Here is a 241,055-nt window from a genome sequence, read left to right on the forward strand (position 1 = left end):
TGAGAGAGCCTAAACAAGTTGGTACGTAAAAGAGAATTGCATAAATTGAAAATGCAGGACATTCACTCATTTGTGTGGTTTATGTATAGATTGTAACTAAAGTAGCCTGTATGATGATACAACTCGAATCTTAGAACTGAACAGCCTTAAATCCATTAAAATCCGACTCTGATCTTGTATTTTGAGGAATTCAGGACTGAAGAACCTGTGGTGCTTGATAATGATATCCTTAAATTGTTGAAGTGCAAAAAAAGTCCCTTGATTTACTAATGATTGTTGGATTTTGGTGGATTCAGAAGCTTTCTAGTGGAAATGCCCATTGAGTTTGGACTAATAACATCTATTTGGAATTTCTTAATTAATATTTTAAGAATTTTGCAATTGCAATCTTTGTATAATTTTTCATATTTTTAAATGCTTAACAGTTTGCTTAGTGGCATATGAGGTATTTGCATGCTCATTATTACGGAATAGCAGCTAAAGTTTAACTACAACTAAAGTTAAAATTTGGGTAATAGTATTAGCATAATTTTCTATAGACCTGTTGCATTGTAGCCATCTTTGAGGTACACGTTTGTGCTCAACGACCATACACTTGAGTGGACATCTTGTGCATTGGTTGTTACTGTTCATGTTGGTGATATGGACACAGGATGGGGTTTCATTAGCCAATTAAATTGTCCATTTATTTAAAAGCAATTTTAAACGGTTGCTGTTATTCTTGTCAGTACTGTACACTATATACCAACAGGTTTGGCTATACAGCGTGGATAAAAAAACCCGATATATTATTGCTAATTGGAACAAAGGTAGGGCACATGTGAATCAAAGGGAGATATCTTCTGTTAGGGTTGAATCTCCTCTTTAAAATGACACCCTGGCCATGTCATTACATTTACGGTTGACTGAGCAGTGACCAATTTTATGAAAGGGTCTATTTAGGGAATTGCGCCACTTTTCAATTGTGGTTTTTGTTGTGTCAGTTGGAGTGAAAGGCTATGGTTGCCAATCAAGGCAGGTGGGGGGGGGGGGGGGAACATATTTCACCATGAAAAGTGGTGCAAGTCTCTAAATAGACCCTTTCATAAAATTGGTCACTGCTCAGTCAATCGTGAATGTAAGGACATGATCAGGGTATCATTTTAAAGAGGAGATTCAACCCTAACAGAGGATATCTCCCTTTGATTCACATGTGCCCTACTTCTGTTCCAATTAGCAATAATATCTCGGTTTCGGTTTTTGATCCACCCTGTAGAGCGTTTCCGGATTTGAAAATGAGGATAGAATGAACAAAAGGCCTTCACTTTTATTTTTCCTCGGAACTGTGATATGTGTTAGCGCCTGAATAGAATAAAATGGTTTGTAAGAACCGATGGTAGCGCAATATTAAAGTTTGGCGGCAAAACAAGTGTGTTGTTTGCTGATTCTATCTTGTCTGAAATTTACAAAATTGCGGGTAACACCATGTGGAAAGAAATCTCTTCTTGGAAGAAGTGTGGTTCTGAAAAGAACCGGTTGGTTGAGTGTAGAACGTCTGTTGTCCTCTGAAAGCTTATATACGTCACCCGGCCCGTCGTAGTTTCATTCCTATTATACATCATGTAGCAGGCACGTAGGAAGATGATTTTAACGGGGGGGGGGGGGCAGATTATATTTTGCGAAACAACGGCGCACCCAGGATTTTGTCTTAGGTGGGCTCAAAGACAAAAATTACTCTCACAAATTGACTAGGATTATATAGCAGGCGCGGATCCAGGATTTTTTAAACGGGGGGCACACCTTTTGAGCAATTTTGCTCCGATAATTAATGCGAGCGCGGAGGGAGAAGCCCTTACGGCGTGAGGTTCGGGGCCCGCTTAAGGGCCCCGAAAAATTTTGGATTCTAGATGCTCTGTGGTGCAATCTGAGGCGATTCCTGGCCCCTTCCCCCTGAATTGTTTGCGCAATTTTTTTTTTAAAGATTATAAGGATTTTTAAAATTGCTTTTACAAATTTTGAGTTACTGTGTTCTTCAAGGTTGAAAACCATGTATTTTCGTCTTCATATACCGGTGGCAATTAGCATGAATACTTGCCAACAAAGACCCAGACAGCTGAACCGCTTCACTGCGCGCGGCGGCTTTCAAATTTGCAGGGCTCTGCGCTCGATCTGGTGTCGAATTCTGTCAAGCCAGCTATTTATATATTTGAATATTCATGATCCTACGTTTTTGGTCTTTATTATTGAATCTGATAAGTGATAACTACACAACCATGTTAACAATGTCTTTAGCTTTAAAATGAATTATGAAATGTCGCATTTGTTTTATCGGTTCGGAATCACGTCTCTCTTGATGAAAGCCTAATTAAAAACGAGATTTGGGTAAACGGTATTAAGGCCCGTTATCACGCGTCCAACCAAATTATTAAGGCAAGTCCGTTCAGTACATTTTGTACTAGAGCTCAGAACAGTTGTTCATCCTTGTGTGTAGGATCTGTGGTTGGGACGGTCCCATCTTGTTAATCCAGACAAAAAAATCCCATCCCAACCCGCCCAATACAAATCAAGTTCTATCACCGTGACCAAGGAACACTACCTTCCTGATTTCCCTTATATTTTTAACGCTCAAAACCATTTGCCTGAGGTCTCTTCAAAATGTCCGGTCGGTGAATGAAACACTTCTAGCTATTTCTCCCGTAGTCCGAAGAGGCTCTTATGCGAAATATACTTCAGTTGCATGTACATGTATTATATATATGCGCCTGCCACTTATGTGTATTACGCAACGGTGAACAAGATCGCCTGTAGCCTAAAATGGTTTTGCTGGTACGGCAGTTTACGGAGCCAATTGTCCCGTCAACAATGAGCCACGACATGCTCCAGTGAGTCCTATTGTTGTCAATGGTTGACAGAATTCAGGTCATTCTACAAGAGTCCCCCATCACGTCTTAAGCCATGTCTTGTAACACCATGATGCGTTATTGGACCTAATCGGCACGAGACGTTTCCTGGCCGCTTTCCAATCGATTATTGGTGCGGGTCCACTCGGATCTTTAAGGGACAGGGAGTAGTTCCTTCTGGAACACGCTGGTTTCGTTCTGCAGAGCCACTGAGACAACATCATGATGGCGGCATTCAGGATCAGTGTAGTCTGTGCCCTTTTGGCTCTGCTGCCAACGCCCATAATGAGCCAAGGTAAGTGGACATGTGAAGACGCTAATCCTACTGAAATGGCAGTCATCATGAAAATACATTGTTATTGGCCGAAAGATAAACGTTGGCTTATTCTTGATTTCATTTTGGAAACTCGGACGCTTCTTCGTTGGATGTGTAAAAAAAAAACTACAGGAGTAGATGCGCTTTTGTTAATTAAAACCATTTAAATAATAAAGTACTTCACTACTTTATGTTTTCTGACATCATGAATTGCAATGACTGGCCATCTGACAGTTTTATGGTAAACCGGTCCCAAACTTAGCTTATGATCAAGTGAGGAAGGTACTGTTCGAGAACTATACCAGCATTAATAAATTAATAATGACATTTTAATTTAGTCACTCTGATATGAAGATGTCGTTTTGGACGTTCTCAATAGACCTCAGGTTTATACCTAATTGGTTTTTTTAGGGGGGGGGGGTACGAATCCAATTCAAAACGGAATTCCGATTATGTTTTAAAAAAATGCTCATCAAATACATGTAGTAATAAGATCTTATTACTACATGTATTTGATGAGCATTTTTTTAAAACATAATCGGAATTCCGTTTTGAATTGGATTCGTACCCCCCCCCCCTAAAAAAACCAATTAGAAACAACGGCGCACCCAGGATTTTGTCTTAGGTGGGCTCAAAGACAAAAATTACTCTCACAAATTGACTAGGATTATATAGCAGGCGCGGATCCAGGATTTTTTAAACGGGGGGCACACCTTTTGAGCAATTTTGCTCCGATAATTAATGCGAGCGCGGAGGGAGAAGCCCTTACGGCGTGAGGTTCGGGGCCCGCTTAAGGGCCCCGAAAAATTTTGGATTCTAGATGCTCTGTGGTGCAATCTGAGGCGATTCCTGGCCCCTTCCCCCTGAATTGTTTGCGCAATTTTTTTTTTAAAGATTATAAGGATTTTTAAAATTGCTTTTACAAATTTTGAGTTACTGTGTTCTTCAAGGTTGAAAACCATGTATTTTCGTCTTCATATACCGGTGGCAATTAGCATGAATACTTGCCAACAAAGACCCAGACAGCTGAACCGCTTCACTGCGCGCGGCGGCTTTCAAATTTGCAGGGCTCTGCGCTCGATCTGGTGTCGAATTCTGTCAAGCCAGCTATTTATATATTTGAATATTCATGATCCTACGTTTTTGGTCTTTATTATTGAATCTGATAAGTGATAACTACACAACCATGTTAACAATGTCTTTAGCTTTAAAATGAATTATGAAATGTCGCATTTGTTTTATCGGTTCGGAATCACGTCTCTCTTGATGAAAGCCTAATTAAAAACGAGATTTGGGTAAACGGTATTAAGGCCCGTTATCACGCGTCCAACCAAATTATTAAGGCAAGTCCGTTCAGTACATTTTGTACTAGAGCTCAGAACAGTTGTTCATCCTTGTGTGTAGGATCTGTGGTTGGGACGGTCCCATCTTGTTAATCCAGACAAAAAAATCCCATCCCAACCCGCCCAATACAAATCAAGTTCTATCACCGTGACCAAGGAACACTACCTTCCTGATTTCCCTTATATTTTTAACGCTCAAAACCATTTGCCTGAGGTCTCTTCAAAATGTCCGGTCGGTGAATGAAACACTTCTAGCTATTTCTCCCGTAGTCCGAAGAGGCTCTTATGCGAAATATACTTCAGTTGCATGTACATGTATTATATATATGCGCCTGCCACTTATGTGTATTACGCAACGGTGAACAAGATCGCCTGTAGCCTAAAATGGTTTTGCTGGTACGGCAGTTTACGGAGCCAATTGTCCCGTCAACAATGAGCCACGACATGCTCCAGTGAGTCCTATTGTTGTCAATGGTTGACAGAATTCAGGTCATTCTACAAGAGTCCCCCATCACGTCTTAAGCCATGTCTTGTAACACCATGATGCGTTATTGGACCTAATCGGCACGAGACGTTTCCTGGCCGCTTTCCAATCGATTATTGGTGCGGGTCCACTCGGATCTTTAAGGGACAGGGAGTAGTTCCTTCTGGAACACGCTGGTTTCGTTCTGCAGAGCCACTGAGACAACATCATGATGGCGGCATTCAGGATCAGTGTAGTCTGTGCCCTTTTGGCTCTGCTGCCAACGCCCATAATGAGCCAAGGTAAGTGGACATGTGAAGACGCTAATCCTACTGAAATGGCAGTCATCATGAAAATACATTGTTATTGGCCGAAAGATAAACGTTGGCTTATTCTTGATTTCATTTTGGAAACTCGGACGCTTCTTCGTTGGATGTGTAAAAAAAAAACTACAGGAGTAGATGCGCTTTTGTTAATTAAAACCATTTAAATAATAAAGTACTTCACTACTTTATGTTTTCTGACATCATGAATTGCAATGACTGGCCATCTGACAGTTTTATGGTAAACCGGTCCCAAACTTAGCTTATGATCAAGTGAGGAAGGTACTGTTCGAGAACTATACCAGCATTAATAAATTAATAATGACATTTTAATTTAGTCACTCTGATATGAAGATGTCGTTTTGGACGTTCTCAATAGACCTCAGGTTTATACCTAATTGGTTTTTTTAGGGGGGGGGGGGTACGAATCCAATTCAAAACGGAATTCCGATTATGTTTTAAAAAAATGCTCATCAAATACATGTAGTAATAAGATCAAAAATTAGTTGAGCCCCCCCCCCCCCTGCCCAATCATTCAAACAACCCAACAAATTAACAAACAAATCGAGATTTTTACCCATATTGGTAGAGATCATTACGTCATCCAGACATGCCAAGCTCAACTCCACTCGGTAGTCTCTCCATAATATCTCTCTTGACAGATTTTTTTTAGCGTTTAGTAACTTTTTTTGGGGGTGGGGTGGGAGCGAGTATCCAATTCAAAACGGAAGTCCATATTGTTAAAAAAATAAATAAAATATGCTCATCAAATAACAAAAAAAATAAGTTAAGTCCCCCCCCCCACAAAAAATCCCAATCACTAAAACAACCTAACAAATAAACCGAGATTTAACCAAAAAATGGCAGAGATCGTTACGTCATCCAGATCATGCCAAGTTCGAGTTCTTTACTCGTTTTGTTTTCTGTAGTTTCTTTACATCTCTCTTGACATTAATTTGGTAGCTTTATAATGAAATTTACGGGTATCAACAATTACTCCTTGTCACTTTAGGAACTTGCCAATGTGAAAATGGGGGTCAGTGCTTGTACGATGAGACTGGTGCAGGGATCAGATGCGTGTGTCCAGTTGGATACAGGGGCATCCTCTGTGACATACAAGACGGTGAGTCTAAACATTGATCAGTAACTGGTTACTTAACCCTAACCTTCCCAAATCCTCAAAAAATCCTCCATGCATAAGTGGAGGATTTCGAAGGATTGAGGCTATTATGACAAAAGTAAGTGGCCAGGTCTTAGGCCGGACCTTGTGTTGTTTATGCTCAGCCGTGCATAAAATTAGGCCTCTAAATTAGGCCTATACTTGAAATCATCCGCACTGCTCCAGGAGGTCACTGGCTCTGCCTCAACATAATTACTGACAGTGATTGCCAGAGGATTTTGCAGGATTGAGGCAGTGGTAATCCCTCCACATTCAATAAATAACGGAGGATTTTGCAGGATTGAAGCTGTATGCTATTTTTATATAGAGGCAGTTGGAGGATTTTGCAGGAATGAGGTTGCATCCTAGCAAAAATGCATAGGGGTAAAATTGATGTTATCCTGGCACAAAATAAGTCTATAGAGCCTAAAAATTGAAAGCTTTCTAAGGTTAAGGCAAGGAGTGCGAAGTTATGAAGTGATGATGGCGGATGTGTAAATATACTGTTCTCTTTTGGGCATGTAAATTTCCCCAAAGCCATTTTGCAAACATTGTCCTGAAAAGGCATTTGACGTTCGCTATGTTTGCAAGGATGTGGTGGTGATTATTGTGTTGGGGGGGGGGGGGGTTGCATGAGGCGAGGTTCTTTATGAACTTCCTTGATTTAATCTTACGGCAAGTTGATGGATCATGGACCATCTTTAACAATACAACACATAGCGCGCTGACCCCCCTGTCCTGACGGCCCACAAGCGCTAGCTTTATGCTCTATGCTTTTAAAATGCATATATGGAGCGTCCGGTGACAATAACTTGAAGCCCATGTGAAAGCAACGGTTACGTAACCGCTTGAGTAGCGCTCCGTTGGCGTGAGGCTTTCATTGACAACCTTCTTTTAACTCTGAGGACTACGGCACTGGCCAGTGATACTCGAGTCATGTTTCGTCGTGTTGATTGTAGTTTTGAAGGAGAGTCAGTAGCAAGACTGTACGAAGGCTATGAGCTATTGAATATAAGAATCTCCTGTAAGTCTGCAATGACAATGTAAGTGGTAATTCAAGGACCATCAAACAACTTGATAAGTTGAAATTGTTGCCACACAGTAGCCAAATCCCTGTCATTAATCCATGAATTTTTGGGCCGCCGACCTTCTTTCTCTTATTTTGACAACTCCCCCCTTTTTCTTTTCTCAGCTAGCGTTTCTTCTTAACGATTGCAATCCATCCATCAAAACCTTTGCATGTGACCCACAATTCATGAAGTTTGCTGTTTATGAGGGAATTTATCGGCTACAATTCAAGACCGGGACGCGTGACGATTTGGAACGTTAGGCCCCTCCCGCAAATAAGGCCTTATAATTATTGACGGCCGTAAATTATTCATTATAGCCCAATAAAGTTTTCACCTTAGCATGTGGATTGGTGAGAATTCAAGTTAGAGGTTGAAAACAACGAGTTTTGTTTCTAACAGTAGCCATGAAACTGTTGGGGAAAAAACCAGGGCCACGTAGGAGATGCGCTAATGAAGACCCCCCCCCCCCCCCCCCCCACGTGCCGTGGTAGGATCACACTTTTTACGGTTTTCGAAATTTCGGCCTCGCCTCCAGCTGTGGCCTCTGGAGACTGCAGTAGTCAGAAATTTCTTGAACCCAAGAGAAACGCACGGTCGCATTCCACATCAGCTCAGTATGAATCCATGCTCTGCCCTATGAACATCTAACTTTAGTGTAATTGCATCTAGACTTTGGACATTGATTAATAAAAAAAAAATGGAAATGAAGCCGAATTGGAGATGAAATTGGAAACCCCGCATGTGCCCTACTGAATTACCCCCTCTATCGGTCATCATGAGCATCATCATGAGCATCATCAGGCCGCGGTAGTCCTCGCGAACTTGAAATAACTAAGTTGACAACAAATTCCTTCTTGTTATTGATTCCGTTTTATTCTCCTCCAGTGTTCTCTGACGTCCGGCAGGTTGTTTCAAAATAAATTGTCCACCATGTTTCAGTCAAATTTAGATCGAAAGTTAGCGCATTCTATATATTTCAATGCTAGTTTTTGCGCCTGGGAATCAACAAAGTTTTGTCTTTATTTAGGCCAATCAACATTGATTTTTACTTCAGGTTTTCATCACTCAAGATTGAAAAAAAAATCGATCGGGAGGGGAATTTGTATTTTATATTTTATAAGTTCCACTTCTTCACATTCAAAGTGCATTGAGGGGACAACGTCAGCTAAACTTAAAAGAAGACACAACAGACGTGAAAACTACTTAAACTTAACTACCAGTCAGCTCAGCTGTTTAAGGACCTAGGGTTTTGTCTAAAAATAGAAAGGGTATGGAGGAAAAATCGGGGCAGGAGTGAAAATCAAGGAGGGAGGTGATGAAAACCTAAATATGTTAATTGGCCTTAGCAGTAGCATCACACATGGGCTGGGAGGGGGAGCCTCTATAAAGTTCAGATCTTCAATATTCCGTGTTTTGTCATTGTTTTTATCAATAAATATGAAACCCCATATTTTCCTTCTTAATCCATAAAACATTAACCCGGCCATCGTTCCAATTTCCATGATATTCCTGGTACTTTTTCAATATTGGTACTTTGGTGAGTCATGCGAGTGCAACAAAAGTGGATATAGGCCCTATCCTCGATGTACCGGTTTTTGAGGGTGTAAGGCCAAGGATTTATTACAAGCAAGAGAAAAACACCGACATAACTTTGGTTTCCTAATTTTTTGGGCTGGCGGTGGGAACATGTACCGCACACACAACAAATATCAACCAGTTGTGTGATACGAATCTGTGCGTGTGCGTCACTACAAGTACAAGGTCAAACCTCGAAAACTTGATGCCTCGAAAACAGCTACATGGAAAATAGGCATAACTTGTCTTTCACCGCATGTGTCAGGAAAGGCGTCCAAAAAATGCATAAACCACAATGTGTTAGGCTGAGTTCCAAGGTCAATTGTGCAGTCATCTGTGACTCGCACGCATAAAGACCTGTATTCCAGCCCCAGCCGCCCCTGGCCCCAGGAGTTTTTATTGTGCTCACAGAATGAGACCAGGCCTAGTAGTAAACAAGATAGGATTGATGCATACGCCCTGTGATATTGTTTTGCCCATTGTCAACTCTGGATTATGTGCCAAATTTATAATGCTGAACAGTGAAAAATTAACATCGTCTCAATGTCTATCTATAGAATAGTCAAGCTGAATTACTTTCCATTCATTTAAAACCAAATTAAAAGTTATGTAACTTCTTCAACTCAAGACAAATTCATCGAAAGTTGTGTTTCTTTCAGATACAGTAGTTGTTAGGCCTATTTTTGTTCAACTCAAATTCCTGAGACGTTCAAGATAACATGTAGTGGTTTTTCTTAGTTTTAATGTGTCTCAAATTGGTTTTGTCTAACAGCGAATTGCCTATGTGAAAATGGTGGTATCTGCAGCATCAACGCTGAGGATGACTACGTTTGTTCGTGTATGGAGGGCTATGATGGGCCTCTCTGTCAGTACGGTAAGAACTGTCTTAAGAATCAAAGTACATTGTAGATTTTAAGTCACAGTTATATTGCGGGCTTCAGAGCCGTATCTAAGTGTTGATCGAGTTGACTGCTGTCGAATTGCCTGAAAATTACGAATGCACCTATGGGAGTGTCCCATAAAACAAATGATTCAGCAGCCCTGATGTGAGTTGGACTCTGTTTATACACGCGATTGGTTGACACCTTAATAGGGGCAAACACTTGGAGCATTTCTTAACTTACTTGTTTTTCACAGTTAAGATGTTTCTTGCGCATCACCCTGACGCTGTGACATAACTAATCTTTGTAGTGGATATCTCTCTATTTTTAATTATAATGTTGAGCAAAGAAATTGACTGCCCCTATGTTCAGTATGTTGGCAGTTCCCTATTTTGCCAGTGTCTTTGTTCAAGGGGCACAAGCCAGAAGCCATAAACCCATATATGCTATGTAGCCAGGGATCACGCCCAATGTCATGATTCTAGCAACATTAGCAATGCTGCAATCGTGGGAAATAGCAAACGGGGATCGCTCACTCTTTTTATTACAAATTTTCAAATAAACCACAAAGGGAAACTGATAATGTGCATTATAATAATTTTAAAGTTAAACAAAGAAGTATTATTTTGAAGCAGATTCTAACACATTCCCTCATTGTCAAAACGAGCTTGACCCTCATCCTTAAAATTCTTCTCTTGAATTACAAAAAATTCCTGCTGTATTTTTAAAGTAACCTTATGTCAAACTTTTTTTCATCACATTTCATACATCTTTAGTTCCTCTGGTGGATGACAAATCACCGCCAGATATATTCAACTGTCCGTCTGATTTTGAGGCTCGACGGCAACCTGGTGAAGATTCCGTGTACGTCACGTGGGAGGAGCCGTATGCCACCGATAACTCAGGAGAAGTGCCCTCGGTGTTTAGAAATATCGCGCCCAACTTCTATGCACGCAGCAATTATGACGTTCAGGTTTTCTACCGATACACGGACCAGACGGGCCTCACGTCTGAGTGCCGTTTCACAGTCACAGTTATATATTGTAAGTGTCTATTAAACAAGAAGGCACGTGTGGTCTAGCGGTGGAGCACAGGATTCATGATCGTGAGGTTGTGGGTTCGAGCCCCGCCGTGGCCATGCGTGTTGTGCCCTTGAGTAAGGCGCTTTACCTCAATTACTCCTCTCAACCAGTCGTTAAATGGGTACCGGCATTATTCAATGCTGGGAAGGTAACAGACTCGCTGTGGAGGAGGCATGGCAATCCCCCCACAGCAGCATATGAGTCTGGCCCGATTGCTAACGAAAGAGAGATGGGCACTCCGTTCCCTGTTAACACAGGTTCGGCCTCTTTTTTTATTAAAAACAAACTTGTGCAATGCACGTTTTATATTGACCAATTTTAGATCATACAGCCTACAGAGACGGTTATGTGCATAATTTAATCTTGTGGGCACCGCGTCCCTTATAGAAAAGGTCCACACAATTGCTCAGTGTAGATCCAGTGGGTCAAAGTTCCCAATGCCAAACTGTGGCAGAGTCCATGGTTGCCAACTGTTAGATACAACTTTATGAAGGTTCAATGGGACAGACTTCCATTGTCTCAGAGGAGCTAGTTTAGGAACCGGTATTGATAACCTAATACAGCAACATCCCACAGACTTTGACATTTACTGCATAGTGTTGCATCTGGCAGGGTTAGGGTCAAATGCTTATTTTGGAGTGTGTAGTAGGCATGAGTTTAATTACATTGTCCCATATTTGTTGGGGAAAATATCTTGAAAGTTTTCTCGAATATGTAGTAATAATTAAGGTAGAAATAATACACTTCTGATTGTAGACCAATTTGAGTGCGCCATCACTGTACACTGACTGAGGCCCACTTCAATGGTCAAAGCATGCCAGTTATTGCTGCGATAATCCATCATGGTGCAGTTGCTTTGTACACTAGCTGGCAGAGTGCTTTCGCCATTGAAGGGGCCTCGGTGAATGTACAGAGATAGTCTATTGATTGGTCTATTTATTCGCTTCTGTTTCCATTTGACCAGCCGATGGCTCTGACCCGCGGCCAGTCGTCAGCGGCTGTCCCAGCAACATCAACGTGACGGCCATGGGCAGCCTGCGTACCGCCGTGGACTGGGTGGAGCCTACCCTAGGATCCACAGGCCAGGTGGTCATCAGCGTCGACAGGAGCCATGTCCCAGGATCGCTCTTCTTCCTGGGCTCCACCCCGGTCACCTACACATTTCTCTCGGATACCAACCAAGTCATGTCCATGTGCACGTTCACTGTCACCGTTACCACAGGTATGGGGTTGTTGTCAGTTAGGATCTAAATGTTTGTTCGTTTGTATTATATTCACATCTGTCACAGATCTAGTCACAAGGAAATCACAAGTCCAGTCACAAGTCCAGTCACGAGTAACACGGGATGAACAATAACAAAGGAATGTCTTTGTCAAAGTTCATTTTAAAAACTTGTGAATTTACTTGGAAAGTGGATGACTTGTGATTGACTGTTGATTAAGTAAAATGTTTAAGTCACTAGTTGTGTCTAGTAGATTTGTTTAGCAGATATCTGGGTCCTGAATCGTAGTCAACATTTGCCAATTCCCCTAACAACTATTTGCTGTTGACATCAGATTCACTTTTCATTTACATTTTTTAAAGTGTGATGTTATCCGTAACCTGCTTTTCGCAGTGCCTACCTCAAATGCCGTATAAACCTTGCAGTAAGAATTCAACACCAAGATCTTTTTTATGCCTCAATTTACAAATAATTTTGCCGTCTTTGCTACGTTTCTGCAGACTCCTGCCGTTGTGAAAACGGCGGCATTTGCATTCCCGATGAAGTCAAGTCCGGTGTGATGTGCATGTGCCCAGCAGGATACTCAGGAATTCTCTGTCAAGAAAGTGAGTCCATTTGCCTCATTTTCTTCTATTCTCCCTCATTTTCAAGCATCTATGTCTGCAAGGGGGTGGGGGAGGGGGGTGGGGAAAGGCAGAGTTCGTGGGTTAGTGGGCTGTCATGAAGAGCCTCATGTGTTCAGTAAGCAGAAAATATGCTGAGCACAACAACGTCCTCTGCAAAAATCATCAAAATGAACATTTAAGTGCAGAATGGCACCATTACATTGGTCCCGGGTGTGTACATAGTCCAAAATAAAATATGTTAAGAATGCAAAATTAAACTAGAAATGTGTTTGTGGACAAACACTGAGCTGTTTCGACCGTTTTATTAATGACTGCCGTAAAGAAGTTTCATAAAAGGTCGAATGAACATGTACATGCGTATTCTGTATAGAAACGACTATGACCTAACAAACCTTTTGCAAAAAAGAATTTCGAATTAACCACGTTCCATTGATGAGATATGAGTAAAAGGTCCAAAAATTGGAATAATTCATATAAATCACATGATGACGTCATCATGACGTCACTGCAATTTTTGTCTATAACACTTCCTGGAATATCTGCATACCGACATTGAACCCAATCGGACATCAGGTTCTCTGAGGTTGATCGGACCGTATTTTATATAATTTTTGCAAAATTTGAAGAAAATAGTAAATTTGAAAAATTCATAAAAAATCAAGCGATGACGTCATGATGACGTCACTTAAGATTTTGAATGCTTTTATCTATACCTACCTACCCACCAAGTTTCATAACGATCGGACATACCCTTATATGTGAATCACAAAATCTCGTTTTTTATGACGTCATGATGACGTCACACATTTTATGAAATTTTGTGCATCTGTCTTTCACCTAACAAACATGTTACAAAAAGAATTTTGAATTTACCATGCTCCATTCATGAGATTTGAGTAAAAAGTAAAAAAAATTGCATAATTTATATAAAATCACATGATGACGTCATCGTGACGTCACTGCAATTTTTGTCTATAACACGTCCCGGAATACTTGCATACCAAGTTTGAACCCAATTGGACTTCCGGTTCTGTAGATATAGGGCCTTAAAGTATGCGCTTTTAGGATGACGTCATGTGACACGTGATGACGTCATGATGACGTCATGATTCGGCATACATCTTCAGATGGTTGTATAAGTGTGTGCCAGGTTTGAAGTCGATCGGACCGTATTTTATATAATTTTTGCAAAATTTTAAAAAAATATAAAAATTTGAAAAATTCATAAAAAATCAGATGATGACGTCATGATGACGTCACTTCAGATTTGGAATGCTGTTATCTATACCTACCTACCCACCAAGTTTCATAACGATCGGACATACCCTTATATGTAAATCAAAAAGTCACGTTTTTGATGACGTCATGATGACGTCATTCATTTTACGAAATTTTGTGCATCTATCTATGACCTAACAAACCTGTTACAAAAAGAATTTCGAATTTACCACATTCCGTTTATGAGATATGAGTAAAAGGTCCAAAAATTGAATAATTTATATAAAATCACACGATGATGTCATCATGACGTCACTGCAATTTTCGTCTATAACACGTCCCGGAATACTTGCATACCAAGTTTGAACCAAATCGGACTTCCGGTTCTGTAGATATAGGGCCTTAAAGTATGCTCTTTTAGGATGACGTCACGTGACACGAGGTGACGTCATGGTGACGTCATGATTCGGCATACATTGTCAGATGGTGGTCTAAGTGTGTGCCAGGTTTGAAGTCGATCGGATTTGAAAAAAGTCCAAAAGTGCCTTGTAGAACGAAAACACGTGTTATCCTATGGGAAAAAAAGTGGAAGAAAAAAAAAAAGAGAAAAAAAAAAATAACAAAAACAAGAGCTGTTTCGGTGTGTACACCGAAACAGCTAAAAAACCAATAATGAGATGTTGAACCCTGAGGTACCCTGTAAAACCCTGGAAAACCTTATGAAGCCTTGAGATAAACCTCCAGTTACTGCCTGTTTAAATTGATATTTTGAACTGGAGTCTTTTGTGTGGATTAAGATATTTGAAGAACCTGCCGCCACCAGGCATGCCAAGACAAGCTGCACTGAATTCCTCATCACAATGTCTTGCTTTGTACAGGTGCCTGTCAGTGCCTAAATGGCGGTATGTGCGTGCGTGAAGCCGGCAACACAGTCATGTGTACGTGCCCCAGAGGATACAGAGGTGTGCTCTGTGAACAAATGGATGGTAAGTACGCAGTCAGTCCATGTACAAGGGAATAAACCCAGCGATCGCTGTGCTTGGGCTTATGTTGCAAGTATTCTTAATTAGGCTCGTGTGTAATTTTAAAACCCAATGGGTCAAAAGAGCACCGAGTACATGCGTACAACCTGCATGCATGTGTGGTGCCACCAGTTTAGTTTTGATCACATAGACTGCAGGTATGTATGCCCGTACTCAAGGAAAGCTGGAGTATGTTGTTTAAATTCTTACAATTCTTTCTGGTAATTGTAGATACAAGAGACCGCAAAACACTGACTTTAATCACTACCCCAAAGAGTTATTTCAAGAAACTTCTCTTTTTCACCTATTAAATACAGATCAGTGCGATTGTGAGAACGGCGGAACCTGTGTCCACGACGCCACTGTACCCGGTGGCACAATGTGTATATGCCCTGCAGGATTCGGTGGGATTCTCTGCAATGAGTGTAAGTTGAGTGTCTTTTTATCTGTCGGGCCTTTGTAAATATTCTGTGAGAGATTAAAATCCCATGGAAGCTGACAAACCAACCACTGTGCAGAAACCTAATGCCATAGTCCTCGTTCTGTTTTTCTTATGAATTCCTTCATTTTTCCCCACTCGGCAATTCTTATAGCAACTTCTGTTGACACTGTACCCCCGACGGTAACCTTCTGCCCAGAGAGCTTCAACCTCAACCCTAACTCCAGTGATCCCATCGCAGCCACCTGGCCACAACCCCGGGCAGAGGACGATTCTGGTCTAGCGCCCTCTGTTGACCAGAATGTACCAGTGGGAACTCTGATGAACCCGGGCGACGTTCTTGACGTTGTTTACAAGTTCACTGATGCTGCTGGCAATTCAGCATTCTGCAACTTCACAATTACTTTTAAGGGTGAGTAAAACACGGTCTTCGCCTTACTATAACTTCCCTGTAAACTGGAATTCCACATCTGGGTCATTCTATTAACTGTGCATCCACTTCATTTCTGTCCCTGTCACATCTAATATCTAGGACTTTAGGATTCTGGATTTAATCCTTTATGCAGTCATCCTGCAATAATGATAATGAATAGCAAAACCCCTACTCAACAAATCCAAATCCTTTAAAGATTAGAAAGCACTCAGAGAACGCAAGCCTCCGCCAAGGCTAAACAATTCCCCGCCATATTGTCAGTTTGCTCAAAAGAAATACTCGCATAAATGGTGAAGAAACCTTTAAAAAACATCCTGGATCAAGACCCAGATCTGGATCACTTCTAAAATCTAATCGATTTGTACTTGTACCAAGGACCACCCTAAAAACATTTTCATGCAAATCCGTCCGCAACTTTTTGAGTTGTCTTGTTAGCAGACAAACCAACCAACCAACCAACAAACTAACCAAAATTTGATGAAAACATAACCTTCTTGGCGGAGGTAATAGAAATTGATTTGCAAATATAAAAACAAAGTTCAGAGGTATCAGGGATGGAAAAATGTCACTGTGGAGTCAAAATTGATAGAATAACCCAACTGCATCTGGCATCTTTGGCACTAATAGTAGCATTATGTATTCTGCTTCTACTCTTTTTCTGGCTGGGCCCTTTTTTTTTAGCATAAAAGCCAGGAATGTGCAGGGGAGGGGGGAACAGTTACATGTAGATGAATTTCACGCACTGTACCCTTACCCCTAGTTGTTCCTCAGGGCCCTGCTAAATCTAACAGAGTTCAACCGGAGTTTCCTGCTCAATCCACTGTGCCTCATTTTCAGTTGTCTGCTGAATCCAATGGAGTCCAACAATGCGTTATAATGCGGTTCAGTTGCCTGCTGAATCCAACATTTTGCATCAGAAATATGTGCACAAGGGGTTTACTGCTCAATCCAACAGGCTCCATCGGGTATATGACATAGTTGGATCCTGTTGGATTCAGCAGGGCTAAGGTTCATTATAAGCTTGGTGATTTGACAATTGAGTCTGCTAATGTATTCCACTCCTGGCTGGTACGAGGAAGGTATAAGAACTTGTACAAGTTTCCTTTTTTCTCCAATGATACAAAATGTAGATCGATGCGATTGTGAGAACGGCGGGACCTGTGTCCACGACACCATTGTACCCGGTGGCACAAGGTGTATATGCCCTGCAGGATTTGCTGGAATTCTCTGCAGTGAGTGTAAGTTGAGTGTCTTTTTATCTTTGTAAATATTCTGTGAGAGATTAAACTCCCATGGAAGCTGACAAACCAACCACTGTGCAGAATTCTGATGCCACAATCCTTGTTCTGTTTTTCTAATAAATTTCCTCATCTTTCCCCACTCTGCAATTCTTATAGCAACTTCTGTCGACACCGTACCACCGACGGTAACCTTCTGCCCAGAGAGCTTCAACCTCAACCCCATCTCCAATGATCCCATCGCAGCCACCTGGCCCCAACCCCGAGCAGAGGATGACTCTGGTCTAGCGCCCTCTGTTGACCTGAATGTACTAATGGGAACTCTGGTGAACCTGGGTGATGTTCTTGACATTGTTTACAAGTTTACTGATGCTGCCGGTAACGTAGCATTCTGCAACTTCACAATCACTGCTGTGGGTGAGTATGAACTTGCTGCATCCATTGTAAAAATCTTTGACTTTGATTTTTCCAATAATCTTTTCTTTTTTATAATTGCATGTTTTAGCTTCTTCACCAGCAAAACTGTGTTATTTTCAATTTAAATAACCCTAGCAGTCTTGAATCCTCCAATTTTGATACGATTTTGCACACCCCTAGGGTGTTAGGGTCGTGAATTCAGGGCTGCAGTATTACATGAAAGTGAGCATCTGGTATCACTTCATTTGCTTGGGCTGCCAGAATAACTGGTGATGAGCCAATACATTCAAGCTGTCAATGTCTTACAGCAGTTTGTGCAATAAGGTATCCATCCCCAGAGATTAAGATTTATGCATGATTCAATTTCCTCTGAATTCAAAAAACCTGTTTTGTCTTTTTGGTCAGAGCTAGCCATATGGCAGTAATTCTTTCAAGAGTTCTGCCTTAATCCCTCTTTTTTAACATTGAGGGGATACGTGTGTACAGATGCCAATGTTTGATGGCAAGGCTTTTTGTCTTTCTCTCTTTGTGTCATTCATCTATCATTTGTCTCTTTCTAACAGCTGATGTCGATACTGTACCACCGACGGTAACCTTCTGCCCAGAGAGCTTCAACGTCAGCCTCACATCCAGTGAGCCCATTGCAGCCACCTGGCCCCAACCCGAGGCAGAGGATGACTCTGGTCTAGCGCCCACTGTTGACCAGAACATAGCAATGGGAACTCTGATGAGCCTGGGTGATGTTCTTGACGTTGTTTACAAGTTTTCTGATGCTGCCGGTAATGCGGCGTTCTGCAACTTCACAGTCACGGTTGTTGGTAAGTAAAAAGTGGCATACACATACTAAAAAATGATCTGAATTTATTGACCCGGTTACTCATTGATTACTGTAATGTACTTATTTGTTAACAACAGGAAGGGTCGATACCATACCACCAACAGTAACCTTCTGCCCAGAGAGCTTCAACCTCAGCCTCACATCCAGTGAGCCCATTGCAGCCACCTGGACCCAACCTGAGGCAGAGGACGACTCTGGTCTAGCGCCCTCTGTTGACCAGAATGTACCGATGGGAACTCTGATGAACCTTGGTGATGTTCTTGATGTTGTTTACAAGTTTACTGATGCTGCCGGTAATGTTGCATTCTGCAACTTCACAATCACTGCTGTGGGTAAGTAAAAAATAGCATACACATACTAAAAAATGATCTGAATTTGTTTACTCTGTTACCCTCTGATTACTGTAATGTAATTATTTGTCAATAACAGGAAGGGTTGATACCGCACCACCGACGATAACCTTCTGCCCAGAGAGCTTCAACCTCAGCCTCACATCCAGCGAGCCCATTGCGGCCACCTGGCCCCAACCCGAGGCAGAAGATGACTCTGGTCTAGCGCCCTCTGTTGACCAGAACGTACCAATGGGAACTCTGATGAGCCTTGGTGATGTTCTCAACGTTGTTTACAATTTTACCGATGCTGCCGGTAATGTAGCATTCTGCAACTTCACAATCACTGCTGTGGGTGAGTAAAGACTGTTGTTACACCTCGCATATTTATGAGCCAAACAAGCTTCCGTCATTGGTCAATTTTCAATGCATGCTTGATGAACATACATTCACCCATCTGGGGCCAATTTCATGGAGGTGCTAAGCACAAAAATTTGCTTAGCACAAAAATGTCCTGCTCAGTAAAAACAGTTACTAGCCAAAAGTCCCTATGATTTTCACACAAAAGTGAACAACAGCTTAGTACCAGTCACAAGCAATATAAAACACATACACATTTGGTTGGTAACCCTGTTCTTATCCAGGAGGAATGTTCATGCTAAGCACATTTTTGTGCTTAGCAGCTCCATGAAATTGGCCCCTGGTCATTAACCCTAACCTCACCTAAAGCTACAAAATACTACTAAGTAGTAACCTGTAGTATGCATTTCTTTCCCTACAAGTGTGTACAATTTATAACACATGTAGTATTCTGTGGTTTTTGGTCCTTGACCCCCAAAGAGCCCTCAGGACGTTAGGGTTAAAACCTTCATGGCAGACAAATGGTTATATGCAATCTGTCTGAGGGATTTCCAACATAATTTTTTCCACTTATAATTTGAAATTGCATACGTATCAGCAGGTTTAATTCTGGGGAAAAAGTGCAAAATTACTGGGCCCTCAGTGTCAGCTTATTTTGACTTTCTGTGTTTAACGTTAAGCACAACCACAACAGAAAAAAACACTGCTCTTTTCGTTCTGCGTAAACGAAGTTAAAAATCGGCTTTTGTTCTTTCTTTTCCTTTTGCAGATGATATTCCTCCAACGATCCGGTTCTGCCCTTCAAACATTGAGAACCTGGCACCCAACCCCACCGCCATGATCTTTGTCACCTGGGCCATGCCACAGGTCTCCGACAACTTGGGCGGACCGCTCAGAGTCCTGGCCAGCTCCCTGCCGGGCATCTTTGTGATGGCTGGCAGTGCACAGACTGTGACCTACGTCTTCACTGACGAGTCTGGGAACGAGGCCAGGTGTATGTTTAATATCGTCATCACCGGTAAGAAATGGACCACGTGGCTTGTTGCTATTAAAGTAGTGTTGGGATTACCTCAATTTAAACGATACATTTTGATGTTGCGAAGATGACACTACAAGGTACAACATTTTCCTGTTAGCGTCGTGATTGATTGAAAAATGTTACGGGTCAATTGGCGTAAAGCTTGGGCAACTTCAAATTTTGTTTGGAATCGGTTCTGATTTTTGGCTAAGAATCTGCTCGGAAGACGCTACAATTCTCGGAGGGAAAAAAAATGTGAAAAACTCAATGTAATCTACTATTAACTGTGGTTGGGAATTGTTAATAAGAGTCAACAAGAGATGTAATCACGCTCTTAATCTTGATCATTTCCTTCCCAAATCACAGAAACAGATCAGGTAGTTGTTGGTTATGGCAAAGCTCCTTGATCTTGTGTTGGAGTTGGGTAATCTTCAGAATTGTTGGGCTTGCTGGGTATTGTCTAGTCTATTTAGACCATAATATTTGAACAGATTCGCTGATTAATTATGCAAGACAACCGCATCTTGACCTCTAGATTTTGACCAATCAGCAGGCGCTTTCTATATCGGGTCTTCGGTCATTCTCCCATTGTCACTTTATAGACATTGATAAAAAAACATAGACACAGCAACAAAGGCTGTGTCACGCGCTCTGTATTATGTTATGCGATACACGCCTGGCTGTTGTATTACAAAACACTGCATTCGAATTGACCAATCAAACATTTAGTCCTGATTTGGGAATGAAATGACGTCACATTTTGTAAAGTTGACTCCAATTGACTGAGGCACAGGATCGCATAAATATGCATGCTTTGATATATCAGATGTTAGACAGAAGACTGGGCTCTGTGGATGATACTCCGACTAGGTATTGTTTCTCAGTAAACTAAAATCTGTGACGGCAGATATTCATGATTTCAATTCAGAGTCTGAATTGATTCTGCTAAGACTTATTGACATAGCTGAATAGCACGATGTGTAACTGCAAAAATCTGAAAGTTCCTATGCCCTTTATAGATTTGAGGTTTAAGCATGTGAATGCTGTGAATAGTAACAACCACAGTATGTCTGTTCAGAGCCAATATGAATCATCAGGCCGGGGTCTATCTCCGGCTCTGTAGCATGAAATGACTGAGAAAATATCTATTCCCCACGAATGGGATGCCAGTCCATGGCAGGTTGCCGCTTAGGCCGTGTCTGAAATGGGCTTCCAGAGCTATGGCTACGTCCTTTGTCAGCGAGTCCCCGCATAATTTCAATGGGCGCAGACCTAGACCTAGCTCTAGACAGCTGATTTGGATACAGCCTTATGCTCCTTGTTTGAGAGATTCAAGTTGGGTAGCTTGCCCAAGGACACAACATATGGTCAGCAGCATGATTCCAAGACCTGACCCTCTAATCTCGAATTAGAAACCCTTCTATCACTTTGCTCTTGTGCCTCTAGTTTAATTAAAACACATTTTCTTATATCTTTGCATCAAACTGCCTTTGCTTTTCAGTTCTGGAATCGCCAAAATCTGTCAGCCTGATAGACGTCACAACCACCTCTGCCATGTTATCTGTGGTTCCTCCTAATGCCACCTTCGACAGCTACGTCGTGAAAGTACAGGACCAAGAACTGACCTTCCCTGCCACCGAAAGCATTCTGCCATTGTCCGATCTCATGCCGGGTACCAACTATCAGGTGTTAGTGAGTACTGCTATCTCCTATGGCACGAGTAATCAGGTTATCAGTGAACCGTTCAACTTGGAATTCACTACAGGTAGAACGTTTTTATTAATTTGATTATTGAGTTAATACAAATATATTGATGAAACTATTTTTGGGATTGTGGTAATAAGTTTTAATTTAAACTGTGTGAAGGGTACTTTGGGAAAACGAAAAATTACATGAAAATTGGAGGATTCAGGCGAAGCCACCTCCTCCTGCTTATCATTGATGATATATATTACTGCTGATAATTCATGAACATATTAAAAAAATTATTAAAATCTGCAAGCCTCTATAACTGTAATTATTATCATCAAATGATTTTGTTTGTTTGATAGTTGCCCTTGACATGACGCTCCCTGTGATATCTGGCTGTCCGTCCGACATCACACTGCCCGCCGGTCAGAATGTAGCCAACTGGACAGAGCCTACGGCCGTAGATAACTCTGGCTTAGTTCCAGCGGTCATCAAATCCCATGAACCAGGAGCTGTGTTTGCTGATGAATCAACTAATGTCAGCTACACATTCACTGATGCAGCGGGCAATACGGCCAAGTGTGTCTTCACTGTCACGCGGATACTTGGTAGGCTTCAGTATTTGCTGAGATTATTTTTTAGTTGAGTAGGAATTAATCTTCAATATTTTCTTGTTTTCTAGTAATCCGAAAGTAATGGAATACTTACTTTCTGAATCAATTGTGGGGAAAAATAATTCAGCTTTCGCAAGGAAGAATACCTTGACAAGTCTGTGAAGGTTGCACTGTATTGTCAATTTCTTCTGTTTCCCAATGTACTCTTCATTTGCTTTGAAATTCACTACTTCTTGCTTTTTTTATTTTCAGTTTTGGAGCCACCGATGTCCGTCAGCCTCATTAATGTCACAACCACCTATGCCTTACTTTCCTTGGCTCCACCAAACGTCAACTTTGACCTCTATATCGTCAATGTACAAAGCCCAACATTAGGCACTGATGTTAACATCCCTGCAACGGAAAGCACTGTAGAGATACCTGGCCTCATGCCGGGTACCAACTACACGGTGTCGGTGTCCACTGCTGTTGCTTATGGCACGGATAATGAGGTGATCAGTGAACCTATCAGTTTGGATTTCATCACAGGTATGTATACATATATGGGTCATTCTGTAAATTTGGTGTCTACTTTTTCCCTGTCGCTGTTACATCTGACATCTGTGATTTTATATTTCTGATCCACGCCTTAATGCAGTCATCCTCCAAGGGTGAATAGCAAACTACCTACACAACAAATAAAAATAATTTGAAGTAATTCTTAAAGATATAGTCCATCATTTGTAATTTGTGCATTTTGTTCGTTTGAAGCAACGAAAGTGCTCAAGATCTAAAGAAGGGTGCTGAACAACTAATCTGATGAAGTTTCAGCTCAGCTTTAGCTGTATATTTCGAGAAAAACAACATTCTAGGATCTCGATTTCAAATCAGACGTTGCTGAATCATGTTTTGAATTGGGCCTGAATTCAGCGTCTGAGACACGTTCTCACTGAGCCGATTGCTGCTACGCGATGTCACGCGCTGATCCGACGAATTATAGCAACCGCGTGCGCGTGTGCGTCATGCCAATGCTTGCGTGTGCTTCACGGAATAACAAAACAAACTCCTAATTTGAATTTCCTTCGGTGCTTCTTAAGAAGTACCATTTGAAAGGCCTTCTTTTGTTGATTTCTTCAAAATGACAGCTTGCCAGAAAGAATAATTTCACAGGGAGTTTAGTCCCCTTACTATTTTTCAACCAAGTATGTTTTTCAACAATAATTACGCCGGTTACTTTTTGGATAGCTGCAAATGATGACTCTGGCTTTAATGATGCTTGAATGGCAAATTACAAAGTGTCAAGGTAACAGGGACAGGAAAAATGGCACACTTTGGGCCCTAAATTTATAGAATGACATATGCTTAATAACATGTCAATGTCCTTCAAGGTGTTAAGCTTTTGCAGTTGAACTTCTTATTAATTCCGTTGTTGGCTATTTGAATTCTGTTTTGTTTCTAAAAACGGTCAGTTGATATGTTGGTACGGGTAATAAATACTTAAAATGTATATTTATGTATTTTATTTACATTTTTTTTGTGGGGGGGGGTGGTTTTTGTCTATTAAACAGAAAAGTAGCTGTTTAGAAATTTTTTTTTTTCCCATACCAACTATAGATGTACAATAGAAAAAGTGATGATTTTCATTTTTGTCGAATGAAATTTCTGTTTTGTTGTAGTCTTACCTGACACGACGGTCCCTGTGATATCTGGCTGTCCGTCCGACATCACACTGCCCGCCGGTCAGAATGTAGCCAACTGGACAGAGCCTACGGCCGTAGATAACTCTGGCTTAGTTCCAGCGGTCATCAAATCCCATGAACCTGGAGCTGTGTTTGCTGATGAATCAACTAATGTCAGCTACACATTCACTGATGCAGCGGGCAATATGGCTAAGTGTGTCTTCATTGTCAAGCGAATATTGGGTGAGTGTTTATATCTCATTGTAGTAGGCTGAGTAGGAAAAGTGGAACATCAGAGCACATTGGAAATAATTCCACATATTGCTTTCCAAAGGGAATACATCACCAAATCATTACCTTGAGGAAGTACCTTTCCAAAGGACCACATCTATTGTTCCGCAGTGTATCATTCCACAAACACAAACTTTACTTTCACTTTATTTTTACTCCTTTAAAATCAGATCCATCACAGACAAATATAAACATAAGTAGCAAAAAAGCACCCCAAAATTATAAAAAGTAAACTTAGTCCTTGCTTCCTCTTGCAAAATTTAGTAAACTTTGCAACATCTACAAACAAATGTTGACATTTTCCCCAAGATGTTATGGGAAACAATAGCCTGTCCTCGGTATCCTCTTGGTGATACACCGTATGGAGAATTTGTGCTATGGACTCCGTGGACAAGTTCCTCCCTCAGTCTTAGTAGGAAATTGAGTACAATGACGCGGTATGTCTTTCACTCATGAGAAGACGGTAGTGCTTCATGCACCTTAAAAATATAATTAATTCAGGGGCGAGATTTGTCAGGATTTTTGCTGATTTCAGGATTTTAACAAAATCCCTGTTGAAATGCTGATTTTGTTAGATTTTACCATTAAGGTCTCTTTACCTACATGTGAAGAGCTTATTTGCACAAGTGCTTACATCCATTTTTTCCCCCAAAATAAGCTTGAACCTGCAATGGTTAGTGTTGGACAAGGGCTATCAGGTAAAATACTCAATCGGTCCCAAAAGGGTTTTCAATCCACAGTTAAATCCTACTGAAAATGGCATTTGCTACGCAAAAGGATATAAATCCTAGATAGCTTTGTGCATTTTTCTCTGAATTCTTTAAATGGGTTGTAAGCCCTGTTGCAAAAACGTTCTTCATATATAAAGTTAAATGTAGGGCAAGAGAAATGGGTATTTTCACGGGTGCCATTTGGCAAATACATATACACCATAGACCTTGCGTTGCTCTGGGGCTCTTGGCAACCCTCAAACCCTCGTCCGATTATTTCTTGGATTTGTCCTTTCCTTCCATGATCTCTTTTTTTTTCTTGGTATTTTGATATTTAAAAATAAGTATTTCTTGCTTTTGTTCGTTTCAGTTTTGGAGCCACCGATGTCCGTCAGCCTCATCAATGTCACAACCACCTCTGCCTTACTTTCCTTGGCTCCACCTAACGTCAACTTTGACCTCTATATCGTCAATGCACAAAGTCCAACATCAGGCACTGATGTTAACATCCCTGCAACGGAAAACACTGTAGAGTTACTTGGCCTCATGCCGGGTACCAACTACACGGTGTCGGTGTCCACTGCAGTTGCTTATGGCACGGATAATGAGGTGATCAGTGAACCTGTCAGCTTGGATTTCACTACAGGTATGTGTTACATGTTTTTTGTTGTTGTCGTGTACATCGATTTATATGTTCGATATGGGATCCATGCGTGAACAAGAGAGGGGGCTTGTTTACCATATTGAAGAGCCCCCCCCCCCCCACGTGGTATGCATAACTAATTTGATTCTGAATGCACACAAAGCCATAGCGTCTTCGCATGAGCGTCAGGCGCCATCGACAATGCGTTCCAATGTCTCTCCCAGAGGTCTTCCCCAACTCTCCCTTCCTTGCCGTTGAGGGGGTAGTTGTGCACGGAGCCCATAGCAATTTTTCCTTAAAGCGATTTTCGGTGACCGACCCTCAAAGTTTCGAAGATATTCTCTGTTTTCATGTGTTTTCTCTTCTGATCAGTGAAAAAATAATGCCAGCATGCCTCTCATGAAAACCCAAAATGGGTTTTCATCTAATTTCATCCACTGAATTAAAGGCAAATTCCTTGCTCAAAGTGAAGATGGGAATGGTACTGTAGCGCGCCCGTTTAAGTTTAAGACTGCACCTTTAACGCATCTTGTACATAGGTGTTGGTTCAAAGGTCAGCCCCTGTGCATTCATTCTTTTCATGTCATTCATTGTCGTTCGTTCCAGAGTTTTCTGTTGCACACACAGTTTTTACAGTGCATTTTGTACACTTACGCTTAGAAGTTACAATCTAGAATCAACACTATTATTATGTTTAGTAAACATCGGCAAGGCGATTCCTGTGATCAATTCCAGTTATTTTCGTGGACTTTAATGTTTATTGACTGAACTCTTGTTGTACGTAATCGTTGTGAATCACCACGTGAGATCGAACCAACTCGCCCTGTATTCATGGCGCGATCGTTTTGCCCCATTCCTTTTTGGCAGTTTGTAAAACTCTGACACCTGGCGAGTCGTTTAACTTGACAATTAACTCGGAGTTAAGTAGAACGCATAATCTTAATCTACATTACAATGTAAAATTATCCTGCCTGAAATGGTATCATTTGGAAGGAAACAATAATTGAAGGGGATTTAAAGGGAAAATACAACATTTGCAAACATCAAAAAATAAAACTACCAAATCATTTTGAAATACCTTGCTGGACTGTTAGTGAATGACAGTGTAAAGCATCCTGTAAAATCGTGGCACCTGGTATACTGTCATTTTCAAGAAAAGTGGTATTTTTGTATCGATTTCCAACGCTGATCGGCCGATCAGCGTTGGAAAAAAAACTGGCCTTTTTTCAAATACTGGCCCCAGTTGACCATCGCACTTGTTTGCAATCGAATACACACCTATGAACGGGTACAAGCCAGCTAGACTGGTTCCCTGACCTTACAATTCCCCAATGTATGTAAACTGCTCTGTTTCTTCTTAAATGGATTCAGGGAACCAGACTACAGGAAAATGATTGTTTTTCTTGGTTTTTATAGCATTTTCGAACCCAAATCCTCAAAAAAGTCAGTGTAACTATATTTGCTATATATTTCCAACCCCCCAATTCCATCCATTTCTGAAAATTACAGCAAAAGCAAATGATGTATATTCCCTTTAAGAAAGTGTGCCAGAGGACACATTTTTTTATTTTAATATGCGTAGGGCTGTGGAACCTCAGAAATTGTGCATACATTTTCTCTGTTTTCTCAAAATGTGTAGTATCCACTGAACATAAACTTTTAACGGATTTATATTTTTAGATCATCTCAAATGATGTTTTAATGTCTTTTCAAATAGTGATGTTGCTGAAATTTATAATTCATAATCTTTGCTTTGTTGTAGTTGCACTTGACATGACACCCCCTGTAATATCTGGTTGCCCGTCCGACATCACACTGCCCGCCGGTCAGAATGTGGCCAACTGGACAGAGCCTACGGCCGTAGATAACTCTGGCTTAGTTCCAGCGGTCAACAAATCCCATGAACCAGGAGCTGTGTTTGCTGATGAATCAACTAATGTCAGCTACACATTCAGTGATGCAGCGGGCAATATGGCCAAGTGCGTCTTCACTGTCAAGCGAATATTGGGTGAGTATTGTCAAATTGTTATTCAATTCTAAAAAAACATTTTCTTACTAAAGACGCCATGTCCAATAGAATAATTTTGAAGAATGTTGGGTACCGATCCTAAAGTTTTGTCAACATTTTTGTTTGTCGTTTTTCGATTAAACACATTTGCTTTGTCTATAATTGCAGTTCTGGAACCACCGGCATCCATCAGCCTTGTCAACCTCACGTCCACGTTTGCAATGTTTTCCCTCGTACCTCCAAATGTCACCTTTGATACCTATGTTGCAACCGTCCGAGGCAAAGACCTGACTGTCGAGGTGACCTTCCCTGCGACCGAAGGCATTCTACCATTGCCCAATCTTATGCCGGGTACCAACTACACAATGTCGATTTCTACTGCAGTGGCTTTTGGCATGGATAATGAAGTTGTTAGTGAACCAGTCATCTTTGAATTTTCGACAGGTAAATATGCAGGCAACATGTTATATCTCAGGAAAAATAAAAAATCTGTATTAAAAATAGAGATTAAAAATAGAGATTTCTTAAAAGCCAGCATTAAAATCAGCCTTTGCTGTCGCAGGCAAGGTTTGCTAAAGTAATCCTGAACAACAAAATTCAAAATTATTTTGGGTTGTTTCAGATCCTGTCCCTGTGATCAAGAACTGCCCGTCAGACGTGACCCTGAACGTCACCCACCCTAGCGGTGTGGCCTATGGCTTCTGGATAGAACCCACCGCGGTGAGCGGCAGCGAGGCGGTACCCGTCCACCATCGCACACACCGGCCGGGGTCCAGCTTTGGTCAAGGAACGACCAACGTGACTTACGTATTCCAAGACAGCAAGGGATATGAGGCCCAGTGCTCATTCATGGTGACTGTCATGGTGGTTATGCAAGGTACTTCTTGGTGTCCCTGAATATCTTGCACATGGTGGCATTTTGCATAAATTTTGACATGGGGTTTTGCTCTTCACCGACGTGATTTCACAATCCACTTTTATACTTAGGTGACAGTAATGTCCAAGAACCCTCTAGATTGTTTTTTTTTGGACAAGTAAGATTTGAGGCTTTGCATGGTGGAGATACTAAATAATGAAAGGTTTGCGGAAACACCATGTGCGAATAATTTCTCAACTAAGAGAATGGTTCTGAAAAGAACCAGAGGTATAAATTTGATGTTCCGGTCAGTAATACGCCCTGACCGTCTTCACTCTCCTGAAGACGGTCAGAGCATACTGACCGGAACGTCAAGTTTATACCTCTGGTTCTTTTCAGAACCATTCTCTTAGTTGAGAAATTATTTGCACATGGTGTTTCCGCTTACCCTTCATTTTGTTTTGGCAACCTCTCAGACAGTACTTTGTATACAGTACTTAGAAACATTTCAGTAGTAAAAGGCATAACCCTATGTTAAAATTTGTCCCCTAAATGCTTACGTTTTAATTTCATTGTTTGCTATTTGCAACTTATTAAGTGTGTATTCAAGTTCACCCTTATATCAAGTTTGAACCAGTTTTATTTCTGCATAGTTAAGAGTATGGACTCCGTGGATAGCACTTTTTTTAACCACTTTCCAAAGTCCCCGTGGGGACACGCTGCAAGTGTGCGCTTTTTGGTTAGCACACGTAATGTGCAAAGTTTGCACCACTAATTGTATTTACTGAGTGAGCACAGACCTTTAGTACCATGAGCATCAACCGCTGACGGTAATGCTTTCCATGTCCATTCCAGTGTCCCCTACTCTCTCTTTATAACCATTGAGGGGTGCTTGTTCACCAAGTCCATACTTACTTTATTTTGACTTTAAGAGCTCAAACTTTACTTAGTAAATTTCTCATCATGATTCTCGTGAATCCTGTCAGGAAGTCAGTTTGTATGGATGCTGTTAACATGGTCTTGTGTTTCTTCTAATAGCCATGCCCGTACCGCCGGACTCCATCAACGTTGCCGACGTGACGCCAATATCTGCCCTGGTGACCTGGACGGGACCTAGTACGACCTTTGACTCGTTCCTAGTGACCGTCCTCGGCCCCTCGTCCACAGACACAGCAACCCTGGACCCTTCCGAAACCTCCCTGGCCCTGTTTGGGTTGACACCCGGCACCAACTACACGGTCAAAATATCCACGGTGATCGGCAGCAACGTAGACTCACAGGTGATCAGCGAAGCAATATTGACGTCTTTCAAAACAGGTAAGAAGTGTGGAAATTGACTTGTGATTTGAAACAGCGTAAGTTTCTGAGCAGGAGTAAAACCAATTGACAACACAAACGTGTTCTTATCATTTAACCAGTTGCCGTAGACATGACTCTGCCGGTGATATCTGGCTGTCCGTCCGACATCACACTGCCCGCCGGTCAGAATGTAGCCAACTGGACAGAGCCTACGGCCGTAGATAACTCTGGCTTAGTTCCAGCGGTCATCAAAACCCATGAACCTGGAGCTGTGTTTGCTGATGAATCGACTAATGTCAGCTACACATTCACTGATGTAGCAGGCAATATGGCCAAGTGTGTCTTCACTGTCAAGCGAATATTGGGTGAGTATTTCCCCAATTATTGTAAATTGCATCGTCTGAATATCAGACAATCGCTGGAGCTTTTGCTTTACAAATACCTGATATATGTGGATGCTTATTTAACGCAACCCTGCACACTAGCTATTGAGAGCCTTTGTAATCAGGATGATGTGGTCTTGTTGACAATGACACTTAACTGTTGATTGGTCCATAGCTGTCAGCTGACCACTATAGTTTTGTCAATACTGATGATAATATTTTCTTCAATTAAAAAAAAAAACAGCTTCAATTCTTTTTGAGCTGATTTGGGCATAGAAGACCGTATCAATTTTTGTTGTTAAGAAGGTGAAGAGTTTTAATTCTGCAAGGAAAAAATAAAAAAATAAACCTGGTTTTGAAATGCCTTACTCAAATACATGATCGGCCTACCTCAGACACCAGTAGTAGACACCTGTTGATTGGTCACAGTAATTGACGTCAACAGGTGCCGTCATGCATAACTACTCATCCGATCTCCATGCATGTTAGTAGACACTCCAATGGATTGCCAATCTAGACCAATCCAAGCACCCTATCGTACACTCATGAAGGCCCCCTTCAATGGCTAATGCATTGTGCTAGCTATTGTTCAGAAAATCCATTACGGGGGAGTTTCTTTTGTACAATAGCTAGCACAATGCTTCACCATTAATGGGGGCCACTGTGAAAGTACTTTTATATCGTGCTCAGAATAGTCTATAGACTAACAAATTTAAATGCATAAAGGAACATCAAAATGTCATGACAATCATCCCTAGTTGCTGTCAATCCTTTATCTCAGATTCTTTGTTTCTTGCCTATTTTTTTCAGTTTTGGAGCCACCGATGTCCGTCAGCCTCATCAATGTCACAACCACCTATGCCTTACTTTCCCTGGCTCCACCTAACGTCAACTTTGACCTCTACATTGTCCATGCACAAAGTCAAGCGTTAGCCATTGATGTTAACATCCCTGCAACGGAAAGCACTATCAAATTACTTGGCCTCATGCCGGGTACCAACTACACGGTGTCGGTGTCCACTGCTGTTGCTTATGGCACGGATAATGAGGTGATCAGTGAACCTGTCAGCTTGGACTTCACAACAGGTATTTTTATCAACAAATCGACATGTTTATAGTTGTTGATTTTTTCTGGTCCCAGAGGGCTGGCCTAGTTTCCTATTTCTACCAATCTCACTGACCAACTGACTTACCCACTGACGCTCTGACTTACCCACTTACTCGCTGGCTGTCACTTGTGAGTCGGGCAGTGCTGTCATATAGGACAACCCTGAAATCCAATGAATGGGCTAAATGGCCCCTCCTGTAGACATGCATAAAAATTACTTCAAGGGAGTAGCCGTGTTGAATCAATTGAATAGAATTTTCAAATACTTCTTGACTGGGACAGAATTAGGATCGTTGTGGTTGAAAGTTTTTTGTGTGGATTTCAGTAGAAAGAAAGGATTTCAATATTCAAAACTGTGTTTTTAAGAGCTCAGTCTTTCAATGAAATTTTAAGTTCGGTGAATCAACTTGTACAAATTTCAGTAGATTTTCCTCAATTGACAACAAAAGAGCAGTCCAAGGTATGACCAAACAACTTATTTAAAGGAATTCTTATGCAAAGGACGACAAAACAAACTTGACGGTCTTTTTCTGTTGCAATAAAAAGTATGACATTGCAGGAGCTATATTTTGTTTTTAATTTGACAAACATGTATGATGCTAAAATTCCAACACAAAACCAGTCCACGTAATGCCTTGGTTTTACACTTTTTTTTATAGTTTCCCTGGACATGACACCCCCTGTGATATCTGGCTGTCCGTCCGACATCACACTGCCTGCCGGTCAGAATGTAGCCAACTGGACAGAGCCTACGGCCGTAGATAACTCTGGCTTAGTTCCAGCGGTCATCAAATCCCATGAACCTGGAGCTGTGTTTGCTGATGAATCAACTAATGTCAGCTACACATTCACTGATGCAGCGGGCAATGTGGCCAAGTGTGTCTTCACTGTCACGCGGATATTAGGTGAGTGTTTGTGTTTAAGTTGTTTATTGTATTTTGATTCAATGTTGCTGAGGAAACCATACCAAATCCATTTTTCAGTTGATAACTGCCAGTCAGCCCTTTTTGCAGCAGAAAATATTTTGAACTTAAGTAAGATTTGAGGCTTTGCATGGTGGAGATACTAATGAATGCAAGGTTTGCGAAAACACCATGTGCGAATAATTTCTCAACTAAGAGTATGGTTCTGAAAAGAACCAGAGGTATAAACTCGACGTTCCGGTCAGTATGCTCTGACCGTCTTCAGGAGAGTGCCTAAACTCTAAGAAAGTGAACACTTAAATAGCACAAGCAAAATTGATGAAGTGTGAAGTTGCATCCTGTGTGGATGCCAAGTAATTTTGTACTTGGCAAAGTCTTTTCTTTTGGATGATTTTGACATGAGTAGGATATTTTCTTACAGCTCTCTTTAAACTCATCCATTTTTGCACTGACAAAAGCACAGAAGACCCACAGATTACGACGTTGAAACAGTGAATACAGTTGAAACGTTGAATGCAGTGAAAATGTTTGAAAAACAGTGTAAAATTTGGTCAATAATTATCAAAATTAGCAAACACCAGCCCTACTCAAGATAACCGATGTTTTCCTCCATCATGTCATCTGCCTACCAAATGCGCTGATTAAAGATGCATGCTTATGGGCTCTGTGCACAAGTACCCCCTCAACGGTAAGAAAAGGGAGAGTTGGGGGAGACCACTCGGAGAGACATTCGAATGCGCATTGCCGACGACACCTGACGCTCATGTGAAGGCACTATGGCTTTGTGCACATTCAGAATAAATAAATGCTTGTCCCCGTCTATGTGCACACAAACCATTATAATCACGCAGTGTGTCCGTCCACTGGGCTCTCGAAAGTGGTTAAAAAAGCGCCCTCTCTTGTTGGCACAGGGAGCCCATTGGTCACAATCTTGAGGTCAAGAGCTGTTTTCGTTGCATAATTAATCCTCAGATCTGCATACAAAGTTATAGACATTCAAAAGGATTGTGACTGCCTTTTCTATAAACTGAAGCTATTGGAATAACAAAACTTCACAATATAATCACTTGTAATAATATTTTGTCACAAAATGTAACTTGCTTTCTCTGAATTTGTTCTGAAAATATCTGGGTTTTTTTGTGTGTTTCAGTTTTGGAGCCACCGATGTCCGTCAGCCTCATCAATGTCACGACCACCTCTGCCTTACTTTCCTTGGCTCCACCTAACGTCAACTTTGACCTCTACATTGTCCATGCACAAAGTCCAACATTAGGCATTGATGTTAACATCCCTGCAACAGAAAGCACTGTCGAGTTACCTGGCCTCATGCCGGATACCAACTACACGGTGTCGGTGTCCACTGCTGTTGCTTATGGCACGGATAATGAGGTGATCAGTGACCCCGTCAGCTTGGATTTCACCACAGGTAAAATTATCCTGCAATATTTAAATATTTCTTTTTTTTATTTTTGATTGCCTGGAGTGCGAACAGTTCTTCAAAATGTTGGTTACAAGCTACGTGTTGTCAGCGTGTTAGATTTGTACAGAGTGCACTCAATCTAACGTAAGCTTTCTGCATAGACTCACCGCAATCTTATTTTTATAAGGCAAACGATACTTTAAAAGCCAAGTGTACAGTCTGGTGTGTGAGTCTCATATCATTGCGCATGTGCTGCTCCATAACGATCACCATGCTAGCGCATTACACGAATGTATGTATTGTCCGTTCATTGTCAACATACGTAACGTGTGTAGTATTGCGACATAAGTATGTATGCTGTATTGCGATCGTGTCAAATCTTTACTGGCTGTGGAGCAAAATTTCCACTAGCGTCCCTGCATGTAAAAGACTTAACATTTTCAGACAGTAACCAAGATATTGACTGTCCATCACAATTTCTTGTCATGTTTTTGCTCTCAGTTTCCCTTGACATGACACGCCCGGTGATATCTGGCTGTCCGTCGGACATCACACTGCCTGCCGGTCAGAATGTAGCCAACTGGACAGAGCCTACGGCCATAGATAACTCTGGCTTAGTTCCAGCGGTCAACAAATCCCATGAACCTGGAGCTGTGTTTGCTAATGAATCAACTAATGTCAGCTACACATTCACTGATGCAGCAGGCAATATGGCTAAATGTGTCTTCACTGTCACGCGGATACTTGGTAGGCCTTAGCAATTGCTAACGTTTTTTGAAAGAGGAATCTTGAAAATGTAGGAACAAAATGTATACTGAAAATGTCCATTATTTATAATCAATGCCATGGACACCAAGGAATGGAAACGTCCCAGTAACGGCGAACACAAAAAGTCACAGCAGAAAGTGAATTAATGTGTAAGAAAATTGGTTTAAGTTGCTAAGATATAATCGTTGTTCAACGTTACATTTCATTTCAGTTCTGGATCCACCCAGCTCCATCAGTATCACTGACGTTACCTCCTCTATGGCATTCGTCACCTGGACTCCCCCAAACTCCACTTTTGACGTGTACTTGGTGGTCGTGCAGGGCTCCAACGAAACTACACGGTTCATCTTCCCCAAAGTGCAGGACTTCATACTCTTGCCCAACTTGACATCTAACACCAACTACACGGTGTCGGTGTCTACTGCAGTGGCCCTGGGCACTGTCAATGAGATCCTCAGCGAGCCAGTCGTTGTAACAGTCACAACCATGGGTTAGTTGAATTGTTGCATGTATTTTTTTTTCAAATGGAGGACAAGTTTGCTGGAATGTGGTCAAGGGTAGACTTTGTGAATTGGTTGCAAGTTGTTCTTTGAAGTACTGGTCATAGAAGGAGCGTTTGAAACCATGACCCTCCTACACAGTTTGAGAGTCACAGTTTGAGAGTTAGTTCCTGAGCAGTCTCCTGACGATGACTAGAGCAGGCTAGTCGAAACATTGAGACCAAAGACAAGTTCTTTTAGAACTTAAAGCAGGACTGTTCTTATCAGAACAAAAACTACTTAGGGAAGGTTGATAATAAGCAGGACAAGTGCTTTTCAGAACTAAATATCTTCAAAGCAGTAGTTATTACCACATGGTGTTACCGCAAACCGAAACGATAAACGTTAGTTCCCTTAAACACTAATCGAGGAATTGTCATCATAAAACAGCCAGAAAAAAAATTAGGAATAACATGTGACCTGCTCCCATGCAACACAGACAATGTTGACAAATTTTGATTTTTGAGTTTTGGCATTTCCAAATTCCAATTTTTGGGTTTCAACTTTAAAACAATATGTGATCTTCATAGGTACTGTGACCCTGTCACCCCAGGGAAAAGGATTGAGTGATAAAACCCTATTTCTATACACTTTTTTCACGAAATCAACCAAAAAACCACTTCTACTGATTATACTGATATTTTGTGGGGTTGTAAATTTATAGTTACTGATTGAAAAAATTCCACCCCAAAATGACTTCACAGGCACTTTGTGCAAAAACAATTTCTGCAACTTCCCAGAGTAGGTGTCATATACACCTTTCTCATTGACTCATTTTTAGGTCGATTTATCCTGTTTTTCTTTTCTTTTTTGTTGCTTTGTTCAGAGTATAAAATGGTTTGATGTATGTAACTTTAAAAAAAAAATGTGTAATCATTGTTTTGGAAGTTGAATTCTAGATTTGATTGTGGTTAAGTTGACTGTCAGTATGAGCAATATCTGAAGGAGATATGTATAAAGTCTGATTTGGCAAGTAATCATTGTAAGGAATCTATCATGAAATGTTCGGGCAAGTCTTCAGTATTAAGCCACAAAAGTCCATTTTAGCTAAATATCACAAAACTGCAGATTCAGTACCTGGTATAAAATGAAATGCTGACTGTGAAGTAAAGGTTTTCCTACGACACTAATGATTCGTTTAATTTGATGACTTGCAGACGCACCAGATACCATGCCCCCAGTGGTCACCGGCTGTCCGTCCGACATCACACTGCCCGCCGGTCAAAATGTAGCCAACTGGACAGAGCCTACAGCCGTAGATAACTCTGGCTTAGTTCCAGCAGTCAACAAATCTCATGAACCTGGAGCTGTGTTTGCTGATGAATCAACTAATGTCAGCTACACATTCAGTGATGCAGCGGGCAATATGGCCAAGTGTGTCTTCACTGTCACGCGGATACTTGGTAGGCCTAAGCAATTACTAACGTTTTTTGAAAGAGGAATCTTGAAAATGTTGGAAAAAATGTAAGCTGAAAGTGTCCATTATTTATAATCCATGCCATGGACACTAAGGAATGAAAACGTCCCAGTAACGGCGAACAGAAGAAAGTCACGAAAGGGTTGAAGTTGCTAAGAAATAACCTTCGTTCAATGTTACATTTCATTTCAGTTCTGGATCCACCCGGCTCCATCAGTATCACTGATGTTACCTCCTCGTTGGCCTTCCTCACCTGGACTCCCCCCAACTCCACTTTTGACGTGTACTTGGTGGTCGTGCAGGGCTCCAACGAAACTAGACAATTCACCACCCCCAAAGTGCAGAACTCGATAGTCTTGCCCAACCTGACACCTAACACCAACTACACGGTGTCAGTGTCTACTGCAGTGGCCTATGGCACTGCCAATGAGATCGTCAGTCAGCCAGTCAGTGTTACACTCACAGTTTTGGGTAAATTTTTTTCCTGTTACACTTGTCTCTCTTTTTTGTTTAAATGCACAGTTAGCTTTTTATGATCAAATGTTGCCTCTTTTTAGATTTAGATTTTTTTTTTTCTGTGAGATTTTGGTAATGAAAGCAAAGTTTGAAACCGTCACACTCCTACACAGTTTGAGAGTCACGTTAGTTCCCTAAACACCAACCTAGGGATTGTCCTAAAAAGAAGCCACATTAAAATACAGGATAATGCATGTTTCTCATCGACTCATTGTTAGGGTGATTTGCCTTGTCCATTTTTTTGTTGTTTTTTGGGGGGTCAGACTATAAAATGGTTTGATGTATTAAAGTGTCTTTAAATTTTTTTCTGAATTTTTTTGTTTTTGGAAGTCAAATTCTAAATTTGATTGTGCTGACTCTCAGTATCAGTAAAATCTGAAGGTTTTGGAGGTACGTTTTGGCAACTAATCCTTAGTTTATAAGGGATTAAACATAAAAGAATTAGTTTGGACAAGTCCTGTTTATTAAGCTGCAACAATCACATTTAACTACAAATCCCAAAATGTCAGATTCAGTACGTGATATAAATTGAAATGCTCAACATGAATGTTTTCCCAGGGCACTAATAATTTGTTGAATTTATGTTCCTTTGAATTTGATGACTTGCAGACGCACCAGATACTATGCCCCCAATGGTCACCGGCTGTCCGTCCGACATCACACTGCCCGCCGGTCAAAATGTAGCCAACTGGACAGAGCCTACGGCCGTAGATAACTCTGGCTTAGTTCCAGCGGTCATCAAATCCCATGAACCAGGAGCTGTGTTTGCTGATGAATCAACTAATGTCAGCTACACATTCACTGATGCAGCGGGCAATATGGCCAAGTGTGTCTTCACTGTCACACGTCTGTTTGGTATGACCTTTTCTTTTTGGATTATATCTTTTGCAGTGTATTTTAAACAATAAATTAAGATAATATAAAGTTTTTCCCCAGAAGTTTGCAACGAACACTGGTCCTTATTCTAGTTCGGTTCCTAGTTTAATATCTTTAAGCTATCAGCATTCTGACTCGGAGTGATTCACACCTTGTCGTATGGCTGTGTCTCTATTTGACCTTGTCATTTTTCCTTTATTTTTTGAAGATTTAACCCCACCTGTTGTTAGCGGTTGTCCTGACAACATCACCTTGCCCCTGGGTGCGACGGTAGCCAATTGGACGGAACCGACGGCTACCGATGACTCAGGCTCTCCCCCTTCAGTCCTGAAATCCCACGTGCCGGGCGCCAGTTTCCTAGAGGGAAATACCAATGTGACATACACGTTCACTGATGGTGTGGGGAACCAGGCTGTATGCGCTTTTCTCGTCACCGTCACATTTGGTAAATCCACAGTTTCTTGATTTGATCACTCTATATTAAAAGTCTTCTTGTCTTCTCCTAGTCATCTCCTGCTTCTTAAATAAATTTTGTCTCTATTGCTTTTTCCCTCAGTTGATATTTCCTTGCTTTCTTTCATTTTTGATCTCATCTGATGTTAATGGCTAGTTTCAAATCAAAACTAATTTGTGGTGGATTTGAACATTATCACCAAAATATCTTGCTGGTCCCAGAGATCAGTTCATAGTCCTTTTTGTCAGAGATGCAATTTTTTTTCTGATTTTAATCGGAAAAAAGACTTTTTCAAATCTATTTCCAAAATTTCGATTTTTAAATTTTGTTTAAATATTTTTTTGGTTATATGATCTTTTCTCCGCAAAATCCAATTTGTAAAATTAAATTTCAACAAATTTGATAAAAAACGGCACGGTGACATCTAAATTGCGAGTGCAATTTTAATCTATTCTACCAGACGCCAGTGCACATATTGTGTGGTAAACGCACATAAGTAAGCCCGGATTGGAATAGTTTACGGCTGGAAATAAGATTAGGCATTAACATATGACATGAGTAGCTCCGTACAGACCTTCAAGGCTGTTGCACATGGAGTTTTACTGCAGTAAAATCCACATGTTGCGTGATTCGGAGTTTTTCAGATTTAGTTGTAAAAATGCAATGCTCTAAAAATCACAATGATGATCTTGAGGATGGCGAAGAGAGCATAAGTGATACGTTTCACTGGCAGTTGTTAGAAAAAGACGATAATACCTGATGTTTTTTCCCACGTACATTAGTAGTGGAGTTGTGTAGTTGAATCATGGACATGATTGAATGGCGTCATGAATGGTGTACTTGTCTTTCAGACTTTTTCCTTGACTTTGTCAAATAAGAAGTGAACTTCTTTGTTGATGAGTCTGTTACTCTAACCATAATTCAGGCTTTTTAATTTTACGAAAACACTGAAGATTGTTCTCATCGTAAAAATTTGTTAGGATAAAGAAAATAACGGGAGGCGATATCTGGAAATTGGGCATGAAGTGTATTGTACCTACAAACATGTACATGCACATGTGTAACTGCAGCGTGGCCCAGATTTCGGACACGGGTGTTTGTTCGGCCCATTTTCCTATTTTTTTCCCATAGGACAGTTCCATCTCTGACAATAACTTATGATAATATGAAGTTTCTTCTTCCCAGAAGTTTGCAACAAATACTTGGTCCTTATTCTAGTTAGCTTAATGGCATTTTGATTCAGAGTAATTCACTGAGTGATCTTAAAATCGTTCAGAGTCTGTAGTCAACCTTGTAATTTTTTCTGTAATTTTTGAAGATGTAACCCGACCGGTTGTTAGTGGTTGCCCAGACGACATCACCTTGCCACTGGGTGCGACGATAGCCAATTGGACGGAACCGACGGCTACCGATGACTCAGGCTCTCCCCCTTCAGTCCTGAAATCCCACGCGCCGGGCGCCAGTTTCCTAGAGGGAAATACCAATGTGACATACACATTCACTGATGGTGTGGGGAACCAGGCTGTATGCGCTTTTCTCGTCACCGTCACATTTGGTAAATCCACAGTTTCCTAATTCGATCACTCTATATGAAAAGTCTTCTCTTCTTCTCCTAGTCATCTTCTGCTTCCTACATTTTTCTGAATTGTTTTTTTCCCTCCGTTGGTCAGGCATGCAGCTTTTCCTCGGATCAGCTGATTTCCTCTTTTTGTACTTCCCATGTGTGCCATTAAAAATAGAAAAACACTGTACAAAGTCTTGGAAAGATTTGAATTTCCTCTTTTTTGTGTGACTTTCCAGTTGCATGCCTGGTTGGTTTTCCTTTGCTTTCTTTCATTTTTGATCTCATCTGATGTTGATGGCTAGTTTCAAATCAAAACTAATTTGTGGTAGACTTGAACATTATCACCAAAATATCTTGCTGGTCCCAGAGATCAGTCCATAGTCCCTTTCGTCAGAGATGAAATTTTTCCGATTTTAATCGGAAAAAAGACTTTTTCAAATCTATTTCCAAAATTTCGATTTTTAATTTTTTTTTTAAATTTTTTTTTGGGGGGGGGGTTATATGATCTTTTCCCCGCAAAATCCAATTTGTAAAATTAAATTTCAACAAATTTGATGAAAACGGCACTGTGACATCTAAATTGCGAGTGCAATTTTAATCTGTTCTACCAGTCGTCAGTGCACATATTGTGTGATAGATGCACATAAGTAAGCCCGGATTGGAGTAGTTTACAGCTGGAAATCAGATTAGGCATTAACATATGACATGACTAGCTACTTACAGAGCTTTAAGGCTGTTGCACATGGAGTTTGACTGCAGTAAAATCCACATGTTGCGCGATGATTTTCAGAGGTTTCAGATTTAGTTGTACTAAAATGCAATGCTCTAAAAATCACGATGATGATCTTGAGGATGGCAAAGAGAGCATAAGTGATACGTTTCACTGGCAGTTGTTAGAAATAGACGATAATACCTGATTTTTTTTCCTACGTACGTTAGTAGTGGAGTTGTGTAGTTGAATCATGGACATGATTGAATGGTGTCATGAATGGTGCACTTGTCTTGCAGACTTTTTCCTCGACTTCCTCAAGTAAGAAGTGAACTTCTTTGTTGTGATGAGTCCGTTACTCTAGCCGTAATTCAGGCTTTTTAATTTTATGAAAACACTGAAGATTGTTCTCATCATAAAAATTTGTTAGGATAACAAAAATAACGGGAGGCGATATCCGGAAATTGGGCATGAAGTGTATTGTACCTACAAACATGTACATGCACATGTGTAACTGCAGCGTGGCCCAGATTTCGGACACGGGTATTTGTTCGGCTTATTTTCCTATTTTTTTTCCATAGGACAGTTCCATCTCTGACAATAACTTACGATAATATGAAAGTTTTTTTTCCCAGAAGTTTGCAACAAATACTGGTTCCTTATTCTAATTGGCTTAACAGCATTCTGATTCAGAGTAATTCACTGAGTGATCTTAAAATCCTTCAGTGTCTCTAGTCAACCTTGTAATTTTTTTCTGTAATTTTTGAAGATGTAACCCGACCGGTTGTTAGTGGTTGCCCAGATGACATCACCTTGCCACTGGGTGCGACGATAGCCAATTGGACGGAACCGACAGCTACCGATGACTCCGGCTCTCCCCCTTCAGTCCTGAAATCCCACGTGCCGGGCGCCAGTTTCCTAGAGGGAAATACCAATGTGACATACACATTCACTGATGGTGTGGAGAACCAGGCTGTATGCGCTTTTCTCGTCACCGTCACATTTGGTAAATCCACAGTTTCCTAATTTGATCACTCTATATTAAAAGTCTTCTTGTCTTCTCCTAGTCATCTCCTGCTTCTTAAATAAATTTTGTCTTTATTGCTTTTTCCCTCAGTTGATTTTCCCTTGCTTTCTTTCATTTTTGATCTCATCTGATGTTGATGGCTAGTTTCAAATCAAAACTAATTTGTGGTGGACTTGAGCATTATCATCAAAATATCTTGCTGGTCCCAGAGATCAGTCCATAGTCCCTTTCGTCAGAGATGAAATTTTTCTGATTTTAATTCGGAAAAGCGACTTTTTAAAATCTATTCCCAAAATTTCAAATTTTTTATGCCCCGCGGCGAAGCCGAAGGGGCATACTGTTTTCGCCTTGTCCTTCCGTGGGTGGGTGGGTGTGTATGGGTGTTCCTGCATGGCATTACGCCTGAGGACAGACAACAAAAGGAGCACAAAGGGGCCATTGATCCTCGAAGGAAGGTGCCTATTGTCCTCGAACGCAGGTTTGTGTGCTTAGTCTATGGGAGAGTGTTATATTACAGGGACAAAGGAAAACACAAAGCCAATCCTCGGAAGCATAGCAAAAAACGACTGTGTGTGGGTGTGTGTGTCCGGACAAATCTTGTCAGCGCGATAACTTGAGAAATACTTTATATGCGAACTTCAAATTTGGTTTGTGTATTGTCCTTGGCAATCCTAAGAAGCCTTTTGCATTTGGGGCCAAAAGGTCAAGGGTCAAGGTCACAGTGGCTAAAACAAAAGAAATTTTGTCAGCGTGATAACTTGAGATATACTTTACATATGAACTTCAAATTTGGTTTGTGGATTGTCCTTGGCAATCCTAAGAAGCCTATTGCATTTGGGGCCGAAAGGTCAAGGGTCAAGGTCACAGTGACTAAAACAAAAGAAATTTTGTCAGCGCGATAACTTGAGAAATACTTTACATATGAACTTCAAATTTGATTTGTGGATTGTCCTTGGCAATCCTAAGAAGCCTTTTGCATTTGGGCCCAAAAGGTCAAGGGTCAAGGTCACAGTGGCTAAAACAAAAGAAATTTTGTCAGCGTGATAACTTGAGATATACTTCAAATATGAACTTCAAATTTGGTTTGTGAATTGTCCTTGGCAATCCTAAGAAGCCTATTGCATTTGGGGCCAAAAGGTCAAGGGTCAAGGTCACAGTGGCTAAAACAAAAGAAAATTTTGTCAGCGCGATAACTTGAGAAATACTTTACATGTGAACTTCAAAATTTGGTTTGTGGATCGTTCTTGGTAATCCAAATAGGCTATCGCATTGGGGGTCGAAAGGTCAAGGGTCAAGGTCACAGTGGCTAAAACAATAGAAATCTGGTATTTATTCTGAGATCATAGGGATTAGGGATTAATTCATATAAAACCTACAGAAGACACTAATGCTGTCAATGAACGTTCCATGTGACCAAGGTACATGTACATGTAAGTTTATGTTAAAAGAGTGGTGTTATGTCATGGGAACAGTCACGGTTGCGGGGCATTTGTGTTTGTTAACACACCTGACTTGTTTGGTTTTTTTTCATATGTTTTTTTCCCCGCAATTCCCAATTTTTAAAATTAAATGTAAACAAATTTGATGAAAACGGCACGGTGACATCTGTATTGCGAGTGCAATTTTAATCTGTTCTACCAGTCGTCAGTGCACATATTGTGTGGTAAACGCACATAAGTAAGCCCGGATTGGAATAGTTTACGGCTAGAAATGAGATTAGTCATTAATATATGACATGACTAGCTACGTACAGAGTTTCAAGGCCGTTGCACGTGGAGTTTGACTGCAGTAAAATCCACATGTTGCACGATTTTCTGAGGTTTCAGATTTAGTTGTAGAAATGCAATGCTCTAAAAATCACAATGATGATCTTGAGGATGGCGAAGAGAGCATAAGTGATACATTTCACTGGCAGTTGTTAAAAAAAGACGATAATACCTTATTTTTTTTCCCACGTACGTTAGTAGTGGAGTTGTGTAGTTGAATCAGGGACATGATTGAATGGTGTCATGAATGGTGTACTTGTCTTTCAGACTTTTTCCTCGACTTTCTCAAATAAGAAGTAAACTTCTTTGTTGATGAGTCTGTTACTCTAACCGTAATTCAGGCTTTTTAATTTTATGAAAACACTGAAGATTTTTCTCATCGTAAAAATTTGTTAGGATAAAAAAATTAACGGGAGGCGATACTATCCGGAAATTGGGCATGAAGTGTATTGTACCTACAAACATGCAGTTACATGTGTAACTGCAGCGTGGCCCAGATTTCGGACACAGGTGTTTGTTCGGCCCATTTTCCTATTTCTTTCCCATAGGACAGTTCCATCTCAGACAATACAACTTACGATAATATAAAGTTTCTTTTTCCCAGAACTTTGCAACAAATACTGGTTCCTTATTCTAGTTAGCTTAACAGCATTCTGATTCAAACTGATTTACTAACTGATCATATAATCGTTCAGAGTCTGTAGTCAACCTTGTAATTTTTCCTTAATTTTTTGAAGATTTAACCCCACCTGTTGTTAGCGGTTGTCCTGACAACATCACCTTGCCCCTGGGTGCGACGGTAGCCAATTGGACGGAACCGACGGCTACCGATGACTCAGGCTCTCCCCCTTCAGTCCTGAAATCCCACGCGCCGGGCACCAGTTTCCTAGAGGGAAATACCAATGTGACATACACGTTCACTGATGGTGTGGGGAACCAGGCTGTATGCGCTTTTCTCGTCACCGTCACATTTGGTAAATCCACAGTTTCCTAATTTGATCATTGTTTATGAAAAGTCTTCTCAACAAGTCTTCTCAACTAGCCTTGTTGGCTTGCTAAGTAAGCTGGGCAGTTCTATTGTATAGGGTTACCCCGACTAAACTTAGCCCATTGTGTTGACCAGATGCATGAAAAGACTTCTAGTGCATAGCCATTATGAATCAATTGAACAGAATTGTGTGTGTGCCCTGGGACCAGTTTGACTACAGGGTGAGTAAAATTAAACGAAAACCAAATGTCAGGACTATTGTTTTAGTGAAGTTCTCCATGTAGTACTTTCAAAATCTAGGATATAGAAGCCCAATTCATAAGCTTTCTTTTAGTACAAGAATCATTCAAATCACTCAAGTCCTTTTCAAGTTGCGGAGTTTTAAACGCAACCACCGTTTTAAAGTTCTGTCCACGTATCACACAAAAGGTGTGTGTTCCTGCATGGCATTACGCCTGAGGACAGACAACAAAAGGAGCACAAAGGGGCCATTGATCCTCGAAGGAAGGTGCCTATTGTCCTCGAACGCAGGTTTGTGTGCTTAGTCTATGGGAGAGTGTTATATTACAGGGACAAAGGAAAACACAAAGCCAAACCTTGGAATCATAGCAAAAAACGACTGTGTTCTTTCAGCAAAACGAAAACAATTCACACACATCCTTTTGTGATTTGTTTTCGTGTTGCTGAAAGAACACTGAACTTTTTTGTGATCCGTGGACAGAACCCTAAAACGGCATCTGTGTTTAAAACTCCGTAACTTGAAAAGTACATGAGTGATTTGAATGATTCTTGTACTAAACGAAAGCTTATGAATTGGGCTTTCATATCCTAGATTTTGAAAGTGCTACATGCAGAACTTCACTACAAAAATGGTCCCGACATTAGGGTTTCGTTGTTTTTTTTACTCACCCTGTAGTTTGACTTTTCCTATTTTTATCACCAAAGATAAGACAGCGCCGGTCATCAGTAACTGCCCAGGTAACATCTTGCTGCCGTTCGCCTCCACCTTGGCTAGCTGGACAGAGCCCACGGCTACTGATAACTCAGGAGAGCCTCCAAGTGTGACCAAAACTCATGAGCCTGGCACCGAATTCAGTGACGGAAACACCACAGTGGCGTACACGTTTACCGATGCGGCAGGGAACCAGGCAAACTGCTCGTTTGTGGTTAATGTAGTTGCTGGTGAGTGCATGGTTAATGATAATAACAAATAATAATAGTTAATAACAATAAGTAATATGGCTATTGACATAGACTCAAGAAATGTCTTCAAAGCGAACATTTGATCAGCAATTGTGACAACTTTAACCTTCCTACTGATCACAAACCAACAAATTTATCCACTTCCTCTCCCATAGCTTTTGTTCAGGCTGGCCACCAACTACCAGAACCCCTTGGAATTAAACCATATAACTGTTAAAGCCTGTTGAAGTGGTTTGATAGATAGGGTTACCATATTATACTGATACAGCTTGTGTAGCAGCCATTTTAAAGGGTGATGCCTTTGTTTGGCTGGAATGCAAGAGTGAAGCTTTTGTGCCTTCATTGTTACTGAGCTAAATCCATCATTGACAGGCACTCACCAGCGCTGACCCACCACATCTATCAATGCCAGTCAAGGCATGGTACCCTCAGTTAACATACCTACCCCAGCCTGTCAATTGTACCAATATGAGGCCGGTTTGACAGGCACTCACCAGCGCTGACCCACCACATCTATCAATGTCAGTCAAGGCATGGTACCCTCAGTTAACATACCTACCCCAGCCTGTCAATTGTACCAATATGAGGCCAGTTTACAGACCTGTTAAAGCCTGTCCCCTGATATATTTTGACATACATGTAAAGGGTATATCTCTCCAGATTGTCACTGAGAGAGAGGGAGGGTTAAAAGCTGGGTGAAATTTCCTCAAAAGTTAAAAAATAAATAATAATTTACATAATGTAGACATCATACATGGTAATTTTTTTCACAGCAAAATCACGCACTGATTTGTAAGAATAAGACTGTTCACAATCAGTGGTTCACGTAAAACCAAACAAAATCTACCTTATGGTAAATTTTCAATATTGTCTTTTGCCCTTCACCAGCATAATTTTACAAGCACTGTGCTGTAGCGTTCACACCAAAAACTCACAACCTTACTTGGATGGGACTTGAACCCACGACCTCCTGCTTACAAGTGCAGATGTTTCACCACCAGACAACCGAGCTTGTTGGGACTACTTGTACGATTGAATCTGACATAGCAGCAGACATATTGATCATGCCATCATAAGTCAACTTCCTGTACATTTTGTTTTTGGTTTACCCATAGATGACGTGGCGCCGTTTATACTGAACTGCCCCTCCAACATCAGCCTCCCCTTCGGCACCGACACAGCCAGCTGGACGGAGCCCACGGCCACCGATAACTCCGGTCAGGTTCCCAGCGTGGACCGATCACACGAACCGGGCGCAGTCTTTACTGAGGACTCCACCATGGTGACATACACGTTCACTGATGCCATGGGGAACCAGGCCAACTGTGTGTTCCTTGTGATTCGTTTACGAGGTTTGTCATCTTTTAAGAAATCACTGAAAGGAGTGAATTAAAATGGACCTTTCCTGCCTGTTGCTCCAACAGTGTGAATTGACCAATAAGATCATGACTTTTGATCAGATATGAGGCATTTTGGCAAAATGAGACGGAACTGGGCATAGGCCATAGTGGAGAAAAATGCAAACAAGCAAATGGGGGTAATGTTTGTCCAATTTCCCAATTTATTGATATTTGTAATCTTTGATTTGTCTACTACACATAGATTAACCCTAACCTCCCCAACTCCATCAAAATCCATCCCCCCATTTTGGTGGATTTTGGGGGACTTGGTCCTGCAGGCCTGGTTGGACTTAATATTGATGGAGTATGATGGACTTGGGCCTGGAGGCCTAAAGCAAAGCATGCATTGGAAGCAGTGTGATTGATGGATTTTGGCGGACTTGGTCAAGCACTTAGTAAAAGACAGTAGGGAGTTAGGGTTAAAGAAATATTGTTTAAAAAGTGGAATAAAGGGTTTTAAGAAACCAAAAAACAATTGGCACCTTTCATCTTCACAGATACAAAACTGGACACTTTAAAAGCCTTCTTCTCAGTATTTTACTTTTTTGACATGTCGATAAATACAAATTTTCAACAACCATATTTTGACAATGGAATATCTGATTGAAGTGCAACAAACAGTTTTGTAAAGAGAATTCTATTCTCCTTTCTAATTCCTGCAAACCTTCATTTACCCCTTTGCCCAGTTCTGTCTCATTGGGCCAGAACGCCTCAAAGATGACAACAATAGCTTGTTACAAATACTCTTCGAGATGGTGGAACATGTGGCCAAATCAAAAATTGTCCATCGTGTAGTAAACTCATGTGTTTTCATGTGTTTGTGTAGTAATATTCTTTTCGGTTACCGTTGAGGGGGACGTTTGTACTGAGTGCATAGGCCTAACACCAAAGGGACACACAGTCTTTGAGATTATGGAAGCACACAGCAGTTGTACGATACAGTTGTAAGGACCAAAATGTCATGGAGACAATCGAAAGTCCCCACAGCTCAGTCCAAATTTTCCTTAAAATAGCAAACTTCCCGATAAGGTGGTCCCTTTTAGCACACAAAACTTTCCAAAAAGACACTTTCAGAGTAACGCTATGACTCTACATTTATCACTTCCTCCATCAGACGACATCCGACCAGAAATCACCACCTGTCCTTCCATCATCAACCTAACCCCCGGCACCAACGTGGCCACCTGGGATGAGCCCACGGCCACCGATAACTCCGGTGAGATTCCCACTTTCACCAGGACCCACGAGCCGGGCAGCGTCTTCACCGAGAACGTGACCATGGTGGTCTATACCTTCACCGATGCGGCCGGCAACGAGGCTCTCTGTGTGTTCTTTGTCAAGCTCGCCCCAGGTTGGTTACTCAGTCACATGTTGTGTATCTCGCATTACTCCTTCAAATTGGATTTGCCATGACAAAATATCAAATTGAATACATAAGAGCAAGAAGGGCCTTGCCCCACCATGTTGATCAGTATAATAAGTTACACCCGACATTTTATTGTTGACACACTGTATTCCTTGTGTGTAACAGAAGGGCCCCAAGCTCTTCAACAAACTCAATTTTTTTTTTCTATTAATAAATTTTCAACTTGTATGTTTTATTCTTAACCTCCAAAACCTCCTTTTTTCCCCCTTTTTTCGAAGTCTGCAACCCTCTTGAAAAAGAAAAAAAATTGGGGGGGGGGGCACAAACTGAGCCACCTTGCAAGCAGACTGGCTCCCGGTCTGTATATTATCGATACTGTTTGTAGGGCAGGAACCAGCCTACCTAATGAGAATGGAATTATTGTCTGGCAGCCAATAATTCAAAATTGCAAAGTAATAATTCAATAACTAAACATGGGCAAATTTTTTTCCTTCAGTCGAGGTCTCGTTCAAAAGTGAGATTTATTTTTGTATTGCTAGAAAAATTGCAATTTCGAAAAGGAATATATTTTTTGGGACGAAACTCAAAAATAACACAGGGAATGCAACTATAATGACAGATTCCATAGTCTGTCTTCAGCAATCTGGCCAGGGTTCATGAAGAGATCCAACACTGACCACAGGGGGCGCTGTTTAGACAGTCTGTAAACTAGGTTGGATAGCATCATTCATTCATCAAAATGGCGTATTTAAAGCTTTTGTACATTTTCCCTCCGTTTTTCTGTGCAATTGTTTACATTTTGGTTGTTGGGAAGTTAAAAAAATACCTAAAAATCATCTTTTTTTGCTTCTCACCATGAAAAAGGGGGGGGGGGATGATCTAATAGCCCCCCTCTCCCCCCCCCCCCCCCCCCCCCCGGTCAAAAGGTGGAGGGGATATATACCCCTAATTTGATATAGAATATAATGTGTATTCTGATATAAAAAGTAGAATGTAGTGAACGTGGAAAATTCATGTTTAATTAAATACATACGGATGTCATTTCTATCGACGTGTATCTGGTAGAGGTGTAGTGAAGTCCATCACAACCATAATCACATGTCAAATCCATGTCACGAGAAACAGGGGATGCACCACGAGAAAAGATTGCCTCGGTCACAGTGTATTTAAATAACTCTTGACTTGAAATTGGATGGTTTGTTGTGATTGACACATGTGATTGACATGTGAGTGACATGCGAGTGACATGTGATTGACATGTTACTGACATGTTACTGACATGTGACTGACATGTGACTTGCGTGTGAGGACTTGACTTCAACTATAATATCTAGCAAACCAATAGCAAATCAAAGAGATTGTGTTGCATGGTATTATGTCCAGTTTTATACATAATTGCTTTTTTTCCCATCTTGGTGACGCGGGTCCAGTGGACATGCCACCAATGATCTTTAACTGTCCTTCGGACTTCACCATGACGTTACTGCTGTCTGAGATTGACCTGGGCATCTTCTTCACCTGGAGGGAGCCCTTTGCCATCGACGACTCCGGCCTAGAGCCCACTGTGAACAAGACCCATAGCCCGGGGATCATGTTCCCGGCGGGTTCCACTAGGGTCGTCTATACGTTCACCGACAATGCGGGGAACCAGGCTGAATGTGCCTTTGTTGTCAACGTGTTGCTAGGTAGTTGTCATGACCATAGCCCGCCAGACTCCATGACCTTCGGGCTTCTAATCTATCTTCTCTCAGCTCTTGTACTGCAGTCCTATTTCAGCAAACATACAGTTTAATCTTATTCACTTATTTAACCTGAAATTGTGAATAACGGTGTCTTCTGAAAATTTTCATTTAACAGGTTTTCCCCCGCTAACAAATTACGGAAGAAACCTTTCAAAGAAAAAAAAGCGATAACTAACTCTAAACTTTATTTGGTCTCCCAGAAATATTGTTTTCATTATCTTGTACATGCCAAAGTTGATATGCATTACATGTGTTGATTTTTAATAACAACTAGAAGGGGGATTCTGCTCATTCAAATGTTGAACTTATTAAATCTGTTTCCTAAATGCCATTAATTATTTGATTTTAGGTAATTGATGATCACCATCTGATCTGTCTGTCTTACTGAGTTGACCCCAATCCCTGTGTGGGTTTTCATGCCACCTTGAGCAACTGATCTCTTTAGCATAAACCCAAATATGATATTGATATAATAATTACCTCCAAATCATTCTTTATTAACAAGGGAAAAGGGCAAAACCTAATTTGATTTACATCACCCCGACGCAAAAATTCCATCTTATGAATAGTTAATGCGGTACCCGCTGCTATGTACATTAGATTTGAACCAGCCAACCGATCCCATTAGCTCGGTGGTCGAGTGGTAAGACATCTGCACTAGAAAGCAGGAGGTCGTGGATTCGAGTCCCACCCGAGTGATTTTTTCCAACTTTCACTCGGGGAGGTAACACACTGAGTATACAGTGTTTATACGTCAATGAAGGGCAAAACCTAATTTGATTTACATCACCCCGACGCAAAAGTTCCATCTTATGAAGGGAATTTTTGTTATCCTTGGGGGAATTGATTTAATCCTTTTATCTGTCCTTATTAACTTGGATACATCTCTTTGCTGCATCGTTAACCATCAGTCTTTCTTCACACAGGATCAATTTCATGTACTTGTATCATCAGCTTTTACGAGGCTGGTTTCTCTGTTATATAATACAATAATGTATGAGGTTTCTGTGTATTTTGACATTGCATATGTTTATACTGTGTGTTTCATTATTGCATTCTTCTTGGTGTAGTACTCTTATAACAAGTTCATACTTTGACATTTGTTTGATGCTTACATTAACTTGCCACGGTTTGACACTTGTTCAGGGGATTGTGGGAAAGGACAGTTAACATTCCCCCACGGGAAAGAGAAATTAACCGTCTCCCACTCTCACTAGCTTCATTATATTCGAGGGATTTATGAAATTATGGAACACTGAACATGAGTGAAAGACTCACACAGGAAGACAACCACGTCATCTGTTCAAGCGTTATTTCTGTTCAAACAACAAAGTTTGCTGATTGTACATGTAACTACATTGTAATCAATGATGAACTCTCTGGACACTTCTTCTTTAACCATAACCTCCCCAAACCCATCAAACCCCAACGGCATGGTTTGTTGGAATCTGTCAGGATGGGTACAGTACACCTAAACTGACGGTCTTTTACATTGGGTTGGGCACACCTCCAGAATCAAAGTCAAACATATGTGTGTGCGCAGTTTCCCATATGGTGTTGGAATTTGCCAGGATGGGTATGGTTCCTAGTAAATTATGCTAGGGAGTTATGTAACATGCCTTGCATCCATGCATGAATCAACAATTTGCATACAGCACTCATTGGGAAGTTGGTAACAGTGTAGCAGACCAGAACATATCAACTATCATGAGAGCATACTGGGGGGAATGATAACATCAGTGTATTAAAATTGAGTTAAAATTCTTTAAAAGCTCTTATTGACGAGCGTATCATGTGATTGTTAAACTTTTACATGACTTTTGATTTTTTGAATGATTTAAAGAAAAGAATTTTCAAGTGATTTAAATCAAACAACCAGTGTATTAAAATTGAGTTAAAAGGGTTTTTCTACTTCGTTCTAATTCTGTTTACCTAAATAGAACTCGGGATACTTCCACCAAACTTTTAAACTGTCACTCTTGTTAATCCATTTGGGTTGTTGTATTTAACCATGCGTAACATAAACAGTTATATCTTTGTGGGAACTAATTTAACAAGAAAATGTAGATTATGAAAGCTTTAAATAAACAAAAACCAGACCACAGATTAATGGTCACAAGTCAATCATAAGTCAAGTGGCAAGTCAGACCACAAGTAGCCGGATGAACGCTGACAAAGGAATGTATTCGTCTCAGTTCCTTTAGGTTGCTTGTCATTTGACTTGAGGTGGTATGACTTTGGAATGACTGGTCTTGACTTGTCATGGCTTTCGATGAGGTGTGATGACTTGCAGTTACCTTCCGATGGAATAACCTGCCAATGACTTGTGATTGTCTTGCGATTGTCTTGCGATTGTCTTGTGATTGACTCTGTGATCAACTTGTGATGACTTGTGACTGTCCTGATCTCGACTGTGATTTGTTAAAACCCCACAGTGGATGACATACGACCCGTCATCACCGGTTGCCCATCGGATATGGACGTCACCCTCCCACTGACACAGCAAAGTGACATCATGGTCACGTGGCAGGAGCCCTCGGCTACCGACAACTCCGGCGCGGCACCGTCCCTGGACCGCAGTCACCAGCCGGGGGAAACCTTCCCAGAGGGCAGGACCACAGTGACATACACCTTCAGTGACCAGACTGGTAACGAGGCTGTCTGCTCCTTTGAGATCAACGTACAGCGAGAAGGTGAGTATGTCCAGGGTACTGAAGATGTATATGCCTCACCAACATTCTTCGTTGGATTTTTTTCATGGGGCTGCTGAACAGTTATATTTAGCAGAAAAGATGTGCTAAGCTTAAATAAGCACTTTTTTACGGCGTGGATGTGCTAACAGTTGTGGGCGCATGGAGATTTCTGTTGTCCTGATACTAATTAAGCAGTTTTTGTCCTCATTAGCATACCTTTTTCTTCACTTTCTGCTTACAGTCTCTGTGAAATATAGGTTGAGGCTCTGTTAGTAGAGAATCGTATGCTTAGAATATGTGTTCTGATTTGACTTGATTGAGTATACCTGGATTGTTTGATCTTAAAACAAGAAATGCTTGGACAAAATGAACAGCATGCAGCACAATTCATTTTTCACTGATTCAGAATGTTCTTGAAGTACAAAGTTTGACTAACCACCACCAAAATTAATACGGTAAATGGTCGGACAGTGTTTGACAACTGGATTTTATTATCAGCCTCTTATCTTGGCTTAATCCTGTGATTTCGGCTGAGAAGAATTGATTTTTAAAGTGCTGATTTCACCTTGATGTCACCTTGGTTGATTGTGATTTTACCTTTGATTTGATCTGATTACATTTGATTTGATTTGATCTGATTGTGTCTGATTTGACTAGTTTTGTTTGTCTTGATTAATTTGATCTGATTTGGCTTGATTTAATTCATCCTGATTTGGCTGGATTTGATCTGATTTTTCAATACTGGTTTTTGCCCTTCACCGACATAGTTTTTATTAACACTGTATACTCAGTGTTGTCCGGAATGATTGTGAGACTCGAACCCACGACCTACTACTTGCTAGTGCAGATGTCTTACCACTCGACCACTGAGCTTGCCGTGTTCTTTTTTTTACCCCAGCAAGCTCAGTGGTTTAAGTGGTAAGATGTTTGCACTAGTAAGCAGGAGGTCGTGGGTTCGAGTCCAACCCAAGTAATTTTTTTTCTCACAATCACTCGGGACAACACTGAGTGTTAATAAAAATATGTTGGTGAAAGGCAAAACCCAATATTGAATGTTCATCACCCCGACGCAAAAACATTGAATAATTTGATCTGATTTAGCTTGATGTGATTTGATCTGATGCAGCTGATTTGATTTGATTTGATTACAGAGGACGTCACCCCACCGCAGATCCTCAACTGCCCGTTGGATCAGGCATACGTCATTCCCGCAGGCAACCAGTTTATGATCATCATGTGGAATCCACCCACCGCCATCGATAATTCCGGGGTGCCCCCCGCGGTAGTCAGCAATCGTATCCCTGGGGACGTGTTCGGTATTGGCGAGACGGTCGTCATGTACAATTTCACCGATCCATCAGATAACATGGCCACCTGCGAGTTCACCATCAAACTGTCAAGTAAGCGACCAGTCAGGTTTTTCTTCAAGTCCTCAAATAAACTGCTTAAAGTTGTAAAAATCTAGCCATGAATTTTGTTTGTTTCGTGGAATTACAGCCAAAAGAGCTTGCAGCATTAGTGGTTACATTTGCACAGACTTTTGAATGGTGGAAAAGACTATCAGAGTTTAAAGAGTTTTGTTGATGAAAATCACGTCTTCAGAAAGATTTTCTGGTACATATATGTAAATAGAAGTTTTCAGGATGGCAGGGATGGGCCTATTTTTAGCTATGTTTGCCCGTCGTGAAGAATCTGTGCTAACCATAGCAGAACAAGTTTTGTGTTAATGATGAGCGTATATTGTAGGTCAAAGGAATTATTGCTTAGGTCTTCTGAGTGTGGCCTAGTGGTTAGGGTTCGTGACTCATGATCAGAGGGTCAGGGGTTCGAATCCAGCTGCTGTCCATATGTTGTGTCCTTGGGCAAGCCACTTCACCCCCACTTGCCTCTCTCCACCCAGGGGTATAAATGGCTATCGGCATTAGCTGGGGAGTTAAACCTGCGATGGACTAGCATCCCATCCAGGGGGAGTAGAAATATTCTCAGTCGTTTCATGCTACTGAAACCGGAGATAAACGCCGGCCTGATGGGCCACATTGGCTCGTAGCAGACTTTACTTTTACTTTACTTCAGAAAGACAAGAGTTGTAGAACTTTGTCACAAAGTATATTTTCCTCAATGACTTTGTGCCCCAACCAAATAACTTATCAACCTTGATACTTTTACCTCACTGAAGGGGTTTGCGGTCTCACAAGCCACACAAAAGGAAGTGCAATACCCATTGATGCAAAGTGCAAACACTGCACCTACTATCAGTAACCAATGAAAGAGGCTCGTTCTCCTGGTTGCGCCTGAAAGAGCAGTTTGAAATTGCGGGAGGCTTTTAACAGAATGCCATTGACTTCAGCATAGTGTGTTCACAGGATACAAAGGCTGAGCCTTGAGCCAGAGTGTTTAATAATAAACTGTTTAGTAACCAGTGTTACAAAATCTTGTTATGAAACAGGCAAATACTTGTGTTGAATAACACAGAAATACCAATACATTAGACATTGATATTTGTGTTAAATAACATTGAAATCTAGAACAGGGATATGTGTGGTACTTATGTAATTTAATGTGGAAGCAACAACTCTCGGACACAAACAGGTTAAAAATTATACAACTGCATACACAAGCAGTGCTTATGCAAGCTTTTCTTATGTATCATATGTGTCGTTAGAGGAAATCTAAATGTTAATAAAAAAAAATCCACTTTTTCACAATAAACATTCATGTCATTTTCCTCTAAAAATAAAAAAAGCAATACAAATCTGATTTATTAAAGTAAAAAGATAACCTGTTGAAATGTTAGCTAAAGGGCCTGTCACATTATATGCGCTCTCATAGGAGACCTTACGGCGACCAATTTTTTTCCATAAATTTAACAATCGCAGCAAGGACGCAATAAAATGAAAACTTTCTGTCTCAAAGAAGCTCAAGCTTCGCTCATACTGTGCTCTTCCCGCGCTTACGATGCGCTCAACTCACTCTGTATGCGCCCCTGTCAAGCCCAATTAATTGATCTAATCGCTGCCACTGCGCTGTCACTGCGCCCACACTACGCTCTGCTCGCTGTTGATACGTCCTAGTAGCTCGCGTCGCGCTCTCTATTTGACCAAAATAGGCTCATGTGACGTCACTTGCACTGTATAAATACCACGACAAAATGGTCAATACAAAGTCCAGTTAAAAAAAATTATTCTACAAGTTCATCGCAGTCAAGTTACTTTCTCATGAAGACTACGTCGACTACCTTGCGCCTAAGCTGCCTCAATGCCATTTCAATGTCGCACGATTCACGCTCGCACAGCACCCGAAATGCGTCATTACGCTCATCGGAGACCATTAAGACTCTCTGGCGCCCATCTGGCAACCTATGTTGTTGCGCCCCAGCTATTTTTCAAGGATGCAGTGAGAGCGCATATAAGATCACAGACAGTGTGACAGGGCCTTAAGCGGATTTGGATCTTTTCAAGAAACCAGTAAAAAACATGTGTGCGAAATTTGAATAGCAACATGTAGTAATAAAATGGGGACTTGGAGTACGCCCCATCAACCTTCATGTGTTCTGTATGTACTACACACAAAGATTGAAATGTGTAATAAATCAACTTGAAACTTCTCTGCACATTACTTATGATGGGCATATATTTATCATTGGGTTTTGCAGTGCAAGGCTCATATCTTAGTTTACTCAAACAGTTTATGTTCATTTCATTAAATGTGCATTGTTTTGGTTGTCTTTACAGCTCCTGTTTTGAACCCATGCCAGAGTAGTCCCTGTCGTCCAAATGAAAACTGCTTCTACAGTGCCACAACCTTCATCTGCGTAGCAGGTAAGAAATCCTCCAATTCTTTGTTTTTTTGCTTTCGAGATTTGTTGTTTTTACCATCCTATTCAATAGGCTTGAAAAATAATGACGCCGTGCTTTAACATGTGTGCTATTTTTGGGAACTAGATTGGATATTGAATTAAATATTATACATAATTCCTGTAAATATACCGTATACTCTAATTACCTTCCTCAATGTGGTTTTGGAGGATTTTGGAGGATTGAGGCTTAATGCAACATACATTTTTGGAGGATTGTGGAGGATTTAGGGCGCATGGACATTCAGTCTCGGTTGATGTTGGAGGATTGAGGCTGAATGGTGTTAGAAGAAGAGGAAGATTTTGGAGGATTAAGGATGAGTGCATTTTGAGAGGCAGGGCTGTAAAAATGGAGGATTTTGAAGGATTGAGGCAGTGGGTATCCTTCATTTGAACATGAGCGTAAAATGTTGGAGGATTGAGGATGGTTGCCAGCAAAAAGGGGTTAAAGAGACATTTTTTGTCATAAGTTATACCTTACGGAGACAAGTTAAATTAAGGAGATATTTCAATGTGTCCCTAATTAACTCCTATTTAGAAGAAAAATTTTAATTTCACAAATAGGCTAGATCGATTGCTGGTGGTCCAAAACATAAATATATGAAAATTTGTTGGGGAGGTAGAAGGGGGTTAGGGGTCATGAAAGTTTGAACAGTTTTGAGCACAACCCTATGGGAATGCCTCCTGAGATACCATTCTTGGTAATAATAATCATCATCATCATCAAAATCACCATCATCATCATCATCATCATCAGCCTGCTGAGCAGGCGACAACTGAAACAAATTATTCTCAAGATTTGAATTAACTTCGATATTTTAAACAATAACGAGGAACTACACATGCATGCATTAGATTGACTGTTGCAGTTCAGAAAGACGCCTGGGTCTAGTCACTGGAAAATTGATTAAGTATGCTTGTCTGGAACCAGACTATTTTGGTCGAATTGAGGTTCTCTCAATAACATTTGGTTTTGTGCAACTCTACGCGTCAACAAAAAAAGTTTGTACTTTTTCAGCTAGCTTCAACCTTCCATTCATACTTTTCTCTTCTTTGTATACTTGTACCTGTGAACCATGGCATTCTCGTTCATAAACCAAAGTGGTTGAGTCAACTTTGGATGGCATCCAGGAAAGGATTCACTCATTGTGTACCAAACATTATGTTCTCACAAAGCCTGGACTGACGTGAAAGCCTTGTGTTGGACTAGTGAATAACTTCACAGTAAAAGTTTGTACATTTCCGCATTCTATCGTCTGATGGTGCTCAGTCATGCACGTCACTTGCGTGATTCATTCTTGTAACATTTCTCCCTTTTTGTCCATGTCTCTGAATAGATAGAGTTCTGTTGTGCCAATAGTATCAGGGATAATGATGTGTGACCATGAGACACAAATCATGCGATAGATCTAAGAATATTATCATCAAAAGCTAGGTTTTGGGACACAAACTATTCTTCAATGTACTCACACATTGGCAGCTGATCCGAAAAGGACGGTCTTGCACATCACTTTCCAAGATGGCAAAACACACGTAGATTAATGTGCCACACAACCCCTCTCTTGTTACTATTAGTTCAATAAAAGTGTCTCTAACAGTTACAGGATACATTCTCACACATTGATGGAATTATATAAATAAGTGAATTAGGGATTGATGCATCCAAACGGTTTTAAATTATTACTTTTCCTCGAAGGAACTATTTGTACTACATGTGGATGAACAGCAGTGACATGTCGCTATATGCTATAAAGAGAAATGATAAAATCACGGTTTCACATGACGACTACAGAGTCTCTCAAAAGACACGGACCCCTACAATAACATAAATGACTCCTAAAAGTGACATCTGTCCTCATTTCCCCTCACTGAAACTGGAACACGTGGGATGTCAGTTCTCATTCACCATCAACTTACAAATGATAGACAGGAAATTAGTGAAATGAATATGTATCAAGAGATATGATTCCGATAATATGTATGGCTGAAAACCTTGCATGCATGTTAGAGACTGTTTGAAGACTTTGGTGGCTAAGGTAAAAAAAATCCTTTCTATGAAGTAGTTTCCAGATGATTAAACAGGCTTTTACAGCTCAATTTGCAAAGGAATTATCCATCGATCAAACATCATTTACTTAACCTTGGCCTCATAGCCAAGGAATTCTTTATTCCTGTTCCAGTTTTATATTTTATTTTTTTTTTATCACCGATTACTTTTTTGCCAGGGACCGAGAAAGTTTCTCAGAATTTTTCTCAAAAGAAGTCTCACCTACGTTAGTCTAATGAAGGCTGAATGATATTTTGATTTCAACGTCCCTAATCGACGTTTCTAGCCAAGTTATGCTAAATCACTGTTCATTCTTTTCATTCCATTTTTTTTTATATATCCCACTGTTATTTTTTCAACTTTTGTCTGAAAATAACTTTTTTGGAATTTTCTCAATGGGTGTTGCACCTACCCTGGCCTGTTAACGGATCAATAATAATTGAAGTTCTCCTTCTACAAATAGTGTCTCTCTTTTAACCCCACCCCCCCCCCCTCCACCCCCGTTTACCTGCAGTTTTACACCAAAATGTAAAATCGGCTAAATGCGAACTGATGATACTGATAGTTGGTCGAAGTATAAATGGGTCGAACATCTATGTGTACTTGTCTCCGATTTAAAGTTTATTTAAATGTTATTTCATCTCATTTATGAGCCAGGGAAGATGTACTTTTTGGCAAAATGAAAGATTTTGATGAATGAAGGTGGAGTTCGGAACACGAACTGTATCACTTAACTGCTGTCTTTTTTTTGGGGGGGAGGGGGTTTCTTGCTCTCATTTTCGTCACAACTAAAAAAATAAGGGGGGGGGATTACATTAGGAGTTATAAGTCTTGTGTTTGATACAGTGTTTATCCCACCTTTTTGAGTCCTTTTCCCCCCCAAATCTCTTCGTTTTCATTCAGTCCTGCACCATTCCTGGGCTCCAAATAGAACCCCTGGACTGAGTCCCGCAGTCTAGTGCTTTCTCTGTCAGAACTAGACTTGTGGTCTAGTGCTTTTTCACTCGACTGATTATTTATCAAAAATGGCAAATGCTGCATTTGAACTTGTGAAATGCTCATCTGTATAAACTGATGTTCATCTTTATGCCGATTTAGTTTCCCATTCACCACAAGTAACAATTAACAAGGAGGTTTTTTTTTTTATATAAATTGGCTTTAAAATTGTTCATTTCAACAACTTTTACAATGCAACTAGTTACTGTGTGCTCTTTCATACTACGATGGCACCACTCTTGTTAGAGTATTTTGTGTTCTAACGTCTGAGCTACTTGCCCAGTAGTCAGCACCCTCTTGCATTGGATGGAACCACACCTCCTGCATACCACCAACAAATTCATCAGTGTATTTGAGCAAAGGATGACCTGGGAAACGCAAAGAAAGTACTACTGATCTTTTTGAGGTGCCTAGTATGGTCTCGCTTAACGCACCAGAGTTCAGCCTACCGTGCCTTGCTTTGTTGAAAATATTCACGAAAATATGCAGTCCGTCATGTCCATTTTGCATTGGAGCATCCAGGGTGTTTTCATAACCTTTTTTTACCCCTGTTAACAAAGAAATTGAGCTAAAGTAGGGATTTGGATGCAAGTCACAGGTTGGTGACCTTGTGCTCCACCGACTGAGCTATTCATTGGAGTGCTAGCATTCTGAATGTAACCATCGGCTAGTCAAATCATTGCGTGTGCAATATATTAATTTTTCAAAACATATTGCGTTGAAAAAAATTACAATCAGAAAAAAACCTGATGCTGTTCCATGCATGTTATGGCTGCCCAGGGCTCCAGGTACCCATTGGGCTGCTGGACTGGTCATGTATGGTCCAGTGCTTTCTGTTACCAAACTAGACTTTAAAAATTGTTACAAACAACAAAAATGTTTTATTTGGATGCCTTTGCAACCAAATCAAACGTTCATTTTCCGCATAGAAATGTGCATCTTATTGCAATTGTAATTTTCCAATGTACCATTTTCACCATGTAAACAGTGAATGAGTATGTACATTATGTGATATTATTATCTTCAAATAAACAATAAGAGTTTACATCACTTCTACTATATTTGGGGGTTTTTTTGGTCCTATATTTTTGCACTTACTGAAAAAACTTGTCAGGTAATTTTGTTTGCTTCTGGCCTTGTCACTTAGTACATCAAAGTTAAAAGGTAAAATTTGAGTGCTGCTGTTAATGAGACTTATATCCCTTGGAATTAATTAATTAATTATTTAAATTACACAAAAAAGTCAGCGTTATAAACTTCTATTGGTTTGGCAATATGCTTTTTATCGGTAACTCACATAACACAGGTTTATGGAAACAATTTAAATACCTTGCATTTGAAAGTTGTCCTCATACTTGTGCACTGATGGAAAATTCTTTTTAATTGCCAAAATAAAGGGTTTATTACTAAATAAATACACCTGTAACCATATTGCATCTCACTGTAACGTCACTCAAATGAAAGGTGATGTTGCCCTTTTTAATTTGATACCACATTTGACGAACTGTAATGTTTATAAAGCTTGAAGATTTTCATGAATTTTCCAATTTTTTTTTAGCCATGTGCACATTCTCATGGAATTGCCCACATACACCCGAACAATTGATGAAATTGTATTGAAAATATCTGATGCAGCTTTTTGTCCTCCAGAGTGGAAACACTGACCATGTGACTTTTTACAAAAAACTAAATCGCCGCAAATAAGTCCAAGCTTTATACTAAATACAATGTTGTTTTTGTATTTATACTTTTTATTGCAATTTTATTTCTTTGGTAGTATTTACAGGAGGAAAAGCATGAGATGGCAGGTGAAATTTGTTGGGGGGGGGGGGGGTGGGCAGGGGCCACCTCACAATGGAATGGACAGGGGAGACACTGGTGTTCATACGCCTTACACAATTGACCAAGGTGCACAAATCAACAAAACGAAGATGGTCACACTTTGAGGATCCTTCCTTTTCTTTGACCTTAGATGAATTTCTTGCCAGAATTCCTACTAATTGCCATTCACTTTATCTAGACCTAAATCTGTCCTTCAACCATTGTTGATAAAAACCTTGGAGGACCTTGCATGCTTTGTTTGTCACTTTCTTATTTTCTGTTTGTTCATCAACCGTGCCAAGCTTTGAAATCACACCGAGCCTGAATTCCAGATCCTCATTTTGTAATCGGGGTCAACTTCATTTCACACATCGATACTTCTCTTTTCTTGAAGGATGCCAATCTGTTTTACCTGTGTTCCGTATTCAGCGCCCCTACCGTGTTGTTCAGGCTACCTTGACTGGGATGAATACTGGATTATTTTTTGGGGGGACGGATTTGTGAAAAGATCCAAGGCCGGGACAGACAGAGAAAGTTGCCTGTGTCACTCAGTCAGTGAAGGGAAGGTCTGGGTGTTTGGGTGTTTTGGAGGGCATATAAGTGAAAGTCAGGGGTTAGGTTTGTCAGGATTTTTCACGATTTCAGGAATTTTTGTTAGGATTTTTCCTGATTTCTGATTGCTCTAGGGACCTTGGGTGACCCTCAAATCCTCTTTTGATTATTCCATGGATGTTTCATCTTCCACCAACTCACTTCTTGAAAGTTTAACCAGTTCGTGCCGGGATTATTTTGACATTGACCTGACCAAGGCGTGGGATTGTTTTTCACAAACTTCAATGCCAGACGGGTTCAGGCTGTCATCTGCGGGTAGCACACCCTGATATTTCCGGCCTCGCTCGTTGCGTGTTTATCCGTCATCCGTTCCGAATACAATGACTCCCTGCATTGATTATTCTTCCGTCTCTGTTGTTTGATTGGTCCAACCCCCCAGCTTACGATGCTTTTGTACGTGCACTCGTAAATATTCAATTTAACTTATTACTTCCCAATTGCGCAGGTCAGTCTGTAACTCCCCATCAAAGATACATATGAGCCGTGTTTTTTCCAAATCGGTTGTCTTCAGATGAGAAACAAAGCAGCTTGTTCAAAGCATTTAGTTCACACAGGTCCTTTTCAGAATCACGCATGACCCACGAAAATGATTATTGTCACCATAAATATTGTGACCATGTAGTCCTTCAAATCTTGTCAATTGACTTTGTCACTGCTTTATGCCACATGCAGTGCTTTCTGATACTTGCTCAATTGTGCTGGAGTTTTGTCACACTGTGGCAAAAAAATGTTTCCAATTTTAATATAAAATGTATTGATCTTAGTGAATGACCTTACACCTCTTCTTATCCTTGTCACATGCATCAGGTTTTCAACCCTACATGCAACTCGTTTTTTTTTCATGGGATTTATAAAAAGCTCCTTAGGAATTCCAACTATTGCAAAGCAAAATGTACAATATACTAATTGCATCAGTCACCTCGCGGCAAATTATACCCATTTGTCACCACCCTTTTTCCCACCCAGGAATTTCAACTTTTCTATTCAACTTGGAGTTAAGTTCTCTTCATTGACAAACACAAAATGCAAGTACTTCACCTTGCTAAAAGAGTTGTGTTCTTCCCAACGTTCTTTCCTATAATCTTTCAGTCTCCAGTAGTTTGAATTAAAATTGAAAACATGGAAGCAAACAAACAAAAGGTGAGGTCAGATTAACACTTAAGTTTTACGCCATGCAGGGAAACGTGCCAGTACCGATGCCCTCGTAAAAATAAAAAAATCAGGTGATATTTCTTTTTCCTTTTTTTATTCCGCTGGAGAATGGTGTAAGTTATTCGGGCCTTTTGTGTAAAGAGCCCTTTTCAAGATCACTGATCCGTGATTCCCTTTTGTTGGATGAAGTCAAAAAAAATTTTTGTACGTGCAGCGTTGTTGATGACCTCTCATTTCAAAAGTACCACTGAGTTTTTTCCAAGACCCTCAAACTGGTTGTGACATCCTACAGGCACCAGACTAAACCGTCATAACAATTGCACACTGATTTGCTGAAGTTGACCCTAACAACCTCAGCATTTTGACTAGAAATTTCCCTGAAACATTTTCCACTCAACAGGAAACCAATGGAATTGTCTCTAACATTCAAGGGTTATGAAGCTCATCATACTCCTAGCAGATTTTTAAGGACCTTGGAGGGTGGAGGGGTTAATTTGATAACAGTGGTTATGCTGTTTGTTTTACAAAGTAAAAATAGTAAACAAAATGTAATTCTTTTATGGAAAGTAATTCAGAGACACGAGAAATGAAGGTCACATTTCATGCCTATGCTTGTGCCCCAACTTTTCAAATTTCCCTACTGACAGTGCTTGCTCTGTAAACCTTGAACATTTTTAAATATGAATAAGCGAACTTTTTTTGTAAATTGTCCTTGAAGCGTTTGTGTACTTGTGACTGTACGTGGAACTAATAAACAGTGTGTGTGCAATGAGTTTCAATAATAATGGTGTGTTTACAACCACCTTGGATCTGGTAAATGATTATGCAACAATTCAACAAGTTGGTCTGTGATCCCAGTTCTGTAGCTGCCGGCTGGCAGGTAAAAAATCCAGTTCAACTAAAAATTGGTGATTGGTTTGAACTGGTTAAACTGGCTTTGAACTGGTTAAACTGGTTTAAAACCACTAATACCAGTGCAAAACCAGTTGAAAACCAGTCACCAATTCCCAGTTGAACTCAGTAGGAACCAGTTGAAACCAGTTGAACTAATTTCAACTGGAATTTTCACGCCTCTTTATTTTATCCCTGGTTTACCATAAAATTCTAAATTTTACATACCCATGCACCTTTTCACACTGTTGTCCTAAAAAAAAAATGACTTAATTTAGAGTAGATGATGTCAGTGCAAAACATGGTAAACAAACAATTATTAATATTGCTAATGTACTACTGTGCAGTCATACAGTTTTATTTGAAAATCGCCACTTTGAGTATTCGGATAGCTGCCTGGTATCACAGATTTGTGCCTTCCCTATAGGGTCACACCCCTCACCCCGTGGGGTACATGTATGTATAGGGTGTAGTAACTGCAATATAGATTAAGAACCTCATTCCTTGCAAATTTTGTACAGCATGACTATTTCATGAGCAATTCTTTAAAAAAACACCCAACTAGATCACTACCGGCGAACTGTTCTTTAAGGTTCAATGTTAATTTTGGGTTGCCCGCCCATGTTCCATTGAACAAGACTATACACAAGAGTACCTCATTGCCATACCTGAGTACACATGTATCTGAGCGTGTACTGCAGATGCAGTGACTACATAGCGTTTTCATATGCAAATCTATCCATACAATGATCAATGTCAAGCACGAAAGGTTAACCGGTTCAAGTCCTTATGTGTACGTACTCGGCAAGTCCCTGTGGCGTGAATCCAGTGTCACTCTTATCAACTGAATTTTTACATAAAAGACCAAATATCTCACACACAAAAAAAACCCCAACTTTTGGAGAGTTAAGTACTGTAACCACATGGCATAGAAACTTTGAACTGTCTGCAATTTGTGCATCACTCTTTGGTGCACCTTGTAGTTCTGTCATAGTGACTCATTCGCATCCAGACACGGCAAAGCAAAATAAAAACAAACGAGTCCTAGTTCTCATCATTAGTCTACGTTTAATGTCATTGGGTGTGTGCAGAAATAATAATAAATAAAAAAATCACTCAGCCATATGAAAATATAGTTAAGGTTTGTCATCCACAACCAGCAAAATTGTAATGCATACCGGGTGTGTCCCCCCCCCCCCAAAAAAAAAATGTGGATGCAGATATCCTTGAATTTCTACTTTAAAAACTACTTAACATAAGTATTTCATCTTAATGGAGCATATTAATTACACTCTTGTGTATAATCAGTGAAAATACCTTGGAAATCCATTCTTGCAAACCAGAGATCTAACAGATTGTAAAAGGTTATGGGTTTTTCACCCATTCCAATGGGTTTTACACAGTTAGTGATTACAGTGCATCAGATTGTCATGGGCCTTTTTAAGTTAACTGTGTAAATCCCATCCCATTGGAATGGGTGAAAAACCCATAGCCTCTTCTAATCTATTAGATCTCTGGTTTGCATGAACGGATTTCCATGGCATTTTTACTGAGTATATGCAAGAGTATATGCTCCATCAAGTGTTGAGTAGTTTTTGAGAAATTAAAGGATATCTGCTTGCAATTTGTTTGGGACACCATGTATCAGGAAGGGGGTTCATTTTACTGAAATGTGAAATCAAAGTCTTCCGTTTTCAAAACTTTCTTCTGTGTCATTTTTAGTTTGTTTCAAAAAGGAGGCTAGATAGGCGTGAAACTTACAGAGCCTCCATTTAAAAACCCTTGCTGTTTCCTGTTAAAAGGCGAAGTATTTTGTGCTGTGTATATGTGACACCTCTGGCTTAGTCCATTCAAAACGCACCAAAATACATATAAATCACCCAACCATCTTTAACAAAATTGGAATCTGAAGTATATGTCTTCAAATGAAGGTGCGGGTTCAACTTTACCGAATAAATTTCTTCTTTTTCTCCCAAGTTCACAAAGATTATAAACAAATAGGTAAACAGTCTAATTGAATTGAATGTTTGTGTGTTTTTTTAAATGGTAAAAGTAAGGCTGATGATATTGATCATAATACAAATATTATTAGGATGCTTATACAGTGGAACGTCGCTATACCGAACACTACTATACCGGACATTCATCGTAATACCGAACATCATCCTTGGCTCCCAAATTTTGTGTACAAAACGTACCGAAAATTGTTGTTCAAAAATGTCAACAGAAAAGTGACAAGTGGCTATTATTTCTCCAAGGAAAAGAAGGGAAAAACCACCCATTGCTGTAGGTAGTAAGCTCAAAAACTGTGTAATTACATAATTCAATAGTCGGCACGTGTTCAAAGTCGTCTTTCAGTAACTACCCGGGCGTGCAGGGTGAAGTTCTGAGGGCGCTATTTATTGAAAAGTGAGTACCGAAGCACTGGCAGCTTCAATATACTGAACGAACGCTATTATGAACAATTTCCGTGGATCCCGCGGTGTTCGTTATAGCGGCATTCCACTGTACATAATTTCTCTAATTTGGCATCAGAGGGATATCTTTTAGGTTGGCCCAGTAGTCGTCCTGAATCACTATGGCATTGTTTTGGTGTCACTCATAACAACTAGACAACAGCTTTTCGATCGTGATGTGTGGCCAAGTCCCACCATGCGCTGGCCGCTCTGAGTAACATTGCCCCTAACACTACTGGGTGTGTTGCTCTCAAACTGTTCAAGGTTTTCTCTTGCTTTGAGTTTGAAACCACAAACAAAATCCCGGGGTGTGAAGTTACAGGGGGAGTTCCGGTTAGCTTACATGTATACTGTGGTTCATTTGAAAGTCTGTGACAATGAATTAGTAACTATTTGCTGACGTCAACGAAGGGAGGTCCTGTAAAGTTGTACTCATTTTGTCAGTTAATTTTGCAAAGCAACTGAGGTTAAAGTGTTCCTATTGAGAAACAAAGAAGCTTAAGTTCCTATTGAGAAACAAAGAAGCTAAAAAATGAAAACACCCACTTCAGTGGATTGTTCATCAGAAATGTTTCATACTGTGCGTCATTTTTGAAAGAAAAAAAAAATCTGCATGGTTTCCTCCCTGTGATGATTAATCTTACTTATTGACTGCTTTGATTTAATTGGCAGAGGGAGATGCACAGGCCCGGATCCAGGGCGGATCCAAGGGGGGGGGGTGTCAAAAAAACCAAAAAAAAACCAACTCTGTCACAAAAAAATGTTTCCAAAGAAATTCATAAAAAATAATGCCAAAAAATTAGATAATAATGCCAATACACCTGTACCCAAAATAGGGACATTAGCCTGCTGGGTTACTGGGGTATTTGTACACTATCCTGTAATAAAGTGTTAATAATTGTCGGATTTGAACAGTGCCCCCATTGAAAGTATGGTACGAGCCCCCCCCCCCCCCCCCCCCCCCCCCCCCCCACCACCACCACCTATTGATTTTGCTGAGCCAAGTGTCTGGACAAAAAAAACCTGTCTACATTTCAGCATTGATTTGCTGATGAAAAAAAAAAAACCTGCAAAAATTCCTGGATCCCCCATGATGCAGTATGACATTCCCCAGCATGTTCATGCTCAATCCTCATTCACATAGCAAAGAAAAGATTCAGGAACTACACTTACAAACCATTACATAAATCGGACCCTCCATTTTGGGTCAAACAAATACCATTTTAGAAGAGAAAATTCCCAGCCAGCTGAATTTGCATATCAAATGGCTCCCCTGAACAAGGTAGTATTTATAGCTGCACTTTTCCTGGCTTCTCTGAACTCTGACGGCATGGTATATTGTATTAGTAATTGACAATGCAGAAGAAAAGGCCAGTCATGAACTTGAATGGAAGGCATTCTATGAAGGTGCTGGCTTGATGGGTCACTGGTTTCTAGTTTGTTGGTAGGACAATGCCAGTAGTTCCGTGTTGGGGGAATTGTACCAATCAAAATTCTTGCAGTAAATTCTAGAAAGTCTGCTTCCTGTACGCCAGTTAATGATGTGGTTAAGGGCAATTCCACGGTTACACACGTTACATTTTTGATGTACTTTTGAGTTTCCTTGGGCTGTAATTACCTTACTGAAAAGGTTTAATAACTGTTATCCCCATGGTAGATAGAGTAGACCTAGACCTATACCTAAGCACCAAAGATGACATCCAGAAAATGTGTTATGTATGATAAACAAGACGCACAAAATCGGTTACTCACGTTACTAAAATGTAACGTGAGTAACCGATTATGAAAATGTAAGTGCCTTCAGTGACTTGAAGTGCCTTCAGTGACTTGTAAACAAGTTAGTAACATTGTGCTTGAGAATATTGTTTTAATCTGTTTCCCTCTTTTTTGCATTTAGTTTTTGTTTTAAACAGTTCATTATCACCTGGCTGTCTTTAATTTTATTTATACCATTCTTCACTAGCTCATTAGTTTCCACAGTTTCAGTACAATTATTACAAAAAAAACCCAACAACTTGTGTTGAAATGTTCCTTTTTCAGTCACATGAGTTTTGAATGTTTTCTTTACTTGTGACTGCAAAATTGGTCGATGATAAACTTTACCCTTTGGAAATCTGTATATTTTAATCTATCGTACACAAGAAGGCAAACAACAAGAAATGAAAATGCCAAGGACATTGGTGCTTAGGTAGGTCTAGCTGTACTCTATCTACCATGGGGATAACAATTATTAAACCTTTTCAGTAAGGTAATTAATTACAGCCCAAGGAAACTCAAAAGTACGCGTATACCTCTGGTTAAGTAAAGAATTCCTCAAAGCCAATCATCCAAAACTTTCCCCGTGCAAAATCCAAATCCATTCACAATAATTTTTTTGTTGAGGACGTACCCACTTCTCAGATTTGACCGAAAAATACAAAAGCTGCTGTAAACTGCCTATTGACTGGGCTGACCTGAAATATACCAAGAAATTGTAAAAGTCAGAGAGCATCACAGCACGATTTTTCTCAAATTTAAACCTTTTTGCCTTTCATACAAAAAAAGGACCCTGCTAGGATTAAAAAGATTTTGTAGTTCCCCCCCCCCATTGTTAAATAAGGTTGTTATTGGGGTCGTCACTGGTTATTTATAAACACCTGAGACAGTTTACCCATTCCTATTGGTCGAAAGCCTGTCACATGGGCCGTTTAAAATACCGCTGCATTATGCGCGACATTGCGCAGTACGTGGGACACACGCGCCAATCTCCACATGAGATGTTTAGCACTAGCACACAAGGCATATATCATAGACATGGCCAGAGAGGTGTTTTACAAAACATGATGATGTAAAACAGTTGAACAAAATTGTTGGATATTTGTCGTTATATAACTGACATACAGATCCTTGTCATTTGATTGGTGGAACTCACATCACGTGACATTCGTTATTGCTCCTATTCACACTGGGGCTCAAAAGTCCCATTCGCCCATGGGGAATGGGAAATACTATTCAACAGTTAGGATCATTCTTGTTCCATGACGCGGTATTTGTGTGCAAATACATGCTGGTGTGCGCGTTCAGCATTGCGCGTAGCGCGTATTATTCCAAAGAGCCAGCGCAACAGCGCTAGGTTCAAACATTTTCGTGAAGGGGTGGTTTGGAAGAGAGAAGTTCATTTTCCACCAATTTTGTATTTAAATAAAAGTTCAAATAATTATATCAAATGACAAGGATCTATATGTCAGTTATATAAAACAAATATTGAGTAGCTTTCAGTTGTGAAATGGGAGGAATATTATCGCTCAATAAAATCTGGACTTTTTCATTTTCGCCTCGTGAAATGGAAAAGTCCAGATTTTACCCTGCGATAATGTTCCTCCCATTTCACTCTGAGTCTCTCAATATTTGTATAATATTTAATTTGGTCTGACTTTTTTTTTACCAAAAAAAAAAGGTATTTATGAATGGGGATAATAGGGTGCTGGAACAGTTTTTAATGTGCTGGTTAAAATCACCTATGGCTTTGATCACTGATAATTACCAGCCCTCATCCCCGGCTCGGGCCATTATCAGTGACCAAACCCTAAGCCAGTTTTTAACCACACTTTTAAAAACTGTTCAAGCACACTGTTATCCCCTTAGTAAATTTTGTCTCGTTTTTTTTTTCTCAATGCCTGCACAGAGGTTAATGATAGGTGAGCTGTGCCATGAGGCACACTGCAGCCTTACGTTTCAATTGGCTAGTTCCATGGCTTGTCCTGGTTTTAGGTTAACCTTTGTAAAAGTCCCGCCAAGTTTTCACAATTCTAAAGTTGTGACAAATATTGAGGTCACTTTTTTTTTTCTAGTAAGGAAGGTTCCAAAAAATACTACTCCCTGTTTTTGTGGCAGTGTGAATTTGGATACATGTTGAAAGCCCCTGAGCTGAGATGACCAGTGTGTGTAAATAATTAGTGAACCTTGTATTTTCTTACAAGGAAAATAAGTTTAGGAGTTACTCCAGTGGCTGTTGCTTTAAATCTCAAAACAAACATCTGTTAGGATAATTCTTCACATCCCAATTAACATGAGTTGTACAGGGTGAGTAAAAAAAACGAAACCCAAATGTCGGGACAGTTGTTTTAGTGAAGTTCTGCATGCAGAACTTCACTACAAAAATGGTCCCGACATTTGGGTTTCGGTTTTTTTTGACTCGCCCTGTATTTATATATTTTCTTCAGTGAGGTACATGTAACCATGTTGACTGTTTCTTGGACTGTCCATCTATGTATACTTTCTGTTTCAACAAAAGATTTGTATAAACATTTATCTCACACCCAGGAAGTCGGGGAAAATTTGACTTTCGGCCTTGTGATTTTGTCCGTGTTCACGTCTCCATGACTGACTTCTCACCTTAGGATATTTATAGATCATACGTCATGGGAAAATAGATGAAAAGGAAATTCTCACCAGGATTATGAATAGTTTCATGTATCAATTGACAAATTTTAAATTATAATCAAACACTAAAATCTCTCTTTGCGGTAGGGATTAAAAATCGTGACAAAATGTTATGACTTGGCAAAACGAGGCCCAGTTTTGATATTAATTTGAAATTCATATCTTTTAAGACCATCGTGGCTGTCTTAAAAAGATAGTGTATCAAAGAAATATGTCTGAACAAAATGCTTTGTAGTAATAATACTAATAAAAACAGCTAGTTGTAAGTGAAAGACACAAAGAAAAAGTGTCACACACTACAGTATTTTTTACAAGTTGACAAAGAAACAAGGAGTTGGAAAGTTTCAGTTACGGTATCCTAATTGGGCCAAAATGGGGGTTTACAAGAAAAAATTATAAAAGGGAATTTAGTTTCACACCAGAAAGTGCTATTGGCTCTTCTTTTTGTTATTTTCATAATACAATGACAACTTATCCAAAATGATGTGCAAAACTAAACGTTATCAGAATAGCCCCATCCCATATTTTGTTGACCTTTTGAACAACAGTTCCAAGTCTTAACTCCCATTCATACTGGAATTTGATAATCAAAAAAATTACAAAAAATTAAACATACAATAATACAAAATCCTATTTTATTCATGTACTGCATACCTAAAAAAAACAAAAAAAAACACCTCCCTTTTTTATCAAGTACTATTCTGGGAGAGTGCGCTTTTCTAATATTCCGATGTGCAAATTTTAACTCATTTTTTGCATGTACTGTATTCTGATATTTGTATGTATGATGTTGAAAGTATTAGTAAATTTGTATTTATGATTTTGTGTTTTTCATTTGTACACATTGTGACAATTTAGCCTCTGGCTACAAACACAATGTTCAATAAACCATAATAATAATAATAGAAAACATTAAGTTTTTGGTGAAAAAAACCAAGCGTAAACTTTTCCATTTGTACAAAACTATAACCTCAGACAAATTGATCAGACCATCACCATTTGATGTTACAGTTATGTTTTCACTCTAAGGCACACCATATGAAGAATCTTGTACATTTTTGTTTCATTTTGAACCTCAGGTACTTTATTTTTGAGATACTTACACATATCCTTCAGGGGAAATTATTTGACATCTCTCTTATTTTTCCCCCAGGCCCATTTCGGAAGAGGAGAGATGTCTTGGATATGAAAGGTAAGACAAAAGTCATCACAAAAAAAAAACTGTCTGAAATACGTAGGAATAAGTCAATGAAGACAATGTAAATGCCTTGTATGAAAATGTCTTTTTTTAATGTAGCAAAAATGAGCATTTTACTGATCCCGTCTTCCATCGAAGCCCTGGTCAGTACAGGGTGAGTAAAAAAAAAACAAATCCAACTGTCGGGACCGTTGTTTTAGTGAAGTTCCGCATGTAGCACTTTCAAAATCTAGGATATGAAAGCCCAATTCATAAGTTTCCTTTTAGTACAAAAATCATTCAAATCAGTTATGTACCATTTATAAGTTACGGAGTTTTAAACACAACCACCGTTTTAAAGTTCTCTCCACAGATCACAAAAAAGGTGTGCGTTCATTCAGCAAAATGGAAACAATTCACACACATCCTTATGTGATTTGCTTTCATTTTGCTGAAAGAACACTAAAGTTTTTGTGATCCGTGGACAGAACCTTAAAACGGTGGCCGAGTTTAAAACTCCGTAACTTGAAAAAATACATAAGTGATTTGAATGATTCTTGTACTTAAAGAAAGTTATGAATTGGGCTTTAATATGCTAGATTTATCCTAGATTATCCATTTATTGTCATTTCCCTGCCCACTCCCACCCCCTCCCTAGCCCCACCCCCTTCCATCTATTCTCCCCCCCCCCCCAACCCACCCCTGCCCTTACTTACCATTGTTTTTATAAAGGTACATGTATGTAAATTCAAGTCATTTTTGCTCCACTTCAATTATTTTTCTTAATGTCAACAAAGACATCATTTTGCAAATACTGATCTTGAACAAGTTTGTCATGATGTTCAGTGAATTGTTTGCTTCATGTTAATACGAAAAAATGAATAAAAAAAAAAGGAGGAAAAGATGTTGGACTGCGAGAAACAGACTCTCAATAAAGTGTAGGCTGGGGTTGAAGGTCGAGCTGTGAAAACCAAAAGAAATTTGGTCTTTGTAAACCGGATCAAATGCACAAAGCTTGTATAGAATCCCAGCCAACCCCATTCCGCTCATTCAGATATCCTTATAAGCAACGTTTTATGAGGTCTGAAATCCATTCAATATTTGTGTCACATTTTTTTCAAGGGTTTTTAATTCTCCTGGCAAAATAACTTCATACAATACCCGAGCCCATTCATGGTGCTTTGGCATTTATTTTTTTTTCACTTATTTACCAAGAGAGTGAACTTTGATATTTAATTTTTAGAGATGTGTGAAAAATAACACAAGTTGGTTTATACTCATGTGTGAAGACAGGCGCGGCCTGGCACAATAGCTCCTGTTGGTGAAAAACATTTAAGGTCGAAATCATGACTTGCACATGTATGCATTGCAGTGTGAGTGCATGTACATGTAGCAGTTACAAGGTCATACACACTCCACCAAATACCAAAAAAAGTTAAACCCTTGCAGTTATTAGTCTTGCTCAATCTACAAGCATAGAACTACGAGCCTGTGGAAAATGGTACGCCTCACATTTTAAACTGAAACATTTTCCATCCAAATTCAGTGTTGGTTACTTGAAACTGTGTTGGCAGTTTACACGTAGATAACAAATAGACCTGTGAAGATGTCACACCTTGTTTCCCATAAGAAAGCACATAGTGACATCATTTGAGCTAGCACCCACAAGAAAGCAGGCGATGTCACGTTTTTGTAAACAAAGAATGACATCATTACTTGTGAGGTCCATTACCAGTGTCATTGTTTTCAGTTAAAACATTTGTCAGGTTATAAGAGACAGGCAACTAGGGTGAGTTTCAAGAAACTTCGAGAATGATATAGATTACATGTAGTTCAAACTGGGGGTAGCATTCAGTGCATTTTTTTTATCCTTTTATTTGGGGGGACAAGAACAAACAGAAAGTTTAGTTGGTTTTAAGTGGCTTACAACTTTATACTTTGTTAGCTTATGAATTATTCATGAGGGGGGCAGGATTTGGGGTTTGGCCCCTGGTAGATTGGTTAAATGCTTGACTACCATGCCGAAAGTCCCAGGATCAAATTAGCACTATGCCAACGTTTTTTCTTTTCTTTTTTCCTTTAAGTTTGAATAGTTTCATTTACTTTTATGTTTTTAATCAAATTCCACTTTTTATGAAGTAGATTTTATTTTCTTCTTTGTAGTCCGTGGCCATGGAGGATTTTTTTTAGGGGAAAAAAAGCAAAGAACATTGGGTCGATAGTCTGGTTCCAAGAGTTAAAGATCCTGACGTTGAATACTATTAGGTTAGGGGACCAGACGGTCGACTGCCGTAACAATAGCCACTAAATGGCAAGGTACAAGACACAGCAAATACTAACTAAACAAACCCTTTACAGTTGAAAAGATTTGCATCCATAGTCCAACCTGTTTCAATTTTTTTCAGATGACGTCATGGATATCTGCCCGTGTGAGAACGGAGGGGTTTGTCTAAAAGAGACAGGGAGCAAGGGTACCCGGTGCATCTGCCCTGAGGGTTTGACTGGAATCCTCTGCAAGGAAGGTAAGTCTGTCTTACATGCATGCAGAATGTACGCAGTAGTGAGACACAGATTTACGATAGCACAGATACAATGTGACAAATCTCTTTGATGAGTTTGTGAGGTTCAGCAGAAGTTTAGTTCATGCAACTAAAAGCAAAATTCAGCCCTTGAAACAGTGAGCTGACAGGGAGTAACATAAACCCAAACATGGAATGTGCACCATTCAGCGTCATATACAGAAAAATCGACAATCCTGTCGCCCAACAAAAGATAAATTTTGGAATGTTGCATTTTTAATCAGTGTGATTCTATGATTGGTGGAACCCCCTTTGCCCTTTAAACAACTCTTCTAATTTCTTGGACTAAATGTGACCGGCTCCACAAAAAGGGTATTAAGTCGCACTGAGCATTATTGTGTAATGGCCTGCTCAACATTGAGAGGGTGACAATTTTGTCAAAATGTGATTTTCATTTGTTGTCATGAATGACATTTTTAATACCTAAAGTTTCAGGTTTTACTCACAGAATGTTGATTTTGATGAACAAAGTGTAAAAAACAACCATTTTTGTGTGCATCGTTCTGTTGTTGTGTAATTTGAACTCCAAGGAAGTAATTAATATGCAAATACCTCATCTCTCCAGATCGGGAGGGACTATGAGCTCTATTACATACCAAATGAAAGCTTACATTGTGGGCTTTCCAACCATGTTTATAACTCAATTTCAACTTTTTTTGCGACATAATACCCTTTTTGTGGAGCCGGTCACAAATAGTGTCAAAAGCAACTTCTCATTCGTGTAAAGCTTCTGGGTCAACTTTTGGTCAATTGCACCCCCCTCCCGCCCCAGGGCATTCTACACACCTCAGTGAATATCAAAAAAGAGGAGGTATGAATGGCCAAAAGAGGTTTACAAACATCTGGATTTCCGTACACAAGGTCACACGATTAGATCGACCTCTTAAGGTCAGTGGTCAGTTGGGGTGGTCAAATACAAAGCAACATCAATTCCTGAAACTGCGCAAATCCCGTCTTAGCCAAGTCAACTGTTGGTTTTGGGGTCTGAAAGACCGCTAACAATACCATTGTTGTTGCTTGACCGAGTACAAGGTTGCCTTGCTGTTCAGTTTCTGTACAATTGTGCCTATCTTAATGGCTTTGCTTTTTCTTGAATTTATTTAGGAATGGCCCTTGAACAGGTCTTTCTAACTCTCATTGTTGCTTTTTATTTCTTGCACACAAGGACATCTCGATTTTATACAAAGGTTCATTCTACTTTGTCTCTGATTTTCTGACATTCATATATGTCCTGGATGGCTTAAAGTCTCCCACAAAGTAATTTTGCCAACCAAGCACTTATTGTGTAGTGTACTGAGATTCTTTATTACACTACCAAAACAAGAACGCCAGTTTTTCCCAAATAAGTTTGTTATCTAGCTTTTTCAATCTTGATGTAGCTACAGTTGTAGAACCTTTTTGACCAAATTTATGCCTTATGTGTAAGTTGTGTTTGCAAAGATATTTAATTGCTGAGTTCAATCTCAACAATCTTCCGGAACAGTTGAAATAAAATTAAAAAAATACATACATGAAATCAAAGCAGAAGTTCAGTTGTTGACTGAGCGTTGAAAAATCTGAAGTATATTTTAACAGTTGTATCACTAAGGCGAAGTAAAAAAAAAGAAGAAGTTTCTCGTCCCCGCCCGCTTCCTTTTTGGAGGCCGCCTGGATATTTTTATTATTTTTTATTTTTGAAAAATGTAGTAGAAACACACTGAAAAAGTCTACAAATTCATCGGAAAATAAATACCAATACCAATACAACTCTAAAATGACACTGTAAATATGTTCAGTTCTCTTGTCCAACTTGTCTTTCATCTTTGAAAGTGTCTTTGAACAGTGGAACACCAACGGTTGCAGGAAATTTTGAAAAGGCGGTCATCTTGAAAAAAATAAAAATAAAAAGCCCCGCTTCCTCCCTTTTTTCAAAAACCCCGGACGAGAAACTATTTTTTTTTTTTACTCGGCCTAATAAATGTCACAAGGTTCATAAACGAAAAAAAACAACAGTCTGCACTGATACTTTAACACATTAGTCACTTATACCACAAGAAATTGCCCTGCCTGTTAGTGTTAGTTACCCCCTGTCAAGCCTGAAAATGCTGTCGAGCACTCTCTTTTGTGTGTTCTTCAGTGAGTATTAATACAATGCCATACAGGTAATGTAGTACAGGTATAGAGATCTCACGCCCCAAGGGAGCTTAATCTACTATACCTGGCAGTACATACAATAGACTCGGTTGCACCAACTACATGCTTTCAGCTTCTCATTTGCTGTTTGAAGTTGCAGCAAAATGCTGAATTTCATGAAATGAAAAGCCTTTTGGCTTCTTATTTGCTGTTTGAGGTCACAGCAAAATGCCCAATTTCATGAAATGAAACTACATGTACTGCCATTCACTCTTGTGGTAAAATGGATGTTCTTAAGTGGGATATACTCTTATGTAATAAATGAACACAGCAATCTACATGTAGTTTACAGTGACTCTCAGCTTTCGAGAGTTGCTTCTGTGCTTTTGCTTACAATCACTTGAAAACATAAGTATTAGAGCTCTATTCGGGGAGTATTATAAGGGGTTGGAGAGGGTGCTCTTCACCAATGTAAGCTGTCAAAGAGCTTGTGTTAAAAATTTACAAGTTTACTCGGGTAGGACTTGAACCTGAGACCTCTCACTAAGATGTCTTAATCACACAACCACTGAACTTACAAGGATCAGGTGTCTTGGGCCTGCTGTCTGGTTCAAATCTGATGTATACAAGAGGGTACTGCAGTCAGTGAGGGCGTGTGGCGTAGTGGTTCAAATCCAACTGTTGGCCATATGTTGCGTCCTTGGGCAAGCCACTTCACCCCCACTTGCCTGGCTCCTCCCAGGAGTAGAAATGGGTACCAGCATTTGCTGATATACCTGCACTGGACTGGCATCCCATCCAGGTGGGACTAATCATCCACTGAAACTGGACATAAATGCCGGCCTCAGCGGCCATATTGGCTCATGATGAGTGGCTTGACCTTACGTACTCTTACTGCAATCAGTGACTTTTGACAGGAATTTATGCCAAATTCCATGACAATCTTTCCATGGAATATTTCCTATTGCTCTGATCCAGCAGGTGACAAGGGCGATGAGACCGCGCTCCAGTCGTCTTGGAAGTTTCTTGGTCTGACCTCCCTCGGGGCTCTCAGTCTTCTCGTTGCCATGCTGCTGGCTGTCTTCCACATAAAGAGACAACGAACAGGCAAGCTGGGCTATGACATATCAAGCATGGCTTTTTAGAGCATCGTGAAATTATTCCCAATATAGTGACCTCATTGCTCTGTAAAATGATAACATACTTTCTAGTGTCCTTCTTAGTTTTTATCAGCAGTATTTTTGCTCTGTTTTAACGTGTAATGCAAGCATGGTTCAGAATTTTATTTCCTTATGTACGATTAATGTTTTTATATATCCATTGTAAATATTGAGTAATTAACCCTGTATTCTTTGTAAAACAAAATAAATGGATATTTTTTCCAACAATTTATCCCTAGGAAAATCCAGATGCATTTTGTTTCACAAGCATAAATGTAATCTTATTGTAGTTGACAATATTATAGTCAGTTTGTATTCCAGCGCATTTTTATTATCTTAACAATTAAGTACTATGCAATGTTATTGGTTTTAATAAATTTATATAAATATCAAATTAAAAGTGTGGCTTGGGTGGATGTAGCATAGATCTGGTGGTATTAACAACAATTTTCTTTCAGTTCTTTACTATAATCAACTTTAAGGTCTGATATGTATATTTTATGTATATTTGGAAAAACAAGTTCCAAATACAGCAGTTTAATATAGTCACTCTGTTTTTGGAAACCTATTACAGTGTTTTTTCCTTTAAAGGTATACAAAATTTGCTTTTGTCGTAATTTTCAGAAATTGATGGATTTTGGGGTTAGTATTTCATAGTACATATCGTTACACTGACCTGTTTAAAGTTTTGTGTTTGTAGATGCTGGAAAAACCAAGAAAAAAAAACCAGAGTAATTCATAGACGTCTGGGGATTGTCAGGTTGGGGAACCAGACTAGCTGGCTTGCACCGTCCATGGATTTGTTACCAATTGCAAAACTGATACAAAAAATCCACTTTTAAAAACGACAGCACACCAGGTGTCATTTCACAGGATGTTTGAGACTATTATTCACTTATATGGTCAAGTAAGGTATTTCATAATAATTTGGCAGTGTTTTGGGTTTTTAATGTTTGAAAATGTTGTACATTACCGTAAATACTAACTGGAGTTGTTTTTAAAAGCAGAAAACGGGTTGAGGTACCCCACCAAAGTATCAGCTCAGAGAGACCAAAGAGACATATCTTCTGAGTAAAATTGCAATTTTTATACATGTATATTTATATTTTAAGTGTGGCATCCCAAGTACATCCATTTTTTTAAAAGCACATTTGGATGTTATTATATTATGTAAAGAAATTTTCATCTTCATCAGTGACCACCATCATATAATTTGTTGGGACATGTTGGTTTTAGACTCTTTACGGTTTTAGAGTATTAATTGATTCGGACAAATCTGGTTATAACGTAAAATTAAAATTTGCAGACTGAATTGAAAACATTGATCCATGCTAGTCATTAAACTCTTTTCCCGATATGCCTTGAAATTTAAAACTAAGACCGGTGCACATTTTGATATAAAGAACATTGTCACTGCATGGTGAAGTTTTGATAATTTTTCACATTACCAGTACTTTATTTATACACTTGATATGACACATTATTGGTCATTTTACCTTTTGTTACCGTATGTGAATATTCTTACACTGAGGTAGTGGATTTTATTGAACTGTAAAAAAAGATTTTGTGATTAGTCTATTCGTTTTTGTTTTATTAATCAAGTGTCATATTCGGAATAGTCGTAACAGTAAACCAGTTGGAATGTGTCACTGTATTGTGAGTGTAGTTTATTGAATCAAACTTTCTTGCACTCTTCGTGCGTTTGTTTTCAAAACCAAGTAGCTAAAACCAACAACGTGGTTTCATCAACGTATGAGGCTACATTCCATTTGTTTTTAGTTTTTTTTGCGGTTTTTGTAATAATTTTTCCCACTCTATACCTACATGTCATGATTGTAGATATCGAAGGCTTGTAAATCGTTTCGGAGGAACCTAGCGCGATGGATCACCAGAAAAATGAACTAATCACGACGCTTTAAATGAGCTCAATAAGCTAATCGAATGTTCTGCATATAGCACATCTGATTATATTATTTAAGAAATTTAAAATGAAACGGCCTAGACTGGCGATCAATCTAGGTCATGACTCTGCTATTTGTGTCAGGAAAAGCTTCGACACTCGGTAATGGGAACGAATTTACGGTTACCGGAGTTTCATGAAAGCCTGTTAAAAAAAACCTACGTAAATGGGGCCTATTTTGGCTAAACGGTTGCGTTTTCAATGAAAACGGCGTATGCACCAGAGGCCTTATTCAACCCCGTTAGTGAACAGGCGGCCTGTTAATCCGGTTGAATGAGACCGAAGTTGGGCCACATATTTTTGGAGCTGCTAGGCACTTTGATAAGCATCGATTAGACCTATAATTGCTTGGTAAAAAAGTTACCAAACCAAAGTATAATGCAATGTATGTTATTTGGTTATTGGCTGCGCTGATTTCTGCGTAGAGCACAAATCGCTAATTTCAAACAGCAGCTTTTTCTATTAATACCACCAAGCAATCTCTATTTGTGACTGGATAACAAGCAAACGTAATTCCGACCGACAAACCAGTGAATCGCTGGGATCTCTTCCCAGATCATTGCTTCCAATTGTTAGCAAGGTCTAAGCGAATTCACCTTTCGTTTAACAAACTTCTTTCACCGGCCCATGCAGTTGGGTTTTCAGTCGAACAAAATCAACTGTGAACCTTCTCCTAAGTATCAACCAATACAATTATTGATGTATATATTTCTGTTGAGGTTCGAGTTGCCGATACTTGTACAATCTGAAAACTCAAAGGATCCATAGGAGCCTTTAAAATTGGATCGTATAAGCTTCCTTGCACAGAGGACTCGGGGGATATAGTAAAATTCATCAAACATCCATTTCAAGAGGCTAGGCATAAAGGCAGCATACCAGGACCACTTATGTTCCTTCGCGTTCATTATAATGACATACTGACGGCGTGGAACAGTCTTCCCGAGTATGTGGTCAACTTGGAGTCTTTCGCCAAATTAAACTGAGCCTTCCTGCGCTTTGTGCATTATAATCTACATGTATTTGTATACGCATTTTACTGCTTTCCCGTAAAAACACAGAAGACACCCTGGCATGCGTTATCTCTGATTTCCAGTCTAGGGCTGAAGACATCAACATCACGAGCACATTGTGGATGACGCTATTTTGAGGCCACCATATCCCCGAGACAAGATTCGAAAACACCTCGAATGTTCGACCACGGGGTCCGTCCAGATCAGAACTACGAAACAAAGTAGAAGAGCTACGAAAAAAGTATTCGAAGGCCTTTGATTCCCCCCCCCCCCCCCCCAATGCCTTTTTTACGGGGCATCATCGTGTTTGGTTATCTTATAAGAATGATGAATACCACCGTCATGATTTCTGAAGGACGCCACCATTTAAATAACAATAACCATTTCCTGCCATACACAACTTGGCCCTGTAGCAAGTTACACCAAAGTGCACGTCCAACCTGAACTTTCTAACTTTTCGGAACGCGAACCGACATGATACGAACTGCCTCGCGCAAGGTTGAATGGTTTTGAAAGGGCTGAAAGCGACGAAGTTGATTTGCATATTTCGCTTTGCGAATCGGTTCAGCGGCTGCCGCACCCCTGTCCCTGGCGCTTACCAAAAGTTGCCGTCAGCCTCCATTCTCGTTCAGACCGGCCTGCCAGCGTTGGTGGATCGAACCGTGGACGACTTTTCTCCCGGATAGTCCGTCTTTGCGCCCGAGGCCGTCTGGTTTATTACCGTTGTTTTGAGCTCTTTGGATCTTGCCGCATCTTGAGATGGCGGCTACTGGCTACCTGTCCGTGGCGGCTGTGCTGCTGACGGTGGCTTGCATGACTAAACCAGCTCTCTCGCAAGGTAGGCCCTAAATCCCCGGGATATGACTTTAGTTTCACTTTTAATTCTTGTAAAGGTCTACTGCCTACTCAATTTCGATGTATTTTTGTAACAAAGGACAAAATTGTCATTGCGATTTGTCTGGTGTGACCACAAAGTCTGAGTATTACAATGGAAAAGAAAGTATAATTTCTAGATTCAAGATTCAAGAACACAGTTTATTCCATAGTCCTTTTGGAAACACATCGATAATTAAAACAAATTAGTACATAGGAAAATTACAAAATCACTATATATCGAACAGATAATAAAATAATGTACGCTTGGAACTAATAATTAGCATCAATTAACGTAAACAAATTGACGTGCTCGGAGCGACCACTATGCACATGTTTAGCTCCACCTGCAAATCATCCACTTCCAGCCACTTTTTACCTTTTTGTTGAATCTAAACTGTGCATAGCTGCTGTCAAGTTGGCATCCAGACGCTCCAAAGTTTGCAACGATATACTCTGTTCTGTTTCTTTTCTTTTGTTACATTGCAAGATTTCCTGAACATAGAGGAAACAAATTGAGAAAGTTTGTCACGAGTCCGTTCGCGAAGTAGGACGCCCGTTCTTCACTTCCAAGGTTTCATTTTCTTTAAGCATTAAAGTTCCTTTCGCATGATAAAAATAATGGATCGCATTGTTCTAATGATAAGTCTTATAAAGGGCTTTTGTATTGGATCCGTTAGCCCTTACACCGATATCGGGTCAGTGTGAGAGCTTCTGTAATGCCCATGCGTAAGGGTGTCAATTGATTTGAAATGAAAGATGCTCGAATTTTTTGCAACTTTGAAAGCCGGTTTTTGAGTCCGTTTTGAACACAATTTGAAACTGAGATTTCAATTTAACCCTTCAGTTCGAATGCTATTATTATTTTTTTTTGCAACAAAAAGCAACAACATTTGTTTGTTTTGTTTGTTCTTTAGATTTACGTGACGAAGAATTTACAAAAAAAATGTGTGAAAAACTAAATTACGTGATCTTATGAATCATATGAAAGTCTTTAATCATTTTTAAACGAAGAGAAAATGAGCAACTAAATATAGATGTGCTTGCAATAGATAACCGCGACCACAAACTAAGTCTGATTAGGTTTGTACCTAGCCCTGCATGCGACAACATTCTAAATCGACAGGGGGCGTCAATCATGAGTTCGATGAAAAGGATTTCATGCCCCTTGTGCAGTGGGCGTGGCCTATAGCTCGTGGAGTAGACATGGCTAGGGCCAACGCTATTCGTGCTATCGCATCCGTGCAGTCTACAAACCCTTTTTTTAAGAACACAAAACTAGGGATCGACCGCGGGAAAAAAAAACGGTCCGCGGACTACCACTCCGTGATAAAATAGTGAGGTCCGCCATCACATTTTTAAAATCCTACAAACAAATTAAATTATGAATTAAAGGATTGAACTTGCGCCTCAAGTATGGCCCAATAGTGTGTTATTTCAGAAATTTGGTTCGGGAGCTCGACGCGTGCGTAACCTTTTTACCACCGCCCTGCAAACAGGGCGGGGTACGTACGAGCAAAACCTTTCATTTTTCAGGCTCTATATGGAGGCCCCAAACGGCGCCCCCATGGGCTGCGTCTAAATTCCGTACCCATGAATCTAGACTGTTTCCCGGCATAATATCAGTTGAGTTAACCTATCGCGCGATAGAATTGCGTGAACGCAGCTTGTAAAAATAAAATGTTGTCCAATAGACCGCTTGCAGACGCGATCGATAATTGACGCGCGAAGGTGCGCGACGCCATGTTGTGGGACAAAATGTGCATGGATAGATATACGCTTGTCCCACAACATGGCGTCGCGCGCCTTCGCGCGTCCATTATCGAACGCGTCTGCAAGCGGTCTATTACACAAATGGACGCCGAAACTGCGCAAAATCTAAAATTGATATATACGAGGTTTTTCAAAATTTCGATATTCTTTTCCGAACGAAATTTGAAGGAATTTAATAAGGGAATAAATGTGTGCTCCGTCGGTTTTTATCACTCTGTTTAATACCACTTAGAGTCTGGGTGCTGATAATTACCCGAGCCGGAGGCGAGGGTAATTATCAGCACCCAGACTCTACGTGGTATTAAACAGAGTGATAAATACCGACGGAGTACATATTTATTCCCATTCATAAATACCTTTTCGGTAAAAAAAAATCATATAATTCGTTCAAAACATCCCGATTTTGTTCAACAAATTCACTTTATGCTTTTTTAATCATCCCTCCTGCAAAATAATGGAGTGTTCAGCTGGCGAGTAAGATGAAAACAACCCTTTTATGGAGATTGACGCGCGCGTATCATGTTCTATGCGATGTCGCGCAGAACGCACCTGGCGCGTTGCGTTTTGAATTTAGAACTATAAAATTCTAACTCCCTGGTAGTGTTGCGCATGCCTACGTGAGGATTGTGAACGTTCAACCAATGAAACGATAAGAGGCACTGGATTTTTAGGAGTCCACATTTTATTGTGACACTGGAAAAGTGTTTAAGACCAGCTAGCCATGTCTTTATCATCCGTTTAATACCGGCCACGTGACGGGCTCTCGACCAATAGGAATGGCTAAACTGTCTGAGGTATTTATGAATGTCCCGTAACAAATAAATTTGCTTGTTTGTTTCTGCAGGCCTTTATCCGGTTCGTTAGTGAAAACGTCATACACACGCGCGCAGCACTGATTACTGGCGCCCATTGGCTACAAACGCTCGAGCTGCGTTAACTTCCGGTTCCAATCATGCAGAAAGTGCTGGAGGTGACGTCACACTAACGAACCGGATACAGTTAAAAAAAAAAGTGGTTGTAAATGGCGCGCTCCAGTTTATTGCGCACACTATTCAGAACAAATTAGGAGCGTCCCGCTCGCGTATTTTGTTTTTCCTAGGAGGATTGGTGCCAATTAAAGCCCGAGTCCATCATTTGCAGTCATCCGAAAATTAGTAACTGGCGTAATTATTGTTGAAAAACATACCTGGTTGAAAGAAAGTAAGGGGACTAAACTCCCTGTGAAATTATTCTTTCTGACAAGCTGTCATTTTGAAGTAATCAACGAAAGAAGGCCTTTCAAACGGTGCTTTTTAAGACGCACCTTAGGAAAATTTATATTAGTAGTTCGTTTTGTTTTTCGGCGAAGCGCGCATAATTGGCACGACGCACACGCGCGCGGTTGCTATAATTCGGATCAGTGCGCGACATCGCGTAGCTAGCTGCAATCGGCTCAGTGAGAACGTGTCTCGGACGCATAGTTCAGGCCCAATTCAAAACATGATTCAGCAACTTTTGATTTGAAACTGTTTTTCTCGGAATATGGCCTACAGGCTGAGCTGAAACTTCATCAGGTTAGTTGTTCAGTACCCTTCATCAGATTTTGAGCACTTTTGTTGCTTCAAAAGAACAAAATGCACAAATTACAAATGATGGACTCATAGCTATGAAAATTTAAAAATCATGACGGACAAAATAAAAGTGTCGTCAACTTTGGACACCGATCGATTTGTGTGCCTTTTTTCTACGTAAAAGTTACTAGATGGCATAGATCCTGTAGTTTATACGGTCACCGTTCCTGAAAAAGAAAACGAACGTACGTCATCACTTCATTTCACACCGACTATTTTTTAATGTTTTAACCAAAATTACTTGTAACAGCTAGAGTGCCTTCTAATTCTAGAAGTAGGGTCCCGAAGCCTTTTTATTCGAAGCGACCGGTTGAAAGTCTATTAAAAAAGTTTCGCCTGTTTCTTATCCGTCTCTTGAGGTCGCCCTTTTACGTCGAGCCAAATTTTAAATGACATGAACACGTGCACGAGACGCCGACAGAGCACTGATCTAGACAATGGCGAATGACAAGGCACGTACGTACGAAGTCCGAAAATTTGGGACTCTCAATACTTTGTATGGTACGTACGTACCATACCAGTGGGAACGATAAATAAGTAAGCTAGCTTGAGTAACTCCAGCTATAGCCCTGTCGAGCGCAAAGTGAGTCCCCCGCGCAAGTTTAAACTTGCGCGCGCAAGTTTAAACTTGCGCGCGCATTCATTTCCTTGCTACAAATTGCGCACGCAAGTTTAAACTTGCGCACTGCATAGATTTTCCCGGCCACGCATACAGAGCTGCTAAACTATTTTTCCCTGGTAAACTCATGCAGATATGTAACATTATTTTTAAAGCAGATTTTTTTCTCCGATTTAATAGCATCACTGAGCTTCGGGAGACAATGCCTTAATGCCTTTTTTTGAAACATTTTATTAAATTCATTAATTAAATCATTTGCAAATTTATTTACTTTTTAAAATAATTACCATTTTATATGCATAGTGTTTTTAAGTTGTAAACATTTTTTTAATATGAATTATTGAGCCTGCATTAAAAAAAATTTTGGTAAAGTAATAAATTTAATTAATTAATTAAATTATTAATGCATTCATTAATTTTTTTTTCAAATTATGCATTTTTTAAGTGTACACAGCGCTCGAAATGTTATGCAAGTATTCTAAAAACAATATGAATTATTGTACCGTCCAATTTATTAATTGTTAAATTAATTAGTATTTTTTTAAGAATAAGTACTTTTTTAATTGTAGAATACATAAGCATTTTGAAAATAATGTAAATGATTACTATAATGTCAAAACTTGAACAATTGAAGGGATCATAATCATTCTTTTTACATTAACAGCGGGTTACACCAGCCCTAGGAAGTTATGATTTATTTACATTCAAGAATATAAATAAAATGCCAATTAGGTTTACAAAGCAAAAAACTTGAAGCTGGTCTCCATTATTGAACAACTTCAGTACACTTTCCAAGCAATCGCCGCTAAGTTTATTGCTTGCCCAGTCCCCTCCCCGTCCCCGCCCCCACGTACCCTTAAACAACTTCTCTGATAAGCACTGCTAAATCTCAATGTTTCTTTTCATTGACGCTAATTGAATTCCCCTTTTTATTTATTTCTTTATTCATTCATATATTCCATTATTTCTCCATGTACTCGTGTTTTGAAGAAAAAAAAAATCTTCATCAATGAAAATCCCACTCGCAAAAGAAGGTTGCAATCGCCTTTGCGCAAGTTTAAACTTGCGCACGCATATTAAAATGGCGCGGTGTAATTTGCGTGATTCAGGAGTCCCTCGCGCAAGTTTAAACTTGCGTGGGGGACTCAAATTGCGCTCGACAGACCCACATAAATGTGGCCAATTCACCAAAAAAATGTACAGTCGTTTTCCGGAACTAGGCAAAAGCTAGCCCCATAAATGTGGCCTATTTACTGGACTGCCTCCCTAAACATAGGCCACACATCCACATGTACAAAAACGTGTCGCACTTTGCCAAATTTTGATTTTCACATTTAGGCTTAGTTTGAAGGTTTTTTTTGCTTAAGAAGCATACTCACCCTCTTTATAGGCTAATCAGAAAGTGCTGCCTTTTTCAGATGTCTAATTTTTGTCAAATTTCATGTAGAAATTTTGATACGCAAACGTGTAAAAATGAATCTGGAAATTTCACGAAAAGTATACATCTGAAAAAGGCAGCACTTTCTGATTAGCCTATAAAGAGGGTGAGTATGCTTCTAAAGCAAAAAAACCTACAAACTAAGCCTAAATGCGAAAATCAAAATTTGGCAAAGTGCGACACGTTTTTGTACATGTGGATGTGTGGCCTATGTTTACGGAGGCAGTCCAGTAAATAGGCCACATTTATGGGGCTAGGCAAAAGCATACGGTCATTCGTTGGCGAGTACAGTCGTATAAACTCTTCCATCGAATGCTTGTTGAATCAAAATAAGTTGTAAAGTCTCTATTTTTTGAAAATTCGCCAACGAATGACCGTATGCTTTTGCCTAGTTCCGGATAGCGCGTGCCCTTACGACCCAACTACACGCGTGTTAATCGATTTTGTGTGACGTATTCTGTACTGGGTCAAAAATTTTCGGTCCGTGCGTGAGTTCGAGCCTTTGCGCTGCAGACTTAAGTTTCAAAATCATTTATGTTTTTTAGCAGTACATGAACAAAATATTCGAAATCACACGGTACAAGTGATATATTGAGGAGAAAATTTATTGTCGATTCGCAGCTCACGCGATTTTCTACAAACCGTCCAAACATGTCGAAGTGCGAGTTGGAAATCTTGCCAAAATTCCTCTTCTAAAGATTTTATCGGAAAAATCTTTGTGCATCAAGGAGCTTACATTTTCCTTTTCAAAATGCACATCGTCAGAATTTTTTTTATTGGAGACTATAAATCCAAAAGAGGTAGGCTTTTATTTGAAGCTATCCGGAACTAGGAAAAATCTGCAACTAGGAAAACGACTGTAGAAGTTAGAACTTTGTAAAATTTTGATTTTCACATTTAGACTTTATTTGTAGTTTATTTAGGCCTACGTCATACGCTTTGGAAAATTAGAAGCACACTCGCCCTCTTTTATCATGTTTTAAGCGATAGAAAAGAAGTCCCACCTTTCTCAGACGTCTATTAGCCCACCTAAAAAATCGAACCGCACCTGTACAAATGCTGTAAGGGTCCAAAAATCCACATTTTGTCATGTCTGTGGGGTAAGATAGGACAAATGTTTTTTGAGTGCCTTCAAGGCTTCAAGTGCCTTCCTCCCTGGAATACTCATTTGTCCCAAAAGCAAGCTGCCTGCCGCTATAGAGCACCGAAGTGAATGAATTGGGGAATACATCACGTGCAAAATTATGTGTGTAAAAGACATTAGTGCGTGATTCAGCCCCCGAACCAACACGCGCGCGTACTCCATTCGTTTGCACTACACTTCCTGGTTCTAAATGATATGTCACACTTCCGTACCCTATACCTGCTCCAGGGATCAGATTTTTTTTTTTGAGGAAATAATTTGTCCGAAGCAGTACAATTGACAGGGAAAAATTGAATTTCGAACTTTCAGATGTCTAGTTATATGCTGTATTAAATTTTCAGTGGTCCAAAATGACAAGTGTGACACATGTAGTTGCCATGTTTGTAATTTTTGCTTTTCTGAACAATTGTGAAACTGAAAATGTGAAACCCCCCCCCCCCCTCTGACTCCCCAAAAATGTCTAACTATTAAAGTATTATACTGGTAACAATATCCTCCTGTGTACAAAATTTGGTCAGAGCCAGCTGGTTTAGGGGGTATTTGTACACTATTCTGTAATGTAGTGTTGATGATCGTCGGATTTGAGCAGCGCCCCCATTGAAAGTATGGTACGAGCCAGCCCCCCCCCCCCCCCCCCACCCGGGAAAACCACCCCCTTATTGATTGTATGGAGGCAAAGTGTTCGGAGAAAAAAAACTGTCTACATTTCAGCATCGATTTGCTGATGAAAACCCCTCCCCTGCAAAAATTCCCGGATCCGCCCCTGAGCTACTATTATTAAAAAAGCATTAAAAAACATATTATCTATCCCTAGACAGCTAATTATAATGTGAAAATTCGGCAGTCTCCTGTTGAGGAACACAGCACAACATTCAAAACGTCGAGTTAAAACAAATGGTTCTTTTCAAAACCACACAAGTCAAGAGATATAAAATTGACACGGTGTCACCGCAAAGCTTTCCTACTTTGGACAAACATTCTCTAATTTCCGGGTTTTTTTTTTTTTTTTTAGATGTGGTGCCACCTCAACTATTTGGCTGTTCTGTCGTGGATATAGCAGGAACACCTGTGTCCACCACAGCACAGACTTCAACTGGTACCTGGCAAACACCCAGTGGCTTCAATCTTCAGCCCGGACAAAGTTTTACCACCCCATTTGAGACAGCCAACATCTATGGTCAGTTGTCAGGGACCACGCCATTCAATTATGGCTTCACTACCGTTGGTTATCGGTTTGTTGATAACCCTCCAACAAGTCCTCCGCAAAACAACGCATACTGCACCTTCTTTGTGAGGGTTGGAGGTAGGCATTGGGAAAGGATTTTGCTTTTTGCTAGCTAGCGGGAAAGCCTTTGTTTATGTTCTTATTTTTTTTTTGGTTATTTTTTCTTTTCTTCTTTTTTTCTTTTTCAAATCCCATTACAACACATGCGGTGTGTCCTGTCCTCGCACAGACATATAAATGCCACGGGGCTCTCAAAAATGGCAAAAAAATCACCCACTTTTGTTGGCGCACCGAGCCCATAGAGTACCGAAGTGTGATGTCGGCTGGTTTGCGTGCTGATGTCTTAAGCTATTTGCGTGAACCAGAATACGCGGCCCACTTTGGTACTCTATGACAATCGTATCAAAAGTTGTAAATTAAACTTTTATTTGTTACTTTATACTAGCAGTGTTTTACCATTTGTTGTTTTAAATATATGACAAACTGTTGTCTATAAAACAAAAAGAGTAATCTTGATCCATGTATTGTGTTTCATTCTGCCAGTCAACAACGATGGTACCATACCAACAGTGCTCAACTGCCCAGGGAGCATCACTCAGCCTATAGCATCCAGCCAGACTACCGCAGCGGTGAGCTGGACTGAGCCAACAGCCACAGACAATAACGGTGTAGTGCGACGTTCCTGGCGGTCACATGCCCCCAACACTGCCTTTCCTGTTGGAACTACCCAGGTTACTTATCAGTGGATCGACCCAAGCAATGCCAACTCACAAGCTCAGTGCATGTTCACAGTGACTGTTTCCACTACAGGTATGTATGTATCTCAACGCTGTTGTCCTCTTGAGGTCCGATTTTGGAGTCTACTCAGCATACTACATTTGTACTTTTGTATTTGATCTTCATTTATGCAAATAATGGTTGACTTGGGAAATGTAGGTCCTTTCCAATTATAGCTGGACTCTAGAAGAATGTTATAAATCCCCTTTGAAAAGAAGAAGTATTGTGGCCTGCTTGAAAAGTCATTTCTTATTGCATAAATATCATGAATATAGAGCTAAATTTAAATTATGTTGTTGATGCCAAACTTTACCCCCCAAAAAAATTTGTCCAATTAGGAACGGATGGTGTGGTGCCTTCTTTGACCTGCCCTGCTGATGTGGTTGCTAGTGCAGGTGGCATTGCCACCTGGACTCCACCAACACCAACTGATGCTTCAGGGATCGTCTCCACCACCTCAACTTTAACCCCAGGATCAGTAGTCCAGGAGGGTTTCACCACTGTCACCTACAATACTGTTGATGGTACTGGCAACCGAGCCTCCTGTTCTTTCATAGTGCGAAGAATACGTAAGTTCAATGACATTTTAAATTTGACTTGAGTTGCCATACATCAGCTTTACAGCAAATTTCAATTCCCACAGTATCCTGCAACTAGAATTCTCAGTCTTGCTTAAGTTTTATAACCCAAATTCTCCATTCACCAATTCAAGACTGTTTTATTTCAAAACCCCATTTGTACACTTTGGATAGTGTTTTGGTCAACATCGTTGGTTTTGGACAGCCATTGAAAAACGGCAAGCACTTAAACTGATGAAGAAGTTATAACTAACAATGCAAACATTTATAAGTGCTCTACCACACTTAATCCCCTTAGTACTTTTATACTGAACATTTTCCACAGCTTAACTTAGTCTTAGATTAACATAACTACTGCTCGTACAGTCGGCACATTTGTACTACAAAGAGCGAAAAACAGTGAGTGATGCTGCCCACATTTGTTTGGCTACATTCTGAGAGGAGCTGAGAAAGTTGAATAATTATGTTAAGTTTTAATTAGAGTATCGCAACGGACAAACAGAGCTCTGTGCTCTGAAATTTCATAAGATTCACTGAATTAAGTTAGTTTCACTGCGTTTATAATTAGGCCCAATCAAGATTTGGGCCTTGTGGTAATTTGAAAAGTCGTCACCTTCTGAGTAAATCATAAAGTTTGAACTTGGTGTACTTGAGCAGGGCTGCCAACCCTCCCCCATTGAGCGTGAGACTCATGCATTTCAGGTTATTCTCACACCCTCATGCACACGGGATTTTTCTGAGTTGTTACTTCAAATTGAGTGGCAGTACGGTATTAGGCAAAACTAATATGCATTTAGTGTGCAGGCATGTGCTGAATGCCACTTAAAATTTGACGTCACAAAATTTGGCCTGTGCATACAGCAGTGTAACACACCTGCATAATTTACCTTTCTTTTTAAGCTCTGGCATCAGCTTCTACATGCTACTTGGTGGTCAGTCCGTCTGTCTGTCTGTCTGTCTGTCCCCAAAAATTGACCAAAATAAGCCCCATAAGTTTCCCACAAAATATAACTGCCAAATTTTAATTTGAAAAAAACAAACAAACAAAAGAAATGAAATACTGAACAAAAACTATTTGTAACAATTCGGAAAGATGTTTATGAAAAGTTTGTAAAGGAGGCAATATGTGCAATAATGTTATACAGGAGTTATTATGGCAGGAATCATTTTGATAGATCATGCAAGACTTTCATGCAAGACGGCCAGAGCTTATCGTGCACTCAGACTTGTTGTTTTGTATCTCATCATACAGCAAGTGACCAGTATTCACCGGTCATCACAAGCTGTCCAACAAATATCGACCAGACAGTGACCAGTGGCACCAGTGGTTTTGTGACATGGACAGAACCAACAGCTTACGATGACGGTGGGCATGTGCGGCTTGTCATGCAGACTCACTCTCCCAACACTGCTTTCCCTGTTGGCACAACACCAGTGGAATACCGCTTCCAAGATACAAGAGAGCAGGTTGCTAGATGTGTCTTCACGGTTGTAATCACTGTTACAGGTCAGTTTCTAGGCACATGAGTCTGGTATCTATGCAGACTGCTCTGACTCCACAAATCATAGGAATCTGTTTTTCAGCCATATTAATATGATCAGTTCTATTATTTGCTGGTCCAAGGGAGGTCCAGATTATAGCCCTAATTTTCCCTCATTGACTCGCTGTTAATTCGGGCGATTCACAATGCAGTGCGCCACCAAGAGTTTGCCATGAAGAGTCCACTTTTCAAGTTTACGGTCGACAAAACATGGCTCACTTGAATGGGTGTCAGTAGACAATTTGAGCTAATTTGTTTTAGATTTGGGCCTAGCGTTCTGCCGCCTTACCCAAAATCACAACATTGATAAAAAGAAAAGAAAAGGGCAAACGTATACACGAATCATACGCTTATAAAACTACTGACTGGAAAAACAAACAATGTCAAATGTCCCGCGCTGCGAATTTGTCGACCATCTCCCACAATGCACTAAGAAAAATGAACTCTCTGTGGCAAACTCTTGGTGGTGCACTGCATTGTGAATCGCCCGAATTGTGAATTAGACTTAAGTCTTACGGAAGGTCAACATATGGTGAATTTATAATACAGACAGATGCCTCAAAATCAAAACAAATCGAATTTCTTTTGAACGATTTGCGGAATTATGATAAAACCTGCTTTGAACTTGAAGCCCTGTTCCAAGATATAAAAAAACTTATGATGTCATCATGACGTCATCAGGTATCAAATTACAAGCGATAGTACAGTACGCGCACGCTGTGTTCTCCGTCCGCGGAGCTCTCAAAAGAGGCAAACACGCACCCTCTTTTGGTCGCACACAGTATTGAACATGTATCCTGTCCGAACTAAAGTAGTATTCACTTCCCCTTTTTTTGACTGATGACGTCGTCAAATCAGAAATACCTTGTACGTGTACATAACAGGTATACTGAAATTCTGAAATTTATCATAGCCTAAAAGATGCATTTTTTTTTAAACAAATGAATGGTTGTACTGGAAAGGTTAAATTATGTGATCCTTTGTTCTGACACTAAAATATTCATTAATTAACTGGGCAGTGATTAATGAAATATTCTGCCCGACCACTCTGCGTTTGAAACTCAACAAACGCGAACCTCTAGTTTATTCCATTTCATTACCCAGGGTATGCCCAAACAGTTAAAATGGAGCCCAGATTAGTCTTGCAAACATATCCACTAAATGGCTGAGGGAGGTACATTTAAGGATCATCCGTGCAGCTCTTTTCAGACATTCGTTGAGAATGTTGTCGTGAGATATGCACCTTCCTTCCCATACAGTACAAGAGTATTCTAAAGTTAGCATAACTGTTAGGCAGGCTCATGCACGACAAGACTTCCAGTGAATAGACATGTTGAATCGATTCAATTGAATATAATTTTGTGTGCCCTGGGACCAGCTCTTACTAAACTTGACGTCATTATTGTTTGTACTGTTTTTCTCATTCTCAGGTGGTGACACCACTCCACCAACATTTACTAACTGTCCCACAACATCGCAGGTCTTCACAATCACTAGTGGGTCAACGGCGTTTGTAAGTTGGGCTGTACCACAAGCAACAGACAACCAAGGCACACCCACTGTGACACAGATTCAAGGGGTTTCTCCTGGCACTAACTTGGCTGCTGGACAATACACCATCCGGTACCAAGCCCAAGATGCAGCTGGCAACAACGCATTCTGCATGTTCACCGTCTTGGTTCAACAAGGTAGGGAAATTTGAATTTCATACACCGGTACATGTGGTTTTAATGTGAATGAAAGTATTAGTTAACATCTCCGCTTCCAAAAAAAAAAAAGTTTTCATACCCTATGATTAGATATGGTATGTGACTCTTTCAGTAGGGGAGTACATGCTTAATAAATTGTTTACCATTTTATGACTTATGCAAAAATATCTAATAAATAGAAGGGTTTGGGAAACAAAGTTTTCTTTCAAACAGACCTTTGAAATAGGATAAGTAAACAACCTTAAACTACAAATTTCAGCGATTTCAGGATGATGTTCAAAAATGAACTCACAAGAGGACTGGCCATGCAACAAAAGCAAACACCGTAAGGTTGGCTGCAATGCAAAGAATTAGAGATGAACAAGTCTGAAAATTGGATTCAAAGGTCTACAAGATGTTTTGCAGCCATATTAATATGATCAGTTCTATTATTTGCTGGTCCGAGGGAGGTCCAGCCTATAGCCCTAATTTTCCCTCATTGACTCACTGTCAATTCGGGCGATTCACAATGCAATGCGCCACCAAGAGTTTGCCATGAAGAGTCCACTTTTCAAGTTTACGGTCGACAAAACATGGCTCATTTGAATGCGTGTCAGTAGACAATTTGAGCTAATTTGTTATAGATTTGGACATAGCGTTCTGCCGCCTTACCCAAAATCACCACATTGATAAAAAGAAAAGAAAAGGGCAAACATATACTCGAATCATACGCTTATAAAATTACTAACTGGAAAAACGAACAATGTCAAATATCCCGCGCTGCGAATTCGTCGACCATCTCCCACAATGCACTGGGAAAAATGAACTCTCTGTGGCAAACTCTTGGTGGTACACTGCATTGTGAATCACCCGAATTGTGAATTAGACTGAAGTCTTACCTTAGCCCAGGTTACCTCATAACGCCAGTGAATATGATTGTTTATTTATTTATTGAGTGGTCGGGCACAACCCGACCACTGTTTAAAATTGTGCTGATTAATCTTCTCTGTTTTTTTTTTTTTTTGGGGACAATAATTCTCCGCGAGTTTTCTCCTATGTATGGTATGAACTTGTAACTTTCAACATCCACGACCCTCATCCCAAGTGGTGCATATTACTCTGACGACATGATGACGTCATTGGGTGTCAAGTTACAAGCGATTTTTGTTGAAAAAATGACCAACTTCTTTCACTTATATCTCTTGAACAACATGATCAATCATGTTCACTCTGTATGATCAGATAGACCTTTACTTGATAAAACGTTCTTGTTCTGTGCGTGAACTTGCTTGATCGTTACTTCCGGGTCTACCGGAAGGTCAACATCATGGTGAATTTATAATACAGACAGAAGCCTCAAAATCAAAACAAATCGAATTTCTTTTGAACGATTTGTGGAATTATGATAAAACCTGCTTTGAACTTGAAGCCCTGTTCCAAGATGTAAAAAAACTTATGATGTCATCATGACGTCATCAGGTATCAATTACAAGCGATTTAAGGTAAACATTTGACGAAACAGTTTGGGGTGTATCGTTTGAACTATATAGAGTATCGTGTTCATTTTTCGTGAGGTTGTAGACGGTGGCTTGAGCAACACTTTAGGTGTTACCGGAAACGCAATAAAAATTGTATATAATTTGAAAGCGGAAGCATTTTACTATATACAAATACATTATGGAAGTGTTTCGTGAGGAATGCCAGACACAAAAAACAGCATGATGACGTCATCATATGAAAGGGCGCCCTCTAGCAGTATATCAAATGTAGTGTGCTTGTTTTAAGTTTGAAAACCATCCAGCAAAATTTACTGAATTGCCTTTTGATATTTTTTTTATTAACCACAATGATAACTTTGAAAGGTTTCAAAATCATGACGTCATCAGACAGGAAGTTACTGTAGGGAGAATTTGAAAACAATCATTTTTAATTAATTCTATTATTTGATCCCTGTCTTATGACGATGTTCGTTGCCCAAATAATGATATCTGTTACAATGTTGGCCTTTGGATCCCTAATGCAGTGACGTCATCAAACCGGAAGTTAGGTGTAATCCGCTCCGTGCACAAGTACCCCATCAACGGCCAGAAAAGGAGAGTTGGGGTGATCTAGACTGGTTCCCGATCCATCCACTGCGTATTTCGAATGTCTCCAAAGTTATTGGAGGCGGAGATTAGTCTCGGAGACCATTGCAAGTTGAATTCAAATGTATTCGCGCGCCGACGAAGCCTGACGCTCACGCGAAGATGCGGTTGCTATATTTTTTGCACACTCAGGAAACCGTGCGTACTTTGTGCACGAACCAGTACAGTACAGTACACGCACGCTGTGTTCTCCATCCACGGAGCTCTCAAAAGAGGCAAACACGCGCCCTCTTTTGGTCGCGCACAGAGCCCATACACTTATAGTTTAACTAGACTTTGTATTGAACATGTATCCTGTCCGAACTAAAGTAATATTCACTTCCCCTTTTTTGACTGATGACGTCGTCAAATCAGAAATACCTTGTACGTGTACATAACAGGTATACTGAAATTCTGAAATTTATCATAGCCTAAAAGATGCATTTTTTTTTTAATCAAATGAATGGTTGTACTGGAAAGGTTAAATTATGTGATCCTTTGTTCTGACACTAAAATATTCATTAATTAACTGGGCAGTGATTAATGAAATATTCTGCCCGACCACTCTGCGTTTGAAACTCAACAAACGCGAACCTCTAGTTTATTCCATTTCATTACCCAGGGTATGCCCAAACAGTTAAAATGGAGCCCAGATTAGTCTTGCAAACATATCCACTAAATGGCTGAGGGAGGTACATTTAAGGATCATCCGTGCAGCTCTTTTCAGACATTCGTTGAGAATGTTGTCGTGAGATATGCACCTTCCTTCCCATACAGTACAAGAGTATTCTAAAGTTGGCATAACTGTTACGCAGGCTCATGCACGACAAGACTTCCAGTGAATAGACATGTTGAATCGATTCAATTGAATATAATTTTGTGTACCCTGGGACCAGCTCTTACTAAGCTTGACGTCATTATTGTTTGTACTGTTTTTCTCATTCTCAGGTGGTGACACCACTCCACCAACATTTACTAACTGTCCCACAACATCGCAGGTCTTCACAATCACTAGTGGGTCAACGGCGTTTGTAAGTTGGGCTGTACCACAAGCAACAGACAACCAAGGCACACCCACTGTGACACAGATTCAAGGGGTTTCTCCTGGCACTAACTTGGCTGCTGGACAATACACCATCCGGTACCAAGCCCAAGATGCAGCTGGCAACAACGCATTCTGCATGTTCACTGTCTTGGTTCAACAAGGTAGGGAAAATTGAATTTCATATACCGGTGCATGTGGTTTTAATGTGAATGAAAGTATTAGTTAACATCTCCGCTTACAAAAAAAAAAGAAGTTTTCATACCCTATGATTACATATGGTATGTGACTCTTTCAGTAGGGGAGTACATGCTTAATAAATTGTTTACCATTTTATGACTTATGCAAAAATATCTAATAAATAGAAGGGTTTGGGAAACAAAGTTTTCTTTCAAACAGACCTTTGAAATAGGATAAGTAAACAACCTTAAACTACAAATTTCAGCAATTTCAGGATGATGTTCAAAAATGAACTCACAAGAGGACTGGCCATGCAACAAAAGCAAACACCGTAAGGTTGGCTGCAATGCAAAGAATTAGAGATGAACAAGTCTGAAAATTGGATTCAAAGGTCTACAAGATGCATTTCTTGAATAAATAAAAATAAAAGCTTGTTGTCTTTTCTGTCTTCACAAAATACCTCTCAACAACCCATTTGCGTCAAAAAAATGCTTGTATTTATTTGTTTTCTTACTTACATTCGCTCTTTTTTCAAAAGAAACCAAATTCGCTTCGCGATCTGTCATCATACCTGGCAATTCGATGTCATGGTGACTATAATCACGTGCGTAAACCTTGCTCAATGCAGTGACAACTGGTTCCTGCCATGCCGTGCCGGGGCCAATTTAGAAGACATGATGAAAGTGCGGTAACCAGTCTGTCATGGCTATGCGATCGCTAGCGCTAGCATGGCTATATATGCATTAGGCACGTGCACTGTCAGTGTCAACTGGTCGGATTTCGAAATGCCAAGAAAACACCGATGGAGAAAGAACATTTTTGCAAGTTAATTCACAGAATTGATCTATCTTGTCTGTGTATGTATTTTCCGTGTTCAAGAGTTCATTTTGAGATCGCACTACTCGTATTTGTAGTGATACATGCAGCGTGTTTCCCGAAATTTTCGACCGTAAAACGAGGTCTGTCGGCCACGGGCCACACATGCACAGTGCATCACACACTAAAACCTACTAGGTTAAACTATTACAAGATGGAATTTTGCGTCGGAGTGATATAAATCAAATTAGGGTTTAAACATCGGTGAAGGGCAAAACCTAATTTGATTTATATCACCCCAATGCAAAATTCCCGTTAGCTCGGTGGTCGAGTTGTAAGACATCTGCACTAGAAAGCAGGAGGTCGTGGGTTCGAGTCCCACCCGAGTGATTTTTTCCAACTTTCTTTCGGGAGGTAACACACTGAGTATACAGTGTTTAAACGTCGGTGAAGGGCAAAACCTAATTTGATTTATATCACCCGACGCAAAATTCCATCTGGTAATAGAGAGAATTACACAAAAGCAGCCAATTTTTATAGGCTGGCTGTGTAGAAGTTAATAATAATAATAAATAAAATTGCATTTAGTATGCGCATATACCACAAAATGTTCAAATGCGCATTGCAAAATCTGAACAGTAGCTAAAATATTAAAAGTACAGATTAGAATTAAACATTAGTCTTAAATGTAAAAAACACTAGATATTGTAGAAAACTGATAAGTGACACCTTATCCTAAAGTGAAGTTTATAGTCTACTTTTAAATACTCTTTCTAATTAATACCATTTCATTTAAAACACTTTTTATAACCCACTTGGGCACTTTCTCTCCCTTTAACTGAATAAAAAAACCTCAAAAGATGGCTAGTTGAGAAGAAATTAACGGAGCCCAGGAGCAGATACACCCACATTAATACCGGCTCTTCCTAGGGCTGTCCAGTTTTGAATACTTTAGTATTCGATTACTCAAAACTGCGTTTGACCGAATATTCAAATATTTGAAACTGCCAGCGGCAATCGATATGGGGCACTGAAGTGTATTGCAGTTATTATAACTGTAAAAGGGCTTTAACCTGCTGAAAAGATGTGTACAATGAACGACCGCCTACAAAAACGTTACTGTCGACAAAAAAGTGACACCTTATAATAAAGTGAAACAATTTTATATCAAAATAACATCCCAGCTGTGTGTATATGCACAGTTTTTGTTTTGTTTTCAAAAATTCAACCTATGAAAAAGCCATTTGAATTTTCAGTTGTTGATCGAATATTCGAGTATGCAATATACTCGGGACAGGCCTCCCTCTTCACTGGCACCTTCATGCGTGTATTCTTTAAAATCATAGGAAAAAAGAAGGCCTGCATAACAGTACAATTTACATGCTAAGGTGAAATATGCTATAGAAACAAATGCAAAATGTTATCAGCATTGCTGTAAGCTGCATACCTGTCCCTATAAAAAAAAATAAAAAAAAATAAATAAATAAATTCTAAAAGCAAACTTTTAATAAGGGAATAAATGTGTGCTCCGGAGGTTTTTATCACTCGTTTAATACCGCTTAGAGTGTGGGTAATGATAATTACCCGAGCCGGAGGCGAGGGTAATTATCAGCACCCAGACTCTAAGCGGTATTAAACAGAGTGATAAATACCGACCGAGCACATATTTATTCCCATTCATAAATACCTTATCCGTACAAAAATATCAAATAATTCGTTCAAAAAATCCCGATTTTGTTCAACAAGTTCACTTCATGTTTTTTGAAACATCCCTCTAGCAAAATAATGGAGTGTTCAGCTGGCGAGTAAGATGTAAACAACCCTTTTATGGAGATTGACGCGCGCGTAACATGTTCTGCGCGATGTCACGCAGAACGCACCTGGGGCGTTGCGTTTTGAATTTAGAACTATAAAATTCTGACTCGCTTGTAGTGTTGCGCATGCCTACGTGAGGATTGTGAACGTTCAACCAATGAAACGGTAAGAGGCACTGGATTTTTAGGAGTCCACATTTTATTGTGACACTGGAAAAGTGTTTAAGACCAGCTAGCCATGTCTTTATCATCCGTTTAAAACCGGCCACGTGACGGGCTCTCGACCAATAGGAATGGCTAAACTGTCTGAGGTATTTATGAATGTGCTTTTTATGTTGCATCAATATCAGAACACACATTAAATATTCAACATTGGATGTTTGCATGAAAACATGTTGCAAGGAAATGTATTGAACAATAAGCTCCTTGTTAATTCAATAGTTGTTATTCTTTCCTTCTGTTTCTTCTTTGCCACAGCCGCTATCTTTGAAATTACGTGCCGTGCTAGCTTAGACATCATAACATCAACTGCTCAAACGATTCAGCTTGAACAACCATTAGTGTCGGGCAACACAGGAGCAGTGACATTTGTATATACTGCGATATCTGGAGGAACCACTGTGCCAGTTACAAACAATATGGTCACAGTTGGCTCGCCTTCTTCAACCAATGTTTTTATTGTCGGGACTGATACGCAAAGTGGGAGGACAGACTCTTGTTCCTATACTATAACAGTCGGCGCAGGTAAGAAAACAGTCATCAAGTTATCATGTTGCTGTCATCAATACGTGTATAAGTGGTGCACCCAAGGGGGGGGGGGCCTCGGGAGGCTTGAGCCCCCCCCCCCCCCCCCCCCAAAGAGGTTGTCAATTTTTAATTTTAATTTTTGGTATTTTTTTTTTAGTCCCACATTTTGACCTTGGTGATATGTAAGTGGACTTTTTCAGAGTAATATAATAGAAGTGTGTGGTGCCACCAACATCAAAATAGTCCCCCCCCCCTTTTTTTTTCTGCTGCCAAAAATTTTGGGCAAGATTTTTGACAAAAAATTTAACTTTTTAAAAATGTGAAAAAACAATTGTTGAGCCCCCCCCCCCCCCCAAGCCAAATCCTGGGTGAGCCACTGACATGTATCAGATACTTGTTCCAATATTTGGTCAGAGGTACTTGCATTGTGAAGGGTCAAAATCTTATGTAGTAGTTGGGTTTATACAATGCCTGAATAAATGGACGTCTTCTGATTAGTGGGACTTTGATCAGGTGTCATTCTGTTATTTGTCCCAACGCACAGCACAGCTGCACAACAAAAGTAGAAGTTCCATTCCAGGGTAACTGGAATTTCAGATTGCATGTTCACACTTTTAGGCAGCTCCGACCAATCAGATGACCAGGAGTATTCAGGTGTTGTATGAAACAATTAATGAATGTTTCACATTCGCGCAATTGAAAGAAAAATGTCATTCCATGATGCCACTCGGCTTAACCTCGTGGAGTGGAACATTCCATTTTTCACCTAATGAAATTATTCTGACTAGTGTCGTTACGAACAAAGATATTGACTAATTGGGGAACCACCGACATAGGGCTGGATAGCTCAGTTGGTAGAGCACCGGAACCGTTATCCGAGGTCGCAGGTTCAAAACCCGCTCCTGTCAATTTCTTTGTTCAACTTTTCAGAAATTATTCTTACCACTGCACAAACAAACATTCATTATATGGTGTTTATATAGAGCATGATTATATGCATTTTAACAATATCCTTTAGGTAATACAAGAAACAAATGAATTAATATGAGTTAAAAAGATTTTTTTTTTACAATGACAATATTTTTTTTAGTTGTTCACCACGGCCCTAGATTAACACATGTTGATGCTGGTATGTTTCATTTGTTTGCTCCTTTTTTTTTCTTGCTCTTTTCAGGAGATACTACGCCCCCTTCAATTTTCTGCCCAACTGTTGCTGATGTGACGGTTAGCACAGGAAATAATAATGGAGCAACAGTTACCTGGGCAACGCCTCAGGCATCTGATAACTCTGGTACTCCAACTGTTGCACTTTTTCCACCTACCCAGAGTGGACCAGGTTCTTTTTTCGTGTTTGGAAGCTACACAATTACCTACCGAGCCACCGATGCAGTAGGCCTCACGGCAGATTGTTCTGTCACTTTCTCTGTTGGTAAGGTCTTTAGTATGTTTAATTGAAGTGGTGGGGAGACAAACATAAAACACGCGGCCTAGAGTTAGTGTCTGTTTCAGTGTGCATCAATTCATATTGTGTTTGAAGTTTTCTGATTCTTAGTGCATGAACTTCAGTTTTTCTCATGGGATGATAAGTGTCTGTTCAAAAGAAAGGTTTGAAAACATCGCTACATCATGTGAAGGGAAGTGCATTTACGAGTAGTGCCGGAACCGGGTACCCGATTGAAAAATCACACAGGTAGCCGGGTACCTGTTGATAGAGAAGCCCAACCCCAACATTCACATCTCGCAAGTTGCTGTTTAGATTTTTCATAAAGGACCGATGATGCTGCCACATTTCATTTTGGAAAGTCCCCACAAATGGCATTGTCAATGCCTGGGAAGTTATCTTGTTAAGATATTGGTGAAGTTGGCTACGGATACCCGATCTCATAGTCTGGAGCTGGTTTCTGACACCAGTTCAGATGCACAGCCCTAATCATGTGTTACAGAAGCACCCGATTATGTGCAAACCACAGAAGAGATTCACCAAGAACACATAACACCTAGGGTTTGAATCACATACAGGCTTTTAAATATGAATAGCCCATTGTTAGCATGATTTGGTGGATTTCAAACCATCAGCCACAGAAGTTAACTGCATTAGTGCAAGAGAATCAACATGTCAATCTAAAACCATGTAAAAGAACTGAATGTGCACAGGCTTCGAATTAGAATATACATGTGTATATATGTGCTTGGCCCGTTTTAAAGAGGTTCTTTTAAACCAGATGCGGGCCAGGATGAGGATAATGGCCCACAACCAGGCCCCTAGAGGCCAGGATGAGGATAATGGCCCACAACCAGGCCCCTAGAGGCCAGGATGAGGATAATGGCCCACAACCAGGCCCCTAGAGGCCCTAGCCAATTTTAAACTGTTTAATACCAACCAAGCACATATTTGTGCCCATTCATCAATGCCTTTCGGTTCAGAAGTCAAAACAAGTGAAAAATTCACTAATTTTCCACAATTTTGTTCAGCAATTTTACTTCAGTTTTCTGAAACACTCCTCTGGCCACGACTATAGTATGGACCTTACTCACGAGGTAGCCATTTTGGTTGTGTTCCCTGAAGGTATTTTACAAATTGTCAAATGTTGAATGGGTGGTGCCAGACTATTTATGCATTCTAGCCTCACTTTTAATTTTTGTTTAAATGTGGCGTAAACCATTAGGGTATGTTTAATCACAAAGGAAGGATTTTGCTGTGAAATCAAGCATTGTCTTTTTCGCCAATTGCTTACCCTTTTTGAGAAAATGTGTTGAAAAACCGCTGTGTTATTTGTTCCTGCCTCTTAATATGGAGTATTGTAAATCGATAATGCAAAGTTGCCAGTGACAGATTTCTGAATTGTTTTTTTTCCCCAGTTGACCGTGTTAATCCAGTTCCAAACTGTCCAGCTAACATAATGCAGGCTATCGGAGTAAACCAGAATATAGTAACATGGCCAACCCCATCTGGCAGTGATAACTCCCAAGTGACTCCTACAATCGCACGGACTTCAGGACCACCTTCAGGATCTACGTTTACACCTGGAACAACGACAACAATAGTCTATACTGCAACTGATCAGGCAGGAAATAGTGGAACGTGTTCATTCACTGTACAAATCACCGGAGGCAAGTAGTCATTTTAAGTTATATTCCATTTCTATAATAACTGCTGGCAACCATTTTTATCAAGTAAATATTTCGCTCTTTTGTTGCCTCATCAGATTTGAAATTAAAAAAAAAAAATATGTTGGCTCTTTTAGGCACCTTGTCACACAAAGCTTTTTCAAGCTGATGTGATTCATATTTTGCATAGTTTTGAGACATTTTCATTGAAACACTGTTTATAAATTGGCATACCTTACATATTTTGTCTCATCAAATTGCATGTTTTTGATGTGTATTTCATTTGTCTCAGTTCCACATGAGGATTGCATATTATTATTTTTTTTAAATATTCTTTGTTATTATCACAGATACTACTCCCCCTTCAATTTTCTGCCCAACTGTTGCTGATGTGACGGTTAGCACAGGAAATAATAATGGAGCAACAGTTAACTGGGCAACTCCTCCGGCCTTCGATGACATTGGTACTCCAACTGTTGCACTTTTTCCACCTACCCAAAATGGACCTGGTTCTTTTTTTGTATTTGGAAGCTACACAATTACCTACCGAGCCACTAATGCAGCAGGCCTCACGACAGATTGCTCTGTCACCTTCTCTGTTGGTAAGCTCTTGTGTACATTTAATTGATCTATTATTAATTCTCAATCGCAGACACAAACAGATAGATGGGGAGCACCACGGGGAAAGCAAAGTGTTGTATGCAATCACGTATGCAACATTCTGGAAAGAATTTGTTGTAAAATCAAGAATTGTTTTGTCAGCAATTGCTATCCCGTTGAAGAAAATGTGTCGCGAGACTACCATCTAATTGAATCAGTCCTTGTTAGTGAAGTACTTTTTTTTTGCATTTATGCATTAAAGTAGTCGGTTACAGGGCACTGAAATCATTTTCCCCCTTCTTTTTCAGTTGACCGTGTTAATCCAGTTCCAAACTGTCCAGCTAACATAATGCAGGCTATTGGAGTAAACCAGAATATAGTAACATGGCCAACCCCATCTGGCAGTGATAACTCCCAAGTGACTCCTACAATCGCACGGACTTCAGGACCACCTTCAGGATCTACGTTTACACCTGGAACAACGACAACAATAGTCTATACTGCAACTGATCAGGCAGGAAATAGTGGAACGTGTTCATTCACTGTACAAATCACCGGAGGCAAGTAGTCATTTTAAGTTATATTCCATTTCTATAATAACTGCTGGCAACCATTTATATGAAGTAAATATATCGCTCTTTTGTTGCCTCATCAGATTTGAAATTAAAAAAAACCCCAATATGTTGGCTCTTTTAGGCACCTTGTCACACAAAGCTTTTTCAAGCTGATGTGATTCATATTTTGCATAGTTTTGAGACATTTTCATTGAAACACTGTTTATAAATTGGCATACCTTACATATTTTGTCTCATCAAATTGCATGTTTTTGATGTGTATTTCATTTGTCTCAGTTCCACATGAGGATTGCATATTATTTTATTTTTTTTAATATTCTTTGTTATTATCACAGATACTACTCCCCCTTCAATTTTCTGCCCAACTGTTGCTGACGTGACGGTTAGCACAGGAAATAATAATGGAGCAACAGTTAACTGGGCAACTCCTCCGGCCTTCGATGACATTGGTACTCCAACTGTTGCACTTTTTCCACCCACCCAAAATGGACCTGGTTCTTTTTTTGTATTTGGAAGCTACACAATTACCTACCGAGCCACTAATGCAGCAGGCCTCACGACAGATTGCTCTGTCACCTTCTCTGTTGGTAAGCTCTTGTGTACATTTCATTGATCTATTATTAATTCTCAATCGCAGACACAAACAGATAGATGGGGAGCACCACGGGGAAAGCAAAGTGTTGTATGCAATCACGTATGCAACATTCTGGAAAGAATTTGTTGTAAAATCAAGAATTGTTTTGTCAGCAATTGCTATCCCGTTGAAGAAAATGTGTCGCGAGACTACCATCTAATTGAATCAGTCCTTGTTAGTGAAGTACTTTTTTTTTGCATTTATGCATTAAAGTAGTCGGTTACAGGGCACTGAAATCATTTTCCCCCTTCTTTTTCAGTTGACCGTGTTAATCCAGTTCCAAACTGTCCAGCTAACATAATGCAGGCTATTGGAGTAAACCAGAATATAGTAACATGGCCAACCCCATCTGGCAGTGATAACTCCCAAGTGACTCCTACAATCGCACGGACTTCAGGACCACCTTCAGGATCTACGTTTACACCTGGAACAACGACAACAATAGTCTATACTGCAACTGATCAGGCAGGAAATAGTGGAACGTGTTCATTCACTGTACAAATCACCGGAGGCAAGTAGTCATTTTAAGTAGTATTCCATTTCTATAATAACTGCTGGCAACCATTTTTATCAAGTAAATATTTCGCTCTTTTGTTGCCTCATCAGATTTGAAATTAAAAAAAAAAATATGTTGGCTCTTTTAGGCACCTTGTCACACAAAGCTTTTTCAAGCTGATGTGATTCATATTTTGCAGTTTTGAGACATTTTCATTGAAACACTGTTTATAAATTGGCATACCTTACATATTTTGTCTCATTAAATTGCATGTATTTGATGTGGATTTCATTTGTTTCAGTTCCATATGAGGATTGCATATTGTTTTTTAAATTTCATCACAGATACTACCCCCCCTTCAATTTTCTGCCCAACTGTTGCTGACGTGACGGTTAGCACAGGAAATAATAATGGAGCAACAGTTAACTGGGCAACTCCTCCGGCCTTCGATGACATTGGTACTCCAACTGTTGCACTTTTTCCACCTACCCAAAATGGACCTGGTTCTTTTTTTGTATTTGGAAGCTACACAATTACCTACCGAGCCACTAATGCAGCAGGCCTCACGACAGATTGCTCTGTCACCTTCTCTGTTGGTAAGCTCTTGTGTACATTTCATTGATCTATTATTAATTCTCAATCGCAGACACAAACAGATAGATGGGGAGCACCACGGGGAAAGCAAAGTGTTGTATGCAATCACGTATGCAACATTCTGGAAAGAATTTGTTGTAAAATCAAGAATTGTTTTGTCAGCAATTGCTATCCCGTTGAAGAAAATGTGTCGCGAGACTACCATCTAATTGAATCAGTCCTTGTTAGTGAAGTACTTTTTTTTTGCATTTATGCATTAAAGTAGTCGGTTACAGGGCACTGAAATCATTTTCCCCCTTCTTTTTCAGTTGACCGTGTTAATCCAGTTCCAAACTGTCCAGCTAACATAATGCAGGCTATCGGAGTAAACCAGAATATAGTAACATGGCCAACCCCATCTGGCAGTGATAACTCCCAAGTGACTCCAACAATCGCACAGACTTCAGGACCAACTTCAGGATCTACGTTTACACCTGGAACAACGACAACAATAGTCTATACTGCAACTGATCAGGCAGGAAATAGTGGAACGTGTTCATTCACTGTACAAATCACCGGAGGCAAGTAGTCATTTTAAGTTATATTCCATTTCTATAATAACTGCTGGCAACCATTTTTATCAAGTAAATATTTCCCTCTTTTGTTGCCTCATCAGATTTGAAATTAAAAAAAAAAATATGTCGGCTCTTTTAGGCACCTTGTCACACAAAGCTTTTTCCAGCTGATGTGATTCATATTTTGCAGTTTTGAGACATTTTCATTGAAACACTGTTTATAAATTGGCATACTTTACATATTTTGTCTCATTAAATTGCATGTATTTGATGTGGATTTCATTTGTTTCAGTTCCATATGAGGATTGCATATTGTTTTTTAATTTCATCACAGATACAACCCCCCCTTCAATTTTCTGCCCAACTGTTGCTGATGTGACGGTTAGCACAGGAAATGATAATGGAGCAACAGTTAACTGGGCAACTCCTCCGGCATTCGATGATTTTGGTACTCCAACTGTTGCACTTTTTCCACCCACCCAAAATGGACCTGGTTCTTTTTTTGTATTTGGAAGCTACACAATTACCTACCGAGCCACTAATGCAGCAGGCCTCACGACAGATTGCTCTGTCACCTTCTCTGTTGGTAAGCTCTTGTGTACATTTCATTGATCTATTATTAATTCTCAATCGCAGACACAAACAGATAGATGGGGAGCACCACGGGGAAAGCAAAGTGTTGTATGCAATCACGTATGCAACATTCTGGAAAGAATTTGCTGTAAAATCAAGAATTGTTTTGTCAGCAATTGCTATCCCGTTGAAGAAATGTGTCGCAAGACTACCATCTAATTGAATCAGTCCTTGTTAGTGAAGTACTTTTTTTTGCATTTATGCATGAAAGTAGTCGGTTACAGGGCACTGAAATCATTTTCCCCCTTCTTTTTCAGTTGACCGGGTTAATCCAGTTCCAAACTGTCCAGCTAACATAATGCAGGCTATCGGAGTAAACCAGAATATAGTAACATGGCCAACCCCATCTGGCAGTGATAACTCCCAAGTGACTCCAACAATCGCACAGACTTCAGGACCAACTTCAGGATCTACGTTTACACCTGGAACAACGACAACAATAGTCTATACTGCAACTGATCAGGCAGGAAATAGTGGAACGTGTTCATTCACTGTACAAATCACCGGAGGCAAGTAGTCATTTTAAGTAGTATTCCATTTCTATAATAACTGCTGGCAACCATTTTTATCAAGTAAATATTTCCCTCTTTTGTTGCCTCATCAGATTTGAAATTAAAAAAAAAAATATGTCGGCTCTTTTAGGCACCTTGTCACACAAAGCTTTTTCAAGCTGATGTGATTCATATTTTGCAGTTTTGAGACATTTTCATTGAAACACTGTTTATAAATTGGCATACCTTACATATTTTGTCTCATTAAATTGCATGTATTTGATGTGGATTTCATTTGTTTCAGTTCCATATGAGGATTGCATATTGTTTTTTAATTTCATCACAGATACTACCCCCCCTTCAATTTTCTGCCCAACTGTTGCTGATGTGACGGTTAGCACAGGAAATGATAATGGAGCAACAGTTAACTGGGCAACTCCTCCGGCATTCGATGATTTTGGTACTCCAACTGTTGCACTTTTTCCAAATACCCAAAATGGACCTGGTTCTTTTTTTGTATTTGGAAGCTACACAATTACCTACCGAGCCACTAATGCAGCAGGCCTCACGACAGATTGCTCTGTCACCTTCTCTGTTGGTAAGCTCTTGTGTACATTTCATTGATCTATTATTAATTCTCAATCGCAGACACAAACAGATAGATGGGGAGCACCACGGGGAAAGCAAAGTGTTGTATGCAATCACGTATGCAACATTCTGGAAAGAATTTGTTGTAAAATCAAGAATTGTTTTGTCAGCAATTGCTATCCCGTTGAAGAAATGTGTCGCAAGACTACCATCTAATTGAATCAGTCCTTGTTAGTGAAGTACTTTTTTTTGCATTTATGCATGAAAGTAGTCGGTTACAGGGCACTGAAATCATTTTCCCCCTTCTTTTTCAGTTGACCGGGTTAATCCAGTTCCAAACTGTCCAGCTAACATAATGCAGGCTATCGGAGTAAACCAGAATATAGTAACATGGCCAACCCCATCTGGCAGTGATAACTCCCAAGTGACTCCAACAATCACACAAACTTCAGGACCAACTTCTGGATCTACGTTTACACCTGGAACAACGACAACAATAGTCTATACTGCAACTGATCAGGCAGGAAATAGTGGAACGTGTTCATTCACTGTACAAATCACCGGAGGCAAGTAGTCATTTTAAGTTATATTCCATTTCTATTATGACTGCTTGCAAACATTTATATGAAGTAAATATATCGCTCTTTTGTTGCCTCATATAGATTTGAAATTAAGAAACATTATATGTCGGCTCTTATAGGCACCTTGTCACACAAAGCTTTTGGAACGTGTTGCAATTCATATTTTTCATAGTTTTTAAACATTTTCATTGAAACTCTGTTTATAAATTTGCATACGTTACATATTTCGTCTCATTAAATTGCATGTATTTGATGTGGATTTCATTTGTTTCAGTTCCATATGAGGATTGCATATTGTTTTTTTATTTTAATTTTTATCACAGATACTACCCCCCCTCAGATTTTCTGCCCAACTGTTGCTGATGTGTTGGTTAGCACAGGAACTGATAATGGAGCAACAGTTAACTGGGCAACTCCTCAGGCATTCGATGATTTTGGTACTCCAACTGTGGCACTTTTTCCAAATACCCAAAATGGACCTGGTTCTTTTTTCGTATTTGGAAGCTACGCAATTACCTACCGAGCCACTAATGCAGCAGGCCTCACGGCAGATTGTGATGTCACTTTCTCTGTTGGTAAGCTCTTGTGTTGTCTTTCGTTCATAATATAATAGATGGTGAGAATATACACGCTGGAAAAATGCCAATTAATAATCAAGAAGAACACGAACTGCCTGTGTTGTGAAAACTGAGAAAAATTGATCTTGGGTGTGTTATTAAGATACCGCACAGCACATTTTTTTTTTCTCCAGCCTAGATGTCTGTACATTCTTCCAGCTGGCTGCCAGTCTGATAAGCTGTTTAATATCTAGATGATGAATTGCCCACTGCGTCTTTTCAGCTGTTCCGGTGTAAACACATGTTTGGGACTTTTTTCACATTCAATCGACTTCAAACTTGGCACACACTTAGACTACCATCTGAAGATGCGGGCCGAATCATGACGTCATCACGTGTCACGTGACGTCATCCAAAAGTTTAGATTTTAACACCCTTTTTCTACAGAACGGGAAGTCCGAATCGGGTTCAAACTCGGTATGCAAGTATTCCGGGATGTTTTATAGACAAAAATTGCAGTGACGTCACAATGATGTCATCATATGGTTGTATATAAATTATTCAATATTTGGACTTTTTACTCATTCTTTTTGTAAAAGGTTTGTTAGGTGAAAGATAGATGCACAAAATTTCGTAAAAAGTGTGACGTCACCATGACGTCATCAAAAACGTGATTTTTTGAGTCACATATAAGGGTATTAAGACAAGATAAGTTTGCGGTAGCACCATGTGAATGAATCTCTTTTGTGAGTATGTGTGGTTCTGAAAAGAACCGGAGGAACTCAACGCTTCGAACAGTATGCTCTGCCTGACGACGGGCAGAGCATACTGTTCGAAACAGCTAAGTGTTTGTCCACAAACACATTTCTAGTTTCTTTTGTCAGCGTGAAAATGTGCATTTTCTATGCCCTATGTTTGTAAGTTCAACCTGTTAATCCTGTACATTTTTTCTTTTCTTTTTCCAGTCGACCGTGTGCCGCCTGTAATAACCTGTCCCATCAACGTTCAACAGGAGGCCGGCATTAACGGGAACAGAGTAGTATGGACACCAGCAACTGCTACGGATAACACCTTACTGACTCCAACAGTCACAAAAGTTCAAGGACCAGATTCGGGATCAGTATTTACACCTGGCACAACGACAGTAATTGTTTACACTGCAACTGACGTGAATGGAAATTCTGCGTCTTGTACATTCAGCGTAGAAATCACCAATGGCAAGTTTGACTGTTTAAAGAAAAGTCCCATTTTTAAGGCCACCAAAAGTAATTTTTGACCAATTAGGGTTCTCCACCAAGCAAAAGTGAACAATGTGCCATGCGTATATAGCAAGCCATAAAATGCACTTGAAAATAAGATAATGAGATTTGAAGGTTGCATGGTGAAGGATAATAATAAGGCACTTTGTTGCAGTAGCACCATAAATATAAGATAATGCAGGATAAAATTAGGGTTTAAGAATATTTGCTTAAACTGGCAAAGCTCTATACTTATCCGAATGGTGTTGATAAAAAAGAAATGATCTTGAAAAAAATAACCAATTTGCCACCACCCATTCAGCATCCTGCCATTGCATTTTGTGAAGTTTTTGCGTGACTTTTTGCCCTTCTTTGAATGCAAGAGAGTCTCGGGTGTTATTCCCCTTTGGAAACAATTTGTCCCATGACAACATCAAAGTCTAAACCATTCAGATATCCTTTTGTGTTTATTTTTTGTCGTTGAAAACATAAAACTTTGTAGTATAGTGGAGATTTTTTAGAAATGTAGTAGGACCACAGTCTTCAGGTTATTATATGAAGCAAGGGCTCATTGAGTACAGTGGCTGCCCTATTCCTAGAACAAACTTAAACATGCAACCATAAGGCAAACACAGAATAGTTGGTCTGTGGTGGCTACAGCAGCGCCCTCTTGTGCCGCACTGTCTCCAATTTTCGTGGGCAGCTCGACTCCAAATGATGGAGGGCACCAAGGTAAATGAGGACACAAAAAACAAATAGTACCCACCTTGTCTGTACTGTCCAAGCTTGGGGGGAAGGGAAAACAAAAACAAACGCATCGCCGCATCAATTCTGGAACTTTGATCTGACCAGAGACTGATTTTTTTTCTGGGGGGCCTAACACTTAAACAGTCAATATGCGTGCATAAGTTTTGATTAAAACTGCTTTATGCAAAAATAACACACAAAAACCCAAAAACAAAAAACACACATGCACATCCACATTTGTTTATGGTGTAAATCGAGGATTTTCTTTTGTTGCTCTTCCCTTTCCTTTGTTTGTACTCCAACTTTTTCGCAGCTCTCTCATTGGTTTTGTACACGATTTCTAATGAAGGTCCTCCTCGATTTGGTTCATGTCCTCGATTCACCGATGATGTTGCATGTGTGTGTCCTCGATTTACACCATAAACAAACTCGTTTGTTGATGGTGTTTATCAAGGATTTTCTTTTGTTCACCTTCCCTTTTCCTTTGTTTGTACTCTAACTTTTTTCGCAACAGCTCTCATTGGTTTTGTACCCTTTTTCTAAATGAGGTTGTCCTCGATATGGTTCCTGTCCTTGATTCACTGATGATGTTGCACGTGAGTGTCCTCGATTTCCACCATGAACAAATGCGCACGTGTGTATTTGCCTCCCAATTGGGGACCCCCTATTGTCCCTCTTTTCTTTTGTACGCGATTGTAAATTGGGGACCTGTCGGGAATTGGGGACCCTATTGTCCTCTATTGTTCAACATCCCCTACTGAATGCAGAAACAAACTCACACACCCATCTATGTAAACACTGGCAATCATGGACCCCCTGTTGTCCCTAATCCTCATTCCTTTGTTTGTTCTTTTTAGAAACAGCTCTCATTGGTTTTGTACACGAATTTCAATCGTGGACGTTCGGTCAATCATGGACTTATTGCCCGTTGGTGCACGATTGCCGGTGTTTACGTACTCACATACACCCACACACACACCCCGACTTGTTTCACATACCTAGTGTGGACTTTCCTTTCTGTTCGTGTAGTTAAGGAACACCAGTGGAAAAACTCATTTTTCTCAAACTGTGAAAACTCTTACAACCCAATTTTTTTTCAATGATTCCCTTTAGTGTTTCTCTTCATTCTGCTACAGATAAACCTAACCCAAAAATGCCTCTAAACCTGTTTTCCAGAAATGGGGAAACACTGTGTGGACGTGGGGTAAGTCCACACAACGTCGGTGCTACCTACATTATGTGGACGTCTTTTGTTCGGAAGTCCACACTGCGTATGTAAGACAAACTCACAAAAGCTATCAAACCTGATGTTTTCCTGACCTTTGTTATATTGATTTGTTTTTTTCTTCCCAATTCTGGCAGATGTCACTTCTCCGACCATCACCTGTCCAGTTGTTCCAGATGTAGTCATCAATACAGGGACTGCTGATGGAGCAACGGTCAACTGGGCAACTCCTTCTGCCTTTGACAACAATGGTGTTCCGACTGTTGCCCTCTTTCCTCCTGGCCAAAGTGGACCGGGTACCTTTTTCCGGTTTGGATCATACAGCATTACCTACCGAGCCACTGATCAAGCTGGCAACATTGCAGATTGTACTATCACTTTCGCCGTCGGTAAGTTCATTGTTCATATTTTACTCTCAAGTTTGTTTGTATTATATCAACATGTAATTGAACACAGCTCATCGTCATGCTGTAATAAGTGTCTACTGGTTGAAACAGAACACTGCATTTGTCTTCTCTCGACCCAAGTATGCAACATTTAACCCAAACAAAATACCACCGAGTTCATTGACTGCTTCTAATTAGCAAATTTCAATACCACATAGCGAATTTTTCATCACAAATAATTCTTTTTTGGCAAAATGTACCGTCATTGAAATGCATTCAGCTCCAGCAAATTGACAATGCTATAATACCATGAAATCGAAAATTTTATTGAGGGTCACTTTTGGATTGAAAATCTTGTTCTTATGTTTCTTCCATAATGTGTTTTTTTGGGGTTGTATAATATTACTGCATCAACTCACAGATGTATGCAAGTAAACCTGAGTGTTTGTACTATGATGAAATGCTGGAAAATGGAGTGTTATTACCCTTCACCCAAATCTGGTGTAATAACACTCCACTTTCCAACATTTCATCACCAAGAAGTTGAAAACAATTTGGCAGCAATGAAGAGGTCTTGAAACTTTGAAAGGGCTTTTACCATAGAGCTATATTAAATTACTAGAGCGCTAACTCTTCATTCTTTGAAGCCGCTCTGGGCGCAGACATTTTGAATTTATGTGCGTGTTTGTAGAACACAATCAAAATAGATGGATTGAATTTTAAAAGTGTACTCTAAATGCAACGCGCCAGTAGAATATATGCAAACAATTTAAGCGCGTCATGACTGTTTAAAAAATGTCACGGCGCAAAGCATCTGCAGCGAAGGGGCACGCACATGTTGCGCTGTTTGCGTTGAACAAAATGACACGTTTATTTGCTGATAGTTCGTTTCGGTTTTGGGCGTATCGGCTTCGATGATGCACCGGTACGGAATACAAACGCAGATATGCAAATAGACGTTCAAAATACGTACAAAATTTCTAGTTCTCCATAGGTTTGTGTACAAACAAGGATGCACCCAGCAGGCATCACTTTGAACATGAGTTAGCACTCTAGTAATTTAATATAGCTCTATGGTTCTTACATAACAAGTTGTTACGGACTGTTAGTTAAAGAGTGAGCCAGGTTTGCTCATGTCTGCTCTATTGTTCTTTATGTTTGCAGTTGATAGGGTGCCACCAGTGTTTGTTTGCCCAACTACTCCAGTCACGGAAACCATACCTGTTGGATCCAACCAAGTCGTTATTCAGTTCCCCACCCCAACGGCAACAGACAATTCAGGATTTCCTCCTACTGTGAGGCTTCAGGATGGAAGCCAGGGCCCTGGACAGCCTTACGGGCCGGGAACGTTTACTGTCACGTACGTAGCTACGGATGGTGCTGGCAATGAGGCCTTGTGCAGTTTCCCTGTGACTGTTCAGCCAGGAGGTATGTAGGAGGAGTCACTACAATGCATCACAAGCTCCCCACAAGTCAGTTATCTGACTTCTGATTGACTTGTGATTGATCTGTGATTGCCTTGTGATTGATCTGTGATTGCCTTGTGACTGATCTGTGATTGCCTTGTGATTGATCTGTGATTGCCTTGTGATTAATTTGTGATTGATATGTGATAGATATGTGATTGCCCTGTGATTGATTTGTATGGAACGCCAAAGCCGCCTTCTATATTTCGATTTCATTCCATCATTCATTTCATTTCATTTCATTTCATTTTATTTCATTTCATTCCATCAATTTCATCATTCCATTCGGCGATTTCATCATTCCATTCGGCGATTCCATCATTCCATTCGGCGATTCCATCATTCCATGAGGTATGTAGGAGGAGTCACTACAATGCATCACAAGCTCCCCACAAGTCAGTTATCAGACTTCTGATTGACTTGTGATTGATCTGTGATTGCCTTGTGATTGATCTGTGATTGCCTTGTGACTGATCTGTGATTGCCTTGTGATTGATCTGTGATTGCCTTGTGATTGATTTGTGATTGATATGTGATAGATTGGCGATTCCATCATTCCATTCGCCTTCTATAGTTCGATTTCATTCCATAATCAATTTCATCATTCCAATCGGCGATTTCATCATATTATTTGGCGATTCCATCATTCCATTCGGCGATTTCATCATTCCATTCGCAATTTCATCATTCCATTCGCAATTTCATCATTCCATTCGGCGATTTCATCATTTCAATCAGCGATTTCATCATTCTAATAGGCGATTCCATCATTCCATTCGCAATTTCATCATTCCAGTCGGCGATTTCATCATTCCATTCGGCGATTCCATCATTCCATTCGGCGATTCCATCATTCCATTCGGCGATTCCATCATTCCATTCGCAATTTCATCATTCCATTCGGCAATTCGATCTTTCCATTCGGCGATTTCATCATTCCATTCGGCAATTCGATCATTCCATTCGGCGATTTCATCATTCCATTCGGCGATTCCATCATTCCATTTGATGATTTCATCATTCCATTTGGCGATTCCATAATTCCATTCGGCGTTCATCCTTTCATTCGTCTATTTCGCATTTGTTTTAGCCATTCCACATTTCATTCAGCAATTTCGCCCCTTTTGCACTTCATGAGCTTCGCTTTTCATGCAGCCATTTCGCATTTCATGCAGCTATTCCATATTTCATTCGGTCTGGCAGCGTCCATCCGTTCGGAAGCGTTAAAGGGACATAAGACAAAGTAAAAAAAAAGTCTTAATTATGACTTATTATTAAGTCATTGTTATGACTTATATCTTATAATAATGACTATTAAGTCATAATTATGATAATTATGATATATATCATAATACGACTTATATCTCATAATTATGACTTATTATTAAGTCTTATTTATGACATATGTTATAATAATGACTTAATACTAAGTCGTAATTATAAGATATGTCATGACTTAATAATAAGTCATTATTATAAGATATAAGTCATAAATATGACTTAATAATAAGTCATAATTATGAGATATAAGTCATAATTATGATTTAACAATTACTAAGTCGTAATTATGAGATATATATCATAATTATGACTTAACACTAAGTCATAATTATGAGATATAAGTCATAACAATGATTTAATAATAAGTCCTAATTATGACTTCTTTTTTTTTTTACTTTGTGTTATATCCCTTTAACGCTTCCGTACGGATGGACGCTGCCGGACCGAATGAAATGCGGAATAGCTGCATGAAATGCGAAATAGCTGCATAGAATGCGAAATGCAGAATAGCATGAAGTGCAAAAGGGGCGAAATTGCTGAATGAAATGTCGAATGGCTAATCAGATGCGAAATAGACGAATGAAAGGATGAACGCCGAATGGAATTATGGAATCGCCAAATGGAATGATGAAATCATCAAATGGAATGATGGAATCGCCGAATGGAATGATGAAATCGCCGAATGGAATGACCGAATTGCCGAATGGAATGATGAAATCGCCGAATGGAAAGATCGAATTGCCGAATGGAATGATGAAATTGCGAATGGAATGATGGAATCGCCGAATGGAATGATGGAATCGCCGAATGGAATGATGGAATCGCCGAATGAAAGGATGAACGCCGAATGGAATGATGGACTCGCCGAATGGAATGATGAAATCGCCGAATGGAATGATGGAATTGCCGAATGGAATGATGAAATTGCCAAATGGAATGATGAAATCGCCGAATGGAATGATGAAATCGCCAAATGGAATGATGAAATCGCCGAATGGAATGATGAAATTGATTAATGGAATGATGAAATCGCCGAATGGAATGATGAAATCGCCGAATGGAATGATGAAATCGCCGAATGGAATGATGGAATTACCGAATTGAATGATGAAATTGCCGAATGGAATGATGAAATCGCCGAATGGAATGATGGAATCGCCGAATGAAATGATGAAATCGCCGAATGGAATGATGAAATTGATTATGGAATGAAAACGAACTATAGGAGGCGGCTTTGGCGTTCCATAGATTTGCGATTGATCTGTGATTGCCTTATGATTGGATTGACTTGTGATTGATCTGTGATTGCCTTGTGATTGATCTGTGATTGCCTTGTGATTGATCTGTGATTGATATGTGATTGATATGTGACTGTCTTATGATTGACTTGTGATAGATCTGTGATTGCCTTGTGATTGACTTGTGATTGATCTGTGAGTGTCTTATGATTGACTTGTAATTGATCTGTGATTGCCCCAAAATTCAATCAAAAAGAAGAAAAGTGCGCCAAATAACGTGACATGCAAGCAAGTGCAAGCACATGCATAATTGTGTACGTAATCATAGACAAATTGGGAACTTTGCGTAACTTGAACCTCAGATATCTCAAATTTGTTATCCATTCCCTTGAGATTTGACTTATTGAGATTTCACTTCCCTTGGCTATAGCGGGCAACAGCGCAGAGCCCATTTCATCGCAGAGTAAGGTTGCCCGAATTTACAAGCGTGTAACATGTAAATACGACTGTAATGTGTAATTCAATATATAAATACATGTGTGTAATTATACTATATTCGTTATTATTTCAGTTGATATCACGCCCCCTGTGGTGACCGTCTGCCCTGCCAATATTGTGAGAACTGTGGAGCTTGGCTCTGGGGACACAGTACAGGTAACCTGGGATCTGCCCACAGCTACTGACGACTCCGGTTCGCCAGTTAATGTTGTGCTTCAAACAGGATTGGCACCAGGCAGCTCCTTCAGTGCAGGGGTATATGAAATAGTCTACCGAATTTCAGACAATTCTGGAAATTTCGTCAATTGTGAATTCTGTGTCGTCGTAAACACTGGTATGAAAACATCTCTGATTGTTCCTAATGCTACATTTATTGTACTGCATTCTTCTGTCGCCCGTTGGCCAATTGAAGACAGACCTTGCTTATCTATAACAAGATGGGAACAAACCAGTTTGCCATTTTTATCGAAAAAAGCATGCAGGAAATTGAATTTGTCATCTAATTTTGAATAAAAAGTAATCATTGTAATGATAGAAATTTGTATAAAATTGAAAACTGCCAACTTTTACCATGTTTAGGAAGAGCTTTGATTAAAGTGCAAAATTAGTGTCATGCTGACATTGCATGCTCGCAAAGAAGTCGATTTCAAATGCATACAAATTAATATCTTATCTCAAGAGCAAGAAAGTCAACTTTTCTTCGCCAGTTTCAAGCAACGAAACACCCCCCCCCCAAAAAAAAACAAATAACATTCTGATTTGTTCCTCTGTTTTTAAATCTGTTTTTGAGATTCTTTGCTCATTTAGAGGTATGCTTGTGCTGTTTTTTGTGTGTGTAATAATTTCATTGTTATGAACATCTGTTTCAAACCAAAAATTTCTTGTTGCAGTTGATCGAATGAATCCGTCAATAACGTGCCCGGCTGACATCACCCGAACCGTGGAGCTTGGCACTGCAAGCGGGTCGCTCGTCTCTTGGCAGCAGCCTACTGTAGGAGATTCCTCTGGCGGGCCAGTTTTTGTCACCCTGCTTACGGACAGACCCTCTGGCTCATATTTCCCCGCGGGAGCACCCATCGTCGTCAGTTACCAGGCTGCAGATGTGACCGGCAACACAGATACCTGCTCCTTCACTGTCACTGTCACCGTTGGTGAGTGCATGAATTTCTGATTTCCTCACCGTACCACTTGGGCTTAGTTACATGAATTTCTTTGTTTTTAGGTGTTGAAGACATCCAACATCACTAGGGTTTGAGGGTCAACGGCTGAGGAGTTTGACCACAGTTCTAAAGTTTCTTATCAACTGTGAATACACAAAGACCTTTATTGTTTCATCTGCTTTCTTCCAAGTGGCCAAGGCCACTTCTTTAGAGGTCCATTTCCCTGGTGTACTAAACTCTGCATACGCTGTGATGAGGTCCACAATTGGGTGTATGATTGGAACATGAATTGAATATAAAAGTTCATAAAAAGTTGTTTTATTTTTATCAGCTGCACAATCAGCAGGATTTGTCTTTGTGAAGGAAAGGGTGTTCTCCCATAGATTAAACACCTTCCCACCCCACACCCAAAAATAAATAAATAAATAAATAAAGAGGGGGCATTGATTGCAAAATGTTCTTTCAAGTTGCTATTAGTCCTGTTTAGGTTTGTTCACACTCTCTGCTTTGATATACATCATAAATTCGCCAAATCTTCAAAATTGACTTCTCATTCCAGCTAATCATGTGGACCTCTACCAACCTTTCACCCCTGTTTTCACATACCCCTGCCACCAACAAAGGAGATTCTCCCCCTGTAAGATTGAGACAGCAGCATGTCTCTGTAAATCACACTTCATTTTGTCCTGACACTGTTTCCCACTCAGTGGATACCACTGCACCCGTCTTCACCTACTGTCCTAGCACCATCCAGTACTCTGTGCTGGACTTTCCCGCTGAGGGGATCTTGGTGAGCTGGGCAGAGCCGCAGTTCTACGATGCCTCTAACTCAGCGACCATCTCCGACCGGACCCCAGCAGCGGGCACGCGCTTCACAAACCCGTCCACACAGGTATCCTACACAGTGCGAGACGCAGGGGGACGCACGGCTGTCTGCAGTTTCCAAGTCAACATCTTCGTCCGTAAGTTTTCTGCTACTATGCTTGTATCATATTCCTTCATTTTTTTTGGAAAGAAAAACGTTTTATTTACTTGAATTCACAGTTGATTTATTTGAATAAAAAGGGGTTTCGTAGTACTATGATGTGCAAATAAAAACGAAAACAATCAGTCAATGGTGGCATTTGCTTGAAAATGGCAGCTTGAGTTTGCATTGACATAAACTAGACAAAACAGGGCAAGCAGGATTTATTAACTTATTATTGACATCTTTAGACAATAGAAAAGAAAAAAAATGGTAGATGCACATAAATAAAGACAGGCTTCAGACATCATGCACGGTCTAATGTTTTCAGGTTACCTGTGGGCAACTATTGATCCTAAGTTTTACGAAAAGTAGATTAGTAAACATTTGTTCCACCTAGAAAACAATCTGGGCAGTCAGTGTGAGTAAGATGGTTTGTGTATGTGTATTTCTTCTCCACAGAGAACCCATGTACTGTTTCACCATGTCAGAATGGAGGCAACTGCGTTCCCACTGGGCGTGGTACTAACGACTACAATTGCGTGTGTCCACCATGCTTCTCTGGCCAGAATTGTCAACTGGGTAAGTTCGTATTTTTTTAAATTAAGGTTACATATCGCATCGCTTACATATCACCTACATGAACATCCCTGCATATCTGTTTCTTCCAAACGTGGCTCGTGACTCTGCACTTTAAACAAATAACTAGAGACTCGGACTCAGACTCGACTCAAGTGACTTGAGACTTGAACTCTGACTCGACTCAAGTGACTCGAGGCTCGGACTTGGCCCAAGTTATTTGTGACTCGGACTCGGACTCAACACAAGTGACTTGAGATTCGGACCTTCAGACTCGATGCAAGTGACTCAAGACCCGGACTTGTCCCAAGTGACTCGGACTCAGACTCGACCCAAGTGATTCGAGACTTGAACTCTGACTCGACTCAAGTGACTCGAGACTCGGACTCAGCCCAAGTTATTTGTGACTCGGACCTTCAGACCCGATGCAAGTGACTCAATACTCGGACTTGTCCCAAGTGACTCGGACTCAGACTCGACCCAAGTGACTCGAGACTTGAACTCTGACTCGATTCAAGTGACTCGAGACTTGGACTCAGCCCAAGTTATTTGTGACTCAGACCTTCAGACTCGATGCAAGTGACTCAAGACTCGGACTCGACCCAAGTGACTCAAGACATTTACTGGACCCAAGTGACTGGAGACTCGGACTCGAAACTCGACCCAAGTGAGTCAGACTCGGAGTCAGACTCGACCCAAGTGACTTGACTACAACACTGAGATACTCTGTGGTAAGCTGTCCAAATGATATTTTTTAAGCAACAGAAAGTTGTGATTTGTTATCATTATTACCAAGAACTTTTCTAACAAACACAGGGCACTGAAATTCTGAATGACCAGTCATCATGAGCTATTACATGTGCCTTTTTGTATCTTTGGGATTTACAAAATCAAAATTTGTAATAACAAAAACATGACAGTTTTAATCTAAAGTTGGTTCTAGGTGCAGAAGTTTAGCTGAAATTTAGGTCTGCATTACAGAATAGTGCTGATATAGTTCCCTTGCTGTCCTCTCTTGCAGGTGTGAATCCGTGTGCTAATAACATGTGTGCATCCGGCAGTGTATGCGTTCCCGTTGCTGGTTCCTGTGTTGACTACACTTGCCAGTGCAGCACTTGCAACTATGGACGTTTCTGTGACCAGCGTAAGTCGATAATGTCAAGACCGGTTTTAAGAAGCTGTACGCCATGTGAGATGTTTGATTTATGTCTGTTACCTGAATTAAGGGATAACCCAAGTTTGGACTTCACTTTTTACTCTGAGGAAGCTGTTTAGCAAAGGGGGAACCAGGAATGAGACGAGAGGGCGCTCATGGGCATGTCTGACTCAAAACTTCACACCGCCAACTTAGGATGCCAATTTATAACTGACCCAGCAAAAAATGTTGACAAGGGGAGGGGAGGGTGGGATAGGCAAGTTTCTGCCAACCGTCAGTGCTCTTCAGTGCCGTCAGGACTGGACACTATATGACACTAGGTGGCGGTGTTCGTTAGTATTCTGGAGCCACAATACACTCATCCAGTAAGGACTGCCCACTGCACTCCTGGGCAATTAACACGTGCTCCTAGGACTCCAATGCTGTCCTGCATGTTTCAGCCTTGCACGTCATACATTTTTACGTTTGTCGGACATAATACGGCTGTGATTTGTCAGAATGCAACTGTGCGGGCTCAATGGATTGGTCTATTGGAATGGGTTGGTGGGTAGGAGGGGAGGGGCTAATCAGAGAGGGGGCATTATTGATGTATCATTATGTCTCCTGTGTAACAGAGGTGGATGCCTGTGCAAATCACAAGTGTGAGAACGGCGGAGTGTGCAGCGCTTTTGGGTCATCATGCCTCCAGTACTCCTGCGCCTGCTCAGGCTGCTTCCGTGGAGCTACCTGCAACGAAGGTAAGATTCTACGTGGTCTGTGCAATTTTGTTCTTCCAGGTGACCAGTCTTTTTCGGAAGAGAGTTATCTCCTTTGAAGAATAAGGATGTTTCTGTCTCCTTTCATCTCCATGTCCATACCCATTTATGCAAGTACTGCCTAAGAACCAAGCCAATTTTGCTTTCAATCCTGTTTCGATACTAGATTTTATGATTTGGTACTTTGCACCATTCACTCTGACAACCGTTTTGTAGTCCTCTGGTCGGTGATTGATACTCCACATTTTTTGGACACAGATATGGACGGCTGAAGGGCAGCCTTTAACATCCGATGCACCAAAAGTACATTTTAGACCTCATACATTTCAAACTAGACTACTCTTTAACCCATTGTTTGTTTGGCATTGTCTTGTTCTCAGTCTTCAACCCGTGCAGTGCTTCCCCTTGTCAGAACAGCGGCGTTTGCAGTGCCGTCCAGAACTCTTGCACAGCCTATTCCTGTCGATGCCTTGGCTGCTTTACTGGCTACAACTGTCAGTTAGGTGAGTTATAAGAAAAATACAAATAGTCTTACACAACTTTAATTGGCTATTGCACCCACGTAGGGGTACTAGATGTGGCTTGCATGGCGCAGAATGTGGATGCCCCAATTTTTATCTGAATGTGCTAAACACATGCTGCGTCTTGACGTGAGGCCCCCTTTACACAGGGCTGCGACCTTTGTACCACCTATGAATGGCCAGGATGCTCAATGGTCGCCTAAACCCAGAAAATCCTGTTTCTATGTAACAGCTCCAGCCGCGATCCTTGTGCCTCCCTTGAACAGCCAAAACTGCAATTTTCTGGCATTTGCATGTCGAGCTACGAGCGACGTGTACATCCACTGAGACACTTGCCTGCCTCCCCTGTGCTTCCCCTGTGCAACCTATGGCAACCAACGTGATTATAGGTAACATAGGCGACTCGCGAGCAATGTTTGGGCAACCTTTGAGCCTCCTCTGTGCCTCCTCTGTGCTATCATCGGCGACCAACGGCAACTAACGGCGATCACTGGTCGACCATTCTGCCATGCTTCTGCCTCCTAGGCGACCCTTGAGGCACAAGGGAGGCAGAAGCATTGCTCAGATTGATGGTAAAATTGGCAACAGAACGGATCTAGTACATGGCGACCATAAGGACCTTTGTGCACGGTAATGCTTGTGCCTCCTTTCTGCCTCATTTTAGCCACCTTTGAGCAACCAACCTCCTTGGCGATCTTTGTGCAACTGTTTTGAACACGTTCAAAAATGTATGGCTACCATGGCGTCCATGGCAATGTCTGAACATCCTGTGTACCACCTTTAAATGACCTAGGCAACTATTCGGCCTCCGTTGAGCCTGCAATGGTGACCTGGCCAGTTTTATGGTTGCACAAGGGAGGCTCAAAGGCCGCAGTCCCTGTGTAAATGGGGTCTTAGAACACACCTGTTTGTGGTAGCACAGCAAGAACATTGTCCATAAGGTGTCCTCCAATCTCTTTTGAGCGGGTACTTCTGCAAGAAATCCGCCTCGATCAGTTAGCCTCGGCAAGTTTGATCAGTTGAGCCAGTATAATAAGGATGTGTGTTTTTCTTGCAGCTGTTCCAAGCCTTTGCCTTCCGAATCCCTGTCAGAATAACGGAGTATGTATGCTGAGGGCCAACACCTGCTATGACTACGTGTGTCAGTGTTCATCAGGATTTACAGGGCTACACTGTGAAGGTAGAGCACATTGTGGTTTTCAGTGCCAGCTTTGGGGAGACAGGGGTTGATTTCATGAAACTCATCTTACATGTATCTAGCGACTCATATTAGGACATCAGACGAGTCCCCGCTCTAAGATCGATCCTAGCTAAGACACGTCATAGGATCGGTTTCACTAAACACATCTCAAGCAGGACGTAATGGAAATACAGTTAAGGCAATTGTTATTTACTGGACGAGGACCAAATTGCCAATTTGACGGCTGTTTGGTGTTTGTTTTCACCGCTGGAGTAAACGGTCGTTGATAAGAAACAAGTAAACGCATGTTTCACGCACGTTCATAGAACTTGCCTGGAAAATAATTAGTGTCTGCTTGTAATTATATAGCATTACACTGCCCGAATTACTGCCTATAATTAAGTTTTGGAAGTTAGATATAAATTATTATTAAAACTACTGTGTGTCAGAAACTTTCTCATAACTGTTTCTACAGCAGTTTTTGAAACTATTAGCTTCGAAACTATTACGAAAATGTACCCTTAGGCCAAAACTCGCCTTTAATGAAAAGACTGCACTGAGACAATATACAAATTAAAACGCATAATTATGAGATAAGACAACCCTTAGACTGATCTTAAGTTAAGACCAGTTCAGCGTCATCGCTTAAGGAATTTAGGACGTCTTGAATGCATCTTAAGTTTGGTGAAATAAATCCAAGGAGGAGACCCAAAAATTATTCTTCCTGAGACCCATCTTCAGTCCCAGGTTGTATGATTTGTAGACAATGTGCCCTGTGACATCATGCCAAGAGGCAACGACCAGGCAACCCGAATGTTTAAGCATTCTGTGCATATTGGCTGTTGTAATTACTCTTTTCTTGAAAATGATGGCATGTAAGGTCCAATGCTTTCACAGGATGCTTGATCCCATTCTTTAAAAAGTAAAGTCTGTCCCGAGCCAATGTGGCTCATCAGGCCGGCGTTTATCTCCGGTTTACGTAGCATGAAACGACTGAGAATATTTCTACTCCCCCTGGATGGGATGCTAGTCCATCGCAGGTTACTCCCCAGCTAATGCCGGTACCCATTTATACTCCTGGGTGGAGAGAGGCAAATGGGGTGAAGTGCCTTGCCCAAGGACACAATGTATGACCAGCGGCTGGATTTGAACCCCGGACCCTCTGATCAAGAGTCACGAACCCTAACCACTAGGCCACACACTCCCCCTATTCTTTACTTACAATCAATTAGGACATCACGATGTTGTGACTGTTTTATTTGTGAATGTTCGTTCAAATTCATTCAGTGTCATCCTAAATCATTACGTAAGTAACCCTGACAGAATTTGTGCCTGAAAATTGACAGGACACTAATTATCATGTGCATAACTTGACCCAAATATCATGACGCTTTTTATTTATTTTGTTCTCAGCGATCATTATGAGGTCCAATCCTTGTAACAGCTTCCCGTGCCTGAATGGCGCTGACTGCATCAACATGGACGGTGACTTTGCCTATACCTGCAAATGTCAATCAGGCTACACAGGCATCAACTGTGGGGTATCTATATGTGAGTGGCTCACCAACACAAGCACTTCTTAAAGACATATAGGATCATTTGCTTTTCATGCATTTTGTTTGTTTCCAATAATAACACCACTCAAAATCCAAAGAAGAATGTTCAAACCTAACCTGTTGAAGTTTCAGCTCAGTGGATATTACATTTTCCAGAAAACAGTGAAAAACTGTGCACAATATTTTGATCACAGAACACAATTTCATCCGAATCACTCTTGATTTCCAAAACTCAGTCATTTGACTGATTGTTGGAAATCACCTACATCACTTGATTTCTTCTAAATGACAGCAAGTCAGACGGAATAATTTCACAGGGTGTTTAGTCAAGCCAATAGACGCAGTGGCGAACCCAGGACTTGGCTTGGGGGGGGGGGGGGACTCACTTTTTTGTTTCAAATTTTGTAGAACTACCATTTTTTTGAAATATTTTGCTCAAAACTTTTGGCCACAGAAAAAAATTATGGAGCGGACTATTTTGACATTGGTGGCGTCACTTACACCCCTATTATACAACTCAAAAATGCCACATACATATCACCAAGGTCAAATCGTGGGACTGAAAACACAATTTAAACCAAAAAAAATATAAAAAATTGACAACCTCTTGGGGGGGGGGGGACTCAAGCCCCCCTTGGGTGCGCCACTGAATGAACGGGCTAAGTCCAATGACTACTTGTATATCTGTGTATGCACTCTCTGCTCCCTTTTGTCTTGTTTTTTCAGCTGATGTTGGTGCTGCCTCAGCCTGTGCGTCCAATCCATGCCAATCCGGTTCCACCTGCTCCAATAGCTACCACAGTTCCAGCCCTCAGATCTACCAAGCTCAATACGTTTGCAACTGCAATACTTTCCTGACTGGTATGAACTGCAACACTCCCACAAGTAAGTAGTTTCACTGTTCCCCTTATCACGGATCCTACACACAAGGATTAATGACTCGGCAAAACTCCAGGTTAGACGCGTGATAACGGCCCGTACTGCTACAGGTGGCAAATACCATGAATACTTGTCAACAAAGACCACTGCGCGGGATGGCTTTCAGATTTGCAGGGCTCTGCGCCCGATCTGGTGTCGAAGTCTGTCAAGCCAGCTAATTATATTTGTGAATAATCATGAGTCTATGTTTTTGGCCTTTATTATTGAATTCTGATAAGTGATAACTACATAACCATGTTAACGCCGAGCACAATATCTTTAGCTTTAAAATGAACTATGAAATATCGCTTTTGTTTCATTGGTTCAGGACTATATCTCTCAAAAACTTTTTTATGAAAGCCTAATTAAAAACGAAATTTGGATAAACGGTGTTCTCCTCGAAATTTGACATTTATTTCCCGGGTAAATACTTCATCTATGACGACAAAAACTGCACAATACCATCTGTTATATCCTGAAGTATTTATTCTTTAACAATTTTGAAACAATTACATCTTACTTAAGGAGAAGTTTTGCTAACAGTTTTATGAATATTTCAGTTTTAGATGTCATGCAAAAAAACCAACACAATGGCACATCTGGAAAATTCGCGATTACGCGCCAACGGGTATTAATGCCCGTTATCACGCGTCTAACCAATTAAGGCAAGTCTGCTCAGTGCATTTTGTAAGAGAGCTCAGAACAGTCGTTTATCCTTTTGTGTAGGATCCGTGCCCTTACTAAACACTTACGCCTTCCAAACATTTAGAAGCAAACCAACTTGAAGAAACTTTGTTGTTTTTGTTTGTTTTTTATTGCTTGGACATACATCTGCAGAGTATGTCACTTGTGTATGCCGACCACATTCTCATAATCGTTCTCAAATACTTTGGAATATTTGTTCCTCTGCTGCTTAATAAGACACGGTTAAAAAACACCACCCCTAGTAGGAAATGTACCCCAAGTTGTGTGTGTGTACTTTACATAACTCTTGAGGACAAGGCATTGTCTTTCCCTTTGTCCCTGTAATATAACACTCTCCCATAGACTAAGCACACAAACACATAATTGAGGACCGTTTTCAACCAAAAAATTAACGATTTAAGTTGAAAAGGAATCCGTTGTTCTCCCTTTATCTGTTGACCCGCGGAGTGTATTTAGTGCACGAACACACACACATGTCAATTCCTTGAACTTTTGAATTAAATACATGTGCAAAAGTTGAAAACTCATGTCATTCCTGAAATTACCTAATGTGTAAATGTCACCCTCGGCTTTCCTGGGGGCATACACAATTCCAGGAGCCACATGGCACAGATAAGATAATGGAAATAACTGAATAACTCTGTACACATAAAGATGCATCAAGAATATGTGTAGGGGGGTTGGCTGTTATCAGTGTTGAGTGAATGTTTCTTAGTGTAAAAAGAACGTAATTAATAGACCAAATGGGATAAGCAACGCGACCAAGACTTGTAGAAATGTTGCAAAAACATTCAAACATTTGGAAAGAAAGACGTGAGCAGTACAATTGTCTTTTTCTACCAAACTTCAATAGCCAATGCACCAACAATGAACGTGTGTGGCTCCCTCCCCCGACCTTGTGCTAATGGTGGGACGTGCAACAACATCTACAACAGCTATCTGCAGTCGGTGGATTACTGGTGCAGATGCCAGCCATCATTTTTCGGACAACACTGCGAAATACCATGTAAGTACTTGGTACAAGGTGAAGTGTACACCCTCCCCACACCACCCCACACCCTCAATCCTGTCCATCCTTCAAGAATAGGTATCAGAGAGAAGCATTTGACCAGACGAACATTATGAATGGTCAGTGAATGTCCACTCCTAACTTCACGCTCTGGTTAACAAGGAATTTTGACCTGTGCAAACGTACACATATGGGTCGTTCCATAAATTGGAGATCCACATTTTCCCCAGTTTTCATTAGACATCTGTGATTTTTTAATTCAGATCCACTCCTTTATTAACGCAGTCATTCTCCAAGAGTGAATATAAATAGCGAATTACTAACCCAAGAAATAACAAATTATTTGAAGTCATTCTTGATGACACTTGAATGGCAAAGTATAAAGTACCAAGGTTACAGGGACGGGAATTATGTCCCACCTTGGAACCTAGATTTATGGAATGACCCGTATGGGGTGAGTGCACAGTATCATTGCTAGAGCTGTAGGCAGAGATTGGCGATCGTAGTGCAGGATTCTTCGGTTACCAGAGCCAGGGAAGTGGGCTCAGTTGTGCCGTAGCTACAGGAGAAGATATGTTGGATCGAGCATGAAAGTGTTCTGTTCCACTATTATATCAAGTAAATAAGCGATAACTTTTTGGGACTTGAGTTACAGAGATCTTATCAGGAGCTTGCGACACCATCACGGTGTCTTTATCAACTGGCATTGTTGAGGCCCTCACGTGACCGTCACGTGACCAAGCTTGGTCACACGACAGGAGGCGGTCGTACATGTGGGCCTCCTGTCGTGTGACCAAGCTTGGTCACGTGACATGAGGGCCTCAACAACGCCAGTTGAAAAAGACACCCTGACGGTGTCGCAAGCTCCTGATACAAGCTCTGTAACTCAAGTCCCAAAAAGGTATCGTTTATATACTTGATATGTTGGATGATTGAAAACTGTACAAAAATTTCAGATATTTACATAGCAGCCCTAGTGTTGGTACCAGTAGCCCCAGTGTTGCAAGCCAAAGTGCTAGGTTTTAAAGGCAATTGTTAAAGTTTAACAGAATGTACTTTTTCCTTTGGTCCATCAGATGCCAATCCATGTGTTCCCAACCCTTGCCTGAACGGTGGAACGTGCTCTTCAAGTGACCGCAGCTTCACATGCCAATGTGCTGCTGGTTTCAGCGGCAATCTCTGCGAAACTCAAGCTGGAGGTAGGCTGTCCTTAAAAAGGCATTTCACTGCCTTCAAAATGCTGATAAATTAGAAAGCATCTCCATTTTTATTTATCCTCTTGCCTGCGTGTTGAATCCAACACTCTAGACAATCCTGTAGAATTGTGTACGTTTAGTTTTGTGTGTCTCAATTTTTGCGCGTTCTGCATCCATTTGGATATCATGTAATTGGACAATATTTTGCAAGCTGCGTTGACCGATTCTACTGCGTAAGGTTAATTACTGCAAAGCACCGTGAATGTATATATGTCATTTGGAAGACTTCTTTGTGTATGTGCTCATGCAGTATAATTCTCTGAAGAGTGTTGATAATGCAAAGCTAGCAACTTGTACATTTGTAACAAATGTTAGCTTTTCCACTTTTATGCTCTGATTGTTGATATTGCCGATCCACTGAACTGAAACTGGTCTCCAATTTTCATTCAGACACGACGCCGCCCCAAGTCTTCAACTGTCCCAGCGATTTTGCTTTTGATGCCGGCTCCCAATCAGTTGTCAACGTTCCGTGGACTGAGCCGCAGGTGTTTGGCGGAACCTTGTTCTACCAGACGCACACTCCCAATTCTACGCCCTTCCAAACCGGAACCTCCACCCGTGTTATCTACGTCTTCGCTGACGCTGCTGGAAATTTGGCCAAATGCTCCTTCAATGTTTTGGTTACTGGTAAAATTGATTTGTGAATCTTTCCTACTAATTTGCAGTTTCTTTTCTTGGCCTTGCGTATTTGGTTTGTCTAAATACTGTTACTAAAGGCCTGTTACTACTCACAGCAAAGTGCTGGTGTTGTGGATTCCCAGAAGATGAACTCCTTTTCAACTCCAGCGAATTCCACTGCAGATGTTTCGCGTTCACTTTGTGCAAAGTATGAACCAGGTTTTGTTTCCTGCATGTGTCACTGCTCAGGAAAGATTTGTGCACAAACTCTAGAGGCAGAGATGCTTGGTTTGGACATTTTACAAAATATTTAATTGTGCTGCATTGTTGATCTTTGATTTACATTAAAATTGTTGAAAACATGGTGTTATATTTTTTTCTTGTGATGATCAGGAAGCGCAGTCACAGATAATTCGATGCCGAGCATCACCTGTCCAAACGCTCCCACCGCTATTATCAGTGGAGACGCTACCACTGTCCGGGTGACATGGTCTCCCCCAATAGCATCCGACAACCAAGGGCCGCCTCTGGTGTCGAGCGACCGTCTGTCTGGCTCACCGTTCCCAGAGGGTATGACTCCAGTGACCTACACAGCCACAGACTATTCTGGCAACCGGGCAACCTGTACCTTCCAGGTCACTGTTACAAGACAAGGAGGTATTGGCAGATTTTCTAGAGTTTGTAATCAAAAGTCATCGCAAATCATGCAATCGCAAGATTTCGGTCTCTAGTCAAGTTGAATTAAGTTTGATTGTTGTCCCCTATTACCTGTGATCTGAATTGTGATTGATGTGACTGACTCCATAACAGCTGTTCAGACTCTGTTCCTATTGTCTTAGCGACAGCATAGATACCAATCCAGAAAAGAAAAAGCCTGCCAGGCACACGACCAGAACAAGTTGGAAGAGGAACATGTCATGTTTAAAATTTGAAAAAGTAAGACTGCTGCAAACTGCTTACTGACTGGGTGGACCTGAAATATATAAATCTAAAAATTAATGTGGCCTGACGTTGCGAACTTAGCAAGTTCTTCTTCAGAGGCTAAAACAGAAATGACAGAGGTACATACATTAACATGGGGGTGCACACAAACATGCAGGGATGAAAGAAGAAACACAAAAGGAGGATTAGGTGCGAAAGGTGTGGAAAGATGCAGGGGAGGGTGGATGAGAGAACAAAGAAACAAAGGGAGATGGCAAACCACAAGGGGTCTGGTATGAACAGGGGAGGGACCAGAAAGGGGAAGGATCAAAGGTCACAGGGAGTGGGAATGGACAAAAGAGTGTGGGAGTGAAGGGGGATTAAAATGTTTAAAATTTGACGATTTTGGTTTTGTACAGAGCAGCATAAACCTTTTCCCCATGCATTGATCCAGGGATGTAGTCGAGACCATCACTAGTCTCTGCAATCCATCACAAGACCCAATTCAACTCACAAGCTATTCAGATCAACATTGACAAAGGCATTCCTTCCTTACTGTTCATCCACTGTTACTTGTGATTTACTTGTGACTGGACTTGTGATTTACTTGTGACTGGACTTGTGACTGGACTTGTGATTGGACTTGTGATTTACTTGTGACTGGACTTGTGATTTACTTGTGACTGGACTTGTGACTGGACTTGTGACTGGACTTGTGACTGGACTTGTGACTGGACTTGTGACTGGACTTGTGATTGGACTTGTGATTTACTTGTGACTGGACTTGTGATTTACTTGTGACTGGACTTGTGACTGGACTTGTGACTGGACTTGTGACTGGACTTGTGACTGGACTTGTGACTGGACTTGTGACTGGACTGGTGACTGGACTTGTGACTGGACTTGTGACTGGACTTGTGATTGGACTTGCGATTTACTTGTGACTGGACTTGTGATTTACTTGTGACTGGACTTGTGATTTACTGTGACTGGACTTGTGATTTACTTGTGATTTACTTGTGACTGGACTTGTGACTGGACTTGTGACTGGACTTGAGATTTACTTGTGACTGGACTTGTGATTGGACTTGTGATTTACTTGTGACTGGACTTGTGACTGGACTTGGGATTAGACTTGTGATTTACTTGTGACTGGACTTGTGATTTACTTGTGACTGGACTTGTGACTGGACTTGTGTTTGGACTTGTGACTGAACTTGTGATTTACTTGTGACTGGACTTGTGATGGACTTGTGACTGGACTTGTGATGGACTTTATCCCTTCATTGATCATCTCCTTCATTGACCATCTCAACTTCAAACTTGTTCATAACAATGTGTGCCTTTTCTTTTCTTGTTGCCTCCAGGTTTCACCGTGCAGTGCCCAAATCCAGTCAGTATACCTGCTGATGCTGGCCAAGACTGTACCACATACACCCTGCCCAACCCCACCTACTCCAATAACGTGGGCGCTGTTACACTGGGCTATCGGCTCATTGGCGGAAGTGCCACTGGGCAAAATTTCTACACCACCCTGCCCTTCTCCGGCAGCTTTAGGTACAGGGCAGTGGACTCCAACGGAAACGTGGCCGAGTGTACATTTGTCCTGAGCATTACTCCAGGCGTTGGTATGCAGTTGTGCTTTTACCTTCTTTCCAAGGAAAGGGTTTTGAGGGAGGGGAGGTCCCTATACAGCAGTTGAACCAAACTGACTTCTCCCTGAGAGTTAGTGTTTCATTATCGTTGAATGTTTTGAAAAAAAAAAAATTAATCTCAGCTTTGTTATGTCAAAATGTTGCATCGATAATTAAGTCAAACAAAAGTTGCACTGTTTTTAACCTTGAATTGTGTTGTATGACTGAAAGTTGATCAGAAACAATTGTGTGGTTTGAAATTTCCTGTGCGTGATTAGTAGGTTTGGTTTATCACATGTGACTGTAATGCATGAATTATTTAAGTTATCCCAAAGCTAATTCTTCATCTCTACATGGCTGTCTGTGTTATTAGAAATTAAACATGAAATGCTCCCTGACTTGGGATGATCAGCAGTCAATTGATGTTTTTCCTGCGGGGGACTTGATTTTCACACAGATCCATGCTCACCAAATCCATGTCAGAATGGAGGACAATGTTCAGTCGCTGTTAATACGTTCAGCTGCCAGTGCCCTACTGGATTCACCGGAACTACTTGTGAAAATCCTACTGGTGGTATGTCTACAAAACTATAGATTGGTGACAGCTTGCCACCAAAACCACTTCAACGGTCATATATTTACACCACTTTCCTTGCCGAAATGGGCAGGGGGAGGGAGAATACAACACAGCTGTGAAAATCTACCCTCTGGTCTATATCAATGTCTTAAGTCATTTTTCCATAAGAAGCAAATCATGGTTGATATTTTTGGGATCTACGTTGTTTATAAAAGTCGAAATGTGTTTGGGCACTTGTTTTTCAAGTTAAAAAGATTTAACATGTGCTTGCAATGTGTGAAAATACACACTTGTAATGTGACATCAAGCTAGAACGCTTCAATACAATGTCAAGTGGAACGTTGCTATACTGTTATAACGAACATTCGGCTTTACCGAACATCGTGCTTGGCTCCCGATTGTTGCTGTACAAAATGTACCGAACATTGTTGTTGAAAAATGTCAACAGAAGAGTAACAAGTGGCTATTATTTCCCCAAGGAATAGAAGGAGAAAGCCACCCATTGCTGTAGGCTGTAAGCTAAAAAACTGTGGAATTACATAATTCAATAGTGGGCATGCGTTCAAAGTCATCTTTCAGTAACCACCAGGGCGTGCAGGGTGAAGTTCTGAAGGGCGCTATTTATTAAAAATGGAGTACCGGAACACCAGCAGCTTACAATCGCTATACGGAATGATCGCTATCACAAACAATTTCTGTGGATCCCACGATGTTCGTTATAGAGGCGTTCCACTGTATACCCATTCTGAAATGAAAATTCTATTTATTTGCTTTTCTTCTCGCTAACACTTCTTTGCCAGGACCTTGGTCTCCAAATCCTGTCAGTTCTTAAGTGTCTACAGGGGTAGCCACATAATGATGTTAGATTAATTGCTTTTAATAGAAGACGCATTGTTTTTGCATAAATAATGATACAAGAGCCGAACCTAATAGAACACAAAAGCCAGTTGTATACTGTATTTTTATCACATAGGTCAAGCAATTAGTTCACTCCATTTTAATGTGACGGTTAATTTGTTTGATTAATTGAATTTGATTGGATTTATTTCCAAACATTATGATTATAGTAACGAACAATTCAAATTAATGGAATATACACCAATCAGGTGACAACAAAGATAGAGTGTTTAGAATCAAATCGAGTCAGTTAATTTGTTTTGCGAAGGTTTTGCGATGTTTTTTTTCTTCAAATCTTTGCACCGATAGGTTTCCAAATCACCTGTCAGCCTCAAGTAAGTGTTTCTGGCACACCCAACTCACCTGTCAACGTTAATATACCGGAACCAACGGCATTTGGCAACACAGGACAAGTATTCTACACTTTCGTCGCTAATAATGTTCAAATAAGCAACCCAAGAGCATACCAAGTGACTGCTCCGGCAAGTGGTCAGTTTACTGTGCCTGTCAGCGTTACGGCTTTTGATTCTGGTACAAACCAACAACGGACCTGCCAAATTAACATTGTAGTCACAGGTAATATTTTCTTCTCTACAATATCCTTGTAAAATGTATGTTGCAGATATTTCTGATACATATGTCTATGTTTATGTACATGTACAGATTCAGGATGTGTGATAGCGCCTGATAAAATAAGTAAAACAAAAAGTACACGACATTTGATTCTGTAAGAAATTGTCAACAGTGACCAGAGCGTACATTGAATTTGAAACTGAACCATGAACTGTAGGTATGGTGAACATGTTCTTGATTGGACCATTTGAGTTTACTGTGTGGAATATTCCTCAGGAGCACAGCTTTAAAGAATGTGACTCCTTGTTTCTTCCAAAATGGGTAATAAATGTCAATAAGTAAATATTTGAATTTTTTCCAGCTACCACTTTTAACTTGTGTGCAAGCTCGCCATGTCTGAATGGCAGTACATGTGTTGCCGGTGCAAATGCTTTCACATGCGTCTGTGCTGCAGGATTCCTATGCGCATGAGCCAGTGTTCTTGTATGCGCACATGCGGAGTATCTCTTCCAAGGAGCTCTGTTAAGCAGTCACACCGCACCATGTTGCACCACTTAATGTTGGCTTGCTGGAGACTATAATAGTATTTAACAATGTGAATAATGAAGCCTTTAATTGATCTCTTTCAGCGGCTGGTGTCACCCCATGTGCCATCAATCCATGTCAGAATGGCGGTACCTGCAACGTCAATGGAAATACTTTCTCATGTACCTGTGCTGGAGGATTCAGTGGGACTACATGCACTATTCCCCCGACTGGTATGTACATATACCATAGAGCTATATTAAATTACTAGAGCGCTAACTTCGTGTACAAAGTAATGCCTGCTGGGCGCATTCATGTTTGTGCACAAACATATGGAGACCTAGAAATTGTGTACGTCTTTTGTATCGCTATTTGCATATCTGCGTTTGTATTCCATGCCGGTGCGTCATCGATGCCAACACGCCCAAAACCGAAATGCACGATCAGCAACTGAGCGTGTCATTTTACTCTGCGCAAACAGTGCAACATGTGCGCGTATTCGCTGCAGATGCTTTTTGCCGTCACGTTTTTTTTAACTGTCATGATGCGCTTAAGTTGTTTGCGTATCTTCTACTTGCGCGTTGGATTTAGAGTACACTTTCAAAATTCAATTCATCTAATTTAATTATGTTCTACAAATACACACATGAATTCAAAATGTCTGCGCAGAATGACGAGTTAGAGCTCTAGTAATTTAATATAGCTCTATGACATATACAAAACAACAACCCCGTAGCTAGTACTTAAATGCAAGGCTATTTAGAGTTTGCTATGTAGGGCATAATCTATTTACTTTGGCAAAAGTGTTGTCAATGTGAAAAGCTCATTTCTCCCTGTTTCCAGATTGTTTCGAACACTCTTTTTTATTTGAAACGTTCAGGGTTTGGAACAATGAAGGTGTTATTATGTAACACTGTCAGAAAATGCACAGAACGTGATTATGAGTGGACTGATTGCAGTGTAAGAGAAGTAAGCCTGCATGCAGAAAGGCAAACTTTTGTTAGAGTTGAGTCCACCAAGTTTTCTGAATTGGATTATAATGTAGAAATAGCATCAGAAAGACAGCATGTGGTGAATATGTACTCCTATATCAGACAAAATATGTATTAAGAATGTCCAGATTTGCAAAAGGTCTGAATCCAAGTCCTTTTGAAGAGGGACTTGAGTCGGAAAAGAAATAGACTTCAGCTCTTGAAGGGGTAATAATCTGGTAGTTGTTGTAGTGCAAAGCTTGCATTGATTTTTCTGTTTCCAAGTGATTTGTCAGTCTCATTTGGGAAGACTTAAATGAGCGTGGTAGATAAATCAAATAAAAGTCTCCGGTTTCTGGTGCGCACGTGTTGCTGTAGCCATGCACATCGGCAAAGTTAAAAAGTTTTATTTCAATGTAAGATGGTCTCTCAAAACCGCCAAACTCACTGGTTTGATTGGAATCCTGCTGCTGCACAATTTTAACATGTTTTTGTATGGGGTTATGATCCAGTGTAAGTGTTAGGCCAAAAAAAAAAGTCTCCGGTTTCTGGTATGGAGCTTGCTCAAAAAGTGGTGCGGCGACGCGGCTTTTTTTTTTTTACACGATTTTTTTGCTTCAAATGTCGGCTGATGACTGCAAATGGTGCCCGACTAAACTTAGTGCAAATATATGGGAGTCCAGAGAGGCCACATAAAGCTTATTCTCGACCATAACCCAATCTAAAAACACGTTAAAATTATGCAGCAGCAGGATTCCAGTCAAACCAGTGAGTTTGGCGGTTTTGAGACATCATCTTTCAATGAAAAAAAAAACTTTTTCATTTTGCCGACGCGCATGGCTTCGGCGACGCGCGCGCATACCAGAAACTGGAGACTTTTTTTTTTTGGCCTTATGTGGCCTCTCTGCGCTCCCATATATTGTGCACTAAATTTAGTCGGGCACCATTTGCAGACGGTGTTGCAATTGTGCGTCTGGAAGCCAGACTGAGGGAGCGATGGTCGTGTATCTGGAACCTGTAAACGCTTTTTAAGTAGCGCAATATGTAAGGGAGCAGACTAATGACCAGCCTGGCAACTCATGCACGATGTCGATGTTGCTGTATGGTCTGACGTTTTCTCAGATTTTTGTCTTGACTATCCAAATTTCCAAAAATATGTTCTTGTCGATCAAGATCGTAAGTGGGTGCAGAATAGAGCCTTATGGCCTTACAGAGGTCACCTAAGGCTCCACTCTGAAGGATATATTTTTGAGAGTTTTAAGGGGATAAAAGCGTCATCTGCAACATCAGATGACATTTAAAGAAAAAAAAATGGGGGGCAAAAAAAATAATAAATAACCCGCGTCGCCGCATCACTTTTGGGGCAAGCTCCATACCAGAAACCCAAGACTTTTTTGGGGGCCTAAAGTATTTTTTTTTAAATCTTTGCACTGTTAGGGTTCCAAATCACATGCCAGGCTCCGGTTTCTGTGTCTGGCACCCCCGGCTCAACTGTCACTGTTCAATTACCTGAACCAACGGCAACCGGGAACACGGGGACAGTAACATTCTTCTTCTTCGCTGATGGTGTCCAAGTAAACAGCCCGATGATGTATCAAGCGTCTGTTCCAGCAAGTGGTCAGACCACTGTGAATCTTCAAATCTACGGTGTAGATTCTGCAACATCACAAACAACGAACTGCATGACACAGGTTATAGTTACAGGTAATGCGCTTTTCCTTTTCTACAAAGCTCTTGTAAAATAAAATGCTGATTTTTGTGTGGACCAAAGTGGAGGCCCTTAGGTGTGAGCATGATTTTAGCAAGGGAGTAGCTTGCGCTGTTTTCCATATGCACAAACGTGTACGATAGACTGCTGTTTCAGATAGAAGTCTGCCTGATATGTACAACGAATTGTGATGGACACACACACACCCCCACCCATGTTTGTTTTACATACGCTATGTGGACATTCCTTTGTTTTCGTGTAGTTAAGAAAACTCGGTACAAAAAATAACTTTACTTTTAAAAACTGTGAAAACTCTTTCAACCCCAAAGTTGTTTTTTGATTTCCTTGAATGTTTCTCTTCATTCTGCGACAGATAACCATAACCCAAAAATGCCTCTCAACCTGTTTTCCAGAGAGGGCGAAACGTTATGTGGACAGGGCTTAGTCCACATAACGTCGCCTCACCTGCATTATGTGGACATCTTTTGTTCACATGTCCACATAGTGACTGTAAGACAAACTCACAAAATGTCAGCATCGGCACAATTTCTTATTCATTTGTTTCTCCTTTTACTGTAGCCTGCCATTACTAGCTTACAGATGCTCCACAACCAAAGCGGAAGTGTGCCATTATTTAAGTTTCTCTTCAAGCAAATTTGAATCCTCGATGCTGATTGGTTGATCCATTGCAACAAACCATGCTATATTATACAAATATTGAATGTTTCGAGTGGTGTAGTAAAACTAGCCTCCCGAGGTGATCCATGGACCATTCTATTTTCCCGAGGCGAAGCCGAGAGTTAATAGAATGGTCCATGGATCACCGTTTTACTTCACCACGAGATAAAGCATTCAATATTTGTTTTATAACACTTCACCCACAGATTCTGCTTGATTTTAATATTTTAAATTATTTAAATCTGAACACAGTTGAAATAAACTTCAATTTTAATACAAAATTGGTGGAAAATGTATTTCTCTCTTAAAAACTACCCCTTCACGAAATATTTGAACCCAAGTCTGCGGCGCGATCTCTTTGGAATAATACGCGCTACGCACAACGTGCAACGCGCACACCAACATGCATTTGCACACAAATACCGCGCCGTGGAAATAGTACTTTGGTTGCTTATGGTATAGTACTTTGGTTGCTATGCGCATAGTACTTTTGGCCGTGCACAGAAAGATAGCAAAATTAGAAAGTAACATGTGACTCGCTCTCGGCCAATCAAGACACAGAATCTGTGGGTGAGGTGTTATAATATCCCACGTAGCATGGTCTATACAGCACTCTGCGTATTACGCTATTCTAAGATGCCCACACCTTTCCTGCTGTACGCACGTGAAAATCTCTGTGTCGCACACAATGGGTATTTCGTCTCAACTTAATGTGTCCGGTTTGCTTGAAGATAACTTTGTGGAACACAAGTAGAACACACAAAAATTGAGTACGTCTGCGTCCCACATACCACTCGGCCTTCGGTTGTGAGGCATGTGGGACACAACTGACCTAGGTTAAACGATTACTCCATGTTCCACTTGTGCTTGTGGGATATCAAATAATATACTCAATGTAGAAGTTGATTTATAAGGTTTTGAAAAGTGTTGCAAATCAACGGTTTCAAAGAAAGAGTTGGGAGGACCATATACTTTGATGACACCCTGCATTTTTTTGTGGGTATGTTTCAGGTGGCGGTGTCTCCCCATGTGCGAGCGGCCCTTGCTTGAATGGCGGTACCTGTAACGTGCAGGGTCAAGCGTGGACCTGCACCTGTCCCACTGGCTTCTCTGGAAGCAACTGCCAGCTGGGTAGGTCACTCTTAAGAGACCCATCCATTCAGCCCCAGCAACATGTGCTCCGTCTCCAATGCCACAATAAGCCAGTTCCGTATCTCGATGAAGTAGTCCAGGTCAAAGGTCATTCCAGATCAAATCGCTGACGTGGTGAAACGCGATGTTACGCAGACGCCCATTCTGATTGTTATTAACACGCGAGCGTCCATCGCCCGTCTACCTGGGCGTTTCATGCGCCTTTGATGAGCGTTTGATTATCCCGAATGACCGTGACCCTTATTGAATTGAAATACCGAACTGGCATATTGGAGATGTCATTTTAAGTGGTGGAAGTTACAATAGGTAGAAATCACTGGCTGATTTAGCTCTTATTGTAAACACCAAAAGGTTATCACTGCTCGTGGTTTAGGCACGAAATTCTAACGAATGCCAGGGAAACTACCTGATTCTAGTAAAGAAAGAGTTCATCCAATTCGTTAGTAAAAACGTCATACACCTGCGCACCACTGATTACTGGCGTCCATTGGATAAACACTCAAGTTACGTTAGCTTCCGGTTCCAATGGTTCCAATGCTACTTAATGGCCAGTGGGCCTGGTTTAAATATACAAAACATTATGAGAAATGGATCGCTTGTACATGTAGTCCTAATTTCAATATCCAACTTCAGTTGCATATTTAACATTGCAACATACCAGGGGTTATGGCATAGCAAGATTGTAACCATAGGAAGGAGGTTATTAGTATCCTCGTATCCTTGATTCTCCTACAGATCCCTGTTCCGTGGCTCCATGTTTGAACGGTGGGGTCTGCTCAGTGAATGGGAACACCTTCAGCTGTGCATGCCAGAATGGATTCACGGGGGATATATGTCAGACTGCCCCTGGTGGTAGGTTTACCAGCCTAGAAATAAGGTGTTTCACGGTAATATACACCGTCTTGCCCGCGGGGTAAGTTTACACACGTTGCTGTGTACGCATCGTCAATGGAATACTTTTGCGCTTCCAAATCACCATGCGTTCATTCCAAAATGCGCCCACGTCTAACAACACGTGTTCTTTTTGCCCCGTGAACAAGATGGCATATTACCGTGAAACTGTTTTAACAAAAAAGATTGTGTTTTTTTTAAATGTAATAAGCGCCAAAAGGTTTATATATTAGTTTACTTCTTATATTTATTTCAGTTAATACAAGGTGATTTGTGTGGACTTTTGGCAGCAAAAACAAGTGACTTATGCGCATTATGCAAGTTTTTATGCACAAATTGCACTGGATGATATTTACACATTTTTTCCTCAAAATATGTAAGATAAACTGCTTTTAGCCCTAACAGCCCTGAATCCTCCAAATTTAATACAATGTTGCACACCCATAGGGAGTTTTAAAAGACGTATTGTTTTTGCATAAAAAATGAAACAAGAGCCGAACCTAATAGAACACAAACGCCAGTTGTGTACTGTATTTTTTATCACATAGATCAAGCAGTTAGTCCACTCCATTTTTATGTGAGGGTTATTTTGTTTGATTGATTGAATTTGATTGGATTTATTTCCAAATATTATAATTATAGTAACGAACAATTCAAATTTAATACAATGTTGCACACCCATAGGGAGTTTTAAAAGACGCATTGTTTTTGCATAAAAAATGAAACAAGAGCCGAACCTAATAGAACACAAACGCCAGTTGTGTACTGTATTTTTTATCACATAGATCAAGCAGTTAGTCCACTCCATTTTTATGTGAGGGTTATTTTGTTTGATTGATTGAATTTGATTGGATTTATTTCCAAATATTATGATTATAGTAACGAACAATTCAAATTAATGGAATATACAAAACAACAACCCCGTAGCTAGTACTTAAATGCAAGGCTTTTTAGAGTTTGCTATGTAGGGCATAATCTATTTACTTTTGCAAAAGTGTTGTCAGTGTGAAAAGCTCATTTTTCCCTTTTTCCAGATTGTTTCGAACACTCTTTTCCATTTGAAACATTCAGGGTTTGGAACAATGAAGGGGTTTGCCCCGGTGTTTCTGGCAGTGGCTGCAATATGCGCCGCAGCACCTTGTAACCCTTAAAGGTGCTACATAATGGGTCTCATATTTCTCATATTGAGGGCCTCCATGGAAAGCAGTGCCCTGCACTGATCGGAGCTACCCTCACTAAAGATGACGTAAATAAATAAATAAATTATGTAACACTGTCAGAAAATGCACAGAACGTGATTATGAGTGGACTGATTGCAGTGTAAGAGAAGTAAGTCTGCATGCAGAAAGGCATACTTTTGTTAGAGTTGAGTCCACCAAGATTTCCAAATTGGACTATAATGTAGAAATAGCGTGAGAAAGACAGCGTGTGGTGAATGTGCACTCAAAAATAGAGTGTTTAGAATCAAATCAAGTCAGTTAATTTGTTTTGCAAAGATTACATCAAAAACAGATGATGTATATTCCCTTTAATTGAGCATGATAGATTCATATTATCCTACTAAACTATTTTTTTCCTTTATCTTTGCACCGATAGGTTTCCAAATCACATGTCAGCCTCAAGTAAGTGTTTCTGGCACACCCAACTCACCTGTCAGCGTTAATATACCGCAACCAACGGCATCTGGCAACACAGGACAAGTATTCTACACTTACCGCGTTAATAATGTTCAAATCAGCAACCCAAGAGCATACCAAGTGACTGCTCCGGCAAGTGGTCAGTCCACTGTGCCTGTCAGCGTTACGGCTTTTGAAGCTGGTACAAATCAACAACGGACCTGCCAAATTAACATTGTAGTCACAGGTAATATTTTCTTCCTTACAATATCCTTGTAAAATGTATGTTGCAGATATTTCTGATACATATGTCTATGTTTATGTACATGTACAGATTCAGGATGTGTGATAGCGCACATGCGGAGTATCTCTTCCAAGGAGCTCTGTTAAGCAGTCACACCGCACCATGTTGCACCACCTAATGTTGGCTTGCTGGAGACTATAATAGTGTATAACAATGTGAATAATGAAGCCTTTGATCTCTTTCAGCGAGTGGTGTCAACCCATGTGCCATCAATCCATGTCAGAATGGCGGTACCTGCAACGTCAATGGAAATACTTTCTCATGTATCTGTGCTGGAGGATTCAGTGGGAGTACATGTACTATTCCCCCGACTGGTATGTACATATACCATAGAGCTATATTAAATTACTAGAGCGCTAACTTCGTGTACAAAGTAATGCCTGCTGGGCGCATCCATGTTTGTGCACAAACATATGGAGACGTAGCAATTTTGCACGGCTTTTGTATGGCTATTTACACATCTGTGTTTGTATTCCATACCGGTGCGTTACCGAAGCCAACACGCCCAAAACCGAAATGCATGATCATCAAATGAGCGTGTCATTTTGCTCTACGCAAATAGCGCAACATGTGTACGTATTCGCTGCAGATGCTTTTTGCCGTCACGTTTTTTTGAACTGTCATGACGCGCTTAAGTTGTTTGCGTATCTTCTACTTGCGCGTTCCTTTAAGAGTACACTTTCAAAATTCAATCCATCTAATTTAATTATGTTCTACAAACACACACATGAATTCAAAATGTCTGCGCCCAGGACAGCTTCAAAGTGTCTCCGCGCGCAGAATGACGAGTAAGCGCTCTAGTAATTTAATATAGCTCTACGACATATACAAAACAACAACCCCGTAGCTAGTACTTAAATGCAAGGCTATTTAGAGTTTGCTATGTAGGGCATAATCTATTTACTTTGGCAAAAGTGTTGTCAATGTGAAAAGCTCATTTTTCCCTGTTTACAGATTGTTTCGAACACTCTTTTCCATTTGAAACATTCAGGGTTTGGAACAATGAAGGTGTTATTATGTAACACTGTCAGAAAATGCACAGAACGTGATTATGAGTGGACTGATTGCAGTGTAAGAGTAGTAAGCCTGCATGCAGAAAGGCATACTTTTGTTAGAGTTGAGTCCACCAAGTTTTCTGAATAAGATTGTTATATAGAAAATAAGGCTGAGAAAATTGACAGCTTGATGTGAATATAATCCTGTATCAGATAAAGTATATTGAGAATGTCCAGATTTGCAAAAGGTCTGAATTCAACCCCTTTTGAATCCTGCTGACCTGCTCAAAATTTTTCACAAAATCTTTGCACTACTAGGTTTCCAAATCACATGCCAGGCTCCGGTTACTGTGTCTGGCACCCCCGGCTCAACCATCACTGTTCAGTTACCTGAACCAACGGCAACCGGGAACACGGGGACAGTAGCATTCTTCTTCTTCGCTGACGGTGCCCAAGTAAACAGCCCGATGATGTATCAAGCGTCTGTTCCAGCATTTGCTGGTCAGTCCAATACTGTGAGTGTTCTCATCTACGGTAGAGATTCTGTAACAGGAACAACGAGGGACTGCATGACAGACGTTATAGTCACAGGTAATGTGTTTTTCTTTCTACCATGCATTGTCTTTTAAAAATAGTATTTCAGATTTTTCACAGATCAAAGTGGAGGCCCCTATGAGTCTGCATGTTTCAGCAAACAAGTAGCACACGTGGTTCTCTCTGCACACAAATGTGAACAGAAAGAATGCAAAATTTAAACAAGTCGCAAGTCAAAGTTGAACCTCGAGGTACCCCCGTTAAACCCCATACAGCCTCACAGAACCTTGCGGTGATCCTGGAGTTAACCCCATACAGCCGCACAGAACCTTGTGATGATCCTGGAGTTAACCCCATACAGCCTCACAGAACCTTGTGGTGATCCTGGAGTTAACCCCATACAGCCTTACAGAACCTTGCGGTGATCCTGGAGTTAACCCCATACAGCCGCACAGAACCTTGTGATGATCCTGGAGTTAACCCCATACAGCCTCACAGAACCTTGTGGTGATCCTAGAGTTAACCCCATACAGCCTTACAGAACCTTGTGATGATCCTGGAGTTAACCCCATACAGCCTCACAGAACCTTGCGGTGATCCTGGAGTTAACCCCATACAGCCGCACAGAACCTTGCGGTGATCCTGGAGTTAACCCCATACAGCCTCACAGAACCTTGCGGTGATCCTGGAGTTAACCCCATACAGCCGCACAGAACCTTGCGGTGATCCTGGAGTTAACCCCATACAGCCGCACAGAACCTTGTGATGATCCTGGAGTTAACCCCATACAGCCTCACAGAACCTTGTGGTGATCCTAGAGTTAACCCCATACAGCCGCACAGAACCTTGTGATGATCCTGGAGTTAACCCCATACAGCCTCACAGAACCTTGCGGTGATCCTGGAGTTAACCCCATACAGCCTCACAGAACCTTGCGGTGATCCTGGAGTTAACCCCATACAGCCGCACAGAACCTTGCGGTGATCCTGGAGTTAACCCCATACAGCCGCACAGAACCTTGTGATGATCCTGGAGTTAACCCCATACAGCCTCACAGAACCTTGTGGTGATCCTAGAGTTAACCCCATACAGCCTTACAGAACCTTGTGATGATCCTGGAGTTAACCCCATACAGCCGCACAGAACCTTGCGGTGATCCTGGAGTTAACCCCATACAGCCTCACAGAACCTTGCGGTGATCCTGGAGTTAACCCCATACAGCCGCACAGAACCTTGCGGTGATCCTGGAGTTAACCCCATACAGCCTCACAGAACCTTGCGGTGATCCTGGAGTTAACCCCATACAGCCTTACAGAACCTTGCGGTGATCCTGGAGTTAACCCCATACAGCCGCACAGAACCTTGCGGTGATCCTGGAGTTAACCCCATACAGCCTCACAGAACCTTGCGGTGATCCTGGAGTTAACCCCATACAGCCTCACAGAACCTTGCGGTGATCCTGGAGTTAACCCCATACAGCCGCACAGAACCTTGCGGTGATCCTGGAGTTAACCCCATACAGCCGCACAGAACCTTGTGATGATCCTGGAGTTAACCCCATACAGCCTCACAGAACCTTGTGGTGATCCTGGAGTTAACCCCATACAGCCTCACAGAACCTTGCGGTGATCCTGGAGTTAACCCCATACAGCCTCACAGAACCTTGCGGTGATCCTGGAGTTAACCCCATACAGCCGCACAGAACCTTGCGGTGATCCTGGAGTTAACCCCATACAGCCGCACAGAACCTTGTGATGATCCTGGAGTTAACCCCATACAGCCTCACAGAACCTTGTGGTGATCCTGGAGTTAACCCCATACAGCCGCACAGAACCTTGCGGTGATCCTGGAGTTAACCCCATACAGCCTCACAGAACCTTGCGGTGATCCTGGAGTTAACCCCATACAGCCTCACAGAACCTTGCGGTGATCCTGGAGTTAACCCCATACAGCCGCACAGAACCTTGCGGTGATCCTGGAGTTAACCCCATACAGCCTCACAGAACCTTGCGGTGATCCTGGAGTTAACCCCATACAGCCTCACAGAACCTTGCGGTGATCCTGGAGTTAACCCCATACAGCCGCACAGAACCTTGCGGTGATCCCGGGGTTAAACCCATACAGCCTCACAGAACCTTGCGGTGATCCTGGAGTTAACCCCATACAGCCGCACAGAACCTTGCGGTGATCCTGGAGTTAACCCCATACAGCCTCACAGAACCTTGCGGTGATCCTGGAGTTAACCCCATACAGCCTCACAGAACCTTGTGGTGATCCTGGAGTTAACCCCATACAGCCGCACAGAACCTTGCGGTGATCCTGGAGTTAACCCCATACAGCCGCACAGAACCTTGTGGTGATCCTGGAGTTAACCCCATACAGCCTCACAGAACCTTGTGGTGATCCTGGAGTTAACCCCATACAGCCGCACAGAACCTTGCGGTGATCCTGGAGTTAACCCCATACAGCCTCACAGAACCTTGCGGTGATCCTGGAGTTAACCCCATACAGCCTCACAGAACCTTGCGGTGATCCTGGAGTTAACCCCATACAGCCGCACAGAACCTTGCGGTGATCCTGGAGTTAACCCCATACAGCCGCACAGAACCTTGCGGTGATCCCGGGGTTAAACCCATACAGCCTCACAGAACCTTGCGGTGATCCTGGAGTTAACCCCATACAGCCGCACAGAACCTTGCGGTGATCCTGGAGTTAACCCCATACAGCCTCACAGAACCTTGCGGTGATCCTGGAGTTAACCCCATACAGCCGCACAGAACCTTGTGATGATCCTGGAGTTAACCCCATACAGCCTCACAGAACCTTGCGGTGATCCTGGAGTTAACCCCATACAGCCGCACAGAACCTTGCGGTGATCCTGGAGTTAACCCCATACAGCCTCACAGAACCTTGCGGTGATCCTGGAGTTAACCCCATACAGCCTCACAGAACCTTGCGGTGATCCTGGGGTTAAACCCATACAGCCTCACAGAACCTTGCGGTGATCCTGGAGTTAACCCCATACAGCCGCACAGAACCTTGCGGTGATCCTGGAGTTAACCCCATACAGCCTCACAGAACCTTGCGGTGATCCTGGAGTTAACCCCATACAGCCTTACAGAACCTTGCGGTGATCCTGGGGTTAAACCCATACAGCCTCACAGAACCTTGCGGTGATCCTGGAGTTAACCCCATACAGCCTCACGGAACCTTGCGGTGATCCTGGAGTTAACCCCATACAGCCTCACAGAACCTTGCGGTGATCCTGGAGTTAACCCCATACAGCCTCACGGAACCTTGCGGTGATCCTGGAGTTAACCCCATACAGCCGCACAGAACCTTGCGGTGATCCTGGAGTTAACCCCATACAGCCGCACAGAACCTTGCGGTGATCCTGGAGTTAACCCCATACAGCCTCACAGAACCTTGCGGTGATCCTGGAGTTAACCCCATACAGCCTCACAGAACCTTGCGGTGATCCTGGAGTTAACCCCATACAGCCGCACAGAACCTTGCGGTGATCCTGGAGTTAACCCCATACAGCCGCACAGAACCTTGTGATGATCCTGGAGTTAACCCCATACAGCCTCACAGAACCTTGTGGTGATCCTGGAGTTAACCCCATACAGCCTCACAGAACCTTGCGGTGATCCTGGAGTTAACCCCATACAGCCTCACAGAACCTTGCGGTGATCCTGGAGTTAACCCCATACAGCCGCACAGAACCTTGCGGTGATCCTGGAGTTAACCCCATACAGCCGCACAGAACCTTGTGATGATCCTGGAGTTAACCCCATACAGCCTCACAGAACCTTGTGGTGATCCTGGAGTTAACCCCATACAGCCGCACAGAACCTTGCGGTGATCCTGGAGTTAACCCCATACAGCCTCACAGAACCTTGCGGTGATCCTGGAGTTAACCCCATACAGCCTCACAGAACCTTGTGATGATCCTGGAGTTAACCCCATACAGCCTCACAGAACCTTGCGGTGATCCTGGAGTTAACCCCATACAGCCTCACAGAACCTTGCGGTGATCCTGGAGTTAACCCCATACAGCCGCACAGAACCTTGCGGTGATCCTGGAGTTAACCCCATACAGCCGCACAGAACCTTGTGATGATCCTGGAGTTAACCCCATACAGCCTCACAGAACCTTGTGGTGATCCTAGAGTTAACCCCATACAGCCTTACAGAACCTTGTGATGATCCTGGAGTTAACCCCATACAGCCGCACAGAACCTTGCGGTGATCCTGGAGTTAACCCCATACAGCCTCACAGAACCTTGCGGTGATCCTGGAGTTAACCCCATACAGCCGCACAGAACCTTGCGGTGATCCTGGAGTTAACCCCATACAGCCGCACAGAACCTTGTGATGATCCTGGAGTTAACCCCATACAGGCTCACAGAACCTTGTGGTGATCCTGGAGTTAACCCCATACAGCCTTACAGAACCTTGCGGTGATCCTGGAGTTAACCCCATACAGCCTCACAGAACCTTGCGGTGATCCTGGAGTTAACCCCATACAGCCTCACAGAACCTTGCGGTGATCCTGGAGTTAACCCCATACAGCCGCACAGAACCTTGCGGTGATCCTGGAGTTAACCCCATACAGCCGCACAGAACCTTGTGATGATCCTGGAGTTAACCCCATACAGCCTCACAGAACCTTGCGGTGATCCTGGAGTTAACCCCATACAGCCGCACAGAACCTTGCGGTGATCCTGGAGTTAACCCCATACAGCCTCACAGAACCTTGCGGTGATCCTGGAGTTAACCCCATACAGCCTCACAGAACCTTGCGGTGATCCTGGGGTTAAACCCATACAGCCTCACAGAACCTTGCGGTGATCCTGGAGTTAACCCCATACAGCCTTACAGAACCTTGCGGTGATCCTGGGGTTAAACCCATACAGCCTCACAGAACCTTGCGGTGATCCTGGAGTTAACCCCATACAGCCTCACGGAACCTTGCGGTGATCCTGGAGTTAACCCCATACAGCCTCACAGAACCTTGCGGTGATCCTGGAGTTAACCCCATACAGCCTCACGGAACCTTGCGGTGATCCTGGAGTTAACCCCATACAGCCGCACAGAACCTTGCGGTGATCCTGGAGTTAACCCCATACAGCCGCACAGAACCTTGCGGTGATCCTGGAGTTAACCCCATACAGCCTCACAGAACCTTGCGGTGATCCTGGAGTTAACCCCATACAGCCTCACAGAACCTTGCGGTGATCCTGGAGTTAACCCCATACAGCCGCACAGAACCTTGCGGTGATCCTGGAGTTAACCCCATACAGCCGCACAGAACCTTGTGATGATCCTGGAGTTAACCCCATACAGCCTCACAGAACCTTGTGGTGATCCTGGAGTTAACCCCATACAGCCTCACAGAACCTTGCGGTGATCCTGGAGTTAACCCCATACAGCCTCACAGAACCTTGCGGTGATCCTGGAGTTAACCCCATACAGCCGCACAGAACCTTGCGGTGATCCTGGAGTTAACCCCATACAGCCGCACAGAACCTTGTGATGATCCTGGAGTTAACCCCATACAGCCTCACAGAACCTTGTGGTGATCCTGGAGTTAACCCCATACAGCCGCACAGAACCTTGCGGTGATCCTGGAGTTAACCCCATACAGCCTCACAGAACCTTGCGGTGATCCTGGAGTTAACCCCATACAGCCTCACAGAACCTTGTGATGATCCTGGAGTTAACCCCATACAGCCTCACAGAACCTTGCGGTGATCCTGGAGTTAACCCCATACAGCCTCACAGAACCTTGCGGTGATCCTGGAGTTAACCCCATACAGCCGCACAGAACCTTGCGGTGATCCTGGAGTTAACCCCATACAGCCGCACAGAACCTTGTGATGATCCTGGAGTTAACCCCATACAGCCTCACAGAACCTTGTGGTGATCCTAGAGTTAACCCCATACAGCCTTACAGAACCTTGTGATGATCCTGGAGTTAACCCCATACAGCCGCACAGAACCTTGCGGTGATCCTGGAGTTAACCCCATACAGCCTCACAGAACCTTGCGGTGATCCTGGAGTTAACCCCATACAGCCGCACAGAACCTTGCGGTGATCCTGGAGTTAACCCCATACAGCCGCACAGAACCTTGTGATGATCCTGGAGTTAACCCCATACAGCCTCACAGAACCTTGTGGTGATCCTGGAGTTAACCCCATACAGCCTTACAGAACCTTGCGGTGATCCTGGAGTTAACCCCATACAGCCTCACAGAACCTTGCGGTGATCCTGGAGTTAACCCCATACAGCCTCACAGAACCTTGCGGTGATCCTGGAGTTAACCCCATACAGCCGCACAGAACCTTGCGGTGATCCTGGAGTTAACCCCATACAGCCGCACAGAACCTTGTGATGATCCTGGAGTTAACCCCATACAGCCTCACAGAACCTTGCGGTGATCCTGGAGTTAACCCCATACAGCCGCACAGAACCTTGCGGTGATCCTGGAGTTAACCCCATACAGCCTCACAGAACCTTGCGGTGATCCTGGAGTTAACCCCATACAGCCTCACAGAACCCAGCGGTGATCCTGGGGTTAAACCCATACAGCTTCACAGAACCTTGCGGTGATCCTGGAGTTAACCCCATACAGCCGCACAGAACCTTGCGGTGATCCTGGAGTTAACCCCATACAGCCTCACAGAACCTTGCGGTGATCCTGGAGTTAACCCCATACAGCCTTACAGAACCTTGCGGTGATCCTGGGGTTAAACCCATACAGCCTCACAGAACCTTGCGGTGATCCTGGAGTTAACCCCATACAGCCTCACGGAACCTTGCGGTGATCCTGGAGTTAACCCCATACAGCCTCACAGAACCTTGCGGTGATCCTGGAGTTAACCCCATACAGCCTCACGGAACCTTGCGGTGATCCTGGAGTTAACCCCATACAGCCGCACAGAACCTTGCGGTGATCCTGGAGTTAACCCCATACAGCCGCACAGAACCTTGCGGTGATCCTGGAGTTAACCCCATACAGCCTCACAGAACCTTGCGGTGATCCTGGAGTTAACCCCATACAGCCTCACAGAACCTTGCGGTGATCCTGGAGTTAACCCCATACAGCCGCACAGAACCTTGCGGTGATCCTGGAGTTAACCCCATACAGCCGCACAGAACCTTGTGATGATCCTGGAGTTAACCCCATACAGCCTCACAGAACCTTGTGGTGATCCTGGAGTTAACCCCATACAGCCTCACAGAACCTTGCGGTGATCCTGGAGTTAACCCCATACAGCCTCACAGAACCTTGCGGTGATCCTGGAGTTAACCCCATACAGCCGCACAGAACCTTGCGGTGATCCTGGAGTTAACCCCATACAGCCGCACAGAACCTTGTGATGATCCTGGAGTTAACCCCATACAGCCTCACAGAACCTTGTGGTGATCCTGGAGTTAACCCCATACAGCCGCACAGAACCTTGCGGTGATCCTGGAGTTAACCCCATACAGCCTCACAGAACCTTGCGGTGATCCTGGAGTTAACCCCATACAGCCTCACAGAACCTTGCGGTGATCCTGGAGTTAACCCCATACAGCCGCACAGAACCTTGCGGTGATCCTGGAGTTAACCCCATACAGCCTCACAGAACCTTGCGGTGATCCTGGAGTTAACCCCATACAGCCTCACAGAACCTTGCGGTGATCCTGGAGTTAACCCCATACAGCCTCACAGAACCTTGCGGTGATCCTGGAGTTAACCCCATACAGCCTCACAGAACCTTGCGGTGATCCTGGAGTTAACCCCATACAGCCGCACAGAACCTTGCGGTGATCCTGGAGTTAACCCCATACAGCCGCACAGAACCTTGTGATGATCCTGGAGTTAACCCCATACAGCCTCACAGAACCTTGTGGTGATCCTGGAGTTAACCCCATACAGCCTCACAGAACCTTGCGGTGATCCTGGAGTTAACCCCATACAGCCTCACAGAACCTTGCGGTGATCCTGGAGTTAACCCCATACAGCCACACAGAACCTTGCGGTGATCCTGGAGTTAACCCCATACAGCCGCACAGAACCTTGTGATGATCCTGGAGTTAACCCCATACAGCCTCACAGAACCTTGTGGTGATCCTGGAGTTAACCCCATACAGCCGCACAGAACCTTGCGGTGATCCTGGAGTTAACCCCATACAGCCTCACAGAACCTTGCGGTGATCCTGGAGTTAACCCCATACAGCCTCACAGAACCTTGCGGTGATCCTGGAGTTAACCCCATACAGCCGCACAGAACCTTGCGGTGATCCTGGAGTTAACCCCATACAGCCTCACAGAACCTTGCGGTGATCCTGGAGTTAACCCCATACAGCCTCACAGAACCTTGCGGTGATCCTGGAGTTAACCCCATACAGCCGCACAGAACCTTGCGGTGATCCCGGGGTTAAACCCATACAGCCTCACAGAACCTTGCGGTGATCCTGGAGTTAACCCCATACAGCCGCACAGAACCTTGCGGTGATCCTGGAGTTAACCCCATACAGCCTCACAGAACCTTGCGGTGATCCTGGAGTTAACCCCATACAGCCTCACAGAACCTTGTGGTGATCCTGGAGTTAACCCCATACAGCCGCACAGAACCTTGCGGTGATCCTGGAGTTAACCCCATACAGCCGCACAGAACCTTGTGGTGATCCTGGAGTTAACCCCATACAGCCTCACAGAACCTTGTGGTGATCCTGGAGTTAACCCCATACAGCCGCACAGAACCTTGCGGTGATCCTGGAGTTAACCCCATACAGCCTCACAGAACCTTGCGGTGATCCTGGAGTTAACCCCATACAGCCTCACAGAACCTTGCGGTGATCCTGGAGTTAACCCCATACAGCCGCACAGAACCTTGCGGTGATCCTGGAGTTAACCCCATACAGCCGCACAGAACCTTGTGATGATCCTGGAGTTAACCCCATACAGCCTCACAGAACCTTGTGGTGATCCTGGAGTTAACCCCATACAGCCTTACAGAACCTTGCGGTGATCCTGGAGTTAACCCCATACAGCCTCACAGAACCTTGCGGTGATCCTGGAGTTAACCCCATACAGCCTCACAGAACCTTGCGGTGATCCTGGAGTTAACCCCATACAGCCGCACAGAACCTTGCGGTGATCCTGGAGTTAACCCCATACAGCCTCACAGAACCTTGCGGTGATCCTGGAGTTAACCCCATACAGCCTCACAGAACCTTGCGGTGATCCTGGAGTTAACCCCATACAGCCGCACAGAACCTTGCGGTGATCCCGGGGTTAAACCCATACAGCCTCACAGAACCTTGCGGTGATCCTGGAGTTAACCCCATACAGCCGCACAGAACCTTGCGGTGATCCTGGAGTTAACCCCATACAGCCTCACAGAACCTTGTGATGATCCTGGAGTTAACCCCATACAGCCTCACAGAACCTTGTGGTGATCCTAGAGTTAACCCCATACAGCCTTACAGAACCTTGTGATGATCCTGGAGTTAACCCCATACAGCCGCACAGAACCTTGCGGTGATCCTGGAGTTAACCCCATACAGCCTCACAGAACCTTGCGGAGATCCTGGAGTTAACCCCATACAGCCGCACAGAACCTTGCTGTGATCCTGGAGTTAACCCCATACAGCCGCACAGAACCTTGTGATGATCCTGGAGTTAACCCCATACAGCCTCACAGAACCTTGCGGTGATCCTGGAGTTAACCCCATACAGCCTTACAGAACCTTGCGGTGATCCTGGAGTTAACCCCATACAGCCTCACAGAACCTTGCGGTGATCCTGGAGTTAACCCCATACAGCCTCACAGAACCTTGCGGTGATCCTGGAGTTAACCCCATACAGCCGCACAGAACCTTGCGGTGATCCTGGAGTTAACCCCATACAGCCGCACAGAACCTTGTGATGATCCTGGAGTTAACCCCATACAGCCTCACAGAACCTTGCGGTGATCCTGGAGTTAACCCCATACAGCCGCACAGAACCTTGCGGTGATCCTGGAGTTAACCCCATACAGCCTCACAGAACCTTGCGGTGATCCTGGAGTTAACCCCATACAGCCTCACAGAACCTTGCGGTGATCCTGGGGTTAAACCCATACAGCCTCACAGAACCTTGCGGTGATCCTGGAGTTAACCCCATACAGCCGCACAGAACCTTGCGGTGATCCTGGAGTTAACCCCATACAGCCTCACAGAACCTTGCGGTGATCCTGGAGTTAACCCCATACAGCCTCACAGAACCTTGCGGTGATCCTGGAGTTAACCCCATACAGCCGCACAGAACCTTGCGGTGATCCCAGGGTTAAACCCATACAGCCTCACAGAACCTTGCGGTGATCCTGGAGTTAACCCCATACAGCCGCACAGAACCTTGCGGTGATCCTGGAGTTAACCCCATACAGCCTCACAGAACCTTGCGGTGATCCTGGAGTTAACCCCATACAGCCGCACAGAACCTTGTGATGATCCTGGAGTTAACCCCATACAGCCTCACAGAACCTTGTGGTGATCCTGGAGTTAACCCCATACAGCCGCACAGAACCTTGCGGTGATCCTGGAGTTAACCCCATACAGCCTCACAGAACCTTGCAGTGATCTTGGAGTTAACCCCATTCAGCCTCACAGAACCTTGCGGTGATCCTGGAGTTAACCCCATACAGCCGCACAGAACCTTGCGGTGATCCTGGAGTTAACCCCATACAGCCGCACAGAACCTTGCGGTGATCCTGGAGTTAACCCCATACAGCCTCACAGAACCTTGCGGTGATCCTGGAGTTAACCCCATACAGCCGCACAGAACTTTGCGGTGATCCTGGAGTTAACCCCATACAGCCTCACAGAACCTTGCAGTGATCCTGGAGTTAACCCCATACAGCCTCACAGAACCTTGCGGTGATCCTGGAGTTAACCCCATACAGCCGCACAGAACCTTGCGGTGATCCTGCAGTTAACCCCATACAGCCTCACAGAACCTTGCCGTGATCCTGGAGTTAACCCAATATAGCCTTACTGAACCTTGCGGTGATCCTGGAGTTAACCCCATACAGCCTCACAGAACCTTGCGGTGATCCTGGAGTTACAGCCAGTTCGCGCACACCTGTATGCATTTGCACACAAATACCGCGTCATGGAACAAGGATGATCCTAACTGTTGAATAGTACTTCCCATCCCCCATGGGCGAATGGGACTTTTATGGGAGCAATAACGAATGTCATGTGATGTGTGTTCCACCAATCAAATGACAAGGATCTGTTTGTCTATTATATAATATAAATTAGTCAACTGGACTTACTATTTCTTTGACCCTGTCATGGGTCATCAACCATTTGCCACCATTAGACCAGTCGGCCTGTAGAAGCATCCAGGACGGGACATGAATCCGTCGCAAGTTTTGAAAATTAGTAAGTCCAGTTGAGTAGATTATACTGTTTCAATGTAATATAACGAATAGCGTTTAACAATGTGAATAATGAAGCCTTTGATCTCTTTCAGCGAGTGGGAGTACCAACCCATGTACCATCAATCCATGTCAGAATGGCGGTACCTGCAGCGTCAATGGAAATACTTTCTCGTGTACCTGTGCCGCAGGATTCAGTGGGACTACATGCACTATTCCCACGACTGGTATGTACATGTTCAAACCAGGATAGGTTTGCAACCCAATAGCTCGTATTTGAAAAGCTATTTAGAGTTTGCTAGGTAGGGCATGCACAATTTGTTTACTTTTGCAAAAGTGTTGCCAATATGAAATGCTCATTAGTCTCCTTTACCAGATTGTTTCTAGAGCTGTTTCCATTTGAGACATTCAGGGATTGTGGTATATTGAAGGTGTTATTATGTAACACTGTCAGAAAAAAAATGCACAGAACTATGAGTGGACTGACTGCACTTAAAGCCTGCAGGCCAAAAAGGCATACATTTTTTATCTGAGTTAGATTATGCGGAAAATAAGGCTGAGAGAGTAGACAGTGTGTGATATGAATACTCTTTATCAGACAAAAATTGTATCTTGAGATTGTCCAGGTATTTGCAAAAGGTCTGAATCCAAGTCCTTTTGAGAAGGGACTTGACCCGGAATAGACATAGCCTTCACTCCGTGAAAGTACATGTTTAATAATCTAAAAGTCATTTGTTCCAAAGATTACATTGATCAGTCTGTTTCCAAGTGGCTTCAGTGTTGGTCTCATTAGGGAGCACTGGACCTAAAGGCTCGTACCATATTTTTAATGGGGGCGCTGTTCATATTCGACGATTACTAACACTATGTCACAGAAGAATGTAAATATACCCGCCAACCAAGCTGGCTCTGTACATTTTTTGTGCAAGGCGGACATTATTACTAGTAAAAACAAATTGGGTGTCGGAGCGGGGGGGGGGGGGGGGGGGGGGGGGGTTCAGATATATTTTCAGGAATTTCTATGAAAAAAAAAAATTGACAGAGCTGGGGGGGGGGAGGGAGGGGTTGAACCCCCCCCCCCCCTCTCTGGATCTGCGCCTGCCATTGTCCCTATTGTTGCCCTTTGTTCCCGGTAACCCATAAGTGCCAATATGTAAGCGCATGGCACCTGGTGTGCTGTCATTTCAAGAAAAGTGGAATTTTTATATAAATTTTCCAACGATGGTCAGCTGACCATCGTTGTAAAAAAAAGAAGACTTTTCCAAATACTGCCCCAATTTACCAAATGAATGGATGGAAGCCAGCTAGTCTGGTTTCCTGACCTGACAATTCCCTTCTAGTTCCGTTATGACTGAAGTAGGGTCGGGGAACCAGGCTACAAGGACAGCTCTTTTTTCCTTGGTTTTTCCAGCATCTATGAACACAAAACTTTAAACAGGTCAGTGTAACAGTATTTGTTATAAAATATTAACCCCCAAATTGTGAAAATTACATCAAAAACAGATGATGTATATTCCCTTTAATTGAGCATGATAGATTCATATTATCCTACTAAACTATTTTTTTCCTTTATCTTTGCACCGATAGGTTTCCAAATCACATGTCAGCCTCAAGTAAGTGTTTCTGGCACAGCCGGCTCAACTGTCAACGTTAATATACCGGAACCAACGGCATCTGGCAACACAGGACAAGTATTCTACAATTACCGCGTTAATAATGTTATAATAAGCAACCCAAGAGCATACCAAGTGACTGCTCCAGCAAGTGGTCAGTCCACTGTGCCTGTCAGCGTTACGGCTTTTGATGGTGGTTCAAGTCAACAACGGACCTGCCAAATTAACATTGTGGTCACAGGTAATATTTCCTTCTTTTGTAACAGATATTTCTGACACTGTGACATATGTACATGTATGTGTACATCAACAGATGTATATACGTTTATATGGGCGCCGTTCACAAGTACCCCCTCACCGACAAGAAAGGGAGAGTTGGGGGAGACCATAGTCTGGTTCCCTGACCAAAAGATTCTGACTTTTATTTCTGACGAATCTTAGATTCATCAGAAATAGATCCGTTGGTCTGGGAACCAGACAAGTGAGCTCGTTGGGAGATCCATTAAAACGCACCGTCGATGCCTGACGCTCATCCGTGCACGCGAAGACACCATGGCTGCGTGCGTATTTAGAATAAAATCAGTAGTACGTACTTCGCGCTACACGCGCATGAACACACACGTTTGTTTATGGTGTAAATCAAGGATTTTCTTTTGTTCCTCTTCCTTTGTTTATACAGTAAACTCCGGCTAAGAGGGCACTCTCGGGACCAGAGAATTTGTGATGACTTACACGAATGTCGGCTTCTGCTGCAAGTCGTCATTTTGCCGACTTACACAAATACACAAATTGAATCACGGAGTGAAAAAAATAGATTGAATTAATGGCCTATGCGCATCTGTATCTGGATCATGCAAACAAAATGGCTAAATTTCAAAGGCTTTGATTTACCCTGGTTTATTTCTACATCCATGGATGATTCCAGCAAATATATCCTCAATGTTTATCATCACAAACAAGCTGTGGTATTGATCACAGAAAGTCATGCATGTACATGTACATACGTACGAAGCAAGGACGGCGCGGCCGGCTAGCGTTAACAGTGGTAGGATATACAGATCGCTTGCATACTGTACGTTCATGTACATGTAGTGTACATTGTGCACGTACGTACGTGTACAGTCACGAATTAAATGTGTGCATGGTACTGGTACAATAAGGGGACCCCCAAAATGAACAGAGTGCATGCGTGCAGTGGAGAGGGGGTACTGGTATCGATGGTACGGAATGGACATGTACTTCGTGTAAGCGAACGATGCAGACAATGTACAGACTGTGCATGAAACAGTGAACACTTGCGATTAGTGTACACGTGCTGGCCGATGCATCAATCACGGGCCGTGCCATTGATAAACAGATGTCAGTTAGCAGTGTGTGGGACTTTTCACTCGACACTTCTTACAAACCGCAGAGCATGATGCCGACTTATACAGAGGATTTTGTGTGGTTTTGAGGAAATGGGATTGAAAGTAACACGCCGACATAGGCGAAATGGCGGCTTACAGGCCGACTTAGAAATGAAAATGTCAATGGAAATGTATTAGAGACAATCAGGACTTTCGTCAGACGGCCGATTTAAGCGATATGACGGTTTATACGATATGACGGTTTATACGGAGTTTACTGTACTCTAACTTTTTCGCAACAGCTCTCATTGGTTTTGAACATGTTTTCCAACCGAGGAGTCCTCACTTCAGTTTTTGTCCTCGATTCATTGATGATGTCGCACGTGTGTGTCCTCGATTTACACCATAAACACGCACCAGTATGTACACACAGTGTCACCTGCCTACTGGGCTCTCTAAAAGGTTTAAAAGCGCCCTCTGTTGTTGGCGCACGGAGTCCATACAAACTCGGGATATGTGATGGCATCTGATAAAATGAGCAAAACAGAAAGTATACATAATTAACATTTGATTCTCTGATTTAAGAAATTGCCAACAGTGACTAGGGCATACATTGAATTTGACACTGAACTATGTATGGTGAACATGTTCTTGAATAAGCTATTTGAGTTTACTGTGTGGAATTTTCCTCAGGAGCACAGCTACAAAGAATGTGACTCCTTTTCTTCTGGAAAGGGTAACAAATGTCAATAAGTAAATACTTGAATTTTTTTCCAGCTACCACTTCTAACTTGTGCGCAAGCTCGCCATGTCTGAAATGGCAGTACATGTGTTGACGGTACAAATGCTTACACATGTATGCGTCTGTGCTGCAGGATTCCTATGCGTGTGATTAACCAGTGTTCTTGTATGTGAACATGCGGAGTATCTCTTCCAAGGAGCTCTGTTAAGCAGTCACACCGCACCATGTTGCACCACTTAATGTTAGCTTGCTGGAGACTATAATAGTGTTTAACAATGTGAATAATGAAGCCTTTGATCTCTTTCAGCGGCTGGTGTCAACCCATGTGCCATCAATCCATGTCAGAATGGCGGTACCTGCAACGTCAATGGAAATACTTTCTCATGTACCTGTGCTGCAGGATTCAGTGGCAGTACATGTACTCAAATCACAAGTATGTACTTGTACAAACCAGGATAGGTCTTGAATAGTCTTGAATACTGTATTTTCATTGGCCTAGAACGATCACGTGTTAGGTTTATAAAAAGTCATGGCACACTCCCCGTGGGATATCACGTATGTGAGGCAGGAGTGTGCTATGATTTTGCACATAGGGTACGTATACGGTGTGAAATGCTTGAATTGTTGGTACCCACGCTATTTTCACCATGTTTTCACGCATGAGTGCGAGCAACGAACAACAGACGATCAGCTGTTCGAGCACGCGACATGCATGCAAGTTGCCATTTGATTGTTGTGTTTTTACCACTATTTGTTTTCGTTATTTTTACATCAAAATCCCAAAAATTCCAAGACAGAGCTATAACAAAATAATTGTCGACTGTGTGATGTGGGATATGACATTTTTAACCCCCTCAGGGTGCATAGCACCTTGGCTTCGCCTCGGGTGCTATGCGCCCTTCGGGTGTTCAAAACGTCATATCCCACATCACAGCAGTCAGCAATTGTTAAATGAAGAACCTCACTTGACTGTAAGTGCACGAATAATAGTCTCAAGCATCCGGTCAAATCATGGCACCTGGTGTGCTGTCATTTTCAAGAAAAGTGGAATTTTTATATCAATATTCCAATGATAGCCAGCTGACCATCGTTGCAAAAACTGACTTTGCCAAGTACTGCCCCAAGTTTACCAAATTTCGTTAGATGCACATTTTGTTTGCAATTGGTTACACATCCGTGAATGTGTGCAAGCCAACTAGTCTGGTTTCCTGACCTGACAATTGCCTGATAGTTCCGTTATGACTGAAGTAGGGTCAGCGAACCATACTACAAGGACAGCTCTTTTTTCTTTTGGTTTTTCCAGCATCTATGAACACAAAACTTTAAACAGATCAGTGTAACAGTATTTGTTATAAAATATTGACCGACCCCAAAATTGTGAAAATTACAGCAAGAACAAATGATGTATATTCCCTTTAATTGAGCATGATAGATTCATATTATCCTACTAAACTATTTTTTTCCTTTATCTTTGCACCGATAGGTTTCCAAATCACATGTCAGCCTCAAGTAAGTGTTTCTGGCACACCCGGCTCAGCTGTCAGCGTTAATATACCGGAACCAACCGCATCTGGCAACACACAACAAGTATTCTACACTTACGTCGCTAATAATGTTCAAATAAGCACCCCAAGATCATACCAAGTGATTGTTCCGGCAAGTGGTCAGTCCACTGTGCCTGTCAGCGTTACGGCTTTTCAATCTGGTACAACCCAACAACGGACCTGCCAAATTAACATTGTAGTCACAGGTAATGTTTCCTTCTTTTGTAACAGATATTTCTGACACTGTGACATATGTACATGTATATGTACATCAACAGATGTATATACGTTTATATGGGCGCCGTTCACAAGTACCCCCTCACCGACAAGAAAGGGAGAGTTGGGGGAGACCATAGTCTGGTTCCCTGACCAAAAGATTCTGACTTTTATTTCTGACGAATCTTAGATTCATCAGAAATAGATCCGTTGGTCTGGGCCCCAGACTAGGGAGCCCATTAGGAGATACATTTGAACGCACCGTCGATGCCTGAGGCTCACATGTCAGTAATTGGAAATTATCGCTTCATGTGAAAAAAGTCTTGGGACGTTAATACAAGTAAAGAGTGGCAGAACCAGATAATCATTGAGAATCGAGACATTAATTTGCTTACATGACTTTATGTCATGGCTGGCTCAAGTTTTGCGTCTCGTCGATACTCGGGTTGTGACACATGTATTTGAATATGTCGATCCTTTAATGGTCAAGACTGAAAGGACTGTGTTGTTATTATTATTGGTTTGTTTTTGTTCTCATTGATCAGCTGTTGCCGGAGGCCCTTGCAACCCTTCTCCGTGCCAGAATGGAGGTACCTGTAATGTCGTGGGAACATCATTCATGTGCACCTGTACATCAGCTTGGGTTGAATCTATATGTGCCACTCGTAAGTACATGAAACATGTAGTGTTTTTAAGCGCATGGAAACAGTCCTTCTGATTTGAGGCGTGCGATCACACCCCCACACCATCACACACCTAAATGCTTCCTGAGAAGTGCGAATAATCACACGCCTGAATGCCTCTGTATGACACACCTTGGCATACATTTACGGCATAATTACACTTCATAAAAAAAAGTACGGCTGTGAAGAGAAAACGGCTTTACTGTAAACCAAGATGAATGTTATAAAAACAAATACCAGATTGTTCAGTCCCAGCTTGGTCTACAGAATCACACACCTAGAAAAATTACGCGCCTGGAAAAATCACACGCCTAGAAAAATCACACACCTAGAAAAATCACACGCCTAGAAAAATCACACGCCTAGAAAAATCACACGCCTAGAAAAATCACACGCCTAGAAAAAACACACGCCTAGAAAAATCACACGCCTAGAAAAATCACATGCCTAGAAATATCACACGCCTAGAAAAATCCAGGTGTGCCTTTTTCCACATGCCTTTTTCCACAAGGACTGATGGAAATTAACAAGATGTGGATATTACCTTCTCAGGTGTTCACAGATGGATACATGTAGAGTGATTCTTGCTAATACCAAATTGGTCAATGTGAAATCCCAGTTATGACGAACATAAATTCTGGGTCCTGAGTGAATTATGCACATTTGGAGAAAATTAAGCTGGGAAAAAAAACAAAAAACATGCAGAGTACAAAGTTTCGGGTAAGACATATCTTTTTAATCAAACCCAACTGGTGGCAAACCATTTTACAATGGACCCCCTCTTTCGAGCTGGGGATAAGGTCTTACAGTCAGTACAAAATGCCAATGTTATGTTGTTTCACACACAGATGGTGTGAGAATATTCCAAGATGCACTTAGCAGTCACTAGCCTGAGAGCTGCCCCAAGAGGTAGCTCCGGAACCCCAGCCTATTTTCAGACTTTTCCCCCCCAATAACTAGTATATCTCTGGAAACAGTACATCTAGGATCTTTTTATTGCATATATTCCGTGATGTAACAATATTTGAATTTTAAAATTTCTTTAACAGAATTGTATTCGTTTTCAACAAAGTGTCTGATTGTCGATCATTCACACTACTGTTTTACACAGAGCATGTAATTTGAAGTTGCCAATTCTGATGTGTTTTTTTTTTTGGTCGTGAAATAGTTTTCTGAGTGTGAGTTCCACGATTCAACCCATTTTTCTGTATCGGTGTGTTTTGTATCTTGTTTCGTGCACAAAATTGTCTCTTGCTGCATGATTGCTTGATTTTGTTTGTTTGTTTGTTCGTTTGTAGCCAATCCATGTAATTCCAATCCCTGCCCGGCAGTTGATATGGAGTGCTACTACGCTCAAAACTCGTACGTCTGTGGTCCGGCTCAAACAGGTATGTGTCATACAAAAAAGCTGGTTAAATTGCATGATGAGAGGACAACAAATTCACACCAAACTTGACGTTTCCGACAGTATGTTCTGTTCGTCATCAGGAGACTGCCGGACTCTTTCTGGTGTTGTAGTTTAAGTAGTGGATGCTGAGCAGAGTATACTGTTCGAAACGTCAAGTTAAAACTACTGGTTCTTCTCTGAACCACACAACTCACTAAAGAGATATCATTCACATTGTGTTACCGCACACCTCCCACGCATTGATCATGTCCACCATGCAAACCCTTAAGTCTTCATTATTATTGTTGTTATTGTTTTTGGATGCTGTGACTTTTTAATGATTGAAGGTTTGCCACTCACTGATCGTACATTAATTACATGTGCCGCAATCAGAGCCAGGGAATAATTAACTCCCATGTTCCCTCGATAGCTTATGGATTCAGTGAACTGCATTTAGAGAAACTCCATCAGTAAAGTCGGATTTGGCTTCAAAATGTAAAAGTACAAAGGTACTTGTCAACAGCTAACGCAAATGAAATGGCGTACATGTGCATGCTGAAAAACAGGATTTATTTGGATATCTTGATTTGTACAAATATTGTGTTGCACAAAAATATAATGTATCGATTTCAAATCCATTCTTTTGTGAAACACTTGTTTATGGTACACTTTTCTTTTCTTTTTTCTTTCTCTTTCTGTATTGCTGAAGGCCGTCGTAGAAGGGATGCTGCAGAAGGTGTGTATTTAATGCTGTTTGAAGTGCATAAATGTATTAAAACAATAACCACAAGCATTCGTCAGTCTTATATCGTTTCAGAACAGCATTCAAAAGTTTGCCGAGCTAAATTCCTCCAAATAATTAAATGAAGCTCCACTGTAAAAACAGTCAGGAACGACATGTTCAATATACAACAGATGTACTGTTAAAACAACTTTGAAGCATCTTGATTTCAGACGTTGCTTTTTCTTTATTTGTAGATGGCATTAAATGTAATCAGCAAATACTATACCTAACAGTAACCATTTTGGATTTCTGAGAAGTATAGTTTCCGAGGGTTCCAGTTATTCCTTAAAGGCATATTATATAGGATCATTTGCATCTGTCCCAAAATAACCAACCAAATTGTTATCAAAAAGATTGTTATTGAAGATTGATTGGGTACTAAACACCCCGTGAAATTATTTCGTCTGGCTTGCTTTTCGCCTACATTTCGAGAAATGTAGGCAATTTCCAACGAAAAATGTAGACAAACTAAGGGCTTTTTGTAATTGATGTTGCCCACTGAACAAACAATGGGGGAGTGTGTGGCCTAGTGGTTAGGGTTCGTGACTCATGATCAGAGGGTCCGGGGTTCGAATCCAGCCGCTGGTCATATATTGTGTCCTTGGGCTAGCCGCTTCACCCCCACTTGCCCCTCTCCACCCAGGAGTATAAATGGGTACCGGCATTAGCTGGGGAGTAACCTGCGATGGACTGGCATCCCATTCAAGGGGAGTAGAAATATTCGCAGTCGTTTCATGCCAAGGAAACCGGAGATAAACACCGGCCTGATGAGCCACATTGGCTCGGGACAGACTTTACTACTACTGAACAAACTACCTCTCAGAACTACTTTTTACTACTTGCAATGTTCAGTACTACGTACAATGACATTTATACTGCTTGTGTTATCCAAACCATTTTCGGAACTTAATCTTCATACACATAAGATAAGTGAAATTGTTACCTTCTGTCGAATTGTGTATAACCAGGGGATGTATCACTGTGCGACCAGTACCCTTGTTTCAACAACGGCACTTGCGTCTCCGGCGTGGATGAGGAGATTGGAGACTACATGCGCTGTGATTGTGCCCCTGGTTGGGTTGGACCCAGCTGTGAACAAGGTATGCAACCCACTACATGTATTTGTGATAAAAAGACTCTGGCTATTTATTTATTGACTGCATAAAGGTGTGCATTCTTTCAGCAAAACGAAAACAAATCCAAGCGAAAACAATTCACACACATCCCTATGTGATTTGTTTTCGTTTTGCTGAAAGAACACTTGCCTTCTTGTGATCCGTGGATAGAACATTAAAACGGTGGTTGTGTTTAAAATTCCGTAACTTGAAAAGTGCATGAGCGATTTGAATGATTCTTGTACTAAAAGAAAGTCTATGAATTCTGCTTTTGTATCCTAGATTTTGAAAGGACTACATGCAGAACTTCACTAAAACAATAGTCCCGACATTTGGATTTCGCTTTTTTTGTCTCGCCCTGTTTTGGATGGTGTTGAGGGGGATACAAGAATACATGTATATTGTACGAGCTATAACATTATTGCACAAGTTGAAAAAAATCCGCAAGAAATAGATTTCAGGACACCGTCTTTATTTTTCAAATTTCGTCAAATTACTCTTCGCTTACCAAAGCAATTTTCATGACGCTCGAATCTACCATGTGGTAGACAACCCGTGGTACGCTCTGTTGACCGGTTGGCAACTGCAGGAACCAGACTACAACATCAAAAATAACATTGCAGTCATCACACTTTGCTTTTACCCCCCAAAATTTACTGCATAGAAGTCAGAACCCACTTTGTATCTGTGAATACATGTACTAACAGATATTTTGGTTTGATTTGACACACCTTCACACACACAGAACAAGTGGAGCTGGACCAGCCAGACCGCCCGTCCTGGATGATTCAACAGCCCCCAGATTGGATGGACCACTCCCCGGCCCGATGGGGCAAGGAGAAACTGGGCATGCATTGGATGATGGTGGGCGTCATTGCCATCTTAGCCCTGGTAGTGGTGCTGATGGCCTGCGCGTTCATGCGCCTCACGCCCCGCAAACGGAGCCGCTTTGACGGCGTCAAGCTGATTCACTAGGCTTGACAAGCATGTTGGTTACAATGCCTTACACAATTACTACAATTGGATCGACCGAGGCAACTTGGTCATTCGTGATTAACTTTCAATACCTCCATCTACATGTATATTGACAATGTTTGCACATTTTATAACCAAATAAAAAAAGCTACTCAGATGATTTCGTTTGATATTTGTAAGGATCGGAAATGTGTTAGAAAAAAACAAACAAACAAACATGTCAGGCTGCTTTTGTTTTAAATGCAATCCTGCAAGTGCTAGATTGTAAGGACTCAATTAACACAAACAAGAGGGGCCTCTTCACATGAACGCCTTTATCTTTATTTCACTACAGCAAGTCTTAAGACAGCTTGTTACATGTATTCAACATAAACAATCATGAATTCAAGTTTTCTGGATCTGGATGATTATACTTTATAGACAAAACGGCTACCCGCATCATATCAGATGAGTGGGATTTACAGAAAATATTAGCAAATGATGACAACTCAAGTTTCAAGTGTGGTTTTATTCCACTCAACTTCACGGTAACATTTTCGATAATAATTAAGGATATTTTGGCATGTAATGTGTGAGTGGTACCTAGAAGCAGTAGCACAGTTCATGTTCTTGAAGATAATGGTTTAAAACAAAATCATTTGAAAGAACAGTCGAGCGTGGTCGCTTTTATTAGATTATTGTACACATGTAGTGGCTTGCAGTCAATTTTATTTGAATGTATTTTGTTCCTATTTTTTTGCATATATTGGTATGTTGGATTTTGAAACAACTCGTAATGTTTTTATGATATATTTGAGGAAAAAATATTAATTTTAGTCTTAGAACAGGATAACTGTGTGTGAATAGATTTAGTTGGAATTTTTTTTTTAATGGAATGTTTTTGAGTTATACAAAATTTGTTATATTGAAAGTTCTATACGGTAAACGTGCGAAATCAAATTAAAAATTTGTAGATTAGTGAACTTGAGTTTGTGCAGTTTGCACTGATCTCATGATGTGAAATGGACGATACTTTCTCGTAAGTGACTCCTTGCTAAAGAAGTTAAGTTGGTATTCAGTTCACCCAAGTTAATCAAGTTCTCCAAAGTATTCCCATCTCCTTAAGCACCAAAAAAATTAGTGATGATGAAAATTACATTCACGGAGAACTCTCACACTAGACGTACGCCTTGAACGGTAAGAGTGCCCATTCAAATCAGTATGTAGTAAACCCTATGTATTCACTTGGGTAGCCAGATTGGGGAGCTTTAGTCAAACCCGACTGGGAAATAAAAAAATCAATTATTTTGTGAACAAAATATAGATCACCTCTTCACAACAAACTTATGTGACTCCATACATCGTGATGATTGATAACAGACACGCAAGACTCTACGTACTCTGTTTATTTTTTAAATAAGTGTTTGCATTTTTATGGTGTAGGGTTATGGCTTAAATTTTAAATGGATATATTCATAATCTTTGACTATTATAATCACGTGTTTATTTCATTTTGGTACTACATGTATGATTACTTTATGCAGATTTTAATTGTTATCAAAGGGCAATTTAGCAACTGATACAAAGTATATTTTTTTCAAAGGCTAATTAAAGAATTTGGTAGAAACAACCTGTAAATGTACAATGTACATTAAGAGAGAATCCTTTGTCTTTCCCAGTGTCATTTTGTAAGTAGAAGAAACAGGATAGAATACGCTTATACAATTACAATGTAGTACATTTAATAGCCAACGTTTGGTTTTAGGTATACACATGTACATGTATTATCACCTATAATAATGTAGTGTGCAGGCTTGGTATTAAAGGAAATGTAATAGTGAAGTTGTATTCGTCATCACTCTTTCTTTGTGTTGTGTCAAATACTAAGAAAACCATGGAAATGTACATGAATATTCATTCTGATATATATATATACAAACTGCATACAAATTCCTCACTCAAATTCAAAACATACTATCATCAGTGCCATATTTTACAAAAGCAAGCAAGCACACCTCTTGGCGAATGTTTTGCAGCAACGTTATTCCCTTTAAACAGATCAAGAAAAAGATCTCCAATAACACATTCTTTCTTTTTTTTGGTTTGAAAAAAAAAAAAAAATCCAACATTTACAATCGTACCCAATTTGATCCCTCGCAATTCCAGGACATACAATGCATTGACCTGTTTTGCTAAATGCAAATTAAAAGCATGTGCCAATTTTAACCGGCAAAAACCCAATCCCTGTATTAACAAAACAATGCATATATCCAATCACTTGTTTCAATTTTTGAACAACTGGGATTTTTGGAAGGACATTGAGCTTTCCAATGATGTCATTGTATAGAATATGTGAATCAAGACATCTGATGGAGTTCTATGTAATTTCCGGTTCAAAATTTTCAGGCCTCTTGATAGTTAAAAACAAATCGATAAATTTGTTGTTAAGAGTTTCCCAAATTTAATTCCTTGGCAATGCATGTATGTATAACAGCAATCAGATTAATATTTGGAGTATGCTTTCATCACTTGTCATTTGTCAAATTGTCACTCTTAATCAATTTACACAAATTTTCATCAATTGATAGTCAATATTTTATAGGCTGTGTATCAAAATACACTCAACCAGAAAAGAAAGTCCCCCCTTCCAATACTTTTTTGTCTTACTCAAAAAATTCTGAGCACCTCTCACTCAAATAATGACTAATCAGTACAGAAATTCCTTAGCAATCCAGCCATACTCTCTATTTGGCCCAAAACAGTGATAATCTGTACGGATTTATGCACAAATGGTACCGAAAACTGCTGCACTTTTATACGTGCAAGTTGTGGTTCACACTCACCTTGCACGCATACGCAAGTGCAACTTTTTTTGGTTACAATTTGTCATAAATTGCATAATTTTGTACACAGTATCACTGTTTTGGGCCAAACAAAGAGGAATTTCTGTACTGATCAGTCGTGGTTTGAGCAAGATATGCCCAGTAGTTTTTGAGTTGGACACAAAAGTATTGAGGGGGGGGGGGACTTTCTTTTTTGGTTGAGTGTATCTGAAGTGAGACTTCAGACTGGTTTTGAGCTGGAGGTCACATTTACAATCAATATTTCAATAAACTGGATTCCCACTTCTTAAAATATAAATGCTACATAAGACATTATGGACTTTGTGCAGAAGTACACCTCAACGGTTACAGACAATGTTAGGAGGAACCACTGTGAGAACTCTTCAACTCATTGGTGAGAAGACGTGTGTACAGTATTTCCCATATTCCCAAGAGTGGTGACGACGCAGCATCTACAGTTGGTGCACAAAGCCCATCTATCTTGTTCTTCATGTCAATCTTATCATTATCTTATTCATGTTAAAGGGAATATACAACATTTGCAAACATCAACAAACAAAAATACCAAATTATTATGACTAGACTGTTAGTCAATGACAGTCTAAAGCATCCTGTAAAATCATGGCATCTGGCGTGCTGACATTTTCCAGAAAAGTGGTATTTTGTATTCAATTTCAACCAGTGTTGGTTAAAACAACTGGCTTTTGTCAAATACTGCCCCCAATGGATCATATATAGTTAGTCCACATTTTGTTTGCAATCGATCACATGTACACAGCAGTACAAGCCAGTGAGATTGGTTCCCTGACCTTACAATTCCCCGACGTCTATAAATTGCTTCGTTTCATCTTCTAAGTGGGGTGAGGGAACCTGACTACAGGAACATTTCGTTTTCTTGGTTTTTCCAGCATCTACAAAAGACAAAACTTCAAACAAATCAGTGTAACAATATTTACTATAAATACTAATACCCCCCCCCCCCCAATCCTTCCATTTCTGAAAATTACAGCAAAAGCAAATGTTGTATATTCCCTGTAACTCTCAAGAGAATTATATTTATAGTCTTAAATTTATATAATAACCAACTAGACAACCTCTGTGTTCCTTAAAAATCACTTTCCTTCTGAGAATGAAACATGAAAAGAAAAGAGAAACATTGTAAAGAATATGAATAATTGCAAAGAACAAATAAACACGACCCTAACAAACCAGGCCAAAATGAACAATTCTTTCAAACTTCAACAGATAATATTCACAAAACCAACCAATGTTCGCTTTCAAGGAGCCATTTTGTCAACTTCTCGGTCAAATTTTCTTCATCAAATTTAAAAGAATTGTTGTTATGTACAGAAAAAACCCCAACTTGACCTAATAAGCACTTGTACTACATAGTTGACATTGTAATTATTGCCTGAAGAATCCGTGCAACCATGGAATGATTTGGAGATTTGGGGCGGTACAGGCAGTAACAGGCAGGGCGATTTGGGGCAGTACATGGACTAATAGGTAAAAGTGTAGCATGTTCACATCCCAAGAAATGTGTAACTGCTGGGTACTTATTGCCTAGACAAAAAAGAATACCATTTAACAGCATGTACGAAGGGACATTCAATTTTCCATTTTGCACTTTGTAAGTAGAGAAAAACATTAATTTGCATCACAATTGGCAACTCCTCTGTATTGTGTATCCCTCAAATTGCTGCCTTGTTCATCAATTCAGAAAATATTTGCAGGTTAACCCTAACCCTACCATATCCAACACAGTGCATCAGGTGGGAAAGTCTGGTGCACTTTGATGCATTCAGCTACCAACACCAGTGCATAAACGGCTGCTTCTGAGACAATGAGAGCTAAGTTTGAACAATGCCGCAGTTGTATCCTGCTGCATTCAGTGACCACAGACCCTGAGACAGTTTGGCTTTGAGACTTTTGACCTGATGGATCTTGCTGCACTGGGTAGGCTTGTCACTTAGACAAGTGTTCAATGTTGCCGCGTTTGGCAGGGTTTCTAGCCAAAATACCCTGCAGGGTTAGGGTTACTGTACATGAACACTGCAAAGAGTGGTGTTGGCCCTTGTATTCCTACCACAGTATGAGTTCTTGAATGGTCTGTTCAACTGAGCCAGTATTTGTTGTTGGTACCTGTACCTCACACCCTAAGGGCAAATGCTTGGCCTCGGCTACTCCCTTAGCGCTCTCTTGATGTGCGGCTCCCTGCGTGGACACAGCGTGTGCAAGCTTACACAGGAAATTGGCTGCTTGATTATCCTCTTGCCCCTGTAGGTCCTGTGTATGCTGGTGGCTTGCTGGGCTTTGCTCGCTGACCTTGCCTGCTGCTACAGCCGAGACTGCCTGCACTAGGCTGTTGAGCTGCAGCTGTGCCCCCAGGATGGGAAGAGAGTCCACCTGGGAGATGGTCGAGGAAGGGATGTCCATGCCGGATGTCTGTGGTACTTCCTGGAAGGTGACGACATCAGGATGCTGTTGGGCATCACTGCTCAGTGTCCTGGTACCTTGGATGTCATGGAATTCGTGAACAATGGTCACCACCTGTTGCTCAATGGAAGGCTGGATTTCTGGTGCACCGTCGTCTTCTATTTGCTTCTTCTTCCTTGAACTCCCGTACCGTGATTCAGCAATGTCCTTGTAGGCGTCTCCCTTCTCGCGATGTTCCTGCATGTGTTTCCACATGTTCCCACTGTAAGCAGTGGACCAGCCACAGGGGCATTTGTAAGGACGCAAACCCCTGTGCTTGCACATCATGTGCTCGTTGACAACTTTGTTCGTTGCACCTGTGTGTAGGGAAAAAATTAATACTTGTATTGAGTTTTTCTCTTCTTCAATGTGATTTTCATTAATGATACATAATCCGTGCTGTCTGAGAACAATTACGAGCTTAATTAAATGGTTGGGACTCGATTGAAAGATCTTCTTTCTATTGCAGACATCTTGACTGCTTGACCACAAAATTCAAAGGAGTTCGGTGGCCATTTTGCATAGCAATGAGTACCGCAATCTGAGACTTCTTATTGAATTTTGTAAATGAAGTACATAAAAATGAACATATTAAAGACTGTACACTGCCATTTTTTTCAAAGATTTGAAGCAAAGTTGTTTTGAAATTACCTCTGTAATCACACTGTGGACATTTGATCGGCTTCAGTCCTCCGTGGGTTCGCATGTGCAGAAGTAAGTTGTTCTTGGTCTTGCTGGCGTAACAGCACATGGAACAGCGGAATTGTCGGTTCTCGATGTGAACACGCATGTGATACTTCAAGCTTTTCTCCTTCTTGCCAATGTAATCGCACTTGTCACATTTGAACGCCCTCAACTGTATGTCTTTGTACGGGTCCCCATTCCAGAGCAGATTGTGCTGGAACCGCATGTGGTCCTTCAGCACAATTTTGTCGGCGAACCGGTACTCGCAATGCTCACAGTGAATAGTTTTCTGCTCGTCAGTAGCATGCACGCGCAGGATGTGGACTTTCAGATTGTAAGGTGTGGACATCAGCTTCCCACAGACCTCACACATGCACGGCTTGGTGTCTGCATGGGTCAGTAGGTGTTTTCTGTAGTCGTAGTGGCGGTCTCCGGCATACTTGCATTGCTCACAGCGGAAGACCTTCAGCAGACGCTTGTGCTGCTCCTTCATATGAGCCTTGAGTTTGGAACTGTCGTCCACTACGATGTTGCACTCTGAGCACTTGACGCTGTCGCTGTCTTTCACAACGTGCAATGCAATGTGAGCATCCATATTTTCGATGGAGATATTTTTTGCATCGCAGACTGAGCAGGACGGCAGCCAGGCGATCCTGTGGATTTTCTTTCGGTTGCGCACTTTTTTCTCAGCCTCTTCCTCTGCCGTCCCCGCTTCCACAATCTCCTCCATCCCCTTACTTCTTCTTCGTCTTGTGGATGCCTTCACGATGATGTGATCGTCGGATTCCTCTTTGGACTCCAACTCAGCCTTGTCCTCTGTGGTCGGCTCTGTCTCGCCCATCTCAGCTGGCGATGCTTCTTCTTGTTTCAAAGCGTGCATCTTAACGAGCTTAGGTCGGATGTGGTCGCGCAGCACGTGGCGTTTCAGACCCCACAGGAGAGTAAACGAGCCTGTGCAATCAGGCCAGTCACAATGCAACAAAGGCTTCTCATTCTCATAATGATCACTGTAGATGTGGCATCTCATGTTCCGCCAGCGTGAATGCATGTACTCACAGTGCGGGCACTTGAAGCCATAGTAACTCTGCATGTGGCACCGTTCGTGCAGTTTCAACTCCTTGGCCGGCAGCTGTAAACCACAGCTGGCATTGCTGCAGGTCTCTGTGACAGACTTATGGTCCTCAATCCACGAATCAGACCACACTTTCAGTTCTTCATCCATTTTTTGCTGGAACTCTGCAGGCTTCAGATTGGTGCGTTCAATCTCCTTTGCTAGTGTAGTTTTCTTGGATTTACGTCTTGCAACCTTCTGCCTGCCACTGCCAGCTTTCTTTCCAGGAGAGACTTGCTTCTCGGTGGTGGTGGTTTTGGTAGGCGATAGCTTCAGCTGCTTTTTCTGTTCCTGGTCCTCATCAAAGAGAACAAAATCCTCAAATTTGCGCTTCATTTTGTGCTTGCGGAGTTCTCTGCCGACCACATGGACTGTCTTACTGATGTCTTTGCTGGTGCCAGCTTGCTGGATTCTCCGTAAACCTCTTGGAGTCTCACCTGTAATGAGAGTAAATTTTAGAAACTAAAGGTTGAAATTACAGTCGAACCCTAATAAGAGGACTGTTAATACAAGGTCCTGCTTATAACAAGCACAATTTTAGGTCCCAAGTCTTTGTTTTTCTTTGTTTTTCATTACTGTTAGTACAAGGTACCTGTTATAACGAGGTAATTCGTAAAGTCCCAATGACCTTGTTATAAAGGTGTTCGACTGTACTTGCATCATTTTATAAAAATAAATAAATTAATTTGACACATGATTGCCTTCCATAAAATCAGCATAAAACTGTACTGTTATTTCCTTCAAGCAACTTAATAAATCACAAAGGGTTGCTGGCTAGATTTCTTTTAAATTAAATACTGGTTATGAGCAAATTAAAATTCGCTTTGTCTTCGTCAACTTTTGCCTTTTAAGACACCAGCGAATGCTGAAAGTGATGCCTTACCTGAATTTGTTGACTGCTCATCTTTTGAAGCCTGTTCAGCAGCCCTCACCAGATGACTGATGGTGCTGCGCAGGGCATTACTCCGGAAGCCTAGTTTCCTCTTGCACGCCGACAGAGGAAAACTGGTCCTCTTCACCTTCACCTCCGAGGAAACTGATGCGTCCGTGGAGGTGCTGCTGCTGTCCTGAGACGCGACTTGCTTAGCATCCTCATTCGTCTCGACGCTGGTTGACCCAGCAGGCTGCAGGGAGCCAACGCTCACTATTTCCACGGCGGCATGGACGTCCATGAAATGGTCCGCAATTTCCTGCTTGGACAAAGCGGTGTATTGGCACAGCTTGCATCGGAACTGAACATCCTCCTGACTTGCCATCGTGTCTCTCTATCTAATGATCAGAATAAAAGAAAAGAATGAAATGCTTAATGCTGTACACTGAAGTTTAGTGTGACAGTAAGATTTGCATTTGGGAACGAAACACCACACCAGTGCCAACTTGAGGCTGGATAGCTCAGTTGTTAATGCAATGGTACATGTACAATGTAATAGAGGTTGCTGGGTTTTTTGTTATACCTAAAACTGATTAAAAGTTAACCTTTGATGATTCCTAAAAAAAAAAAAGGTCAGTCACAGGGTCTGCACTTGCTAATTTAAAGGCACGTACATTATCAACATGGGTAATCGACCCTAAATGAAACTATCGATTTTATAAAAAAAAATTGCTCCGAGCGAAGATACGATTGTATCAGTTAAAGACCTTGTGAAATTATTCTGCCTGAAATGCTAGTTTGGAAGAACACAATCACTGAAGGTACCGGTAGTTTTAAAAATATGGTGATATTCGTTAAATACCCCCTCCACTGGAGCCTTGACGTCACATACACTCACCAATTGAATGAATATCGTATCACAAGTGGTTTTAAATTATTCTGATATCATGTCTCCGTTGAAAGCCTAATTATTCATAAAAATAAATATCTGTTAAAGGGAATATACAACATTTACAAACATCCAAAAACTACCAAATTATTGGGAAATACCTTACTGGACTGTTGGTGAATGACAGTTCAAAGCATCCTGTAAAATCTGGCATATGGTGCGTTGTCATTTTCAAGAAAACTTTTTGTATCAAATTCCAACGCTGGTCGGCCAGGGAAAAAAATGGCTTTTTTTTCAAATACTGCCCCCAATTTACCATTATATAGCTATAATATATAGCTCCATGATTGAATTATTATTAAAAAATTTGACTTTTTCTCTATTATGTAACAGGACACAAAACAAGTAGCTCACATTTAATGCACACATTTTTCATTTCAAATGCTTTTCTCAAAAAGAGGTAATCAGATGACTTGATGCCACGTATATTTACCATAATACAGCATAATTTACGGTACATTGTATTTCTAAAAAATAAACCAGTTTCTCATCCACGCCTGCATTCCTTTAAACGCCTGCCCCCTTTTTATTTAGTTTTTAGAATTATCTATATGCAGTATATTTTGTTGTTTATTTGTTCGAAGTGGCTATCGTTACGGCACTCGTTGTTTAGCGCCCTCTACGATATTTTTTGATACGCACGCAGGTATATAATTATTTGTTTCCACACGTTTTATCGAGCAGTGCGCCAGCTCAGCCGATAGAGTGTAGGATTTTGCACCGCGAGGTTGCGGGTTCGAATCTCAGTTTTGCACTCAATTTTTTTTCCTTTTCTAACCTGAGGCTTTTGAGGATTTTTTTTAAAAGGGAAATAAAGTCCGAATTTCATAAAGTTCAAATTCACTTTTTTCCTTCTAATTTTATATTTTCTTGTCATGTTTTTTTATAAAAGTTGCCAGGTTGCAGTCTACCGTAACAATAGAAAATGGGAAATGCGTTACGGCTGCCGTAACAATAGCCACTGCGTTATTTGTTTGCAGCAAGATTGTAGCTATGTTTGCAAGTTCCAAATCTGGCAGAAGTGTGACAGCTCCCTTGGACACATTACATAAGTATCAACAAAAGAGTTGAGAAAATGGAACGATCCATCCACCATCTCAGGAAAATGTCATCTTTGGATAAGAAAGAAAGGAATTTCCGATTGTTTTTTTTGGGGGTGGGGGGGGGGGGGGGGGTTTGGAGTAAAACCAATTTCCCATTGTTCAATGTAGACTTAGTCCTGTTAATTTTTGTATCCGGAAAGAATGTAGTATACATCCAGACACCACTTCGTTGTGCGTGTACAAAGTCTATAAAGAGTTGAGTTGCATTATTGTAAGTATTTTCAAACAAAATTGGAAATGTTTCTCAGTCCCAGATTCATGTCTTGTCAAAAGTTTTGCAATATATGCTAACCTTCATTGACATAATATATGATGAAAAAAGTGGCGTAAGGATGGAACATGCTAAGTTTAATCCTACCCTGGATCATAGAATCATAATTTGGCTTGAAGTGGAAATAGTGGAATAGCTTTGGAATTCCAAGTTAGTCTAAATAATGCTAATGATCACATCGGCAATTTGCCATCTAATTCTAATTCCAATGATGTAATTAGAGCTGGGCTTTCCTTACCTTTAAAATTAGAAGGCTGCTACAGTCATGACAGTGCACTGCTATGTGCCTTTTCTAAGTTCTAATCTACAGATCTATTCTAATCAAGAAGTAGGCTTTCTCATCTGTCACCAGATGGAACCCCACCAGATGCCTGGCAACATTTACAAAATAAACACATTTTACCTAGGCTACTCACAGCTGTAAAATACATACAATTTATATAATATAATACATGTAGTCTTTATGTATCTTACTCTTAATATTACTAGGGATCACACAGTAAAATCACGTAATACGTACACATCATAATCATCATCATCATGGGGACATGGGCCGGGCGGGATGTAAGGCTGCAGCATCGGCATCATGCACCAAACATGGAGCTATGCTGTGCACCAAACAAGTGTTTAGTCGTGAAAACGCTTACAATCCCGTCCCACTTTCACACGATAAAATTTACTTCAGTTTCCGCTCTCGGCGTATCTACTTTGCAACCAACATTATCTTCAAATTCTGCATTATTCTCGCAATCACACGGAAGACTTACCGAGCGCTTAAAAAGGAGTAAAGTTGTGTCAAGAACTCTGCAATTGGTGGAAAGAAATTAGCCTCCAAACAGACGCCCTGCGAAAAGACCGAACATATACGATAGCTGGTTCCAATGGCCTCACGTACGTGTACGTGTGTGCAATGTATGCATTGGGCGGGAAAATGCGGGTACCAGCACGGGTTTGGCGTCACGCGCTCGACTGCTGGTGATACGTTTGTTTGCTACGTTTAGATAATGTATGCAAAGTTATCCACGTCGAAATACCCAATAGTGGGCGGGGCAAAAGCTTGCTGGCGCGTATTTCGTGGGATGTAGTTTGTTTATAAAAATAATTGGTGGGTGACATTGGAATAGAACATTTTTGCCAAACATAGGTTTGGGACTAGGACTCGCACTTTTCCAGACTTTTTTGTAAATGGTCGTGTGTTGATGAGTAATAAACCAAGAAATGAAAGTTAATTCATCTTGTTTTTTTAAATTTTTTTATCAAATTCACTGTAATAATTAGATTCAACTTCATTTCAATGTTCTCAAATCAGATTAAATCAAATTTTGTTGACTTAAAATTTTGGTAAAAATTCTAGCTTCTGAAATGAATTGGAAGGGGTCTGACAACCTTTTATTCAATGTATGAGGGTTGCTGCATTATATACATGTACATTAATTCATTTTTATCAGAAATTAAGAATTTCAAAATTACACATGGATAAAAAAACAAACATTATGAAATGTTATCATGGGAAATATGACTTTCTGAAATATCTACTTTTTGGGTCAGATGGGGGTTGTTGGGTGGGCACTTTACGATGGGAACAATTTGGAATACAAAATCTATCATGTTTAATACAGTCATTCTCATAAAGTCCATATACCCAATTTTTATTACTTCATGGTAGCATATTGAATTACAAAAAATATCAACAATAGCTACATTGTTTTACAAGAGCAATCATCATCAAAATCCAATTTGTGACCAATTCTACATGGTTACTTTATTAATTTCAAATCTTCTCGTTCCGGTCCAACACACCATTTACAAGTTAAATCTGAGTCACATCTGGCATCCACTTATGTTTCTTAACTTGAAAGGTTTAAAATAGGCACAAGAACTTATAGGAAAGTGCAACTTCAGAGAACTGACAAAAATCATTAACTCAATATGACGGCACAAATTAACTGGTTTAGGTGATATATAAACAAAACTTCATTGATAAAGACCTTGACAACTTAGTTTGGAGAAAGAAAAATAAAACACAAAAAAAACAGGCTTGTACTTGGGGTGACAACAAACTTCAAAGTCAAGTTTCAAAGTCAACAATCAAGCCCAATTTCATGGCTCCGTTTAATCAGGGTTCGCCTTTAGCGGTAGCCCACTAGCCAAATGCTAGTCAAAACAGCGCCGGGCTAGTCAAACTATTCCTTAAGTAGCCCAGCTGGCGAGTCAAAAATTATTGGGCTACGGCAAAGATGAAAGGACAGTAAGAAATAAATCATTAAATTCAGAAAGCAAACCTGTATCAATTTGTGTCTCATTTTATTTACTGTTTAGGGTTAAATTATTAGATCTGTTTATTAAAAACACGGACAAGATTGTCTCAGGATACACGTTTTACATGTGTGCACATTGTTGTTTACGAGACACTCTATACAAGAAAAGCATGCAGGCTAGTGATAATGCCCGCAGGCTAGTTGAGAGTTTGTTTCAGTAGCCCGCCTGGCTAGTGAAAAAAAGTTAAGGTCGAACCGTGGTTTAATGTAAATTCTTCTCCCACAGTAAGAATTTTTCACAGGTTAGCAAGGAATTTGGGCTTGTGCCCATGCATACATGCCCTAAGTACTGTGCACCGACAGTGTGGTAGCAGAATACCGGGGGAGTCAAAAAAAGCGGCACCCAAACCCCAAAAATATTTTTTCATATTTAAAAAAATATGTAGCACCAAACATAATAATGAATGGAAAGCCCATTTCATAAGATACTTTTAGATGAAAAAAATACTGAAATTGCTCAATCTGTTCCAACAATATCACCATTTAAAAGCAATGACCCTAAAACCTGTTTCATCCGAGAAAGCAGTTTATTGTGTACATGTATTCTGACTGTTTGGAACAACAAAGAAAATGACACAGAATGCTTGTTTCAACAACTGTCAACAACTGTAGTGCACAATATCTTTATTGGCAACCCTGGTTAGGTAACCAATATGATTTATAAAATCCACCTTTTTGAAGACGGGCCTTCAAAAGGACTTTGTTGAATATTTTTAACTTTTAAACTGAGGTTTTATCGCTGGTGATGTTTGAAGACAATTGTGACGACGATTCTTGAAATTGCATTTTTGGACGAAAGAGGTTTTAGGGTCATTGTGTTCAAATGGTGATATTCTTTGAACAGATTGACCAATTTCAGTAATTTGTTCATCTATAAGTAGCTTATGAAATTGTCTTTCCAGTCATTATCATGTTTGGTGCTACATGTTTTATCAAATATGAAATATAATATTTGGGGTTTGGGTTCCGCTTTTTTTTTACTCACCCTGTATGTGTGCTAGCACAGTACAGCACAGAATAGCAGTGGTAAAAGTAAAAAATTTGGGTTAACAGAGCCATGGCATTAGGTGCAGCAGATTGAGACCAAACTTCATGATAATTTCTAATTTCATATTATTGGAGCTCAAGATTTTAACTTTCCAATTTCATTTCTTTGTACCTCACTTTGTGCGTACAGACCTTTCTTTGCCAAAAAACTGCAAAAATAAAGAAAAGCTATAAGTTAGTTTTCAAGCATATCATACGATTGTTCAAAATACAATATACTACCAACAAACACTACCGAAGACTTAACAAAAATGCCTCTTTCTTTAATGAGGGTGTTGATTTGCACTTTTTGGCGAAATCTGTTGCCAACCACGGCTAAGGTTTATGCCCTTGTGGCTGCCCATACAAAATGGTGCGCAAATTTCATCATCGGAGATTTGCGTCACAAAGTGGGGGGGGGGGGGGGGGGGGGGGGATGATCACAATTGTTGGGGGTAAAATCCCCCCAAAAGTGACCCTGAAAAAATTGGCGCCTGCACAATAATTGGGGGGGGGGGGGGGGAAGTAGGACCATTTGCAGATTGAGGGCGCTATTTAATAAAGGGTGTTGGAAATTCTGGGGGGAAGATTGTATACTCCATCCTCCTGCCCAAAAAGTGGGGGGATATATCCCCCCATTCCCCCGCCCATGTGCAGAAAGGTCTACGCTCTCTTCTGTTCTTAATCTCTACAATGAAGGTGGGAAACCGTGTCCCAGATGAGGAAGGGAAGAGGGGGTTTCAAAGTACATCAATGTGGCCCTCAAGAATTTCCTAAAAATAGACGGCCTTTTGAACACTTTCAAATACAGTATTATAATATGGGAGTTGTCGAGTCCATCACAGCTTCAGTCGCAAGTCAACCACAAGTCTGTCACTAGTCAGATTTCACGTCGAGTCACACACAACACGGGATGACGTAGAAACGCCTTTATCACAGTCTGGTTAAACAGACTGTTGTCTGACTTGAGACTGAATGCAACTGACCAGTGACGACTTGTGCCCAATTCTGTATAATATAATAATGATACCACTCCCGACCCCTGTACACTGTTGGTCTAATGGCCAACGATTAAACAATACATATAAAAGAAGTGGTCGTTCACCACTTATCTAGTGTCATATCCACAACGCATGTCACCAGTTCCTGGTACCAGTCCAACATGACTGAAAATCTTGCCACCATTGTTTCTCAACTTCAGGGCCAAGAGGTAAACAGAATCAGGTCTCCATCAGGTGACCTGTGGGGAGGTTTCTGCCACTTAGAAGTTGGTGTGACAAGAGATGTTGAGACTTTAGGCCAGGCTGCAAAAGAAAAGAAAGCCACAAAATTTCATATTTTTGACATTGAAGTTAATGAAAATAAAGTTGTTATGAAAATTAAAGCAGTAAGAATTTCCATTTGAAGAAACACTGTCTTTTGATTTTGAAGCTGCGGCAACCGGGAGCCATTGGGGGTATCTAGAACATGTTTAGCGATTAAAACAAAAGGGAAAAAATGTTCAGGAAAGTTTCCGCCAGAACGTATACATGTATTTTGATATCCAGGATGCTCTAGCACACCAGGGTCAGGGGTTCGAATCCAGCTGCTGGCCATATGTGTGTCCTTGGGCAAGCCACTTCACCCCTTCTTGCCTCTCTCCACCCAGGAGTACAAATGGGTACCGGCATTAGCTGGGGTAACCTGTGATGGACTGGCATCCCATCCAGGGGGATGGAAATACCCTCAGCCTTTTCGTGCCTAGGCAACCAAAGCTAAACACCGGCCTGATGAGGTAGATATTGCCTTGCGACAGACTTTACTTTTACAAGCACACCATGGTTCATGTACATAAATCACAACTGCATAACAGAAAAAGTGGGATGCAGTCCCCCAAATCCATTTTTCATCTGCAAGACCTACAAAGCATTTGCCTGGAAGAGATCACTTCAACTTAACCATCAAACTTCTGCATCGATTCCAATGTAAATTATGTAAATCACAATACAAACTGCCGCACCCAACCCTGCTAAATGCAACAGAAAGCAACAAAGCTAAAAAGTTGTTGCATACTGTTGCATTTAGCAGCCAACTCAAGTCCCTGTGCTCTGTTGCATCTTGTTGCATTTAGCAGGGTAACTGCTCATAGTGCCAAGGCGATACAAGAGTATCCACTGTTGCAGTTTGTTGCATTTAGCAGGGTAACTGCTTGGTGCCAAGGCTGGTGTGTACTGGGTTCAGTGCACTATGCAACAGAATCCACTGTTGCATCTTGTTGCATTTAGCAGGGTAACTGCTCATAGTGCCGAGGCGATTCAAGAGTATCCACTGTTGCAGTTTGTTGCATTTAGCAGGGTAACTGCTTGGTGCCAAGGTTGGTGTGCACTGGGTTCAATGCACAATGCAACAGAATCCACTGTTGCAGTTTGTTGCATTTAGCAGGGTAACTGCTTGGTGCCAAGGTTGGTGTGCACTGGGTTCAATGCACAATGCAACAGAATCCACTGTTGCAGTTTGTTGCATTTAGCAGGGTTCTCATTTTAGTTGAGTTGGATATTGTTGCATTTAGCAGGGTACTTGAAGAATACCCGATGGGGGTTAGGGTTAAAGCATATCGCCCCCCCCCCCCCCAATTAAAATAAAATTAAGGAGCCAAATCTACACAAAACTTGAAAATGAAGAAGCTGCATTCCCCCTACCTGTCTACCAGGGAATCCCTCATAGTGGTTGCAATCTGGCTAGGCTGGGCATCAGTCAGCTTGAAGACGTTCTCAATCACGGACAGCTCAGTACTGGTGGTGTCCAGACCGCAGAACGCGCACCAGTCGTTGACCACCATCCCCCCGCCCAGTACATCACTGCCCCGGTTGACTGTACCAGCCTGGAGAAAGACACAAGGTACAGCTGAAATGTGTTAACACTAACAATCCCCATCCAGTCAAACTCCAACACCGGGGTTTGTTGGAATCTGTTGGAGTGAGTACTGTACTAAACTGATCATGCTTTACATTGGGTCAGGCATACCACCAATAATCAGAGTCCAACAGTTTGGGTGTAGAGTTTACTAAATGGTGTTGGAATTTGCAGGAGTGAGGAAGGTTCCCAAGCAAATTCAATCTAGGGGGTTAGGGTTAAAGAAATGTCTGGGGAGAAATCTTACACTTTGGGGATTATATCTTTATATGTAGCTCAAGTATGTATATCACATCTTTACGTGATAACTTAAAAGACAGTGCAGACTCATTAATTTTTGGCGGGAAAAACTTGTACTTTCACTTGTGCTTGCACTAGAAACCACATCAAAACAATGCTACACTCGATACTTTCCCTGTTACAAAAACCCAAGATTTTCTGTTTACTAGCCACGTGACATCGAGCCCAGTGGAATACCATTTACTTACAACGAGAGGGACTTGTAGGAGGGACGAAAGCTCATCTTGGTCTTCGATTTTGGTTTTTGGGTGCACCTGAAAAACAATACACAAAATACCGAATTAATCACAGTCTCATTTTTGTAAAATTTAATGCATACAAATTGAGAAATATTTCGTTCTTCATACAGCTCTGCATGTGGTTCAAAGTGAAAAATCAAACAGAAAGATTGAAATGATAACCAAAATCTGTAAAGTACAATATCAAATGGCACTAGTAAAAACAAATGACCTTTGAAACCAATTCGCTGATTTAAGGGTAGCTGGAATCTTCTGCCATTTGGAAATAGTTTCCAACAACTTAGACAAGGAAAAACATTGATGAGATTACTACAAGAATCTGGAAGTTGTGGTTGATCATGAAGTGTTTAGCAAGGTTGAAGCAAATCACTGTTTAAATACAGGGGACTTGGTGCCCTTTGACAAGAGAATTTGCCATTAGCTTTCTGCATAGTGGGGAATGTTGGAGAATTCAGCAACACTTCTAGCAAACATATCTATGGAGTTAGGGTTGAATCACAGAGATAGAGAGATCACTGAGAGGGACATTCAAAGGCATTGCTGACGGCACCTGATACTCACGCGAAGATGCTATGGCTTGTGCAGATTCAGGACGGAGTAAGTTACGCGTACTTCGCACCATACGTTGTGTCCCTCCCAATGCGGCTCCATGATTGAATGAAGCTCCTTTATGTAATGATTGTACTTACCAGCCCGCCTCTGTTGCTGAATACACAGTAGCTGCCAACCAAAACATTGCCTGCCACCATCTGTCGGAAGACCTCAACCTTCAACACGTCTGCAAGGATCTCTTCTGTTTCCTACCGAAGTGATAAATGCAGGACTGTGTGAGACAACACTGGCAATGGGACATCAGTTGTCAAAAAATGTCGCCGCTATACTATAAAGTGCAAAAGGTGTGTGTGGGTATGTAAACATTGGCAATCGTGGACCTAGGACAAAAGGGTTAGAGCACAAACAAATGTCCACGATGGACCGAACGTCCACGATTGAAATTCATGTACAAAACCAATGAGAGCTGTTGCTAAAAAGTTAGAGTACAAACAAAAGAATGAGGATTAGGGACAATAGGGGGTCCACGATTGCCGGTGTTTACATAGATGGGTGTGTGGTGTACATGTATACACATTCAAATCGTGGACCTTGAACAATAGAGGACGATAAGGTCCACGATTGAACGAAGGTCCACTTTGGAAGTATGAGTACAAAACATAAGGGAGGTCTTGCTAAAAGTATAAACAAAAGAAGGACAACAGGGGGTCCATGATTGAAGGTGTTTACAAAGATATGTGTGTGGGTGGGCGGGTCGTCACTGCGTTATGAAGAAGTTTTTTATTGTAAGGCTAATTAGGAATGAATTACGGGGACTTTCTGCTGTCCCAACAGTGTCTTTGGTCCCCGTAGTACCATGGGACAACTCGTGTGTAGTCTCCACAACTACGGAACAAGTGTGGATGTGTTCACGATTTGTTCTCGAGTTGATTATTCATGAGTTGATCTCCCGCGAAGCAGGCAATACAAAAATCAAGAGGACAGTTCGGCATCTTGAAGATTAGAGTACAGTTTGTGGGGTTCTGGCGTTTTTGATACTAGGCAAGGTACATTCTGTCAATAATTGGTCCTTTTTGGGCGAAGAGTAAATAGGTAAATGTATCTATGATGGCCGAGATGGTTATTGTGTTAAGAAAAATACATGTTTTATGCTGAAATGGCTGCATTGATTGAGCTGTATACTCCTAAAGGGAGCTGAGATGGAGCAGACATGTGATGACTCTATTGTAGCTTTCTTACGGAATACGCCTACCCTTTCCAGATCCTACCCAATCCAAAAGCATTTGGTAGATTTCGCAGGATTTAGGAAGGTCAGTTAGACTTTGACAGTTTAAGTACTGAGAGTGTACCACTGATTTCCTGCGAAGTGGAGGATTTTAAAAGATCCAGGAAAAACAACAAGGGGTGGGGGTTTAAAACCAGCCTCTAACTTTACTTGGGTGGACTGGACTGGGCATACAAGGTCTTACCCTGTCCAAGTCAGGGTGTACCAAGGCTACATAGTCATTGCAGCAGATGACGTTTCCCAAGGCAGACAGTTTCTCTTCAACTCTCTGTATGGCCACAGCGTCAGGCAAGGAGTTCCGTAAATGTTGCAGCTCCTGGTCTGTTGTGTTGTTTGGTACCAGAAGACCGTTTTTGTTACCTGATGTGAGACACAATAATCAGAGAAATAGAGTAAATAAAATGGCAGTCCCTCTTTTTACAATGAAACAACGTGTCATCATTGCATCTTTCATCATCATCATCATCATCATCAGCGTTTAGAGTCCATTTGTCCCACTTTGTGGGGTTGGACATTTCATTTCCTTAATGGCTGCTCTCCAAGCTTTCCTGTCTGTGTGGTCCATGTGAGCGATACCAGATGTTTTGGCATCTTCTTCTACAGTTTCCCTCCAGGTTTTTCTAGGTCTCCCACGAGGCCTTCTTCCGGTGACTCGAAAATTTAAAGCTCTCTGGAGCCAGTGTGTTGCCTCTCTCCTAGCCACATGTCCATACCATCTAAGCCTGTTAATCCTCATAACCTCTGCTACCCCCATCATTTCGAAGTCCGAAATTCCGCTACTTGGGCATAGTTGCAGGAATCCTTAAACACATTCTTTGTCCCACGACTGAACTATGAGGCTGAGCAGTATCTTCCTAAATCCTGCAAATTTCTACAAAACCTCCGGGTAAAATTTGAGGGATCTTGGAAGTTATGTTAACCCTGACCTTCCAAAATCCTCTAAAATCCCCTTTGCAAAATGGAGGATTTTGCAGGATTGAGGCTTCATGGCAAAAGTGTGTTGCTGATTTTGAAGGATGCACTTTGTGTCAAGGTCTTGGGCCGGACCTTGTGTTGTTTATGCTCAGCCGTGCAGAAACTAAGCCAATACTTGAAATCCTCCGCACGGCTCCAGGATGTCACTGGCTCTGCCTCAACCCATTGACAGTGATTGCTGGGGAATTTTGCAGGATTGAGGCAGTGATCAACCCTCCAAAGACGACATTCAAGAAATGACGGAGGATTTTGCAGGATTGAGGCTGTATGATTTTTTACATGGAGGCAGTTGGAGGATTTTGCAGGATAAAGGTTACATCCTTGCAAAAATGCCTAGGGAGTTAGGGTTAATGTTTAAGTTAATCTGGAATTTTATCTCAAAGTTATGAGCATGATGCATTACCCATGTGCAGGAACTGAATGGCATATTCTTTGTATTCAAGTTTCCATCAAACCTCGTTTAAAAAGTACAGTATTAGTGGCCCAGATCTACCACTTCTTAATCCTACAAACACTCCAAAGGACTTTGTAGGATCAGGGAGGGGCAATGGTTGTTAAAGTGGCCCCTACTTACCGACACACAATCTACCAACGATTCGACAGCCAGCAATGGACGTGTGAACAACTGGTATGACCTCTTCCAGCTCACCCTGAAAGATACTGAGGAACAATACACAAAAAGCAGTCAGAGAGATTTCCAAGCAGCACTCACTACAGCAATAATCTTGAAAGTAACAAACAAGATAATAAATTTTGAACTTTTTATATGTTACTATTTAAAAAAATATTTTACGATGGCTGTTGCCTGTCATTCAGTTCTGGTCACCAGCGCAAGCATGCAGGCACACTTCAGACTGATGATTACTTGAATGACAGGCAACAGCCACTGATGCACTTTGGTAAATTAGAAAAAAGTTTGACACTTGTGGAGTGGAAACAAAGGTATCATGACCCATGACCTCAAGCAGATTACAGGAATATGGATGCTACGTATTTTTTTTTTTTTCTGGCGGAAAGCCGTCTGGCTTTTGCCCAAAATTACAGGATAACTAGACTTTTGAAGGTTTGAAATTCAAAGTATTTTTACCAATAAGCAATAATAGTATTAGTATGGATTGGGTGAATATCAAGTGACAAAATAATTCTGATCTTGATTATATTTCTGCTTGCCTGGTACCAGACCTTGCAAAGAAAGTTGCAACCGGATGCCACTTTTTTCTTCATATGGGCAATTCCATAGTTACTCATGTTACATTTTCGTAACGTGAGTAACCGATTTTGCACCTCTTGTTTATCATACATCACACATTTTTCTGGATGTCGTCTTTGGTGCTTAGGTAGGTCTAGGTCTACTCTATCTACCACGGGGATAACAGTTATTAAACCTTTTTCATTAAGGTAATTACAACCCAAGGAAACTCAAAAGTACATCAAAAATGTAACATGAGTAACCGTGGAATTGCCCATATATCACCTCAACTCAAAGAAGGTCATTCATTGCAAAAATGATGATAAGACGTGAATCTGGGTCTGACAAACATTTCCAATTTTGTTAGGAAATACTTGACATGTCATCAGAACAAAGCCCCCAAAATGTGGCCAATTTACTGGACTACCTCCGTAAATAAAGGCCACACTTGGAACTAGCCCGACTGCGTCTGGCCGTACAGTACTATCGCAAGCTCTGTAGTACGGCCAGACGCTGAATGCTTCCAAAAAGACTGAATTTTTTTGGCCGCTGATGTAGCGATTTTGCTACATCTTTTGATCGAGATTATCTTTTCATCCAGGACACAAATTTCCAAAGTTAAGGTTCTTAGTCGTAGAGCAACTCATACCTTTTCGAAAAAACGTTCTTTGGTCTCAATATTTTCATCCATCTGGCCACAAGACGAATTTCAGTCATCAGATTCCACAAATATCGTCCCCCATGCGATCCCCCATGCGATTTCAAAATGGCGGCCGCGCTGTAATGTATGCAATATGCAGGCGCGCCCGCGCAAACTCATGAATATGCATAAAGAGTCTGTGATGTATGACCTCGTGTTTTTGGACGTGCGTGCGGCGGGGCCGTACGTCCAAAAAGGATATCTGACTTCTAAAGCAAAAATAAACTACAAACTAAGCCTAAATGTGAAAATCAAAATTTGACAAAGTTCTACATGTTTGTGTACATGTTCAAAATGTGGCCTTTACTTACGGAGGTAGTCATGGAAGTCCAGTTAATTGGCCACATTTATGGGGCTAATTTATGTAATTGGAACAGAGATAGGCCATGTAAAGTAGGCCCTAAGACTAAGTCTGGGAAAGAATTAATACCAATTTAATCAAACAAAAGAGGGGCCCTACACTACCAGTGACTACACGATCGCCCTTGCTTGTTTGTATATTTATTACCTGTAGAAAGTTTCTGACGCACCGATGGCAGCTAAGCAGTACGCATTTGTCAATTTGGCAAACACTCCAATCTCGTTGCTGTTCTCAAACTGTGCACGAACAGCCATTTCTTTTCCCGTTTGTTTCTTTTTTCGGTTTAATGCCTAACACAATACCTTAAACAGCAAATTATCAGTTGCAAAACTTGTTTTTCTTCGCGTGGAATGACTTTTTGGCTAACCCTAAGTTGTTCCGTCCTTCGATTTTACGAGTGCTTGTGCAACAACACAGTTTCTGCCGCAAAACTTGCACGTTTTAGCTGAGAGAAACACCTGACCTCCCCAGTATTGTTATAAAGTTGCACCTGTTCACTTCAAAATGGTACCAGACTTAAAGTGTCGCATATTACAGCGCCCTCTTGTGATTTAGTTAGTCTCTTTTCGTGTTGAAATATTTAATGCGCCATGGAATACGTCATCCGTCTTTGTTTACATGTGCGTTTTCCTATGGCCCGGGTGCCAGCAGGAGCGTAGCACGGTCATTTTTATTGGGGGGGGGGGGGTTAAATTATTTTGAAAAGGGCACTTGCACATCCGTGGTGACATGTAGACAGGTTGTTTCTCGGGACACTTGGCCTCCCTAAAATCGAAAGGTGGGGGGGGGTGTACCATTTGTCGATGGGGGTGCTGTTTAAAACCGACGATTATGCACACAAACGGTCAATATGTGGTGCTTTTCACACGATACATGTGCGAAATTCAGCAAAAGGCAGCTAAAACGGCAGGTGACACAAAAAAGGGCACTACTTCTTTTTAAAAAAGGGCACTTTAGGCCCCCCCAAAAAGTCTCCGGTTTCTGGTATGCGCGCGCGTCGCCGTAGCCATGCGCGTCGGCAAAATGAAAAAGTTTTTTTTTCAATGAAAGATGATGTCTCAAAACCGCCAAACTCACTGGTTTGACTAGAATCCTGCTACTGCACAATTTTAACGTGTTTTTAGATGGGGTTATGATCGAGAATAAGCTTTATGTGGCCTCTCTGGACTCCCATATATTTGCACTAAGTTTAGTCGGGCACCATTTGCAATCATCAGCCGACATTTGAAGCAAAAAAGTCAGGTAAAAAAAAAAAAAAGCCGCGTCGCCGCACCACTTTTTGGACAAGCTCCATACCAGAAACCGGAGACTTATTTTTTTTTGGCCTTATCAGAAAAAGGGCATTTCTTAAAAAACAAGGGCACTCTTTACAAATTATCGGGGCGGGGGGGGGGGGGATAAGCCCGTTGAAAAAGGGCATTTGAATGGCAAAAGGCAGTCTTTACAAAATATTGAGGTGGTAAGTACCCCCCTTACCACCCCCCCCCCACCCCCGCTGCTACGCCTATGGCCAGGTGGGGTATAGGAAAGCACATATGTAAATAAAGCCTGACGTCATTATGTCTTAGCTCTATTGAGTGGACCACACTCACGACAGTCACTTTAAGTATTGAATAAATACTTGTTAATATTTAAAAGCAGATGTCCCTTCATCCTCGCGTCACCATATTAAATTGACGCAGGTTACACTTGCAACGCAAGGAACATGCTCTATGGTGTAACTGAATCCATTTCGTAATGGGGGGGGGGGCGTTATACGATATTGTTGACTCGATGTGATCTCAAACATTGGCACAAGGAAAAATACGTTTGAAAAGAGACTACTGACAAAATGCCCGTTGAAAAAGGGCATTTAAATGGCAAAAGGCAGTCTTTACAAAATATTGAGGTGGTAAGTACCCCCCTTACCACCCCCCCCCCCCCCCCCCCCGCTGCTACGCCTATGGCCAGGTGGGGTATAGGAAAGCACATATTTAAATAAAGCCTGACTTCATTATGTCTTAGCTCTATTGAGTGGACCACACTCACGACAGTCACTTTAAGTATTGAATAAATACTTGTTAATATTTAAAAGCAGATGTCCCTTCATCCTCGCGTCACCATATTAAATTGACGCAGGTTACACTTGCAATGCACGCTAGTCATGCAGATATAGATTACAAAATACAGCTCAGATTCATATCAGTGGTGTACGAGCAAGGAACATGCTCTATGGTGTAACTGAATCCATTTCGTAATGGGGGGGGGGGGGCGTTATACGATATTGTTGACTCGATGTGATCTCAAACATTGGCACAAGGAAAAATACGTTTGAAAAGAGACTACTGACAAAATATCGAGTTTGCGAGTTTGACCCTTGACCTCAGAGATATGCATAATTCATTATTGATAGGTTGGTGGGGAAGATTAGTTGCACCGAAATAATCACATAAATTGTACTAGAATTATGTCAATAATCATCGAAATTAGGTAGATGATACGGTACAAACATGGCAGACGACATCGACGATCTGCTAGACGAAGTGGAGACCAAATTTTGCACAAAAACCCCAGTGAAAAAGGACAGTTCCAGTCGTCGCCAAGAAGAGAAAAATCCTGTCGGCTCCAAATCAAAGAAACCAGCTGGCCAGGAATCAAAGCCCGCCCTCTCAAAGAAAAGGTTAGCAAATTAACATGATTAACAGTAACACAAATACAATGATTTAAAGATCTTAATCTTGGCTGTACAAGTACTATTAGATTACTTTGTATACAAAGATTTCAGCTTGATTATGCACTGTAGGGGCAGGGGGTTCTCAGTGGCGAGGTGGGGGGGGGGGGGGGAAGGAGTAGGGGTCAGGGGGCAGGATGTTACGGGGGGGGGGGGGGGGTGCAGGATGTTACGGGGGGGGGGGGGGCGCCCAATGTCATTCGTTTTTGACACCGGACCTCTGGCCTCTGTAAAATAAAAGGGGGGGGGGGCGCGCTTGATACCATTTTTCCATCATGCGCAATGTCAAACATTAGGAGGCGCTATTAACAAAAAAGGTTTTCAGGAAAAATTAACAGAAAATGTTTCTTGGGGTTGCCAAATTTCCAGGGCGGCGGCTGGGTGGCTGGGGGCCGAAGATTTTTTTTATATGAAAGGGGGGTGCCCCCCCCCCCTGCCCCCTGTAGCTACACCGTTGCATGATACCCTGCAAATGAGTTACAAAACTGACAGCATTATATTTCTATGCCTACATCTAAACTTTTCTATCCACAGACCCAACTGTTTAGGCCCAAAAAAAGAAAAGTTCTGCTTCCGGTTTCCCTACCTACCCTATTCTGACAGCCCCTACCCTATTTTTTTATTGGAAAAATGAGGAAAAAAACACCCAAAACCATAACTTTATATCAAGTTCTGCTTCCGGTTTCCCTACCTACCCTATTCTGACAGCCCCTACCCTAATTTTTATTGGAAAAATGAGACAAAAAACACCCAAAAACCATCACTTTATACCTTTTACCCTTGACTACACGCACATGCCTCCATATGATCGTACACACAAAAAATTGGCCAAAAAAAAATCCCTACCTACCTACCCTATTTTCGAATGCCATGTAATCGGAAGCAGAACTATTTTTGTTTTGGCCTTAGAAGGGTAACTGTTTAGATCATCCCACATAGTAAAAACATCTTTGCTGCTAAGTTGACTGTTGCACATATGGCAGATATGCGGCATCATGTCAATTGTCAACCAAATGATTTTTAGATGCAACTTAAGAACAAACCCTTATGAGCAATGTTATTCAGAAAGAAAAATTAGTTTTACTTTAATTTAAAAAAGTAGGATTTGATTCAAAACAATAAAGTAACAAAAACATATCTAAAAACACGGTTGTTGGCAAATGACAATAAAAGTTATGTCTGAGATATGAACGCATCATCCTTTTTTTCCTGTTGAACTTCTGTAGCACTTCCTTCTTTGTAGGAAATTAAAGCCCTATAGTTGCAATGTTATGTTACAATTCTGTTTGTGAAAACCCCATTTTAGCTTCCGTGAAAAATATTCCTGCATATGGTGAGCCATGCAGCAATGCCTGAAAAGTTGTGTTCATTGAAGTTGAAATTGAACTCCAGACTTTTTTTCCACCTTATGTTCACTTTATGAAAGCTAAGGTTCGAAAGCAGGAAACTGTTATTTCTCAATTTAGACATTTAGTTATCCAGTAATTTTGAGGGAAAATATGGCAAAAGTTTGTTGGAAATGATTACAGGATTTGTACAGGAATACTAGATGTCTAGAGGTAGAGGACTGCTTAAAAAGAACATGCCTTAGTTTAAGTTTATTTACAGTCATGACAGTGTTGGCTATTGGGCATATTCATGAAGGTTCCTGGCTAAAAATGTCAAAGTTTTTTGGGTTAAATTTGACCATGTTTCTCATCATGAAAGTTTTAATTGTGCAAGTCATAATTATGCAGAAAAACAAAATTATCGCAAAATTTCCTTACCAGCACATCCTGAGCGCATCAGGAAACAAAGGACTTGACCAAGTCTATGAGCCTGTTGCCAGGCAACTGCATCCACCTATTGATTTGTTACCAGTTGCTAGGTTATTTTATTGCATTGCTCCACAAGATGCATGAGGTTTATGCTACCTTGCAATTAAGAAAAGGTGTAGGAGTCTCTCGTGACTTGACGCAGTGTGCATTTCTTTAGCTGCTCATTATTTGTCTTCCTTGAACACGTCACTAGATTAACCACTTGCATTTTTCTCAAACCTATCGTAGTATTTTTGCTACATGTAACTTAATTAATATTCAGAATCTAATACTGAGTACATAGTAACCAACAGTACACTCTTTGCCCATGGTAAAGTAAAAGTGGCTGGGCTTTCATCCATAAAAATTCTGTAACATTTGGGACATGTAATTTGTTCAGACATATGTTAGTGGGGGTTACTTTTTTATTTTAAATGATGATGATGATATGTACATGTATGTATTTACATCCAACTCATAATTTCTTGCAGCTTGGGTAGTTTTGGATAAAATTTCACATCCGTTTTTACAGAAAACCCATGACACCAAAACATAGCACAGGAGTTTGAGGACAATGAAAAATCTTTCTGATGAAGTTATGAATTAAAATCTCACAAAAGCGTTGTGACAGAAATCTGTCTTAAATACAAAACCATGTTTATATTTATAATCATGGCACATGCATCACACAATGCCCTCTCATTTTGTTATGAATTTGAGAATTACATATATGCAACTTGTGGCACCCAATATAAAATTCCCCTCCATCCCCCCCCCCCCCTAAAAAATCATGGCATTAGGAACACGGAACACAAAGAAATCCCCAGTTATATTAGTTGACAAATTAATTTAGTTATTTAAACTCTGCTTTAAAGGAAAGGTGCTTACAAACTATTTTTTTGTATGCAAACTTTTTTATTAATTTTAATCATAGATTTTAAATGTCTAGAGACAACATTGATGATTGAATTGACTTTCTAAGCAATGAAAATGGAACACTAGCTCCATTGAGTTGTGTATTTTTTGGACTTGCTATTACCATGACTTTATTTGAGTGAGAGTATTTTTATTTTCTACTTTACCAGCAGTGCCAAGAAGCTATCAGGCGAAGACGATGACTTGAATTCCATGATAGATGACATCATAGATGGCCCAGAACCACCGGTGAGTCCAGCTGAAAGGGAAGATACAACATTTTGCAAACATCAAAAAACGAAATGATCCAATTATCACAAAATACCTAAACAGGATTGTTAGGGAATGACAGTCTAAAGCATCCTGTAAAATCGTGGCTCCTGGTGTGCTGACATTTTCAAGAAAAGTGGTATTTTTCCAACGCTGGTTGGCCGACCAGCGTTGGAGAAAACTGTTTTTTTTTTCAAAAGCTGCTCTTAATTTTTCAGAATTAGTTTTTCCGCATTTTCTTTGCAATTGATGACACACCTGTGAAGGGGTACAAGCCTGCCGGACTCATTCTCTGACCTTACAATTCCCCAAAGTTTAAAAACTGCTATGTTTCATCTTAAGTGGGGTATAAAGGGAACCAGACTACAAAAACATGATGTTTTTTCTTGTTTTTTTTCCAGCATCTTCAAGCCCAAAACGTGAAACAAGTTAGTTTAACAATATTTGCTATAACATTCTTATCCCCCAAATCCATTTACTACTGAAAATTGCAGCAAGAGCAAATGTTGTACATTCCCTTTAAAAAAAACTGGTTACATTCATGTGAATGCAGCACCAGGGCATGATTACCAGCAACAACAGATCAAAACCATGCATCTAAAAATCGGGTTTTGTCCCTCAACGATGAATATGTACGTGAACATTTATTAGTCTTAGTCCAAGACTGTATTTGGTTTTTATTTTCCTCCCCAGCCTCCCCAAAGCCCCATGGAGGTAGAGGTCCTGATATAAACTACATAAATATTAAATCAGGTTTTGGGAATATTTGTAACACTATCCAGGACATTCTGAGCATACCTCTGGTGCGTGCATGGGTAGCACTGCCGAACTTCCCAAGACAGGATCTGATTACTCTTGTTGATAGCGATCTCTACAGACAGGGTGGCTTTACCACACGTGTCAGGGACAAGTAGGGAGTTAGGGTTATTATTAATTATTATTAATCATTTCTGGTAATGAAACCAAGGATTCCTCAAAAGCGCCCTAGGCACCGTAGCTCGCAAGCCTGAAGAAACCTGCGGAGAGAAGACAATGAGAAGAAATTACAGTTTTAGAGGTGGGAGGAAAAGTCCAGAAGATATTTGGGAAAACCCACGGAATCAGGCAGGGACTGAAAACCCAATCCACATATTGGCCCAGGCGGGATTCGAACCCAGGTCACAGCGGTGGAAGGCGAGGAAAGTACCGCTACACCAACCTGACTCCCCTTAAAAAATTGTAAAGACAATATTGTGTATTTCATGTCGACAGAAATCACTCCAAAGACAGAACAGTCAGTCAAGTTACACAACTCCTTCAAGAACAGCAAGCATATCGCAGCGAAGGTGCAACCCAGTGTACCTCGGAGGCAGTGCAGATCCTATGGGATTGAGCTCAGCTGTATCACAGAGGTAAAGACCCGTTAGCGTCAGGTGTCATCAGCCTTGCGTTTGATTGTCTCTCCCAGTGGTTTCCCCGAAGTCTCCCCTTGTTACCATTGAGGGGGTACTTGTGCACGAAGTCTATATGAAAGCATGTGCGTCAACAAAGTGTAATGTCATTGTAAATGCTATTGACCTCAATTGACCTATCGCATTAGAACATTGTAGAATCAAGTTAGAATTCCGTCAACGCAGCTTGTGAAGTATTGGCCAATTACATGATTTACAAACGGATGTGGAACGCGCAACATCTGAGACAAACAAAACTTAGCGTACTAAAATTCCATAGGGTTGTCTAAGGGGTGTGGCTAACGCGCAAATGGCGATAAGTCAATTGCAAGCCTGCAATATATATATATCTGTATGTGTACAGTTAATATTTACTTCAGTGTGGTGCAAAAACCTATTCTTTCGGATGAGTATTAATCAAGCTTTTCCTCTTCTAATAATGTTTTGCAATGACTGACTCTCATTTCAGGATGTGTGATCAGTTGCGGTGTACATCTTGCGATTTCAAGATCGTAGCTTTCGACAATTACGAGTGGGACTCTACCTGCGATTATCTCTTCTTCAGGAATAACGTTCCCGACTTCAAGAAACTGAGCGCCAAGTTAAAAAAGCGGAGAGGTAGGCCTCATACAGCAGAACATGACGTTGTCTTATTTATGTGTAATTTTTTTTTATTTATTTGTTCAAAAGTTCAGACTGGATATTTTGTTTTGTGCTTTCAACTTTTGAGGTCAGGGGTTTATCTGCTTCACCCATTTGTTGAAATGCATGAAGTGCATCCTTCTTTTGCATACCCAATTTTTTTTCAGTTCAGAAGGGGGAGTGTGGCCTAGTGGTTAGGGTTGGTGACTCATGATCAGAGGGTCAGGGATTCGAATCCAGCTGCTGGCCATATTGTGTCCTTGGGCAAGCCACTTCACCCAAACTTGCCTCTCTCCACCCAGGCATTAGCTGGGGAGTTACCTGCGATGGACTGGCATCCCATCCAGGGGGACTTGAAATATTCTCAGTCGTTTCATGCCAAGGAAACTGGACATTAATGCCAGCCTGATGGGCCATATTGGCTCGTGACAGACTTTACTTTCAGGAAAGTTCTGCCCACTGCTGACTTCAATTCTTAATTTTTTCCCCCATCCTTACAGGTAGTCGAGCATATGCGTGCCAGTGTATGTGGCGGTCAGTCAAGACTGTCTCCAAGGTTGAACAGGACCTGCAACTGAAGTGGGTGTGTGGCAAGCACGCATTGTGACACGTTGCTGAAGATCTGTGCACTACATGTTGGTATGGACTCATCGCATGAGTACCCCCTCATTAGGCTACAGTGAGAGAGCCAGGTGGGCACCTGAACGCATTGCTGCCACATGCCCGGTGCTCACGTGAAGACAATTAGGATTTGTGCACAGTTCGTGCATACGCTCAAGAACCAGTGTTTGCACGCATTATGCCCCTCCTATGGAGCTCAACCCAGTACTCGCCAAGAGCCATCGACTGTTCATCTACTGTGAGAATGACTTGTGTGGAACTTACACGTGCCGAACAGTGAGAGTCTTTGAATTTCCCAAGCTGATGCTCCACCAGTTGCCCGTCCACCCAATGTTGACACGTAATTATAGTCAGGGTTTCAAAAATGGCTTTGTCTTGTAAGAACTTCCCCTGTCGTGGAGTTTGAGAATTATTGTATGTGCATAGATCACTAGAGTGCGTTGAACTATATACAATGTATGTAGGGTATTTTAAGTTTCATAGACAAAAAGTACTGTTAGATAAACAGGTAGACTACAGATTGTATCTTTTTATACAACGCCTGAATAAATCCCCGTCGTCTGATTGGTGGGTCGTTGATCACATGTCATTGACTTATTTGTCCCAACCCACAGCCCGGCCGCACCGCAAAAATAGAAGTTCCATTCCACTGTAAATAGAAGTTCTATTGCACGGTCACATGATTGGTGGCTCTGACCAATCAGATGACGAGGATTTATTCAGGTGTTGCATAAAACAAATAATGAATGTTTTACATTTGCACAATGGAAAGAATAATTTCATGCGGTGCCAGATGGAATGTTCCATTCCACTTGGCTTCGCCTCGTAGAATGGAACATTCCATCTGTCACCTCATGAAATTATTCTTGCCATTGCACTCAGAATCATTCATTATTTGTAGAATATTTGCAGCCTGTTTGAGATGTGGTGGGGACAACAGAAGGCTGACATGTGGTTTGGGTAAATTCAAAAGAGTTTAGCAAACCGAGTACAATCCTCCTATTCTGCTAGCCATATCTCAAAGAGGCAAATGGTAATGTCCTCTTACTGGCATAATTCATGTGCAGGGGCCATGAGCTGTTATCTGTTGACTGAGCCATTAGGTCCGCCCACAGCGCATGTAACCTACAAATGTGCACCAATCCAACGCTTCATTGCATAATCCAGATATGTGGGCACGCACGCTGAATATACTTCACGGCTGTGATTGGTCAAAACATCATGCAGGCGGGGCTTAGTGGATCGGTCTATTAAAGGTTTGGGGGAAACTCTATAATATACCGACTCTAATTCACCATGCAATGAAAACCAAATGGGCACTTTTTAAATTCACATAAGTTGCTTTTCCTTGCTTTGCTGTGTTATAGGCTATCAGCTTCGGTCCAAAAATTGGGCCACCGGTATCAAATGATCGAAAGGAGCAATGCTCATAGCCATGTTGGCAAGGTATGCACATCTAGAGGTGGAAAATGTTCGATAGCTTTGCAGGTTTTAGTCACATGGATAGATTCCCATGGAGTGGCTGAGCAATCTGTACATAATGAGTGACTACGCAAAGAGTCTTTGTTTGCAAGTGGAGTAGACTTTGGCAGTGGCGATTCTTTCGTATTCAGTCCCAGTTTTCACCAGCAAATTGTACATTGGAGAAACCTCCATCTATAAAGAGTCTATGTGAATAGTGAGGTATCACTAATGAGAAGTCGTTAGAGATACGTTATCTCTCTGTAAAGCATGATTATCTGTCTCAAAATATTTGTTTTGAAATTTAGCACATGATGAGTGACATACAGGAGTGATTTCTGTAGGATGAAATGAAAAATGTATCCCGTCATGGCGCTGTTAACTTCACTGTTCATTGATTAAAAATAGAACAAACATTTTCTTCCACAAAATCCCAACAATTATTTAATTAATGAACAAGCATTTTAATTTTGCACAATCTTTCAGACACGATTCCATCAACCGTGTCATCTATAACAAATACTGCACTGAATTCATTCCTCAATAATTAAATTCGAATCAGCATTGGCTAGAAGCTGAAGTGCTGTTATGGTTTTGTACCAAGTATGCTTGTTCAATGCCCTTATTTTAGACTTGATTTCAATGTTCAAGGTTTTTTTTTTTAGAAATGCTGCTTTTCATTATTTAATCAACAGATCCTATATATCATTTGACACAATTCTACGCAGTCGTATTCCATCTAGATGTCAAGACAATAAGAAAAGACTAATATCCACAGACTCTAACAGACTCTAATGGGCATTATTATGTACATGTGTGTATTCATTCCAAGTGAATTTTATTAATTATTCATGTATTTGTAAAATACTTCAATATGCTGTACGATCACTAGATTTGGGCAGAGTAAGGGTTGAGGCATGAATGTTAGGGTGTGCTCAGTATAGAATAATTTTATTTATGTTTATTATTTGCTATATTTTTGTATAAATGTGATCTTTGTATTATATCCTGCATAGGAAAATAATTGTGTTAAGCCCGGTTCATACTTGACGCGAAAGCGAACACGAATTTGTGACGTCATGGCAAGTATTCGCGCTGCGAATTCGTAAAAGTTGAACACATTCCGCAGGAAGTATGAACCGGGCTTTAGGTGTTAGGGCTATGTATGGTGGCTTCCTTTTATTCTTTACCAGAATACAATATTTGTATTTACATGCATGGGTAGCTTGCACTCATATCATGGTCTGTGGGGGGGGGGGGGGGGGGGGGGGGGGGGGGGGGGGGGTGGGGGGGGGGGGGGGGGGGGGGGGGGGAGGATGCAATGGCCCATCCCCCCGTCAAAAAGTGACGTGGATATATACCCCCCCCCCCCCCCCCCCGGATTTACGCCCCTGGAGTAGGGAATTTTGGTACACAGGTACTACTAAAGACGTATTACTACAATGATAACTGTTTAATGACAAAAGTGTACAGATTTCATATTCAAATGCCTAAATTTCAGACTTTCTCCGGACGAAACAACTTATTTTTAATTATTTGTTTTGATTTGCTTTGGTTTGGTTTATTAAGCACAAAAAGCGTATTTCCTTTTTCATGCACCCTGCCTTAAGCTGCTATGCGTTTATTTTGCAAATCCTATATTATACTGCCAAAGCTAACTGGTGTGTTGCCAGAAAAATAGCAGGGACTGAAAAAATGGAACAATTGGTGTGTTGGTTTTTTTTAAGTAAAAAATTATACTTTTTTTTTACAGCTTGATTAACATTAGCAATTATTATGTTTGGTTGCATTTGTTAAACAATTTCTTTTCTAGTAAATTTGTGGGTTTTTTTTAATTTTCTACAATGGATCACAGCTTCGGTTAAGGTAGTGTTCCTGTTTCTGTGAAATAAGATAAAGGTGGATCGTATTTTTGGAGTTGTACAAATGATTACTTTTTAGTGATCAGCATTTAAAATCAGTTTGATGCTTAGATTTGATATTCCAATGTGTTTGTATAGAGCACATGCAATTAATGAAAAACACAGTTATTGTAGGATGCGATTAAAACTTCGTTGAAATAAACACATGAAGAATTGGTGAATTTGAAAAAGAAATGAGTGACAAATTACGTTAACCTTGCGTGTACATTTTTGTCTTAGACCCAAAATTTACCCAAATAAAGCGCCTTCCTATTTTGTCCGCCCTCACTCAAAAAGATTAATTTCTTTTTGACAAGGTTTTTTTTAACTATAGGAATTTAAGAGATGCATTGTATATTACTATAATCACAATACTGAAAGAAATCACGCCTGGTTATTTCAGTCCGGAAGTGTTCCGTATTTTGTAATTTTGTTACTCAAAATGCGCTCGAGCACTAAGGAGGCGGCAGCTTTTTGGGCAATACAATGAATAAAAAGGGGGGGGGGTCATAAAAAAATAAAACAGAAATAGATGGGAAAAGAACGATAGATAAAATAAGAAAGACTAACATTGAGGATTGTACGCGTTTCCTGTTTTGAAAGTTGTGGTGTTTTATCAATAGTTGCAAAAAAATCAAGAAACAAAAACAAAACAAAAAACAAAAAAGACACCCCACAATATTGTGCAGATTCCTGTCTCCATTTTAAAAAACTAGCTGTAACCCGTTTTCGCGGATCTCAACCTTTACAACTAATGAACTAACTTTCTTCGTCAGACTGACGTCATTTTAAGCCGGCATTATGAAGTAGACAAAAGGACACACGTGTGCGCGTTTGTGGAACGCGCAGCGGACGCGTATCATGGTGCGGATTGGCTCGCAAGACGATTTGAAGATGTAAATGTTACACGTGCGTGCTGGCAAAAGTCCAAGTACATTTGTTACGTCATGGTTTAACGATATACATATGCAAATTAAGAATAAAATCAACAAAAAATGTTTTATATGTAACTGAATCGGCCCCAAGGATTCAGAACCCACTATTGTTATTCAGCGATCACATCGTTGGACGATTCTATTTCGAGCGATTTGGAAGCGATTTTTGAGTACTAACTTCTGTCTTGAGACAATACTGAGATTGTCTCTAGTGAGAGTGAGCAATGACGAGTAGAAAGGTGAGTTTTTTTCTCCTGTTTTACTTGAAAATAATTCCGAAGATATTTTGTAGTACATGTTTAACTTTTTCTTAAGCTTGGGTTGATACAGGTAGAATACAATACGTTTCACTAAAGCGAAGCGCAACAAGTCAGTAGCAACTGGGTTTCCACTATACATACAATAATATCACAAGTTGGATATACTAAATAGTCCGAGTTCGCACTGATAAGTGAAGACTTCATCATATTATAATTCATCATAAAACAGTTGAGTCTACATCACTTAGTTTGGTCGCAATGCATGTTATGTTTCCTTTTATTTAGGCCGTCCGTCAATACATTACTTTTGTATACTGTCCTTGATGATACCTTACGATCGTCTTTTTTAAACTAGTTAAGTAAACCACTTAGCACTTAGCTAATTTCAGTAGCACCTATTTTTGAAAACAACGGACTTGTCGATGATAGAGCTTCCAAAAAATAGAGGGTCATTAACTTATGTGGACGACAACTTAAAAAGATATTCGTCATCGCACCTTGTTTTTTTTAAACTTATGTGTCAGTTGTTGATTTGTTTGTTTATTCCTGTTGAATAATACACGCATCTTCATTTTGCACTACTGCTTTAATAGAATAGACGCCCTTTTTATTGGTTATTTGCCTCTTAGTTGTTCCCTTGTTGTATTTATGACATTGGAAAATGATCTCCCCCTTCCTCTTATTGTGCCCTAGTCGATATTTGAGTATCATTCGTTATCCACGGAGCCCAGTCTCCTGTTTCGCCATGGTCTATATACATAGACTAATTGTGCCCTCAATCGACCTAAAACGATTCCAGCCGGGGCTTTTCTATTACCGAGAGGGGCGCATCTTAGACTTTCTCAAATCACAATCATTGCCTCGTCTCGTGAATTTTAGTCATCGTTAAGTGTTTGATTTTTTCTTTAAATTTCTTAAGACCCAAACTGGACAAATCTGCCTTTTTTCGGATATACACCTTTTCTTTTGCCAAGTGTCCCCATTTCAATGAATCTGCTAACATCGTTGTTAATCTCTTTTGTAAATCAAGTTGTTTCCATGCAGACATTATAAATATTCAGTGCCTTGTTTTGTTCATGACGTCATGTTAAGTTTGTAACGTCATGTTAAGTTTGTAAAACTTTAAAAAATCTCTCAGTTTGCCGATGATGCAACCATCTTCTTGGACGGATCTGAAAAATCCTTAGGCACAATTCGTGATATTTTGGAAGATTTCAAGCGGTGCTCAGGGTTGACCATCAATTTGAATAAATCCGAGGTTATTCAAATTGGATCTAGCAATCTCCCCTCCCCGGAACTAGGCTTAAAATGGAGCAATCATTATTTTAAAGCTCTGGGTATTGCCTTTTCGTCATTCAAAGAGGAGCTTTTCAATTTAAATTTCTTCCTATTTTAACTTCTATAGAAAATATTTTAAAGATTTGGAATATGAGAAATTTGACACTACAGGGAAGAATCACTATTTTGAAGTCTCTAATTATGCCTAAGTTAACTTTTATCTCTTCTGTTTTACCAAATCCGGACAATGCGTTTTTCAAGAGCCATTTTTCTTATTTGTGTGGAATAATAATAAGCCAGATAAAATTAAGCTTACTGTTTTATTCAATACCATTGACCAAGGTGGGCTTAATATGGTTGATTATGAGCAGCATGGTTATGCGTTAAAGGCATCTTGGGTGAAGAGGCTCCTTGATGTCAATAATAAGGGAAGCTGAAAGCAGTTTATTTTTGGCATTGGCCTCGTCAGTAGAAGGGCCAGTAATTTTCCAAGGAATTTTTCCCTTCGTTTTGTGAAATCAATGAAGCTCAATTCGCTCTTGTTACAAGATATTTTGTGTTTTTGGAGCCGCTTCGCTCACCTCCTGTTTCAATGCAAGATTACTGTAACCAGAGCCTTTGGTCGAACTCTTTCATTAATATTTAGAGTCAACCTTTGTTTTATAGACAGTGATTTGAGGCAGGGATTTTAAAAATTAGGCATATCATAGCAGATTCGGATTTTTTCTTGACTTGTAATGAATTTAGATTAAATATGATTTGAAGAGTAATTTCATAGAATATTATGGTGTTTTAAAAGCCATTCCCCGGGATGGAAAGACAAATTTAAGGGACAGAACTTGTGTGATATTCAGACTACTTTGATTATAACACACACGTTTTTTTGTCAAAGAAGTTTACAATTTCCTAAACTATCCCGTGTAAAAGTATTGATAAATGGACCGAGAATTATCAGGTACATGAAGATGATTGCGACCGCATTTTTATGCTTCCGTTTAAATGTGCGTTGGATGTTAAGTGTAGAGAGTTCCAATTTAAATTTGTGCACAGGTTAAAGGTAAGTCATGCTTTTCTCCACAAGATTGGTCTGTCTGAAACCCCTTTTTGTACTTTTTGTAAAACCGTTCTGGAGAAAAATGAGCATTTATGTTTTAATTGTCCTTTTGTTTCATGTTTTGGGAAAAGGTAGAGAAATGGTTAACGTCAATTTGTAAAGTCAATATTGTTCTCACAGAATTTTCTATTATGTTGGGTTATAATATTTAGGACCCTGACCTTTTTGTTAACTATGTAATTATCTTGGGTAAACAGTACTTTTATAAATGTCAGTATGAAGAGAAGCCTCCTGAAATCAATCACTTATGAATTTAGTAAGAATGATCCTAGCTCCATGGAATGATGGAGAGAATTGAATTTTATATTGCAATTAGAAGGGATAAATTAGCTACCCTTCAAAGAAAATGATATCCATTGATGTATCTCAATGGTTCCTTCTTGTTCGTCCGCCAATATATAATTTATTTCTGCCTTTCTGAATTGTATGATCATAATATCACTTTATTTGTTTTGTAATTATTGATACACTGATGAATAATAATTTAAAAAAAAGTTTGTAAAACTATCCCGTTTTCCCTGGACGGAATAAAAGTTTAATATTTGTGATTTTCCCGTAATAATTAGAAACCTGGCGGCGGCCGAAGTGCCAGCCAATGGCTGCGAGAACGCGTCTTCTCGTCTTCACGTGTGACACACACGAAAGTGCAGGTAGGCGAATAAAAAAATAGCGCCCGATCTACATTGACTTAAATGTCTTATAGTTTACTTTTTGGGAGGGGCGGTTTTTTTTACGGACCAGTGTTTTTAAGCGTTTCATTGTCATGACAAAAATCTTCTTGTTTGCATGCAACTATACATCCAAAAACATTCGATTCTGATCACGTGTAGGTACTATCCACCACCCACTGCACATCTTCCAGGCCGGCGCGCCCATCCAACCCCCGGCCCGGACCCCACCTTCCCCCACTGAATAGACCCCCCGGAACAGCGGAAAGCACCCCTCACTGGGTGCATCATTCCAGCATCGATAACAGCCTTGGCGGTGTCAGCTCACCACAATCGGTGAGCTATGAATGTCGAAGTTGTCAACTTCACTTCATTGTTGATTGAAAGAAGACCTTTTGCTGCTACGAAGTTATACAGGACTTATTGAGAGGGTCATGAGATTTGCACAAAACATATCGATAAGCAAGCAGTCCTATCACGTCATCAATGACATTTACTTAAATATTCGAAACGGATGGTTGATGGTTTCCCCCTTTTACTAAAAAAAAACCCACAGACTCCACAACATCAGAGTCGACTGGTATCGTTCGGTGCAAGACCAAACACCGGCAGAGCCGACAAAGACTGCCAAAGATCCAGAAACACCTGGCTAGCTCAAGCGAGCAAGGTATGATACACTATGCATTCCAATCCCTGTCATTAGTTACTCTCCTTGAAAATGGTCTATCTTCTCTTTTCCCACTTACACCTGTTTATTAACGTCTATTTCTCAAGACTTTCTTTCTAACTTTTACAGAACAGTTCCTTCTCTATCATGAATTGGATATTGAGAGATTGTACTCTGTCTTGTTTTCCAAAAACAGAATTCGGCGTTGAGCAACAACAGGCTGATGCAACCCAGCCGAAACGCCGACGAAGTTGAAGTTTCACCATCGTCAAGCTTCCGCCTGCCGAGGCTGACTCTTCGGAGGGGCAGCCGACGCACGGCAAAGGTTGCTCCTGAACCACGTCCAGTGCCGAGTCTCGCGGAGGTACCCATCGAACCTCATGAGGACCTCGAGTTGTACGACTTGGACGTGGACACAAAACGCATTCGTGGTTCACTTCGAGACCAACATCTCCTACCAGACCGTGGACTCCCCAGAGAAAGAGCTGCCAGTAATTGTGCAGGAAGATCCAAGTACACTATGGAACCTAGAGAAAGAGTGAATCAAAGGCAAGGTGGTCTGTGGACGACTTGGCAGGGGAGACAGAGTGGAGGAAGAACAAAAGAAGTTGAGGTTGGAAACCAAGCAATCAGAAACGAAGGCACCTGTGGACAGCACAGTGCTGACGATCTTGGCGACAAGGGTACCTCAGATGATTCCTTGCCAATCAGGCGGGCACCTTCAGGCAGAATCAGTCGTCGAGGGAACAACAACTCGATGCCAAAAGGCGAGCGGATATCATCATATCAAACTGGTTCAGCTCTCTCGAAGTACGACGAGGAAGCGGCCAGGTATGAAACATCATCATCGGGAGATATTTCCCGGGACGACCGAGAACAACAAACGGTCAGCATCAAACAACCAGAAATGGCGATAGCGGCTGAAGAGATGTGGAAGCTTTCAGACGACCTTGGCAAAAGAGCATCTCTTATTCGTCGCTGTGGTGACAAGGCATCAAGCAGAATTCCAGTGATAAAATCACGGAAGAGAAGAGAACTCAGAGCCAGAGCTCTCAAGGATGCCACATTACCCAGTAGGATACCTGTCCTGCGTTCATCGAAGAAGCAGGAACTTAGAAGAGAGACTTCTCCGAGGCATCACAAAAAACACTTGGGGAGCTTCCTTGGACGACTACCAGGAGTCGGTCAACTCAGAAAGCGCAGGCAGTGCAAGGTCAACTTGGAAAGTGAAAGTGATGGTCCTTGCGATATTGATGATGAGTACGGAAACGACGGTGGGAAGAAGTTGAAAGAAAACATCATCTGCATACCCACTGCTCAAGTCATCAGGCTAAGGGAAAATAAGACAACACACGAACCTCTTAAAAGAATTGAATCTTCAGCAAGAAGAAGTTTCAGTTGTAAAGTGGAAATGTCTGGACACTCTACTGAAGTCATCGATGCAACTTGCGACATCAAGGTGCAGACTAGATACCAGCAGAATGCTGCAATAAAGGAACGTGTCATATTGACGAGGATGAAACAGATGGTCTCCCAGAGTCCGAAGAATTCTGTGACAAGAAAAGCAGATTTTTAGCAGAGGAACATGAAATCACAGCAAGTGTTCGAGCTCGGGACAGAGCTCATCCTCTGCAAGATGAGAGGGAGGAGAAATTCAATTCTAGAATACTACCACCTCAAAAAGAACCATATATGAGACAACCAGTAAAGAATGAAGTCTCAATTGGAAGTAACAGGCGTTCCAGACTCATCCCAGAAATTAGAATGGATATATTGACCAGGGAAGCTGGATCTGATGAGAGGAAGTCTGATGGAAATTTCACCAGAAGTTCCAAAAGTTCTACCAATGTGTCGTTACAATCTCGAATTGCCCACGGAAGCAAGAGTGCATGTTTATCATCCAACAGGCATCCTGATGCGAGATGGAATTTCTCCACATACTTTGCCAAATGGAGATCTGAATCTGCGCCGGAGTTGAAGCAAACCCAGCGCAGTAAAATTCCCGTGGGTACTTGGCGGCGAAGAAACAGTGAGACCAACACAAACATTTTACATCGAATCGAAACAGCAAGAGAGACGTGGCTGAGGTTGGACATCGGGGAAGGAAATCAACGGAAGAGTGACGATGTCTTGTTCACTGCACAAGGAAAGCAAAGAAGGAAAGGCAACAGATCCAAAATTCCCGTCGGGACTTGGAGGAAAAGAAATTGTGCAGAAAACATTCAAGTTTTACGTCGAATTAGTGTGGCAAGAGATAAATGGAGCAAAGTAGGCATCAGGAATTTGAAGCAACAAGAAATCTGCAATGACGTGCAGAGTGATGACGCCCGACCGGCACTGGCGAAAGCAGACTTTGAGAAATTCTGCAGAATCGACTCGGATTATACACTCGTGAAAAAGCGTCCAGAAAACGACCAAGACCAGTCTCGAAAACCATCCATAGAGTTACATGTGAGCCTCGCCTGCCAACACTACTTGAAGAGAGTGAAACCGAACAAACTCCAAGTAGTCAATCCTTCGAGTCGCCTTTCTTGAATGTTAAATCTACGAACATGATGGGAGATGCTGCATCAACGATGCAGGCTTCAACCAGAAGAAGTGAACATTCTTCGGGACAACTGAACAATGGACAACAGACGGGGAAGCAAAGCAACCCTGCGAATGTCAGACGAGGAGATGAAGAAGTTCTCATTTCATTCGTGGAAAGTTTTCAAAGTGAAGTGTTATCTAAACTGAGAGAACAGTATCACAAAACGAACGCAAGCATAGAACTGACTCCTCTCACCACAGGAGCAAGAATGAGAGACATCGTGGTAGAGCAGACAGTTGGAAACGAAGAATCACTGGAAGTGGTTACAAAGGACAAAGTTCATGACGAGGAGGCAAAGGCCAAGCTGGACAAGATGCAGGAAGAGCAGTGGGATCTGGCCTCTGCTGGAGAGTGGGCCTACATCTGCCATGACGACGAAGACGAAGAGGAGGAGGAAACGGAAGAATATCTGAGAGGGAGTGACTATCAGAAAGAGGATATGATCGCTGAGAACTTACAGAAGATCGCCTCCAAGTTCCGAACTGTGGATGCTATGCGGGATCTCCTTGAGATATCGACCCTCAGACGCTGTCCTAAGGGTCCGATTAAGAGGGCCTTGAGGATGTTCGGCCGCATCTGCCGGGGTCCTATTCCACTGACCAAAATCGACCAGACCAAAGCAGAGGCTGTGTCGGCTCTCACGGCAAACCTGTATCAGAGGATCAAAGAGTTCCTTGCTCATCGGGGAGAACCTTTCGAGTTCAAAATGATGCATCCGATTTTCGAAGAGTTGGAAATCTTGAGAGCGAGACAGGACAGACTTGAAGAATATGTGAAGTCGGAGATCAGCATAGACGGTAGACAAGCTAACCACTACTCTGTTAAGAGAAAGAGGAATGTGAACCCCAACCAGCCTCTGTGGGAACTGAACGCCAACATCATGGGTTATTATAGGAGGAAGGTTCAGTCAAGGACACTGATACACGTGATGAGCACTCTACAAGAGCTTCCTGAAGAAGATTAGAATGTCTTCACAGGAACTGAAGATCATAGGGAAGAAGGTGATGACGAAGGGACGGATGCAAGACTGAAGAGAGAGGTTGTTGAAACACAACATGACGTTGCAGTGCACTCTTTCGGATTGAAAGCCACGGTGATATCATTGACAAGCGCAGGGTATATCGAATTATCATGAAAATCAATGTTTTGCGCCAACCAACCAAATTAAATTTGGAGAATTAAGAAAAATTGGCGGACAACAGCAAATAGTCAGGTGGCGTAGACCCAATTTTCGACAAGATCGTGACCGACTGGTCCAAAGCACCAAACTTGGCAGATACATTGTTTAGGCCCTAGGAAAGATATTTAGAAGGGGTGACACCTGAATTTTTTTCGGGAAGGGTGCCTAATTTGCATAAATCGTAAATACCTGCCGTGTAATATATTTCCCCCCCATATTTGAGTTTATTTTTGATTTTTTGATTTTTTGAAAAGTACATTTTGGTGATTCTACTTTTACATCCTTACTTCAATAACATTTTCTAAAGCATGTAAGTGACTGAATAATTATGAGGACAAAGTAACGATCCAAAATGGCTACTATATTATACCTTAAAATTGCGGGCATTTAATGTCCCCAGATATCATCAAGTAGTTTTGCCAAACCTCAGTATTGATGAGCTTCACATTCCCCAAATTGCTTACTGGCACAGTTGCCCTATTAAATTTTTTTTATGGAAAATCATGTGAACAACGATTGGATTGTTATATTTAGCCCAGAAAACAAAAACGGGGGGAAAAACTAGGAATTGGGCCAAACATTTTTAGCCCAATTTACGGACACCTCGTTTTCCCCCGTTTTTGAGTTTTGGGCTAAATATCAAGATGTTATCATTTTTCACATGATTTCCCATATATTTTTGTTAGGGTAACTGTGCCAGTAAGTTACTTTGTGAATTCGAAGTTCATCAATACTGACGTTTGGCGAGACTACTAGATGAAATCTGAAAAAAGAAATGCGCGCAACTTTAGGGTATAATGGTAGCCATCTTTTTTAATCTTTATTATGTTCTCATAATCATCCGGTATCTGATATGCTTTAGAAAATGTTATTGAAGTAAGGATATGTAAGTAGAATCCCCAAAATATACTTTAAAAAAAATAAAATAAAATAAAAAATATTTCCAAATATGGGAATAAATATATTACATGGCAGGTATTAACGATTTATGCAAATTAGGCACCCTTTCCAAAAGAATTTCAAGTATCACCCCTTCTAAATATCTTCTCTAGGGCTATAAGAATCTATCTGCCAAGTTTGGTGCTTTGGACCGGTCGGTCACGATTCCTACCATATGCCACCTGACTAAAAGGGAGTGAAACGAAATGGAGCTGAAATTGTCCAGCAATTTGCTCCACAATACGATCGTTATTGAAACTCTTTACTTATGATCTTTGGACTTCCGTGAATAAATTTGCTATGCAATTGACTTAAAAAAAAAAAGGACAAGACAAAAACAGAAACAACACACCGAAAAATCTGAAAAAAAGGGAACAATCTCGAATTTGAAACGTTTTTGCAATGTTAAGCAAGCTCAATGGTTATTTCCATTTTTTTCACCCGCAATATTTAAGGGTTTCCGCACAAAGATGTAGAAAAAAAAGAAGAAGAAATAAATACAATAGGAAAGCAAGTTACAGATAAAACAAAATCAAATTGATCATATTCTTGGAAGAAAATGAAAAATTTGTAAATATAAATATTTCCTATATTCTTACTACTTTTAAAATAAGTTGTATCATTGGTAAACAATGAAAATATAATTAGTATTTCTGGTTAGAGTATATTTTATGCGCGCGCTCAATGAAAACGGTCTTCAGATTTAAACACAATAAATTATCAAGACATAAATGTTAGAAAGAATTGAATTAATGTATTTTTTCAATAAATTTTGCCAAAGAATTCTCCTTTCATAATGAGGAAATAGCGTAACATTTGACAACAGAAATGTAAAATACTACAGTAATGTTCTTTTCTCTAAAGGTTACCCGAAGGTTTCGACGGAAGGTATTAATTTTTAAAAAAGAGGAAAATAACAAAAACGAGACGAGGAAGATGCAGTACACGTATCATTACCAAATATTTACGGGAGATTAGATTTCTATATTCAAAATAATTCCTTTTTATTTCGACAACTGCATTTTGATCGTTTCCAGCTTTTCGATGGTTATATATGAAAACAAATATCATGCAATAAATTCAGAATATGAGCTAATCAAACTTTGGCATATCTCTCTTCTGGACAGACTGTTTCGTATAGGTACTCATCAGCAGAATGACAAAAAAATAGAATACAAGTAGCATCTTGAAAAGAAAAATATAAATATATATATTTTGTCATACTCTATGTCATTAATTGAGCTTTTAGTCAAAACGTGTAATACACTATGTTGTATATTAATTGTATGGATACAGATTACGAAGAAGCGACACTTCAATCACGGAACATGTAGCCTGGTTAATAATCTGGAATTAAACTTTTGGTCAGAAAATTTCCTGAAAACAAACAGATTTGGGAGAAAGTAAATCATCTGCCATTTTACGTGTAAAAATGTGTAAACACGCGGGCACTGAAGTTCACTCTTTAGTCGTATCTTTTCAAAATGTAGAAAAGTAAATTTTGCTTGTCTATTTTTTTTCTGAATGTCAGAGTTCAGCACATTTTTGAATCAGAGATTCGTCTCGTTTTTTAATATTAGGTGTGAAACTGTTCAAAATCATTTCATGATTTTACGAAAATGATAAAAGTTTGAATGAATATTATAAATGTTTATCAGATGGACGTTTTGTTGAGCCATTGCAAACCTACCACCAAAATAATTGTTTACAACTTACTTTTGTAAGCTGAATTTTAGTCAAATAATGAGAAAAATATTTTCGTCAAGACTAATATTTTTACATGTATGTTACTCTGTACTCTTCAAAATTTTTGGAAATTTTTCCTCCTTAGCAATGGCTGTTTGCCTGTTTTATTTTAACCGAAACATGCACAATTTACTGTTCCACACTATAATGGGCGTCTGCCGTCTGTTTCTGCCTCTAGCGCACAAAAATGAATTATCGTTGACATAACTAATTCGAAATTTTTGTAAAGTGAGTTCTACACAACTACAACTTGGACGGATTTGTTTCGTGCCATGTCTCATTCAAAAGTAAATAACTTTTATATTTCTAGAAATCTGACAATTAAACTTTTTTATCGGAATAAAACTCGAAAATAGCATTGGAAGAGCAGCTGTAATTAACGTTTAAAATTCTATGTACAAATGTAGTTCTTTTCTACAAAGTAATTAACAGAAAGGCAACTTTCACATAATTATGAACCTTTAAATTTGTGATGAATTTAATTCAATGAAACGCATATCCATGATTTTGTTTTAATTTTCAACGGATTTCGGAGATTTAATCTGTGTAAAACCTTTATAATGTAATTTCAGATCAAGTGTCTATATATAAACTAGAATCAATGCACCACATCAGAGGATGCACTCTTTATTGCTTTAAAACGGAAAAGGGCCGAAAAGTGATGAATGCTTGATTTGTTATGGTTCACATTTGATATATAATTCTGATGCAGTTTTTCCTGAAGTTTAGAACTTTACTATTGAACATATTGTAGTCGCTGAATAGGTTATCTCATCCTGAAGTCTACATTTCTCTGAATAAAGATTGGAAATTATAAGAAAACATCAACAAAACCTGGAGTTACCGAGCAGTAATTGTGACAGCGTCATATCCCGTCATGTTTTATGTGTGGGTATGCGTTTCTCAAGGGCGGATCCAGAACACAATTTTGGGGGGGGGGCCCAAAAAATTTTGGTCCCCCCAAAAAGTGGGTCTAAAAAATTACGGCGTGGGGTTCGGGGCCCGCTAGGGCCCCGAAAAATTTTTGGATTCTAGATGCTCTGTGGTGCGATCTGAGGCAATTTCTGACCACTTTAACCAATTTTTTTTGAGGAAAAGATGGTGGTGTACTCATTGCCTGCCTTTATTGCGATGTCACATTAAAAAAAAAAAAATTGGTTTCGTTTTGGGGGGGGGGGCATGGCCCCCTTTGGCCCCCCCCCCCCTGGATCCGCCCTTGGCGTTTCTGTGTCTTTTTGAAGGTCTTCAATAAATTGCATGATTAGTAAAAACAACTCCACTCTTTGAGAGTTTCAGGTTTTCCCAACAGACTCGCAGCCTCGAACTATAATTTTGGGTTAGAGAAGAGTGAAGAATATGCTTCAGTCTCTTATTCCGATTCACTGGATACGGACCATCTCAGTTATAAAAATCAGTTACTTCTTTGTAACTATAGTGATGGCGCCATATATATTTTTTTTGTCTGATGAAACAGGCAAAAACGCGGAATAATCAGGGTTTGGTTGTATAGCGCCACCGTGCGGCTTACCAAAGCCACGGGAGATGAGTGTGAATGGACATTGAACGATGACTCACAATAATATTGATCAGTTGCACAATCATTGGTCGGTGTGTATATATTTGCAATTTTCCCATGATAATATCGGGTGAGCCGTGGCCTAGTGGTAACGAACTGAGACACAAGCTGTTCACATAGCGCACTCCTCACCGGTAACGAACCGTACCGGTGGCCAAGGGGTGCGTGCCCGCTGGGGTAACTCGACACTCACCTTTTTATTTACTTTTTTAATTAATGAACTCTAGGCAATTTGTAACACTTTTATTAAACAAAATTCCATGTTGGTATCAATTTCTTTTCTTTTCTTTCTTTGTTGGTATCAATTTCTTTTCTTTTCTTTCTTTGTTCTATGATGCTAAATGAAAAACAAAAGAGATTTGCCTGAACGATTTCTACTGAGATATTTCCTTCTTTTTAATTATTATTTTGTTTACCAAATAATCAATTTACAATGAACTATTAACAGACTTATATGCACCTGCCTAATTATGCAGACTATAAATGGGGTTAGATTTATAAGTAACATAGAAATGTTGCCTGTCCAGCAACCCTCTACTCCGAGTCCCCAAGAAATTAAATAAATCATTTAACTTCAAACAAAAAAAGATTAAAAAGGCGAGTGTCGAGGTTAACCCGATGGGCTCGAACCCTAAGTGTGGGCGAGGGATGAGTAAAGAATATGCTTAAGTCTCTTATTCCGATCCACTGAGCTAAAAAAATTTGAAAGTGAGGCTTGGCGCGAACACACTACAATCATGAAATAGTCTGTCACCATCCCATTCAGCAGTTAAGAATTGATGAAAAAAAATAAAGAAACACGATCGAAAATGGCTTTCTCGTTAAGGCCTGTATGTTAGACTGGTTCCCGGAGGCCCTCCATTGCCCTTCGGACTTCGAATGGAGGGACAGGTAGCGGGCAATAAATCCTGAATAATTAAGAGGTTTTCCTCCTAATGCATGCAAATTATATCAGGATGGAAGCCGTGCAAAGGACCATGAGCTTGTATTTCTGTGTAATTTGGATGAAATTGGGCCCTAAAAGCGCTCTATTGTGCAATGGAGTGTAGGCACCGTTTTTCAAAATGGCGATGGGCTTCAGGACTATTTTAAGGGGTGATCATCTTTGGATGGAAATTTCTCCCAAAAGTCACCTGATTACCCCCCCCCCCCCCCCCCGCCCAAAGAAAATAAATGAATAGAAAATGAAAGATGGTGAAATAAGCTTTAATTTGATGTGTATCCCGAACACCTTGGAGAAGTGTGAGTATTTTCCCTGAATTTCTGAAGTGGGGGCATTTATTATTGGAGTCTAGTATGGCAGTTTATTTACTGGTCTGGACCCAACAAGCAGAAACACGGAGTAATCAGGTTTTGATTGTATAGCGCCACCGTGCGGCTTACCAAAGCCACGGGAGATGAGTGTGAATGAACATTGAACTATGACTCACAATAATTATGATCAGTTGCACAATCATTGGTCGGTGTGTATATATTTGCAATTTTCCCATGATAATATCGGGTGAGCCGTGGCCTAGTGGTAACGAATTGAGACATAAGCATTTCTCTTAGCGTACTCCTCACCGGTAAGGTACCGGTGGCCAAGGGGCGCGTGCCCGCTGGGGTAACTCGACACTCACCTTTTTATTATTTATTTGTTTAAATTTAATGAATAGGCAATTTGTAACATTTTTATTTAACAAAATTCCATGTCTGTATCAATTTCTTTTCTTTTTTTTTCTCTGTTTTACGATGCTGATTGAAAAACAAAAGAGATTTGCCTGAACGATTTCTGCTGATATATTTCCTTCTTTTTAATTATTATTTTGTTCACCAAGAAATCAATTCACAGTTGACTGTTAACAGACTTATATGCACCTGTCTAATTATGCAGACTATAAATGGGGTTAGATATATCAGTAAGAATTGATGTCAAAACTGGAAACTTATTTGTCTTGGCATTATCATTATATTGATGGCGGAGAACAAATTTGTTAATTAATTCAAATTGAAAATTGTGTTCTTTGCATAATCTTTGATCCTGTTTTGGGGTTGCTGCATAACATGAACACAATCGTCCTTGAAGAAAGTTCCAATATTGATAGAATAATTATAGGAATGTTGCCTGCCCAGCAACCCTCTACTCCGAGTCACCAAAACGAAACGAAATAAATCATTTACCTTAAAACATAAACAAGATTACAAAGGCGAGTGTCGAGGTTAACCCGATGGGCGCGAACCCTTATTGTGGGTTAGGGATGAGTATGTAATTAGTCTCTTATTCCGATCCACTGAGCTAAAAAAAACCCCAAAAGGTTGAAAGTGAGGCTTTGAACATACTCCAATCATAAAATAGTCTGGCCCCATCCCATTCAACAGTTAATAATTGATAACAAAGTATCAAGAATCACGATCGAAAATGGCTTCCTCTTTAATCAGGTCTATAGTTAGACTGGTTATCGGAGGCCCTCTATTGTCCTTCGGACTTGGAATGTAGGGACAGGTAGCGGGCAATGAATCCTGAATAATTAGGAGGTTTTCCTCCTAATGCATGCAAATTATATCCGGAAGCCGTGCACAGGACCATGAGCTTGTATTTCTGTGTAATTTGGATGAAATTGGGCCCTAAAAGCGCTCTATTTTGCAATGGAGTGTAGGTACCGTTTTTCAAAATGGCGATGGGCTTCAGGACTATTTTAAGGGGTGATCATCTTCGGAAGGAAATTTCTCCCAAAAGTCATGAGATTACCGCACCCCCCCCCCCCCAAAAAAATGAAGGGAAAATGAAAGATGATGAAATAAGCTTGAATTTGATGTTTGTTCCGAACCCCTTGGAGAGTTGTAAGTATTTTTCCTGAATTTCCGAAGTGGGGGCATTTATCATTGGGGTCTATGGCAGTTTATTTAATACTGGTCTGGACCCAACTAGCAGAAACGCGGAATAATCAGGTTTTGATTGTATAGCGCCACCGTGCGGCTTACCAAAGCCACGGGAGATGAGTGTGAATGAACATTGAACGATGACTCACAATAATTATGATCAGTTGCACAATCATTGGTCGGTGTGTATATATTTGCAATTTTCCCATGATAATATCGGGTGAGCCGTGGCCTAGTGGTAACGAATTGAGACATAAGCATTTCTCTTAGCGTACTCCTCACCGGTAAAGTACCGGTGGCCAAGGGGCGCGTGCCCGCTGGGGTAACTCGACACTCACCTTTTTATTTACTTTTTTAATTAATGAACTCTAGGCAATTTGTAACACTTTTATAAAACGAAATCCAATGTCTGTATCATTTTCTTTTCTTTTCTTTCTTTGTTCTTTCATGCTGATTGAAAAACAAAAGAGATTTGCCTGAACGATTTCTGCTGATATATTTCCTTCTTTTTAATTATTATTTTGTTCACCAAGAAATCAATTCACAGTTGACTGTTAACAGACTTATATGCACCTGTCTAATTATGCAGACTATAAATGGGGTTAGATATATCAGTAAGAATTGATGTCAAAACTGGAAACTTATTTGTCTTGGCATTATCATTATATTGATGGCGGAGAACAAATTTGTTAATTAATTCAAATTGAAAATTGTGTTCTTTGCATAATCTTTGATCCTGTTTTGGGGTTGCTGCATAACATGAACACAATCGTCATTGAAGAAAGCTCCAATATTTATAGAATAATTATAGGAATGTTGCCTGTCCAGCAACCCTCTACTCCGAGTCCCCAAAACGAAATGAAATAAATCATTGACCTTAAAACATAAACAAGATTAAAAAGGCGAGTGTCGAGGTTAACCCGATGGGCGCGAACCCTTACTGTGGGTTAGGGATGAGTATGTTTTAGTCTCTTATTCCGATCCACTGAGCTAAAAAAAAACCCAAAAGGTTGACAGTGAGGCTTGGAACACACTCCAATCATAAAATAGTCTGGCCCCATCCCATTCAACACTTAATAATTGATAAAAAAGTATCAAGAATCACGATCGAAAATGGCTTCCTCGTTAATCAGGTCTATAGTTAGACTGGTTCCCGGAGGTCCTCTATTGTCCTTCGGACTTGGAATGTAGGGACAGGTAGCGGGCAATGAATCCTGAATAATTAGGAGGTTTTCCTTCTAATGCATGCAAAATATATTCATGTGGTCTAGGTCTGACTCCCGTCCCCTGAATACATAATCACAACGGTAATGTTAGCGCGGAACCAGCCTATTGCAAAATGGCAACAAGGCTACCACTAATGGGTGCAACCCTGCAAAACAATCCCATAGACACTAGTGCTAAATGCGCATACTTAAAATTCTTTTAAAAATACTCAGAACTCTCACAGGTGTTCAAGCTGCACAGAAAAATGATGATCAATGTGTCATCTTTCAATTTCCTTTCATTTTTTGGTGGGTTGACCATTGACTTTTCGAGATATTCTCGCCCAAAGAGGACGACCCCTATTTTCCCCAAAGCGGAAAAGTAGCCATCTTGAAAAACGATCCCACTTTCGAGCCCAATAACATCCAAAGAGCTTAGAATTAGAAGCCCCAAGTCCGGGCCAGAGGTTCATTACCATATCTCTTCAATTCTTCAAAAGTCAAGAGATTACCGCTCCTCCCCCCCCCAAAAAAAACAAAATGAAGAAAAAATGAAAGGTGATGAAATAAGCTTGAAGTTGATGTTTGTTCCGAACACCTTGGAGAGTTGTAAGTATTTTTCCTGAATTTCTGAAGTGGGGGCATTTATCATTGGGGTCTATGGCAGTTTATTTAATACTGGTCTGGACCCAACAAGCAGAAACGTGGAATAATCAGGTTTTGATTGTATAGCGCCACCGTGCGGCTTACCAAAGCCACGGGAGATGAGTGTGAATGAACATTGAACGATGACTCACAATAATTATGATCAGTTGCACAATCATTGGTCGGTGTGTATATATTTGCAATTTTCCCATGATAATATCGGGTGAGCCGTGGCCTAGTGGTAACGAATTGAGACATAAGCATTTCTCTTAGCGTACTCCTCACCGGTAAAGTACCGGTGGCCAAGGGGTGCGTGCCCGCTGGGGTAACTCGACACTCACCTTTTTATTTACTTTTTTAATTAATGAACTCTAGGCAATTTGTAACACTTTTATAAAACGAAATCCAATGTCTGTATCATTTTCTTTTCTTTTCTTTCTTTGTTCTTTCATGCTGATTGAAAAACAAAAGAGATTTGCCTGAACGATTTCTGCTGATATATTTCCTTCTTTTTAATTATTATTTTGTTCACCAAGAAATCAATTCACAGTTGACTGTTAACAGACTTATATGCACCTGTCTAATTATGCAGACTATAAATGGGGTTAGATATATCAGTAAGAATTGATGTCAAAACTGGAAACTTATTTGTCTTGGCATTATCATTATATTGATGGCGGAGAACAAATTTGTTAATTAATTCAAATTGAAAATTGTGTTCTTTGCATAATCTTTGATCCTGTTTTGGGGTTGCTGCATAACATGAACACAATCGTCATTGAAGAAAGCTCCAATATTTAAAGAATAATTATAGGAATGTTGCCTGTCCAGCAACCCTCTACTCCGAGTCCCCAAAACGAAATGAAATAAATCATTGACCTTAAAACATAAACAAGATTAAAAAGGCGAGTGTCGAGGTTAACCCGATGGGCGCGAACCCTTACTGTGGGTTAGGGATGAGTATGTTTTAGTCTCTTATTCCGATCCACTGAGCTAAAAAAAAACCCAAAAGGTTGACAGTGAGGCTTGGAACACACTCCAATCATAAAATAGTCTGGCCCCATCCCATTCAACACTTAATAATTGAGATATTCTCGCCCAAAGAGGACGACCCCTATTTTCCCCAAAGCGGAAAAGTAGCCATCTTGAAAAACGATCCCACTTTCGAGCCCAATAACATCCAAAGAGCTTAGAATTAGAAGCCCCAAGTCCGGGCCAGAGGTTCATTACCATATCTCTTCAATTCTTCAAAAGTCAAGAGATTACCGCTCCTCCCCCCCCCCCCAAAAAAAAAAACAAAATGAAGAAAAAATGAAAGGTGATGAAATAAGCTTGAATTTGATGTTTGTTCCGAACACCTTGGAGAGTTGTAAGTATTTTTCCTGAATTTCTGAAGTGGGGGCATTTATCATTGGGGTCTATGGCAGTTTATTTAATACTGGTCTGGACCCAACAAGCAGAAACGTGGAATAATCAGGTTTTGATTGTATAGCGCCACCGTGCGGCTTACCAAAGCCACGGGAGATGAGTGTGAATGAACATTGAACGATGACTCACAATAATTATGATCAGTTGCACAATCATTGGTCGGTGTGTATATATTTGCAATTTTCCCATGATAATATCGGGTGAGCCGTGGCCTAGTGGTAACGAATTGAGACATAAGCATTTCTCTTAGCGTACTCCTCACCGGTAAAGTACCGGTGGCCAAGGGGTGCGTGCCCGCTGGGGTAACTCGACACTCACCTTTTTATTTACTTTTTTAATTAATGAACTCTAGGCAATTTGTAACACTTTTATAAAACGAAATCCAATGTCTGTATCATTTTCTTTTCTTTTCTTTCTTTGTTCTTTCATGCTGATTGAAAAACAAAAGAGATTTGCCTGAACGATTTCTGCTGATATATTTCCTTCTTTTTAATTATTATTTTGTTCACCAAGAAATCAATTCACAGTTGACTGTTAACAGACTTATATGCACCTGTCTAATTATGCAGACTATAAAATATGGGGTTAGATATATCAGTAAGAATTGATGTCAAAACTGGAAACTTATTTGTCTTGGCATTATCATTATATTGATGGCGGAGAACAAATTTGTTAATTAATTCAAATTGAAAATTGTGTTCTTTGCATAATCTTTGATCCTGTTTTGGGGTTGCTGCATAACATGAACACAATCGTCATTGAAGAAAGCTCCAATATTTATAGAATAATTATAGGAATTGTTGCCTGTCCAGCAACCCTCTACTCCGAGTCCCCAAAACGAAATGAAATAAATCATTGACCTTAAAACATAAACAAGATTAAAAAGGCGAGTGTCGAGGTTAACCCGATGGGCGCGAACCCTTACTGTGGGTTAGGGATGAGTATGTTTTAGTCTCTTATTCCGATCCACTGAGCTAAAAAAAACCCAAAAAGGTTGACAGTGAGGCTTGGAACACACTCCAATCATAAAATAGTCTGGCCCCATCCCATTCAACACTTAATAATTGAGATATTCTCGCCCAAAGAGGACGACCCCTATTTTCCCCAAAGCGGAAAAGTAGCCATCTTGAAAAACGATCCCACTTTCGAGCCCAATAACATCCAAAGAGCTTAGAATTAGAAGCCCCAAGTCCGGGCCAGAGGTTCATTACCATATCTCTTCAATTCTTCAAAAGTCAAGAGATTACCGCTCCTCCCCCCCCCCCAAAAAAAAACAAAATGAAGAAAAAATGAAAGGTGATGAAATAAGCTTGAATTTGATGTTTGTTCCGAACACCTTGGAGAGTTGTAAGTATTTTTCCTGAATTTCTGAAGTGGGGGCATTTATCATTGGGGTCTATGGCAGTTTATTTAATACTGGTCTGGACCCAACAAGCAGAAACGTGGAATAATCAGGTTTTGATTGTATAGCGCCACCGTGCGGCTTACCAAAGCCACGGGAGATGAGTGTGAATGAACATTGAACGATGACTCACAATAATTATGATCAGTTGCACAATCATTGGTCGGTGTGTATATATTTGCAATTTTCCCATGATAATATCGGGTGAGCCGTGGCCTAGTGGTAACGAATTGAGACATAAGCATTTCTCTTAGCGTACTCCTCACCGGTAAAGTACCGGTGGCCAAGGGGTGCGTGCCCGCTGGGGTAACTCGACACTCACCTTTTTATTTACTTTTTTAATTAATGAACTCTAGGCAATTTGTAACACTTTTATAAAACGAAATCCAATATCTGTATCATTTTCTTTTCTTTTCTTTCTTTGTTCTTTCATGCTGATTGAAAAACAAAAGAGATTTGCCTGAACGATTTCTGCTGATATATTTCCTTCTTTTTAATTATTATTTTGTTCACCAAGAAATCAATTCACAGTTGACTGTTAACAGACTTATATGCACCTGTCTAATTATGCAGACTATAAAATATGGGGTTAGATATATCAGTAAGAATTGATGTCAAAACTGGAAACTTATTTGTCTTGGCATTATCATTATATTGATGGCGGAGAACAAATTTGTTAATTAATTCAAATTGAAAATTGTGTTCTTTGCATAATCTTTGATCCTGTTTTGGGGTTGCTGCATAACATGAACACAATCGTCATTGAAGAAAGCTCCAATATTTATAGAATAATTATAGGAATGTTGCCTGTCCAGCAACCCTCTACTCCGAGTCCCCAAAACGAAATGAAATAAATCATTGACCTTAAAACATAAACAAGATTAAAAAGGCGAGTGTCGAGGTTAACCCGATGGGCGCGAACCCTTACTGTGGGTTAGGGATGAGTATGTTTTAGTCTCTTATTCCGATCCACTGAGCTAAAAAAAACCCCAAAAGGTTGACAGTGAGGCTTGGAACACACTCCAATCATAAAATAGTCTGGCCCCATCCCATTCAACACTTAATAATTGAGATATTCTCGCCCAAAGAGGACGACCCCTATTTTCCCCAAAGCGGAAAAGTAGCCATCTTGAAAAACGATCCCACTTTCGAGCCCAATAACATCCAAAGAGCTTAGAATTAGAAGCCCCAAGTCCGGGCCAGAGGTTCATTACCATATCTCTTCAATTCTTCAAAAGTCAAGAGATTACCGCTCCTCCCCCCCCCCAAAAAAAACAAAATGAAGAAAAAATGAAAGGTGATGAAATAAGCTTGAATTTGATGTTTGTTCCGAACACCTTGGAGAGTTGTAAGTATTTTTCCTGAATTTCTGAAGTGGGGGCATTTATCATTGGGGTCTATGGCAGTTTATTTAATACTGGTCTGGACCCAACAAGCAGAAACGTGGAATAATCAGGTTTTGATTGTATAGCGCCACCGTGCGGCTTACCAAAGCCACGGGAGATGAGTGTGAATGAACATTGAACGATGACTCACAATAATTATGATCAGTTGCACAATCATTGGTCGGTGTGTATATATTTGCAATTTTCCCATGATAATATCGGGTGAGCCGTGGCCTAGTGGTAACGAATTGAGACATAAGCATTTCTCTTAGCGTACTCCTCACCGGTAAAGTACCGGTGGCCAAGGGGTGCGTGCCCGCTGGGGTAACTCGACACTCACCTTTTTATTTACTTTTTTAATTAATGAACTCTAGGCAATTTGTAACACTTTTATAAAACGAAATCCAATGTCTGTATCATTTTCTTTTCTTTTCTTTCTTTGTTCTTTCATGCTGATTGAAAAACAAAAGAGATTTGCCTGAACGATTTCTGCTGATATATTTCCTTCTTTTTAATTATTATTTTGTTCACCAAGAAATCAATTCACAGTTGACTGTTAACAGACTTATATGCACCTGTCTAATTATGCAGACTATAAATGGGGTTAGATATATCAGTAAGAATTGATGTCAAAACTGGAAACTTATTTGTCTTGGCATTATCATTATATTGATGGCGGAGAACAAATTTGTTAATTAATTCAAATTGAAAATTGTGTTCTTTGCATAATCTTTGATCCTGTTTTGGGGTTGCTGCATAACATGAACACAATCGTCATTGAAGAAAGCTCCAATATTTATAGAATAATTATAGGAATGTTGCCTGTCCAGCAACCCTCTACTCCGAGTCCCCAAAACGAAATGAAATAAATCATTGACCTTAAAACATAAACAAGATTAAAAAGGCGAGTGTCGAGGTTAACCCGATGGGCGCGAACCCTTACTGTGGGTTAGGGATGAGTATGTTTTAGTCTCTTATTCCGATCCACTGAGCTAAAAAAAAACCCAAAAGGTTGACAGTGAGGCTTGGAACACACTCCAATCATAAAATAGTCTGGCCCCATCCCATTCAACACTTAATAATTGATAAAAAAGTATCAAGAATCACGATCGAAAATGGCTTCCTCGTTAATCAGGTCTATAGTTAGACTGGTTCCCGGAGGTCCTCTATTGTCCTTCGGACTTGGAATGTAGGGACAGGTAGCGGGCAATGAATCCTGAATAATTAGGAGGTTTTCCTTCTAATGCATGCAAAATATATTCATGTGGTCTAGGTCTGACTCCCGTCCCCTGAATACATAATCACAACGGTAATGTTAGCGCGGAACCAGCCTATTGCAAAATGGCAACAAGGCTACCACTAATGTTTGCAACCCTGCAAAACAATCCCATAGACACTAGTGCTAAATGCGCATACTTAAAATTCTTTTAAAAATACTCAGAACTCTCACAGGTGTTCAAGCTGCACAGAAAAATGATGATCAATGTGTCATCTTTCAATTTCCTTTCATTTTTTGGTGGGTTGACCATTGACTTTTCGAGATATTCTCGCCCAAAGAGGACGACCCCTATTTTCCCCAAAGCGGAAAAGTAGCCATCTTGAAAAACGATCCCACTTTCGAGCCCAATAACATCCAAAGAGCTCAGAATTAGAAGCCCCAAGTCCGGGCCAGAGGTTCATTACCATATCTCTTCAATTCTTCAAAAGTCAAGAGATTACCGCTCCTCCCCCCCCCCAAAAAAAACAAAATGAAGGGAAAATGAAAGGTGATGAAATAAGCTTGAATTTGATGTTTGTTCCGAACCCCTTGGAGAGTTGTAAGTATTTTTCCTGAATTTCTGAAGTGGGGGCATTTATCATTGGGGTCTATGGCAGTTTATTTAATACTGGTCTGGACCCAACAAGCAGAAACGTGGAATAATCAGGTTTTGATTGTATAGCGCCATCGTGCGGCTTACCAAAGCCACGGGAGATGAGTGTGAATGAACATTGAACGATGACTCACACTAATTATCATCAGTTGCACAATCATTGGTCGGTGTGTATATATTTGCAATTTTCCCATGGTTATATCGGGTGAGCCGTGGCCTAGTGGTAACGAACTGAGACACAAGCTGTTCACATAGCGCACTCCTCACCGGCAACGTACCGTACCGGTGGCCAAGGGGTGCGTGCCCGCTGGGGTAACTCGACATTCACCTTTTTATTTATTTTAATTAATGAAATTAAGGCTTGTTTTGTAATACGCTGATCACATGAAACGCTAGGTATTTTACATCTATACTATATTTGTTTTTCTTTCCTCCGTTTTACGATGCCGATCGAACAAGAGCAGAAATTTGACGGAACAATGATATCTGCTGAGATCTTTCCTTCATTTTAAAAGTCAACAAATTATGTGTGAAATTTGACTTCAAACGTGATGTTTAGTTTTCTGACAAATTAACTTTTTTTCAGTGTAAAAGTCAATTGAAGTTTTAAGCGCGCCAAGCGAGAAGCAAACCCGCGTGTCGACAAGCCATCCATTGAAGCCATAAGTACGCCTCCAAGATGTCCCGAATTCGCATTTACAATCTGGGATTGTAAATATGTATTGACAAAATGAATATTGTGGAGGAAATGAAGCAGTCGTTTTTATCGTATCAGTCCGCCGTCATATTGCATTGATTAGTGAGGATTAGTGAACTTCTCTTCTCCACCCCACCCCCCCACCCCAAAAAAAACCCCAATTGGGAATATACTGTACAAACAGACAGATGTCACGAAGTCACATTTACAATCGGGGACAAAAGTACAGCATATAATATTACTACTTCGTTCAAGCACATGACAACATGCCGAAAGTTATGAGAAATTTACAGAAAGATGTAAATTTGCGTCCTCTCAAATCAAGGGCGTCCTCTCAAATCAAGGGTGCAAAGGGGGCCATGCCCCCCTCCCCCCCAAAAAAACCCAACGAAACCAATTTTTTTTTTAATGTGACGTCGCAATAAAGGCAGGCAATGAGTCCACCACCATCTTTTCCTCAAAAAACGTTGGTTAAAGTGGTCAGAAATTGCCTCAGATTGCATCACAGAGCATTATCTAGAATCCAAAAAAAATCGGGCCCCGAACCCCAGGCCGTATTTTTTTTTACCCACCGTTCTTGGGTTACCAATTTTTTTTTCTGGATCCACCCTTGTTTCAAATTAATACGGTTAAACTTGTTCATTCGGGCATTCAAAATTCGAAATTTATTCGAAATTTGTGTTATTTGCATCACCGTCGAGTAGAACGTCGAACCTGGGCGCTCCTGTCTGCGTCTCTGGTACTCTTCGTAAATAAACAAGTTAATGCAGGATAACGAACTTGAAATACTGATTGAAGATTGAATTGGACAATAGTGTCAAAGAAGCTCTTAATGTTAATTCCAAAATGGATTAAAAAAAATATAATAATATAATATACAAAAAGATTATAATTATTTGATTTTTAAGATGACCCAGCGAGCTCGAACCCTAACTGATGGTTATGGATGAGTACAGAATATGTTTAGTCTCTTAATCCGACCACTGAGCTACGACCCGGAAGTCAGGAGCAAAATCAAGCTAATTATACATAGTGGGACCGCGGGATGAGAGTGCATGCAATTACTAGATCTGATGGATCTGATGCAACAACTTATTTCTCGTTCGGTGTATAGCGCCACCGTACGGCGCACGAATGTCACCGAAACTGAAAACGCGGGATCCTCCATGACTCATTGTCAGTTGCACAATCATTTTGTCTGTGTGTATATATTTGCAATTTTGCCATTGTTGTGTCGGGTGAGCCGTGGCCTAGTGGTAATGAATAGAGACAGAAGCTTTTCACTCGGCGCACTCCTCATCGGTAAATTACCGGTGGCCAAGGGGTGCGTGCCCGCTGGGGTAACTCGACACTCACCTTTTTATCTTCTTTTTCTTTAATTAATGAACACTAGGCAATCTGTAAAAGGCTTATCATATCAAACACCAGCTATTCCATGTCTATAATTATTTTCCTCTCATCCTTTTTTTACGATGCGGATTGAAAAAACAACAGAAATTTGACTTGAAAATTATTTATGCTGAGATTTTTCCGTCATTTAAGAGTAAAATACATGTAAATATTTCTGAAATTTAAATTTTGTTTTTTGGTGCATAAATTAACTTATGGTGAACATTGATGGACTTCACTGTGATTTATGCAGTTTTAATTTGCGGGGGGGGGGGGGGATACGTACGTACGGGTACGTAACGGTACGGTGGAGGAGTGCTTATTGGAGACAAGAACCTAATCACAACAAACGCGTCACTTTAAAGTCCACTATTCAACATGGCGGCGGACTGTCACCGCACAGCAGTACGATGAAAACGAATGCTTCATTTCCTCCAAAATATTCAGATCGTTAGCTGTTTATTATGGCTTCGAAGCTGAGAAAGATTGCCTGTGATGTGAGCATCGACGATCCTGTGAGTTCGACGGACGAAAGTGAACTGGGGAGTGAGGACATTGATTTGCAATTCACTGGCCGGCTGTCGTTTCGGAGTTCCGCCCTACTTGGCAATGACGGTGACTTGTCTGCCGATGATGAGGATAGTGACGGGGAGGTGCGGCGCGGTGCAACCGGTGATGCATCGCGTCGTAAAGGTACAATCGTTTTCCTAGTTCCAGATTGCAAATATTATTCACTCTGCGGAAAAAAATGTTGCAACCTGACGCCACTTTTTTCTTCTGCATCATCTCAATGAATTGAAGGTCATTCATTGCAAAAATGATGATAGACATGAATCTGGGACTGAGAAATATTTCCAATTTTGTTACGAAATTACAATTTTCTTGGCTCTCCATAGACTTTGTACACAATCGGGGAAGTGGCGTCAGGTTGCAACATTTTTTCCCAGTCTGCTTAGCTTTGGCATAACTAATCCACGAATTCAAGTGAAATGATTACTAATACTTGTAGTTTGGCGAATACAGGTCAACTCGTACGCGAGCCAACTCGTACGCGACCAACTCGTACGCAGGACAACTCGTATGCCGACCAACTCGTACGCGGGTCAACTCGTACGCGGGATAACTCGTACGCGGGATAACTCGTACGCGGACGAACTCGTACGTGAGCCAACTCGTACGCGTGAGTATAGACTAGCAGCCGTAGCACAAGGGATTTTACTGAAACCGTAGGTTCGGGCGTGTAGGAAATTAGGTTCGGTCAGTTGTCTAGCACATTGTTTTTTCCTTAAGTTAAGGGGATTATTTTGTGTTACTGAGTGGTTCCAATCAAATCAGCTTGTTTTGCTCATAACAAAAAAGTTATGAGTTGTTTTCCCAGACCACTCGCACACTGTCTGGTGTGTCCGATCCTTGCTCACACCGTGCACTATACAAGATAAAGCCACGTAGTGAGAATTTAAATCGTATAATGTCCGCTGCATTTGTAGACTTCCAACAATTCACTGCTATAGTGGCCCCACGCTATGTGTAAATCAAATTGTTGTATGTCTTGACAAATTCTCCACAATAGCTGCGTGTTTGGAAGTGCACTACACATCGGTCGCAAAATGGATCATGTTTTTTTTAAATTTATCATTGAAACTTTTGAACTTGAACATCGTTGCATTTATGGAATTAAAAATTGTTGAAAATACATATGGCTACAATCACAGTCATTCAGTCATACAATCAGACCACTGTGATAAATCGTTAACTTTGGCGTGTGTTTTGGGGTCAACTTCAAGTTGGCCATCGTCCGCGTACGAGTTGGCTGGCGTACGAGTTGGTTCGCGTACGAGTTGGCCCGCGTACGAGTTGTCTTGCGTACGAGTTGGCTGGCATACAAGTTGTCTCGCGTACGAGTTGACCAATCCGCGTACGAGTTGTCTCGCTTACGAGTTGTCTCGCGTACGAGTTGGTTCGCGTACGAGTTGTCCTGTTTCGAGTTTGGCGATCCTGTAGTGTAGGGCCCCTGTTTAGTTTTGATCAAATTAGGGTCACGGGTGTTTTTTATTACTAAAAAAAATGACCTTTTCAACCTAAAGTAGACTTCTCTCAATATTTTTTTTGTAATTTGAATAGTTTCCTGGGGTAGAAATTACGATTTTCCTACGCGGTTAACGGTTGGTGCTGTGCGATTCTGTGCACCTTACATGTTCTCGGTACATCCCGCGGTGATCCCCATCCTTATTTTTGTGTTGTCTTTTGTCGTTGTCATCGTCATTGTACCCCAAAATGTCCCTCAAAAATTCAAAATCCTGCCCTTTTTGTTTTATCTATGACATACCTGTACTAGCTCTACTGAGTGGAGTGCTGTGGAGTGCTGGAACTTCGGTACCCTTTGTACTAGTGCTCCACCGAATAGGCATACTTTGATGACAGGTACATGGTATGCATTTTGTGCATACCCTGGCGAGGACAAAAGGCCCCCAAAAACCTGGTAAAGAGAATAAAAATAAGAAAGACAGTTACCCTGGATAGTTTCCCCCAGAACTATGGGTATTGGAGTGTCATGGCCTAGCGGTTAAGAACACCGGACTCATGTTCTGGTGTTTCAGAGGCAACAGTAGCTTGGGTTCGAGCCCGCCGGCGGACACTTGTGCTCTTAAGCAAGGCACTTAACCATTATTGCTTCGTCCTTCGGATGGGACGTTAAGCCGTAGGTCCCGTGTGTTGCATAAATGCACGTAAAAGAACCCAGTAAACACTTATCACTAAGAGAAGGGGTTTGCCCCGGTGTTTCTGACCTCCTCCTGTATAAACTCCCACGTGGAGTATTTAGGAGAAGAACCTACCAAGAAACCAAGTTTTACACATAATACCCATAGGTAGGCATATCAACGCGAACACGCTGTATACTCCATGAATAGTATGGAAGTGAGTTTTGGAGCAGGTGCTGTATATTTGTACCCCAAGACTACATGTATGTACTCCTTGACATGTATGTACTCACGTTCTGTTCGCTTAAAGTGTGAGGGTTGAATCGAATCTGATGGTGCAAAAAAATGATGAAAACGGTCCCCTTTCCTTACCAAAGCTACAGCTTGAGTTTTAACGTGTTAACGAGCACACGAAGCGTTGTTGGCGTGACGTCAGAGTCTTTTGGTCTGGGAACCGACCACAGACACCGTCTTTATAGTGCATATCGCGGGTGGCGTCAGACGGGCCAATCACAAGATGTGTATGAATTGTTTTCGGTTTGCTGAAAGAACACACACCTTTTTTGTGACCCATGGACAGAACTTTAAAATGGAGGTTGTGTTTAAAATTCCGTAACTTAAAAAGTACATAAGTGATTTGAATTATTCTTGTACTAAAACTAGTAAAAGAAAGCTCATGATTTGGGCTTTCATATCCTAGATTTTGAAAGTGCTACATGCAGAACTTTACTAAAACAATGGTCCCGACACTTGGGTTTCGCTTTTTTTGACTCGCCCTGTACACAATTGTTAGTCCAAAATTGCCCCTTTCAACCCTTTATTGCAACTAACATGACTTAACTGAGACAAAACTTACCCATCATGATGTTGCAGACATTTAATAACAGGATTATTATATTAACGAAGTATTGGGGAAATACAGGATTGGCCTGATTATCAGGATACCTAGCCATCAGAAACTCTCCATCTGTCACGACCATTTCGTCCTCTCATAAACCTGATCCCCTAAGTTTATAAATACATAATTGATCTCCTCACAAATGCAGCATCCAATGCGGACAGTGTCGGCAGTGTCCACAGTCTTCAGGTTGGCTCCAAGGCCAACAAGTTTCATCCTGGGAGGACCATCTTTGAGGTTGTCTCAGCTAAAACAATGAGAGATGGCAACAACAGATTTGTGGTAAGTAGTTGGGTGCAAATAAATGATGAATGCTGATCCAATTACTCCGCCTTTCTTACTTGGGATTTGAATATGCAATGCTATGTTAAAACTACATGAAGCGTGAGGTCGACACGACATCCTCATCATCTGTGATTTTTAAAAATTAAAGGTGTACAAGACAAAGGCCTATCAGCTGCAAATTCTCCCAGATTTTAACCTTTACTCTGTAGGCCTTTTTGCTGGGATAACCTCAATCCTGCAAAATCCTCCAACTGCATCCATGTGTAAATTGCATTCAGCCTCAGTCTTGCAAAGTCCTCCGTTATTTCTGGAATGTGGTCCTTGGAGGGGTGACCACTGCCTCAATCCTGCAAAATCCTCCAGCAATTACTGTCAATATGTTGAGGCAGAGCCAGTGACATCCTGGAGCAGTGCGGAGGATTTCAAGTATAATCTATCCTAAATTTATGTACATGTACGGCTGAGCAAAAACAAGACCTTGACACAGTGTGTCCTCCAAAATCAGCCACACATTGTACCACATAGCCTCAATCCTACAGAATCCCCCCCCCATGTTGCAAAGAGGATTTTGGAAGGTTAGGGTTAATACCAACAGGTTCTGGTCTTCGGGAGGTTTTTGCAGCAATGGGGATGGAACAGCCTAGCCACCATTACTTTACAATAGAACTTGATGCCCCTTTAGTATGCCACTGGTTTCCTGCAAGGTGGTTGATTGTAATAGATTCACATATTTTCAAAGTAAAAAAATGACTACTGAGTTCATGTAAATTGTTTACTTCCAGCTCTAGGTATTACAATGTGATACAAAGCATAGACACCCTAGCACTCTTTGCCTCGTTGTTTCGCTACCATGGCAACGGGCCTGAATACTGTCAGCCGTGTATTTTGTGAATACTTTATGCAAACATACGGAAAGAGACCCTGGAAGAGGACCAGAAATCGCAATTTGTTCACACAATTTGAGAAATGATCATAAGTAGGTACAATGTAGCTTACAGAATACTTCATTTACTATTTTGATTTGATTAACTTCCCATTGCTTCTTCAGCTTTATACCGTGGCTGTTCTAAGAACGATCAAGAGCGACACCTCACAAGCCACCATAGAGAGAAGATATTCTGATTTCCACAAGTTGAACGGTAGTTTACGGAAACGATTCCCCCGCATCATGGAGAACATTGTGTTCCCCAGGAAAACCCTGACAGGAAACTTCAAGCATGACTTCATCGCTGAGCGCAGTCGAGCCTTTGAGACGTTCCTCACTTCCATCTACAAGTATGAGTGCATCCGGTTGTCTGAAGAATACCAGGACTTCTTTTACAATCATGACCTGCGGATCGCCTACCGCTACATGGCGCGAGGTGACTTTCAGGAGTCGGTGCCGTTCTTGCAGAACACTCTTCACCTTCAAGAGAAGATGCTTGGTTCTGAGCACCCAGACACGGCTCGGACTCAGTGTGCGCTGATAGTGGCTTACATGTCGCTAGAGGAAGGGGAGGCTCACGTCCATGGGTATGCAGAGGCCGCCTGGGATACCATTGGTAAAGATGAGACAAACCCTTTTCTCTTACCCTTGCTGCAGATTCTGATAGGCATCCGGTGGAGGCTGCAACTTGACAAGAGGGAGCTGGAGAGCAGATTGACGCGGTACGTGAAGCAAGAAATGGCAGGTCCTGTCAAAATGCCGACGTTGGAGGATCTAGTCATGCAGTGTCTATCCCACATGTAGGAAGTACTAATATGTCTTATTTATTACTTCAAATTTGGTCAAAAGTTACAGTATCTATTTGCTGGCTTAGCAGTGAAAGACAAGTGTCAATGAGGGCCCTGGGTTGAGTGCTGTAGTGGAGTCCAAAAATCACAAGTTGGGTGACAAGTAAATCACAAGTCCTTTCACAAGTCTGGCTCACAAGTAACAGTGGATGAACAATAACAAGGGATTACATTGTTCACAGTTCATTTGAAAATGAGCTTGCGACTTAAATTAGGGGTGTGCATTTACTGGTAGCACAGGAGTCAGGTACCTGGTTAAGAAACACACGGGTACCTCGGTACCCTTTAAAGTAACAAATCCCAAAATTTAAATCTCGACAGTTGCTGTACAGATTGTTCATAAAGGTCCGCACGATAATACTACCACATCGGTGCATCAATACAGCATGATGCAAATGTGTACAGTGAGCTCAATATGTAGCTTTACGGTGTAAATTGCAATTGTCACAAGCGTCCAAGGGCGGATCCAGGGGGGCCAAAGGGGGCCATGGCCCCCCCCCCCCCAAAACGAGACAATTTTTTTTTTTTTTTTATGTGACATCGCAATAAAGGCAGGCAATGAGTACACCACCATCTTTTCCTCAAAAAAACATTGGTTAAAGTGGTCAGAAATTGCCTCAGATCACACCACAGGGCATCTAGAATCCAAAAAATTTTCGGGGCCCTTAAGCGGGCCCTAAACCCCACGCCGTAATTTTTTGACCCACTTTCTTGGGGGTCCAAAAAAATTTTTGGTCCCCCCAAAAATTGTGTTCTGGATCCGCCCTTGCAAGCGTCACAATCGTGAAACTGTTTTGTTTTTCCATACACATGTAGTCTCACAATCTCCACAAATGACATTCAAAACCTTTCTTTTCATTGTCTTAGAAGTTACAAAGTAGTATGTAAAGTTGGTTACGGGTACCCGATCCCATAATGATGCACAGCCCTAACTTGAATTTGGACTGAATGACTTGTGAGTACTTGTGAGGTATTGTGATGGAATTGATTGCCACACTGCTTGCCTCACTGCACAGAAACCTCTATGTTGTTTGTAGACTTCTATTTACATGGTCTACTCTACAGAAAAAAAGAAACAATGAAAACCCATGAATAGGAGGTTGACTGCTCTATGTTCAGACACCCCTATGTTCCGACAACCTCGATTGTGTTACTCCCGGTTAGGGTTAGGGTTAGGAATAGGAATATGTGCAGTCGGAACATAGGGGTGTCGGAACATAGAGGTGTAACCAATAGGAGTTAAACAACATGGTTATACTTTCTGAGTGATACTTTCACTCAGTCCTTGAGGCTGGTCTCAAACTATTTGCTGCCCCTTTTGGTCATTCGTCCATAAAATTGCATGCAGCGCTACCAGTGTAAAAAAATATAGATTATATTTTATCTCAGAAGTATTCCTGATTCAATTTGGGCGATTCACAATGCAGTGTGCCACAAAGAGTTTGCCACAGAGAGTCAATTTTTCAAGTTTACGGTTGACAAAACATGGCCCATTTGAACGAGTATCAGTAGACAACTTGAGCTAATTTGTTATTGATTGGGGCATAGCGCTCTGCTGCCTTACAAAAAAAAAAAACATATTGATAAAAAGAAAAGGGCAAAATAGATACTTGAATCATACATGTATGCTTACGAAACTACTGACCGAACAAACTAACATTTTCAAATATAAGGGGTTGCGAATTTGTTGACCATCTCCCCGATACCCTGGGAAAAATTAACTCTCCGTGGCAAACTCTTGGTGGTGCATGCATTGTAAATAGCCCAAATTCAGGAAAATTAAAATATATTTGTACTGAGGTAGGATGGGCTGTTTCATGAAGGAGTGGAAATCCTTGCAAAATCTACAACAATTTGACACATTTTGGTAGATATAGCTATTTGGGGAACACCCTGAAATTGAACGGAGACGGATTGTGCAATTTTTTTTTTGAAGTTATATATTGCCACACTTTTTTATCTAGAACAAACCACCATTAATTTTTTTTCTAAGAATTTTCTTTTTTCATGAGTGTCAGAATTAACATTTTTTGAAATACATGTTTATTAGATATTTTAAATTTATATGCATGAATGGTGTTGTGGTTGTTGAAATGGATTGTTCTTCAAAGGTTTAGGGGAAAAACTAAGCTAAAATGATTTCATGCTGAAAAGAAAGACCTTTGCACCAAAAGTTATTGCAAAAGTTTCTCAAAAGAGAGAAAAGTTATTTCATTTTGATTCTGCGTTTGTCTAGAATTATTTGTAGCTCGTCAATTATTCAGTATAACATTGGATAAATTGCTCCAAAAACTCCCCAAAACGAGTGACATTTTGTATAAAAGAAGGTCACAAAATTCCACATTTAATGTCATCAATTTTTACCTATTTTTAAAAACTGGATTAGACAGTCTGTACATGAACTGCCTTCAAGAATGTATACATTGTTTTGATTTGTGTTGCTGCCTTTTGCAAAACAAATGCATGCCTGCAGCAAAAAAAGAACCATGACCTGAAGTTGTATATGTACTCCGGTTATATATAAAAAAAAAAGTGGAAAGGTTTAGACTCAATTTAACTTACTACACAAGGGAAGCAATAACAATGATTTTCAGGGCCTGTTATTGTGGGTTTTTAACTTCCGAGCTGCTGTAATTTGTAGATGCATTTTGTACTCTCTATTGCTAATACGAATACTAATAATTACTGATAATGGGTCCCTAGAGCATGTAGAGATATTCCCGTAGACTTGCGCATAATGATTGCCCCCGACTTGAATGACCCAAGCCCCAGTAAACTGTTCCCTCTAAATAGGGGCTGATGCATAATGCTACAGTGTCTCTTAAAGGTCATACAATGGTTGTAAGGCCAAACAAAAAATAATAAGTCGGTCTCTGGTCAGCGCGCGCGTCGATTTTAATCATGCGCGTCGATCTTTTTTTTTTCCAAAATGTTCCGCGGTAGCTCCAACAGCGCCCTCTATTTCCGCACCTCCTCAATGTTGTTTACCAAAGAGCACCAAGGAATGGGAAATTGCACCAAGGCAAATGATCGAAAGCACCAAGGCAAATTATGGAGGACACCAATGTACATGAGGACACCAAAAAAGCAAAATAGTATCCACCTTGTCTGTACAATCCAAGCTTGAAGAAAAAAAAAAAAGCCGCGTGACCGCGTCAATTCCGGAACTTTGGTCTGACCAGAAACCGAATATTTTTTTTTTGTGGCCTAATACAGAGTACATTTATACAGAGTGTATCTATACCGCGCAATAACAAGCTCACGGCGCCTCTATTGGTTTACTATCTCGAATGTTTTTTTGGTGTGATGCACTGGTACTACTTTTCTTGCATGTATAGTTAGATTGGTCTAATGTGTTGTTTAGGTGCAAGTACTTATGAAATCACCCTAAAGTTGGGAAACATTTGGTAACTTTCTTACAAGAGAATTTGTGACATGGAACGTGCGTCTTTTTATAGCCATAAATATCCCCATGAGTTGTTCAAATGCTGAAACAATTTGAGTTGAAACCATTACGATATGTACTTATATATTTAAGAAAACACTTAGTTCCTTGATATTTTTTTAAATTTCATTTTCAGCTGAATATGTATTTTTAAAGCTTTATCTTAATTGATTTTATAATTATCTTCAATTTTTTTCTTCAGTCAGTTCATCTGTTAAATATTTTCAGATTTGTGTAATTTGTCAGTGTCATGCAATAGTACTGCCCAGCCCATCCTTAATTGCCTTCACATCTACAGGTACCATTTGTATTATTTTCTCTCGATTGTGGATCTATTGATATACACGTGCCAAAACGCAGATCTAAATGATCTTTTTAGTGTATTTTATTTTTGTAAGTTAAACTGCCTTATCAGAAGTTTGATTTTTTTATTTGCCATAATTTATTTGTTTTCTGATGTTGGTACTCGTACAATGTGCAAAAGGTGTTGATTATAAACGTGCAGGCTACAATAGCCCTATCAGTGGCGGATCTGGGGGTCTAACCCCCTTTGGCCGCCAAAAATAGGAACATCATGCAGAAAAAAGTACAACATGCTGCTCCCCCCCCCCCCCCGAATGCTATACGCTCTTTGAGCCACAGCTGGATCCGACCCTGCATATTGTAACGAAGTTTCACAAGGGGCCCTCTCCTTGTAAGGTATTGGCAGATTTGCGACAACTGGGTCCTTTTCACAAAGCTAAAGCAGAAACGTATTACAAAGGAAATCTGTGTCCTGAGCAGAAATCGGCTGATAACCAGTCATACGCAATAAAATATTTTGGCTGGTAATCGGCGTTTGCTCAGCAAATCTTTACTGGGTACAGCTCCATGACTTTTGCCGCAGGCCTCTTCTGCAACTAACTGGCTTAAGCTTGAAGTTTCAACTTGCCATCAGTGCTCACCTAAACGGAACCGTAGGCATCCATCTTGCATTTCTTCCGCTCTGCCTGTTTTCTTTTAACCAACATTTTCAACTCGCGTTATTTGTTCTTAACATTTTAATTGGTGCTTTTTAATGTATTTTGTAGAGAGAAAGTAGACATGTGAATGAATGGTTTCCAGGTATGATGATTCTGTGATTAATCGAGCGTGTTACGCAAATTTAAGTACTAATTGTTTTCGTTTGTGAGTGTTGAGGTCGAATAATTAAATATAAATTCAATTGGTAAAGTTTACCCGTGCAGTACACCTAGTCCCCTTTTCTTTCATGTAATGTTGATTGACTATTATCGTGAACAACCTTTAAATGCAAGAGATCGTATTTTATGCACGATATTCAGAGATATTGTTTGTGAGAAACGATTGCGTAATATGCCTCATTTAATCCTTTGTCTAAAAGATATGCAGCTAACTTAAGCTGTAATTGTAATATTTTAGTTAACTTGACTTTATTGGTGTATTACCGGTACCTAAAAATATTATTCAGTAGTAAATTTCCCGCCATTGTGTTACGTCATTACTGCCGAGGTCAAGTACACAGTGGGGCGGATCTAGCTTTTCGGAAACCATGGGGACGGGAGGGGGAGGGGTTTCGACATTTGAATGAATCCGTGCCCCTGCTATATATAGGAGGTGCGGGGCATGCAACCCCCTCCCCCATTCTAAGACAATTTGAGAATAACTTTAGGAACGTTGAGTCAATCTGTATTACGTTTGGCCCCATTTTACTGGTATAAAAAGTTTCAGCGGATGAACGGGGGGGGGGGGGCAGATCCACTACTGCACGGAAGACTCGGCAGTACATACTCAAACTTCATCATGTCACTGGTCTTGGGTTAAGTCTAAACAATCCAGCTGTCGGGGAAAAAAACGTTCATCAGAATCGAATATTATGCCTAAAACACAAAACATCACCGATGAAAAGGGCCAGTCATCCGTTCATAATAATTGAGAGAAAACGGAAAAAAGCTTCTTCTTGTTCGAAACCAATTAAGCGAGCTACCTGCAGGTAATGAGGCTCCAAAGTTAAGTGGCCACTGCGAAATGAACCCTAGTCGATGCACATTACATGTATTATAGCCATGAAACAGACATTTCTAACTCGTGTATTCCCCACCCCACCCCCGCCAAAAAAAACACCCCCGTATAGCACCACAATGTATGCCACAATGGCAACATTTGTCATTTTGCAGTCATAAAAGACAGACAGTGTATTTCGTAGAATACAATTGTTTTCTATCTCATTCTGCTTCCAATTGTTATATGACTGATTGCGTCTCCATGCATCCAAATTGTTATTGCGGTTTGAAATATGTATCTTTCAATTCGTAATGAAGTACGGCCTTGAACACTAATGTTATCGGAGTGGAACTCATGTCGATACTGGCTTTTCACAAACAAAAACATTCACAATATTTAAGCTTTGGCATTGATATTTCTCTTAGTATTTGGATGAGTATTTAAAAAAAAGAGACCTTTATTCGATAGGCCAATCTCAGCACGCTTTTAATTCTATCACGACGGCCCCTTCAATGGCAAAAGCATTGTGCTACTATAATTTCTAAATGGGGGTAGTGGCTTTGCACAATAGCGTGCACAATGGTTTCTCCATTAAAGGGGGCCTCGTGAGTGTACAGTGATCACGTGCCTGGATTCGTCTGTAAGTTCAGAACGACAACTACTACAGTTTAAAGTAAATCCCCACAATACATTATACGCCCCCAAGAGATGAGAAAATAACAGCACATGAAAATCTTCACAAAACCGCTCGATGTTCATCCCCATTGACGTTAAAGGGCCTATGCAATGTTATTTTTGTAATGCAATCCTTGAAAATGCACCTTTGTGTCCTATTCAACTTTCTTTTAAATGTTCATGTGTGTGGCCATTTTCAAGGGTATTTTGGTTCCCTTTTGGTTTGTGTGCTAATGCAAATTTTAAAGTGTAAGTATAAGCCCATCACTAGTCAATTCACAAGAACATCTCCAATTCCAAGTTCAACACAAGTCGGATTACAAACAAAAGAATATTCGACAAAATACCACCTTTGAAAAAATGAAAGATCAGCACAGTGTGTTTATCCTCATATACTCCTGGTTAGAGAGAGGCAATGGACCAATCCAGTAAGCCCCTCCCACTGCGCACGTGGGCAAATTAACATGTGCTCCTCTCCAATGCCACGCTGCATTTTCCTGCCGCGCGCATCATACGCGCGTGCACGCATGTCGGACTTTTGTGCACGCATGTCGGACATAAATCATGGCTGTGATTGGTCAGAATACCATGGGGCGGTGCTTACTGGATCGGTCCATTGTAGTAAGGTGCCTTGCCCAAGGACACAAGCTCTGTGATGTCCATCAAGGTTCACGGTAACCACATATAATTCGGCTACCATAACTACAGGGTGAGTAAAAAAACGAAACTCAAATGTCGGGACTACTGTTCTATTGAAGTTCTGCATGTAGCACTTTCAAAATCTAGGATATGAAAGCCCAATTCATAAGCCTTCTTTTAGTACAACAATCATTCAAATCACTAATGTACTTTTCAAGTTACGGAATTTTAAACACATTCATCATTTAAAGGTTCTGTCCATGGATCACCAAAAAGGTGTGCGTTCTGTCAGCAAAACGGAAACAATTCACACACATCCCTATGTGATTTGTTTTCGTTTTGCTGAAAGAGCACTGAACTTTTTTTTACGATCCGTGGACAATACCTTTAAACGGTGGTTGTGTTTGAAATGCCGTAACTTGAAAAGTACATGAGTGATTTGAATGATTCTTGTACGATTAAAAAAGACAACGTACGAGTTGGCCTCTCATATCCTAGGTTTTGAAAATGCTACATGTAGAACTCCTCAAAAACAATGGTCCCAACATTTGGGTTTCGGTTTTTTTTTATTCACCCTGTATTGGACCATACACTCTAGTGGAACTTGCTCACAAAATTCAACTTCTAAGAAATCACAGACTAGCAAATAAGTGCCCATTTATTAAGATGTTCAAACTGTTTCCCTTTTGGTTTGTGTGCTAATGCACATTTCCATATTTATGAGCAAAAGTGTAATGCATTTGCTGTTGTAAAGTTTCTTTTCTTTGGTGATTGTTGTGTTAGTACATGGCAGTAGAGCAAATGAGCAAACTTTTCTCACAAATGTTGTCAATGAGTAGATTTTGGGTTCACATTTGAACAGAAAACCCCTAAATTGAACAGTGGCTTCCTGAAATGACATCACAGTAACAGCGCCCTCCGTTATCCGGAGAAGCATGGAATTTTAAAAAAATGTCTAAAGAAGTTCACGTTTGAATAAAATAAACCAAAAAAGTATGTCAAATAGTTTTCATACATTTAAGAGGAGTAGAAAGTTGCACAAAATGTTTTCCTAAGAAAAATTCATTTTATGGACACTTTAAGTGTGCAGCATTGTAAGCATGGCAAGCCAGCGTGCATAAGAAATAGTTCAGACTTAAAATAGCAAAACGTTCAATAATTAATTTTAACATGAAAATACCATTTGAAGAAAAATCATATTTAAATTACAGGGCAATGATAAATACATGTAAAACAAAAATTATTACATGAAAAAAGTTACCTTTTTGCAGTTTTTTGTTTGTGTTTAACTTTTCATTTTGAAACATTTTAAACCAAAGCCGTTTAGCGAGATATCATGCAGCTATCGGAAAGAGTCTTTACGAACAATCATACCACTGAAATTGAATAGTTTTATTGTTTTCCCTTCCATTTCATTTGACTCCTGATTAATTTGGGATCATACTGTGGCACCAGTGGGAAACTATACCATTTCACATTACTGACGCCATCAATGTCTGCATTTTAATAATCACCCACGTCGGAGCGGAGCGCGCAGGCGTTACCAGACATGTATGTGAAGGTCACATACATTAGAGCATAGATGCTCTGCACTTTAAAACGCGCTTAATGTCAGACAGTTCGTTGTGTATCAGATCACATGCGGGTGTTCAAAGACACCGCCTCATTTCAGAGCCGAAATCATAGATCGATTTCTGCTCTAGAATTTAATTGAAATTTTACAGGAGCTTCTTTATCTGTTTATTTCTTCTTTATCGTTCAGGGACATCGGCAAATGTGGACATCGCGCAGTGCAGTGAAGGACAAATTGGTACTCCCATTAACTTAAGTATCCCTTGTGGAACCATCGTCGGTTTTTTTTTACAAGTGTGAAGGTAAAACCGATCAAGAACAATGCAGCTGTACTGACAGCAAGAGCACAATCGTGATTTGGGGACTGAGCTGAGCCACACTGCTGGTGACAATGGAGCTTGCTCAAGTATTGACGACAATCTTGGTGTGCTCGGTAAGTATAGACCCTTGAAATGGGTTTTAGATACACTTTATTCATTAATGAAGAAGATGGAATGACAAGTAAGTTAATATTTCGAGGAACATGTAGTCTTATATATTTACTTGTAGATCAAAATGGCTGTGATGTGCACGTGTAAAA

General features: G+C 40.9%; 6 protein-coding genes and 1 pseudogene across 42 annotated transcripts; 5 read left to right on the plus strand and 2 right to left on the minus strand.

Annotated features, from left to right (window-relative positions):
• Positions 1–2,791: 2,791 nt before the first annotated feature.
• On the plus strand, positions 2,792–79,814 carry LOC119738257 (mucin-17-like). 23 transcript variants are annotated; one of them, XM_038213064.1, is made up of 47 exons: positions 2,804–3,174; positions 6,337–6,447; positions 9,901–10,002; positions 10,786–11,052; positions 12,056–12,313; positions 12,815–12,919; positions 15,037–15,144; positions 15,498–15,605; positions 15,774–16,031; positions 17,183–17,290; positions 17,450–17,707; positions 18,271–18,525; positions 18,623–18,877; positions 18,975–19,229; positions 20,004–20,252; positions 21,754–22,017; positions 22,304–22,549; positions 22,808–23,083; positions 24,211–24,456; positions 25,585–25,860; positions 27,620–27,865; positions 28,034–28,309; positions 28,488–28,742; positions 29,760–30,038; positions 30,140–30,385; positions 31,214–31,489; positions 32,171–32,416; positions 33,585–33,860; positions 34,356–34,601; positions 34,834–35,112; positions 36,319–36,564; positions 36,771–37,049; positions 37,704–37,949; positions 38,179–38,415; positions 39,743–39,979; positions 41,467–41,703; positions 44,228–44,464; positions 45,424–45,660; positions 46,797–47,033; positions 48,196–48,432; positions 49,878–50,132; positions 52,625–52,882; positions 54,034–54,282; positions 56,614–56,700; positions 72,286–72,324; positions 74,715–74,831; positions 77,982–79,814. In XM_038213064.1, exons 1-47 carry the CDS (start codon positions 3,102–3,104, stop codon positions 78,143–78,145), a joined length of 10,302 nt encoding a protein of 3,433 aa, XP_038068992.1. In that variant the 5' UTR covers positions 2,804–3,101; the 3' UTR covers positions 78,146–79,814. The 23 variants fall into 23 exon arrangements, with proteins under 23 accessions (XP_038069001.1, XP_038069005.1, XP_038069013.1 ...); XM_038213062.1 differs by having other exon boundaries at positions 2,806–3,174; positions 77,979–79,814; XM_038213063.1 differs by lacking the exon at positions 2,804–3,174 and adding an exon at positions 4,935–5,303 and having other exon boundaries at positions 77,979–79,814.
• A 1,887-nt stretch (positions 79,815–81,701) lies between these two features.
• On the plus strand, positions 81,702–168,885 carry LOC119737309 (mucin-19-like). Of its 14 annotated transcripts, XM_038211549.1 has the most exons (57): positions 81,704–81,968; positions 89,600–89,890; positions 90,356–90,622; positions 90,928–91,158; positions 92,420–92,674; positions 94,139–94,396; positions 97,468–97,725; positions 100,849–101,115; positions 102,293–102,547; positions 103,978–104,229; positions 104,577–104,828; positions 105,135–105,386; positions 105,737–105,988; positions 106,295–106,546; positions 106,876–107,127; positions 107,434–107,685; positions 108,014–108,265; positions 108,570–108,821; positions 109,150–109,401; positions 109,706–109,957; positions 110,296–110,547; positions 111,495–111,746; positions 113,877–114,128; positions 115,290–115,553; positions 118,682–118,942; positions 119,499–119,759; positions 120,476–120,730; positions 121,195–121,314; positions 122,333–122,455; positions 123,082–123,204; positions 123,603–123,725; positions 124,801–124,923; positions 126,337–126,474; positions 127,206–127,364; positions 128,956–129,108; positions 130,188–130,310; positions 130,758–130,994; positions 131,379–131,642; positions 133,274–133,534; positions 133,998–134,114; positions 135,324–135,590; positions 136,217–136,345; positions 138,521–138,787; positions 140,481–140,600; positions 141,357–141,473; positions 143,109–143,375; positions 143,618–143,746; positions 144,746–145,018; positions 156,476–156,607; positions 157,968–158,234; positions 160,389–160,514; positions 161,565–161,831; positions 162,387–162,506; positions 163,823–163,912; positions 164,621–164,647; positions 165,664–165,795; positions 166,556–168,885. In XM_038211549.1, the coding sequence occupies exons 1-57, from the start codon at positions 81,890–81,892 to the stop codon at positions 166,783–166,785; spliced, it is 11,754 nt and encodes a 3,917-aa protein (XP_038067477.1). In that variant the 5' UTR covers positions 81,704–81,889; the 3' UTR covers positions 166,786–168,885. The 14 variants fall into 14 exon arrangements, with proteins under 14 accessions (XP_038067480.1, XP_038067487.1, XP_038067482.1 ...); XM_038211550.1 differs by lacking the exon at positions 97,468–97,725; XM_038211551.1 differs by lacking the exon at positions 100,849–101,115 and having other exon boundaries at positions 81,705–81,968.
• Positions 168,886–170,708: 1,823 nt separating this feature from the next.
• Positions 170,709–178,165, minus strand: LOC119737310 (zinc finger protein 667-like). Its single transcript, XM_038211564.1, has 4 exons — positions 177,839–178,165; positions 174,761–175,146; positions 172,734–174,314; positions 170,709–172,399 (listed from the first exon to the last, which is right to left on the minus strand). The coding sequence occupies exons 2-4, from the start codon at positions 175,131–175,133 to the stop codon at positions 171,690–171,692; spliced, it is 2,664 nt and encodes an 887-aa protein (XP_038067492.1). The 5' UTR covers positions 175,134–175,146; positions 177,839–178,165; the 3' UTR covers positions 170,709–171,689.
• A 2,703-nt stretch (positions 178,166–180,868) lies between these two features.
• Positions 180,869–189,412, minus strand: LOC119737311 (eukaryotic translation initiation factor 6). Its single transcript, XM_038211565.1, has 7 exons — positions 189,056–189,412; positions 187,233–187,318; positions 185,868–186,043; positions 184,536–184,646; positions 183,796–183,861; positions 183,094–183,275; positions 180,869–181,719 (listed from the first exon to the last, which is right to left on the minus strand). The coding sequence occupies exons 1-7, from the start codon at positions 189,160–189,162 to the stop codon at positions 181,710–181,712; spliced, it is 738 nt and encodes a 245-aa protein (XP_038067493.1). The 5' UTR covers positions 189,163–189,412; the 3' UTR covers positions 180,869–181,709.
• A 1,853-nt stretch (positions 189,413–191,265) lies between these two features.
• LOC119738346 (protein C8orf37 homolog) lies at positions 191,266–198,002 on the plus strand. 2 transcript variants are annotated; one of them, XM_038213207.1, is made up of 5 exons: positions 191,266–191,567; positions 194,503–194,578; positions 195,851–195,990; positions 196,499–196,647; positions 197,172–198,002. In XM_038213207.1, exons 1-5 carry the CDS (start codon positions 191,398–191,400, stop codon positions 197,276–197,278), a joined length of 642 nt encoding a protein of 213 aa, XP_038069135.1. In that variant the 5' UTR covers positions 191,266–191,397; the 3' UTR covers positions 197,279–198,002. The 2 variants fall into 2 exon arrangements, with proteins under 2 accessions (XP_038069135.1, XP_038069134.1); XM_038213206.1 differs by having other exon boundaries at positions 191,267–191,567; positions 194,500–194,578; positions 197,172–198,000.
• Positions 198,003–201,649: 3,647 nt separating this feature from the next.
• LOC119737134 lies at positions 201,650–209,467 on the plus strand (annotated as a pseudogene).
• A 17,359-nt stretch (positions 209,468–226,826) lies between these two features.
• On the plus strand, positions 226,827–232,102 carry LOC119738221 (sorting nexin-21-like). Its single transcript, XM_038213005.1, has 3 exons — positions 226,827–227,181; positions 230,234–230,367; positions 231,419–232,102. The coding sequence occupies exons 1-3, from the start codon at positions 226,953–226,955 to the stop codon at positions 232,097–232,099; spliced, it is 1,044 nt and encodes a 347-aa protein (XP_038068933.1). The 5' UTR covers positions 226,827–226,952; the 3' UTR covers positions 232,100–232,102.
• Positions 232,103–241,055: the final 8,953 nt, after the last annotated feature.

Source organism: Patiria miniata, unplaced genomic scaffold (assembly GCF_015706575.1).
Source record: "Patiria miniata isolate m_02_andy unplaced genomic scaffold, ASM1570657v1 HiC_scaffold_3, whole genome shotgun sequence".
In the NCBI taxonomy this organism is placed as follows: Eukaryota; Metazoa; Echinodermata; class Asteroidea; order Valvatida; family Asterinidae; genus Patiria; species Patiria miniata.

Bases quoted from the DNA above. Each gene is read 5' to 3' on its own strand.
- LOC119737310 (XM_038211564.1), bottom strand. From the start codon at position 175,133: ATGGCAAGTCAGGAGGATGTTCAGTTCCGATGCAAGCTGTGCCAATAC. The intron at 174,315-174,760 runs GTAAGGCATCAC...CTCTCATTACAG, and splicing joins TGAGCAGTCAACAAATTCAG to GTGAGACTCCAAGAGGTTTA. The intron at 172,400-172,733 runs GTAATTTCAAAA...CCCTACACACAG, and splicing joins TCCACAGTGTGATTACAGAG to GTGCAACGAACAAAGTTGTC.
- LOC119738221 (XM_038213005.1), top strand. From the start codon at position 226,953: ATGGCTTCGAAGCTGAGAAAGATTGCCTGTGATGTGAGCATCGACGAT. The intron at 227,182-230,233 runs GTACAATCGTTT...TCACAAATGCAG, and splicing joins TGATGCATCGCGTCGTAAAG to CATCCAATGCGGACAGTGTC. The intron at 230,368-231,418 runs GTAAGTAGTTGG...TTGCTTCTTCAG, and splicing joins ATGGCAACAACAGATTTGTG to CTTTATACCGTGGCTGTTCT.
- LOC119738346 (XM_038213206.1), top strand. From the start codon at position 191,398: ATGGCAGACGACATCGACGATCTGCTAGACGAAGTGGAGACCAAATTT. The intron at 191,568-194,499 runs GTTAGCAAATTA...CTACTTTACCAG, and splicing joins CCCGCCCTCTCAAAGAAAAG to CAGTGCCAAGAAGCTATCAG. The intron at 195,991-196,498 runs GTAAAGACCCGT...CTCTCATTTCAG, and splicing joins AGCTCAGCTGTATCACAGAG to GATGTGTGATCAGTTGCGGT.
- LOC119738257 (XM_038213062.1), top strand. From the start codon at position 3,102: ATGATGGCGGCATTCAGGATCAGTGTAGTCTGTGCCCTTTTGGCTCTG. The intron at 18,878-18,974 runs GTAAGTAAAAAA...TGTCAATAACAG, and splicing joins CTTCACAATCACTGCTGTGG to GAAGGGTTGATACCGCACCA. The intron at 45,661-46,796 runs GTGAGTGCATGG...GTTTACCCATAG, and splicing joins TGTGGTTAATGTAGTTGCTG to ATGACGTGGCGCCGTTTATA.
- LOC119737309 (XM_038211549.1), top strand. From the start codon at position 81,890: ATGGCGGCTACTGGCTACCTGTCCGTGGCGGCTGTGCTGCTGACGGTG. The intron at 109,402-109,705 runs GTAAGCTCTTGT...CTTCTTTTTCAG, and splicing joins CTCTGTCACCTTCTCTGTTG to TTGACCGGGTTAATCCAGTT. The intron at 114,129-115,289 runs GTAAGTTCATTG...TTATGTTTGCAG, and splicing joins TACTATCACTTTCGCCGTCG to TTGATAGGGTGCCACCAGTG.
- LOC119737311 (XM_038211565.1), bottom strand. From the start codon at position 189,162: ATGGCTGTTCGTGCACAGTTTGAGAACAGCAACGAGATTGGAGTGTTT. The intron at 187,319-189,055 runs GTAATAAATATA...ATTGTTCCTCAG, and splicing joins GCGTCAGAAACTTTCTACAG to TATCTTTCAGGGTGAGCTGG. The intron at 186,044-187,232 runs GTAAGTAGGGGC...GTCTCACATCAG, and splicing joins CGTTGGTAGATTGTGTGTCG to GTAACAAAAACGGTCTTCTG.